Raw genomic sequence first — 268,988 nt, 5'->3', positions numbered from 1 at the left:
TTGTGCTGACAGAATCGGTTTTCCTATTATTCATTCTCTGGATTTCAGACTATGCTAGCTACAGCATTTGAAACAACAGGACCAGTGGGACCATCTACTGCTGGTGGATACTTTTCAGTGACCCAAAAGATCTGGCAGTAGCTTTGAAATTACTGCTTTTCTTTACAATAGGTCAGAGAAAATTATCACTATTTTTTAATTCATTGCTTGTAATTTGTGTCATATCTAAGAACCATCTGACCCAAAATTTATACCTATGTTTTCTTCTAAAAGTTTTATGACTTTAGCTTTTCTATTTAGGACTTTGATCCATTTTAAGTTTTGTATATGGTGTGAGGTAGGGCTCCAAATTTATTATTTTGCTGGTGGATCTAGTTGTTCCAGCACCATTTGTTGAAAATACTGTTTTTCCCCCAATGAATCATCTGACACCCTTGTTAAAAACTGATTAGCTGGGCTGGGTGCAGTGGCTCATGCCTGTAATCCCAGCACTTTGGGAGGCCCAGGCGGGCAGATCACAAGGGCAGGAGATTGAGACCATCCTGGCTAATATGGTGAAACCCTATCTCTACTAAAAATACAAAAAAAAAAAAAATTAGCCAGGCATGGTGGCAGGTGCCTGTAGTCCCAGCTACTCAGGAGGCTGAGGCAAGATAACGGCATGAACCTGGGAGGCGGAGCTTGCAATGAGCCGAGATCACATCACTGCACTCCAGCCTGGGTGACAGAGCGAGACTCTATCTTAAAAAAAAAAAAAAAAAAAAAATTGATTAACTGTATATGTTAGGGTTTATTTTTGGCCTCTGGGTTCTATTCTGTTGATCTATATGTCTATCCTTATGCCAGAATTACACTGTCTTGATTACTGCAGTTTTGTATTACGTTTGAAAGTGAGATCCCAGCACTTTGGGAGGCCAAGACAGGCAGATCACGTGAGCCCAGGAGTTCGAGACCAGCTTGGGCAACACGGTGAAACTCCATCTCTAAAAAAATACCAAAACATTAGCTAGGCATGGTGGTGTAGGCATGTAGTCCCAGCTACTTGGGAGGCTGAGGTGGGGAGATTGCCTGAGCCCCAGAGGTTGAGGCTGCAGTGAGCTGTGATTGTGCCACTGCACTCCCGCCTGGGCAGCATAGTGAGACCTTGTCTCAAATTAAAAAAAAAAAAAAAAAGAGAGAGAGAAAGAAAGTGAGAAGTATGAGTTCTCCAACTTTGTTATTCATTTTCAAGATTATTTTGACTATTTTGTGTCCCTTTAGGTTTATTTCACTTTAGGATCAGTTTGTCAATTTCTGCAATGAAACCAGCTGGACACTTTTTTCTTTCTGATTTTTTGTTTTTTTTGAGACAGAGATCTCACTCTGTCGCCCAGTCTGGAATGCAGTGGCACAATCTTGGCTCACTGCAACCTCCACCTCCCGGGTTCAAGAGATCCTCCTGCCTCAGCCTCCCAAGTAGCTGGGACTACAGGCATGCACCACCATGCCTGGCTAATTTTTGTATTTTTAGTACAGATGGGATTTCACCATGTTGGCCAAGCTGGTCTCCAACTCCTGACCTCAGATGATCCATCCACCTTAGCCTCCCAAAGTGCTGGGATTACAGGAGTAAGCCACCGCACCTGGCCTACTTTCCAATATTTTTTAAAAGATTTTTGGGCTGGGCACGGTGGCTCATGCCTGTAATCCCAGCACTTTGGGAGGCCAAAGTGGGTGCATCACCTTAGGTCAGGAGTTCAAGACCAGCCTGGCCAACATAGTGAAACGCCAACTCTACTAAAAATACAAAAAATTAGCTGGGCGTGGTGGCAGGTGCCTGTAATCCCAGTTACTCTGGAGGCTGAGGCAGAATTGCTTGAACCAGGGAGGTGGAGGTTGTAGTGAGTCGAGATCATACCGTTGCACTCCAGCCTGGGTAACAAGAGCAAAGCTCCATCTCAAAAAAAAAAAAAAAAAAAAAAAAAAATTATCAGAGTGATATGGTTAGATCAGTGTTTTTAGAAGACAAGTCTGGTAGCAAAGTACAGTGTGGTTTTGGTGAGTCTATGGGCTAGGATATTTGTTAAAAGGTGTATAATTGCAGCAATTTAGCAAAAGTTGATAAGAACTGACACTTTCGTGGTTCTGATGTTACCCAGCTTTCTTTTCTCTCTGTCTCTCTCTCTTACTTCATACCAAAGCTTCACCTAGAACATTTTTCTAGTCTTTATAACTTCATTTCTGAAGGAAGAGTAGATAAACGAGTTCATATCACTTACATTTTTTTAGGTCTTAAGTTTGCTCACTTGTTAAATGAGAAGATAGACTTCACTAGACAATTTCCAAGGGCCTTCACACTTTAATGTTCTATGGAAGTACCTTGCCTCCAGTGGAAAACATTAACAACAACCATCATTAAGCCAATATAAACCCACAGGTTCTTATCCCTACTGCAAGTTTTAAAATAGGGAAGGATTAGAGACACAGGCTGTATAGTTGTTAAACCAATGTTATGTTGCACTTCCAAAATGGCAACAAAATGTACACTTTAAATTTTAACCTGCAAAATAAATTTCTTTAATATGGTCTCACATAGAAAATTATTTTTTAAGGTAACAAAAACTGCACTATGTCCACTATATATATATTTTTTTTTTGAGACAGAGTCTTGCTCTGTTGTCCAGGCTGGAGTGCAATGGTGCCACCTTGGCTCACTGCAAGCTCTGCCTCCTGGGTTCACGCCATTCTCCTGCCTCAGCCTCCCGAGTAGCTGGGACTACAGGCACCCGCCACCACACCTGGCTATTTTTTTGTATTTTTAGTAAAGACGGGGTTTCACTCTGTTAGCCAGGATGGTCTCGATCTCCTGACCTCATGAGCCGCCCGTCTCAGCCTCCCAAAGTGCTGGGATTACAGGCGTGAGCCACCGTGCCTGGCCTCCACAATATTCTTAACCACTTGTATTAGGTCTCTTTCCATTCAAAGTTATGGAAACCCAGGTCACACTCCTTAAGTGGGTGAAAAGTAAAAAGTGCAGAAGTATGGGGATTGAGGATCAGACAATATAAACAAGGTTCTGTCTCTCTCTTGCCATCCAGCTCTTGGCAGACTACTACACACTGTGCATGATATACCAAGACTCCAAGACTCATAACCTACCTGCAGAAAGAGTGTATCTTCCCTAGTAGCTCTGCAAAAAGATCCAAGAGAAACTGTTAATGGCCTGGCTTGAGTCAAATTGTGTCCGGAATTGGTGGGTTCTTGGTCTCACTGACTTCAAGAATGAAGCTGCCGACCCTCGCGGTGAGTGTTACAGCTCTTAAGATGGCGCGTCTGGAGTTTGTTCCTTCTGATGTTCGGATGTGTTCGGAGTTTCTTCCTTCTGGTGGGTTCGTGGTCTCGCTGGCTCAGGAGTGAAGCTGCCGACCTTCGCAGTGAATGTTACAGCTCTTAAGGCAGCGTGTCTGGAGTTGTTCCTTTCTCCCGGTGGGTTCATGGTCTTGCTGGCTTCAAGACTGAAGCTGAGTGAAGCTGCAGACCTACGTGGTGAGTGTTACAGCTCATAAAGGCAGTATGGACCCAAAGAGTGAGCAGCAGCAAGATTTACTGCACAGAGCGAAAGAACAACGCTTCCACAATGTGAAAGGGGACGTGAGCTGGTTGCCACAGCCGGTTCCAGTAGCCTTTTATTTTCTTATCTGGCCCCATCCACATCCTGCTGATTGGTCCATTTTACAGAAAGCCCAGTGGTCTGTTTTGACAGGGCGCTGATTGGTGCGTTTACAATCCCTGAGCTAGACACAAAAGTTCTTTACCTCCCCACTAGATTAGCTAGATACAGAGTGTCCATTGGTGCATTCACCAACCCTGAGCTAGACACAGGGTGCTGATTGGTGTGTTTACAAACCTTGAGCTAGATACAGAGTGCCGATTGGTGTATTTACAATCCCTTAGCTAGACATAAAGGTTCTCCAAGTCCCCACCAGACTCAGGAGCCCAGCTGACTTCACCCAGTGGATCCCGCGCCCACCGGAGCCACAGGTGGAGCTGCCTGTCAGTCCCGCGCCCTACGCCAGCACTCCTCAGCCCTTGGGTGGTCGATAGGACTGGACACCGTGGAGCAGGGGGTGGCGCTCATCGGGGAGGCTCCGGCAGCACAGGAGCCCACGGAAGTGGGGAGGCATGGCGGGCTGCAGGTCACGAGCCCTGCCCCGCGGGAAGGCAGCTAAGGCCTGGCGAGAAATTGAGCACAGCAGCTGCTGGCCCAGGTGCTAAGCCCCTCACTGCCCGGGGCCGCTAGGACGGCCGGCGGCGCCGAGTGCGGGGCCCGCCAAGCCCACGCGCACCTGGAACTCGCGCTGGCCCGCAAGCACGGCGCGCAGCCCCGGTTCCCGCCCGCGCCTCTCCCTGCACACATCCCTGCAAGCTGAGGGAGCCGGTTCCAGCCTTGGCCAGCCCAGAAAGGGGCTCCCACAGTGCAGCGGCGGGCTGAAGGGCTCCTCAAGTGCCGCCAAAGTGGGAGCCCAGGCAGAGGAGGCGCCGAGAGCGACCGAGGGCTGTGAGGACTGCCAGCACGCTATCACCTCTCAAAATGGCTTTCCCTGGGTCAGAATCCATCATTATGGTTAAATGAGTAGAAGATATTGATGTTAGTGCTGGAGTGGGGGAAGAGACTTACACGACAAGGTCAGCTCCACATTGAAATATGTGCAATGCATTCCTCCTATGAAAGGTTTTCTGATAGCGGAAGAAGGGGAGAGGCTCACATGACAGACAAGACAACAGATGGCCACTGTATCAATCCTGTCTGGACACTCAACTGAAGGATTACTGGCCCTGGCCCTAGTTTATGTTTAACAAAGCTATCCCATTCCTGATGGAGAAAAAGTAGGAATGGTATATTTATTTCTGTTTTTAAGCTAGCATCTAAAAAGAAACTGTTCTGCTTTCTAACTCCAGTGAAAATCACTAGTAATGTTGCTACTTATAAATCGGGGGTTGTATAAAAGCATTATATAACAGAAAAATTTTAATAGAATTATTTTCAGGCTGGGCGTGGTGGCTCACGCCTGTAATCCCAGCACTTTGGGAGGCCCAGGCGGGCAGATCACAAGGTCAGGAGATGGAGACCATCCTGCCCAACATGGTGAAACCCCGTCTCTACTAAAAATACAAAAATTAGCCCCGTGTGGTGGTGGGCGCCTGTATTCCCTGCTACTCAGGAGGCTGAGGCAGAAGCATCACTTGAACCCAGAAGGCAGAGGTTGCAGTGAGCCAAGATCACACCACTGCACTCCAGCCTGGGCAACAAGAGCAAAATCTCCATCTCAAAAAAAAAAAAAAAGGAATTATTTTCAAATTCAACATCACTATAATAAGACAACAGAACAAACACACAAAACAGTGTCTGTAATGTTTTATTATAACGTTAGAGTGGTAGTTATAAGTTGTCATCATCTCTCAAGAATGCAAGAAAAAAGATGCAATTCTCTTGTATGATAAAGTGAAGTGAAATGGTTCACAAACACAGTTTCAATCATAAGTGCATCAAAAGTTTTCAGTTTTTATTATTGATCCACTGGTTAGAATTTAATTGCACGCGTAAAAAGATTTAAAGCTGTTATTTTGTCCATAATTTCATATGCTCCTATCATAGTTAGTGCTCGAATTAGTTGATCTCTTAAATCAGCAGCAGTTAGTGATAACTTGTTACTTTGTGTTTTCCATATAACAAGTGCTTGGTGGGCTCTCTCACTTAATGAAACAGTGCTGAAAAACATTATTAATAATATTAATAGTTAAATATTTATTAACGTTTAATGTATTTAAATTACTAATTATTTGAATTGTCAATTAAGAACATTGCTTTAAACTCCTGTAATATTGTATATCTAGGTTTTCAAACCAATTTTACCAGACTGAAGTGAGGATGAAATTAATTGGTGAAGAGAATCTGTATAAAAATTTGGCATGGAGCTTGGGACATAGAAAGTGAATGTTAGCTCCAGCCCATCCCTTGTCCCGTTATAGAAAATCAACAATTCAATTTACATTCAGTTCTCAAGACCTCAAAATCATAATTGTGGGTTATTTCTAATAAACCAGTATATTACTGCTACTATACCGTATTTTTTTTTTTTTTTTTTTTTTTGAGACAGAGTCTCGCTGTCTCCCAGGCTGGAGTGCAATGGCGCGATCTCGGCTCATTGCAAGCTCCGCCTCCCGGGTTCACGCCATTCTCCTGCCTCAGCTTCCCGAGTAGCTGGGACTACAGGTGCCCACCACCACACCCAGCTAATTTTTTGTATTTTTAGTAGAGACGGGGTTTCACCGTGTTAGCCAGGCTGGTCTCGATCTCCTAACCTCGTGATCCGCCCACCTCGGCCTCCCTAAATGCTGGGATTGCAGGTGTGAGCCACTGCGCCCAGCTACTATATGCTTTATAGCTTGATCTCACTTGATTCTCATGACAATTCTCTTATATGAGTATATTCATTTTACCAGTGAAGAAACCAAGTCATCAAGAAGTTAAAGGACTTGCCCAAGGTCACAAAGCCAGTTGTGAGTAAAAGTCAGTCTGTCCTCATAGCCTTTGTTCTTTATTACGTTATATGGCCTTCCAATGTGGATCACAAACATGTAATAAACTAAAATCAGCTTTCTACAGCAAAGTAGAGATTGTGTTAATATGAATGTTTCAAAACCATGCAATATCAACATGATATACATCAGAATGAAAATAAATTTGTACTAAATGCTGTCATTTATACATACCTCTTTGTAGGCATATCAGTTTCTGAGTTTGCCAGGTTTAGTTTTTGACATAAAAATTCAAAATTGGTTTCAGTGATGTTGTTGGCAACTATCTTGAATATCTTCTCTAAGATTTTCTCTACGTTTGAACATAAAAGAAAATGTATATCTTTTGAAAAAGATAATCTATTTTGAGTTCATATTATATCTAGTTTTCTTATTTCTGTGCTTCTATGAAATGTATATGTTAAGTAAAACTGAAAATGACAATGCTGGCCGGGCACAGTGGCTCATGCCTGTAATCCCAGCACTTTGGGAGGCCAAGGCGGGTGGATCACCTGAGGTCGGGAGTTCGAGATCAGCCTGACCAACATGGACAAACCCCGTCTCTACTAAAAATACAAAAAATTAGCCAGGCGTGGTGGCACATGCCTGTAATCCCAGCTACTCGGGAGGCTGAGACAGGAGAATCACTTGAACCCAGGAGGCAGAGGTTGCAGTGAGCCAAGATTGCGCCATTGTACTCCAGCCTGGGCAACAAGAGCGAAACTCCGTCTCATAAAAAAAAAAAAAAAAAAAAAAAAAAAGACAATGACAATGCGGATCTAAAATATGAACTGAAATTTGAAACATTTGACATTTGTTCCATTTTTTTTCTAAAATCTGAAAAATCCAACACTTAAGATGGCTGTTGAAAAGAATATTTATAAGCAACTTTTTTTTTTTTTTTTTTGAGACAGAGTTTCACTCTTGTTGCCCAGGCTGGAGTGCAATGGCGTGTGATCTGGTCTCACCGCAACCTCTGCCTCCCGGGTTCAAGTGATTCTCCTGCCTCAGCCTCCCAAGTAGCTGGGATTACAGGCATGTGCTACCACACCCGGCTAATTTTTTGTATTTTTAATAGAGATGGGGTTTCTCCATGTTGGTCAGGCTGGTCTCAAACTCCTGACCTCAGGTGATCCGCCCACCTCGGCCTCCCAAAGTGCTGGGATTACAGGCGTGAGTCACCGCATCCAGCCTATTTATAAGCAACTTTAAAGTGACTTTCAAGCCCTTTAATTTCTCCAGGATTTGAAATGCATTTGACTGCTTCCTTCAATTCTGGCTTTTTTATGTGTGTGGGTGTGTTTTGTTTTGTTTTGTTTGGTGGAGAATATGGGCAAAAATTGTACGTGCTTCTTTATGTACCAACTTCAGAAACTAAATTCACATCTACTATAAATATGGTGTATAAGTGCATATTTTATATTCAAGTCAATTATTTAATAAGTTGGCTGAGCAATTAGTGATTTTAGTTTTTTTAATTAAAACTTCCAGCTAATTTGAACAATTAGCTGGAAAAAATCCCATTTTTTCTTGACGAAGGTACTGTGAGTTTTTTCTTTTCTTTTTTTTAGATAGGGTCTCACTCTGTTGCTCAGACTGGAGTGCAGTAGCATAATCACAGGTCACCGCAGACTCGACCTCCCGGGCTCAAGCGACTCTCCCACTTCACCCCTGCAAGTAGCTGGGACCACAAGCATGTGCCGCCATGCCTGGCTAATTTATTATTTTTAATTTTTATTTATTTACTTATTTTGAGATAGAGTCTGGCTCTGTCACCCAGGCTACAGTACAGTGGCGGGATCTCATCTCACTGCAATCTCTGCCTCCTGATTAGCTGGAACTACAGGCGCCTCCAGATTAGCAATTCTCCTGCCTCAGCCTCCCGAGTAGCTGGAACTACAGGCACGTGCCACCATGCCCAGCTAATTTTTGTATTTTTAGTAGAGATGGGTGTTTGGCATTTTGGCCAGGCCAGTCTCAAACTCCTGGCCTCAAGCTATCTGCCCACCTCAGTTTTTAAAATTTTTTGTAGAGACAGGGTCTCACTATACTTGATCTTAGCCAAAAGGCCGAGAAGCAATAGAGTCTCACTATATTGCCCAAGCTGGTCTCGAACTCCTGGGCTCAAGCAATCCTCCTGCCTTGGCCTCCCAAAGTCCTGGAACTACAGGCGTGAGCCACTACCCCCAGCCTGTGAGGATTTTCAGAACTCAAGATGTACCATCCCGCATCATCAAATATGTTCTATTTTAAAAAGTTTTATGTATACTCTCTCAGGCTATATTTCATGCTATAATATATATAAAATTCCAATCTTCTAAGTAAAAGTTTAAGAAAAAGCCTCCATTTGTTAATTGCAGAATAAATACATCTCCCATGCTGATTTCTCTCTGCCCTCACTGGATGCCAAGCCTGCAATATGATGGCTCCTTGGGCGTAGGGAAAGGAGATAAATGGCTGAAATTCTAAGCCCTTCTCTAAAGTACTGTACCTAACAGAAATACTTTATGGATCCTAGAAAACCCCTAAAATCTTTATTCTATAGAAATAGAATTACCATAAAAGATCCTTTCATTTTTTTAGATGGAGTCTCGAACTGTCACCCAGGCTGGAGTGCAGTGGCGCGATCTCGGCTCACTGCAACCTCTGCCTCCCGGGTTCAAGCGATTCTCCTGCTTCAGCCTCCTGAGTAACTGGGATTACAGGTGCCCGCCACCATGCCCAGCTAATTTTTTATATTTCTAGTAAAGATGGGGTTTCACCATGTTGGCCAGGCTGCTCTCAAACTCGTGACCTGATGATTCACCCGCCTTGGCCTCCCAAAGTGCTGGGATTACAGGCGTGAGCCACCGCACCTGGCCAAAAGATCCCTTTTTATAGTAACAAGACAATCAACTTGCACAGTAAGTTAAAGAAGACAGCTACTGTGGCTTTTAATTTTATATTTTAGGTTCCTTTATCAATAAAGCCGAAGTCTTGCAAAAGCCTCTAAATGATAGCCATGTATATGGATGTATATTGTGACTTTAAGGACTAAGCAATTTTTCGTGACTGTCTCACTATGAAATTACGTTAGTACAAGCTCCTGATTATGTAGACAAGATACATGATAGAATGATCTGAGGAGATAGATTTTGGTATTCCATTTCCACAAATCTGGATCATAACTGATTGTTCTCTTGCATTAAATTAGAGGACCAAAATCTGGACTCATTCTGACTAGTGATGAAAAGTGGCGAATCAGAGTCCTAGGGAAAAGCCTAACTGTTGGGAACCCAGCCCCAGGGAAAGAATTGGACAGTGAAGATTCCCTCCCAGACACTTGAAACCAGTCTTCATCTAGTCCATTTTAAAGAAAATGGGCCTCTTGTCAGAAATAATCAGACATACAACAGAGAGCTCAAGGACAGATGGGATAAAGACTATCAAAATATTTCAGACAGATGGTCATAGTGGGACTGACTGCCATCAGTGGAATGGCTCCATGGACTTCCCTCAAGGCCAAATGTATTTTATTTATTTATTTATTTATTTTTCTTAAAAATAGAGACAAGGTCACACACTATGTTGCCCAGGCTGGTCTGGAACTTCTGAGCTCAAGTGATTCTCCTGCCTTGGCCTCCCAAAGTGTTAGGATTACAGGCATGAGCCACCACACGCAACTCCAAATGTCTTTTAGAACAACTACATTTGATAGAACAGATTGGAACTGACAGATTTATGTGTGGATTTTGAGTCTGGCCACGATTTCAATGAAACACCTATTGAAGGGCATTAAGGTCAATAGGGTAGGAAACGGCCCACCCCTCCTCCACTTGGATTTGCCTATTTTCAGTGCCTCAATTTGTATGGACCTGGATTACATAATCTGAATTATCAAAACAAACTCCTAACCTTAAGAAAAGAAAGATGATCAATATTTTCATATCTCTGCCAGATTGAAAGCCTCCAATTAAAGCAAACCATCTTTTAATTCATATCAGATTGTGTCTTGTGGCTGGGTGTGGTGGCTCACGCCTGTAATCCCAACACTGGGAGGCCAAGACAGGAGGATTGCTTGAGCTCAGGAGTTCAAGACTAGCCTGGGAAACATAGTGAGACCCTGTCTCTACTAAAAGATTAAAAAAATTAGCCAGGTGTGTTGACACACGCCTGCAGTCCCTGCTACTCAGGAGGCTGAGGTGGGAGGATCACTTGAGCCCAGGAGTCCGAGGCTACAGTGAGTCGTGATCATGCCACTGCAGTCCAGCCTGGGTGTCAGAGTGAGACCCTGTCTCCAAAAATATTAAAATAAAATAAAATAAAAAAGAAATGAATTGTTAGATAGTCAATCACTCATCACCTACCATCTCTTTCATCTGCCCTCTGTAGATAGCATGCAATAGTATACAACTGTTTTCCTTTACAGATTTCCATTGGAGGTCTCAGCAAAGGGTTGTCATCAAAATTTATCTCCTTCAGTGAAAAAAGATTGTAGATAGCACTAGGTAGAGCTGTCAGATTATTTCCTAGTAGAAAAAAATTAGAACTGAATTACATCTTTCTATAAAAGAAAACTATGGAGACAAATAACATCTGTTATGTCTTGCTGGCAAAGTACCAGAGGACCCTCACAATGCAGCAGGTCATAAATTATTTCTGATGTCCACATGCTAAGAGCAAAAAAGAGTGTTTATAGAAAGACAGCTCTGGTTCCTTTCTCTCCTAGGGGTGGCAAAATGAGACAGAGACTATCCTCTTTTAATACAGCAAAGAACTTTATAGAGTGGATGTGATGGTAATTTTTAAACTAAACTATTTAGCATAATTTTAGATTCATAGAAATGTTGCAGAGATTGTAGCAAGTTCTTCTGCATTCCTCATCTAGCTTTAGTTTCTCCTAATGTTATCTCACATTATCATATTACATTTGTTTAATCTAAGAAACTAGTATTGGTACATTACTACTAAATACACTTCAGATTTTTTTGGATTCATTAGTTTTTCCATCAGTGTCCTTTTTCTGTTTCAGGAAATCTCATTGTATACATTTATGTCTCATTAGTCGCCTCTGGTTTGTGATAGTTTCTCAGTCTTTCCTTGTTTTTCATGACCTTGACAGTTTTAAGAAGTACTGGTTATGAATTTTGTAGAATGTACCATAACTTGAATTTGTCTGATATGTTCTCATTATTAGACTGGGGTTTTGGGTTTTCGGAAAGAATACCACAGAGGTGAAGTGCACTTATCACATTATATCAGAGATAACCTCATATCCGCATGACATCACTAATGATGTTAAATTTTATCTCTTGGATAACACAGTCTCTGCTAGCATTCTCCAAGATAATGTTGTAATTTTTTTCCTTTCCATACTCTATTCTTTGGAAGTAAGTCACTAAATCTAGGCTACCCTCAAGGGGGAGTGGGAATTAAACTCTACCTTCCTAAATGTAATTTTTTCAATACCATCCTAATCCAATGTAAACCTAACAGAAAAAGTAAAACCGGTGGTTCACGCCTGTAATCCCAGCACTTTGGGAGGCCGAGGTGGGTGGATCACCTGAGGTCAGGAGTTCAAGACCAGCCTGGCCAACATGGCAAAACCCCATCTCTACTAAAGACACAAAAATTAGCTGGGCATGGTGGCGGGCACCTGTAATCCCAGCTACTCAGGAGGCTGAGACAGGAGAATTGCATGAACCCGGGAGGCAGAGGTTGCAGGGAGCCGAGATAATGCCATTGCACTCCAGCCTGGGAGACAAGAGCAGAACTCCGTCTCAAAAAAAAAAAAAAAAGAAGTAAAACTGTGGTAAAAATGAATTTGTAGTCATTTAGAGAGGCCTAAAATTTGCCTTTATATTATTTATATATTTTATAGTTATATTATTTATAAATATAGATAAAGGAACCTGGTTCCTTTTAGTGAATAATCGTATTTAGAAACCAAGATCTGGATACAATGTTTCTGGGAGTGTGTGTGTGTGTGTGTGTGTGTGTGTGTGTGTGTGTGTGTAAAATATATTTATTATAAACCTAGAACTTTATATATGTATATATACACACACATACATGTATAACATATATGTTATAAATCACAGCACATAGTCTTTAGGGTCTGACTTCTTTCACTTAGCATTACAACAATATCAGTGTTGTTGTGTGTATCAATAGTTTTTTTCTTTTTAATAATGAGAAGTATTCCATTATATAGATGTAAATAATTTATCCATTTAATACAAAAACGACATTTGAAGAGCTTCCAGTTTTGGCAATTACAAAGGAAGCTTCTCTATACATTTGTACTCAGTTTTTTGTTGAATATGTTTTCATTTCATGTAAAAGAGTAGTTGAAGTGAGACTGATGGTTTGTATGGTTAAGTGTATGTACAACTATATAAGAAACTACCAAACTTTTCTAAAGGGTTGTACCATTTTGTATTTCTTTCATCAGTGTATCAGAGTTTCAGTTACTTGTATTTTGATAGCTTTTGGTATTATCAGATTTTAGCTATTCTTTTTTTTTTTTTTTTTTGGATGGAGTCTTGCTCTGTTGCCCACGCTGGAGTGCAGAGGCATTACCTCGACTCACTGCAACCTCCACCTCCCGGGTTCAAGCAATTCTTCTGGCTCAGTCTCCTGAGTAGCTGGGACTATAGGTGCGTGCCACCACACCAGCTAATTTTTGTATTTTTAGTAGAGATGAGGTTTCACCATATTGGTCAGGCTGGTCTCAAACTCCTGACCTCGTGATCTGCCTGCCTGGGCCTCCCAAAGTGCTGGGATTACAGGCGTGAGCCACCGCGCCCAGCCTTATTTTAACTATTCTAATAGCAATATTTCATTGTATAGTTAATTTGCATTTCTCTAATATGACTAATAAGTATAGTATTTCATATGCTTCTTTTCTTTCTTTTTTATTTTGAGACAGAGTCTAGCTCTGTCACCCAGGCTGTAGTGTAGTGGTGTGATTTCAGCTCACCTCAGCCTCCGCCTCCGGGGTTCATGCAATTCTTGTGCCTCAGCCTCCTGAGTAGCTGGGACCATAGGCACAAGCCACCATGCCCAGCTAATTTTTGTATTTTTAGTAGAGATGGGGTTTCACTATGTTGGCTAGGCTGGTCTTGAACTACTGACCTCAAGCGATCCACCTGCCTCAGCCTTCCAAAGTGCTGGGATTATAGGCGTGAGCCACCACACCCGGCCTCTTATGCTTATTTTTCATTCATATAGCTTCTTAGTAAATTATCTGTTCAAAATTTATACCAATTTTTATTAAGTTGTTTGACTTTTTAATTTTGTTTTTAGTTTTTTTTTTTTTTTTTTTTTTTAGTATTAAGCAAATATTTTCTTCCAATCCATGGCTTTGCTTTTCATTCTTTTTTTTTGTTTTATTATTATTATTATTATGATGCTTTAAGTTTTAGGGTACATGTGCACAATGTGCAGGTTAGTTACATATGTATACATGTGCCATGTTGGTGTGCTGCACCCATTAACTCGCCATTTAGCATTAGGTATATCTCCTAATGCTATCCCTCCCCCCTCCCCCCACCCCACAACATGAAAAAATGCTCATCATCACTGGCCACCAGAGAAATGCAAATCAAAACCACAATGAGATACCATCTCACACCAGTTAGAATGGCAATCATTAAAAAGTCAGGAAACAACAGGTGCTAGAGAGGATGTGGAGAAATAGGAACACTTTTACACTGTTGGTGGGACTGTAAACTAGTTCAACCATTGTGGAAGTCAGTGTGGCGATTCCTCAGGGATCTAGAACTAGAAATACGATTTGACCCAGCCATCCCATTACTGGGTATATACCCAAAGGACTATAAATCATGCTGCTATAAAGACACATGCACGTGTATGTTTATTGCAGCACTATTCACAGTAGCAAAGACTTGGAACCAACCCAAATGTCCAACAATGATAGACTGGATTAAGAAAATGTGGCACATATACACTATGGAATACTATGCAGCCATAAAAAATGATGAGTTCATGTCCTTTGTAGGGACATGGATGAAATTGGAAATCATCATTCTCAGTAAACTATCGCAAGGACAAAAAACCAAACACCGCATGTTCTCACTCATAGATGGGAATTGATCAATGAGAACACATGGACACAGGAAGGGGAACATCACACTCTGGGGACTGTTGTGGGGTACTGGTACCAAAACAGAGATATAGATCAATGGAACAGAACAGAGCCCTCAGAAATAACGCCGCATATCTACAGCTATCTGATCTTTGACAAACCTGAGAAAAACAAGCAATGACATAGGCATGGGCAAGGATTTCATGTCTAAAACACCAAAAGCAATGGCAACAAAAGCCAAAATTGACAAATGGGATCTAATTAAACTAAAGAGCTTCTGCACAGCAAAGGAAACTACCATCAGAGTGAACAGGCAACCTACAAAATGGGAGAAAATTTTCACAACCTACTCATCTGACAAAAGGCTAATATCCAGAATCTACAGTGAACTCAAACAAATTTACAAGAAAAAAACAAACAACCCCATCAAAAAGTGGGCGAAGGATATGAACAGACACTTCTCAAAAGAAGACTTTTATGCTTTTCATTCTTTTAAAAAATGTATTTTGGGCTGGGCACAGTGGCTCATGCGTATAATCTCAGCACTTTGGGAGGCCAAGGCGGGTGGATAACTTGAGGTTAGGAATTTGAGAGAAGCCTGGGCAACATAGTGAAACCCCACCTCTACTAAAAGTATACAAAAATTAGCTGGGCATGGTGGCAGGCGCCTGTAATCCCAGCTACTCAGGAGGCTGAGTCAGGAAACCCCGGAGGCAGAAGCTGCAGTGAGCCTAGATCATGCCACTGCACTCCAGGCTGGGTGACACAGCAAGACTCTGTGGCAAAAAAAAAAAAAAAAAGATAAAAATAAAAAAATTTTTAAAAGCCTTTAGTCTTGCTCTTGTCAGCCAAGCTGGAGTGCAGTGGCAGCATCTTAGCTCACTGTAACCTCCGCTTCCTGGGTTCAAGCGATTCTCCTGCCTCAGCCTCCCAAGTAGCTGGGATTACAGGCACCTGTCACCACACCTGGCTATTTTTTGTGTGTTTTTAGTAGAGATGGGGTTTCACCATGTGGGCTAGGCTGGTCTCGAACTCCTGACCTCAGGAGATCCACCTGCCTCGGCTTTCCAAAGTGCTGGGATTACAGGCATGAGCCACCACACCTAGCCCAGAAGTTTCCAATTTTGATGAAAACCAACTTATCAATTATGTTTATTTGTGGATTGTAATTTCAGTGTTGTATATAAGAAATCCTTGCCAAGGTTTCGATTTTTTCACCTTTTTTTTTGAGACAGGGTCTGGCTTTGTCACCCAGGCTGGAGTGCAGTGGCACAATCTTGGCTCATTGCAGCCTCAGCCTCATGGGTTCAAGTGATCCTCCCACCTCAGCCTCTCAAGCAGCTGGGACTACAGGAGTGCACCACCATGCCCAGCTCATTTTTTTGTATTTTGTTTGTAGAGATGGGGTTTCCCCATGTTGCCCAGGCTGGTCCCAAACTCCTGAGTCTCAAGCAATCCTCACATATCAGCCTCCCAAAGTTCTGGGACTACAGGCATGAGCCATGACACCCAGCCTTTTAATATTTTTTCACTTTTTTTTTTTTTTTTGCAAACAATATTTTTCTATGTTCTTATCTAGAAGTTTTGTAGTTTTAGCTTTTACATTTAGGTCTGTGATTCATTTTGAGGTAATATTTTTATATAGTGTGTAGGATCAAAATTATATTGTGGTTGTTTATTTGTTTTTGTTTTATTTTGTTTTGTTTTGGCTTTTGGACATCCAGTTGATCCAGCAATATTTGTTGAAAATAATGTTCTTTCTCTGTTGGATTACAGTAGTTCCTCCTTATCCATGGGAGATACCTTCCAAGACCCCCCAGCTGATGCCTACAAACCAAATACAGTATCAAACATGATTGCTGTCAATCAGAACACATCTGTTCATGTCTTTCACCCACAAATTTAATGCCTTTTCCTTCTTAACTAAGCACTTACCATGCACTGTGGCTGTAATTTTGTAGTTTGAGGTGCAAGCAAAATTAGCACAAATTTCTTTTTCCGTCTTCACAATTTCATCGATAGAATATTCATCCTTAGCGTAGATCGTAGCAACCTCATCATATGATTCTTTTCTTTCCAAGTTGAGAACTTTCACCTTTTCACTTAAAGGAAGCACTTTAAGGCTTCTCTTTGGTGTATCCAAATTGCCAGCATCACTACTCTTGTGCTTTAGGGCCATTAATAAGTAAAATAAGGGTTACATGAACACAAGCACTGTGATACTGTGACAGTGGATCTGATAACTGAGACTGCTACTAAGTGACTGACAGGCAGGGAGCACATGCAGTGAATGGATTCACAACCCAGATAGGACAGTGCGAGATTTCATCATGCTGCTCAGAAAAGTGCACAATTTTAAACTTATGAATTGTTTATTTCTGGAATTTCCCAGTTAATATTTTCAGACCACTGTTGACCATGAGTAAAACCATGGAAAGTGAAACTGTGGATAAGGGGGAACTACCATGGCAAAAATCAGTTGACCACATAGTGGGTATATCAGTCGGGGTTCTCTAGAGGGACAGGACTACCATATAGTGGGTGTATTAGGGTTCTCCAGAGGGACAGGACTAATAGGATAGATAGATATATAAAAGGGAGTTTATTAAGGAGTATTGACTCACACAACCACAAGGTGAAGTCCTGCAATGGGCCATCTGCAAGCTGAGGCACAAGGAAGCAAGTCCAAGTCCCAAAACCTCAAAAGTAGGGAAGCCAATAGTGCAGCCTTCAGTCTGTGGCCAAAGGCCCAAAGGCCCTAGAGCCCCTGGCAAACCAGTGGTGTAAGTCCAAGAGTGCAAAAGCTGAAGAACTTGGAGTCCAGTGTTTGAGGGCAGGAAGCATCCAGCATGGGAGATAGATGGAGGCCAGAAGACACAGCCAGTCTAGTCCTTCCACGTTCTTCTGCCTGCTTTATTCTAGCCGAGCTGGCAGCTGATTATATTGTGCCCACCCAGATTGAGGGTGGGTCTGCCTCTCCCAGTCCACTGACTCTGATGTTAATCTCCTTTGGGAACACCCTCACAGACACACGCAGGAACAATACTTTGCATCCTGCAATCCAATCAAGTTGACACTCAATATTAACCATCATAGTGGATCTATTTCTAGACTCTCTATTCTGTCCCATTGATCCTTATGTCTGTTGTTTTGCCAATACTATCACTATCTTCATGACTATAGTTTTGCATAAATCTTGAAATCAGGTTGTGTGAATCATCCAACTTTGTTTTTCTTCTTCAAAATTGTTTCAGCTATTCTAGTTCCTTTGACTTTTTATGTACATTTTAGAATTACCTCATTGTTTTCTGAAACAAAAAACTCTGCTAGGATTTTATTGGAATTTAGTTGAATTTAAAGATAAGTTTTGGGAAAACTGACATATTAACAATATTGTCTTCCAATTTATAAACACTATATATCTCTCTACTTATTTAGGTTTATTTAGTTTTATCTATGTTACAGTTTTCAGCATATAGATCTTATATGTAATTTGTTAGATTTATTTACGGTTTTGGTACCATTTTAAATTGTACTTTTAAAGAAATCAATTTCCAATCATTTCTTGCTAGTCTGTAGAAATATGATTGATTTTTGTATATAACTCTGTATATGGCAATCTTGCTAAACTTACTTGTTCTGTAGATCCTTTGGGATTTTCGACCTAGACAATGTGTCTCTATTATCAGAAATAATTTTTTCTTCTTCCTTCACAATCTGTTTACTTTTTATTTCTTTTTCTTGTGTTGTTGTGCTAGTTGGGATTCCAGTTATAACGTCAAAAAGAAGTGGTGAGAAAGGAGAACTTTACTTTAATCCTGATCATAGTTGAAAATAAATCATTTACCATGGAGTGTGATATTAGCTATAGGAGTTTTGCAGATGCACTTTTTCAAGTTGAGGAAATTCTCTTCTATTTCTAGCTTGCTGAGAGTTTTTTTGTTGTTTTTTGTTTTTGAAAATCTTGAATGGAAATTGTATTTTTTCATATGATATTTGCTTTTTTTTTTTTTTTTTTTTCTTGAGATGAGGTCTTGTTCTGTTGTCCAGGCTGGAATGCAGTGGCACAATCATAACTTACTGCAGCCTCAAACTCCTGGGCTCAAGCAATCCTCCTGCCTATGTCTCCCAAGTAGCTGGGATTACAAGCATGAACTACCACATCTGCTTACTTTGCTTTTTATACTTACAGTGAGAAGTTCACATGGCTTTTCGTAAGCCTGTTCAGATGGTGAATTACATGGATTAGTTTTTGAACATGACTCAACCTTGCATTCCCAGGGTAAATCCCACTTGGTCACAATATGATATCATTTTTTATATTGATGGATTTGATTTGCTTTAATTCATTAACGAATTTTGCATCGATGTTCAAGCAGGATATTATTCTGTAAGTTTCCAAGTAATGTCCTTGTCTTATTATGGTATTAGGATAATGCTGACCTCATAGAATGAACTGAGACATGTTTTATCCTCAATTTTATGACAGAATTTTTTAAATTGGCATTGTTTCTCCTTCCTTCCTTCCCTTCTTCTTTCTTTTCTTTCCTTCGTTCTTTCAGACAGAGCCTCACTCTGTCGCCCAGGCTGGAGTGCAGTGGCACAATCTCAGCTCATTGCAACCCCCACCTCCTGGGTCTAAGCGATTCTCCTGCCTCAGCCTCCTGAGTAGTTTTGATTTTGATTACAGGTGTGCCCCACCACACCTGACTAATTTTTTTTTTTTTTAAGTAGAGCCGGGGTTTTACCATATTGGCCAGGCTGGCATCAAACTTGTGACCTCAAGCAATCTGCCCCCCTCGGCCTCCCAAAGTGCTGGAATTACAGGCATGAGCCACCATGCCCGGCCTAACTTAATGATTTCTTCTTTAAAATACTTGAAAGAATTCACCAGTGAAGTTATCTGAGCTAGAAATTTTCTTTGTATGAGAGCTTTTAACTACAAATTCAATTACTCAAATAGAATTAGGGCTATCTGTTAGCCCACAATGATATCTACCTCCTGTTACCCCCTTGTGTAGTCCCCTCCCACATTATACCAAGGTTGGTCTGTGTGATCAATAGAATAGAGCAGAAGTGATGTTATGTCACTTCCAAGATTAGGCTTTTAAAGACACTGCTCGCTGGGCATGGTGGCTCATGCCTATGATCCCAGCACTTTGGGAGGCTGAGGCAGGTGGATCACCTGAGCCTAGAGAGGTCAAGGCTGCAGTGAGCCATGATCCTGCCACTGTGCTCCAGCTTGGGCAACAGAGTGAGACCCTGTCTCAAAATAAGAAATAAATAAATAAATAAACAAATAAATAAATATATATGTGTACATATGTATGTATATATGTATATATGTGTACATATATGTGCGTATATATGTATATATGTGTACATATATGTGCGTATATATGTATATATGTGTACATATATGTGCGTATATATGTATATATGTGTACATATATGTGCGTATATATGTATATATGTGTACATATATGTGCGTATATATGTATGTATGTATATATATATATAATCAACACAGTATTTGTTGTACTTTGGGAAATCTTTTCTGATATCTTTAGAGTGAGTGGTTTATTTTCTTTTCTACAATGTCATTTTTATTTTATTTTGGTTATTGTAATGCTTTACCTTGTAAATGACTCCATGTAAGGTATTAGAGTATTATAGGGTATAGGAGAAGTATCAGGGGAGCCAACAGAGAAGGAAACACAGAAAACATGCTGACCTGAGGTTGTGTAGGTGTGTGTAGAGGAAGAGGTGAGGTTGGGTTCAGAAAGGGAAGAAATACTAAATGACTGGGTATAGGCAGAGAAGAGAGAAAATAAATGAAAATATGTTCAGGCTCTCCTACTCTTTCAAGGCAGGAACTGGACCTTATACTTTGCTTTCATTTTCTGTACCTAGGACAGTCATTTCCTTCTAATGGTGACTTAATACCTTATGTTGACTCTTTGCCATTCTGTATCTTGTCAGCAAAATTTGCAACTCAGACATTAATACTCTACTTATTGATTATGCTTACTGATTATGCTTGACACTCACCACTCAGGTTTAGTTGCTGCAGATCATTTAAAGATAGCAAAGATGGTGGAAGATAACTTATTTGATTATTGTATGCATGTAAACTAACCAAATTTCTCAATTCTCCTATATTTCTTGGAATCTCTCTGATTGCATTATTTGAGATATCAAGTTCTTTAAGTTGAGTCATATTAGATAGCTCTCCTGGAAGTCTTGTTAGCTGTAACAAAGATTACACAATTATACATTTATAAATACATACATATTTGCATGACTAAAACTTTTTCTAAAATCAAATGAAAGAGTTTTGTCTGTTTTTGTTTTTGTCTTTAAAAGGAGATATTTTTATCATGTCACAGACTCTCCCTTCTGGCTAAAACCCACAAGATATTGTGCGACATCCAAGTACCTCCCCAATCTGACCAATGCTTCTAATTCAACCCTGTGGCTTGCTACCCACTTTGCTCACATTCCCATCACTCAGTGTTCATTACCTCCTTATCCCATTCTCCTCTCCCTAAATCTGACCCTGTTTTGGCTTCTTTTCTGCCCCCCTCCCGGAAGTCTTTTCCAACTACTCCATCCCACATTTGAGCTCCTTATTCCTAGTCCTATCAACGTTGCTTTTTTTTTTTTTTTTTTTTTTTTGAGATGGAGATCTTGATCTGTCACCCAGACTGGAGGGCAATGGCGTGATCTCAGCTCACTGCAACCTCTGCCTCCCGGGTTCAAGCGATTCTCCTGCCTCAGCCTTTCGAGTACCTGGGATCACAGGTGCCCAGCACCACGCCCAGCTAATTGTTGTATTTTTAGTAGAACGGGGTTTTGCCATGTTGGCCAAGGTGGTTTCAAACTCCTGACCTCAGGTGATCCTCCCATCTTGGCCTCCCAAAGTGCTGGGATTAAGGGCGTGAGCTACCTCGCCAGGCCCCATTGCTTTTTATTCATCTTTTGTGTGCGTTTTTTAAGATTTTCTAAATGACATGATACACGTTTTATACTTTTTGTATGTGTTCCCAAGCACAAAATGCATTTTGACCAAATGTTTAATAATGGAGTCACAATTTGGCAATGTGACCTTAAATAAAAATTCCTACTATAAAAAGTGTTGCAAAATTGCAGGAATTAAAATATTGTTAAGATGAAGAAATATGCATATTTAGAGAAAATAGGGCCATTATGAGTGGCTTTTGAAATAAAGGAAGTTCTATGAACAAAACAATTTTGAATGTATAGGCAACTCTAATAGCTAAACAACAAGGTACATTCTGGATGTTGTGCTATATGTTCTTCCAGGTATAAAGGAAGCATAAGAAATAGTCTCCAACTTCACGGAGATTAAATTTTATTTTAGGGAACAGAATATATCCATATGAAAAAATCAGGAAATGGAATGAAGCAATAGGTAATCCAATGCCAAAATAATACAATCAATAACTGATGAATGAAAGTTTAGAAAAGGTACATTACTACAAATCAGAGAACTAAAGTAAAGCTTCATATAAAAAGTAGAACTTGAATAGCCTCTTAAGAATGAATAGGCGGCTGGGCTCGGTGGCTCACACCTGTAATCCCAGCACTTTGGGAGGCCAAGGTGGGTGGATCACAGGAATTCAAGACCAGCCTGGCCAACATGGTGAAACCCCGTCTCTACTAAAAATACAAAAATTAGCTGGACATGGAGGTGAGTGCCTGTAATCCCAGCTACTCAGGAGCCTGAGGCAGGAGAATCACTTGAACCCAGGAGGAGGAGGTTGCAGTGAGCTGAGATTGCACCACTGTCCTCCAGCCTGAGTGACAGAGTGAGACTCTTGTCTCAAAAACAAAAACAAAAACAAAGAATGAATAGAATTAGAAAAAAGTTACAGGACACTTAAGGCAAGATAAATATCATGCATAATAATGGCCAGTGAGAAGCTGACCAGCAAAGAAAGGTGATGCAAAGCAGAGGGAGATTTGTTTGGATAAGGAGCGTGGAACCAGGCTACGGCAAGACTTCAGAGCCTGGCCTATGAAGTAGGAGTCAGATCAAAACAGATAGGTGGGTTCATTACTTGACATTCATTGAAACAAATATTCTTTAATTATCTTCTCAACATTTACTAGAGGTGGTGTCTGAGAGCTGTAATGATAATGGAATTCATATAGAAGGAAGGTTCATTTTGGGCATCCTTCCTTTAGTAAAATAAAAGCCCTGTGATTAATCTGAATTTTCTTCAGATAAGTGACCATCTGCTATTATATGTTAATTATTTGGGCATTTCATTTCTACCCCAAGGGGGTTATCAAGTGATATTTTCAACTACATGGGATATTCTTTCTGACAGGAGTTCTTGTAAATCATTTTTTCCATTTGATGACCTTTGCAATGATGTTGCAAATATGTGGACTGTTGCCTCGGGCAGCCATTCACTTTGAGTAGGCAACAGATACGCAATTTGGATTCCTGACAGGCAAGTATGATGCATGGAGAACAGTCCTCTGCGATGAAGTCTGACAGCTTTGATAAGGCTTGCTAAAAGGGAGGAGGCTCCTGGCATAAATCTATGCATGAAGTGAGTGATAACCAAGGACCAGGTTGTAGACAGTGACACTGGAAAATGAGGGAGATAATCCAACAGCATTTTCAGAGGAAAAATAATACAATTTTGGTGTAAGATGAGGTATAACTAATGATGGAAAAGGAACAAGAATGATTTCATGAGTTTTAGCCTGGCAGGTTTAAAAGAAAAACTGGCATCACAAACAGAAATGGAGAAGTTTTGAAAGGAGATGGAAGAAAAATGAGCTGACTTTGAAGTTATATTGAGTGTGTGACAACAAAAGAATAGAACATGTATAATTTCCAGGAAAAAAAAAATGGGAACTATGGGACTACAGCACTGGTGTGAGATCAGCTCTAGTCATGTAGACTTTGGGATAATGTGCATATAAGTGACAGCAGGTGTGGTGAGAAAGGAGTTAATAAAAAAGAGAGAGTTAAGGACATAACATTGGAGATAACAACAGTTATCTTACAAGAGGAGAAAATGAGTGAGATGGTTATGAATCAGTCAATGAATTAACTGATTATTATATTGCAGATATAAAAATTGTCTGTTAGTGCAAAATCAACTTTTTAAATACAAGCTGTATAATTATTCATTCCATCTGCTTAAGCAAGTATTCCCTGGAGCAGCTTTTCTGGAAATGTAGTATATGATAGCTGTTATGTTAAAAATGGTCAAATAAGTTTGGGAAATATGGGAATATTTTGGGAATATTAATGCAAGACTCTTCAAAGCTTTTAATAGATCAGTATTCATTGTTATTCTTTAAGAGAAGAACCCGGTGCTTCTTAAAGCTATTTGATCACAGACATTGCTCCCCTCCTCCTTTTTTTTTTGAGCAGACGCTCATGGGACTAGGGCTTTTAGGAGTAGACTTTGGGAAGCCCTGCCTTAGATAATAGCTGTGTTTTTTTCATTTGTTTACTAAGATCTTCATATAAATCAGTAATGTTTTAGTTATTAAAAAATTATTTCCATAAAACTTACTCTTAGAGTTTCAGTAAGATCAAATACTAAGCTCTAAAAATGTTAATTCTTATTGATCTAGCAATTCTTCAGGAAAAATTTCCTAAGGAAATAGTCTAAAATATGAAAAAGGCTATATTTATGGAAAAATTCATCACAGCATTATTATGAAGAAAAATTATAACATTCCTAAATGCGTAACAAGAGGTTTAGATCTATAAATCATGTACTGGTTATAACAATTTGTTGGGAAGATGGTTATATCAAAGAGAAATGCTTATTGGTTAAAAAAAGAAGAATTTAAAATTGAGTGTGTAGTCTGTTATAATTCCTTATAAAACCATATGCATAACGGGAAAAAAGACTAAAAGTTGTGTCAACGTATGCCAGTAGTTATAGTACAATGATATGCTTGTGGAATGATTTTTGTTTTACTTTTATCACTTTACAAACTTTCAATAATGTGTTTATATGACATTCATAACTTTAAAACTCCTTTTACAATTACACCGAAATAAAAAGGAATCTATAGAATTGTCAGCTTTCATTGCTTCATATTTCATTTTAATGAAATATTTTCCTGTACAGCTTTTGTGTTGTGAAGTATATTTATAAGCCATGTTTGGTGGGGACGGGGAAGGCTTTCATTTAAAAAATAAAATATTTCAGCTCAACTTAAAACACACATACGGTACCCACAGATACATCACAGCTTGGATTCTGATCCTCTCCAGTCTCTCCTTCCCCACAAAGCCCACAATACCAGTCTCTTACCTTTCTCCCTTTTATCTGACTTATATTCAGCTGTTCCAGTGATTGAAGTTGGCACAGTTCAATAGGAAAATGTATAAATTGATTGCTTGAGAAGTTTAATTTCTGGATTCCTTTTAAATTACAGATGTCTGAAGAGATTTTCTGTAATTGGTTTTCAGAAAGATCAAGTACTTGCAAATTTTCTAAAGTACACAATTCTCTAGGGAAAGTTTCAAATTTATTACAGCATAAAATAAGTACATGGAGTGATATCATATTAGAAATTGATGCTGGAATTTTCTTTATTTGGTTTTTACCAAGATCCAGGTATTGAAGATTAATAAGAGAACAAAAGTGCTCAGAAAATATGAGGAGTTTGTTTTCACTCAGTTCTAAATGAAGCAGTTGTTTACTGAAAGATACATCCACAGGTATTTCTGAAATACAATTTCCACTAACACTCAAATAATAAAGAGAATCTAAAGCACACAGTCCCAATGGAAAATACATTATTTTGTTATAACTCAATTCAATTTTAATTATTTTTTGGCAGTTTTTTATTTCAATGGGAACACCTGTGATTATGTTTCCTGAAAATTCTAGACTGCATATGTTATTAAGATGTGAGATACTGTCAGTTATTTTTACCATATTATTTCTGTTTACATGGAGTTTTCTTAAATTTTTAAGCTTATGGATGTTCTTAGGAAGTTCTGTTAATTTATTATCACTAAGACTAAGGCATTCCAACATTGCACAGCAAGATATTTTCTCTGGTATACTTTTCAATAAATTTTTATCAAGTATAAGAATCCTAAGTTCCCTGAAATTCTCAATTTTGTGTGAAATAACTTCCAATTTATTGTCGGCCAGTTGGAGTTCTTTTATTTTGAGTAACTGAAAAATTTCTACAGCCAGAAAGGTAAGCTTATTGTGATCCAGTAAAAGTGTTTCTAAATTTTTAAGCTCCTTAATTTCTTTTGGCAAACTGCTTATTAGGTTTCCAGTAAGGTCTAGTGAAATTAACTTTGGAAGGAAGCAGAGAGCTTTAGGAAATATTGTTAACTGATTATATTCCAAATTGAGAACCCTCAAGTTTTTTAAACTAGGAAGAGTATCTGGTATATGTCTTAACTTATTTTTACCCAAACTTAAAATTTCCAAGTTTCCAAGACATTCTAAGTCAGAAGGAAAATTGTCAATGTAATTGTTATAAAAAAAGAGTTGTCTGATATTCCCAAGCTGAGATATTTCTTTAGGTATATGTGATATGTGGTTGTGACTGACGTTTAATATCCTTAAATTATGAAGTAACTGAATTTCAGATGGAAGTGATGATAATCCATTTTCTTGCAGGGATAGAATTTCAAGTCCTAACAGATCACCTGAGTCTGCCCCTTGAAAAGTTTTGATTTGATTCTTGTCTAAATATAGATATTTTACATATTTGATTTTTAAAATGTCCCTAGGAAATTCCTGTAAACCCTTGGCCTCAAGGTTAACTGTAAAGTTATCTGCCCCTAAGCCAAGTTGTTTCTGATTTTCTTCAGAGACTTGTGGACTAACTTCTCCTACTGTTTCATGAGATAGGAAGTTAACCAAAGCCTGATATTCTGCAGTCCTCCCAGTTAGTGATGATAAACTCTGTGAAGTTTCTGTTCTAGTGCTTGTTTCAGAAAATTGAAGATTTTTCTTTTGTTCTTCATTTCTCTTAGACTTCCTTCCAGAGGAAGATGTTGGCTCTAATGTATTCTGTCTAGGATGTGTTTCATAAATCTGGTTAGAAGATTTCCCTTCCAGGTAATCAGAAGCTTCGTTTATCAAATTTGATGTTTCTTTAATAAAGCCAGGCTCCTTCATTGACTGTGATCTAGATTCTTTCCTAAATTGACTAATAGTATCCTCTAGCTCTTCCGACATACCCTCCTTTTCAGACATCTTATTTGCTGATATGTTTTATGCCAATACAAAATTGTAACTTGATTTTAATTTTCATGTTTTTTCCTTTGAATCTACAAAACAAACGTTGAAATTAAAAGATGTGAGAGATGTCAAAATGACAAATAAATCTTAATACAACTATTTTATTTTATAAGAAATAATTTAATACAAATACAAATAATACATTTATAACAAACTAATTTTATATATAATTCCTGGTTAAGGATGGTTTATTGATTGCATGTACTTATCACATGTTACTCTTGAAATCACTTTAAAATTACAGAAAGAAACAAAAAAGATCAAAGAAAATTAGAAAAAAGCCATAAAGGACTGAGAGGATTCAGCAAATTTCATGGAAAACATAAAAGGGGGCCGGGTGCGGTGGCTCACACCTGTAATCCCAGCACTTTGGGAGGCCGAAGGGGCGGATCACTTTAGGTCAGGAGTTGGAGACCAGCCTGGCCTACATGGCGAAACCCTGTCTCTACTAAAAATACAAAAATTAGCTGGGTGTGGTAGCGGGTGCCTGTAATCCCAGCTACTGGGGAGGCTGAGGCAGGAGAATTGCTTGAACTCGGGAGGCAGAGGTTGCAGTGAGCCGAGATTGCACCATTGCACTCCAGCCTGGGCAACAAGAGTGAAACTCCATCTCAAAAAAAAAAGATAACGTAAAAGGGAGAGCCAGTGGCCTACCATGCCACAGGTAAAGAGTACCATTCTCACTGTGAACATTGGATGTTTACATACGGTACTAGTGTCTTGCTCTAATAAATTCAGTACATTATGACAATTTTCCTGGGGGTAGAAGTAAAATGTCTTAAGAAAGCGTACGCTTTCTGTAAGAGTAAACTAGACATCAAACAGTCCTTGCCTGGATTGCAACCTACCTGAGACGTCTGAGTGACTCCTGTGGTACCATCACCAGCTGGGTAGCACCACTCCTCAGAGGTCTGGGTCCCAGCTCTGTAAGTCCCTCCTTCAAGCTTGCAGTTTCTAATGACCCAGTATTTTCCCTTTGTCCCTTCAGCCTTAGGGTTGGTAGCTACTTCCTATGTTTACTATCTCTGTGTTGCTGCAGTTCCATCTTTACCTTTTTAGTTCTCCAGTACTTGTCTAAGCAACTTCTTATATTAAATCCTGTCAAACTGGCATGGTTTCAGTATTTCACAAACTCTCCCAGAGAGTAGAAAAAGAGGGAACATTTTCCAACTTGTTTTATGAGGCTAGCACTAACCTCAATGTCAACGCCTAACAAGGACAATATGAAAAAGAAAATTACAGGCCAAATTTACTCAAGAACAAAAATGTAAAAATTCTAAACATTAGGGAATTATTCTAAATATTATAAAGCCATCAATATATAAAAAGCATACTACTTCATGAGTCAGTTGCATTTGTCCCAGGAATGCAAGTTTGGATTTAACAATAGAAAACTAATGTAATTTGCCACATTAAGAGATTAAAGAAGAAAAACCCATGTAAATATTGCAATAGATGTAGAAGTACTTGATAAGTTGCAACATTTTTCATAATTCACAAAGTAGGAATAGATGGGAATTTCTTTAATCTGCTAAAGGGTACCCATAAAAATATGCAGTAAACATCATATCTTGTGGTGAAACACTGAAAACTTTTGAGATTGGAAACTAGAAAAAGTTATGCTCATCATTACTTCTATTTAACATTGTACTGAGATAGTAATTAGCCAGTGGCATAAGGCAAAAAGAAAAGGTATATGGATTAAAAGGAAGAAATAAAACGGTCATTAGTCACAGATAATATAATTATATATGTAGAAAATCCAAGCTCAACTACAGTAAATTATTAGAATAAATAAGAACATTAAGTAATATTGCTAAATACAAAGTCAACATACACAAGTCAATTTTCTTTCTTTTTTTTTTTTTTTTTGTGGGGACAGTCTTCTCTGTCACCAGGCTAGAGTGCAGTAGTGCTATCTTGGCTCACTGCAACCTCCAACTCCCTGGTTCAAGTGATTCTCCTGCCTCAGCCTCCCGAGTAGCTGGGACTACAGGCGCACGCCACCACACCCAGCTAATTTTTGCGTTTTTAGTAGAGACGAGGTTTCACCATGTTGGCCAGGATGGTCTCGATCTCCTGACCTCGTGATCCATCCACCTCAGCCTCCCAAAGTGCTGGGATTACAGGTGTGAGCCTGTAAACTTTTTTTTTGGTAATTGCACTATGATTATGAAAAATGTTGATATTAGGGGAAGGTAGATGAAGGGTAGAAAGGAACTTTCTTTACTATTATTGCAACTTTTCTGTAAGTCTAAAATTATTTCAAAATAGAAAAATTTTAAAAATAATCTGAGTTAAAATGTTCTCAAGTGTTTTTCATCTGGGGTAGTTAAGAAGTTATTCTGCTCAGCCGGGCACGGTGGCTCACGCCTGTAATCCCAGCACTTTGGGAGGCCGAGGCAGGCGGATCACGAGGTCTGGAGATCAAGACCATCCTGGCTAACACAGTGAAATCACGTCTCTACTAAAAATACAAAAAATTAGCCGGGCATAGTGGCGGGTGCCTGTAGTCCCAGCTACTCAGGAGGCTGAGGTAGGAGAATGGCATGAACCCAGGAGGCGGAGCTTGCAGTGAGCTGAGATGGCGCCATTGCACTCCAGCCTGGGCAACAGAGCGAGACTCTGTCTCAAATAAAAAAATAAAAAATAAAAAAATAAATAAAAAAAAAAAGAAGTTATTCTGCTCTAAGATTCTGTTAAAAATGCTTGATAAGATTTGATTAAATATTGATTCAGAAGATTTCCAGTTCCAAAACTGACACCACAAAAGCAAGCTGTCTTCTCTCCTCCCACCAACAGAAGCCAAAAACAAATATACAGGGCCACGATTATTACCAGCAATATCCCAGAACTCAAATATGAGGAGGAAATAGTTCCTAAGACCACAAAGGTGAAAAAATTCTAAGCAGACAATAAGAGAATTAGATATCCATATCCAAGATGCCCCTTTCTCCAATCTGCCTGGCACCAAGCATAAAATTTTTTATTGTGACTCATAGTTTCTAGAGTGGGAAAGTGAGATCAAGGTGGACAGCTGGCTTCCCTGCCAACTTGGATTCCCTGGCAGGAGACCTGTCCCTGCCTCAACCCATGGGAAGTACTGGGAGTGCCTATAGGGAGAAATATCCCTGACAACAGCCAAAAAAAGGAGGTAAAACTACCATTCCCAGCCCTGAAACTCTGCTTTGTAACTTGGCCAAAGGAGATACCACGTCAGAGTGGCTATTCAGCAGCACCATGCTGTAGGAGGTTCGTTCCACAGGTCACCTGGACATGAACTCCTACCTAGCCTTCTCACACTACCAAGATATCCCCTTTGGGATGTACCCCATCCAGAATGCATACTTGACTATTTACTAGAACCAAGGCAAACCTAGGCTTAAGGTTCTATATAGTGCTACAAAGGATGTAATGACTGAGTGGAGAAAAAAAAAAAAAAGAAAGAAACAAGTAAATTACAAAGAATCTGTAAGCAAACACATCCAGTAGAAACCCAAACAAGCCAGACAAAGAAGAGTGGAATAAATAACTGATCTTTCAATGTACATATGTACATCCATAAGAAATAACAGCAAACAGGGATCCATGATGTCCCCAAACAGACAAAGCAAGGAATCAGTGGATGACCCCAACAAGATGGTAATATGTGAACTCTGTGACCAAGAATTTAAAATGACAGGTTTGTTTTGTTTTGTTTTTTTGAGACAGTCTTGCTTTATCACCCTGGCTGGAGTGCAGTGGCACTATCCTGGCTCACTGCAACCTCTGCCTCCTGGGTTCAAGCAATTCTTGTGCCTCAGTTTCCCAAGTAGCTGGGATTACAGGCCTGCACCACCATATCTAGCTAATTTTTGTATTTTTAGTAGAAACAGGGTTTCGTTGAATTGGCCAGGCTGGTCTCGAACTCCTGGCCTTAAGTGATCTGCCCATCTCGGCCTCCCAAAGTGCTGGGATTATAGGCGTGAGTCACCGCTTCCTTAAAACTGCCATTTTAAGGCAGTGATCTCAAAAATAACACACACAAAAAACAATGATCTCAAAAATGACACTAAAAAGCAATTCAGAAAATTATCAGAAAAATTTAACAGAGATTGGATAATTTAAAAAATCAAACAGAAATGTTGGAACTGAGAGGCTGGGCGCGGTGGTTCATGCCTGTAATCCCAGCACTTTGGGAGGCCGAGGCAGGTGGATCACGAGGTGAGGAGTTCAAGATCAGCCTGGTCAAGATGGTGAAATCCCGTCTCTACTAAAAATACAAAAATTAGCCGGGCGTGGTGGTGGGTGCCTGTAATCCCAGCTACTTGGGAGGCTGAGGCAGATGACTGCTTAAACCCGGGAGGCGGAGGTTGTAGTGAGCTGAGGTTACACCACTGCACTCCAGCCTGGGTGACAGAGAGAGATTTTGTCTCAAAAAAAAAAAAAAAAGAAATTTTGGAACTGAGAAATACATTTACTGAACAGAAAAATTCACTAGAGGCTCTCAACAGCAGAACAGATCAAGCAGAGGAAAGAATAAGTGAGCTCAAAAATAGGCCATTTGAAAATACTCAAAGAAGGCCAGGCACAGTGGCTCACACTTGTAATCCCAGCACTTTTGGGAGGTGGAGGCAGGAGGATTGCTTGAGGCCAGGAGTTCAAGAGCAGCCTAGGCAACATAGCAAGACCTCATCTCTACAAAAAATTAAAAAATTAGCCAGGCATGGTGATGTGTGCCTGTGGCCCCAGCCACTTGGAAGGCTGAGGTGGGAGAATCACTTGAGCCCAGGAGGTTGAGGCTGCAGTTAAGCTGAGCCAAGATCATGCTGGCATTCCACACTTGGTGGTAGAATGAGACCTTGGAAAAAAAAAGAGAGAAAGAAAGAAAGAGAGAGACAGGAAGGAAGGAAGGAGGGAAGGAAGGAAAAGAAAAGAAGAAAGTACTCAAAAAAAGAGAAAAGAATAAAAAGCAATGAAGATCACCTAAAAGATACAAAAAATTACCTCAAAATACCAAATTCAAGAATTATTGATGTCCAAGAGGGAGTTGATCTAGAGCAAGAGGTTGAAATCTTATTCAAAGAAATAACAACAGAATAATTTCCAGTTTAAGAGCTAAATATCCAGATACAGGAAGGTCAGAGAATACAAAGCAGATTCAACCCAAATAAGGCTACCTTAAGGCATATAATAATCAAACAAAGGTCAAGGACAAAGAGAGGATTCTAAAAGTGGTAAGAGAAAAGGAGCAAATAACATATAAAGGCACTCTAATTCATCTAATTCATCTAGCAACAGACTGAAATACAATAAAGGCATTCTAATTTGTCTGGCAACAGACTGAAATACAATAATATTAGGGAATTTCAACACCACACTCTCAGTAATCAATAGATCATCCAGTCAAAAAATCAACAAAGAAACACTGGAGTTAAATTATACACTAGTCCAAATAGGCCTAATTGACATTTACAGAACACGTCACCTAATTGCTGCACAATACACATTCTTTTCATTAGCACTTGGGACATCCCGCAGAATAGACAATATCTTAGGACACAAAACTGGTCTCAACAAATTCAAAAAAATTGGCACTCACATCAAGTATGTTTTTTGACAACAATGGACTAAAACAGGAAATCAATAACAAGAGGAACCTTGGAAACTACACAGACACATGGAAATTAAACAACATGCTCATGAATGACCATTGTGTCAATGGAGAAATTAAGGAAATTAAAAAGTTTCTTGAAACAAATGAAAATGGAAATACAACATACCACAATCTATGGGATACAGCAAAAGCAATATTAAGAGGGAAGTTTGTAGCAATACAGGCCTATATAAAAAGTAGGAAGATTTCAAATAAACTAATGATGTACCTCAAGGAAATAGAAAAGGAAGAACAAACCAAATTAAAATTAGTAGAAGAAAAGAAATAAGAAATATCGGAGCAGAAATAAATGAAATTGAGACTAAAAAAGAATACAGAAAACAATAATGCAACAAGTTGCTTTGAAAAGATAAATCAACAAACATTTGTCTAGACTAAGAAAAAAAAAGAAGACCCAAATAAGTAAAATCAGAATCAAATAAGGAGATATAACAACTGAGACCACATAAATACAAAGAATCATTAGAGACTATTAAGAACAACAATACATCAACAAATTGGAAAACCTAGAGGAAATGGATGAATTTCTGGACACATGTAACCTACCAAGATTAAACTATGAAGAAATAGAATACCTCAACAAACCAGTAATGAGAAATGACATCAAATCTGTAATAAAAAGTCTCCCATCCAAGAAAAGCCCAGGCCTAATGGCTTCACTTCTAAATTCTACCAAACATTTAAAAAAGAACTAATGCCAATTATACTCAAAATCCTCAAAAAAAACTGAAGAAGGAATTCTCCCAAACTCATTCGATGAGGCCAGTGTTACCCTGATACCAAAACCAGAGAAGGACACAGCAAAAAAAGAAAACTACAGGCTAATATCTCTGATGAACATAGATGCAGAAATCCTCAACAAAATACTAGCAAAATGAATTCATCAACACATTAGGAAGATTATTTACTATGACCAAGTGTGATTCATCCCAGGGATGCAAAGATGGTTCATTCAACATATGAAAAGCAATAAAAATGATACATCACATTAATAAAACCAATAACAAAAGTTATATCATCATTTCTATAGATGTTGAAAAAACATTCAATAAAATTCAACATCCCAAATTAGCTGGTGTGTTGGCACGTGCCTGTGGTCCCAGCTACTTAGGAAGGTGAGATGGGAGAATCACCTGAGCCTGGGAGGTCTCAGGTAAGCCATGATTCTGCCACTGCACTCTCTGGCCTGGTGACAGAGTGAGACCAACCCTGTATCAAAAAAACAAAACAAAATCCAATATCCGTTTATGACATCAACCCTCAACAAAGGAACATACCTCAAAATAATAAAGGTCATATATGATAATCTACAGCTAACATTATACTGAACACGGAAAATTCGAAAGCATTTCCTCTAAGATCTGGAACAAAACAAAGATGTCCACTCTCACCACTTTTATTCAACATAATGCTGGAAGTCCTGCCCACATAATTAGGCAAGAGGAAGAAGTAAAGGGTGTCCAAATTGGCAAGGAAGCAGTCAAATTAGCCTTGTTCACAGGCGATATTATTTTACACTTAGAAAAATCTAAAGACTCCACTAAAAAAATTGTTAGAACTAATACATTCGGTAAAGTTTCAAGATTCAATATCAACATACAAAAATCAGTAGCATTTATATATGCCAACAGTGAACAATCTGAAAAAAAAAATCAAGAAAGCAATCCCACTTAGAATAGCTACAAAGAATATAAAATAGCTAGGAATCAATTTAACCAAAGAAGTGAAAGATCTATATAAGGAAAACTAGAAAACACTGATGAAAAAAACTGAAGAGGACACAAAAAATGGAAAGACATTCTATGTTCATTGATTGGAAGAATCAGTATTGTTAAAAATGACAATACTACCCAAAGCAATTTACAGATTCAATTCAATCCCTATCAAAATACCAATGACATTCTTCACAGAAAGGAAAAAAAAATCCAATCATATAATTTATATGGAACCACAGAAGACCCTGAATAGCCAAAGCAATCCTGAGCATAAAGACCAAAGCTGGAGGCATCATCCTTCCTGACTCCAAAATCTACTCCAAAGTTATAGTAACCAAATCAACATGATACTGGCATAAAAACAGACACATAGACCAATGGAATAGAATACAAAACCCAGATATAAATCCACTCATTTACAGCCATCTCATTTTCGACAATGGCACCAAGAACATACAATGGGGAAAAGACAGTCTCTTTAATAAATGGTGCTGAGAAAACTGGATAACCATATGCAGAAGAATGAAACTAGACACCTATCTCTCACCATATACAAAAATCAAATCAAAATGGATTACATACTTAAATCTAAGACCAGAAGCTATGTAACTACTAGAAGAAAACATTGGGGAAACACTTCAGTACATTGGTCTCAGCAAAGTTTTTTTGTGTAAGACCTCAAAAGTACAGGCAACAAAAGCGAAAATAGACAAATGGGATTACATCAAGCTAAAAAGCTTCCGCACAGCAAAGGAAGCAATCAACAAAGTGAAGAGACAGCCCACACAGAATGTGAGAAAATATTTGCAAACTACCCATCTGACAACGAATTAACCAGAATATGTAAGGAGCTCAAACAACTTAAAAGGAAAAAAAATCTGATTTGCAAAAGATCTGAATAGACATTTCACAAAAGAAGACATAAAATGGCCAAGAGGTATATAAAAAAATGCTCACCATCACTAATCATCTGAGAAATGCAAATCAAACCACAGTGGGATATCATTTTATGCCAGTTAAAATGGTTTTCATTAAAATGACCAGGAATCACGGATGCTGGCAAGGATGTGAAGAAAGTGGTTCCGCGATATTGTTGATGGAAATGTAAATTAGCCACTGTGAAAACTGTATTGGAGTCACCACAAAGAAAGTAAAAATAGAACTAGTATATGGTTCAGGAATTCCACTACTGGTATATATCCAAAATAAAGAAAATCACTGTATCAAAGAGATATCTACATTCCATGTTTATTGCAGCACTGTTCACAAAAGCCAAAATATGGGATCAGCCTAAGTATCTATCAACAGATGAATGGATAAAGAAAATATCATATATATACACAATGGAATATTATTCAGCCATAAGAAAGAATAAAATCCTGTCATTTGTAGCAACATGGATGGAACTAGAGGTCATTTGTTGAGTGAAATAAGCCAAGCACAAAAAGATAAATATCATATGTTCTCACTCATATGTGGGAGCTAAAAAGTAGATGAAGATAGAGAGTAGATTGGTGGTTACCAGAGGTCAGGAAGGGTAGGGGTAAAGGGATCATGAGGAGAGGTTGATTAATAGGTACAAATAAACAGTTTGATAGAAGAAATAAGGCCTAGTGTTTGATAGATCAGTAGGGTGACTACAGTTTACAATAATCTATTGTATATTTCAAAATAACTAGAAGAGAATAATTTGAATGTTTCTAGCATGAGGAAAAGGCAAATATTTACGTTTGTGGCTATCACAACTTCACTGATTTGATCTTTACAAATTATATGAATGTATTAAATTATCACATGTACCTTGAAAATATCTACATATATTATGTATCAATTAGAATATATGTATATATGTGTATATATGTATATATGTATATATGTATATATATGTGTGTGTGTGTGTGTGTGTGTGTATATATATATATATATTTTTTTTTTTTTTTTTTTTTTTTTGGAGACAGTTTCGCTCTTGTTGCCCATGGCACAATCTCGGTTCACAGCAACCTCTGCCTCCTGGGTTCAAAGTGGTTCTCCTCCCTCAGCCTCCCAAGTAGCTGGGATTACAGGCATGCGCCACCACGCCCAGCTAATTTTGTATTTTTAGTAGAGGTGGGGTTTCACCACGACATCCAGCCCTAAAAAAATATTTAATAAAACTTTAAGTTTTGAAGGTTATTAAGATAATCTGTGTCCAGGCTGGGCGTGGTGGCTCACACCTGTAATCCCAGCACTTTGGGAGGCCAAGGTGGGTGGATCACCTGAGGTCAGGAGTTCAAGACCAGCCCGGCCAACATGGAGAAACCCCGTCTCTACTAAAAATAAAAATAAAAAAATTAGCCAGGAGTGGTGGTCCATGCCTGTAGTCCCAGCTACTTGGGAGGCTGAGGCAGAATTGCTTGAACTTGGGAGGCGGAGGTTGCAGTGAGCCAAGATCACACCAATGCACTCCAGCCTGGGCAACAAGAGTGAAATTCCATCTCAAAAACAAAAATAAAAACAAAAAAACCCCGTAAACTGTGTCCATATTATCTCCACTCAAAGTTTCTCAAAATGTGTAGCTTATGGTCTTAACTGTTTTTACTATGGCTGAGTCAAAGTATTTAGGTTTGTAATCTTCTATTTCCATAATGTTTTTTGCCATATTTCAATTTTATGGTTTTTTGCTTTTTGTGCCTTAAGAAATTCTTCTACATTTACTTCTGTATCAGAGTCCTACAAGAAAGAGATGATCCACTCAAATTGAGTAATTTGAGGAAACTTTAACAGAGTGCTGGCCAGGCGTGGTGGCTCATGCCTGCAATCCCAGCACTTTGGGAGGCCAGGGCGGTTGGATCACCCGAGGTCAGGAGTTTGAGACCAGCCTGACCATCATGGTGAAACTCTGTCTCCACTAAAAATGCAAAAATTAGCTGGGCATGGTGGCGCACGGCTGTAATCCCAGCTACTCGGGAGGCTGAGGCAGGAGAATCGCCTGAACCCATGAGGCAGAGGTTGCAGTGAGCAGAAATCATGCCATTGTACTCCAGCCTGGGCAACAAGAGTGAAACTCCGTCCCAGAAAAAAACAAAACAAAAAAACAAAAACAGAGTGCTTATTTACGAAGGTGTATCCAGAGTGTAAGGAAACCATAAATTCTAAAAAATGCTATGCTTTGCTTTTCACAATTAGGTTTTTAATCCACATGGAAATGATTTTGTGTATGCGTGAAGTAAGGATCTAATTTATTTTCTCATATGCCTAGTCAATTGTCTCCAACAATTTATTATTCAATAGTAAATTATTCATTGATTTCTAATGCTGCTTCAATTATAGTTCATATATGTGTGGAGATGTTTCTGAACTTTCAGTTCTATTCCTTTTTATTTAAGTTTGTATCAATACCATATGTTTTAATGATTATAACTTTGTAATAAATCTGGATATCTGGTAGAGAAAGTCCTCTCACTTTATCCTTTTCTTCAAAAGTACGGTGGTTATTCTCAGTTCTTTACATAGCCAGATCAATTTTAGGATAAGTACGTCAAGTTCCACAAAGTATCTTGCTTGGATTTCAGTTAGAATTAAATTAAATTTGTAACTTTATTTGGGAAAGAAGTGATATACCCATGGTATTGAGTCTTCCTATTTAATAACATGGCATATTTCTTTTGCTATGGAGAATAGTATCTTTTTTTAGTTTTTAAAATATTGGCATATAGAAACTACTACTAATTTTTGTATGTTGGTCTTGTATGTAGCAATCTGACTAGGTTCTCTTTATTAGTTCTAACAACTTTATACATTCTCCTAGACTTTCTGTAAAGACAATATTCTAAGTATTGACAGTTGTTTCCAATTGTATGACTTGCTTATTTTAGCGTCTTATTGCATTTTTAAAGCCCTTTAGTACAAAGTGGAATAGTAGAGATAATACCAGCTATCTTTGTCTTGTTCCTTTAATCACTGGTGTGGTATATTACATTGATATATTCTCTCTCTTTTTTTTTTGAGACAAAGTCTTGCTCTGTTGCCCAGACTGGAGTGCAGTGGTGCAATCTCGGCTCACTGCAACCTCCGCCTTCCAGGTTCAAGTGATTCTCCTGCCTCAGCCTCCTGAGTAGCTGGGACTACAGGTGCATGCCACTATGCTGGGTTAATTTTGTATTTTTAGTAGAGATGGGGTTTCCGCATGTTAGTCGGGCTGGTCTCAAACTCCTGACCTCAGGTGATCCACCCGCCTCAGCCTCCCAGAGTGCTGAGATTACAGGTGTAAGCCACCATGCCTGGCCACATTAATAGATTATTGAGCATGAGGCATTTCTTGGATAAGTCAAACTTGGTTATGATATAATACTTGTGTGTGTGTGTGTGTGTGTGTGTATATATACATATATATAACAAGAATATATTACTTGTATAATATATAAATAATAAAAATATAAGAAATTTATTACTTATACAAGTAATATACAAATGATATATAAATAATATATTACTAATTACTATAGTTTATACATGGTAATGAATATTAATACATAGTAACATAATATGACATTACTTATCAATTATTATATATTATAAATCTGGTCACATTATATTACTGAGTAAATGTAACATTTACTCAGATTTTTTATGCCCATGTTTATTAGTAATTTTGCTGATTTTTTTTTTTAGTACTCTTTGTCCGGTTTTGGTTTCAAGGTCATACTACCATCATAGAATGAGCTGGGAAGCCTATTCTAATTAGCTATTTGTTGAAGCATTTTACATATTTTGGGATAATGCTTTCCCTGAAGGTTCAGTAAAATTTATTTTGTGCTCTCTTTAATGGTTAGTGGTTTGTTCAGATTTTCTTCTTCTTCTTGAGACACATGGGGATATAATTGCCTTCCCTGGCTTCATATTTCCTTGTGGAGGAAATTCTACACATAATGCCCCTGACCTGGAGCTTTATTGCTACAGTTTCTCCTCTGTGGAGAAGAGAGGCAGATGACTCATGAGCTCAGCTCCTTCTGGGCTTTCTCTTTCAAGGCTGTCTGCTTGCAAGATTTATGTTCCAGTTAGCTGTCTTCCATAGAATAAGGGGACTGTATACTTGTGTGGGGAGGCCAAGGTTGTGTGTGATGACAGACTAATTATGCCAAATTCCTGAGCAAATTATTGCAGTCTACTTAGCTGCAGATCAACACCATTTTCTCTAAACTATTTTATCAGTAACAAAGGTGATATTTTGACCCACATCTGCCTGACTATATTTGATGATACAGAACTTGCGAGGGGAAGAAAGGATGTTATTCTTTAAACAGCACAGATATGCAATGAAATTTCCATTACCCAGAATATACATAGTGGTTAACATGCAGTGATTTGAAATAAAATATTATTTGAAAAGCTATTTTTATAGCTGCAAAATATTGCATTGAAGAGGCTGCCACCAATTATTTGTTTCCATATGAGCATTTTTAAGGCTGATACACTACATTTTAAAAATGTATATGCGTCTTGGGAGGCCCAGGCAGGCGGATCACGAGGTCAGGAGATCAAGACCATCCTGGCTAACACGGTGAAACCCCGTCTGTACTAAAAATACAAAAAATTAGCCGGGCGTAGTGGCGGGCGCCTGTAGTCCCAGCTACTCGGGAGGCTGAGGCAGGAGAATCGCTTGAACCCGGGCGGTGGAGGTTGCGGTGAGCCGAGATCACGCCATTGCACTCCAGCCTGGGCAACAAGAGCAAAACTCCGTCTCAAAAAACAAACAAAAAACTATATGAAAAAGTCTCTCATTATTTTCACAAGCACTAAGAGTCTCACTTAAAAACATGGCTGGGCGCGGTGGTTCACGCCTGTAATCCCAGCACTTTGAGGGGGCGAGGCAGGCAGATCACTTGAGGTCAGGAGATCGAGACCAGCCTGGCCAACAGGGTGAAACCCCGTCTCTACTAAAAATACAAAATTAGCCGGTCGTGGCGGCGCGCGCCTGTAATCCCAACTACTCGGGAGGCTGAGACAGGAGAATCACTTGAACCCAGGAGGCAGAGGTTGCAGTGAGCCGAGATTGCACCACTGCACTCCAGCGTGGGCAACAAGCGTGAAACTCTGTCACAAAAAATAAATAAATACATACATAATACATACAAATATTGCCAATTTGATAGGCAAAAATATATGCAAATTATATTTTAACAAATATTAATAAAGTTGAACAATGACCCAATGTAATTTGTTACCTATCTGAAAGACATGCACATTCAGGGAGTTACAGTACTTTTTCATGTCGTGCAGCATCAACAAATTGTTTTCTAAATGTAGAAAAAGAGACATTCAGTACAGGCTAACGTAACGTGGGACAGCATGCAAAGCCATGAGAAGTGGCAAAATGGGAGAGAATCTGGGCGTGGCTTACAGGGCCACTGAAGTAAGACATACCCTTCGCTTCACCTGTGGCCTCCCGCGGCGGCTGCGGCTCCTTTGCAGGACCGGTAGGGGGCGCGCGCGGTTGAGTCCAGCAATTGCGAGGACCTCCACAGCCGCAGCCCGGCACTGACGCCTCTCCGGGCCGTGGCTCCTCTTTCCCAGGCCGAAAGCGGCCGGGCCCTCCGCTCCGCTGCGCCCTGGCTCGGCCGCACCCACTGCGCGTTTGTGAGCTGGCCATCGGTCACACTGGGATACTCGAGAAGGAGGCCCGGGGCCTGCATTCAATTCCCTAGGAGGGACCCGCGCTGGCCGCTGCAGGCGGGTGGAGAACGCGCGTCTGAGTCTTTGGCTTTCGTACCGGAATCTCCCCGGGAGATTTTACAAGCCCCTCCGAATGTTCTGATTGAATTAGTCTTGGGGGTGGGGGGGGGGTCGGTCCGGGCATCTAACGAGCAGCCGGGATGGAGAATTACTAGTCTGGATTCTGGTCCTCAGAGGTTCACTCACGTTAATCAACCCGAGTCCATCTTCGTGGGATTGTCTTGCTCCGAGGCCCTCCCACTGAGCTTTATTTTCCTGCCTGATTTCGGGGTCCGCTAACAGGATGAACAGCGGACCATACAGGCACGGTGAAAATGGCACTTGGTGACGTGGAAGACCCAGCTTGCCACGGTTGAGGCAGATCTCCTCAGGGTCTTTTGTCTTAGTTATCCCTGAGCTATTCTTCAGGAACCGACAGGCTCCCCCACCCCAACACCGGATGAAGGCCAGCAACTGGAGGCCAGGAATAATCAAGCACGCTCTCATTTCAAAGAGGTGACGATTGTGCCCGTGTTTAAAAGGGGTGCCTGAGACCATGAGGATTTGGAGTTTTGGAAGCGGATCTGCCTTTGGGGAGTGAGCGTAGGGCCCTAAGATGTGGTTGTGCTTTGAGACAGTTCCCAGGGTGATGTGTCCCATCATCCAAACATTGCAGGATAAGTCAAAGTTACAGAAAGACTCTAGTTTACTTCCAGCCTAACATTACCAAAATACGGTATTTGTCAGAAAACATGTAGTATTTGTATAATTTGAGAATGTAATTGAAGAACCCGATATAGAGCTTTTAGAAAGGGGATATAGAAAACTTAAAAAGAATCTTGCTTGGTTTATTAATACCAACATCTAAAATATAATAAAATTGAATAAACCAGTGAGTTTTATACTATGATTGACATAAAATGCCACTATGTTCTTAAGAGTGCTAGTTTAACAGGAAATCTCCAATGCATTATTATCCAGACTCATCTCAAAGGTTCACTTTTCATTTGCATAGGCCCTTGCTATTTGTAGGGTAGGAGGCTGCACCTCGTTCTGGTGGCTGCCACCTTGATGAGGAGACACTCCTTGTTAACAGGATGGTTAGCCCACGGCTTTTCCCAGCCCCCTTTTCCACACCCAGTAAATGGTTTTAGTTTATGGCCCTCAGCTGCAGTTGCAATCATCATCAAATTCCAATTTTGAATTTAAAGGTGAATAATGAATGCAATGAACTTTCTAGAATTTATGAAGGGCAGTGATGTTCCTTTTTATCTAATAATTCTGCATGTGTAGCCTTTCAGTATGCTATTCTGTGGACTGAATTTACAAATTGTCATTTGTTTAATGAACTGTTAATATAACATGATGACTAACTGAAAACACATACAATTTGCTGGTATTCCAGAAGTCTATGGATTTTGTTGTTTTGTTTAAATAAAAGGCATTAAAAGCAGCTGCTTAGTATACTTACCTTCTTTACTCAGCATAAGGTAGAGGTGAAAAAACCTTCTTAATTTGGCAATTTATATAAACTTTTGTTTTTGGAATACAGTTTTCTTCCCCTTTACATTCATTCTTTAGCCTAAATCCTAAGTTTCCGACTTGGGATTTAAACTCCACATGAGAGAACAGGTTGGAATTTTATCTTTAATAATTTTATTTATAACTCGAAAGTAAGTTTCAAAACATTTTGTCATAGCAACTCCTATAACAGTGTTTATTTAATCCGTCTTGTAAATTTTCTATTTCTGTATCTTTAATATATTTAACTATTCATTTGACTGTTAATAACTAAAAAAGGGGGAAACATTAACTTCACAGCAATCAGAAAAACTCTTTCAAACTGTTATACAAAAGAAAATATATGGTGTATGAACACCCATGTATTTTTAAAAAGTAAATAACAGGTAAACCAAAGCTCAGATAAAATCCAACTTTTAAATATATATAATTAATTGTTAGTGAACTGGCTAAAATATACAGGTTGGCTTTTCTTCCTCCTAATGGTTATGTGTACAAAACTAAATTTAGTATTAATTGAAAGCAAAAAACCCAGAAAGGGAAAATGGCACACATTTGATTTAGGTGAAAATTATTTACTCATTTTTCTATCTGCAGGTGATTTATCATTTTAGGTTCTTTCCCTTCCACTGTCCAACTGGTATATAATCAGTAAATGCAAACAAAAATACCAACATTTGTAAAATATAACTAGGAAGGCACGATATGAAACATAACATAGCATATTCCAAAAGTCAACAAATGATTTGCTGGTTACTGGATTGAAATTATACTTATTTGCTCATAAAATTGAGTTCATGGCATAATTACATAATTCTGTGGCAAAGCATTTGGTATGCTCTAGGGGAGACATGTTTTAGAAACAATTGCCTTGGGTTTTTTTAATTTAAAAATAATTTCAAATTTTATTTTTAATTCAGGGACATGTGCACATTTGTTATATGGGCATATTGCATGATGCTGAGGTTTGGGGTATGACTGATCCCATCATCCAGGTACTGAGCATAGTACCCAAACATTTTTCAACCCTTACCCCCATCCCTCCCTCCCACCTCCAGTAGTCCCCAGCATCTATTGTTGCCATCTTTATGTCCATAAGTACCCAGTGTTTAGCTCCCACTTATAAGTGAGGGCATGTGGTATTTGGTTTTCTGTTCCTGAACTAATTCACCTAGGATAATGACCTCCAGTTGCATGCACGTTGTTGCAAAGGACATCATTTCATTCTTTTTTATGGCTGTGTGGTATTCTATAGAGTGTATATACCACATTTCCTTTATCAAATCCACCGCTGATGGGCACCTAGGTTGATTTCATGTCTTTGCTATTGTGAATAGTACTGTGATGAACATACAGGAGTATTTGTCTTTTGGGAGAATAATTTATTTTCTTGTGGATATATACCAAGTGATGGGATTAATGATCACAGGGTAGTTCTAAGTTCTTTGAGAAGTCTCCAAACTGCTTTCTACTGTGGCTGAACTAATTTACAGTCCCACTCACAGTGTATAAGCATTTCCTTTTCTCCAAAGCTTTGCCAGCATCTATTTTTTCACTTTTTAGTAATAGTCATTCTGACTGGTGTGAGGTGGTATCTCATTATGTTTTTGATTTGCGTTTCTCTGATTATTATTGATGTTGAACTTTTTTTTATGTTTGTTGGCCGCTTGTGTGTTTTCTTTTGATAAGATCTGTTCATGTCTTTTGCTCATTTTTTAATAGGGGTTTTTTTTTTTTGCTTGCTCAATTAAGTTCTGTATAGATTCTTTAGAATTTTAGACTTTTGTCAGATGCATAGTTTGCAAATATTTTCTCCCATTCTGTAAGCTGTTTACTCTGTTGATAGTTTCTTTTGCTGTGTAGAAGTTTTTTAGTTTAACTAGGTTCCACTTGTCAATTTTTAGTTTTGTTTCAATTGCTTCTGAGGACCTAGTCATAAATTATTTCCAAAGGCTGATGTCCAGAATTGTGTTTCCTAGGTTTTCTTCTAGGACTCTTACAGTTTGAGGTCTTATATTTAAATCTTTAATCCATGTTGAATTAATTTTTGTATATGCTGATAGTACGGATCAAGTATCATTCTTCTACATATGGCTAGTCAACTATCCCAGCACCATTTATTGAGTAGGGAGTTCTTGCCCCAATGCTTATTTTTGTCAACTTTGTTGAAGATTTGATAGCTGTAGGTGTGTGGATTTATTTCTGCATTCTCTATTCAATTCTGTCCGTCTGTGTGTCTGCTTTTGTACCAGTACCATGCTCTTTTGGTTACTGTAGCCTTATAATTTGAATTCAGGTAGTGTGATCCTCTAGCTTTGTTCTTTTTGATTAAGATTGCTTTGGCTATTCAGGCTCTTTTTTGGTTGCATATAAATTTTAGAATGTTTTTTTCTAGTCCTGTGAAAAACCACATTAGTAGCTTGATAGAAATAGTGTTCAATCTGGGCCAGGCATGGTGGGTCACACCTGTAATCCCAGCACTTTGGGAGGCCAAGGTGGATGGCTCACCTGAGGTCAGGAGTTTGAGATCAGCCTGGCCCACATGGTGAAACCCCGTTTCTATTAAAAATACAAAAATTAGCTGAGTGTGGTGGCATGGGCCTGTAATCACAGCTACTCAGGAGGCTGAGGCAGGGGAATTACTTGAACCCAGGAGGCGGAAGTTGCAATGAGCTGAGATTGTGCCACTGCACGCCAGCCTGGGTGACAGAGCAAAACTCCATCTCAAAAAAAAAAAAAAAAAAAAGGATGTCTGTCAAGTGCTTTGGGCAGTGTGGTCATTTTAACAATATTGATTCTTCCAATCCATGAGCATGGAATGTTTTCCCATTTTTTTACATCATCTATGATTTCCTTCAGCAGTGTTTTGTAGTTCTCCTTGTAGTGATCTTTCACCTCTTTGATTAGATACATTCCTAGGTATTTTATTTTTGTTTATGGCTATTGTAAATGAGATTATGTTCTTGATTTGATTCTCAGCTTTAACATTTTTGGTGTATAGAAATGCCACTGATTTTTGTACATTGATTTTTGTATGCTGAAACATTACTGAAGTTATCAGTTCCAGAAGCCTTTTGGTGGAGTTTTCAGGGTTTTCTAGGTATGGAATCATATCATCAGCAAAGAAAGTTTGACTTCTTTTTATATTTGGATGCTTTTTCTTTCTTTCTCTTGCCTGATTACTCTGGCTAGGACTTCTAGTTCTGTGTTGAATAGGAGTGGTGAGAGTGGGCATCAGTTTTGTTCCAGTTCTCAATGGGAATGCTTCCAATTTTTGCCCAATTCAGTATGATGTTGGCTGTGGGTTTGTCATAGAGGGCTCTTATTTCGAGGTATGTTCCTTTGAAGCCTAGTTTCTGGAGGGTTATCATGAAAAGATGTTGGATTTTATCAAAAGCCTTTTCTGCATCTATTGGTATGATCATATGTTTTTTGTTTTTAATTATCTTTATTATGTTTATGTGGTGAATCCCATTTACTGATTTCTGTATGTTGAACCAAGCTTGCATCCCAGGAATGAAGCCTGTGATCATGGTGAATTAATTTTTGAATGGGATGCTGGATTCGATTTGCTATTTTTGCTGAGGATTTTTGTGTCTGTTCATCAGGGATATTGGCCTGTAGTTTCTCTCATTGTCTTTGTCAGGTTTTGATATCAAGGTAATGCCGGCTTTGTAGAATGAGTTAGGGAGGAATTTCTCTTCCTCATTTTTTTTTTTAAGAATAGTTTCAGTAGAATTGGTACTAGCTCTTTTGTTTATGTCTGGTAGAATTCAGCTGTGAATCCATCTGGTTTGGGGCTTTTTTAAGGTTTTTAAAAAATTACTGATTCAATTTTGGAACTCGATACTGGTGTGTTCAGGGTTTCAATTTCTTCCTGATTCAATCTTAGGAAATTGTGTTTCCTGGAACTTAGCCATTTCCTCTAGATTTCCTAAATTGTGTGCATAGAGATTTAATAATAGTCCCTGAGGACCTTTTGTATTTCTGTGGGAATGGTTGTAATGTCATCTTTGTCATTTCTGACTGCATTTATTTAGATCTTCTTTTTCTTTGTTAATATAGCTAACGGTCTACCAATCTTGTTTATCCTTTCAAAAAACAATTTTTTTGAAAAGATAAAAAATTGTTTTTCATTGATTATTTGTATGGATTTTTGGGTCTCAATTTCATTCCGTTTGGCTCTGATTTTAGTTATTTCTTCTCTTTTGCTAGCTAGCTTTGGGGTTCATTTGTTGTTTTTATTGTTCCTCTAGGTGTAATGTTAGATGGTTAATTTGAGATCTTTCTAACTTCTGGAGGTAGGTGTTTTGTGCTATAAAATTTCCTATTAACACTGTTTTGGCTGCATCCCAGAGATTTTGGCATGTTGTGTTTTTGTTTTCATTTATTTCAAAGATTTTAAAAATTTGTCGTTTACCCAAAATCATTCAAGAGCAAGTTGTTTTACTTCCATCTTGTCATATGGTATTGAGAGATCTTCTTGGTAGTGATTTCTATTTTTATTCCACTGTGATCTGAGAGTATGGTTTAGTATAATTTTGACTTTTTTGAATTTATTGAGACTTGCTTTACAGTTGAGCATTTGGTTGACCCTGGAGTATGTTCCATGACCACATGAGAAAAATATGTATTCTGTGATTGATGGGTGAATTACTCTGTAGATATCTAGTAGGTCTAATTGGCCAAGTGTTGAATTTAAGTCCAGAATTTCTTTGTTTTCTGCCTTGATGATCTGTCCAGCGCTCTCAATGGGGTGAAGTCCCCCACTATTATTGTGTGACTAAGTCTTTTTGTAGGTCTAGAAGTACTTGTTTTATGAACCTGGGTGCTCAAGTGTTGGGTGTGTATGTATTTACGATAGTCTAGTCTTCTTGTTGAACTGAACCTTTTGCCATTATGTAGTGTCCTTCTTCGTCCTTTTTCACTGTAGTTGGTTTAGTCTTCTATCTGATATAAAAATAGTGACCTCTGTTCTTTTTTGTTTTCTGTTTGTGTGACAGATCTTTCTCCAACCTTTTACTTTGAGCCTATGGGTGTTGTCGTGTTTGAGATGGGTCTCTTGAAGACAGCAGATGGATGGGTCTTGTTTTTTTAATCCAACTTGCCAGTCGATAACTTTTTTTTTTTTTTTTTTTTTTTTGAGATGGAGTTTTGCTCTGTCGCTCAGGCTGGAGTGCAGTAGCGTGATCTTGCCTCACCACAACCTCTGCCTCCCGGGTTCAAGAGATTCTCCTGCCTCAACCTCCCAAGCAGCTGAGATTACAGGTGCACGCCACCACACCCAGGTAATTTTTGTATTTTTAGTAGAGATGGGGTTTCACCATGTTGGCCAGGCTGTTCTCAAACTCCTGACCTCAGGTGATCCAGCCACCTCCCAAAGTGCTGGGATTACAAGGCGTGAGCCACTGTGCCTGGCCTCATTCTGCGGACTTTTAAGTGGGGGTGTTTAGACCATTTACATTCCAGGTTAATATTGTTATGTGTGGTTTTGATCCTACTGCAAAGCTGTTAGCAGGTTGCTCCGTAGTTTCTATTGTGTAGTTGCTTAATAGGTCTATGGGCTATGTACTTAAATGTGTTTTTTGGTAGCATGTATTGTTCTTTCACTTCCATGTTTAGAACTCCCTTGAGGATCTCTGGTAAGGCTGGTATAGTGGTAAAGAATTCCCTTCGTGCTTGCTTGTCTGGAAAAGATTTTATTTCTCCTTCGCTTATGAAGCTTAGTTTGGCAGGATATATTATTACTATTATTGAAACAGAGTCTCATTCTGTCACCCAGGCTGGAGTGCAGTGGCATGATCTTGGCTCACTGCAACCTCTGCCTCCCAGGTTCATGGGATTCTCATGCCTCAGCCTCATGAGTAGTTGGGATTACAGATGTGCACCACTACGCCCGGCTAATTTTTATATTTTTAATAGAAAAGGGGTTTCACCATGTTAGCCAGGATGGTCTCAAACTCCTGGTCTCATGTGATCTGCCAGCCTCAGCCTCCCAAAATGCTGGTATAACGGGCACGAGCCACTGCACCCAGCTATATTATTTTAAACTATACAATTTTGTTCCATTTTTTAGGGTACTGTTAGAAAACTGTCATTTTTTCCTTGCTGAATTGTAATGCATACAATTTACTGCCTAGGCAAGTAAGAAAAAATATCAGTAAAGCACAGCAAATGAGAAAGTGGGGGCAGCAAGCTCATTCTCAGGTGGTCCTCAATGTGGGATCATCAAAAGAATGGGAGTAAACATTTTTGAGGCTGGGCGCAGCAGTTCACGCTTGTAATCCCAGCACTTTGGGAGGCTGAGGTGGGCAGATCGCTTGAGGCAAGGAGTTTGAGACCAGCCTGGCCAACATTGTGAAACCCTGCCTCTACTAAAAATACAAAAATTAGCCAGGTGTGGTGGTGCTCGGTTGTAATTCCAGCTCCTAGGGAGGCTGAGATGGGAGGATCACTGGAATCCAGGAGATGAAAGTTGCAGTGAGCCGAGATAGTGCCACGGCACTCCAGCCTGGGTGACGGAGCGAGACTCTCTCAAAAACAAAAACATTTTTGAGACTGCTTTTCAGGGCTGGCCAAAATATATTCTCATATGTTGTCTCAGTCTTGTGCTATCATTCAATTTTATTAACGTAATCAGTTTTTATTATTCCATATAATTTTAATTTAATAAGCTTCTGCTTTACATTTTTGTTAGGAAAATTTCTATTTCCCCATTTCTAAAATTCATTTGCATTTCCAAGCATACAACTTCTCTGTTAATCTTCTTTGACCACTCGCTAAATGGATTTTGGATACATATTTCTAGTTAAATCTTAATTTTTGGCTGGGCAAGGTAGCTCATGCCTGTAATTCCAGCACTTTGGGAGGCCGAGGTGGGTGGATCACCTGAGGTCAGGAGTTCGAGACCAGTTTACCAATGTGGTGAAACCCTGTCTCTACTAAAAATACAAAAATTAGCTAGGCATGGTGGCCCATGCCTGTAATCCCAGCTACTTTAGAGGCTGAGGCAGGGGAATCACTTAAACCTGGGAGGCAGAGGTTGCAGTGAGCTGAGATCGTGCCATTGCACTCCAGCCTGGGCAACAAGAGTGAAATTCTGTCTCAAAAAAACAAAACAAAACAAAACAAAACTTAATATATTTTTGAATTTTCAGAACTTGGTTAGCAATGCTGATTCTTTAAGTGTATTTTGAAATTTGTCCAGTAAAATTTCCTTTGATAATCAGTTCTGTGAATTTTGACAAATATACTGAGTATGTCAATCATAATAAGAACATCCTCTCCCCTACCAAATTTCTCCATGCTGCCCCCTTATATTCCCATATTCCCCCCACACCTATCCTTAACCTTTAGTAACCACTATCTGCTTTCTGATCCTACAGTTTTGCCTTTTCCAGAATGTTATCCAAATAGAATGTTACAGTATACAGTATAACCTTTTGAGTCTGGCTTCTTTCAGTTAGCATAATGCATTTGAGTTTTATCCATGTTGTTCATCAATAGTTTCTTTTCATTGTTGAGTGGTATGCCATTATATGGATGTACCTGAGTTTATTCATTCACTCAGTGAAGGACATTTGGGTTGTTCCCAGTTTAATTATGAAAAAATTAAAGATGTATTCTACAAACATTTGCATATGAATTGTGTGAATATAAGTTTTAGCTGCTTAAATAACTGGGAGTGGAATGCTGGGTCCTATAGTATATTTAACTTACAAGAAACTAAACTGTTTTCCAAAGTGGTTGTTCCATTTTGCATTCCTACTAGCCATGTATGAGCTCCAGGTCCTCATTCTTTTGCTTTGCTTTTGATGTTTGTTCATGTACATTTAAAAAGCATTTTATTCACCTATCCCTCATATGCATTTAAGAAATATCCATAAGCGAATGTGCTCTGACACTAAAATATGCTGGTCTGCTTTTCCCTAGCAATATTAAATGTTCTTTTAATATTTAAATTTTGCCCATATAAAATTTATTGGATACACAGTATGGGGAATAGTGCCAAGCTATTTCTTTTCTATACTGATATTCACTTAACAGGATGCTTTGTGGATTGTCCTAAGTTTGCCCATTTCTCAAGTGTTGTCATTCTTTTGCTTGCTTCTCACTGTGCTCTCTTCCTGGGTGGCTTCAAATCTGTTCGTGGAGTTTCAATTGTCATCTCCTGAGAGCCTTTTGAACTTCAGGCCTGGGAACCCTATTGTCTATTGACCATCTCCATCTATGTGTCCCTTGGGAGCCAGGAACTCAAAACATTTCTTCAAAACTTCCTCCCCTATTCCCTATTTTAGGCAGTATATGGTACCATTTTCCCATATGTCCAGGGCAGAAAGAGGATAATTACTCATTACTCCTACCTCTTCCTTATTTCCCGTATCTAAAAGGTCACTGGGTTTTGTCAAAATATTCTTTTCTCCCATTGCCATTATCTTAGCTTAAGTCCAGATTGCATTATACCTTCTTGCTCAGAACCACCTCTTTGAGCCCTTCTGTGCATTGACCCAGGGTGATCTTTCAACACACACATCTGAGTTAATCAAGTCCTAAGGGCTCCAATGGCTCCTCATTAACAGGAAACACAACACCCTTCAAAACTTGATCCTTTTTGTTTAACCACTCCACCCATATCTCCTTTACCTGACAAATGTCTGAATTCAGAAGCCAGACTGCCAGATGTTGAATTCTGACACCCCAACTTACTAGTTTTTGACCTTACACAAATAACATAGCCTCTGTGTATACAACTGTGTTCAAAGTTATACAATATACAAAAATGAAAACATTTACATCACTCTGTTAGAAACTATGGCTCCTAAGATTTTAAAGATAGAAAACAAGTATTATTTTATGTTTTTATTATAACCATACATCATGTATCTGACTGACTTACACTCTGGAGTTTGGCTGCCGAGGTATGAATCTGAGCTCCACCACTCCTTGGTTTGGAAAGTAATTTAACCCAACTTCAATTTTCTTATCTGTAAAATGGGAATAATAGTATCTGCCTCATAGTGATTGTTGTCAGGAATAAATGAATTAATATCCCAAAAGTGCTTCAAATAATGCCAATAGTGTAGTAAGCATCACTTAAAGTAGTAGCTATTATTATAATTTAAATAATGGGGACATAAGTTCCTAATTTCCCACCCATGTGGGTGCCCTTCCAATGAATCCTGAACAACCAGGTACTTCCTTTTATCACAGAAATTAGCACAACGTATTGAAACTGTTTTTCTCATCTACACCCTAAGATGTCTGAAAGATATTCTTTGTCTTAAATACTCTGGCCTCGAAGATCCCCAAGAGCTTGATGCTTCTGCTTTAGGGCCTTTACAGTCTGCCTATGCCTCCCTCTCCAAACACCATAAATAACACTAGAGGTTTTCTGACGTGCTTATGAATACAAACACTAAATGAGAATCATACCATCATAGATGGATTTTTGGTGAGAAAATATTTTCTTGCATGCACTCAAGCCTATCTCTCTCTCTCTCTCTCTGTGTCTCTATCCATCTATTCTCACACGCATTCAAGCCTATCTTGTCTATCATCTAATCCTTGCATGCATGCAAGTCTACCTAATCTATCATCTACCTACCTACCTACCTAGAGTCGGGGGCTTGCTCAGTCACGCAGCCTGGAGTACAATGGTGCAATTATAGCTCACTGCAGCCACAAACCCCTGTGCCCAAGAAATCCTCCCACCTCAGCCTCCTGAGTAGCTGGGACTACAGATGTACACCACCACTCCTGGCAATTTTTTATTTTTGTAGAGATGGTGATCTTGCTATGTTGCCCAGTGTGGTCTTGAACTCCTGGCCTCAAGTGATTCTCCCACTTTGGCCTTCCAAAGTGCTGGGATTACAGCGTGAGTAACCATGCCCAGCCTCAAGCCAATTAAGTGTCTTGATCAGTTTTCTACACAGTGCAGCAAAAACAAATTATGCTTTGACACAAATTATTTTCACTGAGAGCATCGTTTTCTATGTTAATGATAAGGCAACAAATTGATTCCCCAATCCGTGTTTTGAACATATAAATTCTTTTAGTGGGCCAGACACAGTGGCTCATGCCTGTATCCCAGCACTGTGGGAGGCCGAGGAGGGTGGATCACCTGAGGTTAGGAGTTTGAGGCCAGCCTGGCCAACATGGTGAAACCCTATCTCTACTAAAAATACAAAAATTAGCCGGGCATGGTGGCGCACGTCTGTAATCCCAGCTACTCAGGAGGCTGATGAGGCAGGAGAATCGGTTGAACCCAGTGGGGCGGAGGTTGCAGTGAGCTGAGATCACGCCACCACACTCCAGCCTGGGCAACAGAACAAGACTGTCTCAATCATTCAATCAATCAATCAATATTCTTTTAGAGTTTCTGCCATTGATTTCTCAGGATCAAATAAAAAATCTAAATTTTATTAATGCAATTCCTCTATTAAGTTTGGTCGATAACCGGAAAGTTTTACTTTGTTGAATATTTCTATCAAGTCTAATTTTTCTAGGGTCAATTTTGGCAACTTTTTTCTTATTTATTTATTTTTTTTGCCCATCATTGGCTAAATTTTGGCAATTTTTAAACTTGTGGTTCTTCAGTAAGTTTTCTCTAATACATTTATCATGTGCAGTATTAGCTATTCTGGTTTTATTTGTATAATGAAAATTAATTTGTTGTGATTTGGATAAACAATTACTTGAATCTGGATCACAACTGAAAATGAGTAATTGTAAATCCCCTCATCAGTTCTCCAGGTCTGTCTTTTGGGGTCAAAACATCTCACCTCATTTCCCTTCCAGCTGTACTGCCTTCACATAACTAATTCCTGCTCAAATGTCAGATGCCAACTCAAGCATCACTTGCTCAGGAAAGCCTCTCCTGATCCCTACTAGATCAAGGGTCCCTGTTAATGCTGAGATGTTTTTCTTTCATCACAGTAATTAGAGTTACAATTATATATTTCCATGATAATTTATTGTCTCCCTCAGACTTTGTTCTCTGAAAGCAGGGATTTTGTTTTCCTTACCACTGGGTCCCGGGCACATAAAAGGCACTCAAAATTTACTGAAAGAATGATGAAAGGAAAATGGTATCTTATCTTGATCCCTAGAGCACATATAATGCCTGATCAATACTAGGCATTCATTAAAAGCTGTTTAGATTTCCCTATTTTTATTTCTGGATTGTTATGGTCTGAAAGATAATGATCGATTTTTTTCTCAATACTAATTTTTAAAATTGAATTTTTAATGCTATATATTTTTAAGCCTTTAATAACTATGCTACTCTAATAGTCTCCTATTCCTTTCTTATTAGGGCTGCTATACTGTACATCTCCAGGAGGGTAAACTGTATTCCACAGAGCAGGAGGTTGTTTGATGTGGTATCACTGCATCCTCACCTCTCTCTGTGAAAGGAAACACATTCAGCTATCTCCTGAAGTTGCTTATAATTACAGTTCTAATCCCTAACTGTACATAATAAGTACACAGAAAACTTTAAGAACAGAAATGCTTAGGTATCACTCTAAAATTACTGAATCAGAAAGTACTGAATTTCCCCACATGACTGAGGAGTTAGGAAACAATGGGAGCATAGGATGAGTATGGGAGAAGTGGTTAGACAATAATCTTCATAGGCAGCTTAGCAACAGTGTATTAAGGGCCTTGGTTTCAATACTAAAGAATTTGGAATTTAATTCTACATATAGTGGTAACCATTAACGATTTTCACAGTGTAATGAAATAATCAGACTGATGAGAAAGCTTAACTTGGCATCAGTGTGGCAGATCGGCAGGAAGGGTACAGAGCCTGAGTCGGGGTGGAAGCTACTACAAGCTAAGGAATGGATGGTGAGGACTTGAACTAGACTGGCTGCAGTGCAAGCAGGGAGGAAGGAAATGAGAAAGGACTCCCAAAACATCAGACAGGACTTTGATCCACAAAATATGTACGTTGGGGAAAGGCTGAACACCATAACAGTATTTCCAGGCTAAGCAACTGAATGGCAGTTTGATGATGTCATTAACCAAATAGGGAATACAGTGGAAGGACAGAATGAAGCAAATAGAGGAAATAAATTCTGTTTCCAGCTACGATTCAACTGAAGTTCTTTGTAGACCATTTAGATGGACCTAGAACAAGTATAACTTGGAAATTAAGATTTGGAGTTGAGAAAAGAAGTTGAGGCTAAAATCTTAGGTTTGGGAGTCAACAGGGTATTTGGTAACAGTTGAGGACATTAGAATGAAGGGAACTGAAAAGGGTGTTGTTCATGTAGAATCAAAAGTACCTAGCACAGAATTAAAGATAAATCAGGCTTTCTTGTTAACTTTACTTAACCATACAATCTTAATTTTAATAAGGCCTACACATAGTACCATTAAAAATAAGCAGAAGTTAATGTGAAGAATAGTAATATAAAAATTATCTGCAAACTGTAGGACAACTTTAAATATGACTATATCTCTGAACTTATTTAGAATTCATCAGTTTATTAGTTTGGAAAGACTGTAGTTTCTAGCTTATGAATAGTACATTCATCAAGTTGGCTCCTCATCTATATCACTACTTCCCTAAATGAAACAATCAGATATCTGGTGATTTACTTCCTACAAAGCAAAGTCAATATACATAAACTATTAAGTCAACTCATAAAAAATACAGCATGTATTTAACAAATGCAACTTCTAATATCAAGAGATTATCACTTAAAATGTGTCTATGTATGTGTGTGCTTGTGTGCCAGGCAGTTTTGTGAAATTTCTCAACTTTAATAATCGAAATTCCTTATTGGGTCTGGAATTATTCTAACAGCAAAAAAGAAAAAACAAAACCAAATTTAAGTTCACAAGGCCATGCTACTTCCAGAGAATGAATGCCCTTGTTTGGAATGGGTCTCTGAAATCTTCATTTTTAAGAGGCATCTAGGTAATTATGATGCAAGGAGTTCATGAACTATACTTTGAGAAACATTACCGTGTATCAGATTTACATTTTAACTAAGACTTTTAAAAAAATGTTGATAAATGTTTATAGACTGCAGAAAACTGTTTTAAATAACAGTGTTATATGGTTCAAGTAGAAAATACATTTTCTTTATTCAAATCATGTTGACGTTCAGTATATTTTGAAATACACATGAAGTTATATCAAAGCTACATTTTAATCTCATCACATTCCACCCCAAATTCTTTACCATTTACCAAAAATAACTTTTTATAAAGCTTACTATTTTGTCTAATATTATACAGACTATCAATCTATAACTTTTTGTGTTTCTCTCAAAAATTAGAATAGCTTATGAGGATAATATATAAAACTAATTGGTATATTACACACCAAACATAAGTACAGATTCTGTACAATGTAATAGTATACATATATATTACAAGAGACTAAATGCCTTGTTGAAAGTATTTTTTTTTTTTTTGAGATGGAGTCTTGCTCTGTCACCCAGGCTAGAGTGCCGCAGTGCAATCTTGGCTCACTACAACCTCCACCTCCTGGGTTTAAGCGATCTCCCACCTCGGCCTCCCTAGTAGCTAGGATTATAGGCGCCCGCCACCACGTCCAGCTAATTTTTGTATTTTTGTAGAGAAAGGGTTTCACCATGTTGGCCAGGCTGGTCTTGAACTCTGACTTCAGGTGATCCGCCTGCCCCAGCCTCCCAAAGTGTTGGAATTACAGGGGTGAGCCACCACGCTCGGCCAAAAGTAATACTTTAAGAAATCTTTCACGGAAAAAAAACTCTGCATTACAAAATGTGGTGGCTTGAGTAACAGTTACTTCTCTTTCATGAATTTCTTTCAGTGGGCATTAACTGTCCATTTAGCTTCATTAACAGTTTTACCACGAGACCAGCCTACAAAGTAAAACATGTCAATAATAAATATAAAACATGTAAGAATGTTTAAAGGACATTCATGACACTGGGCAGTTCCCTATCTATTTGAAAGGGAACTTTCTTATCAGGAGACAGCTTGTTAAGAAAGAGTATAGAGGGGGATATTTACTCAGGCTTTTTGAAGGGACTTAAGAAGCAATCTACTGGATACAGCTAGGGGGCACAGGTAGGTCAAGGAGAGGGAAGGACTACCTAATAACTTGATAGAAAAGACAGGTAATACTGACCAGAATGAAAAGACATGGCAAAAGAGTTTGTTATAAAACTGAATAAACTATTCAGATAAGTTTCTGATTTTTCCTTGCTTAGAAGGCCTGGCTTTATTCCTTGGTCTTAAATATTTTAATTTCATGGAATATTACAGGTTTTCCTTGAAGTTAAATGGATGTCACTTTTTTTAAAAAAAGAAGTAACTTTACTAACACAATAGTTTATGAAGTCCAAAATAAATGATACTTACCTGTTTTGTATGTACTATAAAGCTCATTTTATTTTCCATGCTATGGATCTGAAAACAAGTATCAGTATCTCCCAATTGCCACATAAAACAACCATATTTAAGACTGATGAGTAAAGCCTGCAACATAATTGGAAACAACTATATTGAAATACATATTAAAAACATCACCTATTTTCTCTTACTATCTATATTTATGTAGTCTGATCTAAATATAATGGTTCAGAATGCTTTTCCTAAAAATTATTATACTTTAAGTTCTGGGGTACATGTGCAGAATGTGCAGTTTTGTTACATAGATATACACGTGCCATGGTGGTTTGCTGCACCCATCAACCCGTCACCTACATTAGGTATTTCTCCTAATGCTATCCCTCCCCTAGCCCCCTACCCCTTGAGAGACCCCGGAGTGTGATGTTCCCCTCCCTGCATCCATGTATTCCTCATTGTTCAACTCCCACTTATGAGTGAGAACATGCAGTACTTGGTTTTCTGTTCTTGTGATAGTTTGCTGAGAATGATGGTTTCCAAGAATGTTTTAATGAAGCCTTTTCAAAGCACCCCGCACTAACCTCACACAGCCTGCAGCACAGAATCACATAGATTGGTAGACTCTCAGGAGAGTGCTGTGAGCAATATTTGCCGTATAAGATTGACAAACATTTTTAAAGATGTCAATTCTATCCATGGCTTTCAGGATAATGAAAGGTACTATCTTTATTTTCTTTCTGCAGGTTAAAAGCTATCTCTTTATTCAGTATCTTTCTTTTGAATATTTATATAGTACTTTCAGACTGTAGTTTATGCAACTGGGTTACCATGTTTACTTCAACAATCTCATCCCACTGAAAATAAGTACACTGATATATTTATTGTAAAAGTAAGCATAATTTAAAAAATTACTAACATACCTTTCATAAATTCATCAGAGCTATTTTTTTAAGGATAGTCAAGTGAAGCAGTGGAAGTGGAGAAGAACTGTAATTGATTGTGATCAAATTGTTGTAAACACTACTGCACATGGACCAGCCAACAACAGAACTGTTTATAAAGCAGTATTAATGATTCCTACACTTTCCTAATATAATACTGTATATAAGCAGACATTCAATATATCCTTGTTAATAACAATTCTCTTCTAGCAGTAACTTCCATTTTCTTGCCCTAAACATATATTATTTGTGTACATATAAACAAAGAAAGTGTTCATGGCATTTTTAAGATACATATGTTTAGAAGCATTCATTTTCTATAAATAGCAATTCTTATAATATTGACCACAAATACTAAACTAAGAATGTGCCAGAAAGATAATGGGTTAGGGGATTTTTAAAGTGAGGTTCTGTCTGGGAGGCGGAGGTTGCAGTGAGCCGAGGTCGCGCTACTGCACTCCTGCCTGGGCAACAGTGAGACTCCGTCTAAATAAATAAATAAATAAAATAAAGTGAGGTTCTGTGAATGAAACACAGATAATTTATGTGAGTATACATTAAGTATAAGGAAAAACTAATAGTATCTTTTAAAAATGGCTATCTACATTTATATTGTAAAATATAACCCTATACATAGGAGGATACACTAAAATAGCTACTTATAAAGGTACAGACTGAAACAGAGTCAAGAGATCATACTACCTTAAACTGCCTTCTCTTTTAAATCAATCACCTGAAATTTCTTTATTCAAAAGCCACAAAACAGTCCATTAATATGGCTTCAAAACAGTTCAATATACAGAAAAAAATACAACTGTAGTATAGTTACTTCTCAATTATGGAAGTCAAATTTCCAACAAAAGTACTGAGCCTGTAGTTATAGAAGGTAGAAACAATTGACATAAAAAACACAACTGTGTCCCATGGCTTTTCCTATCTCTGACGCTAATGTATCCCATGTAGTGTTTTAAATGCAAATGAAGGTATTTTTGCAGATGAAGGTGTTTGCTATATTTTTGCTAAGCTTGTTGAATGCAATCCTAGTAGACCTTGGTGAATCTAAGACAACTGAGGACAAGCTGGTTGTTCCCACATTTGACGGCTGAAATATGTAACTATCTTAAAGCTTTCAAAGGTGCCATAAATTTATCAGTGGTTTACAGAGAACAAGGTAATGACTAGATGGATAGAAAATACCTTTACTCTTTGGTTCAATCACCTGTTTAGATACCCAAGGATAGCATTTCTATTTATAGTTCAACAAACTGAACCTCTTATCTAAGGAAAAAGCAGACTGTTAATTAAGAATATTACTGTCATCCTTCTGTCTGTTACTGCTATCTCATTTATGTGAATCCTGGATCAGAGTATTATACATAATATGAAATGTTATATTTAAGTGTTAAATCATATCGCTAAACCTTCATTTGAATACTATGTAAAACTTTGTATTATTGCCAAAAATTGGAAAGCTAACAAACATAAAATATAGTTTAGAGAAATGGCACAGCATCACCATCCAGTTCTATGAAGAATGATTTGCAGATGTTGGTATAAAATGCTCTGAAATAGCAGAGGAAAAATTTCTTGAAATGGTGGGGGGCATTTCTCCTTCATTTCCTTTAATGAACTCAGTACAAGAGAAATAGAAAAGTGGTTACAAGCTATAAACAGCAGCCTATTTTGTGTGGGCAAAATAGTTTTAACAGAAAATGAGGATGGTGTGGCGGCTCACACCTGCAATCCCAGCACTTTGTGAGGCCAAGGTGGGAGAATCACCTTGTAGAGATAAGGTCTCACTTTGTTGCCTAGACCAGGAGTTTGAGACCAGCCTGGGCAATAAAGTGAGACCCTATCTCTACAAATAATAAAAAAATTAGCTGGGTGTGGTGGCATATGCCTGTAGTCCCAACTACTTGGGAGGCTGAGGCAGGAGGACTGCCTGAGCCTAGGAGTTTGCAGCTGCACTGAGCTATGATGGTGCCGCTGCACTCCAGCCTGGGCAACAGAGTGAGACTGTGTCCCAAGGGGGAAAAAAAAAAAGGAAAGAAAAATAAAATGATAAGCAAATGACCCAAAATCAAGGTGACTGTAAGAGAGCAGTCCTCAACCTTTTTGGTGCCAGGGATCGGTTTCGTGGCAGACAATTTTTCCACAGACAGGGGTGTCGGGGATGGTTTTGGGATGATTCAAGCCCATTTCATTTACAGTGCACTTTATTTCTATTACTATTATATTGTAATATGTAATGAAACAATTATACAACTCACCACAATGTAAAATCACTGGGAGCCCTGAGCTTGTTCTCCTGCAACTAGATGGTCCCATCTGGGGGTGATGGGAGACAGTGACAGATCATCAGGCATTACATTCTCATAAAGGGCATGAAACCTAGATCCCTTGCATGTGCAATTCAAAAGAGGGTTCATGTTCCTATGAGAATCTAATGCCACCGTTGATCTGACAGGAGGCAGAGCTCAGATGGTAATGCAAGTGATAGGGAGTGCTGTAAATACAGATGAAAGCTTTGCTTGCTGTTCATCTCCTGCTGTGTGGCCCGGTTCCTTACAGGCCATGGACCGGTACCAGTCCATGGGGTTTGGTGACCCCTGCTAGAAGAGACTTCAAGAAATTAAGCTTCAGGTCGTTACTAAAATCAGACTCTATTCCACCCTATGTTCCTAGATATTTTATCTCCATTCACATGTGTATCTATCAAAGTAACTGTTGCCCTTAAAGATGACCCTGAAAATTAATATAAAATGACTAAACTATGACTGGGATATTTCAGGAAGTTATGTGATTATAAAGAACTATTAAGACACATAAAGGGGCGAGCACCGTGGCTCATACCTGTAATCCCAGCACTCTGGGAGGGTGAGGCAGTCGGATCACCTGAGGTCAGGTGTTCAAGACTGGCCTGACCAACATGGAGAAACCCCCTCTCTACTAAAAATACAAAATCAGCCAGGTGTGGTGGCACATGCCTGTAATCCCATCTAGTTGGGAGGCTGAGGCAGGAGAATCGCTTGAACCCCGGAGGCAGAGGTTGCGGTGAGCCAAGATCGCGCCATTGCACCACAGCCTGGGCAACAAGAGCGAAACTCATCTCAACAACAACAACAACAACAAAAAAGACACACAAAAATGATGAAAATAAAAACCGGGTTTACAGTGAAATTTCCTAATCTAAATGCCTTTTAAAAATGCATAAGCTTCATTATTACTTTAACTGATTTGGTCTATTCTTAACAAATCTTAATTAACAGATTACGAGGCAGGTGGATCACTTGAGGTCAGAAGTTTGAGATCAGCCTGGCAAACATGGTGAAACCCCCCTATTAAAAACACAAAAATTAGGTGGGCTTGGTGGTTCATGCTTGTAATCCCAGCTACTTGAGAGGCTAAAGCGGGAGGACTGCTTGAATCTAGGAGGCAGAGGTTGTAGTGAGCCAAGATCACACCACTGCAGTCCAGCCTGGGTGACAGAGCAAGACTCTGTCTCAAAAAAACAAAACAAAATGAAACAAATTAGATTTGATTTTTATTAGCTTCCTATGATAAACTAAAAAGCTGTTCATCCCATTTAAATGTGTTAAATATGCCAAAAAATAACTGATAAACCTGTATTTTATAATGACTTACGGTTAGAAAAAGGAGCACCATAAACTAACTTCTAACTGAAGAGCTCTAAAGTGGGATTGAAAAGGGTCTGACCCACCTACTGCTGCTGTCACCTGTGCACATAGTGCCAGGAGGTCAATCCACCTGCCTGCCACCAGCACTTGCAAACTCCAGAGGTGGGCTTGGAGAGAAGCCTGCCCTGCCTACCACTGCCACCAGCACACATTGTCTAGGGTCCTGAGGACAAGCCTGCCCTGCCCACTGCCACTGTCAACTGTGCCTAAGCATGCCATCTAAGGGCCCGAGGACTGACTCAACTAGCACGCTGCTGCCATTGCCTGCACACACCATCAGAGGGCCTGACGACAGGCCTGTTCTGCCTGCTGTTGGTGCCTGTGCATTTCATCTGGGGCCTTAAGTATTGTTATGCTCTGCCTATGCCTGCTGGCGCCCACATGTACTATCTAGGGGCCTGAGGAAAGGCATGCCCTGCCTACTGGCACAACTACTAGTGCCTGAGCACTGGCCTACCTGGAATCACAGTCCCCAGAAAAGCCTACTACAGCCTTCATTAACAACCACAGTCTAAGCCACTGAGGGACTGACACCACTAATGCTCACTAAAGCTGAAGAAATCATAGGGAGACTATACTACTGCACTCACCCAGAATCAAAGCCAAAGCACCCTATCCAACCAACACTATAGCTACATCTAAAGGAAAAAGTCTTTCCCTACAAAAGCCAATGCATAAAATAGGAAGAAGTGACATCAGGTGTACAGATATAAACATAAGGATACAAAAAACATTGAAAAGCAAGAAAATATGACACCTTCAAAGGAAAATAATAATTCTTCAGTAACAGATCCTCCCCCCAAATTTTGAAATGCCTAACAAAAAAATCAAAATAATGATATTAAAGAAACTCAGTGTGACCTAAGACATATAAGATAACAAAAGTACATAATCCTGGAATGGAAGAACTCAATAAATGAAATAAAAAGCACAAATGAGAGCTTCAACATAGACTAGATCAAGCAGAATAAAGAATTTGTAAACCCAAAGGTATCTTAACCCAGGCAGACCAAAAAAAAAAAAAAAAAAGAAAAGAAAAAAAGAAAGAAAAAATAAAAAAGAACAAAGAAAGCCAATGTGACATGTGGGGACACCATAAAGTGACCAAATATTTGAATTCTGAGATTTTAGAAGGAGAAGAAATGGAGAAAGACAAAGAAAACCTACTTGAAGAAATAATAGCTGAAAACTCCCTAAGTCTTGGAAGAGATGTAGACATCAAGATACAGGAAGCTCAAAGATACCCAAGCAGATCTGACCTAAAAAGGTCTTTCCCAAGGCATGTTATAGTCAAACTGTTAAAACTCAAAGACAACAAGAGAATTCTAAAAACCATAAGATAAATGCATCAGGTCACATATAAGGACATTGCCATCAAACAAACAACAGATTTCTCAGAAGAAACTACAGGCCAGAAGAGCCTGGGATGATGTGTTTAAAATGCTAAAAGTTAAAAAAAAAAAAAAAAAGCTTTATATTAGGTTGGTGCAAAAATAACTGTGATTTTTGCCATTGTTATTAGATCTAAAGGGAAAGACAGACTCCAATACAATAATAGTTGGGGAATTCAACACCCCACTCTCAACAATGAATGGATCAAAATAAATTAACAAAGAAACACTGGATTTAAACCGCACTTTAGACTAAATGGATCTAACAGCCAGGTGCAGTGGCTCACGCCTGTAATCCCAGCACTTTGGGAGGCCGAAGTGGTTGGATCACCTGAGGCCAGGAGTTTGAGACCAGCGTGGGCAACATGGCTACACCTCCTCTCTACTAAAAATACAAAAATTAGCCAGGTGTGGTGGCACATGCCTGTAATCCCAGCTACTCAGGAGGCTAAGGCAGAATAATCACTTGAACCCAGGAGGCAGAGGTTTTACAGTGAGCTGAGATTGCTCACTGCACTTCAGCCTAGGCGACAGAGCAGGACTCTGTCTCTAAAAAAATATAAACAAACAAACAAATAAATAAATAAATGGATCTAACAGACATTTACAAAACATTTCATCCATCAGCTGCAGAACACACATTCTCCAGGATACACCATCTGTTAGGCCAAAAAACAAGTCCCAATAAATTTTGTAAAAGTATCTTCTCTGATCACAATGAAATGAAACTATAAATCAGTAACAAAAGAAATTTTGGGAACTGTACAAATAAATGGAAATTAAACAACATGCTCCTGAATGATCATTGGGTCAATTAAAAAATTAAGAAGGAAATAAAAAAATTTCTCAAATGCAATGAAAATGAAAACACCATATACCAAAACCTAAGGGATATAGCAAAAGCAGTGTAAGAGGGAAGTTTACTGCAATAAACATCTATGGCAAAAAAGTAGGAAGATCTCAAACACTTAACGATGCACCTCAAGGAACTAGAAAAGCAAGAAAAAACCAACCCTGAAATTAGCAGAAGGAAAGAAATAAGATCAGACCAGAACTAAAAGAAAGACTTAAAAAAAAAAAAAAGAAAAAAAAAATTACAAAGGATCAACAAAACGAAAAGTTGGTTCTTCAAAAAGATAAAACGAGTAAACTGTTAGGTAGACTAACCAAGAGAGAAAGAAAATCCAAATAAACAAAATCATAAATGATAAAAGAGACATTATAACTGAGACCACAGAAATAACAAAGACTCCTTAGAGACTATTAGGACCAATGATAGGATAACAAATTAGAAAACCTAGAGGAAAAAGATAAATTCCTGGACACAGACAACCTACCAATATTGAACCAGGAAGGAAAAGAAAACCTCAACAGATAAATTCTCGGTAATGAGGTTGAATCAGGAACAAAAAGTCTCTCAATAAACAAAAACCAGATGACTTCACTGCTAAATTCTACCAAACCTATAATGAAGAACTAATACCAATTTTCTCAAAATGGCCCAAAAAGTTGAAGAGGATTCTTCCTAACTCATTCAACGAGGCCAGCATCATTCCAATAACAAAACCAGACAAGGACACAACAAAAAAAGAAAACAAGAGTCCAACAGTCCTGATAAACATAGATGCAAAAATCATCCACAAAATACTACCAAACTGCGTCCAACAACACATCAAAAAGATAACACACCATGATTAAATGGGATTTATGCCTTGGAGGTGAGGATGATTCACCATATGCAAATTAATAAATGTGATACAATCAATAGAATGAAGGACAAAAACCATATAATAGTTTCAATAAGTGCAGAAAAAGAATTTCATGAAGTTCAATATCCTTTCGTGATGAAAACAAAAAACCTCTCAGCGAATTCACATAGAAGGAACATACTTCAATCAATAAAGGCCATATATGACAAACCCACAGCTAATATCATACTGAAAGGGGAAAAGCTGAAAGCCTTTCTTATAAGAACTAGAATAAGACAAGGATACCCCACTTTCAACCACTCTTAATCAACATAGTACTGGAAGTACTGGAAGTCCTAGACAGAGCATCAGGTAAGAGAAAGAAATAAAACCCATACAAATTGGTAAACAGGAAGTCAAACTGTCCCTCTCTGCAGATGACATGATCTTATATAAAGACCTAGACTCTACCAAAAAACTAATAGAACTGATAAAACAAATTCAATAAAGTTGCAGGACACAAAATTCACATACAAAAATAAGTAGCATTTCTATACACCAATAATGAACCAACTGAAAAAGAAATCAAGAAAGCAATCTCATTTACTATAGCTAGTAAAAAAAATCAAATAATTGAGAATAAATCTAACTAAAAAAGTGAAAGACCTCTGTAATGAAAACTACAAAACACTGATGGAAGAAATTCAAGAGCACACAAAAAATTGGAAAGATATCCATGCTCATGGATTGGAAGAGTTAATATTGTTAAAATAGCAATATAGGCCAGGCGTGGTGGCTCATGCCTGTAATCCCAGCACTCTGGGAGGCCGAGGTGGGTGGATCACCTGAGGTCAGAAGTTCAAGACCAGCCTGGCCAACATGGTAAAACCCTGTCTCTACTAAAAATACAAAAGAAAAAAAAAAAATTAGCTGGGCATGGTGGTGCAAGCCCGTAATCCCAGCTACTTGGGAGGCCAAGGCAGGAAAACTGCTTGAACCCAAGAAGTAGAGGTTGCAGTGAGCCGAGATCACGCCACTGCACTCCAGCCTGGGCTATGAAGCAAGACTCTATCTCAAAATAAATAAATAAATAAATAAAAATAAAACAGCAATATTACCCAAAGCAATCAAGTAATTCAATGCAATCTTTATCGAAATACCAATGACATGCTTTACAGAAATAAAAAAAAAAATCCTAAATTCATTTGGAATAACAAAAGATTCCAAATAGCCAAACCAATAGTGAGAAAAAAAGAACAAAGCTGGAGGCATCACACTACCTAATTTCAAAAAATAAACTACACAAACCTACAGTAACCAAACAGCATGATATTGTAAATACAGATCTCAGTGGAACAGAGAACCCAGAAATAAATCCATGTATTTACAGCCAACTCATTTTTAACAAAGGTGCCAAGAACATTGGGGAAAAAAACACCCTGTTCAATAAATGGTGTTGGAAAAATTGGATACCCACATGCACAAGAATAAAACTAGACTCCATCTCTCACCACATACAGAAATCAAGTCAATATGGATAAAAAACCTAAATGTAAGACCTGAGCTTATAAAACTAGTAGAAGAAAACATAAGGGAAATGCTTTTGGACATTGGTCTAGGCAAAGATTTTATGGTTAAGACTTCAAAAGCATAGGCAACAAAAACAAAAACAGACAAATGGGACTATTTAAACTATTAAGCTTCTGCACAGCTAATGTAACAATCAACAGAGTGAAGAGACAATGTGGTGAATGGGTGACAGTATTTTCAAACTGTTCATTAGACTAGGGACTAATATCCAAAATTTACAAGGAAATCAAACAATTCAACAGCAAACAAACATATCCCATTATAAAGTAGGCAATGATTAGACATTTCTCAAAAGAAGACATACAAATGGCCAAGAAGTATATTAAAAAATGCTCACCACGAGTAATTGTCAGCGAAGTTCAAGTCAAAACCACAGTGACATTTCATCCCACCCCAGTTAGAATGGCTATTATCAAAATGACAAAAACATAACAAATGCTGGTGAGGATGCAGAGAGAAGGGAACTTTTATACAGAGTTAGTGGGAATATAAACTAGTAGAGCCATTATGGAAAACAGTATAGAGGTTTCTCAAAAACTAAAAATAAAACTACCACATGAACCAGCAATCTCACTACTGAGTATTCTTCCAAAGGAAAGGAAATCAGTGGGATCCTGCAACCCCATGCTGACTGCAGCACTATTCACAATAGCAAAGATATGGAATCAACCTAAGTGTCTACCAACAGATGAATGAATAAAGAAAACATGGTATATATGCACAATGAAATATTATTCAGCCATAAAAAAGAATGAAATCTTGTCATTCGCAACAACATGAATGGAATTGGGGGTCATTTTGTTAAGTGAAATCAGCCAGGCACAGAAAGTCAAATACCCTATGTTCTCATATATGTGAGACGTTGATGTTAAGGAGGTAGAGAGTTGAATGATAATTACCAGAGCTGGGAAGGGTAGGGTAGGGAGGAATAAGGAGAGGGTCAGTTAACAGGTATAAACATACAGTTAGATAGAATGAATAAGTTGCGGTGTTTCATAGTACACTAGGGTGACTACAGTTAATAATTTATTGTATATTTCAAAATAGCTACGAGATGAGTTGAAATGTTCCCAATACAAAGAAATGATAAATATTTAAGGTGCTGAATTTCCTAATTACCCTGATTTGATCATTACATATTCTATGCATGTATCAAAATATGACATGTACCTCATAAATATGTACAACTACTATATATCAGTTGAAAAAATGAGTGGGACCCAGTGGTTCATGCTTGTAATCCCGGCACTTTGGGAAGCTGAGGCAGGAGGATCACTTGAGGCCAGGAGTTTGAGACCAAACTGTGCAACATAACAAGATCCTGTCTCTGAAAAAAAAAAAAAACAACAAAAAAAAGCCAGGCATGGTGTTATGTGCCTGTAGTCCCAGCTACTCAGGAGGCTGAGGTAGGAGGATTGCTTGAGTCCATGAGTTCAAAGCTGCAGTGAGCTATGATGGCACCACTGAACCCCAGCCTGGGGAACAGAGTGAGACCCTGTCTCAAAAAATAAATACATAAATAAAAAAATGTTTAAATGTGAAAAACAAAAAACAATAAAGAAGCTCTGAAGTATTCCAGTGGACATTCAATCCCTTCCATACTTCATCCTGCTCCCGAAAAGGTTCTTGTACTAATTCTAATTTTTCAAAGTGAAGCCCTTGTGTCACCTATAATATTTTTCTTTTTTTCATCTTTTTCAATTAACCTAACAAATGTTTTAAACAGGCAACATAATCACACAGTTAAAACTTTCAAGTTGCAAAATGGCATTGTTATGGACTGAATGTTTGTGTCCTGCCTCCCAAAATTGGTATGTTGAAATCCTAACTCCTAAAGTGATGGTATTGGGAGGTAGAGCCTTTGAGAAGTAATTATGTCATAATTTATGAGAGCAGGGCCCACATCAATGGGATTCATGCCTTTATAAAAGGGACCCCAAGATAACTCCCTCATTCTTTCTGCCATATGAGGCTACAAGGAGATGTCAGCAGTCTCCAACCCAGAAAAACGCTCTCACTAGAATCCAACCCCGCTAGCACGCTGATCTCAGACTTCCAGTTTCTAGAACTGCGAGAAATAAAACTTCTGTTGTTCATAAGCCAATCAAGTCTATAGGGCTTTGTTATAGTGGTCTGAACTAGACAGGCATGTAATGAAAAGTTTCCCTCCTTACTTTTATTCCTAGTTACCTGGTTCCCTTCTCTAAAGGCTTCAAGAAATATTTTATGCATATACAAGCAATATGTATTTATGTAAAAGTCATCCTCATTTCCTCCCATTTTAATACCAAGAGTAGGCAGCATATTACATATTGTTCAGCACCTTGCTTTTTCACTAAATATATCTTGCAGATCATTCTACACAAAAATACTCTTTATTTTTTTCTATGGCTGAAGGGTATTCCAATGCAGAAATGTAATATAATATTAACCCCTTACTGACAGTGATTTAGTGTCCCCCTTCATCTTATGTAATGAATGAGTTGCAATGAACAGTCTTGTATATATGCCATTTCTAAATTCTTCATGTAGGTTGGTACTGTTGTTTTAAGTATTATATGACATGATTGGTAAAAAAGAGCTGAAAATCTACCTTAGTTTCCATGTTGAGGAGATGAAGTCCTTTTATATTCACTCCTACATACACAGGGATGACTTTATGATTGCTGGGGCTTGCCTTTGTAAATATCTGTCCTGTGAAAAATGCTGCTCCATAAGTAGGAATTTCCCAGCAATTCTGTAAGAACATGCGCTGAAGGTGATGCATTTCTTTACTGACACCTTCACTTGTACTGAGATTCTAAAAACAAACAAGGTAAATTAAAAATAAGAGATGTGAAAGGAAAATGTACCATTGATAATCCAAACAGATCAACTAAGCAGTTTCTGAAATCAAGACTGCCCCTAAAGAATAAAATTATGGTACATTATATCAGGAGTACTTTTTCTCTTGTGATGTTAATATTAAAAAAAAAATTGAGGTCTAAAAATACTGTCTATGCTATGGGGTTTTAATTGCTTCACGGGCATGGATAGTATATTATTTCAAATTTTTATCTTCAGTCCTTACCACAGTATTTGGCATGTAGAAGGTATTCAGTAAAAGATTATGTATTACTAAAAATAAAAATATCTTGCTACTTTCAATTTCAAGCATTGTGAACTAGAAGATACATTTTTAATTTCAGGACTATAAATTTAATCTACCTCTGTTTAAAATATTAATAACACTAACAAAGTTTCAACTAGCCTATAAAATGTTTTTTCATTTCTATTAAATATGTTTTTCATGTTTATATTAAAAACATTACATTAAAAACATTAAAAATGTTTTTTCATTTCTATTAAACAGCTTACCTTGTATTCATGAAGTATGCGATTTGTCCAGTGAGGTGCCTTACTTTTCAGTTTGGTAACAGGTACGATGGATTTTAGATTTTCTTCACTGTAAGCACACATGCCAACATCCTTTAAATAAATCATCTTTACTAGCTAAAGTATAGTAATCATTCTGTTACAAATGGCTTTCAGTAACGTAATTTTTAAGCTGAAAAATATTTTGCTGTAAAATATCAGAGAACTCTAAAAATGTTAAGCAAAAGCCACAAATCTCATATTATCAATTTAGATAAATGTTTCTTCTTTCAATAACCAGAAAATATTTTTGAAAATTGAAAACCACAATAACCAAATTCAAATATGCTTAAAATCTCAGTGTTTTCTCTCAAAGACTGAACATAAAACTAGTTTTTATGGTGGGATTCTTAAGTACATCTGCCTTATAAAATGTTTTACTACTTATTCGAGTCAGGTTTTAGTGAACTTATTTAAGCATAAAGAAAGAAGAAAAAACATAAAGTATATCAAACTATAGTCAAATATAAGAAAAGTAAAATTGGAGAGTATAACTTTAAGAATGCTTTAGTATAATGTTTTCTTTTCTCATTCTATGTCTTATATTATTTAATTCCAAACCAATGTAATGTATAAATATTTTCTAATAATATTTTTAAACTTTCTTGGTTAAACAGAATCTTGAGCATAGCACAAGACCATGCATAATATTAAATACTTACTTTAGGAAACCTTGCTTGTGTTTTTTACTCTCATAATTTCCATAGACTATTTGCAAAAGCAGACTTGCCAATGTTATCAGCTTAGCATCAGGAGCTGTATAAAAGCCCTTCAATAAATTATATCTGGCTTCATCAAAGAGAATAAGAATAGCTAGTGGGTCTTCAATCTTAAAAGAAAAAGTATAATTTGGTTATTAGGCTACAATTTCTTTTTACAAATGAACAACTTAATATGGGAAAAGCAAAAGCTACATATTTGTATATAAATGAGCTGTTACTGCTTTGAGCAAAGGTTGGCAAACATTTTGTTAAGGCCCAGAGAGTAGTATTTTAAGCTTTGTAAGCTATATAATCGCTGTTGCAACTAATCAACTCTGGCACTGTAGCACAAAGAAAGCCACAGGTGATACATCAACAAATGGGTATGGCAGTGTTCTAATAACACTTTATGTAGGAATACCAAAATATGAATTTCAAAAAATTTTGCATGATAGGAAATATTGTTCTTTCGATTTTTTTAACAATCAAAAAACATAAAAAAAATTAGCTTATGAGGTATACAAAAACTGGCAAAATATGGCTATAAGCTATAGTTTGCTAACCTGGTTGTCTAACAAATATTATCATCAGTTTATAAATATGGATAATTTTTAGCAAAATTTTACCTAAATTTTTGTATGACTGAAACATTTTTCTGTTAACTATGCTTCATATAATACAGTAGTGGACTTCAAAGAAGATAAAAGGAAGTATCTTAATTTCCAAAGGACAAATGCATTTTTAAAAAGCTTGTTGTAAGACATTTTAAATTTTGACTAAAAAGACTTTGTACTTTCAAATATTAATAATATTCAAGAAGAGTAAATTTTTGTTTTGTTTTTTGAGACAGGGTCTTGCTCTGCCAGCCAGGCTGGAGTGCAGTGGGATGAACATGGCCCACTGCAGCCTCTATCTCGTGGGCTCAAGCTATCTACCTGCCTCAGCCTCCCAAGTAGCTGGGACAAGAGGTGTGCAACACCATACCTGGCTAATTTTTAAATTTTTTGAAGACAGAAGGTCTTGCCATGTTGCCTAGGCTGGGCTCAAGCAGTCCTCTCACCTCGGCCTCCCAAAGTGTTGGGATTACAGGTGTTAGCCACTGCACCTGGCCTAGATCTTTTTTTTTTTTTTTTTAAACTTTAAAGTTTATCCAATAAGATTAATAAAGATTTGAGAAATCCTAGCCTACAGAATATATTCCTACTTGTACAAAGTCACCGGTTATAAAGTTTCTGAATAAATACTTTAAGTATTTCCAAATACAATTCACAACGATCCCAAGCTTGAATAAAAATGATTTTTGTGGCCAGGCACGGTGGCTCACGCCTATAATCCTAGCACTTTGGGAGGCCGAGGCGGGCAGATCACGAGGCCAGGAGATTGAGACCATCCTGGCTAACACAGTGAAACTCTGTCTCTACTAAAAATACAAAAAATTAGCCAGGCATGGTGGCAGGCACCTGTAGTCCCAGCTACTCAGGAGGCTGAGGCAGGAGAATGGCGTGAACCTGGGAGGTGGAGCTTGCAGTGAGCCGAAATTGCACCAGTGCACTCCAGCCTAGGTGACAGAGAGAGACTCCGTCTCAAAAAAAAAAGAAGATTTTTGCAACATTAACTGAAATAATACTATTTTTCTATCTTAAAATACTCTATACAATATTAAAAAAACAAACAATTTCATGGGAAAAAAATGAAGGGGACTGTTCTAAATTAAAAGAGACTAAAGAGACATCCAAATATAAAGCATGAGCCTTGACTAGATCCTGGGGCTGGGAGGTATAAAAGTATTTTGAAACAACTGGGAAAAATCTGAATTTCAATCAGATATTATGTAATTATGGAATTATTAATTTTATTAGGTTGGAAATGTTATTGTGGTAGGTAGAGATGTCTTTATTCTTAGAAGATGCACGCCAAAATATGTAGGAATGACACCTGCAACTCAGCTTAAAATGGTTCACAAAGAAAGTAAATACAGTAAAGCAAATTGTTAACAACTTGTGATCTAATGAATAGTAAATGGTGTAAACTGTATTACTTTTTAATATGCCTATGGCTTTTCAAATTTCTCAAAATAAAATGGAAAAAGACTGAAAGCATATTTTCTAATAAAAACTGACATTGTATATTTGAAGAATATGAGTAGATAATAACAGTTACAATTCCCAATACCATGTTCAATGAGTTTTAGTCACCATTTTTTCATTTCTAATGAAATCAGGATGTTTTCATCCTAAAAGGATGATGCTAAACAATAAGTGTAATTCTGTTTTTCAGATGGTACAAACAGGAATTTCTTAATTATATAATGAGTGAAAGGACACAACTGCTTTACCAGATTATCATGACATTCTGGTTTACCATAAGAACTTACTAAGCCTTGCTTCCTTTTTACTTGAGTCTCCTTTATTTTATAATTATGCAATTTATTTATCACCCAAGTATTATCATTACTGCTCCTTTTCTCTACCAGTAAACTATTACGATATTACTTGGGAGGAGAAGGCAGACTGAGTATACTTAGATTATGTGCAGATTTTATAGATATCATACATTTTTAAAGTTATACGGTAAAACAGATACAACATTTGTCATTTGAACCGTTTTTAAGTGTGAAATTCAGTGGCATTAATTATGTTCACAATGTTGTGCTACCATCACTACTATCTAGTTCCACATAGTTTATATCACCCCAGAGAGAAATTCTGTTAACTGGTAAGAACTTCCCACCCCTCCCCTAGCCCAGCAACTCTGATAACCTCCAATCTATTTTTTTCCTTTATGCCTTTGCCTATTCTATCTTACTTGATATAAGTAGAATTAAATATTTGTTCTTTTGTGTCTGGCTTATTTAGTATGTTTTCAAGGTTCACTCATGTTGTCACATGTATCATAACTTCATTCCTTTGTACCAGTGAATAATACTCTATTTGTATATATAGATCACATTTTGTTTGTCCACTCATCTGTTGATGGACACTTAGGGTGCCTCTACCCTTTTGGTTATTATGAATAATGCTGCAGTGACATACAAATATGTTTGAGTCCTTGTTTTCAATTATTTCAGGCATATATCTAGGAGTGGAATTGCTGGATCATATGGTAATTCTATTTTTAGATTTTTGAAGAACCACTGTTTTCCACAGTGGCTGCACCATTTTACATTCCCACCTGCAATGTACCAGGGTTCCAATTTCTATACATTTTTACCAACTCATTATTTTCTGTTTTGTTTTCTATAGCCATCCTAGTAGGTGTGGTTTCTCACTGAGGTTTTAATTTGCATTTCCCTAATAACTAATGATGCTGAGCATCTTTTCATGTGCTTGTTGGCTATTTATATATTCAAGTCCTTCAACCTATTTTATTTACAGACAGGGTCTTGCTCTTTCATCCAGCCTAGAGTGCAGTGGATGATCATAACTAACTGTAGCCTTGAACTCCTGGGTTCAAGTGATCCTCCTGTCTCAATCTCCTGAGTAGCTACAACTACAAGTGTGTGCCACCACACTAGGCTATTAAAAAAAACAAAAACAAAAACAAAAACAATAAAAAAACTTTTTTGTAGAGACGGGGTCTCACTATGCAGCCAGGATGGTCTCAAATTCCTGGCCTCAAGTGAGCCTCCCACCTCATCCTTCCAAAGCACTGGGATTACAGAAGTGAACCACCACGCCTGGCCTACTTTTTTTTTTTTGAGATAGTCTTGCTCTATTACCCAGGCTGGTGTGCAGTCGTATGATATTGGCTTATTGTAACCTCTCCCTCCCAGACTCAAGCGACCTTCCCACCTCAGTCTCCTGAGTAGCTGGTACTACAGTGTGTGCCACAATGCCTGGCTAATTTTTAAAGTTTTTTATAGAGATGAAGTCTCACTGTGTTGCCCAGGCAGGTCTCAAATTCCTGGGTTCCCATGATCCTCCCATCTCAGCCTCCCAAAGTGCTGAGATTACAGGTGTAAGCTACTGCACCGAACCCTGACCATTTTTAATTGCGTTGTTGGCCTTTTTATTGTTGAGTTGTAGGAGTTATTTATATATTCTGGATAGCAAACCCTTATCTATGATTTGCTAATATTTTCTCCCATTCTGTTGCTTTTCACTTTCTTAATAATGTCCTTTAAAGCACAAAAGTTTTTGATTTTGATGAAGTTTAACTTACCCAATATTTCTTTTGTTGTTCATGCTTTTGTTGTCATATCTGACTCCACTGCCTAATCCAAGGTCATGAAGATTTATCCATTTGTTTTCTTCTACGAGTTTTACGGTTTTAGCACTTATATTTAGGTCACTGATGCATTTTATTTTTATTATTATATTTGAGATGGAGTCTCACTTTGTCACCCAGGCTGGAGTACAGTGGCGTGATCTTGGCTCACTGCCACCTCCACCTCCCGGGTTCATGCAATTCTCATGCCTCAACCTTCTAAGTAGCCGGGACTACAGAGGTGTACCACCATGGCTGGCTAATTTTTTGTATTTTTAGAAGAGATGGGGTTTTGCCATGTGGGCCAGGCTGGTCTAGAACTCCTGTCCTCAAGTCATCCACCTGCCTCGGCCTCCAAAAGTGCTGGGATTACAGGTGTGAGCTACCACGCCCAGCCATTTTAACTTTTGATATGGCATGAGGTTGGGGTCCAATTTCCTACTTTTGCAACGTGAACTTATAGATATACCAGCACCATCTGTTGAAGAGACTATTCTTTCTCCATTAGATGAACTTGGTAGCCTTGTCAAAAGTCTACTGGCTGTATATGTATGGGTTTATTACTGAAAACTCAATTCTATTCCATTGGTCTGTATGTTTATCCTTATGCTAGAGTACCACAATGCTTTTGATTAGTTAGCTTTGTGGTGTGCTTTGAAATTGAGTAATGTCAATCTCTCAACTTGTTTCTTCTTTACTCAAGATTGCTTTGGCTATTTGAGGCCCCTTGCAATTCTTGTGGATTTGAGGACTGTCTGTTCCACTTTCACAAAAAAAGCTATTGGAATATTGTTAGGGACTGCATTAAATCTGTAGATCACTTTGCTAGTAGTGACATCTTAACGACGCTAACTATTCCTATCATTGAACATGGAGATGTCTTTCCAGTTATCAGGTCTTATTTTTCAGCAATGTTTTATAGTTTTCAGTGTACAAGTCTTGAACTTCTTCTGTTAAATTTATTCCTGGGTATTTTATTCTTAGATGCTATTTTAATGGACTTCTTAATCTCTTTCTTGTATTATTCTTTGCTGGTAATATAGACAACAGATTTTGTGTGTTCAGCTTATACCTTGAAACTTCGCTGAATTAATTTATTAGCTCTAGCTTTCTTGTGGATTCTTTGGGAATTCCTATGTATACGTCATTTGCCAAAAACTAAGGTCTTGATTACTGGTGAAAGTGGACATCCTAATTTTGTACCTTATCTTAGGAGGACAGTTTTCAGTCTTTTACCATTGAATATGATATTAGCTGTGGGTTTTTTTGTGAACACCCTTTATCATGCTGAGAAGTTTACTTGTATTCCTAGTTTTCTGAGAGTTTTTTAAATCACGAAAGGGTGTTAGATTTTGTCAAATGCCTTTCTGCATCAATTAAGATGATCATGTGTTTTCTTCCCTCCCTTTCATTCTATTAATGTGATTCTAACACATTTTTAACAAATAATGAAGTCCTTAGTTTTTGGTAAATTTCATAGCAATTTTTATGTGACTCCTAGTATATTTGGCTGAGAGGATCTACCCTAACTTTGGCTTGATAATATAAAAGAAGCAATATATATAGTTATGTACAAAATGTTTACCAAGTTTGGACATGGCTGTTGAAATTTTCTTGTGCTAAAATTTGTTTAACTGTATTTGTTTAATATTCCCTGAGAATAAAGAATTAAGAAATGTATTCTATTTTTTTCTTCACTAACATTTTAAGACCATGAAACAATTTTACCATATTTAGATTATCATGCCTAATTTAAGCCGTTATAATCTCTCCCTTGTCCATTCATCCTTCTTTTTTTTTTTTTTTTTTTGAGATGGAATCTCATTCTGTCGTCCAGGCTGGAATGCAGTGGCACAATCTCGGCTCACTGCAACCTCCGCCTCCCAGGTTCAAGCAATTCTCTGCCTCGGCCTCCCAAGTAGCTGGGATTACAGGCACCCGCCACCATGCCTGGCTAATTTTTGTATTTTTAGTATAGACGGGGTTTCACCATCTTGGCCAGGCTGGTCTTGAATTCCTGACCTCGTGATCCACCCGCCTTGGCCTCCCAAAGTGCTGGGATTACGGGAATGAGCCACTATGCCTTGCCCATTCATCCTTCTTATGGCATTATGTCACTTCTTCCTCTCTAAAATCCACAGTAGTTCAAATTCAAATATACTTGTCTGGACAGACTTCTTTTTATCAAATGTAAATACTATTCTCATTTTTTACTATGTATAGAGTTCTCTGTTTGAGTTAAGATGAGCTACTTAGGCTAGGCATGGTGGCTCACGCTTGTAATCCCAGCACTTTGGGAGGCCAAGGTGGGCAGATCACTTGAAGCCAAGAGTTCAAAACCAGCCTGGCCAACATGGCAAAACCCCGTCTCTGCTAAAAATACAAAATAAGTTAGCTGAGTGTGGTGGCACACGCCTATAATCCCAACTACTTGGGAGGCTGAGGCACGAGAACTGCTTAAACCTGGGAGGTGGAGATTGTAGTGAGCCGAGATTGTGCCACTCCAGCCTGGGAGACAGAGCAAGACTCAGTCTCAAAAAAAAAAAAAGAAAAAAAAAGATGAGCCACTTATGGATTGTTGAGAATGACTTTTGCATTGTTCCCTTTGCAAGTATAATCTTAACCACCCAGGATGTTCTCTTCCACACCAGTGTTTCTCCTTCTTCCTTCAAAATGTATACAACTGATTAGCCCTTTATTAAGTTTATCCTTGACAGTGTACTTCCTAACTAGTCTAAACAATTTTTTTTCCTGTATAATTTGGCTCCACATCTGATTGCTAATTTTCTTTAGGATAGCCTCCCTATTTCTTTTGTATTCTTAAGACAATGGGAGTGGAAATGAAAAATCCCAACCAAGAGCTTCGTAAGTAGATCAACTGAAACTCCGCCAATTATCACAGGGATGTAAGGATCGATTTAAGGATGTAAGCACAATTTCTGCCTCTAGTGCTTACAATAGAAACTCAACAGACTTTGTGCATTTAAATAACTGTAAATAAGATTTCCAAGCAAACCTGTTTTTCAACTTCCAAAGGAAGTCTCACATCTCTTCTTAGAAAAAGCTGAGGTGTTTCCCTTTGAGGATCCAGATTAGTCAATTCAGCAAGTATTTCTGGCCAGTCACGAACATGTTGCAAGGGTTTATGATACGGTTTGAGTTGAAGGCCTGAAAAACATCATTCCTTTTATAAATGATAATGTAAAAAGTCAATTATATCAATGCATAGAAACTTTGTATTAAACTATCTGCACTTCTGTACTGAATACTCACAATTAAATTTAAATCTAAAATTAACATTTTAATCAATATGACTACCCAATTTGTGGTTAACTGCTTATTATCAAGAATATAAAAATTATTAAAAATAATTCTTACATAAAATTTATCAAATGTATATGAAATCCTTAATTCCATTATAGCCTATTTAATTATGATATAAGTAGAATTCCTAGTTAAAAAGATACAACTAAGCCATTAAATAACCAATCACATCAATCAAATTCTTTATGTATGTGTAATACTTTGAGGAACAAATATATAGTGTCATTAGGTTGATTTTAAATAAAAAGGTTGATTTTAAATAGAAAACTAATGTAAGAGAAAAGAACATTTGTATTATTTCAAAATGAACACAAAAAATAAAGGCAAGTTGCATGAGCACAACATTTAATGGCATTCAAATCAAATGCCATTGCCATAGAAGAAAAGTTTTGTTTTTTAATTATTAAAAAATGCTTTGAATGAAGCAGGGAAGAGGGTGGGCAGGGACTTACCTGTTTCAGCAGTTTGAACACTAATAATTTATATAAAAGAGAAGAATACTGTATTATTTCAAAATTTAAGAGTCAAGAATAAAAAGAAGTTGTATTTTCTACCAACCCACTCCCAAAAAGGAATAATGAGGTTTACTATAACATAATAAAAACTTTCTTACTGAGGTTTTCTGAACAAATCCATATAGTGAAATATTGCTGAGTTTCTTGAGAGAGACGCATTCCTTCCATTATCTGCTGCACTGTGGTATTATTTCCATGCTTCAATTCAACAGAACGATATGACCCATCCATTCTGTATATTCGAAATTTTTCATACTACAAGAAACGATAACTTACGTAACCAGCTTAAAAAATTATACATCACAATCTAACAAGATACTTTCCTTCAACTTCATGTGTTTTATTATAGATTTCTAACATGAAAAATATCAGAAACACTGTTTCAAGTGAGAATCTGTTGTTGATATTTTAAAAACATTTTACTGGCCGGACGCAGTGGCTCACGCCTATAATCCCAACACTTTGGGAGGCCGAGGCGGGCAGATCACGAGGTCAGGAGATCGAGACCATCCTGGCTAACATGGTGAAACCCCATCTCTACTAAAAATACAAAAAAAAAAAAAATTAGCCGGGCGTGGTGGCAGGTGCCTGTAGTCCCAGCTACTCAGGAGGCTGAGGCGGGAGAATGGTGTGAACCCCGGGAGGAGCTTGCAGTGAGCCGAGATTGCGCGACTGCACTCCAGCCTGGGTGACAGAGCAAGACTCCATCTCAAAAAAACAAAAAACAAAAAACAAAAAAAAATGTTTACTTCCATTACTTGTATTTTCTAAAATATTTTCTTCTGGATGTTCCAGAAATAAGTTTGGGAAACTAAGGAGAATGACTTAAAAAAATACTCAATGTCAAATTCTTTTGACAGGATGTTTTAGCACCTTTAATGTACAATGTAAATATCATAACGAGAGATACAAACTTGGTTACTGAATCTAGTGTTAGTCAAGTACTTCATGAGTCTAGTGGGTCACAAATAATACAACAGAAATGTGTACCACCAGTAACTTGTCCTAAGAGGAATTTGTGATGGAACACTTTGCAGGTAAACGTTATCAATGAACTTTGAGCCAGTTTCCTTCCCCCAGTTAAGAAAATTCCAGAAAGTAATAGCATTCTCAATGGATTTTTATTGTTATAGGAAGTAACTGATGTCCCCAAATAACTTCCAGGCCAGTTCACTTTGGATAAAAGAACTTCATCCCTCCTACCTTATTCATTCACAATATAAAAATTATATCAGGGATAAAAATGAGTTAAAACTACATAGTTAGAAAATAAATTGCAATGAAGTATAACATAAGGGTACCTGTACTGCTTATTTCCTTGACTCTGTCTTATGCTCTTGGAGTAAGTGTTTTGACAAAATGCATGAGTGTGTGGTATGTGTGTAACATTAAAGGCAGAGACCATATATTCCTTATAATTTTCAGCACTTTGTCGTGTTAAATCCAAAGAGATACTCAACAAATACTTATTGTATAGTTGTTGGTTAATGCCTGGAGAGGCTTAGGTAAATGGGTTATATCTGTTAGTATAAACCCTTTATTCTTTATTTGTTGGTATAAATCTTTTTATTTCAAACAGCTTTTAAACTAATGACAGCCAGGAGTGGTGGCACGTCTGTAGTCCCAGCTACTCAAGAGGCTGAGGTGGGAGGACTGCCTAAGCCTAGAAGGTTGAGGCTGCAGTGCATCACAATTGTCTGTGAACAGCCACTGTACTTCAGCCTGGGCAACATAGTGAGACCCTGTCTCATAAAAATAAAAATAATTAAATTAATAATTTTTATAATCATTATAACTCTTAGGCATAATTGAGTTTCTTCTCATTGTTAATTCTTCTGTATTTTAATGTCACTACTAACTTGAGCTTTATGCCTCTAAATATAATTATTATTTTAATAGCTATGTCTGCCAGCATTTTCGATTTATGAGTTTATTTCCAGTTGTAATTAGATGGAAAGGCCAGGTTGAGTTAGCAGAATAAAAAAGCTTGGAAACACCTATTTTACTTTTATAAGGAGGAAAATGAGTCTGTTATATATAAACTAACTTGCTGAGACTGAATGAATGATGTGCAATGCTTTTATTTAAAAATATAAAATGTTGCTTAAGAGGCCTAAGTATAGGGATATGCGACAATGAATAGATTAAAATTATGTGTAATCAGGCCGGTGCGGTGGTTCACGCCTGTAATCCCAGCACTTTGGGAGGCCGAGGCGGGTGGATCATGAGGTCAGGTGATTCAGACCATCCTAGCTAACAGTGAAACCCCATCTGTACTAAAATTACAAAAAATTAGCCGAGCGTGGTGGCAGGCACATGTAATCCCAGCTACTCGGGAGGCTGAGGAGAACTGCTTGAACCCGAGAGGCAGAGGTTGCAATGAGCTGAGATCGCGCCATTGCATTCCAGCCTGGGTGACAGAGTGAGACTCCATCTCAAAAAAAAAATTATGTGTAATCAACACATCAAGCGTAGAAATCATATGAAAATTTTAAGTGTTCTGAAAGTTTTATTTACTTATTTTTGCAAGTTTTATTTTGTTATGCAAGAATAAACGTCCAAATGTTAGGGATAATACAGTCTACAAAGAGGTTTTTTGTTTGTTTGTTTGAGATGAAGTCTCGCTCTGTCGCCAAGGCCAGAGTACAGTGGCACAATCTTGGCTCACTGCAACCTCTGCCTCCCGGGTTCAAGCAATTCTCCTGTCTCAGCCTCCTGAGTAGCTGGGACTACAGGTGCACGCCACCACGCCCAGCTGATTTTTGTATTTTTTATAGAGATGGGGTTTCACCATGTCTGGATCTCTTGACCTTGTGATCCACCTGCCTCGGCCTCCCAAAGTGCTGGGATTACAGGTGTGAGCCACCATGCCTGGCCTACAATGAGGTTTTATAGCAGTAAAGAAGCCATTTAATCATCTTTCCATTCTTGCCACAGATCCTCAAATTTAAATCTTATTAATTTAAATACTATGCCTAGCTCTAACTAGGAAGATAATTCTTACTGGTTTGTTAATGGCTTCCTTCAACAATTTTGCAGCTTCTTCCCAGTTGTTTTGTTTGTTTTCTTCACAAATATTTAATGGAGATCTTCCTTGTTGGTCTGTTATATGCTAGAAATGTGGGTGGGGAGAGGGAAAAAAAGGCATTACATATTATGGTATTCTAAGGGAAAATGTCATCCAATTAATCACAGTTTCATAAAAAAGAGACTCTTGTCAAGTACTAAGTAAATATTAACCACACTTGGTACGTATTATGTTTAGAATAAACAAGAGTTGCCAAGATAAAAGACTCAAAAGCACTAATCAATGTGATGACTGTTTTTTAAAAGTTCTGATATAGACATAATAAAGATTTTAATACTACTATTTTCCTCTTTATGATATGCCTTTTTATGAATTTCCTTTGCGAAATTCTGGAAAATCTTTTTCCTTTTTCAAGACGTTTTTGGAGAAATACAATATAAAATGAAAAGAGGTTAAATTCTACATACTTTCTGAAGACAGACTGTGGTGATGGTTGTACAATAATGTAAATGTACTTAATGCCACTGAACTGTACGCCTAAAAATGGTTAATGTAAATTTTAGGCGAGGTGTATTTAAAAAATCTAAAAAAAAATATGTTCAAAAGCACAACTTATATATTCCATTACTTATTCTACAAAGCACAACTCATATACTCCGTTACTTATTCTATAAAGTAATGGAATTTATTTTTATTTTTCAGATGAACTCTCAAACATACAATTTAACATTTTAGTGTCATTACTTGTTATTCACTGCTTGAATATTATTTTTAAAAACCTGGAAAATAACTTACTCTATCAATTTCTGGATGGTTTAGGAGAATCTGTACTATTTCAGCATGTCCTCCTCCAGCAGCAAAATGAAGAGGAGAACTAAGTTGTCCATTTAAAAGGTTTGGATTGCACTTTCCTTTCTCTAACAATATGCGAGTGGCCTCAACTTTTCCATACCTGTATAAAAAAACAAACAAAAAACAAACAAAAAAAAAACTTACCTAAAAAAATCTTGTTTTTAAAAATCCAAATTTTAGATGATATCTCAAAGAAATCTAAGAATTTTCTAGGACAGAGAGCAAAGGATTATTAAGATACTGACATAATGTTTTCAATGATTAGGGGTTTCTTATTAACTATTCTGGTTCAATTAAACTGTTTCTATTTCTGATAAACTGGAAGAAAATATAACCTCAAATACAAGATAGAGCAGATGACAGAGAAACATCCCATGTGAACTACAAAGGTTAGATACAATTTTTAGTCAAATAGTTTCAGAAACAGAAAGTAAGGCATATAAGAAAATTTAGTAAGAATGCTTTTCACTTAGGCCCAGCTGTTTACAAAACAGGCCCAAAGATATAATTCAATACATAGTTGCTATATTAGACAATGTGAGAGAGACAAAGATGTATAAAATATGTGGTCTCTATCCTGAATGGTTTACAGTGTAATTTGAGGCAAAACATAAACATGGGATACATTACATAATGCTGTAAAATTTAAGAGTGGTAATGTTTGTTCATGCTTTAAAAAATATCAGAGGCTGGGCGCAGTGGCTCACACCTATAATCCCAGCACTTTGGGAGGCAGAGACAGGCGGATCACAAGGTCAGGAGTTCGAGACCAGCCTAACCAACATGGTGAAACCCCGTCTCTACTAAAAATACAAAAATTAGGCAGGCATTGTGGCGCATGCCTGTAATCCCAGCTCCAGAGATATAATTCCAGAAAACAAGAGATATGATTTCAGTCTAGATGGTCCTGTAAAAGTGCTCTGATAGAAGAACAATTTGAACTGAATGTTACTGTTTTTGAGACTGAGTCTCACTCTATGCCTAGGCTGGAGTACAGTGGTGCAATCTCAGCTCACTGTAATGTCTGCCTCCTGGGTTCAAGAGATTGTCGTGTCTCAGCCTCCCAAGTAGCTGGGATTACAGGCATGCGCCACCACACCCAGCTAATTTTTGTGTTTTTAGTAAAGATGGGGTTTCGGCTGGGCGTGGTGGCTCATGCCTATAATCTCAACACTTTGGGAGGCCGAGGTGGGTGGATCACAAGGTCAGGAGTTCGAGACCAGCCTGGCCAACGTGGTGAAACCCTGTCTCTATTAAAAATACAAAAATTAGCTGGGTGTGGTGGCAGACGCCTGTAATCCCAGCTACTTCGGAGGCTGAGACTGAGGCAGGAGAATCACTTGAACCCAGGAGGCGGAGGTTGCAGTGAGCCAGAAATCGCGCCATTGCACTCGAGGCTGGGTGACAGAGCAAGACTCTGTCTCGGTGGGGGTTGCGGGGGGGAGGTGGGAAGACAGGGTTTGGCCATGTTGCCCAGCCTGGCCTCTAACTCCTGGGCTCAAACGATCCACCTGCCTCAGCCTCCCAAAGTGCTGGGATTAGAGGCGTGGGCCACCACGCCCAGCCTGAACTGAATTTTTAAATAGGAAAGAACTGAAGAGATGTTGAAGAAAGGTAAAATATTTTAGGTAGACAGAAAAGGAGTAAGCAAAGGTCTCAGAAGAGTACAACGCATACGCACACAGTGAGTCAACCTCTCGGTTACAGCCAAAGACTTACGTAAGGCTGCACTCTGAAGCAAGGGTAGAAAGTAATTTGTTGTGTGGAAATAAGAGGGTGAGGTGGGAGGAGGAATGGAAACTTGGTTTTGGTTTTAGATATGGAACATCTGAGGGGAAAACAGCCCATTTTTAGAACTGATTTTCCATCTGTTTTTCCTTTCTTCCCCATTCACAAATACTATGCCTTTTCTATACTCCAAATCAGACACTTTCATCCTACACCTTACTCAGGTGATTTGTTTTGCTCAGGTTTTGCTATTCTTTTTTTAACTTTTATTTTAGACTCTGGGGTACATGTGCGGGTTTGTTATATAGGTAAATTCGTGTCATGGGGGTGTGTCGTACAGATTATTTCACCAGGTACTAAGCCTAGTACCCAATAGTTATTTTTTCCGGTCCTCTCCCTTCTCCCAGCTTCCACCCTCAAGGAGGCCCCAGTATCTGCTGTTCCCTTCTTTGTACTCATGAGTCCTCATCATTCAGCTCCCACGTATAAGTGGGAACACGTGGCATTTTCTGTTCCTGCGTCAGTTTGCTAAAAATAATGGCCTCCAGCTCCATCCATGGTCCTGCAAAGACAAGATCTTGTTCTTTTTTCTAGCTGCATAGTATTCCATGACGTATACGTACCATATTTTCTTTAACCAATCTGTTATCATGGACCTTTAGGTTGATTCTATGTCTTTGCTATTGTGAATAGTGCTGGAATGAACACTGCATGTGTGTGCATGTGTCTTTATGGCAAAATGATTTATATTCCTCTGGGTATATACACAGTAATGGGATTGCTAGGTCAAATGGGAGTTCTGTTTTTAGCTCTTTGAGGAATTGCCATACTGTTTTTCACAATGGTTGAACTAATTTACACTCCCACCAACAGTATATAAGCGTTCCCTTTCTCTGCAACCTTGCCAGTATCTGTTATTTTTATGACTTTTTAATCATAGCCATTCTGACCGGTGTGAGATGGTACTTAAACTAAACAGCTGCTCTGCACAGCAAAAGAAACTATCAACAGAGTACACAGACAACCTACAGAATGGGAGACAATATTTGCAAACTATGCATCTGACAGAAGTCTAGTATCTAGCACCTATAAGAAACTTAACAAATTTACAAGAAAAAAACCACCCCATTAAAAAGTGGGTAAAATATATTAATAGATACTTTTCTAAAGAAGACATACATGCAGCCAAGAGACATATGAAAAAAAACTCAATATCACTGATCATTAGAGAAATGCAAATCAAAGCCACAATGTTCTTTGCTATTCTTAAGACATCCTTTCCCCCTTCCTGATTTTGTTCAGGTTAAATTCCATTATGCCTCTGGAACAGTTTAAAATCTATCTTCTCTATATTCCCACTATGTTTTAGCATTCTATTTTTGCTTCTTTTTTGTGACTGATTTCATTCTACCTAATTTCATCCTTGTTTATCCACACCTCTTCTCTATCTGCTTGGAAGCTCCTTGAGGGTAGGGACAGTGTCTTTATATTCTCCAAAGTGCCTTATAGACAAAAGATAAGTGACTGAAATGTTTAGTAGGCAACTTGAAACTACTTAGGCGGAAGGCAAAGGCTTAGAGTATCTATTTGAGAATATGTAAAATCATCTCACTGAAAAGAATCAAATGGTCTGAAAGAATGGATGAAATCTTTCTGAGAACGAATTTAGAGAAATGTGATCACCTTAGAACAATGAAATACATCTAAAAGGGAAAAGATAGTGAGGTAGCAATTTGAGAAGTAATAATAAAAATAATACAAACATACATTTTGTATGATGCTTTAAAATTTCCCAGCTACCTCCTCATATAATTATTTAATATAATCATAGAAATTTATAAAGTAGGCAGAGGTACTTTTTTATTGCACAGATGAGAAAAATGGAGCTTGATGCAGTTAACTAACTTGCCCAACGTCTCACGATGACTAGCCAGAGTTAGAAGCCAGTTTTCTGAATCTTAGTAGTATTACTACTAAGACACAGGTTTGGATCACAGAATGGAGGCCAGTGAGTGTTTCAACAGCAATGATAAGATATCAATAATATCTTGCATTTGTACTGACCTTCATTATAGCTCCATTATGCCCTTTCAACTCCAATTTGTTCTTAGAATGAAAAGCAGTCAAGAATCAAATGCTGCAGAGCAGGGAAACAGATCAAAAACTCAGAAAAAGTTAAGGTTTATGAAGAGTGAAAAAGAGAAAGCAGAGTGTGTCTCCCACTCACCTTTGAAATCAGGCTGTGAAAGGAAGGAAAGAAACAGGATGGTAGCTAAAAGAAGTAGGTTCAGGTGAAAGTAACTTTCAAGGAAGAGAATCATGCATGTTTGAGGGAAAGAAGAAAATAAGTGTGGAAAAAGAAAAGTGAATTTAAGGGGAATAAGAAGAATTTTTACATGTATACCCTATGATACAGGAGAGAGATGGGGACAAAAAGTGATCCATTAGGGATGGAGAAGAACATTTCTGACGCCTTAAATTTTCTTTGAAAATAGGGGGCAAAAAGGAGTATAGGGATTATGAAAGTAGAAAAAGAAAGTAGTGAAAGTTTAAGTACTTAGGAGTAGAAAGGTTTAGAATAGCTTGGAAGGGGAGGACTAAAAGGCTGAATGAAACAAAGAGTACACATAGCTAATATACAGTGAAGCGCCAAGTCAAATTGGATGAAATAATTTGTAGGAAGCCAAATCATCACAGTTTGAAAAACACTAACAATGATCTGAAGTCTGAAAGTACTATCAGAGAAAGAAGACACTGATTTGATTCAAAATAGAGGGTCTGGCATAGGGGTACAGGAAGAATAAAGAAGTGAGAGAATATGAAATGTCAATGAGACATTTACTGAGTGGCAGTTAAGTTCTCTACATGGGGTAAAAGCCATTTTAAACATTTTGGGAAAATGATGATTCTAGAAAGTAAAGAATGGTTTTTACATGTCTAGCTACCAATCTTGAATTTTAAACTCTTACTTTTTTCATTAAATTGTGTTATGTTAACATATATAGGTATTGTTATTTTTAATACACACGAAATATTTTTCAGTTTCTATTTCTAATATCTTGACACTGGATTTAATCCACATAAACAAAAACTCTTGGGAATCCTGTAACTGTTAAGAGTGAAAAAGTATCCTGAGACCCAAAAGTTTGAGAACCACTAATCTAATTAAAACCCTCATTTTAAAGACGAGAAATGAGACCAAGTGAGGTAAAATATCTTGTCTAACCTTACAAAAATAGGACTAAACCCTAGTCTCTTCATTGTATCACAGTCAAGAGCCCAGTGTCCCCTCCTCAGTCTTTGTACCAATTAGTGAATAAGAGTATATTTCCAAGACAAAGTTAAGTTCTTTACTGAATAGTTAAATCGTTCTTTATTTGAATTCACGTCAATTAAATGAGGCATCCGACTAACAGTATTGCAAGGTGACCCGTACTACTCCTGTTATATTAAACTTGATTATCCAGCTGACAGAAAATTAATTTATCCAAGTATAAAACTCTTTTCCTTGACATACTCAAGTAACAAAAATTTGCAAATGAAAATATTACAGATTAATAAATTTTAGATTCAGACATAAAAATCTTTACATTTTTACAATATTTATTTATTTATTTATTTATTTTTTGAGATGTAGTCTCACTCAGTCGCCCAGGCTGGAGTGCGGTGGTGGGATCTCAGTACACTGCAACCTCCACCTCCTGGGCTCAAGCGATTCTCCTGCCTCAGCCTCCCGAGCAGCTGGGATTACAGGTGCCTGCCACCACGCCCAGCTAATTTTTGTATTTTCAGTAGAGACAGAGTTTCACCAGGGCAGGCTGGTCTTAAACTCCTGACCTAAAGTCATCTGCCCTTCTTGGCCTTCCAAAGTGCGGGATTACAGGTGTGGGCCACTACGCCCGTCCAAAACTTATTCTTAAAAGCCAAGATTTATTGAGTGCTCATTATGTGCTCTCAAAGCACGTTACTTGTAATTTTTCTTTTAATATCAGGGAAGGTACCATTTTTAAGCCTATCTTGTATAGATAAAGAAACAGACCCTTAGAGACACGAAGTAACTTACCAAAGGTCATATTTTAGGAACTAAAAATGGTACTGAAACATAGGTACATTCCAAAGCATATTAAATACAATGCCATGCTTTTGTTTTTATGTAATAGTTGAAAATATTACCATTCTTTCATTAGAGGGAAAAAAACAAAAAAACACCCCTGCCACAAAAAGGAGCAACCATACAGTCAAATATAAACTTGGGATTCGTCAACTAAAATTCACTGCCTTTGCCTTTTCCAAATCTATAGTATACTTTATTGGAATCTGAACTATATTCTCTACCTCTTTTTATTTAGCTCCTGGTAAAGCATGTGATTTCTTTTTCTCCTTTTTTTTGAGATGGAGTCTCGCTATGTTGCCCAGGCTGGAGTGCAGTGGCGCGATCTCAGCTCGCTGCAAGCTCCGCCTCCCGGGTTCACACCATTCTCCTGCCTCAGCCTCCCAAGTAGCGGGGACTACAGGCACCCGCCACCACACCCGGCTAATTTTTTGTATATTTAATAGAGACGGGATTTCACGGTGTTAGCCAGGATGGTCTCAACCTCCTGACCTTGTGATCCGCCCACCTTGGCCTTCCAAAGTGCTGGGATTACAGGCGTGAGCCACTGCACCCGGCTGCATGTGATTTCTTTTAGTATTGTTTTTGCTGCCAGTATTTTCTGGTAATCTGAAGAAACAACTATTAACTCAGTTAAAGATGATTAGAGTAACTCTTAATACAAAAATTCCATGTAATAAGAAATATAAGAGCATATTTGTAAGGAAACAGAAAAAAAGATCTTTATATATATACACACACACACACACACACACACACAGACACGTAAAGCAACTATAGTTAGCTGCTTGATTACAAATATTAAAATCAGATAAATCAAAAGAATTTTGAGTTGGAAGAAACTCTAGAAATGATCTATTGCATTTTATGTATGGATAAATAAGCTGAGATGCAGAGACGTAAAGTGAATTACCTTGCTCAATCTAATACAACTAAGACACTGTGGACATTTAACGAGGCAATAAATAACGTGGTACTTCTTTTTTCTTTTTTTTTGAGATGGAATCTCACTCTGTCACCAGGCTGGAGTGTGGTGGTGCAATCTCGGCTCACTGTAATCTCTGCCTCCCAGGTTCAAGCGATTCTCCTGCCTCAGCCTCCTGAGTAGCTGGGATTACAGGCGTGCACCACCATGCCCGGCTAATTTTTGTATTTTTAGTGGAGACAGGGTTTCACTATGTTGGCCCGGATGGTCTTGATCTCCTGACCTCGTGATCCACCCGCCTCGGCCTCCCAAAGTGCTGGGATTACAGGTGTGAGCCACCGCACCTGGCCGGTACCTCTTAAATTAGCCAAGGAAGCTTACTTTAAACCATAAGTGAAGAGCAACTTTCCCACAGAAATAATGTAAAAAACTTTATTATATCCTTTCTAGAAGATGACTTATAGTAAACAGTTAACTACTACTCTAAACACTAACAACTCAGCCCAACTGAGGGGAAAAATAATTATGTGAGAGAAGGAGACCAAGAGCTACACTGGGCAACTAGTGGAAAGAGCTAACCCCAATCCTGTCCCAACACTAGTATCTAACATAATGGAAAGCTGTGGTTCTAATGAAGGCTTTTGAGGGCTTCTTGATAACCACAGTTTCTCAAAGCACTAAAAGGATACTTTTATAACAAGACGCAAGGTCAAATCATAAGTAGTTAACACATGCAAACTTCCAGTAAGGATAAGCATAACATAATCCCAATATAAAACAAGAGAAACTGCAAGGGTGAATAAGTGACCTTGTACTCTACAATGACATTTACTAGTCATTAAGTATCCTGCTATATGACCTGGCAATGCCTAAGAACACTAACAGTATGTTCCCCATGGGGCAGACCTTACAATTCTGAACATTGGCACATATACAATCATCTAAGATCAAAACAGAAAACTCCTAAGGCAAACAGGTAGAGAAAAAGTATTTGGAATGAGAGCAGTCTTGAAAAGAAGCACTAACATTTATAATTAAAAATGTATTCTTTCTAAAAAGAAAAGAATAAATATTCCATTTACCAGCATGCATAATGAATGGGTGCCCAGTGGTCACTATCTAATTGGTTGACTGAAAATCTTTCACTGAGAAGACGGCTTAGTAATTCTGAATCTCCTTCACAGGCGCTTCGGTGGAGAGGAAAATCATCTACCCACTGTCGTTCCCTAATCATTAAAAAGAAATTTTGAAAAATACAAACAGGACTGTAAAAATTGTTTCAAAAGAAATGTGACACATCTATGAAAGCTCTGTATCACTGAGCAGCCGTAAACTCAATAGTGACTACAATGCATACAATTGCATATATAATTTTAAACAATACTTTAAATTAGAATGTAAGTTTTTATAAAAGCAATGTGGAGTAAAACCGAAACAGTACTTGTCTTCTGTGACACTGCTCATGCTTCTCTGCCATTTTTCCTGTTTAGGTATTTGGATTTTTGAGTAGTCTGGAGCTCCTAGACCAAAGTATGGATTTATTACCACTTTATCTACCTAGAAAGGGAAAACAATACAAAAACCCATTAAGAGCTTTGTCATCTTAATGTTTACATGTTTATATTTTAAATTTTTACTTATTTATTTATTGAGAATGAGTCTTGCTCTGTTGCCCAGGCTGGAGTTCAGTGCTGCGATCTCAGCTCACTGCAACCTCCACCTCCCAGGCTCAAGCGATTTTCCTGCCTCAGTCTCCGGGGTAGCTAAGACTACAGGGGTATGCCACCACATCCAGCTAATTTTTGTATTTTTAGTAGAGACGGGATTTCACCATGTTGGCCAGGCTGGTCTCAAACTCCTGACCTCAGGCAATCCACCCTCCTTGGCCTCCCAAAGGGCTGGGATTACAGGTGTGAGCCACTGCACCAGGCCTTCATGTTTATAATTAGTAATAGATGTATATATCTCAGGAAAAAAAATTACACTTGAGATAAAACGTCTTTTAAATCAGAGCTAAAATTCATTCAACTCTTACCCGATTTGTATATTGAAGATCTGATCCAAACAAAGGGTTGTAAATACAGGTATCTGCTTTCTCTAGGGCTAACATTTTACTCTTTATTTCTAGTGCACTATAGCCCATATGTAGTGAGTTTTCTGTCTGACCTGATTCAGTAGCGTATGCAGGATTTATGACATTAGTTTTTATCCGCTCAAGAGGAGAAGGTCGGAATAAAGCTGGAATAAAGTGAGATTGTGCATGACGTTCATCTAACCACCTGGCAAAATAAAAAAAGAGGTAGAAGTAGCCATTCGAAAGTGAAGATGAAAAAGGTAGATTACTATCTAACTCTGATATATGACACTTGTGAATATTACCTTCAGATTTTTATAATTTTAATTTAGTGTTAGTTAAGTACTTTATTATTTTTAAAATTTATTTATATTGCAAATTGATTTTTTTAAACAATTAAAAAACATGCATAATACTATACATACTTTAGGGGCACATGTGATAATGTTCATATGATCTATAAAGATCAAGTCAGTACACAAATACTTCATTTATTATTAATACAAGTTTTGTTAATGGATACAGCAAATAAATTTTTTAAATGTATATGCCATTATAGTAATAAAAACTCCTTTCAAAAAACATTAAAGTACCATTAAAATTCAAACTACTGAGATGTAGGTGACATTAGCCCTGTTCTTACAGAAAGACAAAGGCATAAGAGGTTGAATGACTTCTTCACTGATAAGAGTAACTCAATATTAAATGTATAGTTTCATAACAGGGAAATCTTAATTCTTAAGCCAGGGCAGTGTTTGCCATTTCTGAAAAATAAAATTAACATCCTGTACCCAGGCCAGGACAACCTTATCTTCCGGTTTTTCATTTTTATATTAGAATTGAAAAACTTACCATTTTTTAATACATATATTATTTTCATTATTTTCTTCTCAAAGTGTCTGTATCTATCAGAACTAATTTCTACTATAAACATGTATTTGATTAATTAAAAGATACTTCTAATGGCATTTCTTACTTATCCAAGGCTATTAACATCCTTGCTGTAAGTGTAGCAAAATGAGTACTGGATTCACTACAGACTCGCATAATATCTTGTAAGCAGTAAAAAATTGGGCATCCTGGGGTATATGTGTATTTAGTATTATCTGAAAAAGAAAAATGAAGAATTATGCTACCATATAAAAGGTTTACATCTGCATGTTTTCATCTAAAAATATATGTTAAAAAATTAAAACTTGTTAAGTATAAAAATAAATTGTTCTAGATTTGGAATTAGAAGGCCTGGATTCAAGTGATGACTAGCTCTGTGACCTTGTCCACTCAGGTAAATGCAACATTTAGAATTTTGGAGGACTGCAGAAACTGTTTCCTCTTTATCTTCCTCAACAATGTTGTAGAACTCATTAATAAGATTTCCAATGCTACTTAAGATACTGAACTTTTTAACCTAAGTATGCCTGGAAAAATATAGCTGGAATGCTACAGCTGGCTAATACAATACATGTCAGCACTGTGTAGCAGCAGGCTGATGGGATGTCCATGGTGGGTGATTAATACAGTATATCATCAGTGTTACTACTATCTTACATGATGCTAGTACTCTATAGTTTCCAAGGTGATTTCATATCTAATACCTCATTGAATTTTTCCAGCACCATGAAACAAGTGGGAGCAGGTAGCAATATTGTCTCTATTTTACAAATAAAGAGCTAAAGATTAAAGAGGAGATTTGCCCAAGGTCACAAAATTATAGGCTGCAAGGTCTGTACTGAAACTCAATGTGTTTATTATGCCAGGGTGTCAAAGGAATAAAATATTACATTTTCACATTAGATTTCCTTTTTAAAAATATTACTATTAGGCAGAGTATATTAGAACTATTATTGATTCTTGTCCCAAATACAAGATAGGTTCTGATCATAATCTGTTAATTTTCCAGAATACTTAAGGATCAATTTTTATTTTACCTATGGCATATCTTTAGAAAAATCTTTTATTGTAACCTGAGCACTTTAAATTTCAATTATGCCTTCCCTCCTCATTTCTTCATCCTTTTAAAAACTAAAACAAAAACATTACTGTTGAGCCAAGAAGCCTGTATATTATTCTGAAATCAATACATCTTTAACAACATATTTCCCTTCTATTAATTTTAAAATATGTATTTTATAATATTATAGTAGTAACTATGAATGCAAATTCTTAAGTTCCTCAATAGACCTTTACTTAGCAACTGAAGTATATAAAGATTTGTAAGATACATTTAGACTTTACCTTTGACAACTGATGGAACAATAAACAATGACGCTTCTCTGCCCATCTTCTCTCCATCCAGAGGAAATTTTTTCATTAGTACAACTCGTTTCCCTAATCATTTTTAAAAAGTTAGCAAAACAAAAATAACACACTTTTAAATCTTATAAATTACCTTGAGAATTAGAAAACAGATACTTTAAAAGGCAGCATTAAGAGGAACTGAAATAATAAGTCAATTTTATTATATGTACTAATAAAAACTGATAAATGCAAAATCATTCTGTGGACTATCCTTGTAGATTTAGGGTCCAGGTCTTGACCCCTAGAAGAGAAGCTTCCTAAGCATAGCTAGGAAAACTGTTCTGCTAAGAGTTGAGAAGGCAGAACAACAATGTACTCTACTCTGCAGGGTCAATATGCATATACCACCTCACTCATCTAGGATAGAGACAGTAAGAATTTTATTATATTCTGGCATATGTAAGTTTCAAAGTCTTAATGTTTAGTGGTTCTTCATTTAATATTTAACCTCCATCCTCAATTTCAGGTTTTATTAAAATCTGATTGGGCTACAAACTATTGTTCTGAATTGTAACTACCATTCTGTATGTTTTTCCTGAATTGGCAGTAAGTTATTAATAAATAATAACCTACAAGTCTTGTATTCTAAAACCCCTCATTCTCTAGACCTTTGTTATACTTTCAATGCTTCCAATTTCCTCACCCTAAGAAACAGAACCTCGTTCCTGACCCAGGTAGAAATGCCTAGTAGGCAGGTGGGATGCCTTCTGTGGGCAGGTAAATGATAAGACTTCAAATAGATTCACTTATTCACAAAATATCAGAGCCAATATTTGTGATTATTAAGACCTTCTATATTATAGCCCCCAATTATTTTACAAAGTGAACACTTGTACAAAATATAAGTGTTAGATACAGAACAACATTCTAATATACTTCAGAGGCACTATTTCTTTTGTCTGGCTTGAAGTCTTGTCTCTACTTAATCTTTCCTGCCTTGCTGTTTCCCCAAATCCAGTTATGATCCATTATTTAAATGCCTATTTTGCAAATTATATATCTAACTATGAGATCTGTCAGTGGGGCAGGGAAGCACTGACAAGTTAGGAGATGAAGGTTCTAGTCCTAATTCCTCTACCAATGGAAATGCTTATAGGAGAAGACAGCCTATACCTCCATTCCCATTTTATAGATGTGCAAATCACTACCTATCAACAGGACCAATTTAAGAATTTCATGTATAAGTGTGATAGTGCTTTGTAAATGACATACAGCACAGTACAAAAACTTTAAGCCTAACTACTGCTAATAGTCATTTGTGATTTTCATGTGATGTTTATATAAGGAATCTTATTACTTCAAAAATATTTCATAGATTTAGAAAAACAAATAGGATATTCAGGATACAGTATGGCTCATTAATACATTAAACTTTTCTACTTTAATTTCTCGTTAAAAGCTCCCTGAAAATATATTAGTACATTTTATGGCTGAGTATACAGGGCAAAATGGTGCTAGATACGTTTCACGGTGACTGTCACTCATTACTCCTCCTAAGGGAAACTATCCAGCCCTCTGGACCAGGGGAAGTTTTTTGTTAACAGTGAGATCTCTTCCATATCCCTCTGGGTAAATGGACCTAGTGGCAGAGCTTATTTAATTCATAACAAATTACGACTTTTTTATGTCTGTAATGATTTGTCAGCTCAAATATGTGATTTAGGCTAATCAGATTTCTGTCTCAGGGATTTGGTGTCAGGATAGATGCTGATAACTATAACAATCTGGCAACAGCAGAATAAGTTCAGATGAAAATTTATCAGAGAAGTCCAAGACTGAGGTAGATAACTGACCAATCTGTGGCATCCAAAGAGAGTCTTCACATGCCTTGATTCCCAAAAAAGGATAGCTCCCTCCACCTTTTTAATAAGCTAAGATTGTTTTCATGATCATCTTATTATACAGTGAATCTGGTAATTAGAGAAAAGGGATTCTCTTTGCGAGACTTGGAGTGTTTATCACAGATCATATGCAGGAACTATTTTTTTTTTTGAGACGGAGTCTCACTCTGTCGCCCAGGCTAGAGTGCAGCGGCACGATCTTGGCTCACTGTAACCTCCATTTCCCGTGTTCAACCGATTCTTCTGCCTCAGCCTCCTGAGTAGCTGGGACTATAGGCGTGTACCACCACACCAGGCTAATTTTTGTATTTTTGGTAGAGATGGGGTTTCACCATATTGGCCAGGCTGGTCTCGAACTCCTGACCTCGTGATCCACCCACCTCAGCCTCCCAAAGTGCTGGAATTACAGACATGAGCCACTGCGCCTCACGTCTTATAAGTAGGAACTACTTATAATCCTGAGTTAAAATGCTTACAGTCCCAACCCACAAAAACTCTTCAGGCTCTATTAGGGGAAGTAACCTATCAGGGAGCTAAAACACAGTGAATGGTACCTCCAAAAGTTATGAAACACAGGCTTATAGCTCAGTTATGTATCTCTAGAAAACAAATATCCAAAATAACTAATAAATCAAACCACAGTATTTGGCTGTATCTCTGCAACAAAAACCATCTCTTTACTGAAACCGATGAATCAGACAACTAATCCCTATAAAAATGTACACTGAATAAGCTTTGAAAAACCAAAAAAGTAGGCATAGAGAGGTATGCTTTACTTCACTGACAACTGTTTTCTACTGCTGCTTGACTGAACTGGTTTTACTTTTTAAATTGTAGTAACTGATTCTTGGATATAGTTTGTAGTTTCTGTAACGTTTGACTGCTATCTGTTTCTACAGCCTGAGAAAATGGATTATTAATTTTTAATCTATCTATTATGCAATATTTTAAATGGGGCCTCAATCTTTCAGGGTTAATACTTCCACAATTCAGTTTGACTTTCTGAAAAGGGTCTTCTTTCTATGACCAAATAGGAAGAAAACCTCTGCTACTTGGTAATTTATAGGACTTTCCCTAATCCATGAATATTAACTTTTACTTGGTTTTGGAGAGATGAGTATAGTTTCCTCTGTCATTAAGTAGAGAAATAGGAATAGTAGTTAAAAGATACTTACCTAGGGAACTACACTTCACATCAACATTGTGAATTCTTTAAATACTTCTCAACTTCTAAAAAATTTGTCAAGTTACATCTTGAAGGGGCTTGGGTGTACCTTAAAAAACACTTGAGTTTTTTTGCAAGTTTGTTAAATGTAAAGGAACATAAAAAGAAACTGGTTTAATATGTGTTTATTTTTAAAAGAATCTTTCTCCACAAGTATTTTAAACGATGTGTTTTTAAAAAAGAAGTTTCCTACCTCTGATACCCTGGTTTGCAGGAGAAATTGGTTTGGTGGTTTCTACTACGTAATCCAATATGCCTTGTGTTATTTCACTGTTGCCTTGAAGTTTCGTTTCCAACAAAACTTTCTTTCTTTTTTTTTTCTGTCCTTCAATGGGAACTTCATGCAACAAAATCTTAGATGAGAAAAACAACATTAAGAGAAAGCTTAAAATAAAGTCTACTTGCCCTAGAATACTACAATAAGCTAGCAGTCTTTCTCAACTTTAGCTGCATATTAGAATAATTTGGGAAGCTTTAAAACAATAGCAATGCCCAGCCCCATCCCACACGGATGGGAATGTCTGGGGCCTGGTTCTTACAGTTTTAAGATGCTTCTACAGTGCAGCCAGGAGTGAGAAATGGTAAGCTACAGCACTGCTGATGCAGTAGCCTACTGAGAAACCCTACGGTACCCTTTAACAGGTTTCAGACAATCTTAAAAAAGCAGTTTAAAGGAAATGCTAGATAAATTAGGTTAAATTAGAAGTATTTCATATTGCTTGAAATCTGTTGCATAAAAAAAGTAACAATTAAGTTATATATATGTATATGTATGTACATATAGCCTTAATTACATGTTTACTAATAAATACGATTCAAGACTACAGAAAAGTAACTTAATTGTCTAAAAATTTAAGGCAAAAAAGTATTTTAAAATGAATTGTTAAAAATAGTTATTTGGAAAAATAACCAAAAACAAAGTTTAGATTGAAATTTTAAGTGAGCTGACTATTGCAGTGGTTTTTTAATTTTTGAGAGCCATTTCACAAACTGTAATAAAATTGAAAGCTATATATTGTAAGAAAAACTCAAACAAGTAACCTTTAATATCTAATAACCTACATGTCAATAAACAGCAAATGGTCAAAAGGCACGTGGCAGAAAAAAGACAAAATAATGGGCAGAGACCTAAAATAATTGGCTTGTTAATACAAATTTACAAGATATAATAAGGCTTTATATGTGAATGATAATACAGAATGACATTCAATGGTAGAAATAAATTATTATTAAATCTTCTTACTTCATATGACTTAGCTCTGTATTCCCGAGAATTGAGACTGGCAGTATTCTTTGGACGAATAACAGCAACATATGCATCTTCTATGTTTTCTGGATTTCCCATTGCTTTACAAAACAAATTAAAAGATCCTTTGAAAGATTAATGACACATTTGATAGCAAGATAAAAAAAAGTAATGCATCTTAAATTGAAAACTTTTATTTCCACATAATCACGTTGAAAAAATTAAAAAAAAAATACAATGTTCTCTATCCTAGAATATATAGGGCCTAAAAGGCAAGCCAGGAATGACTTTGACTGCATCTTTACTGTTCAACTACTCAAAACCTTAGCTGATAATTTAAGATTTCCTTTGTATTTCTTTTTTCATTTTAAAATACGGTTATACATTTTCATAGGTGTTAAATGCATAGTAAGAATCTGCCTTTGGGGCCAAAAGAAAGTGATGATGATTATAAAATATCTTGTAAATAATGACTTGAAATAGTGATTCATAATAATATACACTTTTTCCATAAATTACAAAAGTGATTGTTAGTTATACTGTTAACAGTTTGGAAGCTGGAAATGGTAGATGTTTTATATCCATTGACATTTACTCTAGAACTTTTAGCAAGGAGAACTTTGATATCAGACATTTGGATGAGCTAAAGCATAGTATATAATTTTCTTTGGAGTTGCTTATCACCGAACCAAAACTATTTGGTCAGTTGATAAAAGCTTTCTGAAGGTGATTTAAGAATCTTTTCCATTTCCCTTATCAATTTCCTTGATAATCCAAATTTTTGTTTTGTTTTGTTTTGTTTTAGACAGAGTCTCGCTCTGTCACTTAGGCTAGAGTGCAGTGCACAATCTTGCCTCAATGCAACCCTCGCCTCCTGGGTTCAGGCGATTCTCCCTCCCGCCTCAGCCTCCTGAGTAGCCGGAATTAACAGGCGTGTTCCACCATGCTCGGCTAATTTTTGTGTTTTTTAGTAGACACGGAGTTTTACCATGTTGGCCAGGCTGGTCTCAAACTCCTGACCTCAAGTGATCCGCCTGCCTCGGCCTCCCAAAGTGCTCGGATTACAGGTGTGAGCCACCACACCTGTCAATAATCCAAATTTTTTATTCCAAATATATTCACTGTGTGTGTGTGTGTGTGTGTGTGTGTGTGTGTGTGTGTGTGTGTGTGTGTGTGTACATGCATATACCTTGTCCCCCTAAATCTTAAGTCTCCATTGCACAATTTCCAACAAGTGACTGAATTTCAACCACAATCTTGGTTGTATAATAGTTTTCTTCATTGAATAAATTTCTTTCATGGCTACACTAAAGTGCATCTTTCTGTACTGATTATTTTTTATCTTTTTTTGAAAAAGCTTCTCCCCATTTATTTGTCAATAAATTTCTAAAAGAACATTAAAGAAAGAGTTTCTTTCCCAGCTATATTGAGATGAACTTTCTTCAGTTTTTTAAAAACCATTAGGCACTAAAATTACCTGTTCATATTTAATGAGTTCCCTACTGCTGCAACTCTCAAGATAGACCATTTTCAAGAAAGGGTTTTGAATATTATTTGAGAGGAGATAGAGTAATTTATCCTGTTTCTTCCACTGCAACTGAAAATGTCACTCTGTAACTTTTAATTCACTTCCCTAAATAATAATTAAGAAGTGCCTTACGATTGTAAAATTACCTTAAGAAATTCTTTTAAAATACAGTAGCTTTTGGCATTTTACATAAACTTTAGCCTAAGATTAAAACAACCATTAACATTATTGTACAAAAATTTTAAATAAAATAATTTAAATAATTTTCAAATTTATTTTAAATTCTGAAACTTTCCATTGATTTAGATCCAAAAAAAATCCTACAGATATTTCGCTAGAAAAAATACAGTGAAACATTAGGATAGAGACATTTCGTTGTGTGAAAGGTTTTGAGAACATATCATTCTTTATCATTATATACTTCATGAAATTTTTTTCAGTTCAATTTTTTGTATAAAATCATTCTTAAAACCCACCTCATGCAACAGACCTTCCTACATCATGTGAAAAGGATGAGGCCTTTTTCTTCTCAGAATTTCTATTTAGCAATTACTTTTCACCACAGATTAACAATGACTTCAAGATAATAAACGTTTACAAATTATGAGACAGACGCATTGAAGACTGCAAGCCCCAAAAAGAAAGATATTGTATTGTGAATACACTGTATGATATATGGGCACAATTACAGAAACCATTTTATCTATTAAGGACCTAAAAGAGAAATCAAGTAACTCTTAGTTTTCTAAACACAATTTAAAGCAAATCAATTCCTGTCTTGGTCAGCTCATGTTAAGAAAACATTTACTAGCAAAGTACTTTGTCGATACTCATCACTTCTCTAGAATATTTAATTAATACTGCACAGAACCCTGAACTTTTAAAAGGTAAACAAATGTGATTTTAAAAAGACATAACTATGACAGTAACAGTATTTTGTTTTCTTAAACCAAATACTTTTTTACCATATCCCCAAAATATTCTTAAAATTCATTTTCAAGAACTATTTGTACTTGACTACTTAAAATCTACATTATTCCAGTGACATGAAAGAAGGAAACGAAGGCTTAAGACAGGAAAATAACAAAAGTAACTAACACAGGAAGGTAAAACTGCTAAGGGAGAAACACATACAAACTGATAGAAAATAAGTAGCTTGAACTAAAATACGAGAAAGGTATAACTAGAGTTTGCAATATGTTTAGACTGAGTCTGAGATGAGGGTTCAAGTAAGTACAGGAAACGTGGCATTTTGTTATATGGCTCACTCTATTCTGGAAAATGTTAGGCACAAATGATAATATGCTGCCTAAGTAATAAGATCTTATAAATAAAGCAGTGGAAGTGGTCCTTAATTGGGGGGTGGCACCTACCTGGGATCACTGGAAAATATGGAGGGCATTTCTGGTTGTCACTATGACTGATGAGGGGAGATGTACAACTGCCCTTTAGTGTCCATGGAACAGGTTTGCTAACATCCTCTTAGTATGCTAGACAGCGTTTGCAAACAGAAACTGTAAAGGCACATAAGCACTCCAGAAGAGTACGAAAATAATGAGGCTGAGATCCTGAGTTAGACCAGTGAGATGAAAGACTTCTGGTGAGGCTAAAAACATGTAGAAAAAGCGATGAAAGCCAAAAACCTTAAAAGGTGGAGAAAGGTGTAGAGGCGAGAAGTGAGTTAGAGGGGGAGAAGTGAGTTAGAATGACAAGCTGTGAATCCCTTTCCCTGCAATGACAAAAATACGTAATCACTCTGCCTGGGAGGTTTTTTCCTGCGCCACCACCCGTCAACGTCCACTACCGGGGAAAAATGTAAGCCTCTTTGCTCAAAGAGTTTCCACCCAAAAAGTGGCTATGGTTTCTCTGTAACTACATGCGAAAAAATAAACTCCTTGCCTGGGGCAACTAGATGTGGAGATGGTTCAGTCTCCCACCTCTGTTTTCCCTCGCTGGAGTCGAACTCGCTCCTCCTGTTTCCCGAAGGACACCGAGAGTTCCCACCCGTACGGGCTGCCGCGAGTGCCTCTCTGGCCGCTACATTCAACTAAATGGGTGGGACAGTCACCTGGCGAGGGGGGGCAGGGACCGTCACCGCTTTCTCATTCCTCCTTCCCTCCTCCCAGGCACAGCAGCCTGGCCCAGCTTCCTGTGACAGAAAAACCCTCAGTCGCCAAAAGAAAGCCGTCTTGAGGGTTCCCCCGCGCTCCCCACCCGCGCCCCAAAAGCTCAGGTCTCTGGAGTCGGAGACCCTCTTGCCCACCTGCTCTTTACTGTCCTTCCCTCTCCTCGCACCTCAGCACCATTCACCCCTCACCCTCTCCCGAAAACTATGGGATCCCAGGTCTTCAAAGGCCTTAGTTTTCCACCCCGCCGCTACCGTGGCTATGAATTCGCTTCCGGGATCACACCCTTTGTAGCCTCGCGGTTGGTCGTGGAAGAGCTTCCGGGTCGGTGGCCGGGCTGCTGCCGTTCCTGCTCCTTTTCACTGGACCTGCAGTCTCTCAGGGGCTGGTGGCAAGCGACTAGGAGACTAGGGTGGTGGCGGCGGGGTTGCCAGCGGCTGAGCCGGAGCCGGAGGCGGGGGAGGGGAAGAGGGCGGCAGGGGCTGCGCGCGCGCAAGGCTGGAACATGAGCCGAACTTGACCGCGAGGCGGAGGCAAGAGCCACCGCCCCCTCTTCCCCTCCCCCGAGTGAGGCGGCGCAGCGGCCGGAGAGGGATGAGGGGCGCCCACCCTGTCTGAGTCTCGCCGCGGGCGCCTTCGGCTCACGCAGCGCTTCCCGCGGGCCGCCAGTGCGCACCCTCGGCCACATCAGCCTCCGCCTGGCGGGTGCACCTGGGCCGGCGAGGAAGGGGCAACCGTGCGGGTGGGTGGGGCGGGCAGGGTGCCTGAGGTCACCAGCTCGGCTGTAGAGGCAGGGGCAGCGGAGGCGGAACTGCGGAGTTGCTGGGTCCACCGACCCTTACCCTCAGCGAGAGAAGTAACCGTAAGTCTCAGCTTCGCGGTACGGATGTGTTTGAGGCTGCCTCTACCCATTTGTGGCTCCGAGTTCAGAGCTACCTAGTTCACACCCTCCCGAATCTACTAGGAGTGTGCCTGTCGCCTGTTTTGGAGCATTGTTCTTCTGTCTGTCCCCATCCCTGAACAGGCAGCATTCTCTGCCCTACAGGGCTTTTCTCCCAGCGAATTTGCAAGCCTCCGGGTCTCCGTGACGCGTCCCATCCTCCCCATCTGGATGCATCTCCTTGTCCCTCTGTCCTCAAAGGATCTGTGTCCTTCCTCGCAGCCTCCCCCCACCCCCATCCTTTGAGACATGGAAAGCCACGGGTTCTGCCGACCTCGGGGGCTGGAGAGAGTCTTGAGAAGCGGATGGGTAAAAGTGCTCTGCAGGGCTGTGATGGGTGGGGATAGGTGCAGATGGCTCCAGTGAACCTTTATTTTTGCAGCTTCTGCCACCAAAACAAAAGAATGGAGCGCTCCCCTGTATTCTTATTCTTCTCCGTATGTATGAGCTGTTTTTCTGTACGTAGCTGTTTGAGTCGCAGGAAATTGAAACTAGAGCTGTAATAAAGCATCTCCTGAGGAGATTTTGAGAATTAGTCTCCCAAGCTCTAATCACATGGAATAGCATATCGAACAATCTTGTATTGAAATGACCATTTCAGAAGAGCTTTACTGGTAGATCTGACAGATAAATGTAAAGATAAGAGTCTGCTGTTTCAAATAGTGTATTTTAGATACCTTTAAATTTTAGTATTCTAATTTTCATCTAGTTCTTAATTTGTGAAGTATGTGGGTATGTGTAAGGTGTAAAAATCTTTGTATTGGAAGGTTTTGCTTTGTTACAAGCTTTTGCTTTGTTGCTTTTGAGACAAGAGACTTTTAAATACCATATTAGATTGTATTTGATAATTATTTTCAATCATTAATTCCAGAGAAATCTTTTTTGTATCAGCCACTCACAGATGTTACACACCTTGATGCCTATGACCCTCCTGCTGCTTAAACTGTGAATGTCTTCAAAGTGTATTTTCAGATTTTTGAACTAGACGTTTTTTCTCATTAGAATTTGATTTGCTTTTTAAACTGCTCCTGCAGAACTTTCCAGAAATTAGATTTAAAAATAATTTTAATGCTGTCAGTGATTGGACAATAGCTCTTATATGACTTTATGCATTTGCTACTTTTCAGAGCACCATAGGAAGCAAACGATAATTTAAGAATAATTTTACTGTGTACTGCAGGTTGTTATTCTGCAAACTACTGTGTAGTGTAGACTGGTAGCTTTGGTGTTTTGTGTTGCTGAAAAACATTGTCATTTCATTAAGAAAGATGGATGTATTTAATGACTTTTCCCCCCAACCTCCTTTCAGCAGTTGATTTTGGGCTATTATCTGATTTGTAACTTCTCACTGTTCACAGATTTTAATTTGAAGTAGGCTCAGGAGATGTAGCTCCAACTCTCTCTCTGGAAATGTACTTAGCACAGAAGCCAAGCACTGTGCAGAGTTGAGTGTATTATTAAGGGTGTGGCTTTTGCTTTCTGTAAAATTGTTCAGTTTCTGAATAAGAGTAGGGTGCTATAGTGAGGTGATGGGCGCTATCTTGGAGAAGTCTTAGAAAAAATGTTGATTCTCTCTTTTCCTTGGGGTAGGATGGAGAAGATAGGACTATCTTTTCCTATTTCACTGTTCCCTTGACCACTACACCGAGAATTTTGAGTTTTCAATATGTAAGGAGTCTGAAACTGTGCAGACTGTGCTGTAAACAAGGGCTCTAACAGGTAGGTGACTCCTGAAACATGGGAGGGAAGTTTTATTAGCCACTCTTTTGTACTCCTGTGGCACTGCCCACTTCTCAAAGAGTGGGTTTTCTTTCCTCTTTATTTTCGGGTATGCACTCAAACTTGTGAAAGTGAAATATGTGTATTTAAACTTGCTTGTAGATAAAAGTGCGAGCTCATTTTCATATATAAGTAGATGGAAGAACTATGAATTAAGTTAATCTGAATGTCCTTGAAATGAAGTTGGAAAAGATTCCTCAATGCTTTGGGTAATTTTTCCCCCTTTGAGGATGCATATGACATTTATTTAGATTAAGTTTTAAAATATTTCCTTCAAATATTTGACACATTTGCCAAAAAGGATTTGGGAGTAGACTAAGTCATTATTAAAGAGACCAGTCTGTGGGGAGTTTTTATACCTTGATCTAAAAATGTTTAGGTTTTTAATTTACTTTTCAAAGTGACTTCCTTAGGGGGAATGGTAATTTTTGGATTCTCAGTTTATTTTTCAGACAACCTCAGACTGCCTCTTTCTTTTCCAGATACTTTCTTTCTTTTTTCTTTCTTTTTTTTTTTTTTTTTGAGATGGAGTCTCATTCTCTTGCCAAGGCTGGAGTGCAGTGGTGTGATCTTAGCTCAATACAACCTCCGCCTCCCGGGGTCAAGCGATTCTTCTGCCTCAGCCTCCCGAGTAGCTGGGACTACAGGCGCCCGCCACCACACCCGGCTAATTTTTGTATTTTTAGTAGAGACGAGGTTTTGCCATGTTGGCCAGGCTGGTCTCGAACTCCTGAACTCAGGTGATCCGCCTGCCTCGACCTCCCAAAATGTTGGGATTACGGGTGTCAGCCACTGCACCTGGCCTTCCAGATACTTTCATGTCCACTTCATTTCAGTAAACCTTTATTGAGCATCTACTGTGTGTGCCAAGCGCTTTTATTAGGTTCTGGAACTACCAGGGTAAATTAGTCAAGGTTCCTTTCCTCATTGAGGTTACCAGTCTAGATATTTGACTGTGATTTCTATTCCCCTGCCTTTATTGGCTTCTCTTACAGGTTTTTAAGCCACTTGACCCTGTTGCAAGGTTGTTTCATATCCCCTGTATAAGAATAAGCGGCCAGGCGCTGTGGCTCACGCCTGTAATCCCAGCACTTTGGGAGGCTGAGGTGGACAGATCATGAGATCAAGAGATCAAGACCAGCCTGGCCAACATGGTGAAACCCTGTGTCTACTAAAGATAACAAAAAACTAGCTGGGCGTGGTGGCACGCCCCTGTAATCCCAGCTACTCGGGAGGTGGAGGCAGGAGAATCACTTTAACCTGGGAGGCGGAGGTTGCAGTGAGCTGAGATCGCACCATTGCACTCCAGCCTGGGTGACAGGGTGAGACTACGTCTCAAAAAAAAAAAAAAAAAAAGAATAAGCACAATAGATGCCATTTATTGAGTGCCTAATTTGTGCCAGTCACTATGCTAAGTGCTTTACATACATTATCTCATTTAATCCTTAGAACAGTCCCAAAATATATTTTATCTCCATTTAAAGATCTCCCCCCCCACACACAAATAAACTAAACTAAATTATTATAATAATAAAAAGCCATACAGAATCTGGTATATAACATTACTGTATTTTTTTTTCCTTGTAATATTCTCGAAAAGATTTGACTTACAGTCTTTAAAGGGGAGAAGCTGTCATACAGTCATTAACAGTTTTTAATTCTCTAATATTGCTTTGAATAGAAAAATCCTAATTTCATAAGGTACTAGTATATTTTGTGTTCCAAAGCAGATAATTTGGCTGGGTGCAGTGGCTCACGCCTGTAATCCCAGAACTTTGGGAGGCCGAGGCAGGCGGATCACCTGAGGTCCGGAGTTCGAGACCAGCCTGACCAACATAGAGAAACCCCATCTTTACTAAAAATGCAAAATTAGCCGAGCGTGGTGGCACATGCCTGTAATCTCAGCTACTCAGGAGGCTGAGGCAGGAGAATCGCTTGAACCCAGGAGGCGGAGGTTGCAGTGAGCCGAGATCACGCCATTGCACTCTAGCCTGGGCAACAAGAGCAAAACTCCGCCTAAAAATAAATAAATCAATAAAGCAGATAATTATATACTATCAAAATTAATTTTCAGTCGTTGTTTAAACTTTTGAAAAGACATAATTCTAAAGTTCATTATGGTTAACTGTTAACAGATCTTCAGGAATGTTTACCTTTTTTTCCTTCTAGTTCTGCAGTGGGACCACAAGCTTTTAAAATGTGCTAAAAATGTGTGTATTCTCCAGGAAGGGTAGAGTATTAGCCATGTGAAATCTATTCAGCTTTTAAAATTTTTGAGTTTGATTTTGGCAACTAAGGGCCTTGCAGAGTTTTAGTTTCTGCAATGAAAATGTATTCTTTCAGATTTGAAAATTATCATACTCATTATTGGTAGGATATATGCTTTATCAGTAATTTGATATGATTCTGTCTAATACTTTTTCAGACACTCAGCATTTTTTAAAACATGGTTTTCCACTGTCAACTCTTTTCTCCAAAAGCCTTACTTTTATCCTAAACATTTTATTCTATCATTAATTTTTAACCAAAAACTGTTAGCAGTTTGCTATTCTCAGGATAATGATTTTTACTACTGGTTATACACTTTTCTGTTTTTAGGACTGTAGAGCAGATATTTAATACTTGAGTTCCTAAGAAAGTTAATCCTTGATATTTTTCTGTCTTCAGTCTGACATATAATTTTAACTTAACATAGACAGTCCTTCCCTTTCAGTGTAGCAAAATCCTTGCTACTCAAGTCACTATATTTTTCTCATTGAAACAATATTGGAGGTAGAATTCCTGTTCAAGGACATTAACAATGACTAAATTATAGATGGGCTAGGTGCTGGGTCTACAAAGATGAGTAAGTCAAGATTCCTTTCCTCACTGAGCTGTAAAATGTTCATTTAAAATCCATGAAGAGAAGGGAGAGTTCATTGAGATGCTCTTAGTTCTCCAAATAGACATAAAAACATTGCCCTTCTTGTTAATGCGTCCCTTCAGAGTATGGTAAAGGAAAGCATGTAAATCAACATATTCGGCCAGGGTTTTCATTCTGTTTCCTGGCCTTAGGCAATAGGTGATTCACATTTGCTCTATCACTAGATGTTCTATATCACATCTTTATTTTCAGATGAAAAAAATCACTTTGAAATAATTTCAAATTTAAAGAAAAAATGCCAGAACAGTACAAAGAACTCTTATATCCCCTTCACCCAGATTTCTCCTATTAATATTTTGCTTACTTTCTTCCATTGCCTGCCCTTTCTCTCTGTTTCCATACATACATACATTCTCATTACAGTCTTTTTCTGAACCTTTTGGAGCAAACTGCCAACATGATATCACATCACCCCTAAACACTACAGCGTCTGTTTTTTAAAAATAGGCACTCTCTTATACAGCCAACATACTACTGTCCAAAGAAGAAAATCAACGTGGATACAACACTGCTATCTGGTCCAAAGAATCTATACAAATTTCATCTACCATGCCAACAATATCTCTTTATCTTCTGGCGCAGGATCCTATCCAGGAATACATGTTACAGTTAGTTGTTATGTCTGTTCGTGGTTCTTTAGCCGCAGTTTTCCATCTTTCATGTCCTTGATAGTTTTAATAAGTTTATGCCCTGTATTCTGTGTGGTGACCCTCATCCTAGATCTATATGATTCTCCCTCATGATTCCAATCAGGTCATGCATTCCTGGCAGTAATACCACAGAAATGCTGCTGTGTGCCCTTCTTAGTGTGTTGCATCCAGAAGCATACAATGTAAAACCATGCCACTAATAGTGATATTGGCAAGATTATATTTGTGCCCTTTGTGATTTATTAGTGTTTGTGGAGATGTATTCCAAAATTATGCTAGTATCCTGTTTCTCATCAACCCTCCACTTATTAATGCTTTGGTGGGTGTCATTGATGACTCCCACCTGAATTAACCACTTTTATGATGACTGCCAAATAATATTTTTTCTGTTATTTCTTCTATACATATTAGTTGGTATTATGTCATAAGGTACTACTTCTTTTTTTTTTTTGAGACAGAGTCTTGCTCTGCTGCCCAGGCTGGAATGCAGTGGTGTGATCTTGGCGCACTGCCACCTCCACCTCCCAGGTTCAAGCAATTCTCCTGCCTCAGCCTCCCGAGTAGCTGAGATTACAGGCACCTGCCACCACTCCCGTCTCATTTTTGTATTTTTAGTAGAGATGGGGTTTCACCTCTTTCTCTCTTATTTATTAAAATTAAAGCAGTAAAGACTCATGGATTTTGATTTTGTGAAATGTGTTCTGATTTGTTGCTATTGTTATTTATTTTGCTTTTTAAGGTATTCCTGATTTAGCCAATGGTAGCCTCTTCAAGCTGGCTCTTCTGCCCATATATCATGCCCCTATCTCATTGATTGTGCATTTCCTTAGGGCTTTCTGGCAGAACAAGCTGTTCCTGGTTCATCTTGTGCTTTGTCTACTAGAGTAGACAAAGTAGATTCCAGGGCTAGAGCCCTAGAATCAGCCATTTCTCCAAGGAGCCCTATTTTTGTTTTTTGTGGGTTGTTTGGTTTTCTTTTTTGTGTGTGTGAAAGATGGTATTTAAAAACAAAGATATGGGGGCTTAGTGTGCTCATTGCTGCTGGAGTGTCATTGCTTCCAAGCCGTCATAGAAGACAGAATTAGGACACTTGTATATGGTTTGTATACACACACATATGCAAAACACACACTCATGTACATATGTAATTATTTCTGTACCTGTGTGTACATATTACAGAATCATAAAGTTGTTCCTGTAGTTCCAATTCTAGTCCAACACCCCAGGGTTTTTCCTAGCTTTCTCCCTTTAAATGTTTATGAATGCCTTCTCTGGCAGTAAGAAACTAGGCTTTGCATTAGCCTGGATATATTTCTCATTTCCCCAGTTGTTTTACTTATTTGCCCAGTAGGCTACCATTCTCTCTGCCATGTAGACCATCTCCCACCTTCATCTACCCCTACTAACACGCATCATTAACTGAGGGGCCTGCTGGCTTTTGCCTCTGTGGATCCACAGCCCCTCACTGGGCCTATGACTCTGTGCAACTCTCTGTTTCCACACAACACCCATTGTCCTCGCCTCTAGGCTAATTAGGCTGCACTTCTGGTAGTCTTCCCAACATGACCTCACTGCCCTGCATCTTCAGCTAGCTTGCAGACACCTTTACATATTCTAATAGTTAATTTTTAAATCTATTTCAAGAATTTACAAACATACATATATGTGATAGAATATACACATAGTTTCCCCAGACACAAATGGTAACATACCATATTAAATATTCTACACCTTTTTTTTTACTTATCTAGAAAACCTTTCCATTCTTTTTAACAACTTACATAGTATTTCATTGTGCATGTGAGTATGTGTGTACATTCAGACACACACATACACACACCTGTACCTGCCTACCAGTGGTAGAATGTTTAACAGTCATGAATTTCTCCTGTTTTGGTAGGCATTCTTCTTTGCAGTGTGCCTTTGCTTTTTCTGTCTAGAGGTAGAATCTATTTCTCCATCTCTTTCTTGAGTCTTGGCTGGCCTCGTGACTTACTTTGACGAACGAATATGATGGAAGTGATCTATGAGTTCAGGAACCAACTCCTTACGAGGCTTCAAGGAATACTTTCTTGCAGCTGAGTGTGAGGAAGCTGGTCTAGTGTATGGAAGCACTAGATGTGTCTTGCAGGAGAACCAAGATACCCCAGCTAACAGCAAGCACCAACCAGCAGATGTGAAAGTGGGTTATCTAGGACCTAGTAGCCCAGCTGACCCTTTAGCTGAACGCACAGGAACCAGAGAATGAAAACAGCAGAGAAACTGCTAGCCAGCCTACAGAGTTGTGAAAAATAACATACTGTTTTGAGATACTAAGTTTGGGATGGTTTGTTCTGTAGCAGTAGATATCTGAAACCTTAACTGTGTTCATTTTGGACATATGGATGGTCTCTAGTATTCTATTATGAATAATATTGTAATTAATATCTTTGTGCATAGTATATACCAATTTAATTTGAATACTTAATGCTAAATTATTTTTCAGAAATATTGACACAATTCTTATTGTCACCATTAATGTCTGAGAGTAATTATTTCCTCTATAAACTGTCACCGAATGCTTTTCTTTTACAATAAAATGAGTTTTAAAAAAATGTTTCCTATGGTGCATTTCCCTAACTAGTTATGAGGCTAGCCATCTTTCAATATATTTGTTGGGCATTTTGATTTTCAGTTCTGTGAATTGCTTATTCATATCTTTACTCATTTTTTCCTGTTGGATTTTTTCCCTTACTAATATGTTGGTGTTCTTTGATATCCTTATTATGGATATAATCCTTTAACTTAATTTACAAATAAGTTTTGTAAGTTTGCTTTTGTTTTAGTTTATGGTATCACTTATTATAAATTTTTCTGTTGGCAGTTCATGTAATCATTGACATGGTTTGGCTATGTCCCCACCCAAATCTCATCTTAAATTCCCACATGTTGTGGGAGGGACCCAGTGGGAGGTAATTGAATCATAGCATGGGGACAGGTCTTTCCCGTGCTGTTCTCCTGATAGTGAATAAGTCACACAAGATCTGATGGTTTTAAAAAGGGGAGTTTTCCTTCACAAGCTCTCTTCTCTTTGCCTGCTGCCATCCATGTAAGATGTGACTTGCTCCTCCTTGCCTTCTGCCATGATTGTGAGGCCCCAGCCATGTGGAACTGTAGGTCCATTAAATCTCTTTTTCTTCCCTGTCTTTGGTATGTCTTTATCAGCAACGTGAAAATGGAGTAATGCAATCATCTATATCTGTCTTTTAAAGAATCTCTCTCTCCTCTCTAGGTTAAACAAACTTTTTCCTAAACTTTCTTCTGACTTTCTCATCAAATAGGAATCATGTTCAGCGGCCACAGAAATCCAAAAAAGGGTCATATAAATAAACAAGGGAGATTATTTTCCTCAAGTAATGAGAAATTAGAGGTAGACTGTCCGAAGCTGGTATAGTGGTTCCACAGTGCCATCAGGAATGCAGGCTCATTTGTCTTTCTGTTTAGTCATCCAGGCTTGTCACCTCGTGGTCTTCAGATGGCATTCCAGACTGAGCAGTAGTTTCATTATATTCTTTCGCTATTCATGGCTCTGCTTGCTTTAACTGAGAATCATATCCAGTTTGGTGACTGTAACTTCTGGGGATGGGGCCAAGATAAAGCAGCTCCCTCCCCTCCCCCAGAATAACAAGTTCTTATGAAATATATTTTTTTTCTGTTCTTTGAAAAAAATAGTGCTGATTTTGCTTTCTGTGCCATAATAAATGTGTCTTCAGGACAAAGCTGCAGAATTTTTTTTCTTTAACCTATTGGGCTGTCATGTTTTAAAGTTATTTATAAGCAAACTGGGAAATAAACATGATTATATTCTCAAATTGGAAATGTTGGGAACATGGGACTTTAGCATTATGTTCAATAAGTAATACTTATTCAAGGTGTTCTGTGTGCCAGTAACTATGGTAAACAAGGGATATAAAACTGAATATGGTGTGATTCTCATCCTCAAAGAGTTTACCAGATAACTCAAGAAGCAGATAAACATTTAATTATAGTTTTAGATGGTAAGTTGAGTGTAGTATCAAGTTATGGAGGAAGGACTTTGAAGTTACTTGAGGGCTGGGGAGCTATTATTATGGAACTTGATAGAGAAAACAACTTTTAAGCTGATACTTGAATGACTAGTAGGAGTTACCCTTTTCAGGAGGAGTTGGTAGGGAGGAGGAGACAACATTCTAGGAGCTTCAGTAGTTTAGTGGCTGGGGCTGAGTTATAAGTGATAGGCTGTGAAGAGATGAATCCTGGTCTTAGCAGGGACTTTTTCTTAGAGCTGAGAACCTTAAGAAGGTTTTAAAATGGAATTGGACAAGAACAGATTTGCCTTTTAATAAAGTTAATTTGGTTATAGTAGAGAAAATTCAGTTGGGCATGGGATCTGGAAGCAAAAGCCACCTATTAAGGAGTTTATCTAATACATTAAAATCTGTTCCAGTATTGGTCAAATATCTCTTGAGCACCTGTGTAAATACAGTGTGGGGGAATGCAGAGGTATGTAAAACATATAATTCCTATTTTCAAGGAGTTTGTATTTTAAAATAACTGAGAACTAGGTAACAACAATATGAGGCAGTATACTAATGTTACGGCTTCTATCTTATAAAATGAGGGCAAATAAGGCTAGAATTAAGACTTGAAGCCAAAAGATCTTCATGGCTACAAAGCCCATATTCTTTCTAGGCATGCTACACTGCTTCCCATGGCACTTATTACCGCTTGATTTATTATCTGTATGTTACCTCAGAACCCTTGTGACATAAGATTAGAGTACAATTAAAATGATTTTCAACTTGGAATACCAAGTATCATATGATCTCCACTCTGGCTTTCTCCAGGTGGTCTCTGTTGGATGAAATATAACCAGAAAAATAAATGTTGGGTTAGAAAAATTGTCACAAGGGGCTGGCCAGGCTCTGTGGCTCACGCCTGTAATCCCAGCACTTTGAGAGGCCAAGGCGTGTGGCTCACCTGAGGTCAAGAGTTCGAGACCAGCCTGGCCAACATGGAGAATCCCTGTCTCTACTAAAAATACAAAAATTAGCTGGGCATGGTGGTGCGTGCCTGTAATTCTAACAACTCAGGGGTCTGAGACAGGAGAATTGCTTGAACCTGAGAGGCGGAGGTTGCAGTGAGCCGAGAAGATCGCCCAACTGCACTCCAGCCTGGGAGACAGAGCGAGACTGTCTCAAAAAGAAAAAAAAAAAGAGAGAAAAAAAGAAAAAAAAGAAAAGAAAAATTGTTACAATGAAGAAGTCGTTATGAACAGTCTTGAGATTAGTTTCTGTGAAACTTAGTATTGCACTGATAGGACAGTGGGGGACAAGATGTGCCATGTCATTAGATAGCTAGATAGCATACTTATTAATTTAAGGTTCTTTTTTCTATATTTATAAGTAGAGCAAGGAATGAAAAAAGGGCATGCACTACTGCCAATAAATAAAGAATTGGTGGTTTTTGATTATGTATTTGCTTTTATTGCCAGAAAGCAATTATAAAAATAAAGATTATTGTAGCCAGACGCGGTGGCTCACGCCTGTAATCCCAACACTTTGGGAGGCTGAGGCGGGTGGATCACCTGAGGTTGGGAGTTCAAGACCAGCCTGACCAACATGGATAAATCCTGTCTCCACTAAAAATAGAAAATTAGCTGAGCATGGTGGCACATGCCTGTAATCCCGGCTACTCGGGAGGCTGAGGCAGGAGGATCACTTGAACCCTGGAGGCGGAGGTTGCCATGAGCAGAGATCGCGCCATTGTGCTCCAGCCTGGGCAACAAGAGTGAAACTCCATCTCAAAAAAATAAAATAAAATAAAATAAAGATTATTCTATCTTTCAACCATTCTACTCTTAAATCTGTTAAACCAACTATTGAGACTCAGGCCTTGTAAAGATGGCTAATTTATTCTTTGATCTTTCTCTATTTCTGTAAGAGGTGTGTTTGCTATGTGGTGACATTTTCTTACCTGTATGTTGATGCATTTGAGTAATCTTCTGAGAGTCTTTCTTGCTCTGAAATGTGACTTGACATGATATCTACAGAATTACTTAAAAAATTAGGATATGATATTCTGATTTGAAAAACATTACTTTTCTTATAAAATAGGAAGAAGTAAAAAGGGAGAATAAAGGTTGGGCTGATAATTTGGTATTATAGGATGAGGAGAAACAGGGAAACTCAGAAGGGATACTTATCTTTTAACTACTCAAAAACTCGGAATGTGGATTGAATGTCAGATGCATAAAGCAAGAGAAAAGGAAAAATAATAAGGTTCCAATTCAGGGATTTTATAGTCTAGTTGTCTCTTCTACTGATAATCCTTGAGAGAATTGAGTGTTAATGCCCTAAGCCAGAGGTTCTCAAAGTTAATGTGTATCACACTCACCTGGAATGCTTGTTAAAATGCAGATTGCTGGGCCTCACCCCCCAAGTTTCTAATTCAGTAAGTCTGAATGGGATCTGAGAGTGTTCATTTCTAACAAGTTCCCAAGTGCTGCTGCTAATTGCTGTTGTCTTTTGTATGAAATTAATTTGTTTCTCTCCTATGTCTTAGAATGGTACTGGTTATATACAATCATTGGGAGAATTTTAGAAATAGTTCCTCAAATCATTTTTCTGTGTAGTGAGAAACTCTGACGGAGAAACTTAGATAATTTTTTTTTAAAAATTGATGAAATTAATTATAATTCCAAACCTCAGCTCATAAGAGAAGGTAAAAACAAAATTGAATAGACATAGAAAAATTAATCTGGCAGCCATTTGCAGGATGGGTTGGAATGGGAAAAGACAGAGTGTAGGTTCTCTTATCCATCTGCTATCTAGATTATGATTTAAATAATCATAAAAGAGATCTCTCCATTTGGAATTTTTTGCCCTTAGATGGAAGTAGCATCAACCACACATCAAAGGCCAGGTTTTTTGTTTGTTTTTTGGAGTTTTTTTTTTTTTTTTTTTTGAGACAGAGTTTCGTTTTATTACCCAGGTTGGAGCACAGTGGCGCGATCTTGGCTCACTGTAACCTCTGCCTCCCGGGCTCCATTGATCCTTCTGTCTCAGCCTCCCGAGTAGCTGCGACCACAGATGCATGCCACCACACCTGGCTAATTTTGGTGTATTTTTGGTGGAGATGGGGTTTTGCCATGTTGCCCAGGCTGGTCTCGGACTCCTGAGCTCAAGCGAGCCACCTGCCTCAGCCTTCCAAAGTGCTGGGATTACAGGCGTGAGCCACTGCACCTGGCCAAGGACCAGTTTTAAATATAGCACATGCCATAATGTCCATGTGCCAGGTCATAACCTAAAAGTTGTATAGTATTTGACTTTCTCCATGGTTCTTACCACCTTCCTTATCAATACTCTTTATGTCTTGTTGTAATTTCTGTATACTTGTGTCTCCCTAATTGGATTTCTGGCTCTTTTTGTATTCAATTTGATATCTGTATATTAAATAATTTATGATTTTGAAGTCTAGATGGGGTGGGCAGGATGAAAATCTCTGCATTTTAAATCTGGAAAAATAAATCTGAAAAAAGGAAATTATCAGGGGATTTATATCTTTGTAAACTTTTTATACAGCAATTTAATAGCGTGTGTAAATTGTCAACTTCCAGGTTGTATCTCCAGCCCAGACCTCACATTTCAGCTTCAGACTAGTATATCCTTTTGCCTACCTAATATCTAATAAGCTTCTCAAATGTAACTTGTTCAAATATGAGCAGATTTTCCCCCACATGCCCAAACCTCACCTCCCGCAGTCTTCCTCTCTCGGTAGTGGTAACCCCTTGCTTCCAGGTGCTCATGCCAGGACCTTGGAGTCATTCTTATTTTTGTCTTCTCTCTCACTTCTGCTTCCAATCTGTCAGCAAATTTTTTGGTTCTTACCTTCAGAGTACATCAAGAATCCGACTAAAGAATTCACCACCATCACTGCTACCTCCTGTCTTTAAGCTACCATCACCTTGTACTTGGATTAGTGCAGCCACTTCCTAAATGATCTGTTTCTAGCCTTTCTTCTCACCCCCATTAGTCTCCTTAACAGACAGCTAGGCTAGTCCTGTTAAATGTAAGTCTGGTCATTTCACTTCTCTGCTAAAAACCTTCCAGTGACTTCCCCTTTTACCAGGGATAAAAGGGTAGAGATTTACAGCGACCTTCAAGACCCTACCTACACAGTTGCCTGCCCATATTACTTCTCTTGAGTTCATATCCTACTAGTTTCTTCCTTACTCTCTATGCTACAGTAACACTGGCCTCCTTTTTGTTCCTCGAACACATAGGGTATGCTCCTGTGCATGCACTGGCTATTTCCTCTATCTGGAATACTCTTTCCCCTAGATACCACATGACTCATTACATCACCTTCTTTAGCTCGTTGATGAAACGTCACTTTGGGCTTGGCCGGTGGCTCACCTGTAATCCCAACACTTTAGGAGGCTGAAGCAGGAGAATTCACTTGAGTCCAGGAATTCAAGACTAGCCTGGGCAACATGGTGAGACCTTCCCTCTACAAAAGGTAAACTAAATTAGCTGGGCGTGGTGGTACATGGCAGTAGTCCCAGCTACTCAGGAGGAGGCTGAAGTAGGAGAATCACTTGAGCCCGGGAGGCTGAGGGTGCAATGAGTCATGATTGTGCCACTTTACTCCAGCATGAGTCACAGAGCGAGACCCTGTCTCAAAAAAAAAAGTCACTTTGGTAAGGCCTTTGCTGACTACCCTTTTAGACATTGCAGCACCACAAAACTCTCCTTGCTGGCTTTATTTGAGAAAGAAACAAAAAGCAGTGATTTTCGTTTATTTTGTTCTTGCTGCATTCCCCTTCGCCTACAATAATGCCTAGCACATGATAGGTGGTTGATAAATAGTTGTTGCAGGAGTTTATTATTTTAGCTGTCATGAAGAGTATTCCTTTCCTCTGAGAAGTACACTTGAAAAAATCCTGTAACTCTAGCGTAGGCTACCAGTTATTGACTTCCAACATTTACTCTGCTTTCCTTTTTCTAAAATTGATAAAGTCCTACACCTCTCTTGTTTGGATTTGAAATTACTATGTTTTTTGTTTGTTTTGTTTTGTTTGGCAACATACTACACCTGGCATAAATCCTTTCATTCTAAGGTATATGAGTTATTAATTGCTGTCGACTGTGATGATTCCTAACACTCGTAGCGATATTTTGGTATGCATTTTGCTTTTAGATGACTTTATGTCATGATTTATAACTTTAAAGCCATAGCTTTTTTTCATATTCTCCAAGAAAGTTAATACCTCTTTCTTCCTTTAAGCCTAGATTGAGAGTATTGGTCTTGTTTTGATTTTTGAGGATTTTGTTCATTTTAGTATTTTTGTGTAGCTAGTGCTTAATAACTGCGTGAATTGGAGGAGTTAGGTTCCACGGAAGCACCTGGCTCTCTTACTCAAACTTGAATTTTATGTACTTGCTATGGAAGTCATATGCTTCAGATATTTCATTTCAGGTATTTTGCGCTATTGTCAGATCATGTTTTGAATCGTGTCCTAACTTTTCTATTTGAAAGAGTCATTGTAGCACTTAACGTTCATCCTGCTGCCATTTCTTCAGGATGTAGGGAAGCACAGTGACTCTAATCTCACTTCTTCATATCTTAAAAGAGATAGGTGTTACAGGCTGTTATACTCTTCCCTTCATTACTTCATTAAGATATATGGAAAATAAGTGAATTCAAAAACGTTAAGTCAAATACATAGGATTCAGGTTCTTATTTCTGATGTTGGAGAGGTTCTAGTCTCAGACTAGATCTATGGCCTTGGCAACAGACAGTAGACATGGGAGCTCTTAACTCCTTCTTAAATGTAAGTGTTATATTTTGTTGCTATGGCAATAGAATGTACTTAATGCTAAGATTCCATATCTATAGCTGAAGATGTATGCAGTATAAATTAATTCTTTTTCTCATATCCAAGCCAGGACTTGAATGTCAACATGCATAGTAATAGGGGCTTTGCTGAGAAAACAGATACTGCTACATGACTTAAGATACCCTGTAGGAAAAAAAGCCTAGGTTCAAAGATAAACACAACTTTACCCAAAATAGTGATAAATTAGAACCAACTTAAATGTAAAGCAAAAACTGAATTATCTGTATAGCAGAATTGGATTATTATTAAAATGTGTCCAAGGGATAGTTAATCAAATGGAGAAATGTTCATGAGAAAGTAAGTACAACAGAAAAGATTCCAAGTATATAGCATGATCTGGTTCTGCAATTAAAAGAAGGCTATATACATACAGGAAAGAGAAGAAGAAAATATACCAATATGTTGACACTGATTAATTCAGGATTTGGAGATTATAATGATCTTTTTATTTTCTTCTTTATACTTTTCCATATAATTTCCAGTTTAGATAACTATCTATAATTTTATTATTTTTAAAAGAAAGAAAAAAGATTTTAGAAACAGATACAGCTATGTGATTCTAGGCAAGTTAATTAGTGATCACAGTGATGATGGCTACATTTTACTGAGTACCTACTATTTAACAAACATTGTGTGTATTTTACACATTTTGTCACCGTTACTTCATAATGACCAAGCAAGGGAGGCCTAATTGTCTACCTTTACATATTGGAAAAAAGACTTAAAAACTTTAAGTAGCTTGTAAGCTAGTAAGTTGTAGAGCCAGGATTCAAACCAAGATTTGTGTTCATAATTTTCTCAATATACTATAAGGTCTTTCCAAAATGATGAAACTCCCAAAACCTGTGATTTCTTATTGTAAAATGCAGGCAGGATTGTATGGGAATGAAATGACAGGAGGTACGTAAACCACAGGATTAGGTTTTTACACATGTATTCTTCAAGCTTTATTATTAAATATGTTCATTTAACAACATTATCTAAGATTTAATTCTGTAATATTAAACCTGTAAGTTGCATTTCTTCAAAGAAGAGCAATGTTAATCCATTGGTTAACATTTTGTCCTGTTCTTGTGTTTACACAGTACAGTTTTACAGTCAGTTTTTGAAAGCTTGGATTACATAAAGATAAATGATACTGTGTTAAAAGAGGTAAAGCTTATATTTCCCACTTTCCTTAAAACATGTCTTAACAAACCTGATGTTTTGCTGGGGTTTGAAGGGACCTCTGTTCCTTACTTGAGTTCTGAACCATGCGAGTAGCCAAAACAGTAAGCATATCCAGTTTTTTCTTCCCAGATTTGTTAATATCCCTGGGGTAGCTAAGGTCAGGAATATTATTGCAAATGGAAAAGAAGTATTACTGTCAATACCTCTCTCAAGTTTCATACTTTTGTTTAGAAGTTAGTGTAAAAAAGTTGCTGAAACACCAAAGTATGATAGATTGGGTTCTGGCTGATAGTTACCATTATTGTCATCAAAATACATACATACATACATACATGTATAGATATAGATTACTTACTCTTATGTTCAGTGTTACACTGTTGCTCATGGGTATAATGAGCACACTTCCCAGAATATCCAGGACAAGTATGATTTCAAGTATTACTTAATATAGTTGGTCTCTGTTAATTATGTGTCTTAATTTGGGATTTGGAAAATATGGACAGTATTATCTGTGGGAAATATAAAGAGGTATAAAACCATTGCCCATAAGTTTACGATTTGACTGGACAAGTAAAATATTCCTTAAGACAGTGAACATGTAAAATTTTTTTTCATGTGTTATATCTATTGCACAGTGTTCCATTGTATGATTAACCATCACTTATTTTATCTAGCCTAGTGATGAACACCTACAGTAGTCTTCATTTTTAAGAAACAAACTTCAGGATAGTGTTTTTTGTTGTTTTTTGTTTTTTTTTTCCTGGAAGCAAAAAGGAGGGAAAGGGATTGTAGCAGAGGGAAAACCTAAGTTACATGTTTAAAAAAATAAGAAATTTTACAATTATGGGGAAAGAGGCAATGGCATTGTGGACATGAAATAAATTAATGTTAACCATAGTAATAATTCAGAGGAGGAGGAGAATATTTTCAGGAATCAATCTTTCATTTGTCAATAAATTTTTTTTTTTTTTTTTTTTTAATTTTGAGACAGAGTCTTGCCCTGTCACCCAGGCTGGAGTGCAGTGGCATGTTCTCGGCTCACCACAACCTCCGCCTCCCGGGTTTAAGCAATTCTTGTGCCTCAGCCTCTTGAGTAGCTGGGACTATAGGTGCGTGCCACCATGCCTGGCAAATTTTTTTTTTTTTTTTTTTTTTGTATTTTTGGTAGAGACAAGATTTCTCCACGTTGACCAGGCTGGTCTCAAACTCCTGGCCTCAAGTGAACTGCCTGCCTTGGCCTCCCAAAGTGCTGGGATTACAGGCATGAGCCACTGCGCCCAGTGTCATTTGTCAATAAATATTTATTAAGTTTTTTAATGTGCCAAAATACTAGGTGCTATTGTTACACCTGTGAATAAAACAATTATGGTCTCTGCCCTTGGCAAACTTATAACCTAGTAGAATAGACAAACACTAAACATATAAATAAATCAAATTTATAGCAAATGATTTGAAGGGATACATAGATTCAGTGATAGAGAATAATGTGATAACAGGATTAAAGACCAATATATAGGGTGTTCAAAGAAAGTATCTCTGAGAACATGGTATTTTTTACTTTATTTTAGAGACGGTCTTGTTCTGCTGCCCAGGAGAGAGTTCAGTGGTGCTATCATATCTCACTATAACTTCAAAATCCTGGGCTGAATCTATCTTCCTGCCTTCCTCCTTCCCAAGTTGCTAGGACTACATGTATGCACCACTATACCTGGCTCATTTTTTTCACATTTTGTAGAGATGGAGTCTTGGCTGTGTTACCCAGGCTGGTCTTGAACTCCTGGCCTCAAGCGATCTTACCATCTCCCAAAGCACTGGAATTACAGGTATAAACCACTGCCCCCAGTGAAGGACGTGATATTTGAGACAAAGATGGAAGGATGAGAAGATGTTAAAGCCTAAGAATTGAGGAGGGAGTAATGATAAGAATATTTTAGGCTGAAGGAAGTGCGTATGCAAAAGCCCTAAGGGTTAAAAGAAAAAAAAAAGAGGAAAAAGAGTTGATATATTCATGGAGCAAAAAAGGGGCCAGTGTAGCTGGAGCATACTAAGCATGATGTGGGAGGAATTTGAATACTATTCTAATGCAGCTTCAAGCCATTGAATTATGCTGTAAAGCAAAACATAACTATTGTCTGGCTGCTGTGTGGAAAATAGATTGTAGTGATGAGAGGGCAAAAGTAGAAATAGACAAATGAATGAAGCTGTTGAAGTTGTTAGGGTAAGAGGTGAAGGTGACCTGAGCTGGGATTACCCAAGAGATGGGAAGGTTTGGTCATATTCATAATCTATTTTCAGGCTAAGAAAGGACTCAAGGATGAGTTTTCTGTTATTGGCCTGAGGGAGCAGGTGACAATGTCATTTATGAGATGCGTAAGATTGGAGGAAGAATAGGTTGGTGGAAAGGATCAAAAGAATTGAGGTAACCAGTTACATCTCTAGTACAAGGTGTCAAGTAGGCACTGTTACAGGAGTCTGGATTTCAGAACAGAGGTCAATAGTTCAGAAGTTAGGAATCATCAGTATATGTAAGTATATGTGGTATTTAAACACCTAAAACAGAATGAGATCAACCAGGGGTAAATGTAGTTGAAGAAGTAGGTGTGCGGCTTAGGAGCAAGCTCAGAGGACCTCCAACATTTAGACACCAGATAAATTCTATCAGGAATCTGAGAACCAGGTGTCCAGTGAGGTTGGAGGAAAGACAGGAGGTCCTGGTATCTTGGTAGCCGAAACAGGGAAGTATTTCAGAAAGGAGGAGGAGAGAGCATTTGTTCAGAGGGCTGCTAAGAGTTCAGATAGGATGAGAGTAGGAGAAAATATACTGGATTCTGTGATATGGTCAGCATCCAGTTAAGTGACAGAAACCACAAAGTAATTGAAAAGGGAAAGTTTAATATAAAGAATTATTTACTATAACAGGAGATTACCTACTGAGGGGAAAAGAGAACTCTAAAGAATATGTATATATATGTAGCAGATATAGGGAGCAACCATTACCACTAGGCCTGAGGCAGAGCACCCAAGGAAGGAACAAATCTGAAAGAGGCCCCCCTCCACCACCCCTGGACTGAGATTCAGAGATCACTGGGATGGCAGAGTTCTCTGGGGTACTGCACTTAAAGAACTCACCTGTAGAAAACCCTCCTCTGAGGGGCCAGGGAAAACAGCTCATGGGAAGTGCTCCACCAGCGGAACTCACTGGGGGCACTGTGTACTGCCTGGAAAGCTATCTTCTAGGGTGCTGGAGGAAAAAACTGTAGACCTCTCTGGGAGTCCACTCATGGGGATGATACGTGCTTAGAAGCCATCCTCCAGGATCCCAAGAGAAGTTGCCGACAGGAAGGTATCATTCACTATTAGCATCCACACACAGCAGAAGCCTACTGAGAGAAACAGAGCAAAACCAGGAAAAGAATCCTTTCTCCTGTAGCGTCCCTCCCACATCCTCTACTGACAAAGTTTAACAGCATGACAGCCAGCAAAGGAAAGTAGTTTCCAATGCCCACCTTCATTATAGCGCAGCGGGTAATGGAGGATGAATTTTGAGTTGAGAGGCAGTAAGTTGACAGTTGGCACACATGGGATATTGCTGCTGATCTTGATAAACAGTCAGGGAGTGGTGAGAATAGAAGCCAGATTACAGTGAGTTGAAGAGCAAATGGGAAATGATGAATGGAACAGGTATGTAAACAACTCTTTCGAGAAGAAGATTTACTGTTAGGTAGAGCAGAGTTAAGGTGTAGTAGCTACGTGTGGGATATTTGTGTAGTTTTTGTTTCATTTATATTTTTTAGAATGTAAGAAACTTTTTGAATATACATACATACATAAAAACATACAAATCAAGAATACAGCTCAATAAATATTCACAAAGTGAACACAACTATGTCATTAGCATCCAGATCTAGATATAGAGAAATACAACTAGTACCCCAGAAGCCTTCCCTCATCCGTCCAGTAAAAATTATGTCTCCCAAGAGTAACTATTATCATGACTTCAACAACACAGTTTTATCATTGTGGTTCTTCATAAAAGTTGAATCATGTAGTATATGCTAGTCTGTGTCTTTTCACTCATTCTACTCCTAAATGATATATATACTCCTAAAAATCTCCATAGAGATTTTTATTTGTCTTGTATATCTTTGTTTATGCTGTGATCATGAAGATGTTCCTTCATGTTTTCTTCTGAAAGCATTATTGTTTTACCTTTCACATATACATCTGCAGTTCATCGGGAATTTGACTTTGGTGTGGGGTTTTGGGTAGAGTTCAAGATTATTTTTTCCATGTGGATATGCAGTTGACCATGCATCTATTGAGAAGACCATCGCTTAAGCCAGGAGATTTTTTAATGATAGAAAATAACAGAACATGTTTGCATATTGATAGGTGATCTAGGCCTTTATCATTCTCTAGATTCTAGGGAAATGGTGGTATAGGAATGGGTTAAGATAAATGAGATAACATAATTTTTGGAAAGGAAGGAAAGGTTTTTGAAAAGGAAGGGATCTATTGCATAAATAGAACATATGCCTTTGCTTCTAAAGATGTGTACTTTCATTGTGATAGGTAGAAGAGAAAAACGAGTTCAAGTACAGATTGGTTTGCAAACTTGACTGTGAGGAGAGGAAAAAATTCTTTTTGTATATTTTTGTTTTGTTTATGAGCTAAAGATGGGTCCTGAGAAGATACGTCAAGAAGGAAAGGGTTTCTTTGCACATGGATATTTAGCTGTTTCAGTACCATTTGTTGAAAAACCTATTCTTTCTCCATTGAGTTAACTTTGTACCTGGAGTGGAGCCAGCTCTACTAAATTATGCTTTGACTGTGGTGAAAGGGGATCTCTCCAGAAAAATTGGATTGTTCTTAATAGAGAAGTGATGGAACCACTGTCAGGTAAATAAAATTGGAATATAATGGAAGAAAGCATTTGTAGCCCCTTGATCTTTAAAGGCATATGATTGTATTTTTGCAAAATCAGTGAATTAAAAACTGAAGTGATCATGTTATAAAAGGCATTATCTTCATTTAGAATTTGTCTTTACTCCTTTTGGTGGAGGAGAGGACAGGGCCTCACTCTGTCGCCCAGGCTGGAATGCAGTGGTGCAATCTTGGCTCACTGCAACCTCTGCCTTCTGGGTTCAAGCAATCCTCCCACCTCAGGCTCCCTGTAGCTGGGATTAGAGGCATGCACCAGCACACCTCTAATTTTTGTATTTTTAGTAGAGACCAGCTTTCACCATGTTGCCCAGGCTTGTGTCTAACTCCTGGACCCAAACGATCCTCCTACCTGGACCTCTGCAAGTGCTGGGATTACAGCTGTGAGCCACTACACTTGGCCTGTCTTAATTGGTGTCCTTTGACTTAATATTAACACTACCACAATGGACTAGGTATTTCCTTTCGGCTTGCATCTCATCTAGCTGTACCTTACATTAAATTTTTGTTTAGTAAGTTTAAGGGATCTAAGGGAGAAATACCCTTCATTTTTAGAACAGCTTGTGGTAGAATGTTTGGGGAAAGCATTACTCTAAAGTATAAATTATTCATCACGAGAAGATACTTTTGCAAATGTGGCAGTAGGCCACAGTGTTTTTCAGACTCTTCTTAATGTTTGACTTTAAACAGGAAGAACATTAGAAATTATATCTTTCATTTTATAATACAATTGAAAGTATTATGCAGTACCTATAGCATAGGTTCACTTTCTCCTGAAATCTCTTTTGTAATAGCATGTCTCACCCTGTTTCTTAGATTGAATCAGTGGGATAGCATTGAGGGACAGGAAAATAATAAAATATTCCCTGATTCTAAACCAGTTTCCTTAGGTGAAGGCTATAGTTGTTCAGCAATATAAGAGTTTGGCTATTATTGGGTAAGCCTATGATTCAGAAATAATCCTTCACTTAAATTAGAAAAAACAAGTAGAACCCAATAGAAAAATAAATGTCTTTGTATTATGTTGTGATTTGTTCTTTTAAGAGAAGGGAAGTAGACCCACTAGGAAAGTGTCTTTGTGTTACCTTGTGCTTTCATTCACATACTGATTACTCAGTAACAGCATCTGAATTTGTGAAGAATATGTAAGTATGTGATTTTTTTAGAAAGCTCTGTAAGGAAAACGCTTTTACTGTTAACAAACATTTTATTGGTCCCTGTTGCCCTAGTATAGACTAGAATTATTCTGACTTTATTCTATGTAATCCTATGGTAACTTGATTCATTGATACCTTCCAAGGGGTTAGCAGGCATCACCTAAAATATATTGGCTACCTTGGTGTTGTATCTTCTTTCTTTCCTATAACTGAAAGTGTTCAACTATCTCTTCTATAACTATCCGTAATACAGTTTCTGGTCTTTTTTTTAAAAAAAATTATACCCTAAGTTCTAGGGTACATGTATATGACGTGCAGGTTTGATACATAGGTATACATGTGCCATGTTGGTTTGCTGTACCCATCAACTCATCATTTACATTAGGTATTTCTCCTAATGCTATCCTTTGCCAACCCCCCACCCCCACACCGACCCCCTGACAGGCCCCAGTGTGTGATGTTCCCCGCCCTGTGTCCAAGTGGTCTCATTGTTCAATTCCCACTTCTGAGTGTGAACAGTTTCTGGTCTTTTAAAAAAAATTTTTTTTGGAGATAGGGTCTCACTCTTGTCACCCAAGCTGGAGTGCAGTGGTGTCATCACAGCTTACTACAGCCTCGACTTCCTGGGCTCAAATGATCCACCCACCGCAGCCACCCGAGTAGCTGGGACTGTAGGCGCATGCCACCATGCCTGGGTAAATTTTTAATTTTTTGTAGAGACAGGGTCTCGCTATGCTGCCTAGGCTGGTCTCTAACTCCTGGGCTCAAGCAGTGCTCCTGCCTCAGCCTCCCAAAGTGCTGGGATTATAAGCATGAGCCACTACACCTGGCCTCCAGTCATTTTGAAGTACTCTTAACTGAATAATGAGCCAAAAAGACACTTGAGGAACTTCTGTACCATGACATAGAGAAGCTGAAACAAATAAGTTGGGGTAGGGGAGACTTGGATGATTTTCAGTAATTCACGTAGTAGAAGAAAACTTTTATTTTTTAAATTCTCATACAGTAAAATGGACATAGTTGGATATACAGTTTTGTGAATTTTAACACATGTATAGATTAGGATAACCACCATCACAATCAGGATTCAGACAGTTCTGTCACCCCAAGAAAACTCCCTTGTCCTATCCCTGTATAGTCATACCCTCTCCCACTCGCTAGCCTTTAGCAACCACTGGTCTGTCTTCCATTGCTATAGTTTTTTGTTTTTTGTTTTTTTTTTTGAGAATGTCATATCAATAGAATCATATAGTATATAGCCCTTTGAGACTTGGTTTCTCGCATTCAGCATGATACCTTTGAGATTCATCTAGGTTGTAGCATTTTCCTTGTTGGATGTGTGATTTGCAAATATTTCCTCCCAGTCTGTAGTTTTTCTTTTCATTCTGTTAATAACAGTCTCTTTTGCAGAGCGCAGGTTTTTAATTTTGATAAAGTCCAATTTACCAATTTTTTTCTTTTATAGATAATGCTTTTGTTGTTGTGTTAAGAATTCTCCCTAATCCCAGGTCATGAAAATTTTCTCCTGTGTTTTTTCTTCTAAAAGTTTTATAGTTTTAAGTCTTACTTTTCAATGTATGATCCATTTTTAGTTAATTTTTGTATAAGTTGTCCTTGTATCTTAGGTGACGGCACTTTTTTTCCGCCACGTGGATGTCTAGTAGTTCCAGTAGCATTTGTTGAAAAAAACTACCCTTTCTCCATTGAGTTGCTTTTGCTCCATTGTCAAAAGTGAGTTGACCATATTTGTATACACCTATTTCTGAATTCCTTTCTGTTGCATGAATCTGTGTCTATCCCTCTGCTAATAGGACCCTGTCTTAATTGTTGTGCTTTAGAGCAAGACTTAAGATCAATTAGTGTGTTTCCTTGAACCTTATTCTTCTTTTCAAAAATTTTTTAGTTATTCTAGTTCCTTTGCCTTTCCATACAAATTTTGGAATCAGCTATATCTATAAAAATTCTTGCCAGGAGTTTGATTGTAATTGCATCAAGTCTGTAGATCAGTTTGGGGAGAATTGACACCTCTAACTATGTTGAGCCTGGAAAACTTTTTTAAAAGAATATTTAATGCCTTTGTATAGATGAGACGTTAAGTCCAAGCCACAAATATAGGATATTATAGGAAAAGGAGCAACAAGATGACAAGAAAGAGCTATAGAAATTAAAATATGATAGCAGGAATCTAGATTGAGTAGAATATTCGGAAGATAAAGTTAAGGAGATTTCCCTTAAAGTAGAACAAAAGATAAAGAGATTAAAGATGAGACAAAGTTTGGAAAGTTAAAGGATCTAGCTAGGAGGTCCGTTATCCAAATATTGGAGTTCCAAAAAGTAGAGCAGGGAAATGAAATGAACAGGTAGGAATGATCAAAGAATTTATCCTAGAACTGAATGAAGGAGCTGGATTTCTGTATTAGAGAAGTGAATTTTAAAAAGAACCACAGGATTTCATGGAGATAGAAAATGGAATGGTAGTTACTAGGGGAAGGGGAAATGAAGAGCTAGTGCTTAATGGGTATGGACTTTCAGTTTTAGAAAATGAAAAAATTTTGGACTTGAGTGGTGGTGATGGTTGCACAACAAGGTGCATATACTTAATGCCACTGAATTGTATGCTTAAAAATGATTAAAATGGTAAATTTTATGTTATGTATATTTTACCTCAATTAAAAAAACAGAACCGCACCAAGGCATATCAGTGAAATTTTATAGCTATGGAGATCCACGGGAAGATAAAGAGAAGATACTGAAAATTCCACAGAGAGCAAAACTAGTGACATTTTAAATGTATTGGGAATTAAGACACCTAGCAGTAATATTGTAAGCTAGATGATGATAAAATAATTACTTCAAAATTGTCAGCAACCTTGTAGAAGGAGAGAGTAGAAGAAAAGGACAAAAAATTTACCTTTAATTGTTTTCTTTCTCAGTAGCCTTCTAGAGGATGTGCTCTAGCAAAATGAGGGTATAGTTCAAGAGGTAGGAAGATTTAGCCTAAGACTGTACAGCAGAACCAGATCCAGAATGAAAAGCCCTAGGATGACAGTTGTACAGCAGGCCCATAGAGTATCTGGCCCAGATTGGTGTAGGAGGGGATCTCAGAGTAGAGAGTGCAATAGGGGTTATGACAGATTATTTTGTATATGGAGAATAATGTGGATAGATAATGATGAATCTGATGGAACATTTTGGAAAAAATAAGAATATGGTCGTGTGTCACTTAAAATGGGGATACATTTTGAGAAATACATCATTAGATGATTTTGTCATGTGAACATCATAGAGCATACTTATACCAACCTAGATGGTATAGCCTACTATACACCCAGGTTATATGTAAAAGCCTATTGCTCCTAGGCTATAAACCTGTACAGCATGTTACTGTACTGAACGCTGTAGGCAGTTGTATTGTAACCAAATGGTAAGTATTTGTGTATTGAAACATATCAAAACATAGAAAAATTATAGTGAAAATACAGTATTATTGGATTTATATAGTACTCTATATAAATACAGTATTTGCCACATAACATTTTGGTCAACAATGGACTGCATATATTATGGTGGCCCCAGTAAGTGCAAAAAAGATAACAGTTATCAATTCCAGGAAGTCAAGAAAGAAAATTTATGTATTAGTTAGAATGCCTTCAAATTCAAGAAATAGAAAACTTATTTGAGCATGAACAATGATAAATTTATTTTGTCACACAAAATGGCATAAACAATTAGAATGATTTATCATCTTATTCAGCTGAACTCAGATAGGATGGATCAAGGACTGGTTAATTCAGTGATTCAATGACATCATAAAGAATTAGGATTCTTTGCATATTCTTGTCTTCCACTTTCAGCTTTGTCCTTTCTGTCTCTAGACAACATCCATAAACAGAAGAAATGATTTATTACTATTGTTTTCATTTTATGATCCAGAAACCTCTCCTAGATCACCCAGGAGAGTTTCTCTGTGCCTCACGACCAAGATTGCATTGCCTGAATAGTGAGAATCATTGTTACAGAAATAACTACAAGAATCATTGATGAAGATGAGGTAAATGTAGGGAAAACAGGTGGAAGATTATAGAAGGGAAAACAGATGGAAGATGGGTTATTATAGTCTGCCAGGCAGGAGAGGATGGCAGGCCAGAACTAATACAAAGGGAGTGGAGGTTTGTAGCACTTGGGAAGTGACTGCATTAGAGATTCACTACTTAACATTGGTTAATGTTTCAGACAGCTTTTTTTTTTTTTTTTTTTTTTTTGAGACAGGAAATCACTCTGTCACCAAGGCTGGAGTGCAGTGATATGATCAAAGCTCACTGCAGCCTTGACCTCCTGGGTTCGAGCGATCCTCCCACCTCAGCCTCCTGAGTAGCAGGTACTACAAGTATGTGCCACCATGGCTGGCTAATTTTTTTATTTTTTGTAGAGATGAAGTCCCACTATGTTGTCCGGGCTGGTCTTGAACCCTTGGGCTCAAGCAGTCCTCCCACCTCGGCCTCCCAAAAGTGTTGGGATTACAGGTGTGAACCACCACCTGTGGCCTCAGACAGCTTTTTAATAGTTAAGCTTTTCTGTTTCCAATCAAGAATTTATTTTACCTCCCTCCCCTGAACTACTGGTATTATTATTTATTCCTAAAATTCAAGTACCTACAAACAATTTTTGAAGTTTGTATTGATAATATGCAAAACACTACTGGGCACTGCAGATTTGAAAAAACAAAAACAAGAGTATAGATGTAGTCCCTAACTTTAAGGAACCTAAGCTCACCTTAGAGCAGTAGGTAATTTACACAAAATATCAGTAATAAAAGGTAGTTTATGCTTAGGTCAAAATTAGTTTGTAATAAAGAACCTAAGATTGTAAATTCCACTGTAATAAGTTATATGAGTGTGCCTTTAAAAAAATTTTACAGTGACTACTATATTGAAGGGTTTTAAGTAAGGAAATTGCATTTTAGATGCATAAGGATGTTTGCCATGTACATTTATCATACATACTTTTGTAAATCTAGTAATTTTCTTTGTGGTCATTTAAAAAAAAAAAAGCAATGTTTCAGAACAGGAGCACTAGCTCAGCTGCATTAGCTGGGAGAGAGAATCTGGTCATTCTTAACTCCTTGTAAGATTTTTTGGCCAAGTGTGGTGGTACATGTCTGTAATCCCAGCACTTTGGGAGGCCAAGGCGGGAAGATCACTTGACACCAGGAGTTTGAGACCAGCTTGGGCAACATGCCCAGCCTGAAAAACCCTGTCACTACAAAAATAAAAATAAAAAAAATTATCTACATGGGAGGCTGAAGCAGGAGGATAGCCTGAGCCCAGGATGTGAAGACTGCAGTGAGCTGTGATAGCACCACTGCACTCCAGCCTGTGCAACAGAATGAGACCCTGTCTCAAAAAGAATATTTTTCAGTCTCTGCAGTTTTTAGCCACATCCCATGCCTCAAAGCTACCTATACCTCCAATTTCTGAGACTTTTTGGTGTTCTTTAACAAAAAGTAGGCTGCTTTTTTCTCTTTCTTCGTTGTAGAATTAGGTTTGACCTTTGCTTACTCAATTTAGCTTTGCTAAACTAGTTGCCTTTTGTGTATTTGTTTTCCAGCTTTCAAAATTCCAGTTTTTTTGAAATTTTCAAAAAAATTCCAGCTTTTTTGAAATTTTTCATCTGCTGTTTCTTCTCATTCTTTTTGACCTTGTAGATTTATCCTTTTTTCTTAATTTATTCTCCCTTAATGGGATTTCAGGAGCATATTGACTAAGTTTTCATTTTTACATGTATACTGGGGAGTATAACATAGACATCTCTGTACTTAGATATTACTGATGTAAGTCTACTTTGAATCAAATGAACAGATGTTTAAAAAGTATTGTTCCCAATTGTTTTAATGATTTCTTCCTGTGAGTTGGGGTGGTACTGCCCATCACCAACTCAGGAGGGTATTTGAAAATACCTGGAAAAAATTGTAACGATGTCTGGAAAACACTACAGATATTTAATTGGCAGAGGTCAGGGATGATTAACATTGCAAAATGTGAGGGACTGTCCTACACAATGAAAAATTAATTCAATCCCAAATGGCAGGAAGAAGACAGGAGGTGTATTAACCTGGAAAAAGTGTGCCAGAAGGACAGGGACATAGAGCTGGGGGTGATGCACCATTCTGGAATTGGGATTAAGTAGAAGTGCACAAACTAAATGGCGAGACCTCCCCCAGCTTCTTTCCTCCACTTAGCCTAAAGGAATAGACCTAAAGATTTTGACAGTTGGGGTACATAATGAAACCACCAAGTCACTTTCATCGTACAGTAGCCCTTGCTGGTTGCCTAACCCCTGCTATTATAAATAATGCCAAAATAAGCATCACTGTACATGTCTCTTTGTGTACCTGTTATAGGAGTTATCCTAGGATAATATCTATTAACTTTTCAAAATTATAACCCACAATAAGTAATTTTATATCATAACCTTATATACACATACACATACCATATGTCTTTGTGTGTGATATATCTACATCTATATATAATTAAAAAGTTTTGCAAAACTACACTTAGTATATAGAGGCACACTGATCTTTTTAGCTTGTTAAAAGTTGGTCTCATTACGTCTCATTTAGATAAAGAAAATACATATATTAGGTAATACATAGAGGTGAATATATGTAAAATCAGGATTCTAGGCCCAAGGCATATTTATTTTCAACGTGAACAAATACTGTAAAATTATTCTACAGAACGATTGTTCCAAGTTGTACCTCCACCAGCAATGAGTAATGACTTCAATTTGTTTCCAAACTCATTTACCAATTTAATAGGTAGAAATGGCATCTGTGACAGACACAGACACTATATATATACTGACCCCATCTTTATTTCTAAAACTTTAAAAATTCCTGTCTCCACTATGGAAACCTTAAAAGGTCAAAAGTTTATTCCCTAGGAGAGGAGTCCAAGTTTCCAGATACCAATCATGGGCCAGTCTTGCAAGCAGGCCTTTGTAAGGATAGCCATCTCAAGCCTGATATGTTAACTCTTTTCTGCATGGTCCACTCCCTTGGTATTTAGCCAAGGTACCTTGACAGCTAAGCCCTTTAGAAGTCCAGAATTTGGCCAGTTAAAACAAATTTCATTGATTATAAAGGTCTATCGTAGAAAGCCAGGTGGCTTCCGCCTTCAGTTTCTGCATGTTAGTTTTGTTTTTATCTGGCCTGAAGATGAATTTGGACAGCACATATCTGGTTAAGTTGAATCATGTAAGTTCTTCAGGCTTTTCAGGAGTGTCCTGATAATCAGGGTACACATGAAAGGAGTGCATTTCCAGAGGACACTCATAGTACCTGATATGGTTTGGATCTGTGTCTCTACCACATCTCTTGTTGAATTGTAATCTGTAATGTTGAAGTTCGGCCTGGTGGAAGGTGATTGGATCATGGGGGCGAATTTCTCATGAATGGTTTAGCACCATCCCCTTGCTGTGATAATGAGTGAGTTTTTGTGAGATCTGGTTGTGTAAAAGTGTGTAGCGCCTTCCCCCTTGCTCTTGCTCTTTCTCTTGCTCCTGCTCCCACCATGTGAAGTGTCTGCTCCTCCTTTCCCTTCCGCCATGATTGTAAGTTTCCTGAGGCCTCTCCAGAAGTGGAGCAGATGCGGTCATCATGCTTCCTGTACAGCCTGCAGAACCATGAGCCAATTTAACCTCTTTTCTTTATAAACTTCTCAGTCTTAGGTATTTATAGCGCTGTGAAAATGGACTAATACAGTACTTCTGGAAACAAAGAATTCACAATTGTTAGGATACTCCAAACAGGACATATGCAGACAGTCCTTGACTTAATGATTATTTGAATTACAGTTTTTTGACTTGGTTTACAGGGATATTAAGTGCATTTTTGACTTGTGGTTTTGACTTACAGTGACTTTATTCAGATATAACCCCGTCATAAGTCGAGGAGCATCTATATTAGTCAGGCAGTCGCCAGTATGAACTCTCACCATTGGGTCTCCTGCCCAAGGGTTTCCAGTCCAATTAATTCAGTTTGGTATTTGGCTTCAAGAATGCCTAAATACAGTCAGTTCCAAACAGATTTGCATGTCCATGATACCAGTTCATTTGCCTCACATCTATGGATGACAATATTTATGGATGTTCTGTGTGAAAGTGCAGGGAGTGGGCATGGAGGCTCACATCTGTAATCCCAGCAGTTTGGGAGGCCAGTGCCAGAGGATTGCTTGAGGACAGGAGTTCAAGACCAGCCTGGGCAACATAGGGAGAGCTCTTCTCTACTAAAAATAAAAAAAATTAGGCCAGGCGTGGTAGCTCACGCTTGTAATCCCAGCACTTTGGGAGGCCGAGGCGGGTGGATCACCTGAGGTCAGGAGTTCGAGGCCAGCCTGGCCAACATGGTAAAACCCTGTCTCTACTCAAAATACAAAAATTAGCCCAGCATGGTGGCAGGTGTTTATAGTTCTAGCTACTTAGGAAGCTGAGGCAGGAGAATCGCTTGAACTTGGGAGGAGGAGGTTGCAGTGATCAGAGATCATGCCACTGCATTCCAGCCTGGGCAACAAAAGTGAAACTCTGTGTCAAAAAAAAAAAAAAATTACCCAGGCATGATCTTGCGTGTCTGTGGTCCTAGCTACTCAGGAGGCTAAGGTGGGAAGATTGCGTGAGCCCAGGAGTTCAAGGTTTCAGTGAGCTATGATCACACCACTGTACTCCAGCCTGGGCTACAGAATGAGACCCTATCTCAAAATAATAAATAATAAAATAAAGAATTTTTTAAAAAAGGAAAAAGAAAATGCAGAAGCTGGGCCAGCCTCTGCTGTCTCGTAGTCAGGGCTGTTAGGTGTAATCATAGGCTCAGCAGTCGGTTTGAGTTCAAAGTGCTGAAGACATTTAGGAAGGCAGCATGGGAAGTTTTCCTTCAGGAAGAGAGGAACCCTTCCAAAAACAGTTCTGAAAAACAAATCATTTCCTATGCCTCCCTAGGTGCCAGGTTTCTGTTTTATGTCTTGTTACAAAATGTGTCCCATTTAACAATCTTAACTTTATAGTTTTCCAGCTATTTTTGTTCTCACCCAGACTTTTTATCCCAAAAGGTTGAGTGCAAGAGGGACAAAAGCATTTTCTTAGAACAATATATTTATATAATTTGACCAGAAAGACACATTATATTCAGGAATTGGTCAGGATGAACTCTGAATTTTCAAAAATTTTCATAATGAATTTACATAACTTCCCCACTCTTTTTTTCCTAACCAGTTATCTGGTGAGCAGCCTAGGAAAAAATCCCATTTTGGGGAAAGCTTCCTTTAGTAATCAAACTGTCTCACTAAGATGTGTGTGCGAGGAGAAAGGTAAGGGATGTAGACTCAGGTTTATCAGTCTATTGTTGTAAGTTGCAGTGAATCAAGAAACCCAAACACAAGGCAAAAGCAGTGAGACATCCCCTAGAGCAGTGGTCCCCAACCTTTTTGGTACTAGGGACCACTTATGTGAAGACAGTTTTTCCACGTACAGCAGAGTGGGGATGGTGTCAGGATGAAACTGTTCCACCTCAGATCATCAGGCATGATGAGCATACAGCCTAGATTCTTTGTGTGTGCAGTTCACAACAGGGTTTGCGCTCCTATGAGAATCTAATGCTGCACTGATCTGACAGGAGGCAGAACTCAGCGGGTAATGCTCACTTGCCCGCTGCTCACCTCCTGCTGTGTGGCCTGGTTCCTAACAGGCCATGGACAGGTACCAGGCTACAGCCTGGGGATTGGGGACCCCTGCCCTAAAGGGAGTCCAGAATCCAGTCTGTCAGGAATAGGTGTGGAGGGATCATACTTCTTGTGATGCGCACCAACTTGTAGCTTTTGGCAGCAATCACAAATTAAGAATGCAATTAGCCACTTAATCAGAAATATAGAGTCGATCAGCTGCTCAATTTTAGATTGTCCCATCAGAGAATAAGTCGTTTCCTGTGGGCATTTGGATGTGACCCAGACAATCCAGCTGGCATCTATTGATGTTTTTCATAGTTTAGGGCCCACAGAGGGGTGTCCTAAATTTGCAGCAGTCCCAGAGTCACAGTTCTGTTCATTGAGCCTGTTCCTGCTTTTAGTTCAGCAGAGCTCATGCTGAGAGGCTGAAACAGCCCATATCAGACAGCATGAGGTTTTAGCTAATAGGCCCAGGTAATTAGGACCTGTGAATTTAACATTCCCAAAAAGCTTGCAGTTAGTCTTTGCAGCAAGAAAGCTGAGACTCTGTGAAACCAGACAGCTGTGTTCCATGTCCAAGTGACAAACAAGGCTTTTTCTTAAGCCTTTTTTTATCCTGGCAACCTTAGAGTCCAAATTGACCCACTCAAAAAACAAACAAACAAAACACACACACACATCAGGGTGAAAAATTGTCAGCCTCTAAGGGTCAGAATCTGATTTTATAAGAGCTCATTAGTAAATAAAAACTGGTTTTTAAAACTAAATGTGTATCTACATCTAGAAATTGCTTCTCTTTAACTGCAGACATTCTAGTAGGCAAAAATCATCAGCTATGGAGACTTATTCTGTTTCTGATATTCAAAGTGTTCTGCTCACCAGCAGCAGAAAGCAAGGGAGTTTTGTCCCATTAACGGTTCTTCTTTTCAGCTTTCCTGATTGGGATGATCCCTCTAGCATTTATGAAATTACAAGCATATAACATTTTACATCACTTTCATCATACATCCAGATGCAATGCCCACAAAATACAAAATGATTTTGTGAAAATTTCCTTTTTCCTTATAATAATTACATGTTTATTTAAACTCCTAGCAGTAAATTTCTCATTTATAGGTTCATATTACAGTGGTGGGGGTGGGAGGATTTGTGTAGATCTTGGATGGAACACAAGGGTGATGGGGTTGGTGCAGCAGCAGCTAGGCTTAAGAAACGTTTGGAGGGCACCCCGCCTTTTTTTCCTCTGAGTTTTAAGCTTTACTCCAGCCTTGGGAGTTGATTTAACCTTTATCCCTGGCACTTGGAGGAGAAAACAGTGTAAACTTTTAACACTTTTTGCCCACTCAGTGTTCACTTTTAGTAATATTTGGACTCTTTCTCCTCCTGTCTCAGGAAAGAACAAAAACAAAAGACATCACCTTGGATGTATCCCCCAACCCCCAACTTTAGCCAAAATTGCCAAAGCAGCCAGGGGATCAGCAGGTGAACTCTCCCAACATTAGATCTATCGTTCTCAAATCTCGCTGACAACTTTTATCTCTCATAACAAAAAGCAGCTTACCTAGTGTTTCATATTATGAATAATTCCATAGCTGCCTAGGCATCAAAGGTTTGTGATACTCTACCTATTCATCCTTTCTTTTCTCAAACAGTGCATTTGCCATATTTTAGTGAGATGGTCTGGTAAATCCCACTTCTGACACTACTTTTTTCAGGTGTCCTCAAGACCCTGCCAGGTTCGGTGATTCCCTTAGAGAACTCACAGGACTCAGCATATAGTTCAAAGCTAAACTTACAGGAAAAGGATTCGAAGCAAAATCAGCAAAGGGAAAGGGTTCAAGGAGTGAAGCCCAGAGGAAACCAGGCACAAGCTTCCAAGAGTCTTCCTCCCATGGAATCATACAATATGTATGTAATTTACATAATTTCTCCAGCGTTGAATTATGACAATGTGTATGAAATTTAATCTGCCAAAGAAGCTCTTTAGAGACTCGGTGTCCAAGGTTTTGATTAACAGCTGGTCACATAGGTACCTTCTAACTAGCATGTACCAATATTCCAGACTTTCTGAAGAAAAGCAGGTGATTAGCATATACTGCATTATTTATACAAACAATTTTGGCACTCTGAAGGACTTCTATCAGTTAGGGTGGTGGGAACCCTCCTGAAATCCAAGTTCCCAGACACCAGCCATGGATCAACCTTGCAAGAGGCTTTTCTAAGGATAGCCATCTGAAGCCTGCTATGTTAACTCTTTTCCATATAATAAAGTAGAATGTCCTCAGACAAATGGGGCTGAAATTGTAATATTGAATAAATTTAGTTTAACTTAATAAATTCATTTAGGTTCAGCAGGACAATGAAGAAAAAAGGAGAGTTCCTAGGAGTGAAATAGTTTTGTACTCTGACACAATATAATACCTCTAGATTTTCCCTTGTAGTAATAATAATGGGTAATAAAGAGTGCCTAATAGTGAAGGACACAACAAAATTAGGAAGACTCAATGACTTTGAAACAGTGGGTGGTGGAGCGAGTTCTTTTCCAGTGAATATAATCTAAACAGTTTTGTACAGTAGCAATTTGTAGTTGTTCTTTGTAGTTTGAGAAAGGGAATTGTTGTCTTTTAATATTATTTTGTAAACTTGTACTAATTTTATATGTACATAATTATTAAAGATATATTAGAGAGAAATCAGTTCCCCTAAGTGTAAACATAGAATTCACTTTTAAAAAAATCTCAAGCATTTAACACTGCTTAAAAGCAGTAAAAATTATTTCAAAAGATATTTGACTATAGATTTCTAAACTTCGATACATAGTGTGTAGTTTTTATTTTTTTTCTTTAATAGAAAATATGATTGATTTAGGTGTATGGGGCCCCAGTTGAGACTAAAAGTTCACCTTTTGGGGCATAAGTAATTTTTTTTTCTTTCTCTCTTTTTTGAGACAGGGTCTCTGTCACGCAGGCTGGAGTTGAGTGGCGCCATCTCGGTGCACCACACCCTCCGCTCCCCAGGCTCAAGTGATCCTCTCACCTCAGCCTCCCAAGTGGCTGGCATTACAGGCACGTGCCACCATGCTTGGCTATTTTTTTGTATTTTTAGTAGAGACAGGGTTTCGCCCTATTGCCCAGGCTGGTCTTGCCGAGCAGTCCACCTACCTCTGCCTCCCAAAGTGCTGAGATTACAGGCATGAGCCACCACGCCCGGCCAGCATAAGTACTTTTTGTGTCTGTCTTAGATGCATCAGCTTTGAGACCTTGGCTTCCTAATTCCAAGATAAACCCTTCCAGTTTAACATTTTCACTTATATTTTTGCATTAAGGACAATACATTATTCAAAAATTATGAAAGCCAACACTGAATAGAGATGCCAAAATTACTAAAATTACACTATTTGCCAACAGCACCACGGTGTAAGAGCTTGAAATGTTTATTTTTCAGTCACTGTATAAAATCCTGAATTCAAAGTTTGAAAAATAGTTGTGAAGGGGAAGTTAAAGTATAGCATAACATTTTGAATAGTTGAAAAATCAAATGTATAAAAGCTGAATACTGCCTATGAAAATTTTCAGCTATCTGAAAATTTACCTATGTAGAGAGCTGTGATTATTATAGGTAATTGTGTTTTCATGGGAAATAAAAAAGAGTGATGTTTCATACAGTAGTTGTATTCCAAGTTTCGACAGTTTTCTGCTTGTAGACCTCATGCTAGCTATTTTCAGTGTTCATTTGCCAGTTTGGCAAAAAGAGGCAGGCTTTTGAATATAGCTTTTGCAGCTATTTTAATTTCTTCTCTAACTACAGTATCCTTTTTTACACTGTGAAAGCTATGTAGATCTAAAAGATATCTAAGAGGAGCCAGAATATGTTGTATTATCTCCTTGCTTACTGAGAAACCTCAGACAGCCAAACTGCCATAGATATTTTTATTACTCTCATGATAATACTTTTGTGTTTATGTAGCCATTTTATTTGGAATGCTGCCATGTTAAGATACTGGAATAACAGAAAAGTGAATTTTAATTCTGCAATTTATATTATAGGGAAGTTGCTTTCTCGGTTAAAAGATTTTTCTCAGCTCAGGTAATTTTCGCTACCCTCTAATACTTGGAAGTTTTCCTGCAAACTGGGTATTCATGAACTTCTTTCAGAGTAAAGCCACATTGGACTTCAACTTAATATGCAGTTTGGTAAGCTAAGCCCCAAATCTCCTAAATCAGACTTCATTTTCAGCAACATTTCAGACTAAGACCTCTTTGCTCCCTGCCAAAGGTGTGTGTGTTTTGCACATACTCCCAGTATAAGGTCTGTCTCCTGCTCTTGGTTTTGTACTTAGGAATTCTGTGTCCCCTTCAGTTAGTACAGTCATGTGCCACACAACAATATTTTGATCTACCACAATGGTCCCATAAGATTATAAATGGAACTGAAGAAATGCCTATCGCCTAGTGACCTCATAACATCATTGTGCAGTTATTTTATTTTTTAAATAAATTTAATATGGCCTAAGTGTACAGTGTTTATATTTTATTTTTATTTTATTTTATTTTGAGACTGAGTCTCACTCTGTTTCCCAGGCTGGAGTGCAGTGGCACAATCTCGGCTCACTGCAACCTCCGTCTCCCTGGCTCAAGTGATCCTCCTGCCTCCGCTTCCTGAGTAGCTGAGACTATAGGCATGTGCCACCAGGTACAGCTAATATTTGTATTTTTAGTAGAGACGGGGTTTCATCATGTTGGCCAGGCTGGTCTCCATCTCCTGACCTCGTGATCTGCCCGCCTCGGCCTCCCAAAGTGCTGGGATTACAGACATGAGCCACTGCACCCTGCCACTTCCCTTATTCTTTACTTTAGATGAATACAAATTAACATTTAAATATAATATTTGTGACATTTAAACTATACCTTAAGTTGTGTTCATTAATGTTTGCACTCAAGCAGAGTTTTTTTGTTTATAAGAACGCATAGAATACCTTAGATTTTAACAATCTGTTTTAGTAATAGGATGAAGATAATGAGGCATATATTGGGGAGTCAGGGCGCATAAGGAAGAGAGGCTACAGTGTATTACCTATGGGGAATGTAAAATTTCTTAGTAGACTCTGCCCTGATTGCCGTTACATTTCTAAAGGGCTTCTTTATTGTCAGTTGGTCAATCAGATTCAGCCTTTTTATCTCAAGTCCATTTTCTGAGTGAACTACACCAGTTTCATCTTACGGTAATACTTTCTAATGCTTTTATTGTTATTGTTTGTTTCCTAAATCTTTATGGACTTAAAAACTAGTTTGCCAATGTTTGACATCTCAGTTCTTAAAAGAATAAAGGGGGGAAATTAACATTAAGTCATTTTAATTTTTAAAAATTCATATTTTCTTAGCATTTTCTTTTTCTTCATTTGTTCCTTCTTTTACCTTTCTTCCTTCATTCATTCATTTGTTCCTTCTTTCTTTCTTTTCTTTTTTCACATAGAGAAGTACATAATGTATTGTCCTAAATGGAACTTGTGATTTACTTATGGCCCAGCTTAATAATTTGTAAGTGATTGCATAGAGGTTAGATGTTTGGTACCCAAAATAGTAGTGAATAGCATTGATTTTTCTTGGAATGGCCTTTCTATTCATTTTCCAGTGAACAACTGGTCCTTCAAGATTTTGTGAATTTAGGACATTGTTTTTATTTTATTCAATGACATTTTATAGCCAAATTTTGGATAAGCTTTTTAGGTATCTAGCATAGAAGGTAATTATTTACTTAGAACAACCCGTGAATGTTTGGAGGTTTTATGAGTGGAGCTTTTATGGTTAAATCTTGGAGTAGAGGCTGGGTAGATTTTTTTTTTTTTGAGACAGAGCCTCGCTCTGTTGCCCAGGCCGGAGTGCAGTGGCATTATCTCGGCTCACTGCAACCTTTGCCTCCCGGGTTCAAGCGACTTCCTGCTAATTTTTGTATTTTTAGTAGATGGGGTTTCACCATGTTGGCCATGCTGATCTCAAAGTCCTGACCTCAAGTGATCTACCCACCTCGGCCTCCCAGAGTGCTAGGATTACCTGCGTGAGCCACTGTGTCTGGCCTAGGCTGGGTAGATTTAAACATAGTTCTTTCTACTCCTATGATTTTTTAAATTCACACAAATTTTATACTATAAACATTTTTCATATAGAAAAGTATAAGGCATGTTTTTATATTGGTGGACTTTCTAGTCTTAAATGGAAGATAAGTTATGTTAGATAACTTCTTACGAATTGTGAAACTCTGTGTGCACTGTCAAATTTAATCTTTACAATAGCCTTCTAAAATGAATATTATTATTATTATTTTTTGGGGGGGAGGATTTCTTTTTTTTTATTATACTTTAAGTTTTAGGGTACATGTGCACAATGTGCAGGTTAGTTACATATGTATACATGTGCCATGCTGGTGTGCTGCACCCATTAACTCGTCATTTAGCATTAGTTATATCTCCTAATGCTATCCCTCCCCGCTCCCCCCACCCCACAACAGTGCCCAGAGTGTGATATTCCCCTTCCTGTGTCCATGTGTTCTCATTGTTCAATTCCCATCTATGAGTGAGAACATGCGGTGTTTGGTTTTTTGTCCTTGCGATAGTTTGCTGAGAATGATGATTTCCAATTTCATCCATGTCCCTACAAAGGACGTGAACTCATCATTCTTTATGGCTGCATAGTATTCCATGGTGTATATGTGCCACATTTTCTTAATCCAGTCTATCATTGTTGGACATTTGGGTTGGTTCCAAGTCTTTGCTATTGTGAATAGTGCCGCAGTAAACATACGTGTGCTTGTGTCTTTATAGCAGCATGATTTATAGTCCTTTGGGTATATACCCAGTAATGGGATGGCTGGGTCAAATGGTATTTCCAGTTCTAGATCCCTGAGTGCGCCACACTGACTTCCACAATGGTTGAACTAGTTTACAGTCCCACCAACAGTGTAAAAGTGTTCCTATTTCTCCACATCCTCTCCAGCACCTGTTGTTTCCTGACTTTTGAATGATCGCCATTCTAACTGGTGTGAGATGGTATCTCATTGTGGTTTTGATTTGCATTTCTCTGATGGCCAGTGATGATGAGCATTTTTTCATGTGTCTTTTGGCTGCATAAATGTCTTCTTTTGAGAAGTGTCTGTTCATATCCTTCGCCTGCTGTTTGATGGGGTTGTTTGTTTTTTTCTTGTAAATTTGTTTGAGTTCATTGTAGATTCTCCATATTAGCCCTTTGTCAGATGAGTAGGTTGTGAAAATTTTCTCCCATTTTGTAGGTTGCCTGTTCACTCTGATGGTAGTTTCTTTTGCTGTGCAGAAGCTATTTAGTTTAATTAGATCCCATTTGTCAATTTTGGCTGTTGCTGCCATTGCTTTTGGTGTTTTAGACATGAAGTCCTTGCCCATGCCTATGTCCTGAATGGTAATGCCTAGGTTTTCTTCTAGGGTTTTTATGGTTTCAGGTCTAACATTTAAGTCTTTAATCCATCTTGAATTAATTTTTGTATAAGGTGTAAGGAAGGGATCCAGTTTCAGCTTTCTACATATGGCTAGCCAGTTTTCCCAGCACCATTTATTAAATAGGGAATCCTTTCCCCATTTCTTGTTTTTGTCAGGTTTGTCAAAGATCAGATGGCTGTAGATGCATGGTGTTATTTCTGAGGCCTCTGTTCTGTTCCATTGGTCTATATCTCTGTTTTGGTACCAGTACCATGCTGTTTTGGTTACTGTAGCCTTGTAGTATAGTTTGAAGTCAGGTAGTGTGATGCCTCAAGCTTTGTTCTTTTTGCTTGGGATTGTCTTGGCAATGTGGGCTGTTTTTTGGTTCCTTATGAACTTTAAAGTAGTTTTTTCCAATTCTGTGAAGAAAGTCATTGGTAGCTTGATGGGGATGGCATTGAATCTATAAATTACCTTGGGCAGTATGGCCATTTTCACGATATTGATTCTTCCTACCCATGAGCATGGAATGTTCTTGCATTTGTTTGTATCCTCTTTTATTTCCTTGAGCAGTGGTTTGTAGTTCTCCTTGAAGAGGTCTTTCACGTCCCTTGTAAGTTGCATTCCTAGGTATTTTATTCTCTTTGTAGCAGTTGTGAATGGGAGTTCACTCATGATTTGGCTGTTTGTCTGTTATTGGTGTATAAGAATGCTTGTGATTTTTGTACATTAATTTTGTATCCTGAGACTTTGCTGAAGTTGCTTATCAGCTTAAGGAGATTTTGGGCTGAGACAGTGGGGTTTTCTAGATATACAATCATGTCATCTGCAAACAGGGACAATTTGACTTCCTCTTTTCCTAATTGAATACCCTTTATTTCCTTCTCCTGCCTAATTGCCCTGGCCAGAACTTCCAACACTATGTTGAATAGGAGTGGTGAGAGAGGGCATCCCTGTCTTGTGCCAGTTTTCAAAGGGAATGCTTCCAGTTTTTGCCCATTCAGTATGATATTGGCTGTGGGTTTGTCATAGATAGCTGTTATTATTTTGAGATACGTCCCATCAATACCTAATTTATTGAGAGTTTTTAGCATGAAGGGTTGTTGAATTTTGTCAAAGGCCTTTTCTGCATCTATTGAGATAATCATGTGGTTTTTGTCTTTGGTTCTGTTTATATGCTGGATTACATTTATTGATTTGCGTATATTGAACCAGCCTTGCATCCCAGGGATGAAGCCCACTTGATCATGGTGGATAAGCTTTTTGATATGCTGCTGGATTCGGTTTGCCAGTATTTTATTGAGGATTTTTGCATCAATATTCATCAAGGATATTGGTCTAAAATTCTCTTTTTTTGTTGTGTCTCTGCCAGGCTTTGGTATCAGGATGATGCTGGCCTCATAAAATGAGTTAGGGAGGATTCCCTCTTTTTCTATTGATTGGAATAGTTTCAGAAGGAATGGTACCAGTTCCTCCTTGTACCTCTGGTAGAATTTGGCTGTGAATCCATCTGGTCCTGGACTCTTTTTGGTTGGTAAGCTATTGATTATTGCCACAATTTCAGCTCCTGTTATTGGTCTATTCAGAGATTCAACTTCTTCCTGGTTTAGTCTTGGGAGAGTGTATGTGTCGAGGAATTTATCCATTTCTTCTAGATTTTCTAGTTTATTTGCGTAGAGGTGTTTGTAGTATTCTCTGATGGTAGTTTGTATTTCTGTGGGATCGGTGGTGGTATCCCCTTTATCATTTTTTATTGCATCTATTTGATTCGTCTCTCTTTTTTTCTTTATTAGTCTTGCTAGTAGTCTATCAATTTTGTTGATCCTTTCAAAAAACCAACTCCTGGATTCATTAATTTTTTGAAGGGTTTTTTGTGTCTCTATTTCCTTCAGTTCTGCTCTGATTTAGTTATTTCTTGCCTTCTGCTAGCTTTTGAATGTGTTTGCTCTTGCTTTTCTAGTTCTTTTAATTGTGATATTAGAGTGTCAATTTTGGATCTTTCCTGCTTTCTCTTGTGGGCATTTAGTGCTATAAATTTCCCTCTACACACTGCTTTGAATGTGTCCCAGAGATTCTGGTATGTTGTATCTTTGTTCTCGTTGGTTTCAAAGAACATCTTTATTTCTGCCTTCATTTCGTGATGTGCCCAGTAGTCATTCAGGAGCAGGTTGTTCAGTTTCCATGTAGTTGAGCGGTTTTGAGTGAGTTTCTTAATCCCGAGTTCTAGTTTGATTGCACTGTGGTCTGAGAGACAGTTTGTTATAATTTCTGTTCTTTTACATTTGCTGAGGAGAGCCTTACTTCCAATTATGTGGTCAATTTTGGAATAGGTGTGGTGTGGTACTGAAAAAAATGTATATTCTGTTGATTTGTGGTGGAGGGTTCTGTAGACGTCTATTAGGTCCGCTTAATGCAGAGCTGAGTTCAATTCCTGGGTATCCTTGTTAACTTTCTGTCTTGTTGATCTGTCTAATGTTGTCAGTGGGGTGTTAAAGTCTCCCATTATTATTGTGTGGGAGTCTAAGTCTCTTTGTAGGTCACTCAGGACTTGCTTTATGAATCTGGGTGCTCCTGTATTGGGTGCATGTATATTTAGGATAGTTAGCTCTTCTTGTTGAATTGATCCCTTTACCATTATGTAATGGCCTTCTTTGTCTCTTTTGATCTTTGTTGGTTCAAAGTCTGTTTTATCAGAGACTAGGATTGCAACCCCTGCCTTTTTTTGTTTTCCATTTGCTTGGTAGATCTTCCTCCATCCTTTTATTTTGAGCCTATGTGTATCTCTGCACGTGAGACGGGTTTCCTGAATACAGCACACTGATGGGTCTTGACTGTTTATCCAATTTGTCAGTCTGTCTTTTAATTGGAGCATTTAGTCCATTTACATTAAAGTTAATATTATTATGTGTGAATTTGATCCTGTCATTATGATGTGAGCTGGTTATTTTGCTCGTTAGTTGATGCAGTTTCTTCCTAGTCTTGATGGTCTTTACATTTTGGCATGGTTTTGCAGCAGCTGGTACCGGTTGTTCCTTTCCATGTTTAGTGCTTCCTTCAGGAGCTCTTTTAGGGCAGGCCTGGTGGTGACAAAATGTCTCAGCATTTGCTTGTCTGTAAAATATTTTATTTCTCCTTCACTTATGAAGCTTAGTTTGGCTGGATATGAAATTTTGGGTTGAAAATTCTTCTTTAAGAATGTTGAATATTGCCCCCCACTCTCTTCTGGCTTGTAGAGTTTCTGCCAAGAGATCCGCTGTTAGTCTGATGGGCTTCCCTTTGTGGGTAACCCGACCTTTCTCTCTGGCTGCCCTTAACATTTTTTCCTTCATTTCAACTTTGGTGAATCTGACTATTATGTGACTTGGAGTTGCTCTTCTCGAGGAGTATCTTTGTGGCGTTCTCTGTATGTCCTGAATCTGAATGTTGGCCTGCCTTGCTAGATTGGGGAAGTTCTCCTGGATAATATCCTGCAGAGTGTTTTCCAACTTGGTTCCATTCTCCCCGTCACATTCAGGTACACCAATCAGACGTAGATTTGGTCTTTTCACATAGTCCCATGTTTCTTGGAGGCTTTGTTCGTTTCTTTTTCTTCTTTTTTCTCTAAACTTCCCTTCTCGCTTCATTTCATTCATTTCATCTTCCATCACTGATACCCTTTCTTCCAGTTGATCGCATCGGCTCCTGAGGCTTCTGCATTCTTCACGTAGTTCTCGAGCCTTGGCTTTCAGCTTCATCAGCTCCTTTAAGCACTCCTCTGTATTGGTTATTTGAGTTATACATTCGTCTAAATTTTTTTCAAAGTTTTCAACTTCTTTGCCTTTGGTTTGAATTTCCTCCTGTAGCTCGGAGTAGTTTGATCGTCTGAAGCCTTCTTCTCTCAACTCGTCAAAGTCATTCTTCATCCAGCTTTGTTCCGTTGCTGGTGAGGAACTGCGTTCCTTTGGAGGAGGAGAGGTGCTCTGCTTTTTAGAGTTTCCAGTTTTTCTGCTCTGTTTTTTCCCCATCTTTGTGGTTTTATCTACTTTTGGTCTTTGATGATGGTGATGTACAGATGGGTTTTTGGTGTGGATGTCCTTTCTGTTTGTTAGTTTTCCTTCTAACAGACAGGACCCTCAGCTGCAGGTCTGTTGGAGTTTGCTAGAGGTCCACTCCAGACCCTGTTTGCCTGGGTATCAGCAGCCATGTCTGCAGAACAGCGGATTTTCGTGAACCGCGAATGCTGCTGTCTGATCATTCCTCTGGAAGTTTTGTCTCAGGAGTACCCGGCCGTGTGAGGTGTCAGTCTGCCCCTACTGGGGGGTGCCTCCCAGTTAGGCTGCTCGGGGGTCAGGGGTCAGGGACCCACTTGTGGAGGCAGTCTGCCCGTTCTCAGATCTCCAGCTGCGTGCTGGGAGAACTACTGCTCTCTTCAAAGCTGTCAGACAGGGACATTTATGTCAGAGGTTACTGCTGTCTTTTTGTTTGTCTGTGCCCTGCCCCCTGAGGTGGAGCCTACAGAGGCAGACAGGCCTCCTTAACCTGTGGTGGACTCCACCCAGTTCGAGCTTCCTGGATGCTTTGTTTACCTAAGCAAGCCTGGGCAATGGCGGGTGCCCCTCCCCCAGCCTCGCTGCCGCCTTGCAGTTTGATCTCAGACTGCTGTGCTAGCAATCAGCGAGACTCCGTGGGCGTAGGACCCTCCGAGCCAGGTGCGGAATATAATCTCCTGGTGCGCCGTTTCCTAAGCCTGTCAGAAAAGCGCAGTATTAGGGTGGGAGTGACCCGATTTTGCAGGTGCCGTCTGTCACCCCTTTCCTTGACCAGGAAAGGGAACTCCCTGACCCGTTGCGCTTCCCGAGTGAGGCAATGCCTCGCCCTGCTTTGGCTCGCGCATGGTGCGCTGCACCCACTGTCCTGCGCCCACTGTCTGGCACTCCCTAGTGAGATGAACCCGGTACCTCAGATGGAAATGCAGAAATCACCCGTCTTCTGCGTCGCTCACGCTGGAAGCTGTAGACTGGAGCTGTTCCTATTCGGCCATCTTGGCTCCTCCCCCATGAATATTATTTTCTAGATGAGAAACCCTCAGTTGTCATTAAAAGACTTGCCAAGTTCTAGACTAGCTCCATCTTAAGTGCTCTTTCAACTCACTAAACTATATTGCATTAATTATTCTGTCATAGGAAACAAGATCTATACGTAACACTGAATTACACTGGTCAAGTTCAGAGTAGACAAAATAATAGATGAGCTATCATTTCAGAAATAGGAAATATCACTAAAAACTATGATGACCTAAAATTAAGTTGATAATGTTAAAGCTGAAGCCAAACTCTTAGGGTAGGAATCGAAGGGTTCAGCCCTACCTAGCTATACAGCTTTACATCTGCTTATTCCCTGTGCAGATCCCCAGCTTCAATCAAACTCATTGTGCTTAAAAACACTTTGATGATGTAGCCTTAGTTATGCAATTCCTAAGTTTGCCTTTATCCTGTCACCTATAGGAAACCATTGGAGATTTTTATAGAAGGTAATTTAATGACTACTACTACCCCTTCACCTATAACTTAAATATGGTCAGATCTTGAACCCTGGTATCCCTGAAGCTGACTGTAATACCCCATGCCCTAATAGAGGCCATTCTCCTTATTTCTCTCCAAATGAGATATTTTAATGTTGGACCTGATTACCAGCATGTGTACCTTATATTAGAAGGTATGCATATTGAACCTAGATTCCAGCAGCTGTTTTAAACCTTTCTCCCGCTTCCTTTGTCTCTTCTCACCATCAGGGAAATCTAGTGTAGAGGGACCAGTGGACCTTGTGATTTACATGTGGTCCAGCTTAATAATTTGAGTTACGAGATTGCATAGAGATGAGATGTTTGGTGCCAAAAATCATAGTAAATAGCATTGATTTTTCTTGGAGTGGCCTTTGTATTTATTTTCTAGAGGACAACTGGTCCTTCAAGGGTTTGTGAATTTAGGATAGTATCCGTATTTTTTTTTTTTTTTTTTTTTTTTTGAGATGGAGTTTCGCTTTTGTTGCCCAGGCTGGAGTGCAGTGGTGCGTTAGCAGCTCGCTGCAACTTGTGCCTCCTGGATTTAATCGATTCTCCTGCCTCAGCCTCCCAAGTAGCTGGGATTACAGGCATGCACCACCATGCCCAGCTAATTTTGTATTTTTAGTAGAGATGGGGTTTCACCATGTTGGTCAGGCTGGTCTCGAACTCCTGACCTCAGGTGATCTGCCCGCCTCAGCCTCCCAAAGTGCTGGGATTACAGGCGTGAGCCACCGCGCCCAGCTTATTATCCTTATTTTATTCCATTTGTTGCTTTATTTTATTGGGTGATTAATAACCCATACTGCTATGTGTACATCTTCAAGGGTTTCTTTGAGAAAATACTATTTAGAATATATCCAGAATCCAAACAACTTCTCAACACCTCTATTGCTACGGTCCTGGTACAAGAACCTATCAGCTGTTGCCTGGTTTACCCTAGTAACCTGCAAATTGGTCTTCCTGTTTCTATTCATGCCTTCCTACAGTCTCTTCCCAAACACCGGAGCTAGAATTTTTTTCGCCTTTTTATTTTTAAGTAATTTTAGACTTATGGAAAGGTTGCAAAAATAGTACAGAGAGTTTCTGTATGCCTTTCACCCTAATGTTAACACCTTGCATAACCATAGTTGTCAAAAGTAAGAAATTAACATTGGTACAGTACTACTAACTAAACTATTTACTGTGTTTAGATTTCACCAGTTTTCCATTAATGTCATTTTATCCATTTCAGAATCCAGTCTAGGGCCCTATATGGCATTTAGTTTTCATTCTCCTTAGTCTCCTTTAAACTGTGAACAGTTGTGCTGTCTTTTCTTGTTTTGATGGCCTTGACACTTTTGAAGAGTACTAGCCAGTTATTTGTAGAACATCTCTCAACTTGAGTTTCTGTGATATTTTCTCTTATTAGGTTGATGTTATAAATTTTTTCACAAGAGTGCTACAGAACTTATGTGCCTTTTTTAGTGCATCAGGTTGGGGTACAGGATGTCAGTAGGTTACAGGTGGTGTTTCCTGGTCAGAGTATTATCTCCTGTGCTTCTCCACTGTGAATTACTGTTTTTCACATTCTAATTATGAAATATATTGGGGGAGATGCTTTGCATCCATGCAAATATCATGTTTCTTCTCAAACTTCTGTCCACAAATTTTAAAATTCATCTATCTAGTGCAGTAAGGCAAGAAAAATAAATTGAAGACTTGCAAATAAAAAAGGAAAAAAAAAGTCCAGGCGCAGTGGCTCATGCCTGTAATCCCAGCACTTTGGGAGGTCAGGGTGGGCAGATTATGAGGTCAAGAGATCGAGACCATCCTGGCTAACATGGTGAAACCCCATCTCTACTAAAAATACAAAAAAATTAGCCAGGCGTGGCGGCGTGTGCCTGTAGTCCCAGCTACTTGGGAGGCTGAGGCAGGAGAATGGCCTGAACCTGGGAGGTGGAGCTTGCAGTGAGCTGAGATTGCGCCACTGCACTCCAGCCTGGGCGACAGAACAAGACTCCGTCTCAAAAAAAAAAAAAAAAACCTGCCACCATTCATGGATAATACAAATCTACTTTAGACAATCTCAAAAAATCCATGAAAAAAAAAAACCAAAATCTAGAACTAATAAGTGAATATATCACATTTGCAGAATACAGGGCCGATATACAAATTCAATTGTATTTCTATATTCTAGATATGAACACTTGGCATTTGACATTTTCTAAAGCACCATTCATAATAGCATCCCCACAAAATAGATACTTAGGTATAAACTTGACAAATATTGTACCATTTGTGTGATGCAAACTACAAAACTCTCATTGAAAATCAATTACAGAAGACATAAATAGAAATACCATGTTCATGGATTAGGAGACTTAATATTATTAAAATGTTTGTTCTCCCAGTAATCAAGACAATATAGTATTGCTAAAAAGAGAGACACACAGAAAAATAGATCACAGTCAATTGGCTTTTTACGAAGATTCAAAGGGAACTCAATGGAGAAAGGACAATCTTTTCAACAAATGGTGCTGGAACTATTGGAAAACACCTTATATACAAATTTGCTCAAAGTGAAATATTTGCAAATTACATTTCTAACAAAGGACTTTTTATAGCATCTATATGGATCTCAAATTTATTAATATTTCATCTTAAAAATGGGCAAAAGATTTATTTAAACAGACACTTCACAAATCAAGATGTATGCATGGCACATAAGCATGAAGCATGTTCAACATCATTCATCATTAGGGAAATGAAAATGAAAACGGTTGTACAATACAACTACACATCCATTATAATGGCTACCAAAAAAGAAAAAAAAAATCCCACTAACTAGAAACTGACAATTCCAAATGCTGACCAGGGTTCAGAATAACTCTGAATGCTCTGAATCCTGGTACATTTGCTCTGAAAACCAATTTGGTGGTTTCTTATAAAGTTAAACATATGACTTAGTACATATCCCAGCAGTTCCACTCTTAGATATTTACTCAAGAGAAATTAAAACTTATGTTCATTTAAAGCCTATATATGAATGTTATGGCAGCCTTAATAATAATTGCCCCAACTGGAAACAACCAAGTTGTCCTTCAGTAAGTGAATGATTAAACAAGTAGTGGTATACCCATACAGTGGAATACTATTCAGTAATAATAAGGGTTGAACTATTGATTTATGTATCAACATGGATAAATCTTAGTACATTTTGCTTAAAATGTTAAGCAAGAGCTAAGAAATATCAAGCTCAAAAACCTGCACACACAATAAATCAAAGCCTTACAGTGTTCATCTGTGTATCCCCACTGAAATATAAACTCCATAAATGTAGTGATTTTTATCCGTTTGTTCATTTGTATTTTTTGACTGAAGAAAGTAGATATTAATACTGCTGGTTTACAGTTGAGGAAACATCTCAAAGAGGTTAAGTTACTTGGTAAACTAGATAACAAGCTGACTTCTACCACACTGCTCCTCAGCATCACATTTCTGGCCGCTACTTATGGCTTAGCATAGTTTCAAAATCAGTCCGTGGTTCTAAACTCTGACATGCATTATAATCAACTGGGAAGCTTTTAAATTTCCCACTCTGGCCTCGTCCCCCTTAAGACCAGTTGAAATCATCTCCTCAGGTGATTCTGATGCACAGGGACAAAATTACCATTGGTCAATAAATGCATGTTGACTGGGGGAATGAATAGGTTGAGAGCTTGGTATTTTATTTGCCCACATGCTTTTTGTCCACTGACTTTTCTTTTTTCTGCTGTCTTGTTTTCTTTCTTTACCTTATCTTTTGAAAGTTAAGTCTGGCTCTATCACCCAGGCTGGAGTTGGGTAGCACTATCTCAGCTCACTGCAACTTCCGCCTCCTGGGCTCAAGCCATTCTTCCACCTCAGCCTCTCAAGTAGCTGGGACTACAGAGGCACATCACCACACCTGGCTAATTTTTGTATTTTTTGTAGAGACAGAGTTTCGCCATGCTGGCCAGGCTGGTCTTGAACTCCTGGGCTCAAGCGATCCTCCTGCCTCAGCCTCCCAAAGTTCTGGAATTACAGGCGTAAGCCACTGTGCCCAGCCCATCCTCTCCTTTTCTTGAAGTATTATTACAGTAACCATTAGAGCATTTCTTTGGAATTTGAGCTTTCTGGAATCTTAGAAAGTCATCTGTTTGATTTCAACTTGGAGTGGGATGGGGTTGTGTTGGGACCTGCTGCCTGAATGAACTTCCTGCCTGTTTCTTTACTGGCTAAAGCATTTAGTTGTAGATTTAAGGTTGTTGTTATCAGTAGTGCAGATAATTGCAGAAGACTAAATTGAGTATATGTATGAAAGTGTGTGTGTGTGTGTGTGTGTATGTGTGTGTGTGTGTGTGTGTGTGTGTGTGTGTGTGTGTGTATTGGGACCTGCTGCCTGAATGAACTTTCTGCTTGTTTCTCTACTGGCTATAGAGTTTAGTTGTAGATTTAAGGTTGTTATTATCAATAGTGCAGATAACTGCAGAAGACTAAATTGAGTATGAGTGTGTGTGTGTGTGTGACCTAGATCCAGTTAAAATGAAGATTGGGAATTCAGTTATATACTTTTATATAGTTACTATTTTTACTAAAAATACTTTTATGGGAACAGTTGAATTAGGATTTGGTTATTTATTTGTGAAGAACTTCATCTTCTGTAAAAGATTTCTGGGAGTAGTTTGTTAATTTAAGTACTGTTGAGTTTTTGTTACAGATTATTAACCTATCAATGGTGCAGTTGGGAGACAGAGATTTGAAGCTAGAATTATACACTTATTTGTGGGAGTTGAAAGTTAAAATAATTGAAGCCATGGAGATAGAAAGTAGAAGAATGGTTACCAGAGGCTGGGAAGGGTTGTTGTGGGGTGAAGGGGAACTGGGGATGGTTGATGGGTACAAAAAAAATAGAAAGAATGACTAAGATCTTGCTATCACAGTAGAGTGATTATAGAATTTATTTTACATTTTAAAATAACTAGAAGAATATAATTGGGCTGGGTGCAGTGGCTCACACCTGTAATCTCAGCACTTTGGGAGGCCAAGGTGGGCAGATCTCCTGAAGTCAGGAGTTCGAGACCAGCCTGGCCAAAATGGCGAAACCCCGTCTCTACTAAAAATACAAAAATTAGAAGGTTGTGGTGGCGTATGCCTCTAGTTCCAGCTACTCGGGAGTCTGAGGCATGAGAATCGCTTGAACTTGGGAGGCGGAGGTTGCAGTGAGCTGAGATCATATTGCTCCACTCCAATTTGGGCAACAGAGCGAGATCCCATCTCAAAAAAAAAAAAAAAAAAGAGTATAATTGGTTTGTTTGTAACACAAGGACAAATGCTTGAGGTGGTGGATACCCCATTTACCCTGGTGTGATTATTATGCATTGCATGCCTGTTTCAAAATATCTCATGTACTTCCTAAATATATACACCTACTATGTATCCACAAAAGTAAAAATTTTAAAAAAGAAAGCTAGAGTTATAAAGGCATTCACAATTAAAAGTTAATCAGAAATTAAGTAAAGCTTTCTGGAGTCCATCAACAGGCTACATTTTTCTTTCTTTTTTTTTTTTTTTTTTTTTGTGAGAGTCTCACACTGTGGCCTGGGCTGGAGCGCAGTGGCGTGATCTCGGCTCACTGCAAGCTCCGCCTCCCAGGTTCAACCGATTCTCCTGCCGCAGCTGCCTGATTAGCTGGTATTACAGGCACCCGCCACCATGCCTGGCTAATTTTTTGTATTTTTAGTAGAGACGGGGTTTCACTATGTTGGCCAGGCTGGTCTTGAACGCCTGACCTCGTGATCTACCTGCCTCAGGCTCCCAAAGTTCTGGGATTACAGGCGTGAGCTACCACACCTGGCCCAGGCTACATTTTTCTTCTTCTCATTAAATACTTATTAAGTGCTGTGCTTTACTACTCAAAGATGATGAAACCTTGCCCAGGTTTTCCTGTAAAGAATTAGAAGCCCAAAATAAGGAATTCTTTTCACCTGTTTGGTACTCCGGTGCTTGCCTCATGAAGCTCTATACATAGACATATTTTGGAGTTCCAGAATATTACTTAAGGTTTTGATTCAGACAAAGAGGGACCAATCACCTCAGGCAATAATAGCTGTGGCTAGGGAAAAGTAAAAGGATACGTGTGGCAAATTTCTAGGCAAGGTTTGTGAAGATAAATCTGAGGGGAATTGAGCTGTGACCGTTTAGATGATGCATTTCTTAGTGACTTTCAGGCTCATGGATCAAAATTTTAAAATGAAACAGATATGAAAATAACTGAAAGCCACAAAATGACTTCTCAATGCCATTATCCTTTTCAACAGAGTAACAGTAATATTTAATGCACATTTAGAGTATTATTGATTTTTTTTAAAAAACTTGTTGCTTTAAATGAGTACCCCATGATAACATTACTTTCTTAGATATTTCCTTTTTTTACTTCTTAGATACAAATTATTTTTCTTATAGAATATTTCACTAAAGTAGTAATATAAATCTCAGAAAATGTGCTATTTATTAATCTAATCCAGAACTTTGAAAATGTTTATAATTTGAGTGGTATTCTATCAAGGACCAAAACAACTGAAAGTTTCCAAATAGTAGCTGTAGTATATTGTGTATAGTATGGGAGAGAAGGATTTGCTCCTCTTATTTAAGATGAAACAATAAAAGTATAATATTTTAGGCTGAAGGTTTAGCAACCCTCTGAAAAATTAAATAAAAACTTAATTATGTCATATGATCCAATTAATGTATACATGTTTATGTTGTATATATGCATACATATTTTATACACACAGACACACACATACACATTTAAATAGGGTGGTTTTGTATCCAAATGCTACCAGTGGTTTTCTTGCAGTAAACCATGAGGTAAACCATGAGCTTTTAAATTCTTTCTCTTTGTTCATATATTCAAAAAGTTCTACTGTATGTATGTATTTGCATATTTAAAGTTAAAAAAATCAATAATAACCCTTTAAAAACCCAAATGGTAACCTCATTACATATAGTAGTGGGCCAGAAAATGTGCTGCTATAGTAAGTAGGTAGTTAATGCGTACCTCCAGAATAGGCTTGGCAAACATCTTACCCTGATATTTAGCTGCAGGGCTCCAGAAGCCTTTTATACAGTGGTGTCTGCACATTGAAAATCACATAAGGAGCTTAAATACCCGTGCCTGGGTGCTTCCCCTAGAGACTCTGATTTTTGTTATGAGATGTAGTTTGGTCAGTAGGACTCTGAAGTTCCCCAGGTTATTATAATATACAGCCAAGGTTGAGAACTACCTTACACAAAGCCTATGTTGAACACTGTGCATATTATTTTCACCTGTGTTTGTTGTTGTTATTGTTGTGTTTGTTTTGAGATGAGATCTGGCTCTGTTGCCCAAACTGGTTTCAAACTCCTGGGTTCAAGTGATCCTCCTGCCTCACCCTCCCGAGTAACTGGGATTATAGGCACGTGCCACCACACCCTTCACCTGTTTTTAAAGCTATGTTTTAGTGTCCAGCCTCCCACTGAATTAATAGAGTAACATGAAAGACTGTTGTATTCTTTGCCTCTAAGTTTTCCTCCCTCTGTTCTATCTTCTACATGGTCACGATAATTTTCTAAAGCATGAAATAATTATATCATTGCCCTGTATAAAAGCCTTTAATTAACTTTTCTTTTCAGGTTAAAGTGTAAGTTCCTTATCCGGTCCCAACCTATTTTTTCTTTTATCTCTTGTTAGTCTAATGCTAGAGACTCTGAACTCTATTCATACTTAACTGTTCCTTGTGTAGGCCTTTTTTTCATACCTGCCTTTGCATATGCTGTTTTCTTTGTCACTAATTTTCGTCATAGCTCAAGAATAGATCCAGAAACAACGTTTATTGGAATAGAATGAAACTAGCATTTATTGGACTCATTAACTAAGGACTGTAGTAGGTACTTTAAGTAACTCTTATAATCCTCATACCCATACCTAAGAAATGGTCATTTTCCATGCTGTACAGATGGGAATCTGAGGCTTTTAGGGGATGAATAACTTGCTTAAAATTACATAACTAGTTGTAGGCAAATATGGTATTTTGAACTTCATGTCCAGTGTTTGTTTCTATGACCTTCCCCCACCCACTTCACATTGCTTCAGTAGTAAATAAATTAACAATCACATTGCCCATGTGATGATTATCATAACCTTTTTCCAGACATAGTATGCATAAACATTTGATGTTTTCAGACTTAAATTCTGTATAGCAGAAAGAAATAAATTTAATGGTCTTAAATGGTAGAATAATCACTGTATTGTTCTGTGTATAATCAGTTTTAGTACTTTTCTGTGATGATCTGAGTATCATTGAATTGTGTATTCCTGTATGTTTACATTTTAAGTCTTTTCTGTGATGTCCTCATAAAGTACTGAGCAGTTTCACTTTTCCGTTACTGCATTTTAACACCTCTTCTGCAGTTCTTGTTTGGGCAAAATTTCCTACATTTTTCACTATCCCACAAATTGGCTGAGTAAGATTTATACATAATTTATACAGAAATTTAAGTGTTTTCAACCATAAAATTCAGTCAAGCTCATTTTCTGCCATGTGAAGAGGAAAATTGAAAAGTTATACATGTAGATAATTTTTGTAATCCAAAGGACAGCCTGTGAAACCTTAACAGTCTCTGTGTGAGAAAGTATTACAGTTTAACAATAAGTTAATTTGGACAGTGTTAAAAATTTGAGATTTTTTTTGGCTGTTAAGATAAATTTGGTAAAATGTAATATAGTTGGTTCCCTTATCAATGATTCCCAGATTTTTGTTTTAGTGTTCCTAATTGTGTTATTGTTTCTTTTGTGATTATTGTTTTACAATCTAATTTGAATAACTTTTCCTTCATTAGAATGTGAAAGATGTTGCAGAAGTGTTCCAGAAGTGGCTGAAGATAGAAGGAAAAAAGTGCCACTGCCTATCAGAAAAAACAAAATAAAACATGGGAAATACAACCACCAAATTCCGTAAAGCACTCATCAATGGTGATGAAAACCTGGCCTGCCAAATATATGAAAACAATCCTCAGCTAAAAGAATCTCTTGATCCAAATACATCTTATGGGGAGCCCTACCAGCACAATACTCCATTACATTATGCTGCTAGACATGGAATGAATAAAATATTAGGGTAAGTATTACTGTAAATAATTGGTATTAGTTGTTTAAAATTTTATATTTTCCCTTCCAAAACTGGGTCTTCCCCATGTTAATGACACCAGCATATTATGCTGATATAATAATGGCAAATGTTTATTGAGGGCTTACTGTTTAATAGAGCTATTAGCAGTGCTGTACATGCATTATCTGAATCCTCATTACACTTTTATGAGGTAGTTTATTGTCTGTATTTTATAGGTGAGAAAACTGAAGCACAGTAAGGTCTCACAACTTGTAACTGGCGAAGCTTGTTGCCCAGGTAGACGACTGTAAGCTTTGGGCTCTTAACCACTGTACTGACAGCCTCTTATTTGTGTAGTCGTATCAGTTTATGCGTCAGGGCTGCCTGTCACTTATTAGCAAAGCAAATTACTTTGTCACTCTGGACTGCAGTCTTCTTATCTGTATAATGGATATTTACCTCACAGAACTTGTAGGACAATTAAACAGTTAATGTGTTACATGTCTATTATGCTGCCTAACATACAATATACACTTGCTAATGTTTATTATTTCTCACCGCTATAATCCTTAATATCTTTAAATCATCCTTGATTTACTCTTCTCCTTTACCACCATGCTACTAAGTTCACTAAGTCTTACTCTTGGATTTACTTCTTTCCATTCCTTTTGCCCTAAACTTATTTCACTCTTGATCATCCCCTGCTCCTAACACTTAAAAGTATCTGGCATCTAAATGGTTTTTTTTACAAGTCTCTTCTTATAGTCTAATGTCCAGATTAATTTTACTAAAGCATAGCCTTTCAGTGTTCTTTCTGTCTTGAGAAAGTTATAATACCTTGTTTTCTACATTATATTCTATTTGGCCTCCAAAACTCCCTTTACTTCTGGCTTCATTCTACTCAGTTAGCCTACTCTCTTGTTACTTTCTAACATGATCTTGCCATTCAAACTGGTTGATTGACTTCCCTCTTGCTTTTCCCACTTTTAAGAGTGCCACCCACTTAGCTTCATTCCGGTTGTTTCTGGATTCTCAAATGGCTTCTGTCTTCTCTAATTACCTGTCCTTTAAGTCCTAACTCAGTTTCTGCCTTCTTTGTGAATTCATCCCCAACTACTCTGACCTCCAGTATTCTTTCTGTTCTCTGAAATTCCTACAATTTACATTTAAAATCATATTATTATTATTATTAGTACTAAACTCATCTCTACTAGAATGTAAATATTATAAATACAGTGCTAGACACCTAGTTTGTTCTCAATAGATTGTGGATTACTAATCTATTAAGGCTTTTTAACATGATCTTTTTGTTTTGTTTTGCTTATTTAAGTTGAACATTTTAAGTGAAATTATAAAACTGTTGATGTATTACAAAACTCCTAATATTGGATACTTCAGTAATATTTAATATCAAATATTATATGTGATTAATTAAAACTTATTTATAATACCAATATAAAATGTACTTAAATATTTTTATTACTAAGGTAATGTGTATATTTTAACATAAACCAAGTGGTAAAATACTTTTTAACCCCTTATAGTAGAATTTACAAATATACTTTATGTAAGTGGAAAACATTATATAAGAAAGTCATTTAGTCCAGTGATTCTTAAAATGTGTTCTGAGGACTCCTGGATCCAGAGACTCTTTCAAAGGGTACATGAAGTCAAAACTATTTTTATAATTATACCAAGATGTTATTTGCCTTTTATACTGTGTTGGCATTTGCAGTGGCAGTGCAAAAAATAGAGGATAAAACTGCTGGCACCTTTAAGATGAATGAAGGTAGTTGCACCAAACTGTATTAGTAATCATTGTATTCATCACTGTTAGGCACTTGCAGTTAAAAAAAAAAAAAAGCAGTTTCCCCTAAAAAAAATCCTCGATTAAAGCAGTAAAATTAATTTTAATTAATCTCCACCCTTAAGTAACACATCTTTTTAATATTCTGTGACAACTTCAAAGTATGCATAAAGCATTTCTGCTACATACCAAAATACGAGACGATGGCTCTGAGGAAGCGCACCTGTGCTGTTGTTTGAGTTGTGAGTTGAACTGCATACTTTTTTAATGGAACAGCATTTTACAACTAGCAACAACAAGAAAACAATGGTTGTTTAGACTTGGGTACTTAGCCAACATTTTCTTGAAAATGAATTGAGTCTTTCAATTCAGGGAAAACTACTGCCAGTTATTTGTTGCTAATGATAAAATTTGAGCTTTCAAGTGATTATTAAAATCCAGGAAAACTTATATTCACTACCTTCAGCTCAACAACTTCTCAACACAGACTTTTCTGATAAGATTGACGATGATAGCTTTTTATATTGTTTAATGAAATGTGACATCTGGAAGATCTGCATAACTCAGTGAATCAATATTTTTCAGAAGATCAGTGTATGATTTTTTAAAATTATGTATGGGTGAAAGATATATTCAAAATGTAAAATAGACCAATGGACTTTAATGTAACAGTACAAAAAGGTCATTGATATCATTTCAGATACTACATTGCAACTAATCTTTAAGAAATTACTGACATTCAATTTTTGGTATAGTATCAAATATGAATATTCACTATTATCTGAGACAGATATTTAAAAACATTTCTCCCTTTCCTAACTATATAAAGGCTGGATTTTCTTTATATAGTTAAACCAAAACAATACATTACAACAGATGGAATCCTGTGAAAATCCAGCTATCTTCCATTAGACTAGACATTAAAAGAGATTTGTAAACATGTAAAACAATGCTGCTCTTTTCACTTAATTTTTTAAAATATAGTTATTTTTATTTAAAAATGTTGTTAATATATAATGGGTTTATTTTTAAAATTAATGTATAACCCATATAAACAAAAACTCTTAGGAACCTACAGTAATTTTTTTTTTTTTTTTTTCTGAGACAGGGTCTTGCTCTGTTGCCCAGGCTGGAGTGCAGTGGCACAATCACAGCTCACTGCAGCCTCGACCTCAGGCTCAAGCAATTTTCCTGCCTCAGCCTCCTGAGTAGCTGGGACTACAGGCATGTGCCACTATGTCTGGCCAATTTTTTAAAATTTTTTGTAGAGATGGGATTTCGCCATGTTGGCAGATAGGTCTTGAACTCCTGAGCTCAAGCAGTCCACCCTTCCTCGGCCTCCCAAAGTGCGGGGACTTACAGGCATGAGCCGCCACACCTGGCCAGTAATTTTTAAAATCGTATAAGGGTCTTGTTAACCTAAAATATTATAAGAACTGCTGATCTGGTTCCTCCAAGCAGAAATATGTCTGTCTGTCCCTGTCATGTGGTTATCATTCTATTGAATGCGTATTTAAAGACCTACAGGAAATATGATTGTATATTCTCTTTTACTTACCAGTTTGGGTTACTTTTATGATACTTAACTTTATACTTATGTTTTTACAACTTCTACCGAAAGTCTTTGGATATTTTGTTTTTTCTTTTCTGGTTTGAAGGACAATGGCTCATAATTTTTTAATTAAAGCTTTTAACATATTAAGCTAGAAACAGAAATTACCTTATTGTTCTCATTTCCTGAGAATAAACAACCCTAATTCTTTAATCGTATATTCTTTTGTCTTTGGAAATTTATTTAGATAGTACAGAGAGAATCACAAATCAATTTTTTTCCAGGTTTATTTAGGCATAGTTGACAAATAAAAATTGTATATATTTAAGGTATACAATGTGATGTTTTAATATATATGTATATATACATTGTGAACTGATTATGACAGTTAAGCTACTTAACATATTTATCTCCTCAAATAGTTTTTCTGTGTTGTGAAAATACTTAAATTATACTTTTGTAGCAAATTTCAAGTATATAATATATAATTATTAACTATAGTTACCATGCTGTTTATTAGGTCTCCAGAACCTAATTCATCTTCTAACTGAAAACTTGTACCCTTTGACAAACATCCCCCCATTTTCTTTACCCCTGACCCTGGTTAACCACCATTCTAGCCTCTGTTCCTGAGTTCAACTTTTTAAAATTCTACATATAAGTGAGATCTTGCACTCATTTGTCTTTCTGTGTATAATGCATTTCACTTAGCAAAATGTCCTGTAGGTTCATCTATGTCGAAAATGGCAGGATTTCCTTCTTTTTTAAGACTGAATAATATTCCATTGTATATATGCCACATATTCTTTATCCATTCACCCATTGATGGATATTTAGGTTGTTTCTGTATCTTATCTATTATAAATAATGCTGTAGTGAACATGGGAGTACTGATATCTCTTTGGTGTTTGTGATTTTATTTCCTTGGATATATACCCAGAAGTAAGATTCCTGGATCATATGGTAGTTCTGTTTTTAATGTTTTACTCAACTTCCGTACTGTTTTCCATAATGGTTGTACCAATTTACATTTCCATAAGCAGTGTACCAGGGTTCCCTTTCCACATTTTTGCCATCACTTTCCTTTTTTTTTTTGATAATTGCCATGCAAACAGGTATAAGGTGATATTTCACTGTGATTTTGATTTGCATTTCCGTGACTATTGATGATGTTGAACATTTTTTATATGACTGTTGGTCATTTGTATATCTTGTTTGGAAAAATCATCTATTTAGGCCCTTTGCCCATTTTTTAATTGAGTTATTTGTTTTGTGCTATTGCATTTTATGAGTTCTTTATATAGTTTTTATTCTATTTTTCAGGTGTATGGTTTGCAAATATATTCTCCAATTCTACAGGTTGCCTTTTCATTTTGCGAGATTATTATTTTAAATGATTAATTGATTTTGGAATAAGAAATTAACTCTTTTATACTTTTACATCATGTCAAATAAGGATAAACAGCATTTACTCATCAGCATTAAGTAAAATAACTTTTATTTAATTATTTTTGTTTTAGGCAGGTTAAAATGTTGTGCTGTATTTAATCCTACTTTACTTTCTCACAAGTTGATGACTATTACTTTCTCATGCTGCCTCATATAATCCGGGATGCCTTTCTGAGACTTCATTGTAGACTCCAGCTGAGCTTGGCTAGATTCCTTTTTTCTTTTTTTGAGATGGAGTCTCACTCTGTCACCCAGGCTGGAGTGCAGTGGCGTGATCTTGGCTCACTGCAACCTCTGCCACCTGGGTTCAAGCAGTTCTCCTGCCCCAGCCTCCCGAGTAGCTGGGATTACAGGCGCCTGCCACTACCCCTGGCTAATTTTTGTATTTTTAGTAGAGATGGAGTTTCACTGTGTTGGCCAGGCTGGTCTGGAACTCCTAACCTCAAGTGATCCACTCACCTCAGCCTCCCAAAGTGTTGGGATTACAGGCATGAGCCACTGCATCCGGCCTGGATTCCTAATATATGACATATATATGTAGGCAAAGGTAGATATTCCTAGTCACGGACCTTTTAGCTATAAAGTAAAGCACCCGTTTGGAATAAGACCTTGATTTTTTTCCCATTTCCTTTAGCTATATGGTATCTGCAATAGCAGGCATCACTTTCTTCCTTTCTTAGGTAGAATAATATGGTAATAGATGCACCTTTGCATCTCTCTCTCTCTGAACCCACATGCTGTGTGTTTATATCACATCACAATCACACTGCCTCTTCTGTGGGAAACTAAATCCATACTCATAGCTACTGCTTAATGTATAAAAAAGCCATGGACTTGGAGTCAGTGTGTTCTAATTTGGATATATAATTCATTAGTTGTATCTTCTACAAAACAGCCTCTTTTGCTTATTTGGAAATAAAAGGGGCTTGTCTTTGGGTATAAATAAAATAGAAAATATTTATTAGAGCCTGTCTTTATTAGAGCACATGTTAATATCAAAGTCTGTAGCTTTGAAGATTAGTTAAGATAGAGTTTCCAGTTATTGATTTCTATTTATTGACTGTTTTATATTTTAGGAGCTAAGTTCTTTTCAATAAATTGAAATACAGGTCTCCTCTCCCAACCCCCCCTTATCTTGCATGCAAACCACGTAGGGCAGGGACTTTATCTGTTTTCTTTACAATATCCCTAACTTCTAGAATAGTGCCTGGCAAATAATGAATGCTCAATCAATGTTGCATGAAAGAGGATATATCAAAGGAACTGAAGGTTTAAGTATATTTTCCTGGTGGAATAAAAAGAGTTATTGCAAGAAATTGAGGCTCTGGGAGAAAAGACAGTTACTTCAGAGAGAGTTCACTTGAGTATGAGTGCAAGAGAAAGGCCTATTAAATTTAAGAATATGGTATGGGGTCAGATGAGAAGTCATATAGGATGATAGAGCATTAAGAATTATCACAGAAGTAACACAAATTGAGCATCTCTTATTCAAAATGAGTGGGACTAGATTGTTTCAGATTTCAGATTTCTTTGGATTTTGAATATTTGCATTACACTTACCTAGTTGAGCATCCCACATGCAAAAATTTGAAATCTAAATGCTCAAATGAGCATTTTCTTTGAGAGTCACATTGGCACTCAAAACATTTCAGATTGTGGAGCGTTTCAGATTTCTGAATTAGGGATACTCAATCTATAGTAGAAGCCCTTTGAGGGAAACCCATGATTCTGCCACTACTGCCTGTCATTTTGGTTCTGGTCATACTTCCCAGTTTACAAAGTGTATTCACATAAACCATTGAAAGAGAAATGGCTTTCAGAGTGGATGGACTCTCTGAAAGAAGACAGTGTGTATGGAGAAGAACATGGGGGTCAAGAACTGAAACTTGCTTCCAGTAACAGGATAGGAAGTAGAGCCATCATCATGGGTAAAAGAGAAGTTGTTGTACTGAAAAAAATTAAGAGGATTATTGAAAAAGTGTGATTACGGAAGCCAAGGTAATAGAAAAGTCAGGAGGTAAATGAAGCAGTTGGTAATTTTAAAGTTTAGAACAAAAATTAAGGACAATGATGAATAAGTTAGCTCTTAGGAAATTCCTGGTTACATGAGAGAGTGAAACTTCCATGTAGTGATAAAAATAGGGTCATATTGAAGTGGAGAATGAATGTAGAAGAAATAGAGGTAACAGCTATAAACTGGCTGCTTGAGAATTAACAGTGAAAGAATCTAGAAAAAACACGTGACTCCTGGATGGGTTTTTAGAGTCACATGAAAGGGATGGATTTTTTCCCCAGGTTAATGTTTTCCCTACCCCACCTTCCTGTTAATTATCTCCTATCTCTGTTCCAGAATTAACTTCATATGCAAGCAGTTAAAAAAAAAAAAAAACCCATAACTACTAACAAAGTTACAGAAAGGGGTCTAAAACATACATATCGATTTTATACTCATTATTCCATTTATACATTTATGTAAATTTAGGAAGAGTCTCCTTTGAATTTAAACAGATAAGAGGAATCAATAAAATTAGAATATTCAATTTTATAGTTTTAGCATAAAATATTTATGCAGATATGCTACTGTGTCTAATAATTTGAGACTCTTTCTTGAGTAAATATGTATAAAGAAGTTATTTTAATACTTTTACTTCAGAATAATACACTCTGTGTGTTTGGTTTGATTAATGAACCCGGCAGATTGGCAAGAGAGTGTCTCACTCTCTTCTCTATATAGGGAGGATCTAGAGATGTTTAATACTAGAGAGAGCGAGATTGGTCCTTCCATATCAACTGACTTTCTCTCAATTTACGTTAAATTTCTTTGTGATAAGAAGCTGAACTCTCCTGAGCAAACTAAGAGAATAACTGATATATTGGAAATGGGGATAAGAAAGGCTAGATAAATGTGTTTGTACAGGGTATTTACAGAATCAGAATTAGCTTTAATAATTTCTTTCTTAATTAAATTTTTAAGAAAATGAAATCTTTTTTTGTCAATCATGCTTCGTAGAAGAGATACTAATCTTGAATACATTTTAGAGTATGGTTTTAATTTTGGCTATCCACTATAATTCAATCATAAATACAACGAAATATGACTGGGAATTTTATTATCAGCAGTTGAATAGGGAAAATATATATTTTAACTATTAAGCAACATTATGACTGTATAAAAAAAAATACCCATATTCTTGCCTCCCCTAAGCAAATGTTAGAATTATTCCATGTTCCCTTCTAGTTTTTAATCCATGTATATTCAGAAGATTGAGAAGGGAAAGGGAATTCTATTCTTATATTTCCACTTAGCTATAACACTCATGGATAGACTTTAAATGACTATAATTTTCTATTGTACATCAGATTTACGTTTGCCATTTCTATTATTAAATGCTTAAGTGATTTCCAAATTTTTCTGTTCAAAGTAACACTGTATTGATTTTCATTGTTTCTATAAATTTTTGTTTATTTCCCTTAAGATAAAACCTCAGGAGTAGTTTTACTCAGTCAAAGTATGTGAATCATATATTAGTTGTTATGAGCTATTATGTAACTTGCCCGAGGTGACACAGCTAGAAAGTGACAGAACTAGGATTAGAACCTAGCAGTCTGGGACCACGTTCTTAACCAATGTACTGCACTGCTGGCTCAAGAGATCCCCAATCCCATGTCACTGATCTAGGTCATGAGAGTTTAATATGCATCCAATTCATTTATCAAAATTATGGCATGAATTTGCTGTGTGTGTGACACTGTGTTGGGGATTCAAGAAAGAACAGAATATAGGCCCTGCCTTAAAAGCCTATAAACTATTTGGGAGAAGGGAACAGATAGGTAAAAAAGTATGATAAAATGTAATGAGTTATATAATTAGGATGCTATATGAAGACAAAGAAAAGAGTGGCAAACTGAACTGGCGGGGGAGCCTAGTGTAAAGAGGCTTCTAAGTAGTGTTGGGTTTGCTTAAGTGGCCTGAATCAGTTCCTGGGAAACCAAATTGAGCAAGTATTGGAGTGTACTGCCAGCATCAGAAGACCATAAAGGCTACATGGAGCTGTAGAGAAAATAAGCATGTAGAGAAAACCTGAGCAAACTTTACTAAAACTTGGAACCTGGACTAAAAAATGAGCTTTGGAAATTAAATTATGGCTGAACAGAGGTTGAGGACTCCAGAGAGATTTACTGCCTGTGAGATATGTATTTACATTTGAAGGGAGTGAGGAGTGGGTGATCCTCGAGATCATGGAAGTATTCCCTAAGTTGTAAAACCGAGAGATGCTAGTCTTATCTTTCCCCTAGGAAAACTTGTTTTTGCTCAGGGATAGATTCTTCCTCCCACCCACCACCCCGCCCCAGCCCACCCCACCCTCTGGTCTCCAAGAGGGGAGGAGGTCTGTTAATACAAGCCTTCTTCTATAACATCCCAGATTGATATTTTCAGGGTTCCTTGCTGAGTTAATTTCCTGTTGCTGCTGTCACAAAGTGCCACAAATTAGTGGCTTAAAACAACACAAATCTTACAGTTCTGGAGTTCAGAAGACTATAATGGCTCCACTGAACTACTCTAGGTGTTGGCAGCGCTGCATTCCTTTTGGAGGCTCCAGGGTAGAATCCCTTCCCTTGCCTTTTCTAGCTCAACTATTAATCCTGTGACTCATTTTAGGAGCTAGGCACAACTCTTAGATCTGGGTTTGGCAGTAGTAAAGGCAACTCACCTAGACCTATCTTTGAGATAAACCCCGTGGAATTAGATCTTTGTCTTCTAGATCTAACCACAACTCCCCTCAGAAAGTATTATACTGTGTGCTGTGGTCTGAATGGGGCATTGGAGGGTAATTAGATAATGAGATTGGAGCCCTCAGGAATGGGAGTAGTGCACAGAGACATGGTGGGAGTAGTTGCCCCTCCCACCATGTGAGAGAACACGAGAAGGCCTCTATGAGGAATGAGCCCTTACCAGACACTGAATCACCTGGCACCTTAATCTTGGACTTAACAGCATCCACAACTGTGAGAAATAAGTGTTTCTTGTTTATAAGCCATTCAGTTTATGATATTTTTATAATAGCTCAAGCAGATTAAGACATTGTGTAAATATATGCCTTATTATTTCAAAGGTTAGCTGATGACCTTGGTGGAGAGAATTTTCTCTAGATTTAGTCTCAGGCTTACATATTACTTTCTGTGCTTAAATTAGTTGCCACTAATATAGTAGTTGTTGTCACTATTAAATAACTATGTATGCAACAAATAGATCAGAGCAATAAAGGAAGAATTAAAAATTAGTGTGGAATGCTTAATACACCCTTAGGCATCTATATAATTGATATTAATCTGTAAATTACCACTGTGTTTTCTTTTCCTGTCCGTTCCTCACCCCTTATATTTCTCATCTTCCTTTTCCCTTCGTTTCCCTCCCTTTTAATTAGCAAGTAGTATAAAGATATTTACATTTATTTTTCTTAGTATTGTTATTCTAGAATAGAGTTTTTTAAAACTAAGAATTAGTCATTCAAGCTGTTGTAAACCAGACCCTCAGTATAAATTGTATTATCAGTTTAGAAGTAGAGTTTATCTTTTAAATGTGTTATCTTCAATGTATTTCAAGGTAGAAAATAAGCGATTTTCATCCTTTATTTTTCCGTTCCTTTCCATTTTAGGACTTTCCTTGGTAGAGATGGAAATCCAAATAAACGGAATGTGCACAATGAAACATCTATGCATTTGTTGTGTATGGGACCTCAAATTATGATATCTGAAGGAGCCCTTCATCCTCGCTTGGCACGCCCCACAGAAGATGATTTCAGAAGAGCAGATTGTCTGCAGATGATCTTAAAATGGAAAGGAGCAAAACTTGACCAGGGTGAATATGAGAGAGCAGCTATTGATGCTGTTGATAACAAAAAAAACACACCCTTGCACTATGCTGCTGCCTCAGGGATGAAAGCCTGTGTAGAGGTAAAAATTTTTTTTTTTTTTTAATATTCTGCTTTGTAAAATTTATATCCAGGTAATATGTAACTGTCAGTTTTTTTTTTTTTTTTTATTGTCTTAGTAATTTGGTCATTTTTTTTCTCTTTTGTCTTCTAAAAAACCCTTTTAAATAAAGGGCCTCTTTTTTTTTTTTTTTTTTTTTTTAGACAGAGGCTTGCTCTGTTGCCAGGCTGGAGTACAGTGGCGTGATCTTGGCTCACTGCAACCCTCTGCCTCCCAGGTTGAAGAGATTCTCCTGCCTCAGCCTCCTCAGTAGCTGGGACTACAGGCACGCGCCACCACGCCCAGCTAATTTTTGTATTTTTAGTAGAGACGGGGTTTCACCATGTGGGCCAGGATAGTCTCAATCTCTTGACCTCATGATCCACCCACCTCAGCCTCCCAAAGTGCTGGGATTACAGGCGGGAGTCACTGCACCTGGCCAATGGCCTCTTTTAAATAAAGTTATTTCATTGTTTTAGGGAGGGAGAAAGCCCCACAGGTGAACAATCACTTTTGTAGTAAAGTGGAGTCAAGAGCAATTAAAAATTTGTTAATATCTCTTAAGATCTCGGTCATCAATTAAGCACTATCATTTTTAGAGTCATAGTAGAGATATATTCTGCTTTTTTGCTGATTTTTTTGGTCACCAATTTATAAAATTTATACATGTTGAGTATAGCACATTTTTGGCAAGTGGGACCTATAGTTTATGTAGAATTGATGAGCTCACTAAGCAGTGGATAAATATTAACGAATGCATTTATTGGAGTCTTTTTAAAATCACTTGGAATTTTAAAATGCGTATTTTTCTGTTTAATTTGCGTTAAAGTGCTCCTGAATACATACTGTATTATATTGTAATTTTTCCATATATATTTCATGTATAAATATATAGCATTATTTATATCTACAAAATATTTAACAACTAATTAGATAAAATCACGCATATAATATGAAATCTTAACTAAGTTAAGAAATCATATAGTATTGTCACTACTATACATAAAACAGAATAGGTTTTTCTCAGCTACCAACATTCATATCCATCCTTACATATCTCATAGAAGTTCTTTTGCATAGATGTATTTAAATATGTGTGAGGAGCATATTAGACTGGATTACGGAGTATCTTTATTACTAAAAGTATATACCTTTATTGGAAAAGCAATTATCATAATCAGATTAAAATATATACCTGAAAATTTCTTGTTTCCTTAATGTTGTTCATGTATACTTTAGACTTCTAAGTAGATCAATATACCAAAAATATGAATGTTCATTTTCTTATATTAAAAGATTACCATCACTTATATTATTTCTTCAGTATATCTGAAGTGTCAATTCTTTCATTTCTAATATGCTTGTGATCTTATCTTTTGTTTACTGCTAATGTTTGTGATACTTGCTAATCTTTTAGAGTCTTTGTCATTTCATTGAGTTTGTGTAACCTTTACCCATTAGTTAGTTAGTGATGGTCATTAACTTGAAACTATTTTTCAAGCAATACTTTCTTGTTTGTTTGTTGTTTTAAGAGACAAGGTCTCTCTGTGTTGTCCAGGCTGGTCTCAAACTCTTGGGATTAAGCGATCTCCCTGCCTCATCTTCTGGAGTAGCTAGGACTACAGGCACACACATGCCACCAAGCCTGGCTGCAATGTTTTCTAACATTGATTCACTGTGGTGGAAGAATTTCCTAGGATTTGGAGGGTAGGGGCTAATAGCAGAATTCCTGAGGCTTTTTACACAAGCTTCTCTGTACATTGTCCTGTGTTTACCTATTGTGGAAGAATTCCTGCTATAATGACTCACCATTATTGATGGGACTGCATCATATTTCTCAAATGGACTGGAGTAGAAAGTAGATTTTTCTGGATAGTAGCAATAGTGCTCTTAAATATTTTAAATAGGCCGGGCACGGTGGCTCACACCTGTAATCCCAGCACTTTGGGAGGCCGAGGCGGGCAGATCGCAAGGTCAGGAGTTCGACACCAGCCTGGCCAATATGGTGAAACCTCGTCTCTACTAAAAATACAAAAATCAGCCAGGCTTGGTGGTAGGCACCTGTAGTCCCAGCTGCTTGGGAGGCTGAGGCAGGAGAATCGCCTGAACATGGGAGGCAGAGGTTGCAGTGAGTCAAGATGGTGCCACTGCACTCCAGCCTGGGCAACAGAGTGAGACTCCATTTCACAAAAAATAAATAAATAAATAAATAAATAAATATGTATATATATATATATAAAAATGCTTTAATATCTTGCTTCCAACTTTATAAGCATTGCTTTAGTAGTTGTTGATTTTGAAGTATGTTGACAATGACATACTTATTAAATTTTTCAAAAAATTGAGAGTGGTGTTTTTACCAGCGTTATTTTTTGCTCAGTGAAAGAAATTAGTGCCAGGTTTATACTGTACTATCTGGCAGGCCTGACAATTTGCCTGATATGTATGCGTGAGCATGTAAATGTGTGTGTGTGCTTTAACTGTTTGACCTATCAGCATATCACATCACATAAACCACATCATTTGATGATTGTTTTCATTTTCTGTATTCAGAAGAGCTCTTTGACTTAATATTAAATATAAAACATTCTAAAAGGAGCCCTATAAATACCTTACATTTATTCTAGTTTTTTATAACATTTCACCATATTTTATTCAGATAAAGCTTATCTTTGATCTGTTATATATACTTGATTATATATACTCTTGTCCAGCCTTAGGCCCTTAATGATTTTTTATTATGCATACTGCTAATTAAACCAGATGAGTTTCTCAGGGAAGCATATATTAACTATCTCCAGAAGCCTTATTTTGTTTTTTTGTACAAGTGCATACAATAAATACAGTTGTCACTTGGTATCCAAGGGAGATTTGTTCCAGGACTCTCTACAGATACGAAAATCCACAGATGCTCAAATCCCTTATAGAAAATGGCACAGTATTTGCATATAACCTACACACATCCTCCTTATACTTTAAATTGTCTCTAGATTGCGTATAATACCTAATAAAATATAAGTATCATTAGGGAATAATGACAAGAAAAAAATGTGGATGTTCAATACAGGCACAACCATCCATATTTGTTTTCCAAATATTTTTTACCTCTGTTGGTTGAATCCAGGGATGTGGACTCTAAGGATGTGGAAACCACAGATAGAGAAGGCTGACTATACATTAAAATATGTGACCTGTTTAACTGTACAACTTAATTCTTAGTATGAGTCTCTAGTTATTTTCAGGTGGTATCATACTACTTTGATGAACAGGAAAGGCTTAGATGTCTCTTATAAAGTTTACTGTCATAGTTAATTTAAATATTTTTTTTCTAAACTTGTTTCTTTATATCATTGCTTTTAGTCTTTGGCTATAAGAATAATAGTTATAATAACTAACATTTGTATAATGCTTTCTAATGTTTATAGTGCTCATTGGTACCAAGCATGGTATAAAGGTTTGGGTTGAGTGAAAGTGTCATCAGATATTTATTAATGTTTCATAAAACTAAGAGATTATAGTATGGTAGAGGGAGCATTGATTTTTAGCCTTGGTCCTCAGAGTAACTATCCATGGAACCTTGCATGTGTCACTCAGCCACTGTAATAGTTTCCTCTTGGGTGGTTGGAATAGATGATCTCAAATTTATTTAGAAGATTCCTTTTAACACAAATTCTCTATTAGCCTGTTATTGCAGTAAAATTTATCCCATTTTTAGTGTCTAGCCTTTAAGATCAAAGAGATTATCTTTTTTCCCATTGTTAAGGCCAACCTGTTTCTTGACTACATCTGTGGAAGTGTATCTTCTCTAGCTGTCGAAAATGTTTTTCTCTCTGGTATATTTATTTAAGGATAGAGTTGATGAAGTCATCATGGGCATTTAATAATTTAAACAGTTTCTTATAGCTCATTATTTTGTACCATAGAAATAAAATATTTATTTTAAAACTTCCCCATCTCCCTGTAATAATTATGTTCTGTAATAAGCGCCCCCCCCCACACACACACAGAGAACATAAAATTAAAACCCCTTAATTATAGAGTTCTTCAGAGAACCTCCAGGTGTGAAGGTATCACGTGGTATGTAGAGAGTTGCATTGGTTATCTGTGTCTCTGATGCCTATATCTGACTTCTCCGAACTTCTTCATGCTATATTGTTGCCTGGTTGACTTCCTCGTATGGATATCCAACAATCTCTCAAATTCAGCATTTTCAAAATTGTGCTGTCTTCTTTTCTACCCAGTAGAGACTTCACTAGTGCTTGATTCTTGACTCTAGATTCTATTAATGATGCTACCATTATCTCCTTATCCAGTATTGATACCTGCGCTTACCTTGGATCTGCCTCTTTTTTTTTAATTGCATCAAACTCATACTACCCATGGCAGAGTAGACCTCTGTCTCTTTGGACCAGTTCCTCCATTTATTTCTGTGGCCACTTTCTAACACCAAGTGCTTTATGTTGAATCCTCACTTTGGCATATTTTTCAGAACTTCCTTACACAGAAAAACCTGGAGTTTCACAAATTAATTCTAAATTATTTGTGAGATAAAAATAATGCAGAGGAGTAGTCTACAATTGTTTGACAATTAGAAATGCTTTTATGATAAACATTTATTAAGGACAGACTATAAATAAAGCACCTGAAATTCTAATTGTATTTAATATTCCAAAAATTATTTACAGGTCAGCAAACTTTTTTCTTTGAAAGCCCAGATAGTAAATATTTTAGGCAACTCTGACATTTTACCCTGACAGCAGCCACAGACAATACAGAAACAAAAGAGAATGGCAGTGTTCTAATAAATCTTTATTTATGGACATCACCATTTGAATTGCTTATAATTTTCGTATGTCATGAAATAATTCTATTTATTTTTTTCAACCATTTGAAAATGTAAAAACTGTTTTTAGTTTGTGGGCTATACAGAAACAGGCAACAGGTTTGATTTGGCCTAAGATGACTCCATACTTGAAGCTTATTTTAAATATGTAGAATAGCATTATCAATATGTAACGGGTCCTATAAGCTTCAGTTATACAAAGGACTTAAAAAGTACTATGTAATGGATACTCAGCACACAAAAATAAAGCTCCATTAAAACATAAGTCTGACAAAAATTTAATAAATAATATACTGTTCTTAGTTACTGAGAGTTTTTGTTTTCTACTTGGGAACAGGAATGGACTTGAGACGGGTGGTGGGTTAGGTCTATTACCATGGCTTAGTAAAACATCCAGTGATATTTCTTCCTTTGGTAGACTTCCATAGAGCAACCCTAGTCATTAGGCCTCATTATGTTGCCATTAGTGCTTAACCTGTAGTAGTGATTCAGTAAATGGTGAATGTGACAGGGGTTGTTTTTGATAGTGCTTTACTCTTTGTGAAAAGCATTTTTTTAAAATGAGTGTTATCTTAGATATTACCTATTCAGCTGTGCCCTACTTGCTTATTCAGAGTTTTAAGTGTAGCTGCTTCATGTCGGATCAAATAGAGGTCACTATAAAACCAAAGGTGGTAAGTCACACATTTTCCTTTACAGCTACAGGACCTATTTGACACTTTGGCAGTTATGGGAGCATTTCACACTTCATTGAAAAGTCATAAAAACCATTCACACAGGTCAGACTGAAGAATATTACCTAATTATATTGTGTTTTTAGCACCTAGAGTTTTAAAACTGTGTAAAGAATACAGGAATTATATTTCTGGTTCAGCAGCTGAGTAACTTTGCCTGTCTGGGCCTCTGTTTTCTAATTTTTAATCAAGATAGTTATGATCTCATTATTGTCCCTCAACTATTATGATGCTAAGGCCTATATTAACTATTTAGGCAGTGACTGTTACAGGTATTGAAGGGAAGGAGAGATAATTTTTTAATTTTACATATCCTGGAAGATTTCATGGGTAGTAGTAAGATTGGAGTGGGTAATATTTCAGTTTAAGTATTTGGAGGAGGCTATTCAAAATGTGGCTCTCAGACCTGCAGCGTCAGTTCTGACAACTTGTTATAATTAACAAATTATTGGGCCAACCAGACCTTCACATTCTGAACTTGTATCTCTGGGAATAGATTCCAGAAATGTTTAGCAAGTTCTCCTGGTGATTATTTGCATGGCAGAGTTTGAGAAGCACTGTTCTAGGTCTCAGACATATGCAGATTGAAATATTTTGTGGAGGAGTAATAAAACAGATTACTTTAAAGGAGGATAGAGGATGTACCAAGTAGAAAGTACTAAATGCCAAGGTTAAGAATTTGAGGTTTCTTTTAGAGAAAATTGAGCCATTGAAAATTTTTTGGCCAAATGCTGTGGCTCACACCTGTAATCCCACCACTTTGGTTGGCCGAGGCGGGAGCATATCTTGAGCCCAAAAGTTCAAGATCAGCCTGGGCAACATAGTGAGAGCTCGTTTCTACTAAAAATCAAAAAATTAGCCAGTCGTGGTGATGCACGCCTGTAGTCCCAGCTACTCAGGAGGCTGAGGTGGAAGGATCACTTCAGCCCAGGAGGTGGAGGCTGCAGTGAGCCGTGATCATGCTACTGTACTCCAGCCTGGGTGACAGAGCGAGATCCTGTCTCCAAAAAAAAAAAAAAGAATTTTTAATTGGAGAGTGATATTATGAAAGCAGATATGATGAGATTAGCCTGATGGTTGTAATGTACAATAGATTTGAATGGGGTACTTCCAAAGCAGTGTTTCTTAAAGCCTTGCTACTCAAAAGAATTGTCCTTAGACTGGCATTGACATCAGTCACCTGAGAACTTGTTGGAAATGCAGAATCTCAGCTCCCTCCAAGACCAACCAAATTTGAATCTAGTTTAACAAAATCCCAAAGGGATTCTTATTTAAAGCTTGAGAACCCTAGCTTGGGGCATAATTTGTGGGCTACCTATATTGGAATCACCTGTAAAAAGTATACATACCTCTTATAGTCCCCTCTCCATATCTACCTAATATGACTATCAAGCTACCCAAATAATTCTTACACAGTGTGAAAACCTTTGTGCTAGAACAGTAGTTCTAAGCATGGCTACACAGAAACCTCAGACCAATAAAATCTAAATTTGTGAGAGGGGACCCCAGACATTGGTAAGTTGAGTACCAATGTATTAGAAGGAGTGATAGGAGTTAGAAGATTAATGCGCTAATTCTATTGTGAACTGACAAAGCGTCAGGGTTTGTGTGGTGGTACTGGAGATGGAAAGAATGAGGCAGATGCCAGGGACATTGTGAAGAACTGTTAGCCTTTGGTGACTCAGTCTGTTGATAATAAGAAAGCAAGGGAAAGAAAGGTTAAAGAAAAAGGATGGAGGCTCTATAATGTTTAATATTGACAATAGTGAACTCTCTCTTTTTGATTTGTGTACATTCTCTATACCTGCTATCACATCTATAATTAGAGTAAAATTAATTAACTTTATTTTTAAATAAGATGGGCATGGTTTTGAGCCCGAGTGACTTCAAAACCTGCTAACAATTAACAGACATTAGAAAGCAAGGTGAAATGGAGAAATTGGTTGAAAGGAAGGGAGAATATATTGAGTTTTAATTTAGAAGGCTGGATATTGACATCCTAGCTTATCCACATGAAATGGTAGGCAGGCTGTTGACAATTACGACTAAAGTGTTAGGGAATAAAGAATATAGATACTCATTTAGAATTTAGAATTGAGTGTTATCTACATAGAGTTGACAACTAAAAGCAAGATAATGTATAGATGAGAGATGCAAGGAAAAGACTTTAGGTTATAGATAAAATAACAGAGTTAAAGTCACAGCATCAATTTGAAGAATGCCTGTGTTCAAAGAGATGAGAACAAGAAGTAGTGCCTATGAGGCAAACACAAAAAATAGAGAAATAAAAGAACCAAGATGATACAATGTCAAAGATGCAAGAGAAGAATTTCAAGGAGAGGAGCTGTTCAATCATGTGATGTGCTGCAGAAAGCTAAAGGAATTGGGGGACTGAGAAACGCTGATGGATTTGAGAGTTAAGAGGTATTAATGACTTTCTGGAATATTGTTTCAGTAAAATAGTCCATGTAGAAGTCAGATTCCTGGGCATGATTGAGTCATTTGCTGAGGAAATTGAGAGACAGTTGGTATCAATAACTAATTTGAGAAATGTGAAGGCCAAGAAAGATAGAAAATTTTTAGGAAAGTAACTAGAAGGATAACAGGATTAAGTTATAATCCTGAGTAAGTCAGTCCAGAGTCACCACCCATTTAGAGGATGATCAGAGGGATGGGGTAGGGTTTGTCTTGAATAGTAGGGGTTACCTCTCTTAAAGCCCCCTACCCCTCTTCCTCTGGAATTGTGAATAGAAAGAAAGGCAGAATAGAAGAACAGATGTGCTGCGATCATAATAATTTGGTTTCTTTTAAGGTAGAACATTTTATGTGCCATCAAGATAGGCTTAAAACCATGTTTAAGTAAAATATTCAGTCCTCCTATTAAGTCCTCCTTAGCTAATTTGAGACTGGGAAAGCAGATACTTAGTTGGGATGCTTTGGTTGAAGCATTTAAAAAGTACTCTTCAGAACCAGACATAACTTTGTATTTTGTCAAAGTAAGACACCTAACTTTATTCCACAACACTTTAGTAGCTGTCTCCCCTTAATGCATCTTTTACTTACTGGTGTTCCTGACTTTATGCCCTAAAGGTCAGCAAGCTGAAGTACTTTTTAACACATTCTCCTCAATGTCAGGCATTATTACTGTCAGCTGTCTTCCATGCCAAGGGTAACATGCAGGTGGATTTTCATAGCCAAGTCTAATGCTACAAACATGGATCCTTCCATTTCATAATTGATTATGAGTTTCTCTACAGGTGCCAAATTGCAGCAGTGAGATACGGGTCTTTATGTTTCCCTCACCCCAACTGCGGTCAAACTCATTAGGGAACACCTTGCAAAGATAGTTTACCAATCATTCTCACCCAAGTTCTAATAATGGTCAGCAGTTACCTTCAACAATGACTTCTCACACATCCCCTCTTCACACACATTTTCTTAACCCCCCAATGAATGAAGTCCACATTCTGGCATATCCTTTTAATAAGGTTCCCCTTACCAAGATTCTGTTAGGGTACAGCTTCTTAAATTTTGTTGTCTTTGCTTAATGCCTAGGAAGACTAGGGCATTAAGCTAAAGATGATTTGTCTTGTTTTCTAAAATTTAATATTTTTTTGTGTGGTAATATCTGTTGCAAAGTAAACCAAATCCTGATTTTGAAAGTTATCCCAGCATGCATTTTAGAAATAATTTTCTGGGCCTCTAAATAGAGAACTCAAGAATAAAGTCAGCTCTTTAGTTCTGCAGCAGTCAGAAGCAGATAGTCTATTTTGTATTTAGGTGTTGGTAACTTGTGAAACAGAGAGGGTAAAAATAGTAATAGATCCTGCTATGGATATGATAAGCCTCTGGATTTACTATAAGTTCCCCATATTGAATGAATTAGGTAATATAAATTTATCAGTTTCCATAGCCACATTGGTTGTACTTTAGGCTCATTGCTTCTCAAACATTTTTGTGCAAAAAGAATCTCTTGGAGATCAGAATGACATTTTGATTCAGAGGCCTGGGCTTGGAGGGGTTTGGGGGATGAGGCTGAGATTCTTCATTTCTAACAAATTCCCGGGAGATACTACTGGTCCCCAGACCACACTTGCAGTAAAAAGGTTCTAGGTGGTAGATAGCGGCTGCTAAGACCTTGCCCTCGGAATCTAGAAGGTGGCTGCCAGAATGACAACTTAGAGCCATTCTTAGCAAACATTTTTCTGTAAAGGACCAGATAGTAAATATTTTAAGCGTTGTGGCCATAGGTCTATATTTCATAGTCTTATTTGGTTTGCTTATTTTTACAACTTAAAAACCACCTTAGCTCTAAGGCATACCTCTGGCTAGAGCAAGAAGCTAAAGTCAAATCCAGTGGGCTTGTCAAGTTAGCCCATGGCTTCCAGATCTGGCATTGATACAAGCCCATTGTTTTACAAGCATTCTTAGGACTGTAGGAGAACCGTGAGGATTCCCATTCCAAAGAACTTTATAGGAAGATTGTGTGTTTGTTGAGGAGAGAAAGAAGATAAAATTATTTGGAAGAAAATAAAAAGCTACCATTTTGATTAATTTATGCGAAATGAAAATCTCTAAAAAGTGTTAACATTTAGATCATAAGTAAGAGTCAACATTTAGATCATAAGTAAGAGTCTGGGCAGAACTTCAAGATGGACCCAGAATGCATTTCCCTTCGATTTATATGATTAGTCTACCTACTTACGAGTCAGTATAGTGTCCAGTCATGGTTAAAAACTTGGTCAGACTTGTGTCTGAATCCCAGTTCTACTGCTTACTAGCTGGGTAACTTTAGTTAGTCAAGCTACTTAACTATTCTGAGATACAATAAAACCCCTGTTATATGGGGTTGTTAATATTAAATGAGAGTGTGTGCTTTAAAGTGTTTAGAAAACAATAAATAGTGACTATTACTATATTATTATGAGTATGACTGAATCCTATAAAAGAATCCTGTGGCCGGGCGTGGTGGCTCACACCTTTAATCCTAGTATTTTGGGAGGCCAAGGCGGGTGGATCACCTGAAGTCAGGAGTTCAAGACTAGCCTGAGCAACATAGTGAAACCTCGTCTCTACTAAAAATACAAAAATTAGCTGGGCATGGTGGCGGGCGCCTGTAATCCCAGCTACTCGGGAGACTGAGGCAGGAGAATCACTTGAACCCAGGTTGCGGTGAACCAGGATCATGCCATTGCACTCCAGTCTGGGTGACAGATCAAAACTCTGTCTCAAAAACAAAAACAAAAATAATCCTGTGACTGTCAGGCTGTCCATTAGAGTTGTCCTAGATACGGCTATCCTGGCATTCATGCCCTTCTTAATATCTTTGCAGACATAATGGGAAACTTGAACCTACAGTCCTTAATAACAACATACTTAATTTCTGCAAAGCTAGCAGAAACCTCATTACTAAACAAGTCAAGCTACTATTCCATGTGTTTTTAAAGGGGGGATTTCTTTGGGTCAAAGAGAGATGGATAGACTTAGCTTCCCAATGTGGCTATCAGTAGCTAGTCCCATTACTTATTTTGAAGAATATTGAAAACAGCTTTACCTCAGTGACTTGCTCGTCCTAATTTCATTTCAGTGTTTCACTGGATAATGAATGAAACTTTTGTCTGCCATGCCAGGACATCCAGACTTTAGTAGTTAAATTAACAGTATCAGCAGTGTCCTTGTTTAAGAAAGATTTATAGAAATTATAAGAAATTTAAAAATTTAAAGTACTGAATAACTATAAACTTTTTCAAATTTTATTTTTGGACTAAACAAAATGCTTAATTTCTGAAGTTTAAAAAATTGGTTTGGGGTTTTTTAAAATTATTTTTTAATGAGAGGAAGTCATTCATTACTGAAAAACAAGAATTACTAATCTTAAAATCAAAAGCCACTGGTATCTAAATACCTTTTTTTTTGTCATTTCCAATACATCCTGTACATACTGTTGCATTTTTGTTTTGTTAATTTTATTGTGTTTTTAATGTTTTAAAAATAGCATGAAATAACTTATTTGAACCTGTAGTTGCAAGTTTTTGAAAAAAAACTTTTTTAGCTTTTAGTAAAACATGGAGGAGACTTGTTTGCTGAGAATGAAAATAAAGATACTCCTTGTGATTGTGCTGAAAAGCAACACCACAAAGATTTGGCCCTCAATCTGGAATCTCAAATGGTATTCTCACGGGATCCCGAGGCTGAAGAAATAGAAGCTGAATATGCTGCATTAGACAAACGAGAGGTCAGTTTATTTTTTATTCTCAGTAAAAAAATTACATGTAATTTTAGATTTTATGTTGTTTTGTATTTTTCTCCTTTAAAACTCAGTTTGTGTGTTCTTCTTTACAGTATTCTAAATATCCTGTCATCTTCATAGCCATAAAGTATAAAAATACATCTAGGCCAACCACGGTGGCTCATGCCTATAGTTCCAGTGCTTTGGGAGGCCAAGGCACCGGAGTTCTGAGACCAGCCTGGGCTATAGCAAGACTCTGTCTACAAAAAATTTTAAAAATTTGCCAGGAATGGTGGCCCACACTCGTTGTCCTAACTACTCAGGAGGCTGAGGCAAGAGGATCGCTTGAGCCCAAGAGTTCAAGGCTGCCATGAGCTATGATCATGCCAGGGCACTCCAGCCTGGTGACAAAGTGAGACCCTGTCTCTAACTTTAAAAATAAATAAATAATAACATCTAGGAAACCTGGAGCTATGGGTCTTTTGTCTATCATATATGAGTGTGTTTACTTACAAATAAATAAGGTGCTGATGTGAGATATGAATCCCATTCATCCTCCTCCTACAAGACTCCAGTCCTCCTGTTCATCAGTCTCACCTTCTCTTTTGGATTGATCATATCAACAAACATGCTTTGGTAGATCCCATCTTAAAAACAAAACAAAAAACATAAAAGCAGCCATTGACTCAACCCTTCCCTAGCCCTGTCTCTCTTCCCCTTTAGTTGTAGCCCCGTATCTCTTATCTTCTTATGAGAGAACCACTTCCTCACTTTCCATTCACTCTTTAGCCCACTGCAGTATGGCTTCTTCCCTTCTACTCTGATGGAACTGCCCCCCGTCATGGAGTGACATGTTGCCAAATTTAGTAGGTACTTTTCTGCCCTCATCTTACTTGAATTCCTTGGTGGCACTTGATGCAATTGACCAATCCCTTCTTAATGAAACACTTTTCTCTTGGCTTTGGGGACAACATTCTCTTCTGATTTTCCTTTATGTCTTCCCGGTCTCAATAAACATTACCTCTGTCCACTGAGTTGCTCAAGCATAAATGGGGGAAGCATTCTTGATCCCGCACATTTTCTTATTCATCATATCCAAACAACTGGGGAATCCTGTCAATTTTACCTCCAAAAATACAACCTAAATTCATTTGTTCTTCCCAACCTGTACTCCTACCTCTCTAGGCCCTCACCACCTTCCCTTCTTATCTGAGCTACTGTAATAGTTTCCTTACTGGTCTTCCTCCTTCTATTCTTGTATCTTTAGAATCCATATTATACACAGGATTCAGGATGACATTTTAAATATTACACATATCATTTAAATCATTTAATGATTTTTCATTGTACTTAGAATAAAATCCAAACTGTTTGCTCAGATGTAAGCCCTTATGTGATCTGACCACTACCTACCTTTCCAGCATTATCTCAGACCTTTTTTCCCCGGCACACTTTGTTCTAATTGTAATACTTAGACTACACCAAGGCATTTGCAGTTGCTCTTTCCTATGTCTGAAATCTCGCAGCTATTTTTTGTCATTCTTCCTAAAATAGGTCTCCTCTCTTCCCATTATTCTTTACTGTATGCCCTTTTTATTTTAATTTTTAAATTTTTTATTAATATTTTTGATTGAAAAATAATAATTGTATATATTTGGCAGTGCAGTGTTGTGTTTTGATATGTATATACAATGTGGAATCATTAAATCAAGCTAATTAACATATCCATCCCTAACTCACCTATCATTTTTCTAAGATGAGACATTTGAAATGTACTCTTATTTTGAAATATACAATACATTATTATTGGCTAAAGTCACCATTGTGTAATAGATCTCAAAACCTATTCTTCCTGTCTTATCTGAAACTGTATACCCCCTGTTTATTTTTCATAGGACCTATCACATGCTATAATTATTTTATGTATTTTGTTTACTTGTTTATTGCCTTTCTCTCCTATTAGACTGTCAATTCCATGAAGGCTAGAGCCATATCTGCCTATTCAGCAGACTATTTTCAGTGTTTGAAACACTGCTTGCACAAAATAGGCATCCATAGATATTTCTTAAAGAAAGTATAACACAGTAAATTTTTTCCTCCCAAAAGGATTCTGATTCCTCAGTGTTTAGTGCTAACTTGATTCTAAAAGGTATTATGTAACTACTGGTTTGTACATGTTTAGAAAAATAATCATACAATCATGTTGTTTATTTTCCCCATGGATTCCCAACAATTTGGGAGCTTTATACTCTCCATATGGCCAAAAGAACTGAGTTTCTTGGGATTAAAATTTACTTTTTAAAAAATCTTTGTTTCTGTAGTTAGGTTATTTTATAGGCAAGCTTATTCAGATTAAGTACACATAGAAAGAGAGAAGGCCTATGCCCTAAGCATTTTGCTGGCCCTTCACATGGTTATTTAATCCACATGGGAACCTTGAATGACAGTTGTGCTCTCCTCCCCACCTTATTTTAGTGAGGAAATAAACTAGAAAATAACTGAATAACTTGCCAGAATCAAAGTGAGCTAAACTTGATTCTTCTGACTTCAGGTCCAAACAACTTCCGTTTGCCATATTGCCTCCTTTTTGACAATCCATTATCTTGAGTCAAACAGAAATTTTTACTGTAATAATTAGTATAGTCATTTAGTCAGAAGACATTTAAGCAGTAATATTCCAGAAATAATATTGATGTAATTAAACTGCAAAACATTTAGTTTTTTCCCCAAAATACCATCTTATTTTAATTTATAATTGAATCAGGTAATAACAGTAGGCATTATCAGTAGATTTAATATCTAAAAGGACTTAATGTAACTAATATTATGTTAAGAAAAAAGTTACAGAAAAGTTTTATACTAATTCTATAGGAAAAAACTACTATGTACAAGAAGAATATTGAAGTACACCAAAATGATCATTACGATTATAGGTAATCTCCTTTACAATTATTATTTTGTCTATTTTCATGCATTTCCTGACATTTATAATGAGTATTTATTGCTAAAAATGTAAAATAATTTCTTCATCCTGACTGTATCCCCAGACTTAAGCAAACATATATGTATATTGAATTTTTAATGCAAAAGTAAGATCATGTCATATATTGTATTCTATGTTTTTTCAACTTAACAATATATCATGAACATCTATCTTAAGTCAGAACATATAATCTACATATTTTAAACATTTACCTATTGCTAAATGTCTAAGTAATTTATATGTTTTTACCTTTAAAAACAAGGCTACAGTGAATATTTGTCTGATGTATATCTTCTTTATCCAATTGTGCCATTATTGTAGTTAAAAATACAGATTCTAGAGCCAGACTGTCTGAGTTCATATCTTTGCCTGATGGCTGACTTACTATGTGACCTTGAGCAGATTACTTAAACTCTCTGCCTCAGTCTCTTCTTAAAATGAAGTTAACAGTCCCTACCTCATAAGGTTATAGTGATCCTTAATGAGTTAATATATGTATGTGCTTTGACCAGTGCCTGGCTCATTTTAAACATTAGCTAATTGTCTGCTGCTATAATCATGATTATTACTTCGTAGTCATCGTTATTGCATTGTATACACATTTTAAAAGTATAGTTCCTGTATGTCTTTAGAAATTGACTTGATGGGCCATAAGATTTTAAACTTTGTCAGATGCTCTTAAGCTGTCCGGAAAGATTATATTGATTTACTTTTATTTCATTAGTATATTAGAGAATCTTTTTCTCCACATTCTTGCTAGCGTTGAATATTATCAGTGTTATTATTATTTACCCAGTTTGGACAAATAAATGGTACCTTGTTTATTTCTCTGATTATCGTGTAAATTGACTGTTCAGTTGTGCATTTTCTATGAACTTGGTTTTCTTAATGCTTTCTAAGAGAACTTTGTGTATTTTTCCATATCCTAAGTTTTTTACTTATATGGTATTCAGAGGTATAATTTTTTTTCCTTTTTGTCTTCTGAATTTGTGACTTGCTAATACTATGATCACATGTCCCTGTATTTTTCTAGTTTTGTAGATTTTTTCAACCCATATTGGATTTGTTTTGTCTACTATTTTCACAATGTAAAGAGTAATATTTTCATACTCAAATAAATACCTATATTACCTGGATGTTTATAGCAGTACTATTTGTAATAGCCAAAAGGTGAAAACAACTCAAACGTTTATCAGCTAATGAATGGGTAAACAAGATGTGAGATATACACACAGTAGAATATTACTTAGCCATAAAAAGGAATGAACTACTAATACATGCTATATATAATGTGGATCAACCTCAAAAACCTTATGCTAAGTGAAAGAAGCCAGACACAAAAGGTCACATTTGAATGATTCCATTTATATGAAAGATCCAAAACAGATAAAAGCTGTAGAAACAGAACTCATATGCTGGACATTGCCTTAGCTGGCTACCTGGTTAGCAGGTTTAACCTACTCTGTTCTGCAGGAGCTGCTGGCTTCCTGTGATGCTCAGGCAAGAACAGCTGAATAAGGAGAGAGAAAACTAAAATGCCAAGAACTGGGGGCAGGGAAGATAAGGAGTGACTGCTTAATGTTTATAGGACTTTCTTTTGGAGTGATGGAAATGTTTTTAAACTAGATAAAGGTGATGATTGTACAACACTGAAAGTGTTCTAGATGCTGCTGAATTGTACACCTTAAAATGGTTAATTTTATGTTATGAGTTTTACCTGAATTTTTTTAAAATTATTTTTTATTTGAGACAGAGTCTCACTCTGTTGCCCAGGCTGTAGCACAGTAGTGCGATCTCAGCTCACTGCAGCCTCCACCTCCCGGGTTCAAGCGATTCTCCTGCCTCAGCCTCCCAAGTAGCTGGGATTACAGGCACCCACTGCCACACCTGGCTAATTTTTGTATTTTTAGTAGAGACAGGGTTTCATTGTGTTGACCATGCTGGTCTTGAACTCGTGACCTCAAGTGATCCACCCACCTCGGCCTCCCAAAGTGCTGGGATTACAGGCGTGAGCCACCATGCCCGGCCCCCTTGAATTTTTAAAAACATCAATGCTTTCTTTAAAACTTATATTTGTACCTTCTACTTTGACCCTGGTTGACTTCTGGATTATTTTGCCTATGCTGGTGATTTTACATGGCCTGCTGTGTGATTGTATTAAGTCATATATTTAGGTACTTTAAAAAATTTATGTTCTGAAGGTGAAATGTATATTTCAGCTGAGTTTTAATTTAGTTAATGATCTGGACAGTGTATATTTCTATAACTTCTTAATTTAGTCTTTTCCTCCAAATAATTAAACTATAAATGGGTAAAATCCACTTCTTATTCCCATCATTCAGCAAAACTGAGTGACTGCTAGACACTGTTTTAGATGCTTGGAGGAGCAAAGATAAGTGACTACACTCTAGGTGTTTACGTTCCAACAGGGAGAAAGAAACACACAAATAAGTTGAAAAGTAAGTGAATATGTAATTTTGGAGAGTGGGAACTGCTATAAAGAGATTTCTTAAATGAGGTATTTAAGTGATGGCTAGGAGGAGTGTGTTCAATTTATTTAAACACCAAAGGGAGAACAGAAAAATTAGCAAGTATTAGACCTAGGTTGGGGTCAGATTCTGTAGGAGCAGGACTGTGTGACTACATCTGAGTGTATGGAGGGAAAAGTGGGCAATATGCTGCTATGAAAGCCCATCGAAAGAATCATCCTTCCCTTCCCCACTCTTAGTCTATATAACTTAAAAAGGCTCAATGTTCTTTTTCTGGCAAGAAACTCATGCTGGACATTGCTGGCTACATTAGTTAGCAGGTTTAACCTACTCTTCTCTGCAGAAGCTGCTGGGTTCCTGTTATTTCAGAGTACAGCTCAGGGTAGCCTAGGTCTTGATGCCCAGGCAAGAACTGCTGAATAAGGAGAGAGGAAGCTGAAATGAAGGGAAGGGTCAAAGAATCCTAAAAACTTTCCTGGCTGTTTTTTCCACCCTCCCTCCCAAGCTAAGCTCATGGATCAGCTAATGAGAGATTGCTATTAAAGGGAATTAGAAATATCCTTTCTCCCTGAGCATCTAAACATCTTTTAAACTTTTAGCAGTTACAGTTACTTTTGGGTAAATAAGTGCCTATTCTTTTTTTTTTCTTTTAACAATAAACATGTTTTACCGATAGGGAGGGGAGGCTATTTTCCTTGTGAAAAAAATAAAAACAAATACTTTCATAACTCCTTTATGTGACAGCCTGTCTGAAATAATTTTTGAAGAGAACTATTTTATGATAATATCAAGGTAGTGCAGTTTGTATAATAGGGTGTTTCACAATTTTTCAATGGTCTTTTGGTAGCAGTAGTATGCACTAATGCAAAAGAGGTAATTTTATTCACGTTTCTTTTTAATTTAGTTTTCTTTTTCTTTCTTTATGTCAGTACTGACTGCTTTGAAGGTTATTGCTGGTTTGTTTAGTCTGAAAATAGAAGCAGCTTATCTTTGCAACAGGAAAGAGAAAGGTACTTTTAATGTGTCTTGCAGAAGAAAGAAGTAGTGCCCACTTGGGACTGAGCAATGTGTTGAAATGCTTCACGTGACCTAATTACAGTTCTGTTGTGAAGATTCAGAGTGGATATATGTTCATGAAGGCAGTGTATCTTTGTCCTTTAAGAATTATTTTTCTTCCACTGTTACCTATTGAAGTTTAAAACTGTGTGCATTTTAAAAAACTGGATCTATGCAGATTGTTTCATATTATCCCTTCTTTCTTAATTTACCTAAAATTAAATCTTCAGATATGTCATGTCAGAACTGCAAGCAAAGCTAATTTTCCCCCATAAGTTACTTGCACTGTCATTCTCTAGATAACACTAATCTGGAGAATCATGATTAAATTCACCATTTTCTCTCTCCCTATTTGGTTCAACATAAATAAAGTCAAATGATGGCTAACCTGAAAAAGAACATTTAGGATGTAAGACCAGGAAATATACAGTTGCCACCATTAGAAATATCAAGAAATATTCACTGTCATTGCTGAGGCAAGGAGAGGTACCCAGAATCCCAAGTCTGGATTTGGAATACATTTTCTAGAAGCAATGTATGACTTCTTTACTGGAATGAGTAGTACTAATTTAACCATTAAAGAGTTTATTAGGTTTTTGTAGAACTCATGTTTCATAAATTAGCTTAAAAGCAAATTGTATGTGATAGTTTGGGGCTTTTCTAAAGATAATTTGCATTAAATTGCAGTGCTTCTTTCTCTTATTTAATAGTATTCCTATATAGAAAAGTTTTGGTTAACTTTCCTTTAAAAAAAAAAAAAATGAGGTCTTACTATGTTGCCCAGGCTAGACTGCAGTGGCTATTCACTGGCATGTTTATAGCACACTACAGCATCAAACTCCTGGGCTCAAGTGATCCTCCTACTTCTCAGCCTCTCTAGTAGCTGAGACTATGGGCATTCGCCAAGTTCTGCTCCATTTCTTTTATGTTGATAGGATACCCAAAACTGTGCCTAAGTGAACATATATATTCATACCCAGTTGATTTGCAGAAAGAACAGACTGGACAATAATACCCAAGAACTTGAGTAATGATTATTGCTCAATGGTGGAATTATAGGTTTTTGTTTCTAATACTTTTTGTATAATCCAAAATTTTAAAACTGTAAGATAAGATGGTCTTGCCATTATACTATGATATTTTATTTTTAGAATGATAAGGTACATGAGTCCCAGTATCTGCTTTACAGCATGAAAGAGACTTGTGAAAAAGCAGTTTGAAGTCCATGATAGTGGAGCATTAAAAAAGCCTTTTGAACTTTAATAACTAAATTTAAATAGGACGACTTTAAATGATAATCATGTACAGTCATCCCTCAGTATCCTTGGGGATTGGTTTCAGGACCCTCGTGGATACCAAAACCCACAGATACTCAAGTCCCTTATATAAAATGGGGTAGTATTTGCATATAACGTATGCACATCCTCCCATATACTTTAAATCATCTCTAGGTTAGTTATAATAATAACTAGTACAATGCAAATAATATGTAATTAGTTGTTATACTGTGTTATTTAAGGAATAATGACAAGAAAAGAAGTCTGTGCATGTTTAGTATAGACACAACCATTTTTTTTCCCAAATGTTTTCAATCCACAATTGATCCAATCCGTGGAATGCAGAACCGTGGATACATAGGACTGACTATATATTGTTTATAGGCATTTTGATACTTCCTATGAGTATAATGCCCATTTAACTTTATTTTTTTTCTTTTCAAAGCCATATGAAGGATTAAGGCCTCAGGATCTTCGTAGACTAAAAGATATGCTTATTGTGGAAACTGCAGACATGCTTCAGGCTCCTCTCTTTACTGCTGAAGCTTTACTTCGAGCTCATGGTAATGAAAGAAATGTCTTATGCTTCTAAGAACATGAGTAACTTTTGAAACTTCTGAGTTTTTAAAAGGGCTATTTTTGTATTTGAATACAGAACAAAATGGTCTGTTAAAAAAGCCTAAGTTGTGTTTTGTGCAGTTGTTACTTCTATACTCAGTTCCTCATAACATCTTGTATTTTGAAGTATAAATTGGCATATATCTAAGAGGAGAAACTGGAAAATTCTTTTTAGAAATTGAGCTACTAAAGCAAATTATAGATTGTCTAATTTTAGAAATGTGTCTAATTTGAGTGAGATTGAGCATTGAAATCCATAGTCCTAGCATTGGTTTTGACATTAATTTTTGCTGAAGTCATTCAAGTATAAAATTATGGTAGTTCAATTAAATACCTAAGAATTGTGCTATTAGTATTGTCAATTGTATTTATTTTATATAGTAGCTATTTCTCCCCATGAAGTACACAAAGTGAAGTTAAAGGGTCACCTTGGAAATATATTGTCCCTTTTAAGGGTGGTTTTCTTGTTTTTTGTTTTGTTTTGTTTTGTTTTTTAGACATAACTAACTTTGTATAAGAAAATTTTCCTAAGTGCTCAGTTTAAGTTCTCTATAATCCTTATGACAGGCATTCCAGGAGCTCTCACATGCTGGATTGGATCCTCTCATTGCCCACGATATTTGACATTTTGGCTGGTTTCAAAGAAAAGTATTTTCTGGTTTAAAAATATTCTTAAAAAGATAAAGGTAAATGCAGAATTTAAAAAATAAAAACTAAAAATACATTTAAAAAGAAAAGTAAATGGCTATTCTATTCCAGTCATTTTGAGGCCCTAGCTGGCTATTTTAACTATAAAACTTTATGATCTGTACTAAAATAGAATGCCACCTTCCAAAATTTTTATATAATCTTTTGATCAGAAGAAAATATAAAACTCCCTATTTTATCATTTGTTGATCACCACTGTTAATAATGTGGTATATAACCCTCCAGAATCACTACCAAAAAAAGATATATATGGAATATATATATTATATATAAAATATATATAATTGTATATAAATATATATATAATTATATAAATATATATAATTGTATATAAATATATATAATTATATAAATATATAACTGTATATAAATATATATACAATTATATATGAAATATATAATTATATATAAAATATATATAATTATATAAAATATATATAATTATATATAAAATATATATAATTATATATAAAATATATATAATTATATATAAAATATATATAATTATATATAAAATATATTATATAATATACATATAATTATATATAAAATATATAATTATATATAAAATATATAATACATATATACACACACACACACAGAAACACACTTTTTTCTTTTCTTTTCTTTTTTTTTTTTTGAGACAGAGTCTTGCTCAGTTGCCCAGGCTGGAGTGCAGTGGTGTGATCTTGGCTCACTACAACCTCTGCCTTCCAGGTTCAAGCAATTCTCATGCCTCAGCCTCCTTAGTAGCTGGGATTACAGGTGCACACCACCACACCCGGCTAATTTTTGTATTTTTAGTAGAGACAAGGTTCCATCATGTTGGCCAGGCTGGTATCTAACTCCCAGTCTAGGTGATCCACCCGCCTCGCCCTCCCAAAGTGCTGGGATTACAGGCATGAGTCGCCACACCCAGCCTACCTTCAGTATTGATGTTTCCGACAGTTCTACAATTGCCATTCTTTTCCCACCTTATATACCTGTAGCTCTTAAATTTTAATGTAAATAAGAATTGCCTGGGAAACTAAATGTAGATTCCTAGGAATAACCCCAGAGAATCTAAGTCATTAGGTCTAGTATAAGGCCTAAAAATATGTGTTGTGAACAAGTCTACCAAGTGGACCATTCTCTGAGAAAGATTGCTGTGCACATTTATCTCATAAAATCGGTAGCTTCAAAAACCACCTAAACAGTAAAGATTGTGTCTACATTCTGACTTTAATCAAGTATTCTACTGTATTTCTAAAAGCCTATTATTTCTCACAATCTATGGATGATCACAGCTGGACTCATCATTTCTCCCATTGTATTGATTAGTGGGTAGCAATATTCACCTAATTTTCCTAGCCAGAAACTTGAAAGTCATATTTTAGTCCTCTGTCTCTATTATATTTGGCCACAGTCCCATTATTTCTCTTTCTAATTATCTTTCAGCCTCCTCTCACCCTCCCTAGCTCTTTCAATTCCCACTGCCACTGACTTAAGGCTGTCATTACTTTTCATCTAAATTGAAGTTCCCAGAGTCCCAGTCTCCAGTTTTACCATTCTTCTTTTACCCAACTAATTTCTCATACTGCCACTATTGTGTTCTTTTAAAATGGAAACCTGAGCATGTCATTCCCCTGCTGAAAACCCTTCACTGGCTTGCTACAGACTTAAAATCATCCAAAATTTTTAGTAGACTTTATGACACATAATCTTTACCTGGACTGTCAGTCTTCCCATTTCTTTCCCTTTCCCACTCCGAATTGTCCTTAGACATCATTTCTTCTAGGAAACCTTTCCTGAGTGTGTCTTCCGAAGTCTCAATTGGGACCCATATAACGGGTCTATTCCTATTTTATCCCATGCATATATGTGTCATACACTTAGAATGGAATATTGTAATCTCTTTATTTGCTTCTTTTCTTTTATATTAACCTTGAAGCTCCTTGAAATGGCAACTTTTAATTTTTTTTTTGTTTCCATAATACCTAATATATATTAATCACTCAGAAAACAGTTTTGGAATGAATAGATAATATGCCAAAAATATTTTTTTATATTTTTTGAAAACCAGTGTTTTTGTTGTAAAATTATATTTTTTATTGCCATGTTTATAAACTTCAAAGTAAATTCTATAGAAAAAATTTTAGACCTGAGTAAAAAAAGCAAATTTAGAAATTCTGAATAGTTTTTAAAAACAAAATATTTTTGGCCGGGCGCGGTGGCTCACGCCTGTAATCCCAGCACTTTGGGAGGCCAAGGAGGGCGGATCATGTGGTCAGGAGATCAAGACTATCCTGGCTAACACAGTGAAACCTCGTCTCTACTAAAAATACAAAAAATTAGCTGGGAGTGGTGGTGGGCGCCTGTAGTCCCAGCTACTCAAGAGGCTGAGGCAGGAGAATGGCGTGAACCCGGGAGGTGGAGCTTGCAGTGAGTCGAGATCATGCTACCGCACTCCAGCCTGGGGCACAGAGCGAGACTGTCTCAAAACAAAAACAAAAACAAAAAACGAAATATTTTCTTTTTAGCCTATAATAATGCTTAATAGTCATAATGTAAAAAACTTGTACAGAAACACAAAATACCTTAAATTGTGTTTCATTATGTTAGGGTTCATAGCACCAGAAGGTATACTCTGTCCATTGCTTGAGATTTTTAAAATGCAAGGTCTGCATTTAAATATAATGTAGAGCTGGCAGAAAAGGAGAAGCTGGTCATCATTGGGGAACCACTGCGTCATAGTTGTACTGGTTAGGATAGGCTGCTGCTGAACAAAAATGTAGGATTAAATACAGTAAACGTTTCTTAATCATGTAATAGTCCAGAGCATTTCCATTTAGATTAGGTAGGATGTGGACTCTGGTCAGGGACTGAGACTGACTGGAACCTTGCCATCTTAAACAAAATAATTTCTTTTTTTTTTTTTTTTGAGGCAGTCTAACTCTGTCAACCTAGGCTGGAATGCAGTGGCACAATCTTGGCTTACTGCAACCTCTGCCTCCTGGGTTCAAGCGATTCTCTTGCCTCAGCCTCCCGAGTAGCTGGGATTACAGGTGCACACCACCATGACGGGCTAATTTTTGTATTTTTAGTAGAGATGGGGTTTCACCAGATGGGGTTTGGCCAGGCTGGTCTGGAACTCCTGACCTCAAGTGATCCGCCTGCCTCGGCCTCCCAAAGTGTTGGGATTACAGGCATGAGCCACCGTGCCTGGCCAACAACATCACTTCTGAGGTTGTCTTGGGGGTTATCTAGGTCTACTAGTTACAGTAGCCAGCTAGTCAGAAAGAGAAAAGAGCCTGAAGGAACAATTGTGGGAAGTTTTATGAGCCACTCCTGGAAGTGGCATTTGTCACTCCTGCACGTATTTCATTCATTGACCAGAATTCAGTCACATGGCCACACCTCACTGTCATGTGGCCATACCTAACTGCAAACAAAAAAAATGTGTCTACACTATAGCATTTTTGTGTACAGATAGCCATCTTTGCCAAAGGTCTCTACATTCAGCCAAATCATATAGTGTTCATAACTCTTAAGCTATAGTATCATATGGAATCTAACTTAACCTATAATTTCACCATAATTAAAACAAACATTTTTATCCCTATTTTTTACACATTGTATCATTAAATATTATTAAATGATCAACTCTATTTAAACATTGATATTTTCCTAAATTAATTGTTTTACAATAAGATGAAACCCAACTGAATTTTCGTGCTTGGCATTGATAACTTACTAAAGCATTGTTCTGTATTTCATTCCCCTATTAGGGCGTAAAATAGAGGCTAATTCAGGTTTTCAAGTGAGCATCTCTTCTCTGTTGTTTAGGTAGTATCAATGACATTTGATAAGCAAATAAGATTTACAGAGATAAGTGATGCTTGTGAGTTAGTGCACATAACTACAGTTTACTATAATTGCTCTTAAAGCCAGGACAGGCTGTGTTTTAGAGCTATTAATCTGAACCATTAGGAAGATTTATAGATTGTATCCTTGATAACATTCATTCATTTTTATACAGGAAAATAGTTTTGAGTATTATACTATGTTGTCAAATATAATCCCAAGGTAATGAAGTTGATGTAGATTAAGCAGATGGCATAAATATTTAGCAGTATTTGTTAAATGGAGTTGAATTTTAAGAAGGACTATGTTAGGAATACAAAGGTCATTCTCTGAGTATTTCCCCAGTAATAAAAGTAACTTATGTAATTGAATATTACCTAATGAAAAAATGAATATAATTTACAAAATATGTGACTGAGGCTAATTTGCTTGTGCTTAGAATAAAATTGTATTGAAGCATTATTTTTAACTCCTTTGGAGGTTCATCATCTTCCAAGCAATTAAACATTCGTGTTCCCACATCTTCTCTTCTCATTCTGTTCTTTTCCTGGGAAATGTTACCTTCTCCCAAGACTTTTGGAAATAATACATTTCTCCCCCCTGGACTAGACCTCTCTTCTGAGCTCCATATTTCATACTGTATATAATTGCCTATGTGAAAACCCTTCCAGTCTATCTCAAAGCTACCTTAAACTCATCGTGTTTTAAACTAAGATCAGTTCTTGGAACTGAACCTGGTTCTCTGGTGTTCCCTAACTCCATAGATGGCAGCGCCAGCCAACCAACTGGGTATTCTAGGCAGAAACCTGGAACACCAACTTCGACATTTCCTCTCCTATCCTGTCATCACTTAATTGTCAGTTTCACCTCCCCAATCTTAAACTTCTCCCTTTTTCTTCATTTCCACTAGCTGCTATCATCTCTCAACTACACTACAGAAGAAAGTCAGAATAATCTTATCAAATCTAATCATGACAACCTATTCTTCCTATCTCTAGTCCCGATTTTTCATTGACTGCCTATCACTCCTAAACTGAAAATGGAAGTGTTTATTTTTTTTAAATCCTGCATGACTGAGCCCCTGCCTGTTTCTCTAGCCTTATCTCATACAGTGCTTCCCCTCTAGTCCCATGCTGTAGCTACATTGACCTTTTTAATTTCACAAGGGTGTTACCCTCCCTCCTGCCACAGGCCTTTGAACATGCTGTATTCTATCTTTCTAGAATGTCTTTCCCTCCCCCTTTTATCTGGTTAACTCCCACTCATCTTTAGATGTCCACTCCATGCCATTTCCCTAGGGATGTCCTCTCTGACCTCCCTGACTTGAGATTTTTCTGGATGTCTTATTGTTTTCACTTCAGTTTTACTGGTTAAGATTTCAGTCTTTGGAAATTTGTTGAGGCTCGTTTAAGCATGTAATCTGTCTTGATGACTCTATATCATGTGCATTTGACAAGGATGTAATTGTGAAGTTGTTCATCATCGTGTTCTATAAATGTTAATTAAGGTCAGTGGTGTTCTTTAAATTGTCCTTGTTTTTACTAATAAAAATTAAAGACTAGTTCCATCAGTTGATGAGAGAGGGATGTTAAAATTTCTGTTTATGAATGTGGATTTGTATATAGCTCCTCCTTAATGGTGTCAATTTGCTTAATCTATTTTGAAACTCTGATATTAGGCTCATATACATTTATAATTATGTCTTTCTGACTCTTTTCTCACCATGAAATGTCCCTTATCTTTTTTTACTATTTTTTCTTTATCTGATATTAATATAGCACTTCGGCTTTTTTATGCTATTTGAATATCTTGTAAATAGCATTTGGTTGAGTTCTTTATCCATTCTAATGGACTGTTTAGTCCATTTACATTTAATGTAATATTGTTGTGGTTGAATTTAGGTCTTCCATTTCACTGTTTGTTTTCTGTTTGTCTCTTTATTTTTTGCTCTCTGTTCCTCCTTCTCTGTTGTATTTTGAATTAGTTGAATAATCTTGGCATTTGATTTTAATTATCTGTTGGGTTTTTAGCTAATTCTTCTTTGCATTTTATTCTTTAACATGCTGCTTTCTGGGCTGTTGTATATATTCTTATCATTTTATAGTCTATTTAGCATTAGTGTAGTACCACTTCCCATAAAATGTAAGAATCTTGCAACTATGTATGGGGTACATTGCCCCATCCCTTATGCTATCATTATTATAGTACATAATCATAAATATCACAATGCAGTGTCATAATTTTTGCTTTAAACAGCCATATGTATTTTAAATAAACTAATCTATCTTTTTTCTCTGTTCTTCAGATTGGATCATTTCTGTCTCCAAGTTCACCAGATTTTCTCTCTGATCTCTTTTTTATCTCTAAACTGCTGTTAAGCCAACACAGTAAAACATTTTTTTTAGAATTGTTTTTCAGTTCTAGAAGTTACACTTGGTTCTTTTTTATGGCTTTCATTTATTTACTTAGTTTTCCTTGCCTTTTGTACTTTACAAACTATTTTTCTTTATGTTCTTGATCATAAAGTTATTTAAATCCATGGTGATTACTAATTCCAGTATATGGATTACCTCAAGGTTGGTGTCCACTGTTGCATTTTCTGACATTTTCCAGTTTTTCCACGTCTAGTAATTTGGAATTGGATCTTAGACAATTAAGAGTATATTGCTGTAGGCATTATATGTAGGCTTCAGTTTGAGATTTGGAGAGGCTATATCCAGAATCTGTGCTTCCTGTGGCTCTCTCCTTTCTAGGATATCCTCCCTCATGTCCAAAGTGCTCTGGTCACCCTGAATCTAATCTCAGGTTCTTAAGCTAGTAAAATTTCAAGTTTCTGTCCTTGTGCCAAATGTTGTCTGCCCACAGAGAAAAACTTGTACAAATAGAAACTCATACAGTGCTTTTTCATTTTGTCAGACATTAACTCCCCTCCAATTTCTGCCTGCTTTTGGTTGCTCTCTAGTGTCCTCAGATAGTTGTGGTTTACATTTTGTCCAATATTTGTAGCTGTTATCTGTAGGAGAGTTGGTCTGATAGTAGCTACTTTGCCATTACCAGAAGTAGAACTCTATTATATTCAGAGTTTCCTTTATGGTTTTCTTAAGATTACCAGGAGGGCTATCCTATCATTTGTAAATAATGATAATTGTTCCTGCAGCTTTCCCATATCTTTTATCTTGTTTAATTACATTGGCTAGCACTCCTATGTAACATTATAAGTGATGCTTATTATTTTCTTGGCTTAAGTGGAAATTCATTCAGTCACCAATTTGTCCTTTACTGTGTACTAAGCAGTAAACTTTGAGAATTCCAAATGGAGAAGTTGTCTAGAGCTCAGAATCATTTAAGCAAGAAATAGATTCTTGTAATGCATCAGTGAATAGATAATTGAAATTCTGAGAATGGCTTTTGTGTTTTAAATTAGAATTAGGCTATTGGTTTGAAAGAGATTCTGTTTATCGTGTTAAAACAATATCTTTTTCTTACTATTTAAGAGCTCTCTTTTTAAAAATTCAGGAGTAATTTTTCAGATTGTCTTTTTCCAGATCTTTTTTAAAAATGATAATACCGATTTTCTTCTTTGATACATTGGTATTATAAATTTCTTTCCTAATGTTCAGGTGTTCTTATATTCCAGGAATAAGGCATACTTGGGCTTGGGGTATATGTTATGCATATTTCGTTTCCTATTAATGATATTTTATGTAGATTTTGACATTATAATACAGTAAATGCTGTCTTAACCCACATCAACTTAACTTTCAGGATTCTGTTTGTCAAACAGACTGAATGCTTCTGTCTGGGGGGCTCCTTTTCAGAATTGCCATGCACCTGGCTTGAATTGCATGCCAGTTAACAAACCTGATTATCTCAGTTGTACACCTTGTTGTAATTACATAATATAATGGAATGTTACTGATAAAATATGAGTAAATAGTTATTTATTGAAATCTAAGTTGGAGGCTTTGGAAAGTCATGATAAAGGCAAGTTCATTTTAAAATTTTTCTGACTAAATTATGCATGAGTGAAATAACTGAAAAAAAGGGAGGAGATCGTAAAAATCTAGGCCTTTACATTCATATTGCTATCTGAATGTGTTTTAAATCTTAATCTAAGAAAATAACAATGAGAAATGGACAATGTTTTGTGGGTGTAGTTTAGGCAAGAAATAGGAAATAGAAGGAGAATGATAAGTCAAAGAAAAGGGCTTGGCCCTACATAAAAGATTATTAAGGCTAGGTGTAGTGGCTCACGTCTGTAATTTTAGCACTTGGGGAGCCAAGGCAGGAAGATCACCTGAGCTCAGGAGTTCCAGACATACTTGGGCAACATAGTGAGACCTTGTCTCTACAAAAAAATTAAAAAAAAAAAAAAATCTGGGTGTGGTGGCATATGCCTGTAAGTCCCAGCTACTCAGGAGGCTGAGGTAGGAGGATCACTTGAACCCAGGAAGCCAAGGCTGCAGTGAGCCGTTGATCGCCCCACTGCACTCTAGGCTGGGTGACAGAGCTAGACTTTGCCTCAAAAAAAATAAAAATTAAAAAAAGATGAGGAAATTAATATATATGTTTTATTAAATGTTTGAGTTATGTGTATATAATTGTTTTTAATAATTCTGCATTTTACATGTCGTTATTTGTGCTGATAATGTCAAGATTTGCTTTAGGTTAGGTTTTGGCATTTCAGGTTTCTATAATAGCTTTTTAAAAATATCTATGTGACTTGGCTGGGTGTGGTGGCTCACGCCTGTAATCCCAGCACTTTGGGAGGCTAAGGCGGGCAGATAACCTGAGGTCAGGAGTTCAAGACCAGCCTGGCCAACATGGTGAAACCCCATCTCTACTAAAAATACAAAAATTAGCTGAGCGTGGTGGTGGGCGCCTGTAATCCCAGCTACTTGGGAGGCTGAGGCAGGAGAATTGCTTCAACCTGGGAGGCGGAGATTACAGTGAGCCAAGATCGCGCCACTGCACTCCAGCCTGGGCGACAGAGTGAGACTCCATCTCAAAAAAAAAAAAAAAAAAAAAAAAAATATATATATATATATGAATCTTCCTTTTTCTTTATGCTTATGCAAGGACACAAGAATTAATTTATACTTGAATTTTCTTTTTTTTTTTTTTTTTTGTTGTTGAGACTGAGTCTTGCTCTGTCGCCTAGGCTAGAGTGCAGTGGCACTGTCTTGGCTCACTGCAAGCTCCGTCTCCTGGGTTCATGCCATTCTCCTGCCTCAGCCTCCCAAGTAGCTGGGACAACAGGCACCTGCCACCACGCCTGGCTAATTGTTTTGTATTTTTAGTAGCAATGGGGTTTCACTGTGTTAGCCAGGACGGTCTTGATCTCCTGACTTCGTGATCCGCCCGCCTTGGGCTCCCAAAGTGCTGGGATTACAGGCGTGAGCCACCGCACCCGGCCAAAAATTTTTTACCACACCCGGCCAAAAATTTTTTAAAGTTTGCTTATGAAACCATGTGAACCCTATACTTTTTAAATAAATAATTACTGTATTCAGTTTCTCCCAATGTTATTAGTCTGCTCAGAATTACTACCTTTTCATGAGTTCTTCAGCTGTAATCATTTACAATTTCCTGGAATATTATCTACTTCAGTTAGATTTAAATAATAGGAGCATGTGGTTTTATATTGATTTGTTGGTTCAACAGATTTCTGTTGAATATACACTTTAAACTAGGCTCTAGGCCAAGTAACGGAGATATAATCGATTGCAATATAGGTACAAGCTCTGCCCTTAAATAAGTTTACAGTTTGAAAGACATTGCATTTTGTCACAGTTCTTTTAATTTTCTCTCTACATATAGCTGTATCATATTTTCAATTTCAATGTGTATACGCTGAGTTTTCCCGATTGCCTTGGTTTTTATTTTTAGTTCTTTGATTTTTGTCTTTTTTTCCTTTATAGGAAAAAAAGTTTATAGGTTGTCTATCATTTATAGGTTGTCTATCATTTTTTCTATCAATAATTTCTAATGTTTAATTTCTACTTTGCCTTTATCACCTTCTTCCTTTTCTTGAGTTTGATTGGTTGTAGGGTTTTTTTGTTTTTTTTTTTTTAATGATGAGCGCTCAATTACATGTATTATCTTAATCAGAAAATTCTAGTTTTTTTGGTAAGTGTTTTCTTTACTTTGAAGTGTTTTTTCTCCCTTGGCCTTAAAGAACATTAATTTGTGTTTCAAATGGGACCATTCTCTTAATTTGGCCACTGAATTTTTTTTTTAATGATGGCTTTTTTTGTCCCAAGAAATCTTTTGTGCTAATCCTGATTCTCTGTAATGCAGCTGTCTCTCTGCAGCTGTCTCTCTGAACTCTGAGCCCAACCTTGGGTCTAAATAAGAGGCCTACCTGTTCAGCTCTTCCTCAGTTTCCTGAGGGTCACAGATATCAGGTATGCTCATTCAGTTCCAGTGAAAAGAATTAGCCTTACCAGAAAAGAGAACACGCTGTCAGCCACTGTAATTCAGTCAGCATGGCACTTGTTCAAATCTAGACAAATAGACCATTGAAACAGAATAATAAATCCAATTTACAGTATTTGGGAATATAATTTACGTAAAGATGACATTATAGATCAGTGGGGAAAGGATATATAATTCATTAAATGGCCCTAATATGACTGGCCATTGGAATACCAAGAAAAAAAAGGATGAGGGATGTAAAGTCAATTCATCAATTTGTCTAGGAGACTTACAGGTAAATCTAAGGACAGAGAAAAACCTCTGAGTTTCTAAGACAAGAAAGCTAAAGAAGAGATAGACATATTAAAGTATATTGGATTTTTAAATTTTTGTTGTAAGTATACCATAAACAAAGTAAGGAAACATAATTTTGATTTGGAAACAATATTAGCTAATGTTTATTTTATACAAAAGCGTTCTTTAAATTGACAAGAAATTGGTAAATACCCCAGTGCCAAAATGGTGAAAAGATATGGATAGGTAATTCATAGAAGAGCACGTCCAAATGGCCAACAAACACATCAAAAGATGTTTGAATACATCCATTGTGAAGAAAATGCAAATTAAAATAACAGTGAACTATAAGTTTATAAATGTTTAAAAGAACTGTAACACCCATTGCTGTAGAAGAAACTGGTAAGGTTCCTCATTGCTGACAGAAGTAAAAACTGTTATAACCTGCCAGGCTTGGTGGCTCATGCCTGTAATCCCAGCACTTTGTGAGGCCGAGGTGGGCAGATCACTTGAGGTCGGGAGTTTGAGACCAGCCTGGGCAACATGGTGAAACCCTGTCTCTACTAAAAAATATATATATAACTTAGACTGGAGTGGTGGCACATGCCTGTAGTCCCAGCTACTTGGGAGGCTGAGGCACGAGAATCTCTTGAACCCAGGAGGCAGAGGCTGCAGTGAGCCAAGATCATGCCATTCTACTCCAGCCTGGGTGACAAAGCGAGACCCTGTCTCAAAAAAAAAAAAAAAAAATTTTGTCATAACCTTTTTGAAAAGCCATCGAGCATTTTCTTTTAAAAACATGATGGGCCTTAGACTCATTAGTCTCATTTCAGGGAATTTATACCAAGGAAATACCAATATAAACATGAATATATACTTATAACTGCACTGATGTAGATTGCAACCTCATTGTTATGGCAAAAAAAATTGTAAACAAAGTAGGGGGATATTTGAATAAATCGTGATACACAAATTGTTTCACACAGTGGATTAATATGTAGTCATTAAAAAGAAGGAAATAATGTTAAACTAGTTTACTTGGAGAGATTTTCCGGTTGATTAAGTGGGAAAAGGAGAAAAAGTTTATACGATATTCTGCTTATGTAAAATAATCACCAGAAAAACTCTGTATATACACAGATAGTCCCTGACTTAGGATGGTTTGACTTACAATTTTTTGACTTATAATGGTGCTAACCCAATATGCATTCAGTAGAAACCACACTACTCTTGAGATGCTGGGTGACAGTAGTGAGCCATAGCTCCTAGTCAACCACACATTTTCAACTTGTCATATTTTCAGTTTACAGTGGATTTATCAGGACTTAACCCCATCGTAAGTCAAGGAGCATCTGTATTTATATACGTAATTGTTTATTTTCCCTACCTGGAAATATACTCCTTCTATTTTCATTGCATGCCAAAGTCATATTTATCTTGTTAAACTGCCAAACACATTGGCTTAATATAGTTGAAAAAAAAAAAAACCTTGTGTAGAAAATTTCCAGTTATTTGTATTAAGCTATAAAATTTTATGGAATGTTCCTACTGTGAATAATTTACCCTTTACTCTTCTCAGAAATAGTGTGTGATCATGGGACGAACACAGGCTTTGGAATCACAGAAATTGGTTTCAAATCTCTGTGTGAGCTTGGACAAGTTATATAACTTCCTTCAGTCTTGATTTCTTCGCCTAAATAATAATTGAAAAGTTTGCTGGGAGGAATAAATGAAATTATGTAAAACACCTAGCAAAGTAATTGAATGTATTAGTTTGTTGTTTTTAAAGGGTTAGGTTTTTATGGCTCTAGACATTATAGTATGTTTTACTTGGCAATTTTTAAAATGTTCACAGTAGGAAGATAATTTTTTTTAGTTAAGCCAGGTTCAAGATCACTTAATATAGAATTTATACCTAATTCACTAAAACTTTATTTATAACTCTAATTTCTTCAGAAGTTTCTTCTGCTTTCAAGCTGTTTATTAAATGATTTTTAGGACCTGCTATTGGCATTTTGACATATCTATAGTGAACTATGTAATCATTTTACAACTTGATGCCAGTGAGGACAGTTAAAAATTATATATTTTTTTGGAAAGAGTAAAGAAGCTAAATTAAACCTATGTCAGCGAAAATGTACTGAATTCCAAGAGTGATGTGTGAGTGACCTGTTTTGATTGTTAGTAGAAAGTACTGGAAATTTTGACCATACTGCTAGATCTTGACATGGTTGTAAGCCATGATCAATTATGAAAGCTTAAATTTTGTGTAAAAACGCTAATAACAAGAACATACCTAGACATTCATTTGCAGTTACTACTTTTATATAAATACTTTTTTCTTTAGATGACCAAAATTTGTAATTTATTCTCATATTTTTATTATATAGCTTTTAAAACATTACCATATTTTCTTTTTTGAGAGCTATCCATTCCATTTTTCTTTAAGACTGGGACAGGGAGAAATTACTTGAAGCTTGGATGTCCAACCCAGAGAACTGCTGCCAACGATCAGGTGTTCAAATGCCAACTCCACCACCAAGTGGGTATAATGCCTGGGACACGCTCCCATCTCCAAGAACTCCAAGGACTACGCGCTCTTCTGTCACCTCCCCGGATGAAATCAGTTTATCTCCTGGGGATTTAGACACCAGTTTGGTATGGTTTGGTATTCACTGTACTTCTCATAGCTTTGTTTATAGTCTTTTAACATTCAAATGATTTAATATTGTTCCATGGAGTGTCTGGTTGTGTCTTGTAATTGAATCCTATCCCTTTCTTGAAAGGTTCAGTTATTTCCATGCTTCAGTAAATATTTATTATTACAGAATGTTTTTGTGATCTCTGAATTATAGACTGAAAAAAAAAGGTTTTCTTTCCTCATTTCCAAACAGAGAACTTAAAACAGTTTAGGGAAACCATCTATTTTATTTTCCCTTAAAACTTCAATTGCTTAATGATTTAAATACAGGCCAGGCACTGTAGCTCATGACTGTAATCCTAGCACTTTGGGAGGCCAAGGTGGGTGGATTGCCTGAGCTCAGGAGTTCAAGACTAGGCTGGGCAACATAGCAAGACCCCATCTCAAAATACATACACACATATATACATCATATTGAAATATAAAAAGATAAGTTTGTGATGGGCACTGTAAACCAAAAATACAAAAACATTTTTTATAATTTCTTGAAAGCTAATTTTTAAGCATTCACAATATATTGATAGTTATGTATTTGTTTCAGTAAAGCTTCTGGAGTTTGTTATCTAGATGCATTTCCGAAATAAGTGTTTTATTATTTTATGAAACAGTACTGCCATTGTCAGCATTTTTAACTGGCATATCATTGGTGTGCTATTATAGGAGATTTTAATATTTCTTGAATGACTCAGCCACTCAAAATATGTGATAAATATGAAAGTGCTTCTCATTTTATCTGTGCCTTTTTGGAAAACAGAATCCTGTAATTTGCATATGTAATGTGATAAATTTTGCTTCTAGAGCGCTATTGTTTAGAAGATACTAGGTAGGCGCAAAAGTGATTGCAGCTTTTGCTATTAAAATGGCATAGTTTTAATACGTAGGTGGGTTTTTTGTTGTTGTTGTTTTGTGTTTTTGGTTTTTTTGAGACGGAGTTTCACCCTTGTTGCCCAGGCTGGAGTGTAATGGCATGACCTCGGCTCCCTGCAACCTCCGCCTCCCAGGTTCAGGTGATTCTCCTGCCTCAGCCTCCTGAGTAGCTGGGATTACAGACAAGCGCCACCACACCCAGCTAATTTTTGTATTTTTAGTAGAGACAGGGTTTCACCATGTTGGTCAGGCTGGTCTTGAACTCCTGACCTCAAGTGATCTGCCCACCTCGGCCTCCCAAAGTGCTGGGATTACAGGTGTGAGCTACCGCGCCCGGCCTAATACTTAGTTTTATAGCAGGGTTCTCTCCCTGGAAAGTGTGGATATCCTGACTTGCTGCATTATAAATACAAAGTTACTCTATTTTCATAGATTTTGAAGGGTAGGTGTAATGTGAAGGGCATGATACTGAAGTGGTTTTTTGCAACATGTAATTTGATGTTGGCCCAAATGATTTGTTTGTTGTACTTCCTTTTCCAAACACACAGTTGCTGATTAATACATAAATTTGGAATTTAAGGGTTTGATTTTTGCATTAAAACATTTAAATCCCACTTTTGTTTATAGTGAGGTAGTCATGGTATTTGTTACTGAAAGGCACACTAACTGTCCTTAAAACTTTGAAAGAGGTAACTTTCAAAAATTTTAATTACTGTACTAGTATTTTTGCCTTTTAAAAAAGTAAACAAAATGAATGTATTGTTCTCTTTCAAAAGTACATTCTGTTTAAATCATTGTTCTTCTTCATCTCCAGTGTGACATTTGTATGTGCAGTATCTCTGTATTTGAAGACCCTGTGGATATGCCCTGTGGACATGACTTTTGTAGAGGATGTTGGGAGTCGTGAGTATATGAGCACCTTAGCATTTCTTACTGCATGATAGCACTCTGATTTGTTAATAAAATTGTTTGCTTTCAGTATTTAATGATGCAAATTGTTTATATTGACTTCTGAGTTACACAGAAATGAATTTAGACTTTACTAGTAAGGAAAAATATTTTTGTTTTTATTTTTACGTCTTCCCCAGCTATTTTAATTAATGCTATTTAGCTTAATGTAAGGTACCTTTAGAAACAAAGCATACAAATAATTTTTCTTAGTATTTTAATTTATATTACATCTAATGTAAATTTCAGGCAAGAATCAGTTTGTCTTATATCCCAGGAATCTTAAACATTTGGTTTTGTGCTGTCTCAATTTTTTGTGACAACCAAATTGCCTTGAAAATCTGTAAGAATATGGATGTTTAAAATTTCTTTTTAGTGAATGCAAAGTTAAATGTTTCAGCTAGACATAGTTGGGTATATTTTACCAATGGAAAATTTGTTTTGCTTCTTGTGTTTATCTCTATTTACCCTTCCCGTTACCTTTCAAGATTTATACTTTTTCACCATCCATTAACTTTGCTCTCGTGTTGCACTTTTCAAGAGAAGTTTCTAAACAAAGATTGCTATAATGAGCACTGTAATGTCATATTATCTCTGGAGACACACAAAGCTATTGTTCGATGACCTAAGTGAGGTATGTCATTGGTATTTAAGAAAATCTTAGAAATCAGAAGTTTTTAACCTTTTTTTTTTTGTTTTATAGAGCATCAGTTAGCAAGTGTAGGGAGCTAGAGAATACTATGTGGGTAAGAGAGCAAGAACCTGAGCAGATATTCTGAGTTTTTCTTTTTAAACAGCTTTGTTGAGGTACAGTTGACATACATAAAGCCACACATTTAAAATAAATAATTTGATAAGCTTTGATATCTATATACAACCTTGAAACCATCACCACAACCCTTAGAATCTGTCATTCCCAGGTTTCCTCATTTCCCATTGAATCCCTGCTACTCTTCTCTTTCTGCCTTCCTTTGATCACTCCCAATTTGTAGGCAACCGCTGAGCTGTCATTCTGATTTTTTTTTCTTTTTTGAGACAGGGTCTCACTCTGTCACCCAGGCTGAAGTGCAGTGGTGTGATCTCGGCTCACTGCAACGTCTTCCTTCCCGGGTTCAAGCGATTCTCCTGCCTCCGCCTTCCCAGTAAGCTGGGACTATAGGCACACACCACCACGCTCTGCTAATTTTTGTATTTTTAGTAGAGATGGGGTTTTGCCATGTTGGTCAGTCTAGTCTCGAACTCCTGACCTCAGGTGATCCACCCACCTCAGTCCCCCAACGTGTCTGGTTTGATTTTGAGTACATTTCTTTATCTGTTTTCCAAATTGGAATAAGAGGCAAGATTTCATTTGGAGGGGGAAAAAAACTACTGCTTTTTAAGTCAGGATATCTGGTTGTTCCTTTTAAGACGTAGACTAGATTCTACTAAGTCTACTTAGATACAATCAGATCAGTATAGCTGTTACAGGTAAACTAATTGACAAAGGTCAGAGCTCACAATCCAAAGCTATCCTTAACCCAGTTGTGGAGGCAGAAAACACTTCCCAGGTACAACTTTATCTTAGTTGTTAACTGTACTTAATTAGGAAGTACTACCTGAGCTCTACCAAGTTAGCTGTTGGTCTTGGTGTATATATGAAAATTGAGTCCCTCAGGGATTTTCTTGAGTTTTTTTGAGCTTCATTGACCTTCCTCACTTGACTTGTATCACAGGAACTATCTCCCAAACTCATCACAAACTAGCCATAAGAAATGTATGGTAAGATTTAAATTTGAAAGATCTAATTATTGGTTTCCTTAGTACCTTCTAGCCTACCTAGGATTCTCCTTTCCACCCCTTCCAATTTTGTCAAATCAAGCACCAATAAAAGAAGTTCCATGTTGGGTGATTGATATGTTGATGAAATCATTTTTTAATTATCACAGTGTTTTCATAGGCACATAGAAAAAGAAACTCCTATCTAAAACCAAGGAATCATTTTTAAAGGTCCTCAGATAGTTTGAAAGCCCCTCAATCTATCTTATTCTTCCCAAACTTTTTATTAGTACAGCTAGATGCTTTAGTGCAAGCTTATCCAACTGTGGCCCACAGGCTGCATGTGGCCCAGGACAGCTTTGAATGTGGCCCAACACAAATGCATAAACTTTCTTAAAACATTATGAGGTTTTTTTTGTTTGTTTGTTTGTTTTTTTGCTGTTTTTGTTTTAAGCTCATCAGCTGTCATTATTGTTAGTGTATTTTTTGTGTAGCCCAAGATAGTTCTTCTTCCAATGTGGCCCAGAAAACCCAAAACATTGGACACCCCCTGCTTTAAAGTATCGATGCCAAGGGCTGAAATAAAAGGGAATAGCCAGGCATAGTGGCACATGTCTGTAGTCCTAGCTACTTGGGCAGCTGAGGCAGAAGGATCACTTGAGCCCAGGAGTTCAGGAGTTCAAGACTACAGTGAGCTATGATCACACCACTGCACTCCAGCCTGGGCAACAGAAGAAGACTCTGTCGATTGATTGATCGATCAATCGACAGATTAGATAGAAATTATTATTTTCTAGCCAGACTAGAATTTCTTTGCTAATATTGAGGATAAGAGCTCAGGTTCTGGATACATTAGGTCACTGGGTTGTGAATTCCAACTCTGCTATTTATTAGTTGTTGATTTAGGTAATCGGTAGCTTGCCTGTTCCTCAGTTTCCTAATCTATAAAGTGGTGATAATAGTACATGCTTCCTAGGATTATCATCAGTTTCTTAAATTTCTTAATGTATGTAAAGTGCTTAAAACAGGATCTTGCATATAGTAATCGCTCAATAAATGTTACTTATTATCATATTCCTAAGCATTGTAATAAGCAGAGAGAGCCTACCTATGATATCATCTGTGAATTTTACCTGCAAGATAAAAATATAGGTAAGGTTTGCCCCAGATTTATCTCTTTTAGTGACATTTATCAACTCCATGTTCTGCTCATAAATTTTTATTAAATTGTGTCTTGATGAGAAATAATATGGCCAACAGAACTGATCCTGTCTTCAATGAGGTCTTCTCAGTTCTGTAATTTAATTCCCCAGAGATGATTAAATCTTCTCTGATATTTTAAAATATATAAAATTCAAAACATCATCATTTAGTAACTATGTCTAAGCAAACTGTGAACTTTGACAAGGGACTATACAACTTCCCAGGGAATCTATTCATAGCTAAAAAGAAGAGAATCTTGTTATGTGAAAAAGGAACTCTACAGTTAACAGTTCTCTACTTTTAGTCTTAAGACTTTTTTTTTTTTTTTTTTTTTTGATTTGGAGTCTCACTCCGTCACCCAGGCAGGAGTGCAGTGGCACCATCTCAGCTCACTGTGACCTCTGCCTCCCGGGTTCAAGTGATTCTCCTGCCTCAGCCTCCTGAGTAGCTGGGATTACAGACACCCGGCACCACACCAAGCTAATTTTTGTATTTTTAGTAGAGACGGGGTTTCACCATGTTGGTCAGGCTGGTCTCGAACCCCTGACCTTGTGATCCACCCACCTCGGCCTCCCAAAGCGCTAGGATTATAGGCGTGAGCCACCGCGCCAGGCCACAGTATACCTTATATACCTTGTATATCACTGCTTAGCACAGGAGTGAAAATGGCACTTGTGAAAAAATGGATAAGGATCTACCAGAGGTTGAAGAATGCCAAAGAAAAAAAAAAGTTAATTCCTGGAAGCCAAAGAGAATTTGAAAGAAGGAAATGTTCACAGTGTCTCATGCTCTAGAGAAATCAAGGAAGATAAAAACTGAATTCTTTAATAAGTTGGGCTAATGGGTAGTCATTGTGGCCCAGTGAAGAGGTGATAGCAGCCAGATGCTACAGATTGAGAAGTGAATGAGATGGGCTTGAGGAAGGAATAACAGATCATCATAAACTATTTTGTCAAGAAACTTTGATGTGAAAGAAAAAGAAAATGGAAGAGAGGCATGTGGTTAGTAAGGGTTTTTAAAATGGGAAAAACTTGAGCATGTTTATTGTGCCCAAGGTAAGAGCCATTAGAAAGTAAAAGAGAGAAAGGATAGGTTATTGGATAGTGCAAGTCCCAGAGCTGGCCAGAGGATGTGAGGATTAGCCTGGGGGGTAAAGAGAAAGCTCTCCCTTTCACAGAAGTGAGTGGGAAGAAAGGAAAGAATGCTAAAGATACTGCTAGGTTTGAGGTATGGTAGAGAGCACTTGGAGTGAGAGAACTGACTGTTGGGGATTCTCTTTTCTATGAATTACCCAGACGAGGATATGAAAGAGAAGATGGAGCAAAGGGAACGGGCCTGCCAAGGTCTCAATAAGGTTGTTATTGTTGTTGTTGTTGTTGTTGTTGTTGTTGTTATTAAGTGCAGTGGAATTAAGAGAATGAGAGAACTAAAGAAAAAAGATACTATAGTTAGTGAAATAATCAAAATGTTGATGGTGAGGACTAAGCAGTTAGATTTAATTGCCTGGTTTTCCATTTATTTTCTCTAGATTTAAGTGTTAAATTCAATATACAGTAATCTGTACTTCAGAAGTTTGTTTCTTGCTTTTCTAAGGGCAGTACTAAATAATAATAACAATAATAATCCTTGCTAAAATTTATGAATTCTTAACTCTATGTCATACACCATGTAGATTTTTCACGTATATAATCTGTTTAACAACCCTGGGAAGTTCACATTATTATCTCCATTTTACATATGGTGAAACTGAGGCTTAGAGCAGTTAAATAAATTGCTTAAGATCATATGCCTTATTGGTGGCAGATCTGGAATTTTCTAACTCAGAACCCTGCTTTTAGCTGGACATGGTAGTACATGCGTGTAATCCCAGCTACTCACTCAGGAGGCTGAGGTGGGAGGATCATTTAATCCCAGGAGTTTGAGACCAACCTAGGCAAAGAGAGACCCCACCTTAAAAAAAAAAAAAAAAGAAAGAAAAGGAAAGAAAAAAAAAGAACCCTGCTTTTAATCTAACCTTGGGCTAGCTTCTTGCTACTTTTTTACAGGGCATTTTTTCCTCACTACTCAAGTATACCTAAGTAGGAAATAAAACTTATTTTAATATTCATCTAAGTGAAATATAAAGAGAAAACCTATAAACCTATTCTTCAAAAAACTATGCTATATTTTAATGCCATCCCAAAATATCTTGAATTATCTATGGCTCATTTCTATACCATTGCCCCCTTTTCTTTAAAGCTGTAGCATATTGAGAATTGAATATGACCTTTCTGCGCCACATTTCTGAATTTTTAATTTTAAATAAAAATACTTTTTCAAATTGTTTCATATTTTTAGAGAGGATAAAGCAAAATAGAAACATAAAATATAAAACATACGAGTGTAGGCATATATGTGTATGCATATATATTGATATATAAAATGAATGGCTTAACAGATAATGTGCATTACAATTGCTGTTTCACACTTTTGTTGGTATTATTTTAATTATACTCTGACAAAAAATTCAGCATAAAGGAAAATTGGCCAGGCACAGTAGTTCATGTGTATAACCCCAGGGCTTTGGGAGGCCAAGGCAGGAGAATCACTTAAGACCAGGGGTTCGAGCCCAGACTGGACAACATAGCAAGACCCATCGCTAGCAAAAATTTAAAAATTAGCCCAGCATAGCAGCATGCAGCTGAAGGCCTAGCTACTCAGAAGACTGAGGTGAGAGGATTGCTTCAGCCCAAGAGTATGAGGCTACAGTGATCTGTGATCGTGCCACTGCACTCCAACCTGGGTGATGGAATGAGACCCTGTCTCTAAAAAAAAGGAAAGAAAAGGGAAAATCCTTAGAATGTATGCACAACTTAAAATCCTTGCTCCTTTGATGTCCATTGATCGTTTTAATAGGTTTTTGAATCTGAAAATTCAAGAAGGTGAAGCTCACAACATTTTTTGCCCTGCATATGATTGCTTCCAACTTGTACCTGTGGATATCATAGAAAGTGTAGTTTCAAAGGAGATGGACAAACGATACCTACAGTTTGATATTAAGGTAAGGTATACTGCCAATTAACTGTCCAATTTCCATAATTTTGATTTTATTAAACCTTTATAACATTATTTTTTCTTTTTGTTTTATTTTTGAAAACAAAATAATGGCTCTTTTGTTAGAAACACTTTATCAGAAAAGTTGCATAAAGGAATGGTGATAAAGTTTGACGCTAAAGCGTTATTTTATAATAATAAGAGGAAAGGGGAAAGGCTAAAGTACTGGTCATTTACAAAATTTAAAATAAAACTATTTATCAGAACTTTTCATTAATTTGCCTGTTGCACTTTAATAACTGATTGATCAAGATAATGTTCAAATTAGATTTTACCTACTTTAAGTTTTCCAAAAGACATTATCTTTCATGCTCCTAAATAAAATATTTGGAAATAAAGAATTCCAACTTGGAAGTTTATTATCATTTTTATTCCAAGTAATAGGTTTATATAATGAATTATAATGTTTATTTCATCTTTTTTTGGTCTTCATTCTTTTTCAGAAGTTGTAAGTGTAGGCAAGTTACTTTCTTTTGCGTGTGTGATTTAAAAGTTACATCTTAACTGCTTTGTGCAGATTTTACTGAGTCTAATATGTGAACTTTTAAAAGACAAGTCCTACTTTTTTTTTTTTTTTTTTTTTTCTGGAGATGGAGTCTCACTCTGTCTCCCAGGCTGGAGTGCAGTGGTGTGGTCTCAGCTCACTGCAACCTCTGCCTCCAAGGTTCAAGCGATTCTTGTGCCTCAGCCTTATGAGTAGCTGGGATTACAGGCGCCCGCTACCACTCCCGGCTAATTTTTGTATTTTTAGTAGAAATGGGGTTTCTCCATGTTGGCCAAGCTGTTCTCCAACTCCCAACCTTAGGTGATCCGCCTGCCTCAGCCTCCCAAAGTGCTAGGATTACAGGCTTGAGCCACTGTGCCCAGCCCCTCTCTTCTTTAACATAGAAAGTATCATAATATTGACTATTATGTATTATTTGGGTACCATTTAAATTTACTGTTCTAATACAGCTACATGCATGTTTCTGCTTAACAATTATATTCATCAGAAAAGTGACACATTGTATGAGAAAACATTTTAAAATTACATATTTTCTGTGCAAACAATTACATTTTTGCTTTATCATCATTTACATGGTTTTTAGATTAAAGAAAACATAAATTTTAAAAATAATTCTGTTACTAAGTTAATTGCCACTTTCCCCTTAATAATTTTTTCAGTATTTTCCAGTACTGTTTAAATTTCTTGAGACTGACAACTCCATGCATTTTATTTCACTCTTTTTCTTTCTTTGCTTTATAGTAAATTACCATAGAGGTACACTCTGTATTAGAATTTAGCATTAAAATATTTTCTTTTGTGTTTTGTTATTGCTGTTTAAACAGGCCTTTGTTGAAAATAATCCTGCCATTAAATGGTGTCCTACTCCAGGCTGTGACAGAGCAGTAAGACTAACGAAACAAGGGTCAAATACATCTGGATCTGATACACTCAGCTTCCCATTGCTGAGAGCTCCTGCTGTTGATTGTGGAAAAGGACACCTCTTCTGCTGGTTAGTATAAGACAAGTTGGAATCAGCCTAATCACCTTTCTTTCCAATAGTTATTAAAGAGACTTTGCACCTTGAGTCAGGCCTTTTAAATTGTAGTATCCTTGGTAGTATTCTTCTTAATTTAAGAAATGTGTAATAAGTAGTAATAGTTCATATTTGTTGTGTGCTTAGTGTGTGCCAGGCACTACACCAGCTATTTTTTATATATTGAATTCTCCCAACAATGCTGAGTTGAGTTGATGTTATTATGCCCATTTTACAGATAAAGAAACTCAGGCACAGAGAAGTTCCCCAGGGGTATACAGCTAGGAATTGGCAGAAATGGGATTAGAACCTAGCTGTTTGATTTTAAAGCCCATGTGCCTAAACTATAATACCAAATTGCTGACCATAGATTAGAAAATGTTTAGAGTTTAACCTTTCATTAAAAATATAAGCCTCTAGCAGTGATTCTTAACCAGGAGCTCCCAAAATTACCAAGGTCCCTTTTACAAAATTTTATCTTGGGCCCTAACAAGTAAAATTTTGATTTAGTAGGTTTTTGAGTGGGGCTCTAAAAAAAGAAAATTAAAAATTTCCCAGGAGATGCTAATGCACAATTCTAGTCAGGAATCAGTGACTGCAGGCTCGTTGTTTCTTGTGTTTTGCTTAGTTTCTAGTGCCTGATAGTACTCAATAAGTACAAACTGATGATAAATCAGTATTGGAAAGGATGTGTAACTCTGAATACTCTTTTGACTATATATGTGTCAGCCATCAGCACTCTACTTATTCACAGAAGATTCAGTTAACTGTTTTAATTAAATGATAAAAAAAAAAAGCTACAGTATTTATTCTGTTTTTTGCTCATTTCCAGAATTACCACATATGCATAGATACACTTTAGGTGGATATAAAATTCTAGTCTTTACTTTTATGCTTATCAAACCAGAAACTAATTGTATCACTGCTATATAGTAGGAAGGTATAGTTATGGAACTATCCCTACCCTGGTCTACTTCTTACCTTCTCCATCATCATTAGTTAAAAGTATTTATTGAACTGCAAACCCCAGACTCTAAGTCAAGGGTCAGCAAACTATTGTCTATACTTATTATTAAACATAACATTTTGTTGGAACACAGCCACACCATTTCATGTCACTTTATTTATGTATTGTCTGTGCCTGCTTTTGGGCTATGACGGCAGAATTGAGCAGCTGAGACAGAGACTTCATGGCCCACAAAACTGGAATCCTGGTTGAAAAAAGGCTGATTTAGAGGATTAGTTGGAGAAACTATGAAGAAGGAAAACATAAATTAGGAAAATGTCTAAAAGATAAAAAGATTAGCTTTTGCAGAGATCAGAGAAAAATTAAGTTTTGAAGGGAAAAGAAGAAACTTCGATTGGCATTGTCTTCTTAAGCACTGTGGTTTCTGTGATCTAGCTTTTACCAGTTTTCAGTGTAGTTTAGCTTTTAATTTCTTGAGTTTGTCCCCATTCTCTTTGTATGCTGCAAGTAATAATAAGTTTGGTTTGACTGAAGATAAGAAAGCTAATGGAAAAAACCTACCAATATAGATCAGACTCTATAAACTATGTATATATGTCTATAAACATAGACGATGCTATAAACTGTAAATTTCCAGAATAACATTTGGAGAAATACATCAGCTTACTTTTTCTCATACCCCAAAATATCAGGCTGGTTATACTCAAGACGCATTGGAGACTATATACCAAGATCACGGGCCCTACTTTGAGTTTTATCCCAGTTCAAGGGATCTGTGAATGGCCACATGGACTAAGGTCACACTTGGTAATTATTTACTCTTTCTCCTATTCATTAAGGTAGTAGAGAACCTAACAAAATCATCACTTTTTGGACATAGCACCAGAGAGGAAGAGAAGAAGGTGACTTAAATGAAATAAAAATAAGTTTTAGTGAAGGACAAACTCAGATTTAAGTTCTTCAGCTTAATCTTTTGTCTTTCAGTTCTGGTATTTATTAAGTTATAGGATGGATTTTTTTTTGCATTGCCTACTTCATGTCGCTAGGCATTAATTTACAGTTCCTGTTTTTTTGCTTTCTTAGCTTTATACCCTTATTCATATAGTGTAAGAGCTTTGTCTATAATTTTAAAATCTAAGTAGACATTGTCATATGCTTTCTGTTGCCCTTATCTCATTTCAATGAGAAGCAAAATCTGTTGACGCAAAAAGACGCTTTGCAAGAGAGATCTTCACAAATTAAAGGCAAATGATTCTGGTTTTGCTTCTCCTTCTTCAAAAGCTCAGAAATAATTTTCTAAAGATGACTACAAAAACCATAACAAAAGACAATAATAATTTCTTCTTTTCAAGAACTATACATGACAGAAACAGTTGAGCCATACCCAGGAGATATCTGCATAGATATAACTAAATATATTCGTTGTTGGGAGACAAGTAGTATTAATAGGCATTCCCCTTCCCACCACAGGATACCCTTCTCTACCTGTTCACCAAGTTCCATGCCCTTTGTAACTGAAGCTAGCATGGTTTCTCCCCCTAGCCTTTATAATTACAATTTGTGTGATCTGGGCAAAATTATCTAAAGACAATATTCAAAACTTAGTTGGGTTCTGACTTGAAACAATGACTTTTCCTCTTTTTTTTTCTTTTTAATTAAATTAAATAAAATATGCTACTGTGTAACTTCTCTGTCTTCTGAACTGACACAAAGTGTCTCTCTTCTCTGAGACAACTCTTCACAGATTTGTTGTCAGAAATACTTCTTGGCCACCAAACTTAAGATGGTATGGTGGCCATTTCTTTCCTCTCTTTTTACTCTGGTCCCTTTTAATCACCAGTGTGAATTGAAAACTGAAAACCTTATTTGGAATTTCTCTTCTAAACACATAGACAGTCAAACATATTTTATTCACTGAAATTGATTGGCAGGAAATATTCTAAATAATAATATGGTGCTAGGTGTGGTGGCTCACGCCTGTAATCCCAACACTTTGGGAGGCCAAGGCAGGGGGATCATGAGGTCAGGAGATCGAGACCATCCTGGGTAACACAGTGAAACCCTATCTCTACTAAAAATACAAAAAATTAGCCAGGTGTGGTGGCATGCTCCTGTAGTCTTAGCTATTTGGGAGGCTGAGGCAGGAGGATCGCTTGAACCTGGGAGGCGGAAGTTGCAGTGAGCCGAGATCAAGCCACTGCACTCCAGCCCAGGCAACGGAGCGAGACAATAATAATACCAATAATAGTAATAATAAGATAGAGTTTATATTACCTAGCGGTTGAGCATTTATTTACTGAAACTGCAAAAAAGTATTTAAAAAGAACAAATTTTTGAATCATAGTGATGTACAACTTGAGAAACCACAGTATCAGGTTTCTAGTCCACTTAAGTTTCCAGTGGATCAGAGTACAATGTACAGACTTTTTAAGTTTGGAGAAAAGTCTGAAAGTATCTTTTTTCTCCAACATTCACAATAAGGATTTTGATCAATACCTACTCCTTTATTCAGAGCAGTAGTTGCATGCATCATCTCCCTCTCCACAGACCTCACAGGCCAAGGGACTCTCCTGGAGTCCTCTGGACAAAATAGATGAAGTAATCTGTATTTGTAGACCTAATAATTTGTCTCATCTTTTCTTACAAAACCAGTTTTAAGCCCTTAGATTAACAGCTCTAGTTATGGAAAAATAGATTTTTCTAGATTGGCAGTATCTAGCTATTTAAGTATCAGACTCCTGCCAACTAGCAAAACATTTTCCAGCTCTTCACAGGCCCAGAAATAAAAACATGATACTACTTATTTGGCAGTTCAATCATAAGACCTTATTTAAATATCATGTGTACTCTCTGCAGAGTAGCACATCTGCATAAATAAATACCACTTGAGGGTTCAATTTATCAAATTTCAACAGAGTACAGAGTTATAATAATCTGGGAGATACAGGACCTGCCTATGAGACAGCTCTGCCACTAACTAGTTCTGTGGCTTGGTGATAAACATCCTCTTCTAAAATAATATGATAAAATAAAGCCTTTCTATCTGATGCAGTCAACATACAGTGCAAGTTCCAGAACTATTTAGCTTCAAATTTTAGCTTATCCACTCTTTACTTGTATGGCCTTTGATAGGTTACTGAACCTTTCTGTGCATGTAAAGTGGGGATAAATAGTACCAGTTACAAAGAGATGTTAAGAGAATTAAGTGAGTAGTACATGTGAAGTATTTAGAACATTACCTGGTATACTAAAAAATGTTAGCTAAAGGGGAGAATCATAAAAATGAAGATTTCTACTTAATTCACTCAGAATTGCTTATTAATAAAAAGTTCTAAAATGGCATTGAATTGAAATTGCCAACTTCTGGGTAGGAATTTCTTCCAGCAAGTAATAAATTTTAAAACTTTAGTGGAAGGTTTTTTCCTTTTCCAGAGCCCTTTAGAACCACTGTATAGTCATGCAACCAGTTGTGCATACTGGCACATTTTCAAGAAGAGAGCCATTTCTTGATCACTTGATGTTAGGTTAACCAATCATATTTGAACTACGTGGAGGAGTTTAGATTAGGCAACTATTTTTTTTTCTTTATAATCTTTTACCAGGGTACTTTTTTACCTGAATAAACCCACCCTATTGGTGTCTCTGGCTGAGATTCAGTATGCTGTGTCCTGAGATTCCCCTCCCCATACTCTTGTTTTACTGACATTTTGAGAGCAGTTTCAGCAACAGATACCAGGGACTTTAGAATACTTGTCAACAGTCATTGGTTAAAATTTTCTTCAGGAATTTAGGCCGGGCTCAGTGGCTTACGACTGTAATCCCAGCATTTTGCGGGGCTGAGATGGGCGGATCCCTTGAGCCCAGGAATTCGAGACCAGCCTGGGCAACATGGTGAAACCCTGTCTCTACAAAAAATACAAAAATTAGCTGGGCATGGTGTGCATACCTATTGTCCTGGCTACTTGGGAGACTGAGGCAGTAGGATGGCTTGAGCTCAGGAGGTGGAAGCTGCAGTGAGCCAACATCATGCCACTGCACTCCAGCCTGGGTGCCAGAGCAAGACTCTCTCAAAAAAAAAAAAAAAGAAAGAGAAAAAAAAAAACTTTCTTTAGTAAGTTGGCATTCTAGCATCTTCACTACTTTTCTCAGAATAACCTCTCTTCCCTACGTTGATCATCTAGATTGTCAATTACTATGTTTAGTGGCATTGTTATTACTATACTTTGGAGAATTCTGAGTTTATTTTTCCAGATGCTGTAGTTTTTAAATATATTTTATAGTATTAAATGGCAACCTCGGCCAGGTGCAGTGGCTCACGCCTGTAATCCCAGCACTTTGGGACGCCGAGGCGGGCATATCACAAGGTCAAGAGTTCAAGATGAGCCTGGTCAACATGGTGAAACCCCGTCTCTACTAAAAATACAAAAAATTAGCTGGGCATGGTGTTGCACACCTGTAATCCCATCTACTCGGGAGGCTGAGGCAGGAGAATCACTTGAACCCAGGAGGCGGAGGTTGCGGTGAGCAGAGATCGTGCCATTGCACTCCAGCCTGGGCCATAAAGCAAGACTCCGTCTGAAAAAAAAAAAAAAATGTGGCAACCTCAACCTCTTTAATTCACAGTCCATGCTGTAACTTCTTTTTTTATTTATAAGCTGCTTCTTTTTTTAATATCCTTTCTAAGTATTGCATTGGAAACTAATAGAAACTGTACCAACCAGTTATAACACCCTGAAGTGGTCCTACTGATTGGGCTCACAACCAAGGAAGCAACAAGTCTGTGTCCTCCTGTGAGGTTCTGGAAAAGAAAACCTTCTTTTGCTATCTAATACAGCACAGTCTTGGAGAGCCAAGCACATTGATAAGCAATTATGGCCTTTTGAAGAAGTGGCTTTTTTTTTTTTTTTCAGACTTTATTTGAAAACACTGGGCTTTGTTCCCCCATGATTCTTTTTTTTTTCCCCCAGAACATTTTCAGAAAATGTTCTGACAGCAAAACCAGTATTTACCAGCGCTGATTCTGCTAGGAAATGGATATTGAATATGCTGTTTAATCTCCAGGTGAAAAAAGTCTCCAGGGAAAAAAATCTTAATAGAAATAATTTATTTCATTGATTGCATTTGTTTGTTTTAGTTACTGCAGATATATAAGGGCTTTTTGTACTTCTGGGCTTTTTTTTTAGCTTTATTGAGATGCAAATGACAAACAAGCTTTTTAAAAAAATGAGTCATGAGAAATGTAGATTCTGCATTCCCACCTGTGTTTGCAGGCACCATATGGAAACACTGTTCCTAGATCTGTGGCATATTTCTTATTTTAATGTCTGCTAGCATGTGTGCCAAATTAAAATTAACAGTTATCACAGGTATCCCTTACATTTCTGGAAAGCAGAATTGATGTTAATATGCACTAAAGTGAATCTAATGTATCCACTTTTTTTTTCATACTTAAGTTCTGATGTACATGTGCAAAACGTGCAGTTTTGTTACATGGGCATACACGTGCCATGGTGGTTTGCTGCACCTATCAACCTGTCACCTACATTAGGTATTTCTCCTAATGCTATCCCTCTCCTAGCCCCCCATCCCCCAACAGGCCCCAGTGTATGATGTTCCCCACCCTGTGTCCATGTGTTCTCCTTGTTCAGCTCCCACTTATGAGTGAGAACATGCATTGTTTGGTTTTCTGTTCTTGTGATAGTTTGCTGAGACTGATGGTTTCCAGCTTCATCCACATCCCTGCAAAGGCCGTGAACTCATCCTTTTTTATGGCTGCATGGTATTCCATGGTGTATATGTGCCACATTTTCTTAATCCAGTCTATCATTTGTGGACATTTGGGTTGGTTCCAAGTCTTTGCTATTGTGAATAGTGCTGCAATAAACATATGTGTGTGTGTGTCTTTATAGTAGCATGATTTATAATCCTTTGGGTATATACCCAGTAATGGAATTGCTGGGTCAAATGGTATTTCTAGTTCTAGATCCTTGAGGAATCACCACAGTCTTCCACAATGGTTGAACTAATTTACACTCCCACCAACAGTGTAAAAGTGTTCCTATTTTTCCACATCCTCTCCAGCATCTGTTGTTTCCTGGCTTTATATATCCACTTTTTTAAAGAGATTAGGTCGTGCTGTGTTGCACAGGCTAGAGTGCCGTGGCTATTCACAGAGTGGTAGTAGCACACTATGGCCTCGAACTCCTGGGCTCCATTGATTCTTCTGCCTCAGCCTCCCGAGTAGCCATTGTGCCCAGCTCACTTCCATATTTTAATCAACCCAATATTTTTTGAATGTCTGTTAAGCTACCACTAAGTTGCTAGGAGCTCTGTAAAACCACAATTATGGAAAAGATTTCCCAAGCGCCAGATTAGATGATAAGTCAGGAGTGTAAGGAAACTAAATTACCCTTTCAAGGCAATTGGTGCACTTTTTTTTTTTTTTTTTACCATGTAACCATTTTTAAGTATGCAATTCGGTGACATTAATTGCATTCACAGTGCAACTATAACATTTCATAACCACTTTTCATTTTCAGAACTTTTTCATGATCCCAAGCAGAAACTATAACCATTAAGCAGTAACTCCCCATCCTCTCCTCCCCCAAGCTGGTAACAACCACTCTCTTTCTTTCTCTATGAATTTGCCTATTCTAAATATTTAATGTAAGTGGAATTCTAGAATATTTGTACTTTTGTGTCTGGCTTATTTCACTTAACAAAATGTTTTTACGGCTCCTTCATAGTGTAGCATGTATCCAAATATTATTCCTTTTTATGGCTGAATATTCTATTGTGTGAATGTGTGTGTGTGTTTGTATACTGCACAATTTGTTTATCCATTCATCTGTTGATAGACAATTGGGTTGTTTCCCCCTTTTAGCTGTTGTGAATAATACTGTGAATGTTGGTGTACAAGTTTGAATCCTTGCTTTCAGTTCTCTTATACCTTGGAATGAAATTGCTGAATCATATGGTAATTCTAAGTTTACCTTTATGAGGAGTCACCAAACTATTTTTCACAGCAACTGCATCAGCATTTACATTTCTATCAGCAGTGCAGAAGGGTTCCAGTCTTTGCACATCCACACCAACAACTTCTGTTTTTTTTTTAATAATCACCATTTTAACAAATGTGAAGTATAATCGATGCATTCTTAATTTCGTCTTAGTTTTTAAGACTACTTGAGTCGGTTGGTGTGTCTTCTTAACACACGTAACTTTTTTAAATTTTTTTTCCTCGAAATGGGGTCTTGCTCTGTTGCCTAGGCTGGACTGCAGTGGCATGATCTCAGCTCACTGCCTCCACCTCCCAGACTCAAGTGATCCTCCTACCTCAGCCTCCCAAGTAGCTGGGACTACAGGCACGAGCCACCACTCCCTGCCCAAGCTTAACCTTTGTAAATAAAATCTTTTAAAATAGCACTGATGGTGATGATATCGCTTCCAGATTGGGTTGTTCCCTCCTCCGAATAATATTTTTTCATTTACTGGAATAATTACCTTTGTCCTATACAATATAGCATCATCTTGAATTAAAATGGCAGTTCATCAAGGCTTTAGGCTCGTTTTAGTGTTTGACTTCTTAAATAGCTATGGAAAGAATATAAAATAGAGTTACAAATGGTAAATTGATGTTTTTAATTATTTAAATCAAAATTTCCCAAATTCCAATAAAAGTAAATTGAGTTACCCTAGCTGTTACCTGGAGATGCAGAGGTAAAAGTAACTACAATAATTCGACTTAAAACAGTGTTTTTCAAACTTTAAAATGAAGAAGGTTCATTTGGTAATTTTGATAAAATATAGATTCTAATCTGTAAATCACATGGGGCCTGTTCTTCTGCATGTCTAAAAAGCTGCTCAGTAATGGCCAGGAATACACCTTTGAATAACAAGAATTTAAAATATTAATGAGGATAAAATGTGATTGATTCAAATGTTTTAAAGCTCTGAAGGCTTGCAAATCTAAGTTATAAATATTAATCTATTTAGAACTTTTGAAATATGTAAATGAATGTACTGATTTTTTTTTATAAAAGTGGTCTAATGGTATCAAGCTTTGGAATCTCATTTTTAGTGCCTCCATTGAAATGCTCCATCTCTCATTAGTCACTGTGCCTTACTTTTTTCAACTTTAAAATTGGAAGAACACTTTCTACTTTTTTTTTTTTTTTTTTTTTTTTTTGAGATGGAGTTTCACTCTTGTTGCCCAGGCTGGAGTGCAATGGTGCGATCTCAGCTCACTGCAACCTCCACCTCCCAGGTTCAAGCGATTCTCCTGCATCAGCCTCCTGAGTAGCTGGGATTATAGGCATGTGCCACCACGCCTGACTAATTTTTTGTATTTTTAGTAGAGTTTCACCATATTGGCCAGGCTGGTCTTGAACTCCTGACCTCAGGTGATTCACCTGCCTTGGCCTCCCAAAGTGCTGGGATTACAGGCATGAGCCACCACGCCCGGCCTCTACACGTTTTTTTTACCTTGATGTTGACGAAGAATATTTTAAAATTGTCTTTTCTATGTTTATTTTCTTTAGGGAGTGCCTTGGTGAAGCACATGAGCCTTGTGACTGCCAAACATGGAAGAATTGGCTGCAAAAAATAACCGAAATGAAACCAGAAGAACGTAAGAGGAATTTTAGATAGCTTTGCTGCATATTTCCTGATAGCATTCGAAAGATAATGTGGTCGTATCTTTTTTAGTCTTTATTTAAGAGGTTTTCAAATTTGTTAATGCAAGCGCTCTCCTGTTTAACATCACAATCCCTTTGACTAACTTCCTTTTGGAGATTAATAGAGTTTTGGCAAGGAGGAATCATGGACAAGTTCCATGTTTCTAACAGACTTACTTTCCAGCTGAAGTTAAACAGGGTAAATGGGGGTCCCATTTAATCCTCCTCCTATAGCCCTTTTCTTTTATCCTAGGGTGAGCCAACCAGTTGTTCTGTACTTTGTGGAAGTAGTATATGATCTGTAACGAGAGTGAGCTTCTCATATCCCTGAAAGCTTCCAATGAAGGATACAGCAAGTTAATTTCTTGCTGTTATATGGTTCTATAGATTTACTGATGTTAAATACCATATAGACAAGTATTGTCACTGAGACTTCTGTAAATACATTATCTCTGTTAATCATCACAGAAATGATATGAGGTTGATGTTAGTAATCCTGTTTTACAGAGGAAAACTAATGCTTAGATTGGGTTGAAAGACACAGGGCATGTGCCTTATGAACAGAATGGGTTTGAATCTCTGAGGGGACTCCTTTTTAAAGCCTTCCTAATAGCAGTTCCCACATTTAACAGATAAATCTGCTTTGCAATAATTTCCCATCTTCTAAAGTGTTTTATGACAACTGTTTTCTCTCAAAAAATATAAGTGAAAATTAATTAATTCTGGTCTTTAAAAAAAAAAAAGACTTATAATGGTGTTAGCTTGAGATGTCACAAGTCACCCAATAAATCTACACTTATAGGGGCCGGGCGCAGGGGCTCACACCTGTAATCCGAGCACTTTGGGAGGCTGAGAGGCAGGCGGATCACAAGGTCAAGAGATGGAGACCATCCTGGCCAACACGGTGAAACCCCATCTCTACTAAAAATAAAAAAAATAGCTGGGCGTGGTGGCGTGTGCCTGTAGTCCCAGCTACTTGGGAGGCTGAGGCAGGAGAATTGCTTGAACCCAGGAGGTGGAGATTGCAGTGAGGCAAGATTGTGCCACTGCACTCCAGCCTTGCGACAGAGCGAGACTCCGTCTCAAAAAAAGAAAAAAAAATCTACACTTATATGAGCAAAGCACATAATAAAGATGATGCCAGACTTCAGAGCATGCAGAGGCTAGAGGGAAGCAGTCAGACATTACGGTATCGTATGATAACTGATATAGTTGAGTAAAGATGAGAGTACAGAAACAATGACAAACTCAGGTTGGGGGAAGAAAGGGTGTCAAAGAATCTTCTTGAAGGCAATGAGCTATGAACTGGAGTTTAGCATCTCTGCCTCGTAGTAGGTAATTACTGTCAGCAACTAAAGTGGTGTTGAGAGAGATGGCCTGGCGGCCATGATACTTTGCAGGCTTGTATTATATCGGGGATTTACCACTGCCTGAGGGCTGGTCCTCAGCATTTTAGATCTACGAGGTTCATTTTGTCCACTGACTCAGGGTTATTCTGACCCATGGAGAAGAGACTACCATATAAACCAAAATGCCACTTATTAGTTGATAATGAGAGAGATTCCTTTCACTTGTTGCGAAGGCTTCATGTCCATTATCAGGAGCAAAGAGAAGTGGATAATCTTTGGATATTTTATAGTGAAGCCTGATTAAACATTCTTGTCCTGTTCATGCACCGTTTAGTCAACAGATTTTTTAAGCCAGGCACAATGGCTCACATCTGTAATCCTAGCACTTTGGGAGACCGAGGCAGGTGGATCACTTGAGGTCTGGAGTTCAAGACCATCCTGTCCAACATGGTGAAACCCAATCTCTACTAAAAATACAAAAATTAGTCCGGCATGGTGGTGTGCACCTGTAATCCCAGCTACTCAGGAGGCTGAGGCAGGAGAATCGCTTGAACCTAGGAGGCGGAGGTTGCATTGAGCCGAATTGCCCCACTGCACTCTAGCCTGGATGCCAGAGCAAGACTCCATCTAAAAAAAAAAAAAAAAATGCCTTTATAGATTGTGTTTGTTCCCTAGATTCATTGTACTAGCCATTGCTCTTCATACCCACTCATTTCCCCTATTCTCCTGATATGTATGGGTGTGTATATGTGTTTGTCTTCCATAAATAGATTCATACCATTACCCTGCAGCACCTTTAGATGTGACAAAACAATTGGAATTTGCTTTATTTTCTTGCTTCTGGCAGCTAGAAATATTTATATTTCTGTTATGAATGGCTTGCTATTGTCCACCTACCTGCATTTCTTTATACATTTCTTTAGAACTTAAGGTTAAGGTCCATGGGAGAAACTTGGAAGAGATGAGGCTAGAAAGGTAGGTGTTGCCAGATTGTGAGTGTTATTGCCAAATTGTTTGAATTTATCCTCCTAATAGAATAAGCCATAAAGTGTGTTATTTTAGTAGAGAAGTGGCAGTATCAGAAAAGTTATTTTTATCAAGATAACTGATGAGTATGAAGGGTGAATTGAAGAAAAGATAGACTAAAGGTAGGACAGTGAATTTTTAGTTTGAGTCGGAGGGTAAATTATGCCATTAGTGAAACAGGAAACTCAGATAAGCAAGTAACTTTCCGGGGAAAATAATGAGTTTTGGTGTGGACATTCTGAACTTGAAGTACTTACAGAACATATGTGTGGAGATGTCCAGTGGAATTTTAAAAGTGTTCATCTGAAACTCAGAAAAGATGCTAAGAAACTTAGGAATAAATTGTTAATTTTAAATGTTATCTTCATTATTTAATTAACGTTTATTGAGTGCTGTTTTATGTTAGAATACAGAAATAAATGCCCTCTATGCTCTTGAAGTTTATGTTTTAGAGAGGCAACTGTATACAAAACTAAGGAAAAATGTGTTATGAATGTGAGAGAACATTGTTCATGTATGTGTTAACTTTTAGGGGAGGGGAAGGACAAAGAAAGAGGAGGCCAGTTATCTATGGGAGAGGGTTAGGAAACACTTTATAAAAGAATTGATGCTCAAGCTGCATGTTGAAAGCTGATAGATGTCCTTCACATGAACCAGAATAGGAAAGACATTCCAGGCATAGAGTGAAGTGGCAAGGTGAAGTAGCATGGCATATTCAAGGACTGCAAATAATTCATACAATCAGTTTAGTGGTGCATTGAGAGATGAGACTGTGCAGACAGGAGTCCAAATCAAGCATTGGGCACAAAGAGGTGGTTATGCACAATGCTAGGAAATCCTAGACACTGAAAAGGGGTTTTAAGTAGGAGAGTGATGAATGAAGATGCTTACTTACAAAGATCACTCAGGCAGAAGTATGGATGATAAAATGGAGATTATTGAGAAACTAGGTAAGAATGTTAGTTCTGAGACAACTTCAGAATGACCAGGTGAGAGGAGATGAAGGCTTAAGATGGGTAATTCAGGTGGGAGGGGGCATATACAGGAGAGTTACAAGATATATTAAATCATCTTTTTTTTTTTTTTTTTTTTTTGAGACAGAGTCTCGCTCTGTCACCCAGGCTAGAGTGCAGTGGTGTGATCTCGGCTCACTGCAAGCTCCGCCTCCTGGGTTCACGCTATTCTCCTGCCTCAGCCTCCCAAGTGGCTGGGACTACAGGCACCTGCCACCATGCCCGGCTAATTTTTTGTATTTTTAGTAGAGACGGGGTTTCACCGTGTTAGCCAGGATGGTCTTGATCTGACCTCGTGATCCGCCTGCCTCGGCCTCCCAAAGTGCTGGGGTTACAGATTAAATAATCTTAAGTAGTAAATCCTGTGTGCCTGCTAGTTGCCTAAAAGATTTAATGCACCAAGAAGTAATTAGTCTAGCATGTTATTCAATTCTTGAGTTGAAAATGCCCAGCAATGTTTGAAATATAAAGCAAGTATTTTTCTTTTATTTTCCCCCAAATCCCCACCCCAGCCTCCGAGGTGAGTTAGCATCTCCACAGCTGTCTAGATCCTGGGTCCTGGGAGCTCGAGATGAATACTCATCTCCTTGTGTGCACTAAGCGATACACTGGCCCTCTCAAAGTGCTACTATCCTGTGGTATCAAATGGCTTTGTACATCACTTTCCCAGTCTTTTATCCCCAAATTTGATCTATTACCCTGAAAGAACTGTTCATCTTTAAAGGTTCCAACTGTAAGAACAGATCACTTACTAGGTGACTGCTGATCATTCACTTAAGCAGTCTCAAACTGTGGGTATGATCTTTTAGGTTTATATAGTCCTTCTCTGGTAGAACAAATCTCAGGTGTCTTCAGTCTTTTGTCTCCTATCATGTTTTCAAACATTCTTCCATCTTTCCAAATCAAAACCCCCTTTGGGGTTTCTTCCCACAATTCTTCAAGTTCATTATAATCTTCTGTTTTGCCTGTGGTCTAATTAGAGTAATACATTTCCCTACTTGCCCTTAATTCACAAATTACCCCGATTTTACAGAGGGAGATACCAAGGCCAAGAGAAACAAAAATGCCCTGCCACACAGCATATCCATCTCACGTCTGGTATCAGAATGCAGAAAAACTCTTTAAAGCAAGTATTTTTAAATAGATGGCTGTTTTTAGTTATCCCTTACCATGTTAAAATTGGATGAATCATTCCATACCCACAGATAAGTTTTTGCTAGGGAAGGGGAAGAAGAATGGCCTGGCTAGTGAGAACAGATTATGGGTGAGACTGTGAAAAAACATCCTTCCTCATGATAATGATCCTGATACTAAGAGGAGGAAAGAAATAGAAAAGCTAGAAAATGGTATAGATGGTATATACATGGTTACTTCTAGGGAGATCCCAAAGGGGGTTTTGATTTGGAAAGATGGAAGAATGTTTGAAAACATGATAGGAGACAAAAGGCTGAAGACACCTGAGATTTGTTCTACCAGAGAAGGAACCAAGCCAAGGCTGCAGAGAAAGTCCCAGTTATTGTTAAGAAAAGCCTAGGAGTTTTCTCACTCTACTGATTTGTGTCCTCCACACTGAAAGATAGTGACCAGTAATGGCCACTTATGTTTATGAAATTTAGGGCGAGGATTAAAGTGAACAATAATTGGCCAACTATAATACTAAAGTAGAACCCCATCATTAAATATACAAAAATGATATTTCAAAAAGGAAAAGTATGATTAGGTACTATTTTAACTTTATGTATTTGGATCATAGCATTTTTACTTTGCATTTTATGCAAAAAAAAATGGCATAAGCATGTTTAACCAAACTTGTGTTTTCATGAAATAGTTTTCTTCTTTATGCCTAGTTTTCCGAAGTCTTTGAATTATGAGACTCAGGATGAGGAAATCTAATTAATGAGAAAAAAGTATTAGAAAATATGCTGAAATCAATTTGAGGAATTAATTTCATATAAAGATTTAAATAGTGTTTGTTAAGCACTGAAATTGCCTCTGTTGTGTCTAATTAGAGCAAGAAGCAGGAATGGTTGTATTTTTTATGAAATGATGGTTAATTTATAAATTTTTCAGACCAGTATTTTTCATGGGACATACTCAATAAACTGAGTTCAAATTGTATTATTTAAAAATTCAGTCTTTGACTAGGTGCAGTGGTAATCCCACTAGTGCCTGTAATCCCAACAGTTTGGGAGGCCGAGGCAAGAGGATCACTTGAGGCTCAGAGTTCAAGACAGGCCTGGGCAACACAGTGAGATCCCACCTCTCCAAAAAATAAAAAACTTAGCTGGGCATTGTGGCACATACCTGTAGTCCTAGCTACTTGGGAAGCTGAGGTAGGAGGATCTCTTCAGCCCAGAAGTTGAAGGCTACAGTGAGCTATGATTACACCACTGCATTCCAGTCTAGATAATAGAGTGAATCTCTATTTCTAAAAAAATTAAAAATAAAAATTCAGTTTTTAAAAGCAACTGTTTTCACATGCATACATGTTGATTCTGTTAATAGATCTTCGATTTTCTGATACTCTAATACTTTATTATGAAGTTAATACGTTTTAGAAAGAGACCTAAGCACACTAGATTATTAAGAAAGAATAAGAGCTGTAACCAAGTAAAGAGAAGAGTTTGAAAGTCAGTAGAGGTGAAAAAATCTCACCAGATAGATTGAAGGGAGATACGGTGTTGTTGGTGTTAAGAACAGTATGTATAAGCTGGATGCAGTGACTCATGCCTGTAATCCCAGTACTTTGAGAGGCCAACGCAGGCAGATCACTTCAGGTCAGGAGTTTGAGACCAGCCAAGTCAACATGGTGAAACCCCGTCTCTACTAAAAATACAAAAAAAAATTAGTCAGGTGTGGTGGCAGGCACCTGTAGTCCCAACTACTTGGAAGGTTGAGGCACGAGAATCACTTGAACCCAGGAGGCAGAGGTTGCAGTGAGCTGAGATCATGCCATTGCACTCCAGCCTGGGTGACAGTGCGAGACTCCGTCTCAAAAAAAAAAAAAAAGTATGTATAAGGGACAGATGTATAGAATAAGCATGTTCAGAGAATAGGAAATAAAGGTATTGTTTCCAGCATGAGTTTTTATCATAGTAATAGTTGGTTATTCCCTGAACATGATTTACTTCATGCAGTTCACTAAAATGCAGTTAGGAGATCACATTCTCTCCAAGGGTGGAAGAAAAAACTGTTATGTTGCAGGCCACACTGCTGCTTTGTTTTAATGGCTTTGTGCTTTATTTATTATAACAATGGACAATAAGAGTCATAAGAATATGTTAGTGCCTCTGAGCTAACAATAATGTTGATGCTGAAGGAAGAAGAAAGGCCACTACTTTTAATAAAAATTAGATGTTTAAATGTGACGTCTACTTAAATGATTAGGTATTATAGCAATACCCTTTGTAAGTGGAATTGCCTCCACAGCTTGACCTTATTAGCCCTAAGTATACTAAGTTCCTTCTGAAACTCTGTCACCCACCAAATTATCTGAGAATTCTTTCCACCAACACCTTAATCAAACCATCTTCTACCAAGTGTGTTCAGAACTGGAGTAAAGTCTAATCAGTTCATTACCACTGTTTCTCTTTGCTGTGTGGAGTTAAAAACCGATGCTTTTACAGTCCAACAGTAGCTGCTGTTCTATTGTTAATATAAACTTAAGTAGGCAAGCACATGGGGTTCCTTGCAGCAAGATAGCTCCACTTCTGTGCTGCTACGCTCCATCAGAGGACTGCTTCTGGTGCTCAGCCCTTCCAATCCATACACAGAGCCACTTCCCAGGGGTCAGTGAGCCCAAACCTTTGTCCCCCTTCCTTCCCCAGGGGCTTATATCTAGGGGTTGGGTAACTTTTCTTTTTGAATTTCAAAATTCAAAGGGTCTGATTTCTCCCCTGCTTTGACAGTAGAGCCAACCATTTACTCCACCACCCTTCTGAAAGTGTCTGCGTGTAAACAAAGCTTTGATTAGATGGGCCAGTTTCAGAGATTCTAAGATGATTTTCTGGCATCTCTTTGAGTAAAGAAAATGTAGGCCTTCTCAGTGCACTTAGAGTTAAAAAAGAAAATAAAACCAACTTGATTGCTGACATTCTTGCAGGAAAAAATTTTTTAATCATGCATCTGGAACTCTCTAGCCCCTGACTCTGTCCATGGAGGGGAGAGGGAAGTTTATAAAATGTAAAATTTAGAATATTTAAAAACCATGGCATTCCTTAAGATTGCGGATCTCAAATTATAGTAAAATAAGTTGAGTTTAAGAAAATGAAGAGTGTAAGTTTGATTAGGGATGGAGGGTGAGAGGAGCTTGCCAGATGGGCCATATCATAATAGGCTTTATATTCTTTGCAAAAGCAATTGGATTTTATCTTGTAGTCAATGGGGAGCAAATTAAAAGATTTTAAGTGGTGTGTATTCTAAAAAGATCACTGTGGGATGGGTGGCTGGCAGGGGATGGGAGGATGAAGAAAAGTTGAGTAATGGGGGCCGGGCACGGTGGCTCACACCTGTAATCCCAGCACTTTGGGAGGCCGAGGCGGGTGGATCACGAGGTCAGGAGATCGAGACCATCCTGGCTAACACGGTGAAACCCCATCTCTACTAAAAATACAAAAAATTAGCCGGGCGTGGTGGTGGGTGCCTATAGTCCCAGCTACTCGGGAGGCTGAGGCAGGAGAATGGCATGAACCCGGGAGGTGGAGCTTGCAGTGAGCCGAGATCACGCCACTGCACTCCAGCCTGGGTGACAGAGTAAGACTCTGTCTCAAAAAAAAAAAAAAAAAGTTGGTTAATGGGGACAAACATAGAGTTAGATAAAGGACAATATTTCTTATATTTCAAAACAACTAGAAGGGAGAACTTGAAATGATACCAACACATAGAAATGATAATTAAGGTGATGGGTACTTCAGATGTCCTGACTTATTATACATTCTATGCACGTTACAGTCACATCTACCTCATAAATATGTAAAATATTTTGTGTCAATAAAAGAAAAACATGGAGAGATTTTTAAAAAATCATGGTGCAAGCAGTGTAGTTGGAGGTGGGCCCTTGAAGGAACTGGGGAGATAAGTTGGTTTTCTATGCTTTTGTTGTCTAGGCAAGAGGTATGAAGGACCCTAGCTTAAAGCAATAAGAACTGGGAATGGAGAGGAACCAGATATGATAGAGAAAGAGGGTGTAATAAATGAGATGCTTAGTTTTAGATATGTCATATTGAATTAATTTTAAGCTTATCCAGAATAATCATGGATAAAAAAGATGTTGATATTTTTTGCTTTTTACTATGGTAAAGAGTTTCTGATAATTATGTTTGCATCTGGCCTGTTAAGTAAATTATTTTCTAAAGTAACTGTTCTTTCTGTAATTTTCGTTGATACAATAGTTATTTTAAATGGAGTAATATGTTGCTTTTTTTTTTTTAAACTTTTTTTGTGTATGTTGTTTTTGATCCCAGTTTATTTGGGCACAAGTTTATGGAGAGAAATCGCCCTTAAACCAGGTTTCATGAATAGAAACCTGGTTTCTATTCTTTTGGAATAGAGTTGCTTATCTTAGGCTATTCAAAACGAAGCAGTTTAAAAATGTTGCCACAGACCCTAATCAGAAAATAAATGTTTTATTAAAATTGAGAGACAGCCTGCAAAGAAAAGTGTGGAGAGTTTTTTTTCCCCCAGAAGTTGTACACTAAATCATGTATTTTTGTGTTTGTGCTTAATATCCCAAAGTTGTGGGAGTTAGTGAAGCCTACGAGGATGCCGCCAATTGTCTCTGGTTATTAACTAACTCCAAGCCTTGTGCCAACTGTAAGTCTCCAATACAGAAGAATGAAGGCTGCAATCACATGCAGTGTGCTAAGGTAAGAAGTTAAAGAGGATTTTGCATGCTTTGCATTTGGAATCTTAATTTAGTTTGATTGTCAATCCAAAGGATAAATTATTTGAGGGGGCCTGGTGCAGTGGCTCTTGCCTATAATCCCAGCACTTCAGGAGGTTGAGGCAGGAGGATCACTTGAGGCCAGGGGTTCAAGACCAGCCTGGGCAAAATACCAAAACCCCATCTCTACAGAAACAAAAACAAACAAAAAAAAGGTAAGTGTAAGAATCTATGGTATTCAACCAGAAGATCAGAAATTCATGAATCCTTCCTTGCTAGTCATCTTCCCCAGTGAGTCTTGAGAGAGCTGTGTGCGTGTGTGTGTGTGTGTGTGTGTGTGTGTGTATGTGTATCAAATGATTAACAAAGTGCTGCCTTATATAGATCTCTTGCAAAGCTGGTTTTGGAGCATACGGCTTAGACTCAAGGCCCAAACTAGGCCCAAATCCAGTCCATATACTGTCTCCATACAGTTGGCTCTCTGTATCCATCGGTTTCATAATGTTGGGTTCTGCATTCATGGATTCAGCCAACCACGGATCAAAAATACTTAGGGAAAAAAATTGCATCTGTATCGAACATGTACAGATTTTTTTTTTGTAATTATTCCCTAAACAATGCAGTATAACAACTATTTACATAGCATATACATTGTAAGATACCATAAGTAATCTAGAGATTATGTAAAGTATACTAGAGGATGTGCATAGGTTAGTATGCAAATAATATACCATTTTTTATCGGGGACTTGATTATTCTCAGATTAGGAGGTCTTGGAACCAATCCTCCGTGGATACCAGGGAACACCTATATATAGATGTCTGTATAATGCAAGAACCCAAAGCAGTGGCCAGACTTTAGGTCTGCTAATAAAACCATCAATTAAATAAGTAACTATTATATTGAAAATGAAAATGCCAACAAAGATTCACTTGGCTGAAAAATACTTAATATAAATGATTAATGTTAGAGGTCAAAAAGGCTAGATAGAATAAATACCCTCTTTACTTACTTGTACAGGAAGAAAGAGCAGTGTGTTTAAAACAAATATGCTGGTATGTTATTAATAACATTTTATTAATCCCTACCTACCTACATTTATGAACCTTTTTTTGGTTTAAAATTATAATGATATTCTGATTTTTTTGCTTTATCATTAGAAATGTCATCTATGTATAAAATGATTATTTAAAGTTATTGAGAGGAAAGTGTATTTTTTTTTCTAGTTTAGGACATGAAGGAAATTTAAATGGTTAAGATTCCAGTAAAATATAGTAATATCTTCTAGGTATTACTTGATTTTTAACTTTGAAGCTTAATGATTATTACTATACTTGCAAAAGAATGGCAGTTACAAAATAATTTTTATAAGTCTGTATTACTGTAAAATTAACATAAATGAATTAGCTTAGTGAGGCAGTAATAATTATTCTCTAAGAGGCAGAAAGAAAAACCTAGGGCAGTGTTGTGAGCAAAATGTTCAAAAGTGTTATTTATTGTTCAGCTAAGGATCCAGCCAAAATTATTTCATCTATTTGTGATCTTATCTCCAATGTCCATATCTTTTTTATTCTTCTTGGAAAATCTGATATAGACTACATAGATGTATAAAGAACTATCAAATGACAATAAAAATTTATAGTTGGCTGCTGAGACAGACTCCAATATTATCTTTATTTCCTGCATAACACCTACTGGTAGTAAATACTTGATAAATATGTATTGCGTTCATGAATGTTTTCATGAATTAATCTGGCTGCTAATATAAGGTAATCCAACTTAAACAGACTTTGCTTAAGCTTCTGTTGCAATGAAAAGAAACATTTACTTATAAGCTATGTAAATGTAGTAGTTGTATTTATTATACCATCTGAAGTGTTTGCATTGAACAATAAAAGCTGACAAGTAGCATTCTTACTATGACACAGAAGACTTATGTAAAAGTATCATATTACTGCAGCAAAATCATATACACTAGATTTTAAACGTGTAGGTGAAACAACATGGTCATGTGTAATTGAATCCATGCTCTGACATAATTGGTAAATCATAACATACCTTTACTAATACCTCAGCATTGATTATGTATGATTCAGTAGGCAGTTTTTACTTTTGAACTCAAATGTGTTTTTAAAGAATGAGAAATTTCTTCCCCTAAAAATAAGCTTGTTTATTTTAAAAACACTTTTTAAAATTTCCCTTTAGATAATTTAAATTGTGCATTCTTAAATATTTTAAATCACGTATAGTATCTGATTCTGCATAACTGTATGCTATAACGTTTTTTCCATTATAAAATGTAGAAGATTTAAATGCCATAATTACTAAGGTATATCTGTTCGTTATATATTCAAACTGCATACTAAAACTGTGGACTGTGCCATCTTTTTAAGTACTCATGGAGCACTCACAAAAAAGTTAACCATTGATTATAAAAGAAAAACCTCAATAACATTCCAAAAAATAGAAAATAGTATTTTTTGGAATGTTTTTTGGAGAATAGAAAATAATATTCTCCGATCATAAGGGAATAAAATAGAGATTAAGGCCAGGCTTGGTGGCTCATGCCTGTAATCCCAGCACTTTGGGAGGCTGAGGCTGGCAGATCACCTGAGGACAGGAGTTCGAGACCATCCTGGCCAACATAGTGAAACCTCATCTCTACTAAAAATAGAAAAAATTGTCTGGGTATGGTGACGGGCACCTGTAATCCCAGCTACTAGGGAGGCTAAGGTAGGAGTGTCACAAGAAAGAAAGAAATTAATAGTAAAGTTACAAGATGTCTTTTAGAAATTTTAAATAGCAACTCTTGAGTAAAAAAGGAAATAAAAATGGACTTTCAAGAATTTTAAAACAAGGGTAATGAAATACTACTTAACAGAACCTGAGGGCCATAGCTAAAGCAATGCTGAGAAATGTGCATCACCTTATTTAAACTAATACAGAATAAGGAATTAATTAAGGATATGACTCAAAAATTTAGAAAAAAAATAAACTTGAAGGAAACCAGGAGAAAGATTCTGGTTTTTTTAAGTCAGAAATCAGTGACTTTAAAACTGAAAACGTAACTAATAAATAAATCCAAAAAGTGATTTTGTTAACAAAAGATAAGATAAACCACTAAGCTAACATAATCAAGAAAAAAAAAATGAAGGTGAGGGAGTTCAAAGACATAATATGAAGAATAAGGGAGATACAGGCCTACCTCAGAGATATTGTGGTCCAGTTCCAGACCACTGCAGTGAAGGAGATGTCACAGTCAAGTAAATCACAATTTTTTTGTTTTCCACTGCATATAAAAGTTTAACTGTAAACTCACACTGTCTGTTAAGTGTAATAGCATAATGCATTTTTTAAAGTACATACCTTAGTTTAAAAATACTTTATTACTAAAAAATGCTAACTATTATCTGAACCTTTAGTGAGTCATAATCTACTTGCTGATGGAGAGCCTTGCCTCAGTGTTGATGCTGCTAACTGAACAGGGTGGTGGTTGCTGAAGGTTGAGTTGGCTGTGGCAGTTTCTTAAAATAAGACAACAATGAAGTTTGCTGCTTCTGTTGACTGCCTTTCACAATATATATCTGTATAGCATGTGATACTGTATTATAGAATTTGACCTCTGATAGAACTTTCAAAGTTAAAGTCAGTTCTCTCAAACCCTGTCACTGCTTTGTCAGCTGTTTATGTAATATTCTAGTCTTTGTTGTCATTTCAACAATGTTTACAGAGTCTTCACCAGGAGCCTATTCTATCTCAAGAGACCAGTTTCTTTGCTTATCCGTAAGAAACAACTTTTCCCCAATTCAAGTTTTATCATGAGATTATAGCAATTCAGTCACATCTTCAGGCTGCACTTCCAGTTCTTTTGCTATTTCTGCCACATCTGAGGTTATTTTTTCCACTGAAGTTTTGAACTCTTCAAAGTCATCCATGAGGATAGGAATCAACTTTTTCCAAACTCCTGTTCATGTTGATATTTTTACCTCCTCCCATGAATCACAAATGTTCTTAATTGCATTTAGAATGGTAAATCCTTTCCAAAAGATTTTCCATTTACTCTGCCTAGATCTGTCAGAGGAATCACTCTGTGGCAGCTTTAGCCTTACAAAATATATTTCTTAAATAATAAGACTCGAAAGTCAAAATGACTGCCTAATCCATAGACTGCAGAATGGATGTTGTGTTAGCAGACGTTAAAACAACATTCATTTCCTTGTACATCTCCATCAGAGCTCTTGGATGACCATGTGCATTGCCAATGAGCAGTAATATTTTAAAAGGAATCTTTTTTTCTGAGTAATAGCTCTCAACAGTGGGCTTACAATATTCAGTAAACCATGCCGTAAACAGATGTGCTGCCATCCAGGCTTCGTTGTTCCATGTATAGAGCACAGGCAGAGTAGATTTAGCATAATTCTTAAAGGCCCTACGATTTTCAGAATGGTAAATGAGCATTGGCTTCAACTTAAAGTCACCGGCTGCATTATCCTGTAACAAGAGTCAGCCCATTCTTTGAAGCTTTGGAGCCAGACATTGACTTTTCTCTAGCTATGAAAATCCTAGATGGCACTGTCTCCTACTAGAAAGCTGTTTCATCTACATTGGAAATCTGTTGTTTAATGTAGCCACTTTCATCAATGATCTTAGCTAGATCTTCTGGATAATTTGCCACAGCTTCTATATCAGCACTTTCTGCTTTACCTTGCCCTTTTTTTTTTTTTTTTTTTTTTTTTTTTTTTTTTTTATTGAGACAAAGTCTCGCTCTTGTCCCCCAGGCTGGTGTGCAATGGCGGATCTCGGCTCACTGCAACCTCTGCCTCCCAGGTTCAAGCGATTCTCCTGTCTCGGTCCCCCGAGTAGCTAGGATTACAGGCGCCTGCTACCACGCCCGGCTAATTTTTGTATTTTTAGTGGAGAAGGGGTTTCACCATGTTTGCTAGGCTGGTCTAGAACTCCTGTAATCCACCCTCCTAGGCCTCCCAAAGTGCTAGGATTACAGGCGTGAGCCACCGTGCCCGGCCTACCTTGCACTTTTATGTTATGAAGATGGCATCTTTCCTTAAACCTCATGAACCAATGTCGGCTAACTTTAAATTTTTCTTCGGCAGCTTCCTTACCTGTCTCTGTCTTCATAGAACTGAAAAGAGCTAGGGCCTTGCTCTGGATTAGGATTTGGCTTAAGGGAATTTCATGGCTCATTTGATCCTCCATCCAGACCACTCAAATTTTCAACATATCAGCAATAAGCTTGTTTCATTTTCTTATCATTCATGTGTTCACTGAAATAGCACTTTTACTTTCCTTCAAGAACTTTTCCTTTGCATTCACAATTTGGCTAACTGACACAAGAAGCCTAGCTTTCAGCTTATCTTGGCTTTTCAACATGCCTTCCTTACTAAGCTTAATCATCTAACGTTTGATTTAAAGGGAGAGATGTAAGGCTCTTCCTTTCACTTGAACACTTAGAGGCCCTTACACGGTTCTTAATTGAACTACTTTTAATATTGTTATGTCTTAGGAAATAGGGAAGCCCAAGGAGAGGGAGACAGACAGAGACAGGAGAATGACTAGTTAGTGAGGTGGTTAGAACACATACAACATATATCTATTAAGTTTGCCATCTTATATGGGCATGGTTCATGGTGTCCCCCAAATATTACAATAGTAACATCAAAGATCATTGATCATAGATCACCATAACAGATAAAATAATAATTTAAAAGTTTTAAACATGATGAGAATTACCAAAATGTGATACAGACAAACAGTGAGCACATGCTGTTGGAAAAATGACCAGTAGACCTTCGTGATGGAGGGTTGCCACAAACTTCAGTTTGTTTAAAAAACAAAAACAAAATGCAAATATGCAATGCACAATACAGCAAAGTGCAATGAAACAAGGTATGCCTGTAATCAGAAAAACAAAGCAAACTAAAATAATAAGGACTATAACTTCATTCAACTCTTCCAGATATTTTGAACTTGGATTTGAAGTGGATTGACTTTCTAAGAAAGTATTATTTATTAAAACTGATCCTAGAAGAGAGAGAGTATCCCCAAAAAACCCATTCCCATAGAAGGTGAAAAAAGTTTTTCAAAAATCTCCCACACCTTACATTAACACTTAAAGCAATGGGCCCTGATAGTTTCACGATAGAATTTTACCAAACCTTTAAGGGGCTGGTAATTCTAATTTTATTTAAACTGCCCTTGAGAGTTAAAAAAAAAAAAAACTTAAAACTTTCAAAGTATTTTTATAAAGTGAGTAGAACCTTGATACCTGCTTGACAAGATTATAAAACTTAAAAGAAAACTGTGAATTATTCTTACTTATAAAAGTGCAGTAGTCCTAAATATTACAGGGAGAAAACTCTACAGATATTAGCAAACATAATCCAGCAGAGCACATTTATGAGTATTTAACCAAGTAGAGTTTATTCCAGGAAGACAGGTTAAGGATTGCTGATCTGGAATGCTTGGAACTGGAAATGTTAAGGATTTCAGATTTTTTTTTTCATTTGGAATATTTGCAGTATACCAGTTGAGCACCCCTAATCCACAAATTCACAATCCATGTCAGTGCTGAAAAAGTTTGGGATTTTGGAGCATTTAGGATTTCTGATTTTTAGATTAGGGATGCTTCCACCTATATAAGAATGGTTCAGTATTAGGAAAGTTGATGTTATACCTCGTGTTATTGGTAGATCCAAGGGGAAAAATTACATATTTTCTATAGCTGCTGAAAAGGTATTTGACAAAAAAATTAAATCAACAGTCATTCTTTATAAAATAGTCAAAGAAATAGAATGGATTCTTTGTTAGTATGATAAAAATAAATTACCTCATTTCAAAAGCTAGCATATTTAATGAGGAAACTAGAGTCACTCCCACTAAATTCAAGAACAAGATGAAGATATTTTTCATCACTAGTATTATTAACATTAGATTGAAGATACCAGTCAACATAATTAGACAACAGAAAGAGATTAGTGATATAAAAATAAGAAATTAGATAAAATTATCACTTTTTGCAGATGACGTGATTGTATACCTAGAAAATTCACAAAAATCAACTGAGAAACTGCTACAAACAAAAATTCAGTTAAGTAGCACAGTACACAATTACTATGCAGAGAATAATAACCTTCATGTGTATCAACAACAATCAACAACCTTCATGTGTATCAACAACAATACTGAAAGACCTCATTTATCTGGAAACAAATTTAACAAGAAATATGCAAGACTTATGGGGAAAAAATGTAAACCCACTGTAGGTCACAAAAGATGACAAACTAATTGAAAGACAATGAAGTTCTTAGATAGAAAGATTCCATCAAAAATAGCAACAGGTTTTGTTTCGGAATCTAAGTAAACTAATTTAGGCTGGGCGCGGTGGCTCACGCCAGTAATTCCAGCACTTTGGGAGGCTGAGATGGGCAGATCACAAGGTCAGGAGATCGAGACCATCCTGGCTAACAGGGTGAAACCCCAAATCTACTAAAAATACAAAAAAATTTAGCTGGGCACGTTGGCGGGTGTCTGTAGTCCTAACTACTCGGGAGGCTGAGTCCTAGCTACTCGGGAGGCTGAGGCAGGAGAATGGCGTGAACCCAGGAGGCAGAGCTTGCAGTGAGCCGAGTTACTGCCACTGCACTCCAGCCTAGGCGACAGAGCGAGACTCCATCTAAAAAAAACCTAATTCAGAAGTTATACGGCAGGATTAAGGGGAAGCAAGAATAGGAAGTCTGAAAAGGAGCAGTGAGGGGTAACTAGCCTTGTCAAATAGCCATATTATGAAGCCTCAGTAATTCAAACAGTGCTGGCACATGAAACAGGATAAAAAGAAAGCCTACAATATAGACACAGATACGTGGGAATCTAGTATATGGTAAATGTGGCATCTATAACCAGTGGAGAAACATGAGTTATTTAAATGGTATAAGGACTACTGGGCAGCTGTGTGAGAAAGAATAAAGTTGAATTCACACTGTATCCTATGTAGTCAGATAAATTCCAAATGACTCAAAGATTTAAAGTTTCTTTAAAAAATAAAATAAACCAGGAGGTCCGTTCCAAGATGGCCAAATAGGAACAGCTCCGGTCTGCAGCTCCCATGATCGACACAGAAGACAGGTGATTTCTGCATTTCCAACTGAGGTACCTGGTTCATCTCATTGGGACAGGTCGGAAAGTGGGTGCAGCACACGAAGGGCAAGCCGAAGCAGGGCAGGGCATCATCTCACCTTGGAAACGCAAGGGGTTGGGGGATTTCCCTTTGCTAGCCAAGAGAAGCTGTGACAGACTGTATCAGGAAAATCGGGACACTGCCACATAAACACTGCGCTTTTCCAACGGTCTTAGCAAATGGCACACCAAGAGATTATATCCCACACCTGGCTCAGCAGGTCCCACACCCACGGAGCCTTGCTCACTGCTAGTCCGAGATCTAACTGCGAGGGGGCAAGCCAGGCTGAGGGAGGGGCGTCCGCCATTGCTGAATAGGTAAACAAAGCAGCTGGGAAGCTCGAACTGGGTGGAGCCCACCACAGCTCAACAAGGCCCCCCTGCCTCTGTAGACTCCACCTCTGGGGGCAGGGCATAGCTGAACAAAAGGCTGCAGAAACTTCTGCAGACTTAGATGACCCTGTCTGACAGCTCTGAAGAGAGCAGTGGTTCTCCCAGCACGGTGTTTGAGCTCTGAGAATGGACAGACCACCTCCTCAAGTGGGTGCCTGACCCCCATGTAGCCTAACTTGGAGACACCTCCCAGTAGGGGCCGACTCACACCTCATACAGCCAGGTGCCCCTCTGAGACGAAGCTTCCAGAGGAAGGACCAGGCAGCAATATTTGCTGTTCTGCAATATTTGCTCTTCTGCAGCCTCCGCTGGTGATACCCAGGCAAATAGGGTCTGCAGTGGACCTCCAGCAAACTCCAACAGACCTGCAGCTGAGGGTCCTGACTGTTAGAAGGAAAACTAATAAACAGAAAGGAATAGTATCAACATCAACAAAAAGAACATCCACACCAAAACCCCATCTGTAGGTCACCATCATCAAAGACCAAAGGTAGATAAAAGCACAAAGATGGGGAGAAGCCAGAGCAAAAAAGCTGAAAATTCTAAAAACCAGAGCGCCCCTTCTCCTCCAGAGGATCGCAGCTCCTCGCCAGCAACGGAATAAAGCAGGATGGAGAATGACTTTGACAGTTGACAGAAGTAGGCTTCAGAAAGTCGGTAATAACAAACTTCTCCGAGCTGAAGGAGGATGTTCGAACCCATCACAAGGAAGGTAAAAACCTTGAAAAAAGATTAGATGAATGGCTAACTAGAATAAACAGTGTAGAGAAGACCTTAAATGACTTGATGGAGCTGAAAACCATGGCACGAGAACTACATGATGCATGCACAAGCTTCAGTAGCCGATTCTATCAAGTGGAAGAAAAGGTATCAGTGATTGAAGATCAAATTAATGAAATGAAGCAAGAAGGGAAGTTTGGAGAAAAAAGAGTAAAAAGAAATGAACAAAGCCTCCAAGAAATATGAGACTGTGTGAAAACACCAAATATACGTTCGATTGGTGTACCTGAAAGTGACGGGGAGAATGGAACCAAGCTGGAAAACACTCTTCAGGATATTATCCAGGAGAACTTCCCCAACCTAGCAAGTCAGGCCAACATTCAAATTCAGGAAACACAGAGAACACCACAAAGGAACTCCTCAAGAAGAGCAACCCCAAGACACATAATTGTCAGATTCACCAAGGTTGAAATGGAGGAAAAAATGCTAAGGGCAGCCAGAGAGAAAGGTCGGGTTACCCACAAAGGGAAGCCCATCAGACTAACAGTGGATCTCATGGCAGAAACCCTACAAGCCAGAAGAGAGTGGGGCCTAATATTCAACATTCTTAAAGAAAAGAATTTTCAACCCAAAATTTCATATCCAGCCAAACTAAGCTTCATAAGTGAAGGAGAAATGAAATCCTTTACAGACAAGCAAATGCTGACAGATTTTGTCACCACCAGACCTGCCTTACAAGAGCTCCTAAAGGAAGCACTAAACATGGAAAGGAACAACTGGTACCAGCCACTGCAAAAACATGCCAAATTGTAAAGACCATCGATGCTAGGAAGAAACTGCATCAACTAACGGGCAAAATAACCAGCTAACATCATAATGACAAGATCAAATTCACACATAACAATATTAACCTTAAATGTAAATGGGCTCAATGATCCAGTTAAAAGACACAGACTGGCAAATTGTATAAAGAGTCAAGACTTATCAATGTACTGTATTCAGGAGACCCATCTCATGTGCAGAGACATACATAGGCTCAAAATAAAGGGATGGAGGAAGATCTACCAAGCAAATGGAAAGCAAAAAAAAAAAAAGGGGTTGCAATCCTAGTCTCTGATAAAACAGACTTTAAACCAACAAAGATCAAAAGAGACAAAGAAGGTCATTACATAATGGTAAAGGGATCAATTCAACAAGAAGAGCTAACTATCCTAAATATATATGCACCCAATACAGGAGCACCCAGATTCGTAAAAAAAGTCCTGAGAGACCTAAAAAGAGACTTAGACTCTCACACAATAATAATGGGAGGCTTTAACACCCCACTGTCAATATTAGACAGATCAACAAGACAGAAGGTCAACAAGGATATCCAGGACTTGAACTCAGCTCTGCACCAGGCAGACCTAATAGACATCTACAGAACTCTCTACCCCAAGTCAACAGAATATACATTCTTCTCAGCACCACATCGCACTTATTCCAAAATTGACCACATAGTTGGAAGTAAAGCACTCCTCAGCAAATGTAAAAGAACAGAAATCACAACAAACTGTCTCTCAGACCACAGTGCAATCAAATTAGAACTCAGGATTAAGAAACCCACTCAAAACCGCACAACTACATGGAAACTGAACAACCTGCTCCTGAATAACTACTGGGTACATAATGAAATGAAGGCAGAAGTAAAGATGTTCTTTGGAACCAATGAAAACAAAGACACAACATACCAGAATCTCTGGGACACATTTAAAGCAGTGTGCAGAGGGAAATTTATAGCACTAAATGCCAACAAGAGAAAGCAGGAAAGATCTAAAATTGACACCCTAACATCACAAGTAAAAGAACTGGAGAAGCAAGAGCAAACACATTCAAAAGCTAGCAGAAGGCAAGAAATAACTAAGATCAGAGCAGAACTGAAGGAGATAGAGACATAAAAACCCTTCAAAAAAAATCAATGAGTCCAGGAGCTGGTTTTTTCAAAAGATCAACAAAATTGATAGACCGCTAGCAAGACTAATAAAGAAGAAAAGAGAAGAATCAAATAGATGCAATAAAAAATGATAAAGGGAATATCACTACCAATCCCACAGAAATACAAACTACCATCAGAGAATACTATAAACACCTCTACTCAAATAAACTAGAAAATCTAGAAGAAATGGATAAATTCCTGGACACATACACCCTCCCAAGACTAAACCAGGAAGAAGTTGAATCTCTGAATAGACCAATAACAGGCTCTGAAATTGAGGCAATAATTAATAGCCTACCAACCAAAAAAAGTCCAGGCCCAGATGGATTCACAGCCAAATTCTACCAGAGCTACAAAGAGGAGATGGTACCATTCCTTCTGAAACTATTCCAATCAATAGAAAAAGAGGGAATCCTCCCTAACTCATTTTATGAGGCCAGCATCATCCTCATACCAAAGCCTGGCAGAGGCACAACAAAAAAAGAGAATTTTAGGCTGATATCCCTGGTGAACGTCGATGCAAAAATCCTCAATAAATACTGGCAAACCAAATCCAGCAGCACATCAAAAAGCTTATCCACCAAGATCAAGTTGGCTTCATCCCTGGGACGCAAGACTGGTTCAACATACACAAATCAATAAACGTAATCCATCACATAAACAGAACCAAAGACAAAAACCACATGATCATCTCAATAGATGCAGAAAAGGCCTTCGACAAAATTCAACAGCTGTTTGTGCTAAAAGCTCTCAATAAACTAGGTATTGATGGAACGTATCTCAAAATAATAAGAGCTGTTTATGACAAACCCACAGCCAGTATGATACTGAATGGGCAAAAACTGGAAGCATTCCCTTTGAAAACTGGCACAAGACAGGGATGCCGTCTCTCACCACTCCTGTTCAACATAGTGTTGGGAGTTCTGGCCAGGGCAATCAGGCAAGAGAAAGAAATAGAGTATTAGGAAAAGAGGAAGTCAAATTGTCCCTGTTTGCAGATGACATGATTGTATATTTAGAAAACCCCATCATCTCAGCCCAAAATCTCCTTAAGCTGATAGGCAACTTCAGCAAAGTCTCAAGATACAAAATCAATGTGCAAAACTCACAAGCATTCTTATACACCAATAACAGACAAACAGCCAAATCATGAGTGAACTCCCATTCACAATTGCTACAAAGAGAATAAAATACCTAGGAATCCAATATACAAGGGATGTGAAGGACCTCTTCAAAGAGAGCTACAAACCACTGCTCAATGAAAAAAAAGAGGACACAAACAAATGGAAAAACATTCCATGCTCATGGATAGGAAGAATCAATATTGTAAAAATGTCCATACTGCCCAAGGTAATTTATAAATTCAGTGCCATCCCCATCAAGCTACCAATGACTTTCTTCACAGAATTGGAAAAAACTACTTTAAAGTTCATAAGGAACCAAAAAACAGCCCACATTGCCAAGACAATCCCAAGCAAAAAGAACAAAGCTTGAGGCATCACACTACCTGACTTCAAACTATACTACAAGGCTACAGTAACCAAAACAGCATGGTACTGGTACCAAAACAGAGATATAGACCAATGGAACAGAACAGAGGCCTCAGAAATAACACCATGCATCTACAGCCATCTGATCTTTGACAAACCTGACAAAAACAAGAAATGGGGAAAGGATTCCCTGTTTAATAAATGGTGCTGGGAAAACTGGCTAGCCATATGTAGAAAGCTGAAACTGGATCCCTTCCTTACACCTTATACAAAAATTAATTCAAGATGCATTAAAGACTTAAATGTTAGACCTAAAACCATAAAAACCCTAGAAGAAAACCTAGGCAATACCATTCAGGACATAGGCATCAACAAGGACTTCATGACTAAAACACCAAAAGCAATGGCAACAAAAGCCAAAATAGAAACATGGGATCTAATTAAAGTAAAGAGTTTCTGCATAGCAGAAGAAACTACCATCAGAGTGAACAGGCAACCCTCAACATGGGAGAAAATTTTTGCAATCTACCCATCTGACAAGGGGCTAGATCTAGAACGTACAAAGAACTTAAACAAATTTACAAGAAAAAAAAAACCCCATCAAAAAGTGGGCAAAGGATATGAACAGACACTTTTCAAAAGAAGACATTTATGCAGCCAACAGGCATGAAAAAATACTCATCATCACTGGTCATCAGAGAAATGCAAATCAAAACCACAATGAGATACCATCTCACACCAGTTAGAATGGCGATTATTAAAAAGTCAGGAAACAACAGGTGCTGGAGAGGATGTGGAAAAATAGGAACGCTTTTACACTGTTGGTGAGAGTGTAAACTAGTTCAACCATTATGGAAGACAGTGTGGTGATTTCTCAAATATCTAGAACTAGAAATACCATTTGATCCAGCGATCCCATTACTGGGTATATACCCAAAGGATTATATCATGGTACTGTAAAGACACATGCACACATATGTTTATTGCAGCACTATTCACAATAGCAAAAACTTGGAACCAACCCAAATGTCCATCAATGATAGACTGAAATGTCATACATATACACCATGGAATACTATGTAGCCATAAAAAAGGATGAGTTCATGTCCTTTGTAGCCACATGGATGAAGCTGGAAACCATCATTCTGAGCAAACTATCGCAAGGACAGAAAAACAGACACCACATGTTTTCACTCATAGGTGGGAATTGAACAATGAGAACTCTTGGCCACAGGGCAAGGAACATCACATACTGGGGCCTGTCGTGGCGTGGGAGGATGGGGGAAGGATAGCATTAGGAGAAATACATAATGTAAATGACAAGTTAATGGGTACAGCAAACCAACACTGGACATGTATACATATGTGACAAACCTGCACCTTGTGCACATGTACCCTAAAACTTAACGTATAATAAAAATAAAATAAAATAAAAGATAAATAAACCATTAAGAGTACCTGAAGACAACATAGAATGGGAAGATCTTTTCAACTGACTCAAAATCCTAAGCATAAAAAAGGATGTATTTTCATACTGAATGCTCATATTTTTGGCACTGTCTGATAATTATGGTAATTAAGTTGAAATATACATTAAAATGGGAAACCGTTTTTATATCAGCTGTTCCACTTAGAGGTCTTTTAAGCGTAGTTCTAGTTTCAAAACCAATTTGTCAATATTGTCAGAAGTTTTTCAGATAGACTGGTGGAGCTTTATAGACCAATGTCAGATTAGAATGCACTTAAAAATGAAACACTTTCCAAAGATATTATTTGGAAAGAATATCTTATTGATATTTTTAATGATTCCTTGTGATTACTTCATAATATTATGCTTTACATTTTAATATATCCCTATAAACAATCATTTTAAACTACCCCCACATCTTTCCATAATGCAGATAAGGTCTCCAGAGGATACATGAGAAATAGAGCATGTCTTTGAGAAGATTTGTTCCTGGTCACACAAGCACAATTATTTAATCTTTACAGATTGGTTGGCTATAAAGCAGAAAATAATTTGCATATTAATATGGGGAGATGTTTTTATCTGTGTTTTCTTTTGAAGTGCAAGTATGACTTTTGCTGGATTTGCCTTGAAGAGTGGAAAAAACATAGTTCGTCCACTGGAGGTTATTACAGATGTACTCGCTATGAAGTCATTCAGCACGTGGAGGAGCAATCCAAGGAAATGACTGTGGAGGTAAAGAGAACCAATTAAGCCAAGACATCTCTCTAAACCGCTCACTGCCACTGGAATTATTTTGCATTTCTTTTTCTATTTTCATCTTAATAAAGTATTAAATTGAATATACTTTATTGTAGCCTTTAATTTTAACAAAATAGCTCTGTAAACTTGAGAGCTTTTTCCCTTTTACATTTTCCTTTTTTTAATTTTGGTGAAGATCTGTATGAAAAGTCTGATATATCCCAGCCTACCTCTGTAAATACTTAAAAACAATTTTAACATTAATATCAACAATGCAGTATTACATTATACTGTACAGGAAGTGTCTTAGTCTGCTCAGCTGCCATAGAAAATACATAGACTGGGTGGCTTACCAGAAATTTATTTTTCACAGAGTTGTAGATATTGTGAAGTCCAAGGTCAAGGTGCTGGCCAATTTGGTTCTTGATGAGGGTTCTCCTCTTGGTTTGCAGACAGCCACCCTCTCACTATGTCCTCAGGTGGCCAGAAAAGACAGAGAGACCTCTGATGCCCCTCCCTCTTCTTTTAAGGGTACCAGCCCTATCAGAATAGGGCCCCACCCTGATGACCTTATTTAACCTTTATCACCTTCTTACAGGTCCTATCTTCAAATACAGTCACATTGGGGGGTAGGGCTTTAAAATATGAATTTTAGGGGGAATACCATTAGTCCATAGCAAAAAGCCATGTAATAAAACATTGAAGGCCGAGCACTGTGGCTTATGCTTTTAATCCCAGCACTTTTGGGAGGCCGAGGCAGGCGGATCACTTGAGGTCAGGAGTTCAAGACCAGCCTGGCCAACACGGTAAAACGGTAAAACCCGATCTCTACTAAAAATACAAAAATTACCCAGGCATGGTGGTGGGCTCCTGTAAGCCCAGCTACTCAGGAGGCTGAGACGGGAAAATCAGTTGAACCTGGGAGGCGGAGGTTTGTGTGAGCTCAGATTGCACCACTGCACTCCAGCCTGGGCGACACAGCAAGACTCCGTCTCAAAAAAAAAAAAAAAAAAAAAAATAGTATTCTTTTCTGTCAAGAAAATAATTCACAAATCTGAATGCACTACTACCTATCACTAATAAAACTATTTTAGTAGCTACTAGTTTTTATAAAAGTAAAACTATATATAACTATGGTTTTATAAAACTATATAAAACCATGGTTTTATAAAAGCCAAAAAACTATTTTAGTAGCTACTAGTTTTTATAAAAGTCATTTGTGGACTTTTGTTTTCTAGGCTGAGAAAAAACACAAACGATTTCAGGAACTTGACAGATTTATGCACTATTATACAAGATTTAAAAACCATGAGCATAGTTATCAGGTATGTCCCAAATCATTTCAAATGAGCTGACCTATACTGTTGTGAATAAATAAAGAGAATGGTTTAAATTCTTTATTTCTATTCCTTTAGCTAGAACAACGCCTTCTTAAAACAGCCAAAGAAAAGATGGAGCAATTGAGCAGAGCTCTCAAAGAAAGTAAGTTATAAGTTGTATGTGTGATAATTAATGTAAAATGTCTTTCCATGCTTATCGCTTCACTAGTAGGTTAGGCCCTGAAAGGAATACATTATGTCCATTAGCTTGTTCTGGTACTGTTTTGAGTTCTTTGAAGCCCTGAGTGCAGCTTAGCAGATGAGGCCTCTGTGATTGGATTTTCTACCCAGCACCTAGCCTCCTCCTCTTGATGCAGCCTGTGCTGTTATGAGATAAAAAGACTTCATGATTTTGCTTACTCTGTGTCACTGCTGATGCTCTACAATGTTGGGAAAAGTGGATGGGTACTAAAGGACATCCCTGACTTAGTCAGAGGAGCAAGATACACGTGCTACCCAGTTGTCATGTAACTGAATACCCAAAAATTATTGAGAAAATTTAGCAGAGTGCCTAAGGGTTTGGAAGTCAATAACAGTTTGGGAAGAAATCATTTCACTGGTAAATAATGAACATTGGGGTCAAAAAGCAAAGCCATGAGGTGGAGCTAACGTATGGGTCCTAAATTATAAGTTAGGATATTCCAAAATATGGATTGAGTATTGACAGCATCATTAGAATATAATAACCCACAACGACCACACAGAGTGCAGGTTCCCGTATGTTTGTTTTAAAAAGTCACCTTTTAAAAATAATAGCTTACATATGAAAAGTACATTTTAAGGTGAAAAATGTGATGTTATACTTGGGTTGCTCCAGTTTATCAAAATAATGAATATTAAAATCCTTTTCATTAGGATAATTCCCTAGTCAAGACAATACCATAAGTTAAATGGAGTGGGGGAGAATATGTCAATAGCAGTATAGCCTGCTTGTTAATTATTAGTTCTTAGACTTCATTAATGATATAACTATATTAGGCAATATCATACTCTTGAAGTATTGTCCACAGTATAAATTGAGAGGAAAAAAATCCTCACAAGTCATACAGCTCTTCAGCAGAGATTTTTGTCTGGTCACTAATACATCCCTAGTGCTTCCAGCTGTGCCTGACCCTTGACAACATTCAATATTTGTAGATGTGAATTATTGCTTCTATTCAACACTCTGGAGGTTCCAGGCAGCATAATAAATTAGGGGAAAAAAATGAAAAGGTACAGCAACTGCAAAGGAAGAAGCAAAACTTCACACCTTTCTCACATAAGTCAGAAATCTCAGGGTAGTCTGTCAGTTTGTGTACACACACTGAATTTCTTTCTACAGGTATCCAAAATAATCTGAATTTCTACAGTATTTGCAAAGTTAGATTCTCATGCTTAATTTCTGTTTTTTTTCTGTTTTTTTTTTTTTTTGGCAGTTAAGCGAAAACCTAGACTGTTATAATGATATTCTTAGAACAAAGAGTCTCAGATATTAAGACAATTTCGTCTTCCATCTTCCTCATTCTTCCTCCCCTTCTTTCTTTCTTTGGGTTCTTTATTAACTAGGATTAGTTATCTAGTTGTTTGCCAGAATGTTGTATCTTTTTCCTTACAGTATTGGTTTTGCATAATTAGGCTCTTTTTATAAGCAACTTAGAAAAGGCATTTGTTCTCATTCTTAACCAGGGAATTTCTCCTAGGGATAATCTGAAAAAGTAGAGCCTAGAACCTTTTGATTGACCTAAAGCTAGATTTGCTTACCAATGGAGTGAGACCAGAATCCAAGATGAGTATGTGCATTCCTTTATGACTACCATCAGTGTTCCTGGGCTGCTGGGGCGTATGCCGCTTTTATAAACACATACATGTCACATATGAGTATTTTATGTAGGTTTTTAGTTTGGTTCAAATAAGTATTTTCATACAGTTACTTAAAACAGTTTTTGTCCTAATCCTTCTTTTTCCTTTTTTGAGAAAAAAATCATTGTTTAATTAATATTATAAATGGCATATTTGCAAAAACAAATTCACTGTGCCTCAATTACTTTTTAGCTGAAGGAGGCTGTCCAGATACCACTTTCATTGAAGATGCAGTTCATGTGCTCTTAAAAACTCGGCGCATTCTCAAGTGTTCTTATCCATATGGATTTTTCTTGGAACCTAAAAGCACAAAAAAAGAAATTTTTGAACTAATGCAAGTAAGATATTTTTTAATTACATTTAAATGGCAGCAGTTATTATGAAATACAGAGTTTTTCATTTTTCAAACCACTTGTTTTATTTAATGTGGACATGATTAGTAAGACAATTTTCTTTTCATTTTTTAAATGGTTTTTAAATAAAGGAAAAGTTACCAGTAATAAATTGAAATTTTCTTTCTGTTTAAATTTGTCACTCTGCAGGTCTGAATGAGTTATGGGTGATGCAAACATTTCCTGTAGCATTTATGTCTTTGTTTTAAACTGGTTGAAGTTTGAAATCAGGCATATTTCTGATTATATAATTAAGAATTTTATCATCAAAGATGAAACAACCCACATTACCTATAAGATGAGAAAGTTGCTGTTTACCAGTTTATTTTTGAAATACAACTGAAAAAGTTACAGTATTTAAAAAACAAAAACACCTAAGCCAATTGGCATCACTATAGCCAAATAGCTTCATTGTACATTTCTTTTGAAGCCACTAAACTTTCTCCTGTTACAGTTTTCATGTCATCCCTTGAACTATCCTCTGCTAATTTATATCCTACATTTCCGTCAAGGATCAGTATTCATTTTCTCCATAAAGCCTTCCAGACTTGACCCCAATCACTGTCGTCTTGCCTTAATTCAAATTCCTTCAGCACTTTTATATAGTCTGCACCATGGCATCATGCATTTGCTTGTGTGGTGCATTGAAATGTATTCGTTTTTTCACATAGACAAATTATAAATTCCTTGTAAACAGCTACTATACTCACTACTTTGTAATCTATACCAATTTCATTTCTATAAATGCCTATCAAATGAGCGCTTTTTTAAAAATTCACATGATTTTATATACAATCCTTTCTCTTTCATAATCTAGAAAACATGTATAAAATAGAAAATACATTACATAGGAAGTTATTTCAAAATTCTAACTAGTTTCTTACTTCAAAAGAGTTAGATTTAACTGAGAAACCACATAGACTCTGGATTTGCTATTGATTAACCTATGAAGCCTGTGATCTTTTTTTTTTCTCTGCTTACTGTAGACAGACCTAGAAATGGTCACTGAAGACCTTGCCCAGAAAGTCAATAGGCCTTACCTTCGCACACCCCGCCACAAGATCATCAAAGCAGCATGCCTTGTACAGCAGAAGAGGCAAGAATTCCTGGCATCTGTGGCTCGGGGAGTAGCTCCTGCAGACTCACCAGAAGCTCCAAGACGCAGGTAAAAAGGATGTACACTGTGGAAATCATCCTAGCTCCAGCCACAAATGCCAGCAGTTTTATTTTTTATCCAACTAGGGTTCATATTCCTGGAAATTATTTACACCTAAAAGATGGATAGCTCATAAAAGTATGTTAACTTTTTTGGTGATTTTTTTTTTTCCTCTATGCTATTTCTGTTTTTCTTGTTATTTTTTGTTTATTTATCATTGTGTAGCTCCTTAGACTAAATTAACCTAGGTTAATTTCACATTTTAGGTGAACTCATAAATAAGAGTATTCTAATGTATCATTTCAAATATGTAATATATATAGTGATTTGATAGTTATAAACATCTTACGATGTAGAATTTGGAAACTTTGCCAGCTTGTTATGGTCATATTTGTATTTTTGTATTAAGAAGTTGTGAAGGAAAGAGAAATTTGATATTTGTAGTTATTTAAGTGATAAACTCATCCACTAAAGATCAGTTGAGTTGTGGTTGTTTTATTTTACATACTCATACTACTTCTGTAAATTGAAGCATACTTTCCTATTTATAATAACTATAAGCATTAAACATTCCTTTGGCACTATTTTACATAAATTCCTTTGATCCTATTTTTACATAATATTTATGAGTAAATATTTACTTGTAAAATAAAAATAGAAGCAGTTATAAAATACTTTGTTATAACATGGTAATTTTTATTTTTGGATCATTTTACACAAACATAAAAACTTAGAATTTGGAAGAAAGGAAAATTATTATTTTAATTCTGTTTTAATAGTTGATCTACTTTAGTTAAGCAAGTTCCAACAGAGGAATTCAAAGTAATGTTCAAAGGGCAAGGATCTGATTGTATATACTTTGTAGTATTGATATTAAATCAAATGGTATGTCTAATTTCTTTGTAGCTTTGCTGGTGGAACATGGGATTGGGAATATTTAGGATTTGCATCACCAGAGGTAATTGTTTTATGGGGTTTTTGTTTTTGTATTTTTTCTTAGTGCAGTCGTGCTTGCATTTGCATCCTTATCTATTCTAAATCCTACTGAGATTATCAGCAGTGCTGTCTCTTTTGTAACAAAAATGCCTTGACAGAGCCTACATTTAGCTATTTATGTGGTATTGGTATATCATCACATTGTTAAATGCATTACTCTTTTATTGTTTTTAATTACTGAATAGTCAGAATTAAGGCAAATTTACAATATACATTTTTGGAAAATATCTTCTAATTTGTTAATAGAGAGAATTTATTAGAAATGCATTTCTATTCTTGCGATAGTTTACTGAGAATGATGATTTCCAATTTCATCCATGTCCCTACAAAGGACATGAACTCATCATTTTTTATGGCTGCATAGTATTCCATGGTGTATATGTGCCACATTTTCTTAATCCAGTCTATCATTGTTGGACATTTGGGTTGGTTCCAAGTCTTTGCTATTGTGAATAATGCCGCAATAAACATACGTGTGCAAGTGTCTTTATAGCAGCATGATTTATAGTCCTTTGGGTATATACCCAGTAATGGGATGGCTGGGTCAAATGGAATTTCTAGTTCTAGATCCCTGAGGAATCGCCACACTGACTTCCACAAGGGTTGAACTAGTTTACAGTCCCACCAACAGTGTAAAAGTGTTCCTATTTCTCCACATCCTCTCCAGCACCTGTTGTTTCCTGACTTTTTAATGATTGCCATTCTAACTGGTGTGAGATGGTATCTCATTGTGGTTTTGATTTGAACACATGGACACAGGAAGGGGAACATCACACTCTGGGGACTGTTGTGGGGTGGGGGGAGGGGGGAGGGATAGCATTGGCAGATATACCTAATGCTAGATGACGAGTTAGTGGGTGCAGCGCACCAGCATGGCACATGTATACGTATGTAACTAACCTGCATATTGCACACATGTACCCTAAAACCTAAAGTATAATAATAAATTAATAAATAAAAAAAGAAAAAAAAAGAAAACAAACATAAAGAAATATCTATGTATAACAAAAATTTAGAGACAAAAGTCATATTTTTAAAATAAATAAAATTTAATATTAATATTCAAAAAAAAAGAAATGCATTTCTAGTCATAATATTGTTTTAGTCTGAAACTATTAAAAATATAAAAGAACAATCCATTTTTTAAGGTTAATGCAACAACCTGAGGGAACTGATTTATAATCAGTTGCTAAGGTGGAAAACTTGACTTTAATAATGTATATGCAGAAAGAAATGCTTTGCTTAGTTGCTTTCTGTTTATCTTTAAGACTTTCACACTCTTCTTGTTTTTTTGTTGTCATTATTAATATGCCGTTTTAAAATACAGAAGGTCTAAATTACTAACACTACAGATAGCAGTTGTGGCAAATAAAAATAAGACAGAGTGAAACTCTTAATCACATAGCTGTTTTCTGAGATTTAAATTGCCACTGTCACTGTTGAGTCTGATTTTAAAATGGTTTTTGCAGTTCTCTCTACTTCTCTCTTTCCATCCTTGCTCTTTATTAAACAGTATTTGATGCCTATAATATGATAACCCTTCAACTTTATTTTTGGAAGGGTACAGAACAAATGAGGAAATCCTTGTTTGTAGTGTATAACCCATTTGTTAACTGCAACTGAAAGACAATGAAATTGATTATTATCCAGGCATGACTGTGGCTTATTTAAATCGGATACTTTCTCTTTTCAGCTGCTGAAGATACTTGCAATCACCTGTGGCTTTTGTACTGGTAGATACATCCAAGAAAATATTGACTTGAAAAAAATTGTGCTTAGAGCCCTAATCTGGACATTTTAAATTCACTTAAATTGTTTTAAAAATTGTGATATATTAATGAAATTTTTATTTTAAAAACTAATCATGAACCTTTATCTGATCCTGTATTTATTATTTCAATGTTATAATACATTTACAACTTCGGGGATATTGTGGAAAACTTCCACCTAAAAGGAAGAATAAGCAAACTGAAATTATAAAAGAAAAAAATACTAATGATTTCCGTGTTTTAAGGTAGAAACACAATTTAGCAAAAATAAATAAAACCTTCGTCAGTGTATTCACAAGCATGTATGTGTATCATCTTGCAGCTTCTGGCTCTGACAGAAACTTTAGGAATCCTGAAATATTTGTCCTTGAATATTGAGGGCCTACTAATATGACTGTCACTTTGTTTTTTATGAAGTGATAATTTTTTAGAAATTACTTACCTTTAGTTTTCTTTAGTCTTTGACACACTGAAACACTAGGCTTTTACGTAAACCTTATTGCAGAGATAAAGAATTACTACACATTGTGAGACTTTCAAATTCTGCATGTATATGACTATTGAGTAACTGCCAAAGTTATATTTTTGAAAAATAGCTCTTTGCCTTAATAGTGAGGGAAAAAACAAGGTTACCAACTCCAGTAGACTTAGATTGATTTATATTTTTTTCAGTGAAGTTAATTTCATCTTACTCTTTTCAATTTAAACTGAGTCTGGCAAGCATAAAGGTTTGTTTTATGCTACTTTAAAGGCAATGGAGCTCAGTGGAAATAGCATAAAGTCTGAGGAACACCTTAATTCAAGTTCTAAGTGTAACTTACTAGATCCTAGGCTATGTTCTTTCTTAATTTCTCATCTTTACAATGTGGATGGTGATACCCCATGGAAGTTCTAGAAGGATTAAAGCATCTCATTTAGCCACTGACAAAATTGTTGCAATTATTACTTAAAACAGCTCCTTATAGCTTTTCCCTCTGTAAATCCTAGAACTTTTTAGTCTTTTCTGTATCCTTAACATTCTCAAACCATTTGGAGTATACTAAGCCCTTTTAATATACATTCTTGAAGATCTTAGGAATCCTTGGAAATTTTCAGATATATTTTATGAGAACAATATATTTAAGCCTGTTGCATCATGAGAGAATGCCATCTGAGAGTTTTCTGTCAGACGATTAGATATACAAGTTTCTTTTGCAGTTGCTTTTAAACGGTTTCATTTTCTTAAATTGGAAATATGTGTAGTCTGTGGTCAGTAATAGTTTAATTCATAACTTTGTACCATTATCAAGTTTACAAAGTAAGCAAATTATCCCTAATATAAACTTTGAATTGAGATAAAATTTTCACACCATCTTTTGTCTAAGAAATCTAGTTGGTGTTCCTCACTGGTCTGTTGACCCTTGATGACACTTAAGTCATCAGTTTGAGGTCATGGGCCTCTAGGAGAAGAGGAAATGATGTCCCACCTCAGCAAGACATTTTAAAGAACCAGTATAAATCCTCAGGGCACTTGGAGTATCTTTCATTTATTAGTTTCTAACCTAACAGGATGCCTCCCACTTCTTAAGAGTCCAACTGTTTATATAAATAAAGGAGTTTAACCACATATTCTCACTCATAGATGGGAATTGAACAATGAGAACACATGGACACAGGAAGGGGAACATCACACTTCAGGGACTGTTGTGGGTTGGGGGGAGGGGGGAGGGATAACATTGGGAGATATACCTAATGCTAGATGACGAGTTGGTGGGTGCAGTGCACCAGCATGGCACATGTATACATATGTAACTAAATGCACATTGGGCACATGTACCATAAAACCTAAAGTATAATAATAATAATAATAATAATAATTACAATAAAAGAAAAAAAAAAATAAATAAATAAATAAATAAAGGAGTTTAAATAAATGTCACCAGAGTGGTACGATATGAAAGTTTTATTTGTGATCCAAAATTTGTCTTCACCTACTCCTAGTACTTTCACAATATAAGCATATTGAATATTCTAGGGTAACCAGGATAATCATAAAGTTGAGTATCTTAGTGTTTCTCGTGGAAAGACACCATAATGATTCTCTAAATTAGCCTTTTTATGTTGGTATCATGTACCCTGGCCTCCTCTCTTCTCTTCCCTTATCTTTAATTCTCTTCTCTTCTGTCACATTTATACCCAGGTAATAGCAGATGGTCCCAGGTTGTACCCTCTGGTGATAACAAACTCACTTTAAACATTGTCACAAATGTGGAATAGACTGAGGACATCTGCCTAAGTCTGTGTTCATCCCATATGCTAAATAGAAAACATTTCCCCTGCTTGTGTTGTAAATAGCACCACATATTGGCTTATATAGAAAAGAAGCTAAATAATCATCTTATTTTAAAGCTAACCTAACATTTGTCTTTTAATCTAGTCATTTGATTTGTGAATGTGGTATGTAGTAGTCCCAAAGAATAGAAAATCCAACAATCTGGCAAGTACTTAACAGTGTGTGTTCTTTTTTTACTGTTGTTCCTTTTTTTCTTTTTTTCTTTTTCTGTTACATATATCCCAGTCACTTTTTTTTTTTTTTTTTTTTTGAAATGGAGTCTTGCTCTTGTTGCCTAGGCTGGAGTGCTTAGTGGCACAGTCTCGGATCACTGCAACCTCCACCTCCTGGGTTCAAGTGATTCTCCTGCCTCAGCTTCTCCAGTAGCTGGGATTACAGGTGCCACCACCACACCCGGCTAATTTTTTGTATTTTTAGTAGCGATGGGGTTTCACCATGTTGGCCAGGCTGGTCTCAAATTCCTGACCTCAGGTGATCTGCCTGCTTCGGCCTCCCAAAGTACTGGGATTACAGGCGTGAGCCACCGCACCTACCCCCGGTCACGTTTTTAAAACCACTTTCATATCCAGGTGCAATGGCTCACACCTGTAATCCCAGCTACTTAGGAGGCCGAGCAGTAGGGATTGCTTGAGGCCAGAAGTTCAAGACCAGCCTAAGCAACATAGCAAGACTCTGACTCTAAAAATAAAAAAATAAAAAATAAAAAACCTCCCTTCAAGGAAAGCCTTACTTAAATGAGTAATATGATTGTAGTATTAATTAGATAACAAGATCCTTGAAATCATCAGGCATATGAAATAGGGCTATTCTAATGTAGCACTGGGGCTTGCAAGTATTCCTAATTTATCTAGGCAATTGTAATGACTGTTGAAAACTTTCTTTTTCCATTTTACCTTTTGTGTTTCCTTGGCATGGCAAAACCTGATGTTTCAGCCAAGTGATTTTATAAGATGTGTATAAAATCACAGACTTTTTCCCCTGGAAAAAAGTGTGTACTTTGTTTTATTTGCAGTTTAAAAATTGCATGCTCTCTTGTATTTTATAACCTTTGGTTTATGCAGGAATATGCTGAATTTCAGTATCGGAGGAGGCACAGACAGCGTCGTAGAGGAGACGTTCACAGTCTACTCAGTAATCCTCCAGACCCTGATGAGCCAAGTGAAAGCACTTTAGGTAAGTCCTTGGGTTGAGTATGGTTTAATCTCATAGCTCTCCTGAATTTATCCTTCAAACTGGCTGATGTAAGTTGTTTGTGAACGAGTTTGTCATTTAGATATACAATAAATATGCAGATGTTTCTGTTGTGACAGGACACAGAAAATCAGAGGAGTTAGGAGCATGGTCTGTGTAGTTAGGCAAACTTGGATTCATGACCCCATCTCTGCTGCATATTAGCTGTGTAACCTAGTCAGGTCACAGCCTCTCTAAGGTTGTTTCCATATTCTAAAGACACAGTAATAATAGTGCCACCTTATAGGCTCATTGTGAGTATTAAATTAGATAATGCATCTAAAACACTTAAGCACCTAGTGAAGCACTCAGTTAATTGTAGTATTGATTGATACTGTTTTTGTGTTCGTGGAATATTTGTCTCCTAGCCTTAGTTGTCCTGTAGACATTATTTAAAAGAGAGAGAATTTCTGGCATTAGAGATAAATTATTTTAATTATTCAACTTTTAAATGTTAAATTATTAAGTGAAAATCTTCTGACTATAATGTCAGGATCAATGGGACTAAAGATTTGCTCTTCAGACTATTATAATTCCCAAATTATTTAATTTTAAGAAATCTAAAAATGAAAAACCTTTATTAGTTATTGCTTAACAAAAAAAGAGAAATGGATAGTAGCACTTGCATTTATGAATAGAACTGTATAGACTTCAAGCAAAAATGTAAAAAAGTCAGCCAGGCACGGTGGCTCATGCCTGTCATCCCAGCACTTTGGGAGGCCAAGGTGTGCGGATCACGAGGTCAGGAGATGGAGACCGTCCTGACCAACATGGTGAAACCCCATCTCTACTAAAAATGCAAAAATTAGCCAGGCATGGTGGCGCACATCTGTGGTCACAACCACTCGGGAGTCTGAGGCGGGAGAATCGCTTGAACCCAGGAGGCAGAGGTTGCAGTGAGCCAAGATTGCGCCACTGCACTCCAGCTAGGTTGACAAAGCAAGACTCCATCTCAAAAAAAAAAAAAAAAGTAAAAAGTTATGAATTTGAAGTGATAGTATCATATATATATTATTCTTCATGGTAAGACAAATATGGATGAGAAATCCCAGAAAGATTAAGTGAACATGTCAACACAGGTTTTCCCCAGCACTGAAAGAGAAATTGCCCGTCTAAACAACCAGATGTGTGAAAAAAATAAATAAGTCTTATTTGTCACTAAATTGTCTTTGGTACCAATTGCTTTGAAACAGATATTCCAGAAGGTGGCAGCAGCAGCCGCAGGCCTGGCACATCCGTGGTAAGTTCTGCATCTATGAGTGTGCTGCACAGCTCTTCCCTGCGTGACTACACCCCTGCCAGTCGCTCTGAAAACCAGGACTCTCTTCAGGTAGCCTTTCTGAGCAGCCTCATTGCCTGTGCTTTTACTCTTTCTCTGTTGAGTGTGGTTTCCTGTTGTTACTTTCATCGCTTTCCTGTTTCTTCCTTCCATTCTAAAATCTTTGTTTTAAAGATGTGCTGCAGGAAAAGATATTCCTATATTTTAGATTTATTTTAAGGTATTTTTTTTTTCCTTTAGCATGGGCATGGAGAAAAATACAAGATTTTAGTAGATAAAATAATTTTTCTGTATAAATAAAATTAATAATCTGTTGGTAAAGGAAAAATGGTAAACCTGATTGAGTTAAATCAGTTTTTCTTCAGTCAAATTTTAAAGTGGTTTTGCTTTCTGTTGCTTCAGGCTCTGAGTTCCTTGGATGAAGATGATCCCAATATACTTCTTGCAATACAGTTATCACTGCAAGAGTCTGGGCTGGCCCTCGATGAAGAAACTAGAGACTTCCTCAGTAATGAAGCATCCTTAGGTGCGATAGGCACTTCTTTACCTTCCAGGCTAGACTCTGTCCCCAGAAATACAGATAGCCCTCGGGCTGCATTGAGCAGCTCTGAGCTTTTGGAAATTGGTGACAGCCTCATGAGACTAGGAGCAGAGAGTGACCCATTTTCAGCTGACACCCTGAGCTCACACCCTCTCAGTGAGGCAAGAAGTGATTTCTGTCCCTCATCTAGTGACCCTGACTCAGCTGGCCAGGACCCCAACATCAATGACAATCTTCTCGGCAACATCATGGCTTGGTTTCATGACATGAACCCTCAGAGTATTGCCCTGATTCCTCCAGCAACTACAGAAATCAGTGCAGATTCCCAGCTCCCCTGTATCAAAGATGGGTCAGAAGGTGTGAAGGATGTGGAACTGGTGCTGCCAGAAGATTCAATGTTTGAAGATGCCAGTGTCAGTGAAGGTAGAGGAACCCAGATAGAAGAAAATCCTTTAGAAGAAAATATTCTGGCTGGGGAAGCAGCATCTCAAGCTGGTGACAGTGGTAATGAGGCAGCCAACAGAGGAGATGGTTCAGATGTTTCAAGTCAAACACCTCAAACCTCAAGTGACTGGCTTGAACAAGTACATTTAGTGTGAACTGCACACATCTGGGCTCTAAATGAATTACAGGTACAGATGGTATGCTAGGTGGAGTATGCTTGATAGAGACTTTGATTCACTTAATTCCAACTCAGTGATAAACCACTGACATTAGGTTTGAATACAAAGAAGTTCCCTTGAATGGTAGCTTCATTTTTTATTTTAACCTTACAGGGAATTTCCTTTGTACTTAATTGAATAGCTTTTCCCCTTTTTGCTGACAAAAAGAAGAGCAAGAGAAAGAGAAACAAAAATGAAATAAATAAGTTGTATTCCATACTCTAAGAAAATGCAGTCCTCTATTTAGCCTAGGCTTGACATTACTTAAATTGAACATTTAAACTAAAGGCTTACTCCCTAATCTTTGGGTGGCTTTCCTTTAAAAAAAAAAAGTTTTCTTCATTCTAGAAATTTATTTTGAATAAATCCGATAACATATATGTCCTCAATCTCTTTGTGCTCTTCCATAACTCACTTCCTTTTTGTCTGAGCAATGTGAATTGAAGTCTCTTTAGTACCACATCTACCATAGTGTAATTAGTTTTAATTTTCACATGAATCAAAGGTTTCCTTTCATGTCTATTTACAGTCCAATTGTGCCAAACTCTGACTTGTGTGCTGACTAACAAGGCATTTAGGTGTGCAGCATCCTAGAGTGCTCCAGGTCAGTGTCAGCGTTCTCGGGAGTAAAAGGTGCCACTTGGTAGCAATGATATTCCAGAATTGAATGGGTTTTTGTTGCCATGGAGACTGCATTTATATAAATGTAGCCTGTAGCTTAAGTTAACTAAACCTAATGCTGCTGTTAAAAACAGTTTATTTTAATATTAAAATACAGTTGATTAGCAACAGCGGTGCTGTATTTTAAGAGACACTTTATTGGAAGTGCAATCATAGTTATTTGTTTTCACAATTTTACAGTGCATTCTAATTACTAATGGGTGCAATTACTTTTAATGGTGTTTTATAAAATAGAAAAAAAGTGGAGTTTTCATGAGTTATAGTAAATCCCACGATTATTAAGAAATTCAATAAAACATCCTGCGCAACATGTTACCGTGCCTTTGCCTAACCTAAATGGATAGTTGCCAGTTAAATAAGTGAGTAATTCAAATTTCAATGTCTCTTCTGAAGTAACTATGCTATGAATTGCAAAGACCTCCATAAAACCACCCATGGCCTTGCTTTTACACTAAATATAACAACTAAATGTTCAATCAGTTTGTTTGCCTAACTAGCAAATGCTGACGTGTTTGTTCTACTGCGCAATACTCATTTGCTGTGTGATTACTGTTTAGTGTTGAAAAAGATCAACTTCCTAGTTATCAGTGTCTTACTGTGAAGAAAATACTGGTCTTAGTTGTAATTAAGATACAATGGTACAGTGTGTAATTAAAACTAGAATAAACTGTTGGAATGGCTGTTTTACTTAAATATTATCAAAACTAGCATAACATAAGCAAAATAGATAAGTACAACACTCCATTTAGTGTTTTGCCAGATTGTTACCAGAAATCTACAGATACCAAACTTTCAATTCTGAGTTTGTACAGGCAAGTCCTGGGCTGGGTAAAAAGTTATATTAATATTGTTATCCACAAGAGATGTGATTATGGGTTTTGATTACTTTTTTTTCCCAAACCCTGCTTTTGAAATATCCTTGTACTTAAAATTCATATTGCTAGGACACTGTATTAGAATATTTAATATTCCCCAGATCCTCTTAGGATAAACTGTGGGAATCCTCCTATACCATGGATATCAAAGGTCCACATTAGTTTTTATTTCTCCAGTGATCAGAAACATTGATATCAATCCCTATTAAATTAGTGGAGGGAATATTAACTTTATCTACAGTGTATTACTGTATATTAAACTGAAATAGTCCATTAAAGGATTTTTTTACAAATTTATTTTGGATTAAAAATATCAACACCAATAAGTTTTTAGACCAAGTTGTAATTTTTCCAGTATAGAGTCTTTGCATCACATTGAGGCATCTTGCACAGCTGCAGTTAAGGTGAGAAAGAATGCTGTGTGTGAAGATAGTGTACACAATGGGTTCCGGTTTCCTTGCACCTTGTGCAGTATCCTTTATTTCTGTGCTGTTCTCTCCTGAGCATGAAAAAATGATCATTATCCAATTTGTATTTCCTTGGTACATATTTTAAAAACAACACAGTCATTGACTTTACAATTCAGTAATGAAGTTTGGCAAAGCCTATTTTGTAAACAAGTTAATTTTATAATGTAAAAAAAAAAAGTTAATCTAACCTTGACTTGTTATTTGCACTTTCATAGTCTATACTTGATACATTCCCACTTTATATACAGTAGGATTCTACAAACGTGTAGATGTTTGGCCAAATGAATGCTGTTAATAATATGTAAAATTCTTTGATTAAACATTTATTACTTAAACTACTTCCATTTTGTCTCATTACATTGTAGACTTTGTTTTAACCAAGTCAGAAAGCTGATTTTCTTCAAATTAAATCCCTCCAATGTGATGGGATCAATTTGGTTCTTACATGTAATTGATTAGTGCCTAATATTTTTACACTAGCCACTTACTGAGCATTTTATATCCCAATTATAAATACGAAAACACTGCATGACAATGTGTTAAAACATTATGACATCAGTGCTCATTTTATTGACATCACTGTAGCTTTCGGGAGAAAAATGTTATTTTTTCTTGAACTCTAATAGAAATACATAGAAAAATAACTTTAAGATATGTTTTGTGAAATTGCTTAGGAAAGAAAAAAATTTTATGCCATATGAATAAAAATGCCTGCTTCTCTTTCACTTTATTATTGTGTCCCTTATGAGTTACCAAAATAACCCATGACATTTGACCTTGCCCCAGCTGGTGCTTCATGGGGTCTGCTGGTGATAATCATTTAAAGTGGTGTCATTTTATTTATGCCTTTCATTGTGTGGATCTGAAGCTTAACTACCAATGTTCATAGGCTGAATTATTCCTTAATTATTGTTCATTACAGCCACTGATCTCATTTTTTATCTCCTTTGAGTCCTCAAATATTTATCATTTACGTGTTATGAATTAAAATCTGGAATTTATTAAAGTTTGATCATAATTTAAAAGCAGTAATAGTATATCTCTGAAGAGTAAAACCTTGGAATCTAAATATTAAATGATAATACAAACTTCGGGGGTGTTTTAAGGCTGAAATAACTCCAAAGGAAAAAATTTTTCATGCAGTCAGCTCTTGGACTGAGTAGTAGTTTTTTGTTGTTGTTTTCTTTGTTTTTTCTTCTGAGAAAAACAAAGGATCTTACTCTGTCACCCAGGCTGGAGTGCAGTGATGTGATCATAGCTCACTGCACCCTCAACCTCCCGGGCTCAGGTGATTTTCCTACCTCAGCCTCCCAAGTAGCTGGGACTACAGGCACATGTCACCACGCTCGGCTAATTTTTGTATTTTTTGTAGAGACGGGGTTTCACCATGTTGCCCAGGCTAGTCTTGAACTCCTGGGCTTAAGAAATTCGCCCGCCTGGGCCTCCCAAAGTGCTGGGATTACAGGTGAGAGCCGCTGTGCCTGGCCCAGAAGTTGTTTCATCTCAGCATTGTGCTACAGGCATAATTACTGGGTCTTCTCCTTGGCAACATTATATTGTCTTGTCAGTTGTTACAACCTTCACACCAGAATGAAAGATTTCTTTCTAGAAAGATAGAAGTGCCTCCTTCTAGACTGTATTATGTGACAGTCCTTACTTTAGGAACTGGCAGTAGACTTAGTTCTTAAAGATGAATCAGAAAAGTTTCCTTTAGACCTCAGTTCCACTTAGGACTCACAGGTAGCTGACAGACTTAGTGGTGGCCAAACTTCTGAAGGAATTATTATTCTTCACTCTTTGAAACTGCAATTTGACAATATTCTTCATCAAGCTGTCTTCATGTCTTAGCCAGCTGTCCCATTAAGTATTTATTGCATAAGTGCCTAGCCTGTGTGAGCCATCAGTACACAACAGGTTGAGACAAACACATGAGAGTGAACAAAGCCAAAGTACAAAAAGGATAATTGTTGGAGGATACACTCAGGCCTCTTATCTTACTAGGTGTGCCAAGACTGCAAGGCCCTGTTGGCAATTTTGCCTGAGCCATCTCAGGATTAATGTAACTAGTAACTTGAGGTCAAGGAGCAGGCTTAACTGCTTAAGAAGTGGATTCCTCACACCCAGTGTTCAGCTGAAGTACAACATGAACCCCACCGTGTGCTTGCTGTCCATCCAGGCCCTTTGCATTGCCCCCGTGAAACTGGAGACAAGGGGAACTGATGCGAATATGCTGAGGTTCATTCTGAGTGCTGTGCCATGAGTGATAAAGTCCTTTGCTTCTGACTCAAGAGTCTCATGTCTTCTGTCAGCATTCTTGAGATTGTAACAGGCTAACTTACTCGTTTGTCAATAGGGTAAAGTGAAATCCTGGAACTGAGAGTTTTGGCAACAAGGATGGGATGCTGACAAAGACATGATATTCTGAAAAAGGAACCATGGGCCAGGTTCTGGAATGTAAGACTCCCTGAGATCTGGTGGTGAATGCTCTAACCCTAATGATGGATATAGGGCGAGGGTTGGTGGAGATTAAGGGTAGGGTTGGTGGAGATTAAGGGTTCCCACTGTCCTACCTATTCATGAACAGGAGACAATGTTTAGAGGCTTAGCAACAAGAGGTGGGATTGAAACAAACAGTGCAAATGGTGCTTTGTTACTCCTGCAGGCAGGCAGAGGAAGGGATATTTTCAAGGTAAGGAGTCAGCAACTCCTGTTACAATGTAAAATAAATGGTGTTATCAATAAGAACCTTGCTGTTCGATTGAGATCCTTGGGTAGACTGAAAACAGAAGGTTATTTGATTGAGCTGCAAGCAGTTGCAACACTGTTCAAATGCCGAAGTGAATGCAATGCCATGCCTAAAAGTGCAGAGCAGGCCACAGCCGATTCAGCCAGTAATGAGGGCAAGGTGCTGAGTGTAGGAGTGACAGAAGGTGCCGAAGACTTCGGGGTAAAATGTGGTGGTGTGCATGGGAGAAAATAGAAGCCCGGGGCCCCAGTTCTTTCTGGATGCTGTAGGGGCTCACCACTGCCACAGGAGAGGTAGTTGTCAGTGTTGGGGCACTGATCCTGGAGCAAGAGGCTAAAGGAGAAAAAAGGCTGAAAATTAAGTTTGTTCCCCACAGACAGCCTCTTTTGCAACCCTCCTGGTTAGGGGATAATGTGACTGGGCACTCATTTGCCACGTGTAGCCCCTGACTTGCACACATTTTCAACTCGTCGGTCTGTGGTCTGTGTTCCTGTGGTGTAAAAGGCTTTTTAACATGTTCTGTGGTGAGGAAGGGAAGCTAATAGGGTCCTGTGGGTGGGGCCTTTTGGGTGATTCAATGTAAAGTGGCTTCTAAATCTAAATGTACAATGGAATTGATGTGTTGTATGCCCACACTTACCTGTCTGATGATTGTCAGTGGGATTCTCCCTTTCAAGGGCTCCCACATGTACAGAGGTAATAATGGGCTGTGTAAATTGCTCCCCAACATGTCTCTGACCCCTCGTAGGTGGTCCTCCAGACACAATACAGAATCCCAGGAGGAGAAAGGGAAATTGCTGACTGACTTAATTGCACTCAGAGCACTCAGGCCTTTTCCAACCCAGTGTGGCCACCTACCTGACCCAACCACCAAACAGCATCCACTTTGAAAAACAGGCAGCTATATGGGAATTGAATCATGAGAACACATGGACACAGGAAGGGGAACATCACACTCTGGGGACTGTTGTGGGGTGAGGGGAGGGGGGAGGGATAGCATTAGGAGATATACCTAATGCTAAATGACGAGTTAATGGGTGCAGCACACCAGCATGGCACATGTATACGTATGTAACTAACCTGCACATTGTGCACATGTACCCTAAAACTTAAATAAAAAAAAAAAAAGAAAAAGAAAAACAGGCAGCTATTAATGTGCGGCTCTCGAAACTGAATACCTAACCCATGGAAACCTTGGGACTTCCTGGTCTGACATCTCGACTTTAGGGTGGGTCAACTCTTAATTGGAGAATTAACCAGATGGAAAATCTCCAACAGGCCTTGCTAGTCACATAGAAATGATAGATTTGAGAGGGCAGTAGCCTGGCCCTAGCAGTATCTCAATTTTACTTGAAAAATTATAGCTGTGCCTTTGGGGGAAATTTTGTGCCCAACTTAACTGCCCACAGCACAGCCACAAGCTGATATCAGAATGGCTGGACTTAGTTCAATTGCTGGGCAACAATTTGTGCCAAATCTCAGTGATATTTTTTGTAGCTATGGATAATTCTAAAATGCATATGGAAAGGCGAAAGAACTAGAGTAGCTAAAACAACTTTGAAAAAGAAAACTAAAATGAGAGGAACCATGCTGCCCTTTTTCAAGACAGTGCAATTCTGGTGAATGGATAAACACATAGATCAATAGAATAGAACAGAGAACCAGAAATAGCCTCACACTAATATTGTCAACTGGTTTTAACAAAGGTGCAAATTTCAACATTTCTCCATTTGTATTTTCTCCATTTCTCCATTTCTCCATTTGTATTTTCAACAAATGGCACCAGAACAATTGGTATGATATAAGGCAGGCAAAACTTAAGAACCTCTACTTAAAACTCACACTTTATATATAAAACTTAAAGTTGATCATAGATTTCAATGTAAAATATGAAACTTTTAGAAAAGAACATAAAGTCTTCTAAGATCTAGGCTAAGCAAAGAATTTTTAGACTTGACACCAAAAGCATGATCCATAAAAGAAGAAAATGATAAACTGAACTTCATCAAAATGAAAACTTTTGCTCTACAAAAGATCTGATAAAGAAGATGAAAAGACAAACCTGGGAGAACATATTTGCAAACGACATATCTGACAACTCATAGAATGTATAAGGAAGTCTCAAAACTAAACAGCAAAAAGACAGTCCAATATAAAATGGACAAAAGAGATGAAGAAAAATTTCACCAAAGAAGATAAATAACTAACACATGGAATTTGCTCAACATCACTGTCCATCTGGGAAATGCAAATTAAGATCACAGTAAGACACTACACACCTATCAGAATGGCTAAAATAAATATTAGTGTCAACACCAAATGCTGGTAAGGATGTGGAGAAATGAATATTCATACATTGCTGATGGGAATATAAAATGGTACAACCATCCTGGAAAATAATTTGGTAGTTTCTTTAAAAACTTGAGCAAATACTTATCATATGACCCAACACTTGCACTTCTGGGCATTTGTCACAGAGAAATGAAAACTTATCTCCGCACAAAAACCTGTACACATTTGTTCATAGCAACTATCTGTAATAGCCAAACCTGAAATCCACCACAATGTCCTCTCGTAGATGGTTAACAATGGTACATCTATGCAGTGGAATACTACTCAGCAATAAAAAGGAACAAACTATTGATTCAACCACTTGGATGGATCTCAAGGGCCTTATGCTGAGTAAAAAGAAAGGCAGTCTGAAAAATATCACATGCTATATTATTCCACTTATATAACATTATTGAAATGACAAAATAATAAGAGTTGGAAGCAAATTAGTGTTGGCCAGGGGTTAGGGATGGTGGGGGGCAGGGAGGTGTGTGTGTGACTATGAAGGAGTGACACAAGGGACATCTTTGTGATGATGGCATAGTCTGTATCGGTGGTGGCTACGTGAATCTACATGTGATAAAATCATATAGAAATATACAGAGACATCTACCAATGTCAGTTTACTGGTTTTGATATTGCACATTATGTGAAAGGTACTCATTGGAGGAAACTGGGTAAAGCATACACAGGGACTCTCTATAATAGCAACTTCCTATGAACCTGTTTGAACTATTGAATTATTTCTATTCAATTACTGAATTATTTTAAAATCAAAAAAAAAAAAAAAAAACAGATGGCAGGCCAAAGTTGGCAAATAGGTTATGGTTTGCTGACCCCTGCTTTAGAGCAACAATTCAATAAATCAAATGTTATCTTAGTGCATTATGAGCTGTCAATATTACTACAACTCGGGAGCCATTGAAGATATCTTTAACAACTAATTCATTTGTTTCAGAAACTTGGATTAAGCAAATATACTTAATCCAAGTATCTTTGGATTAAGGTACTACCAATGTTGGTAAGAAACTACTAACATTCATTCTTGACAGTAATGTCTAATATATTCCACAACATTTTAGCCACTGACTTTATTTGAGCCTATGAGTGCCAAGTGGCATACTGATTTTTAAAAGAACATGGCTAACTGCCCTAGTCTTTAACATGAGTAGTTTCACCAAGGTCCAGTTGTGTACACATAGATGTGCTCATCCAACTATGCCTAGAGCTAGATAAGGGAATACTCATTTGGAATAATATAAAGAATAACAATTAAAAGTAAATTCTAGGTAGTCCCTACATTTGTGTGCATTATAGAAAGTGTAGCCAGAAGCCAGAAGAGTGGATTCCCCCCTTTTCGTGGCCAGTAATCTGTCATTACCCTTTTATGTTCATCTTGGGTTGACTTATAAATGTGCTACCCATTGTTGGATTTTGGGCCACTCCTGACAGATTTTCAAATTATTGGCTCTCTTTTCAAACAAAACTTATAATATTGAGAACAAATCAATCTACTCATTGGATAGACTGACCCTAAGCGGTGTATTTTGCTCAGAGCCTTTACTAAATGCAGAAGTCAAAATGTTGTCATAGAAGTGTAAGGACTTTTAATCAAGTCATCACCACTATGTAATGGCATGTACAATAAGCTCAAACAATAGGCTGCATGTGGTTAGGAACATTGCTGAGACAACAAAAATGCCTAATGCCGTACTGGGAAAGGGAAAACGTCAGAAAGCAAGGGGGCTGTCACGTGTCCCTATTACTATGTGCATGGAGGTTTTGATGCCAAGGAGAATATGAAAAACCTTAAGCTTCCCAGCTGAATTTACTTTTTTGTATGGAATTAATTCACTGTGTCTTCACTTTGGCAGGTGTATACACAGTAATGTTTGTTAAAATATCCAGACCCAGGAGCGTTAGCCGGCCCTCCTGGAGTTTTTGCTGAGTGACTTTATGTGTCTTCACTTTGGTAGGTGTATACACGGTAATGTTTGTTGAAATAGCCAGACCCAGGAGCTTTAGGGGGCCCCCCTGGAGTTTCTGCTGAGTGAGTTTAAAGACCCTTTTTCTTCTGCGTGCTCACATTGCAGAGGTTAAGCCCATCTTCCAGGACTTTGTTAGTAGTAGTAAGAGATTATAAACACAATATGAAACTCTGCTGAAATAAAGTCCCCTTCTGAGGGCTACCATAAGCAGAAAGTAATGGAGATAGGGCAAATTCGTAACAACAGGCAATCAAAAAGTCAGATGTCTGGGACTGCGTATAGTGTCTGTACTTACATTCAAATGTCTTCCTTGAGATCTGTAAATTCCACTAAATTGCCATGTCCAATACTTTTGATAACAGAAGAAGGAGTTATCGCAGTCTTCTCTGGCTGACTCCCTCGTGCACAGCCCAGGGCAGCTGAATTAAACCTCCTCCAGTGTTCTCTAAGCCCTAATGCCCCCAGCACGGGCTCTGCAGAACCCTTTTCCCTGCTTCCTCTATTCAGTCTTCTCACCTCCATCTCAAAAGAGACTGCCACAGGTGACAAGGCCAGTCCTGCCCTTCAGTTTTGGAAGAAAAGGGCCTTTGGCCTGACTAAGGTCATCCTCACTCCTGTCCCTACTCACTGGTTTTATACCTTCACTTCCTTCTGCCTCCAAATATGTCCAAATTTCCCCCTATCCTGGAAAGTGAAAAAACAGGAAAAGCACAACCTTTGCCAGCCCCTGCTGTTTCTCCTCTTCCTTTAGGTAAACCTGGCAGACCTCTTGCAGGGGCTGTCCTTTCCTTCCACAACAACCATTCCTGCCTCATCGAAGTGTAGATTCACTCCTCCCTGCCCCTAAGAGTCTGGTGATTTGGTCCTTGTCAAATCTACTGGCCTTGTTCCTAGTTTTATTGTGCCTTGACCTTTTGGAGTAGGTTAAGTGAAACAACCTTGTGTGTTCTCAAGGACCTAGGACACCATAGCCCTACGTCAGTTGTAGCTGAGCTTCACTAACATAGTCCCGAAAGTCTCTGATAGCCTCCATAACATCATGCTTTCATCATTCTCGTATGTTGGCAACAAATGCCCTTTTTCTTTCATCTAGTCATGGGCATTCCCAGAGTTTGACTATTGGGCTGTCCTTCCTTTTCTCTCATTTCTGGCAGTTTCATCTGTTCTCACAGCCTCAATTCTCACCAAATTGTGATGGTCCCCAATTCTTTCTAGCTCTGAGCTCCAGTGCCCAAAAAACTGCCAAATTAGCATTTGCTCTGCTTCCATATATGGAAAATATCTAAACCTACATTATCACCTTGTCTCACAGCTCCCCAAACCATTTCCTTCTTTCTTAAGATGGCCTTTCTTTTTTTTTTTTTTTTTTCTTTTGAGATGGAGTTTCACTCTTGTCGCCCAGGCTGTAGTGCAATGGCATGACCTCGGCTCAC

The 268,988-nt window shown here is 37.5% G+C and overlaps 3 protein-coding genes across 59 annotated transcripts; 1 reads left to right on the top strand and 2 right to left on the bottom strand.

The window, feature by feature from the left end:
- Positions 1-5,380: 5,380 nt before the first annotated feature.
- Positions 5,381-41,025, bottom strand: LRRD1 (leucine rich repeats and death domain containing 1). 10 transcript variants are annotated; one of them, XM_054493906.1, is made up of 7 exons: positions 40,714-40,871; positions 24,967-26,957; positions 20,699-20,897; positions 10,905-11,066; positions 6,754-6,871; positions 6,521-6,640; positions 5,387-5,748 (listed from the first exon to the last, which is right to left on the bottom strand). In XM_054493906.1, the coding sequence occupies exons 2-7, from the start codon at positions 26,881-26,883 to the stop codon at positions 5,562-5,564; spliced, it is 2,703 nt and encodes a 900-aa protein (XP_054349881.1). In that variant the 5' UTR covers positions 26,884-26,957; positions 40,714-40,871; the 3' UTR covers positions 5,387-5,561. The 10 variants fall into 10 exon arrangements, with proteins under 10 accessions (XP_054349887.1, XP_054349886.1, XP_054349881.1 ...); XM_054493910.1 differs by lacking the exon at positions 6,521-6,640 and adding an exon at positions 40,503-40,574 and having other exon boundaries at positions 40,714-40,854; XM_054493913.2 differs by lacking the exons at positions 20,699-20,897; positions 24,967-26,957; positions 40,714-40,871 and adding exons at positions 16,583-16,814; positions 17,272-17,701; positions 18,282-19,004.
- Positions 41,026-55,583: 14,558 nt separating this feature from the next.
- Positions 55,584-101,854, bottom strand: KRIT1 (KRIT1 ankyrin repeat containing). Of its 40 annotated transcripts, none has more exons than XM_063667582.1 (20): positions 101,598-101,720; positions 101,124-101,335; positions 100,560-100,676; positions 99,663-99,810; positions 97,656-97,759; positions 96,606-96,765; positions 93,284-93,376; positions 92,025-92,154; positions 91,010-91,253; positions 90,416-90,531; positions 90,057-90,200; positions 82,154-82,310; positions 81,335-81,442; positions 78,429-78,585; positions 77,508-77,659; positions 70,247-70,413; positions 69,528-69,615; positions 68,764-68,970; positions 56,875-56,991; positions 55,584-56,372 (listed from the first exon to the last, which is right to left on the bottom strand). In XM_063667582.1, exons 5-20 carry the CDS (start codon positions 97,755-97,757, stop codon positions 56,304-56,306), a joined length of 2,211 nt encoding a protein of 736 aa, XP_063523652.1. In that variant the 5' UTR covers positions 97,758-97,759; positions 99,663-99,810; positions 100,560-100,676; positions 101,124-101,335; positions 101,598-101,720; the 3' UTR covers positions 55,584-56,303. The 40 variants fall into 40 exon arrangements, with proteins under 40 accessions (XP_063523652.1, XP_063523663.1, XP_063523649.1 ...); XM_063667593.1 differs by having other exon boundaries at positions 100,560-100,829; positions 101,567-101,698; XM_063667579.1 differs by having other exon boundaries at positions 100,560-100,829; positions 101,255-101,335; positions 101,567-101,694.
- A 23-nt stretch (positions 101,855-101,877) lies between these two features.
- On the top strand, positions 101,878-260,829 carry ANKIB1 (ankyrin repeat and IBR domain containing 1). Of its 9 annotated transcripts, none has more exons than XM_063667571.1 (21): positions 101,998-102,174; positions 136,223-136,415; positions 156,374-156,651; positions 167,108-167,405; positions 179,053-179,235; positions 187,480-187,597; positions 201,364-201,572; positions 203,297-203,385; positions 209,284-209,428; positions 210,811-210,977; positions 220,509-220,597; positions 229,765-229,895; positions 244,749-244,883; positions 246,128-246,214; positions 246,305-246,371; positions 248,300-248,445; positions 249,486-249,664; positions 250,562-250,613; positions 255,814-255,925; positions 257,176-257,312; positions 257,664-260,829. In XM_063667571.1, exons 3-21 carry the CDS (start codon positions 156,464-156,466, stop codon positions 258,399-258,401), a joined length of 3,270 nt encoding a protein of 1,089 aa, XP_063523641.1. In that variant the 5' UTR covers positions 101,998-102,174; positions 136,223-136,415; positions 156,374-156,463; the 3' UTR covers positions 258,402-260,829. The 9 variants fall into 9 exon arrangements, with proteins under 9 accessions (XP_063523645.1, XP_054349846.1, XP_054349847.1 ...); XM_063667574.1 differs by lacking the exon at positions 101,998-102,174 and adding an exon at positions 135,900-135,989; XM_063667573.1 differs by lacking the exon at positions 101,998-102,174 and adding an exon at positions 135,900-136,116.
- Positions 260,830-268,988: the final 8,159 nt, after the last annotated feature.

This window comes from Pongo pygmaeus, chromosome 6, assembly GCF_028885625.2.
Source record: "Pongo pygmaeus isolate AG05252 chromosome 6, NHGRI_mPonPyg2-v2.0_pri, whole genome shotgun sequence".
In the NCBI taxonomy this organism is placed as follows: domain Eukaryota; kingdom Metazoa; phylum Chordata; class Mammalia; order Primates; family Hominidae; genus Pongo; species Pongo pygmaeus.
Note: the sequence above shows the minus strand (reverse complement) of the source record. Positions and strands in the feature narration are given on the sequence as shown.

What these genes read in the sequence shown, in the direction of transcription:
- KRIT1 (XM_054493882.2), bottom strand. Translation starts at nt 97,757, where the DNA reads ATGGGAAATCCAGAAAACATAGAAGATGCATATGTTGCTGTTATTCGT. An exon ending in ATCTTCAATATACAAATCGG is followed by an intron (nt 90,532 to 91,009) that starts GTAAGAGTTGAA and finishes TTCCCTTTCTAG; the next exon opens with GTAGATAAAGTGGTAATAAA. An exon ending in CTTTGGAAGTTGAAAAACAG is followed by an intron (nt 70,414 to 77,507) that starts GTTTGCTTGGAA and finishes TTTTCTTTTAAG; the next exon opens with ATTGAAGACCCACTAGCTAT.
- ANKIB1 (XM_054493870.2), top strand. Translation starts at nt 156,464, where the DNA reads ATGGGAAATACAACCACCAAATTCCGTAAAGCACTCATCAATGGTGAT. An exon ending in TAGGATTTGCATCACCAGAG is followed by an intron (nt 250,614 to 255,813) that starts GTAATTGTTTTA and finishes TGGTTTATGCAG; the next exon opens with GAATATGCTGAATTTCAGTA. An exon ending in GCCAAGTGAAAGCACTTTAG is followed by an intron (nt 255,926 to 257,175) that starts GTAAGTCCTTGG and finishes GCTTTGAAACAG; the next exon opens with ATATTCCAGAAGGTGGCAGC.
- LRRD1 (XM_054493906.1), bottom strand. Translation starts at nt 26,883, where the DNA reads ATGTCTGAAAAGGAGGGTATGTCGGAAGAGCTAGAGGATACTATTAGT. An exon ending in GCAGCAACTAAACCTGAGTG is followed by an intron (nt 11,067 to 20,698) that starts GTGAGTGTCAAG and finishes TTTTTCTACTAG; the next exon opens with GAAATAATCTGACAGCTCTA. An exon ending in GAGGGCAGATGAAAGAGATG is followed by an intron (nt 6,872 to 10,904) that starts GTAGGTGATGAG and finishes GTTCAAACGTAG; the next exon opens with AGAAAATCTTAGAGAAGATA.